General features: G+C 31.3%; 19 protein-coding genes and 5 long non-coding RNA genes across 30 annotated transcripts; 9 read left to right on the top strand and 15 right to left on the bottom strand.

The window, feature by feature from the left end:
* Positions 1–30,887: 30,887 nt before the first annotated feature.
* On the bottom strand, positions 30,888–38,086 carry LOC108483662 (probable serine/threonine-protein kinase PBL16). Its single transcript, XM_017787178.2, has 7 exons — positions 37,704–38,086; positions 37,246–37,559; positions 37,032–37,167; positions 31,755–31,891; positions 31,520–31,643; positions 31,099–31,448; positions 30,888–30,985 (listed from the first exon to the last, which is right to left on the bottom strand). The coding sequence occupies exons 1-7, from the start codon at positions 37,756–37,758 to the stop codon at positions 30,902–30,904; spliced, it is 1,200 nt and encodes a 399-aa protein (XP_017642667.1). The 5' UTR covers positions 37,759–38,086; the 3' UTR covers positions 30,888–30,901.
* A 16,389-nt stretch (positions 38,087–54,475) lies between these two features.
* Positions 54,476–58,627, top strand: LOC108482038 (subtilisin-like protease SBT3.18). Of its 2 annotated transcripts, XM_017785146.2 has the most exons (9): positions 54,476–54,607; positions 54,691–54,788; positions 54,903–55,058; positions 55,258–55,928; positions 56,380–56,447; positions 56,599–56,841; positions 56,991–57,105; positions 57,299–57,512; positions 57,844–58,627. In XM_017785146.2, exons 1-9 carry the CDS (start codon positions 54,510–54,512, stop codon positions 58,422–58,424), a joined length of 2,244 nt encoding a protein of 747 aa, XP_017640635.2. In that variant the 5' UTR covers positions 54,476–54,509; the 3' UTR covers positions 58,425–58,627. The 2 variants fall into 2 exon arrangements, 1 of the variants encoding a protein (XP_017640635.2); XR_008279659.1 differs by lacking the exons at positions 54,476–54,607; positions 55,258–55,928; positions 56,380–56,447; ... (2 more) ...; positions 57,299–57,512; positions 57,844–58,627 and having other exon boundaries at positions 54,746–54,788; positions 54,887–54,986.
* A 5,436-nt stretch (positions 58,628–64,063) lies between these two features.
* On the top strand, positions 64,064–67,385 carry LOC108483291 (pyruvate kinase, cytosolic isozyme). The gene is made up of 3 exons (XM_017786595.2): positions 64,064–64,916; positions 65,721–66,179; positions 66,309–67,385. Exons 1-3 carry the CDS (start codon positions 64,668–64,670, stop codon positions 67,119–67,121), a joined length of 1,521 nt encoding a protein of 506 aa, XP_017642084.1. The 5' UTR covers positions 64,064–64,667; the 3' UTR covers positions 67,122–67,385.
* Positions 67,386–70,357: 2,972 nt separating this feature from the next.
* On the bottom strand, positions 70,358–72,515 carry LOC108483751 (E3 ubiquitin-protein ligase SIRP1-like). 2 transcript variants are annotated; one of them, XM_017787316.2, is made up of 2 exons: positions 72,306–72,515; positions 70,358–71,758 (listed from the first exon to the last, which is right to left on the bottom strand). In XM_017787316.2, exon 2 carries the CDS (start codon positions 71,697–71,699, stop codon positions 70,605–70,607), a length of 1,095 nt encoding a protein of 364 aa, XP_017642805.1. In that variant the 5' UTR covers positions 71,700–71,758; positions 72,306–72,515; the 3' UTR covers positions 70,358–70,604. The 2 variants fall into 2 exon arrangements, with proteins under 2 accessions (XP_017642805.1, XP_017642804.1); XM_017787315.2 differs by having other exon boundaries at positions 72,332–72,513.
* Positions 72,516–79,494: 6,979 nt separating this feature from the next.
* Positions 79,495–88,647, bottom strand: LOC108481572 (uncharacterized). Its single transcript, XM_017784686.2, has 6 exons — positions 88,507–88,647; positions 87,041–87,296; positions 81,278–81,381; positions 80,908–80,988; positions 80,291–80,818; positions 79,495–79,984 (listed from the first exon to the last, which is right to left on the bottom strand). The coding sequence occupies exons 1-6, from the start codon at positions 88,645–88,647 to the stop codon at positions 79,928–79,930; spliced, it is 1,167 nt and encodes a 388-aa protein (XP_017640175.1). The 3' UTR covers positions 79,495–79,927.
* A 4,013-nt stretch (positions 88,648–92,660) lies between these two features.
* Positions 92,661–102,625, top strand: LOC108483132 (transcription factor Pur-alpha 1-like). Of its 2 annotated transcripts, none has more exons than XM_017786353.2 (4): positions 92,661–93,158; positions 101,550–101,690; positions 101,824–102,063; positions 102,173–102,625. In XM_017786353.2, exons 1-4 carry the CDS (start codon positions 92,811–92,813, stop codon positions 102,323–102,325), a joined length of 882 nt encoding a protein of 293 aa, XP_017641842.1. In that variant the 5' UTR covers positions 92,661–92,810; the 3' UTR covers positions 102,326–102,625. The 2 variants fall into 2 exon arrangements, with proteins under 2 accessions (XP_017641842.1, XP_017641841.1); XM_017786352.2 differs by having other exon boundaries at positions 101,821–102,063.
* Positions 102,626–103,983: 1,358 nt separating this feature from the next.
* Positions 103,984–107,582, bottom strand: LOC108479743 (mitochondrial dicarboxylate/tricarboxylate transporter DTC). Its single transcript, XM_017782509.2, has 6 exons — positions 107,177–107,582; positions 106,901–106,984; positions 106,349–106,410; positions 105,760–106,121; positions 104,422–104,636; positions 103,984–104,320 (listed from the first exon to the last, which is right to left on the bottom strand). The coding sequence occupies exons 1-6, from the start codon at positions 107,294–107,296 to the stop codon at positions 104,264–104,266; spliced, it is 900 nt and encodes a 299-aa protein (XP_017637998.1). The 5' UTR covers positions 107,297–107,582; the 3' UTR covers positions 103,984–104,263.
* A 7,084-nt stretch (positions 107,583–114,666) lies between these two features.
* Positions 114,667–115,045, bottom strand: LOC108479109 (uncharacterized). The gene has a single exon (XM_017781521.2). The coding sequence runs from the start codon at positions 115,028–115,030 to the stop codon at positions 114,827–114,829; it is 204 nt and encodes a 67-aa protein (XP_017637010.1). The 5' UTR covers positions 115,031–115,045; the 3' UTR covers positions 114,667–114,826.
* A 14,859-nt stretch (positions 115,046–129,904) lies between these two features.
* Positions 129,905–130,801, top strand: LOC128289609 (uncharacterized). Its single transcript, XR_008279303.1, has 2 exons — positions 129,905–129,944; positions 130,635–130,801. It is a non-coding gene; the product is annotated as an uncharacterized LOC128289609 (long non-coding RNA).
* A 1,389-nt stretch (positions 130,802–132,190) lies between these two features.
* On the bottom strand, positions 132,191–134,102 carry LOC128289508 (uncharacterized). The gene is made up of 3 exons (XR_008279203.1): positions 133,983–134,102; positions 133,462–133,522; positions 132,191–132,397 (listed from the first exon to the last, which is right to left on the bottom strand). It is a non-coding gene; the product is annotated as an uncharacterized LOC128289508 (long non-coding RNA).
* Positions 134,103–135,105: 1,003 nt separating this feature from the next.
* LOC108481998 (uncharacterized) lies at positions 135,106–136,142 on the bottom strand. The gene is made up of 2 exons (XR_001870806.2): positions 135,826–136,142; positions 135,106–135,474 (listed from the first exon to the last, which is right to left on the bottom strand). It is a non-coding gene; the product is annotated as an uncharacterized LOC108481998 (long non-coding RNA).
* A 4,127-nt stretch (positions 136,143–140,269) lies between these two features.
* LOC108480944 (oxysterol-binding protein-related protein 4C-like) lies at positions 140,270–146,837 on the bottom strand. Its single transcript, XM_017784093.2, has 7 exons — positions 146,588–146,837; positions 142,428–142,583; positions 141,591–141,836; positions 141,384–141,480; positions 141,009–141,300; positions 140,831–140,933; positions 140,270–140,744 (listed from the first exon to the last, which is right to left on the bottom strand). Exons 1-7 carry the CDS (start codon positions 146,588–146,590, stop codon positions 140,487–140,489), a joined length of 1,155 nt encoding a protein of 384 aa, XP_017639582.1. The 5' UTR covers positions 146,591–146,837; the 3' UTR covers positions 140,270–140,486.
* A 5,601-nt stretch (positions 146,838–152,438) lies between these two features.
* LOC108483073 (FCS-Like Zinc finger 14-like) lies at positions 152,439–155,527 on the top strand. Of its 2 annotated transcripts, none has more exons than XM_017786273.2 (2): positions 152,439–153,336; positions 154,481–154,868. In XM_017786273.2, exons 1-2 carry the CDS (start codon positions 152,831–152,833, stop codon positions 154,611–154,613), a joined length of 639 nt encoding a protein of 212 aa, XP_017641762.1. In that variant the 5' UTR covers positions 152,439–152,830; the 3' UTR covers positions 154,614–154,868. The 2 variants fall into 2 exon arrangements, with proteins under 2 accessions (XP_017641762.1, XP_052882357.1); XM_053026397.1 differs by lacking the exon at positions 154,481–154,868 and adding an exon at positions 155,270–155,527 and having other exon boundaries at positions 152,569–153,336.
* LOC108483072 (biotin carboxylase 2, chloroplastic) lies at positions 154,311–163,700 on the bottom strand. 2 transcript variants are annotated; one of them, XM_053026395.1, is made up of 18 exons: positions 163,624–163,691; positions 163,331–163,393; positions 162,754–163,079; positions 162,434–162,575; positions 161,525–161,623; positions 161,366–161,422; positions 160,659–160,730; positions 159,780–159,869; positions 159,387–159,446; positions 157,019–157,204; positions 156,832–156,924; positions 156,668–156,749; positions 156,230–156,336; positions 155,833–155,908; positions 155,496–155,542; positions 155,350–155,412; positions 155,197–155,263; positions 154,311–154,622 (listed from the first exon to the last, which is right to left on the bottom strand). In XM_053026395.1, the coding sequence occupies exons 1-17, from the start codon at positions 163,657–163,659 to the stop codon at positions 155,201–155,203; spliced, it is 1,662 nt and encodes a 553-aa protein (XP_052882355.1). In that variant the 5' UTR covers positions 163,660–163,691; the 3' UTR covers positions 154,311–154,622; positions 155,197–155,200. The 2 variants fall into 2 exon arrangements, with proteins under 2 accessions (XP_052882355.1, XP_017641759.1); XM_017786270.2 differs by lacking the exon at positions 154,311–154,622 and having other exon boundaries at positions 154,879–155,263; positions 163,485–163,700.
* Positions 163,701–170,874: 7,174 nt separating this feature from the next.
* LOC128289437 (uncharacterized) lies at positions 170,875–173,408 on the bottom strand. Its single transcript, XR_008279104.1, has 2 exons — positions 173,332–173,408; positions 170,875–171,149 (listed from the first exon to the last, which is right to left on the bottom strand). It is a non-coding gene; the product is annotated as an uncharacterized LOC128289437 (long non-coding RNA).
* Positions 173,409–176,191: 2,783 nt separating this feature from the next.
* Positions 176,192–176,918, bottom strand: LOC108482745 (heavy metal-associated isoprenylated plant protein 39-like). The gene is made up of 3 exons (XM_017785863.2): positions 176,809–176,918; positions 176,627–176,702; positions 176,192–176,532 (listed from the first exon to the last, which is right to left on the bottom strand). The coding sequence occupies exons 1-3, from the start codon at positions 176,812–176,814 to the stop codon at positions 176,228–176,230; spliced, it is 387 nt and encodes a 128-aa protein (XP_017641352.1). The 5' UTR covers positions 176,815–176,918; the 3' UTR covers positions 176,192–176,227.
* Positions 176,919–191,126: 14,208 nt separating this feature from the next.
* Positions 191,127–192,975, bottom strand: LOC108482052 (protein ROH1-like). Its single transcript, XM_017785155.2, has one exon. It carries the CDS (start codon positions 192,719–192,721, stop codon positions 191,543–191,545), a length of 1,179 nt encoding a protein of 392 aa, XP_017640644.1. The 5' UTR covers positions 192,722–192,975; the 3' UTR covers positions 191,127–191,542.
* Positions 192,976–210,612: 17,637 nt separating this feature from the next.
* LOC108480440 (transcription factor MYB53-like) lies at positions 210,613–218,189 on the top strand. Its single transcript, XM_053029112.1, has 7 exons — positions 210,613–210,919; positions 211,007–211,136; positions 211,560–212,268; positions 216,417–216,465; positions 216,563–216,842; positions 216,933–217,062; positions 217,878–218,189. The coding sequence occupies exons 1-7, from the start codon at positions 210,787–210,789 to the stop codon at positions 217,959–217,961; spliced, it is 1,515 nt and encodes a 504-aa protein (XP_052885072.1). The 5' UTR covers positions 210,613–210,786; the 3' UTR covers positions 217,962–218,189.
* A 1,010-nt stretch (positions 218,190–219,199) lies between these two features.
* LOC108480210 (heat shock protein 83-like) lies at positions 219,200–222,724 on the bottom strand. Its single transcript, XM_017783115.2, has 4 exons — positions 222,338–222,724; positions 221,501–221,642; positions 221,090–221,370; positions 219,200–220,994 (listed from the first exon to the last, which is right to left on the bottom strand). The coding sequence occupies exons 1-4, from the start codon at positions 222,479–222,481 to the stop codon at positions 219,438–219,440; spliced, it is 2,124 nt and encodes a 707-aa protein (XP_017638604.1). The 5' UTR covers positions 222,482–222,724; the 3' UTR covers positions 219,200–219,437.
* A 7,894-nt stretch (positions 222,725–230,618) lies between these two features.
* Positions 230,619–231,438, top strand: LOC128289342 (uncharacterized). The gene is made up of 2 exons (XR_008278951.1): positions 230,619–230,763; positions 231,155–231,438. It is a non-coding gene; the product is annotated as an uncharacterized LOC128289342 (long non-coding RNA).
* A 1,216-nt stretch (positions 231,439–232,654) lies between these two features.
* On the top strand, positions 232,655–236,975 carry LOC108483075 (mitogen-activated protein kinase 4-like). 2 transcript variants are annotated; one of them, XM_017786276.2, is made up of 7 exons: positions 232,664–232,922; positions 233,007–233,224; positions 234,014–234,143; positions 234,897–235,034; positions 235,443–235,775; positions 236,155–236,338; positions 236,427–236,975. In XM_017786276.2, the coding sequence occupies exons 2-7, from the start codon at positions 233,058–233,060 to the stop codon at positions 236,597–236,599; spliced, it is 1,125 nt and encodes a 374-aa protein (XP_017641765.1). In that variant the 5' UTR covers positions 232,664–232,922; positions 233,007–233,057; the 3' UTR covers positions 236,600–236,975. The 2 variants fall into 2 exon arrangements, with proteins under 2 accessions (XP_017641764.1, XP_017641765.1); XM_017786275.2 differs by having other exon boundaries at positions 232,655–233,224.
* LOC108483074 (probable polygalacturonase) lies at positions 236,832–239,098 on the bottom strand. The gene is made up of 6 exons (XM_017786274.2): positions 238,747–239,098; positions 238,378–238,665; positions 238,171–238,291; positions 237,921–238,095; positions 237,749–237,819; positions 236,832–237,667 (listed from the first exon to the last, which is right to left on the bottom strand). Exons 1-6 carry the CDS (start codon positions 238,777–238,779, stop codon positions 237,000–237,002), a joined length of 1,356 nt encoding a protein of 451 aa, XP_017641763.1. The 5' UTR covers positions 238,780–239,098; the 3' UTR covers positions 236,832–236,999.
* Positions 239,099–239,185: 87 nt separating this feature from the next.
* LOC128293296 (probable polygalacturonase) lies at positions 239,186–241,221 on the bottom strand. Its single transcript, XM_053029091.1, has 6 exons — positions 240,639–241,221; positions 240,270–240,557; positions 240,063–240,183; positions 239,813–239,987; positions 239,641–239,711; positions 239,186–239,559 (listed from the first exon to the last, which is right to left on the bottom strand). Exons 1-6 carry the CDS (start codon positions 240,669–240,671, stop codon positions 239,186–239,188), a joined length of 1,062 nt encoding a protein of 353 aa, XP_052885051.1. The 5' UTR covers positions 240,672–241,221.
* A 16,963-nt stretch (positions 241,222–258,184) lies between these two features.
* On the top strand, positions 258,185–261,133 carry LOC108483558 (uncharacterized). The gene is made up of 3 exons (XM_017787014.2): positions 258,185–259,475; positions 260,187–260,729; positions 260,814–261,133. The coding sequence occupies exons 1-3, from the start codon at positions 258,489–258,491 to the stop codon at positions 260,913–260,915; spliced, it is 1,632 nt and encodes a 543-aa protein (XP_017642503.1). The 5' UTR covers positions 258,185–258,488; the 3' UTR covers positions 260,916–261,133.
* Positions 261,134–276,590: the final 15,457 nt, after the last annotated feature.

The raw sequence follows: 276,590 nt of genomic DNA, 5'->3' as shown, positions 1-276,590 counted from the left end.
TTCAGGTCCTTGTATCATTTAGAAGCTTTTCAGAGTAATATGCAAAACTCTTTTGTGAATATTATTAGTCCATTAATTATCATTTCAATGAAAAACACTCGACAAAGGTTGTCGCATTAGACAAAATGGAATTTTATTTGAGAACAAAACTCAAAATGAATAGGGTAATCAAGATAGTAAATTTGCTAAGATACAAAATAAGAACTAACGAATTAATCGAGATAGCACATTCTGCCAAAAAAAATGTAAAGTGAATGAGATAAGAATAAGTGTCCCAGATATCGTAGTATGAACTTCTCTGCTCAAATTTCTCGAGGACCCTTTGAACTCTGTATGCGTTGGAAGATCAAGAGTATTTTGTCGATGCCCCAAGATGTAGCATCCCTCCTTCTTGTCAATTCAGAGGAAACAGGACCACTGCATGCCCCCAACTTCGATCAAAATTTGAATCGCCCATTTCTGGGTTTTCAACTCAAAACCCCTTTGGTCTCAAAGCGCCCTTTTACGGGTTTTCGCCTTGGCCTCTCCGTTTTTTTTTTTTTTTTAGGTAAAATACCTCTTGACCGAATCTGAATTCACAGGATTAGGCAAGCTTTTACCATCCATCTCGGTCAAAATCAGAGCCCCTCTAGAGAAAGCCTTCTTTACCACATAAGGTCCCTCCCAATTCGGCATCCATTTTCCTCTGAAGTCCTTTTGTATGGGAAGGATCTTTTTCAATACGAGGTCTCCTTCATAGAATTCTCTAGGGCGAACCTTCTTATTGTAAGCCCGCATCATTCTCTTTTGATACATTTGACCATGACGGATAACCTTTAGCCTCTTTTCCTCAATCAAGTTCAACTGGTCGTATCGAGACTGGATCCATTCTGCTTCATCTAACTTTAGTTCTGAAAGCACACGTAAAGAAGGAATCTCGACCTCAATAGGTAGAACTGCCTCCATTCCATAAACTAAAGAGAATGGTGTTGCCCCGGTAGATGTTCTGACTGACGTCCGGTAGACATACAGGGCAAATGGTAATTTCTCGTGCCAATCTTTATAGGTCTCATCATTTTCCTATGATTTTATTTATATTTTTATTGGCCGCTTTTCATCGCACCATTCATCTTTGGGCGATACGGTGACGAGTTATGATGTTTAATCTTGAACTGGCTACAGGCCTCTGCTATCGTGCTATTATTCAAGTTCAGTGCATTGTCCGATATGATTAGCTCAGGTATCCCATATCGACATATGATTTCTTTCTTCAAGAACTTACTGACTACCGAATTTGTGACGTTGGCGTAAGAAGTGGCCTCTACCCATTTGGTGAAGTAATCTATAACCACAAAGATGAAACAATGTCCATTAGATGCCTTTGGTGAGATTGGCCCAATGACATCCATGCCCCACATGGAGAAAGGCCATGGAGAAGTCATGACGTGAAGGGGTGAAGGAGGTACATGAATTTTATCTCCATAGATTTGGCATTTATGGCACTTCTTGGCATAGTTGATGCAATCTCCTTCCATAGTAGACCAATAATATCCGAATCTCATGATCTGGTCTGCCATGGTGAAACCATTAGCATGCGTCCCACAGACACCCTCATGAACCTCTTCTAGGATTTGCTTAGCCTCGACAGCGTCCACACATCTTAGGAGCACTTGGTCTTTTCTTCTTTTATACAGGATTTCTCCATCCAAGACATAGTCACTGGCCAACCTTCTTAATGTCCTCTTGTCATTCTCAGTCGCCTGGTCTGGGTATTCATGACTCTTCACATATCGATGTTACAGTAATGAGCCGGAGCCTTATAAATGCTCATTTGGATAGGCTTCATATCCTCTTGCTTGTTCACTTTGATCATAGAAGCTAAAGTTGCCAAGGCATCAGCTATCTGGTTTTCATCTCGTGGGAGATAGCAGAAAGTGATATCGTCAAACTCCTCGATTAACTCAAGAACCAGTCTTCGATAACTGATCAGCTTGGGATCTCTTGTCTCCCATTCACCTTTAAGCTGATAGATCACTAGCGCGGAATCTCCGTATACCTCTAATACTTTTATTTTGCGTTCTATGGCTGCAAGGATGCCCATGATGCATGCCTCGTATTCTGCAATGTTGTTTGTGCAGTCAAAATCTAATTTACTGGCGAAAGGATAATAATCTCCGTTTGGGGATATCAAGACTGCCCCGATTCCATTACCTACAGCATTTGAAGCTCCGTCAAAATTCAGCTTCCAAGGGTGGCCTTCTTGAGAGTCTTCTTCTGTGGTTGCAACATACATTAGATCTTCATTCGGGAAATCAAAGCTCAATGGCTCATAATCTTCTAGAGCTCTACTGGCCAGAAAGTCTGCTATTGCACTCCCCTTTACAGCCTTTTGATTCACGTAGACTATGTCGAACTCAGAAAGTAGAATTTGCCAACGAGCCATTCTTCCGTTCAAAGCGTTTGATTCCATCATGTATTTCAAAGGGTCCAGTTTTGAGATGAGCCAAGTTGTGTGGTACAACATGTATTGCCTCAGTCTTCGGGTTGTCCAAATCAAAGCACAACACAACTTCTTGATCGGCAAATATCTCGTTTCACATTCAGTGAATTTCTTGCTGAGATAGTATATTGCTCTTTCTTTTCTTCCAGTCTTGTCATGTTGGCCTAGCACGCATCCCATGGAATTCTCAAACACCGTCAAGTACAATATCAGTGGTTTATCCGGACAAGGTGGCATCAGTACTGGGGCATTGGATAGGTAATGCTTGACCTTGTCAAAAGTTCTCTGGCACTCCTCATCCCAAACACCTGGATTATGTTTCCTAAGGAGACGAAATATCGGATCGCATTTTTCTGTCAGTTGTGAGATGAACCGAGCGATGTAATTCAGCCTTCCTAGGAAACCCCGAACTTCTTTTTGAGTACGTGGTGGAGGTAATTCTTGTATAGCCCTGACTTTATCTGGGTCGACCTCAATTCCTTTTTCACTGACCACAAATCCCAACAGCTTTTTCTGACCGGGCTCGAATGTACACTTTATGGGTTGAGTTTTAGTTGGAATTTCCTTAACCTTAAGAATAGTTTCCTCAGGACCTGCACATGCTCATTTCCTGTTCTGGATTTTGCAATCATGTCATCGACGTAAACTTCGATCTCCTTGTGCATCATATCATGGAATAAAGTTACCATGGCTCTCTGATATGTTGCTCCCGCGTTTTTTAGCCCGAATGGCATAACTATATAACAAAATGTTCCCTACATGGTTACGAATGTGGTCTTTTCCATGTCTTCCGGATGCATCTTTATCTGGTTGTATCCCGAGAAGCCGTCCATGAACGAGAAAAGTGAGTAACCCGCCGTGTTATCCACTAATGTATCAATGTGAGGCAACGGAAAGTTATCTTTTGGGCTGGCTTTGTTTAGATCTTGATAATCTACGCACATCCGTACCTTTCCATCTTTCTTAGGAACTGGGACTATATTGGCCACCCATTCTGAGTACTTGACCACTTGTAAGAAACCGGCGTCGAACTGCTTCTTGACCTCTTCTTTTATTTTCAACAAAACATCGGGTCTCATCCTTCGGAGTTTCTGTTGAACTGACTTGCATTCTTCCTTTATAGGGAGACGATGTACCACGATATCGGTATTCAATCCGGGCATGTCTTTATATGACCAGGCGAAGACATCTTTAAATTCCCAGAGTAACTCGATGAGGTCTCGCTTTGTTTCTGCAGCGATACTAGCTCCAATTTTCACCTCTTTTCCTTCTCCTAAGCTCACAATTTCCACCGACTCTTTATGAGGTAAGATTTGTTTCTCCTCTTGTTCTACCATTCTTAACAAATCAGGAGATAGGCCACAATTTTGGTCATCTTCAAAATCCTCCGTGTCCTCTATACACGAGTCTTGTTCGAAAGGAATCTCTGAGTCATTGGCAATATCGCTCATATCATTGATATCTGGGGACCTGTTATGGATGAAGAAAGAAATCCAAAGAACAATGAATCTAAGAATATTTTATTTGTATGGTATGATTATGAATGAATTGGAAAGAATAAAAGAATATTCACTCAAGATGATACGCAAAAATGCATTTTTCATTGAAATAACGATATTTGGACATATGCCTATTTCATAAAAGGATTCTTACTGCCTCTAGGCTTAGAGCAATAAGCTTGTTTTGAACATTACTCTGAGTTAACCCTAAAAGTTAGAAGGATCTCCTCCACGGTCCAATTGTTCAAAACGCCTGTGGTAAGTAGGCGAATTCCATTAAATTTTCTTCGATTTTCCTTCAGATATGGCGTTAATGCTCAAACTGTCTAATATTTCTTCGGCGGGCTCTTTCCTTGTCGATCTTCCTTTAGAGTGAATAGTCCCTCCTGAGACGAATGTTTTGGATAAATGAGGGAAGGTCATTGGCTCCCACTTGACCTCCTCACCGCACAGACGCGCTCTCTTCATCTCTTGCCTTTTCTCCAGCTCTTTCTTCTTTTGCTTGGCATCTGGCTTAAATCCTAAGCCAAAACGGTCTCGTTTTTCCTTCAACACTGGTACCTCGATCCTTCCTTGGAGGCATCTTCCAAGTCCTTTCCCTGGCAAAGCTCCTTTGCCTACAGTTAATCGTAGGCCCATCCTTGTGGTTTTGGATATTCTAGGTGCTGGGATCTTGTTTCCTTCAACGATGAATGTAGCATTGACAAATTCTAGTGATCGAAAAGAACACTCTATCGCCTCCTCGTCTGTACCTACGTACGGCGCATCACTGGTGAGAGATGCAATGATATCTTCCTCGCGCTTATCGTTACCAACCTACCCTCGCTACCAACTTCAACTTTTGGTGTAGGGACGACGACCGCTTCGCCGAGTGAATCCACGGTCTCCCCAATGACAATTGTATGATGGCTTGATGTCCATTACCAAGAAGTCTACCTCGTATGTATTTGGGCCAATCAAGAGAGGTATCTCGATCCTTCCCATCACTTTTCTTTCCGTACCGTCGAATGCTCTCACGATGTTTTGACATGTCTTCATATGAGAGTTATCCACTGGCAACCTATTTAACGTGGACAAGGGCATGGCATTCAATGCTGATCCATTATCAATCAATACCCCCGGCAATGTGTATCCTTTGCAGTGAGTGGTAATGTGTAGGGCCTTTGTAGATCCCATGCCTCCCGATGGTATTTCATCATCATTAAAGAAAATAAAATTATCCGCACTGATGTTATTGACTAGGCGATCGAGTTTGTTGACAGAGATGTCATCCGCAACATATGTTTTATTTAAAACCTTCATCAATGCCCTGCGGTGAGTATTTGAACTCAAGAGCAAGGCTAGTACGGATATACGAGCTGGCTGTTTGTGCAATTGCTCCACAATGCTGTACTCGCTGTGTTTTAAGAATTTTAAGAATTCTTTAGCCTCTTTTTCAGTTACAGGCTCATTGACGGATGATTCGGGTCTGGTCGTCTTTTCCTTTTCTTGTTCAATGACCACGGATTTTCCTTTAGTTGATTCTGCCTTTGTGTTTGGAGTATAACGCCTTCTGCTGCGTGTATAGAAACCCTCGTCTTGATCTTTCTCAAAAGCGACAACTGGATTCTCCCCTCCGGGATCGTTACATTGCAGTCGTAATTCCACGGAACCCTTTTGCTATCCTTATAAGGGAAAGCAATGGGCTTTTGAATTATGACCTTTGGCGTAATTGGTACTCCGACTTCACTGACTCTTGGTCGGGATATAATTACGACCGGGTGATTGACCCCTCGGACATTGTTGGTTGGCCCTTGCTCGACGTGCACACATCTTCTCCTCGAGGCCCTCAAGATACTCAAAGAATTCAATCTCTTTATTTTCCATCAATATCGTACCATTGCCTCAATTCATTGCACTCCTGGATCTCATGACCCTCTTCGTTGTGATATTCGCAGTAGTATTTTGCTCCTTCGGGCTTCTCCCCTAAACCTTATGTAAGTAAACCTTCTTCTACCATTTTCTTCCAAACCCAGTTCAATGGAGTCTTTACCTCTGATATATCTATCTTGGTTCTCCTCCCTTCATTTTCGACTATCGCGTTTACCCCTTCATCTGAATGACTGGGTAACGGATTTCCCGCCACATTAGGTCCTGTGGGATCATCGAACTTCACAATGCCCATCTTTATGAACATTTTGACCAATTTCTTGAAGGCCGTGCAGTTTTCAATTGTGTGTCCCGAGATTCCTGCATGGTATTCGCATTGAGCATTTGCGTCATACCACTTAGGGAATGGAGGTTGTATGGGTTTTAGGTAAAATGGGGACACTACATGTGCGTCGAACAGGTTCTTGTAAAGCTCCTTATACGTCATTGGAATTGGCTTGAATTGAACTCTTTCTGTGTTAGGCCTCGGGTTGGAATCCTGTCTTGTAGAGCCCTGATGGCTAGTAGTCACTGCCCTTGGTTGGCTCACTGTGACTGGCTTGGAATAACTTTTATTGTATATGCTTGCATTGTTTACTTCACTTTCTTTCCTTCTAGGAGCCGATCTTTTGGCACTTTCTCCCGCTTCAATTTTCCCACATCTCACCGCGTTTTCTATCATCTCCCTGACATTACTATGTCCAGAAGCTTTAGTGGCACTTCCTAACATGTGGTTAATGAATGGGGCCTTTAGAGTGTTGATAAATAGCATGGTCGTTTCCTTCTCCAGGAGGGGTGGCTGAACTTGCATCGCTATTTCCCTCCACCGTTGTGCATACTGTTTGAAGGTTTCACTCGGCTTCTTTTCCATGTTTTGTAGGGTAATTCTGTCAGGTGCTATGTCCGTCACGTGACCTTATTGTTTCATGAAAGCTTGAGCCAAGTCTTTCCACGAACCAATTTGGGCACGGCTGAGCTGGTTATACCACTTGGTCGCAGATCCGATCAGACTGTCCTGGAAACAGTGGATCAACAGCTGATCATTGTTAACATACCCTGTCATCCTTTGACAGAACATCGTAATATGAGCTTCAGGACAGCTCGTTCCGTTATACTTTTCGAACTCCGGGATTTTAAATTTCGGTGGGAGGACCAGATCTGGGACTAAGCTTAAGTCCCTAGCATCTATCCCGCCACAGTAATCAGCAGCTTCCATTGCTTTGAATTTTTCCTCAAGCCATTTGCACCGATTATCGAGTTGTTTTGCCATATCTACTTTTCCTTTCTCCATTTCTGCTATGTCATCAAGGTCCGGGACAAATGGATTAGCTGGATTATCCCCGGGATTAGAGCCTGATCCTATAGGAATGTTTATTGGTGTCGAGGTATTGGCCTGGTATTGCTGGAGCTTAATAGTGACGGATACCGTTCGTGGATGCACCTCCGATTGTGGTTGAGTGTTTATCGAAGCAAAGCCCGGAGGATAGATAGGGTCTTCATTATCGTTCCCCATGGTGCTCTTCCCTTTCTCGCGTTCTCTAGCCAGCAACTGCGCCAACTGGCCTATTAGATTATTTTGGGATTCTTCCATTTTTTCCTTCATATCTTGTTGTATCTTAGCCAGTTGCTCTTGCATCTGTGCTTGTAATTGCTCTTGCATTTCCCTTTGCATTTGTTCTATTCTCTCTAATTTCTAATCCATTGCCTTGGTTTTACGGCGGGTATAGTAGCTGTGTTCGGTTGGTTGATTCTCGTTGGTTTCCAGATTAACTGAAATAATTTTGTTTAATCAGGGTCTTTTCACAAAATTTAATGCACATGATGAAATGTAATGCAAATGAATGAATGCAAAACAAAAAAGGCGTTGATTCTAATTCAATTTCATTAGAAGAACTTCACTAGAAGAAAAATTTCTTTACATAGAACGAGTGATTACATATACGACTTTGCCCTAATGCCCAAAGCCTTAATTTTTCTAAGGAGCCAAGCTAGTTTTCGGCCTCGATCTGATTCTGACTCATACTTTAAGCTTAATACATCAGCTTGAACTGCCAAGGTTTGCAAGTGATCGGCTACCTCTCGAACCTGAGCCACAACTTCGCCCATGACATAATCTCTATCTCTAATCTGGTTCTGAGAGTGGTGAAGCTGTTCCCTGCAATGGTCGTTGTTTGCCTCAAGCAGTTCCACTCGAATTTTACTATCTCGTAGTGCGTCTCGAGTTCTTCTACTTTCCTTTCAACTCTTCGATCCTCGCTCGACTAGCTTTCATTTCAATTATCGAATCACAGCTACGATGTTGATGAAGTGATCTTTCCAATTCAACCACCCGGGCACGTAACTTCTCCTTTTCGTTTTGGCTTTCTAACAAACTCTTTTTCAGAGTGTCCTCTCGTATTCGGGCATCTTGAAACCTTTTCTCCCAATGGTCGGCTCTAGTCTTTTCCACTTTGATCTCTTGACGCCATTGCTCTGACGTTTTACCTAAACCGCAGTTCTTATTGACATACGTGACTTCTTGTAATCGGTTTTCAAACTATCCAAACCTTTCTCGGCCTTGTTCTTTCCTTTTCTTAACTTTTCACCTCTAGCTTGTGGATATCGACGCCTAATCCCAATTTCATTTTCTTCTTCTAGTCGTTCTATCTTCTTCCCCAACTCGAGTTCCTTTTCTCAAAGTCTTGTTTAATGATCTCTAACTCGGATGGGATAACCCGTAAATGCTCCTCTATCGGTTGAGTGTTCCTTGATTCACCTAGGGATGTTGTCGTTGACTCTCCTACCCCACCACCATTCATACCCGGGGTGGTCATCGGCCTGTGGTAAATCCTTTCATTCTTCGAGCTTGGTTCCATGCATCCGATATCTCGAACCCTCTTTTATAATTATTATCTTTATAGGAGAACTCACATTGTGCCAAACCCGTGTCACCGGTATAAATTGCCTTGATCGATATTGCCTTAACACCATCAATGGAGCGTATCCAACGGCTCCCCATATTCGCCAGAGGACCCATCAAAATCGCCGCACCTATATAAGATCTCATCAGAATCAACCACGGAGCTCTCCATTCAACGTCTTCACCGCAAATTCGGAGAATAGTTATCCATTTCTCTTCCGAGATGTCGTCTCGCCTCGGTGGCTACGAATTCCCTTAATGGGAATAATCCTTAGAGAAGACCCGATAGGAGACCTTCTCCACCTTCCGAAATGGTCGTGGAACCAGGCTAAAAGAAGTCGAGCACAACCAATAAATCTTCCTCGCCCGCTCTCCCAGCATGCATTCAAGGATCGAAGGTTTCGCTAGTATTGCTTTGGGACAGTGTAGTACTTTTATCAAGCCGGTCGAATAGATCCGAGACCGCTTCATCTATGTGTCCTAGCGCCTTGGGAAAGATGATCAAACCGTAGAGGCTTAAGGCAAAAACATCAACCCTTTTCTTGAATCCGGTGCGCAAGAATCAAGTCCTCAAATTCCTCCAAGGAATACACTTACTATCCCTTTTTGCTTGATGCGGCTGCAACCCATTGCTCGCTCATCCCGTTACATTCATCAACTTCCTCAAAAGGGAGGGATGTTGACAGTCTTGAATAGGCCCTGTCACCTGAATCTTTGGGCAATTAAGTAACACCATGTATTCCTCCACAAGAGGTACTAAATCAACTTCTCCAAGGTGAAGCAAGCTATGTAAGTTAGGTTCCAAAAGCGTGCGAGAGCCCTAACAAGTACTTATCCACCTTTACATCGAGCAAATAGGGTAAATCGATGTAGTTACAAAGAAAAGAGTTGCTTGACTTCATTGTTCCAACTATTCCATATATCCTTTAACTCTTGCAGTTATTTTGAGTCACACCGATGCGAGTGAAATCCCAAAACTCCGATTCATATCCCTCGGTCAAACTATCTCCTTTCTCTTGTTGCGTTCTCTCAGACCACACTCGGACGGCCGCATTATCCTCCACTCTATCAAGAAATCCTTTTTCCATGCTAAACTCTTCTATTTAGTAATCGAACGTAAATCAACACCCTTTTATGATGAAATGCCATGCAAAAACAATCAAAACACAACAAGTTGGTATTATATACAAAGAATAGAATTCAAAACAAATAAGGAGTAAATAAACGCCTAATAGGGTAACCACTAGGGTTCGGTGTGGTTCTACCTAGGGTAGGCTCCTAGGGCTCATTACATGTAGTTCGGTTCTAAGGTAAAGGTACCTGAACCAGCAGATTCCTCGACCCTCACCCATTGTAGGTACATATGGACCGAGTTCGATTCAGGGGAATACATTTCCCTACGGCTATACGGAGATGAAAACCTCACGAAGACGCAGGTACGGATGTATCCCGAAAGCGATCCACTATCCTATACGGAGGTGAAGACCTCACGAAGGAGTAGTTTTTTCACTTCCACTTAAGAGGGTGAAATTGACCAATAATGCAATATGCAAAGATACATCATAGAACTAAACTACTTAAAGCAAGCATATTATGAACAAGGCCACGAAAATAACAAACAATATGCAATGCAGATAATTTAAAACCAATTTTCAATTTTCGAAAAAAGACAAAAATTAACCAATTTAAGGCTTGACTCTCGAAGTCCCCAGTGGAGTCGCCAAGCTGTCGTAACCATTTTTTTTGAAAAATGGAACTGGGATCGACTTAGATTTGAAAACGAAAGAACAGAAGTCGCCACCAATCCTTTTTGATGAGGTGTGATCGGGTCACCTTAAATTAATCATTTTAATAAAGGTTAAGATTTACTAAAACGAAAAATTTTTTGGTCTACGAAAAATTAGAAAATGAGTTCGAGTCGGTTACGACAAGGAAGGGTTAGCACCCTCGATACGCCCAAAATTGGTACCTAGTTGATTAATTAGTGTCTTAATGTCAAAGATTGAAAACTTGAAAGACTTTTGAAATACGATCCTTCTTTATAAAAAAAGCTCAAGTGTTAAGGACCTTCTCGTCTCAAAATATGAAATGTCACATCCAGTAAGTTAGGACACGACATCTTGAATTTTCGAGAGCGAGCTTGCCTTTTATATAAAATTCATGTATTTTAACCCCCTTTTTAAAAAGGATGTTCGGTTATTTAGGGTGAACTAGGAAAATCGAAACCCAGTAAGTTAGGGCACGTTTCCTCTAATTTCCGAACACCGAACATTACCTTTATTTGCAAAAAAAAAAAATCTTATCTCGAGGTAATAAGATGTCATATCCAGTGAGTTAGGACACAACACCTCAAGTCTCAGAGAGTAAGCATTTTATTTAAAACTCGTATTATGATTAAAAAAATATTTCGTTATTTAGGTTAAATGAGAAAAGTCGGATTACCAAATACGGAATATTTACTTTTGTGAAAGAATTACTATCAGATTACATAAAACCTAAATTCGTAATGAAACGAGATAATAAAGAATGCATAACAAATAAAAATTGATAATCATAACAGGGTAAACATAAACACAAATGGGAATGATGATGATAAAAACGAAGATAAAATAAATGCGTCAAACGAATAATAACAAAGAGAAATAATAAATAAGCTAAATGTTTGAAATTATTTTTTTAAAAAAAGAAAACTATAAATAAAATAGATGATGAAATAATAATAATAAGAGTAAATGATGTATAAATAAAATAAATGTGCTAAAATACATATATATTAAATTAGTTAATGTAAAAATAATAACATATAAGTAAATAAAAAGGAAAATATAATAATAATAATAGTAATAATACAATAGTAATAATAATAAAGAGGCGTTATAATATAATAATACGAAAATAAAATATATCATGTAATAATAACAATATAAAATTATTTAGTTTAATAATATGATGATAATAATAGTAATAATAGTAGAACATAAAAGTACATGAGAGAATACAAGTAAATCAACTTGAATTATTAAAAATAGGTGAGGAAATAAAATAGTATGATATAAAAAGAACAGTAGTATCAATAATAGTGACAATGATATTAATAGTATAATGAAAATCAAAAGTTTTAAATCTATATAAAAGATATAAAATAATAAGAAGTAAAATGATAAAACGAAATGAATATATTGTAAAAATAGTTGAAAAATAAATACAAAAGGAGATACAATAACAACAACAATTATAATAATAATAATAATAATAATAATAATAATAATAATAATGATAACAGATTTTTTTTAAAAAATAATTATATATATATATATACAATCTAATATATTTTTCTTTAATATACAAAAAAAGCGATAAGTTAACGAATAGGCGATAATAAAATAGTAGATTATAAGGCAATAATAATAATAGAAGCATAAATAAAATAGAACATAGTAAATAAATATATGCAAGGATTAAAATAAATAAAATGACAATATATGAATAAGAAAGTAAATGTTTAAACAAATAAAATAAAAGAATAATGAATAACTAATCAAATAAGTAAATAAATGGACAAATACATAAAATAAAAAGGCTTGACTAAAAGTTTAAAGGAATTTAAAGAACGAAAAAAATATAATGAAGCGAGGGCCAAACTGTAATGCGCAAGTGAAACAGAGGGTTTGAAAGGAAAATATCCTATGCTCTTAAATGCCATGTTTTATGTGGGACTAAAATGGGATACCAGCAGAGTTCTGAGCCCAAATTAAAAGAAAAAGAAGGGACAAAAAGAGGGGTCAATCGAAGCAGATCAAAAGAGTGGAAGGACCATTTGCAATATTTATCCCAAAAGCAGAAATATGCTTATCCTGGGGGTTGTGACGCGTTTCACTAGTTATTAAGACTAAAAAAATCACTTGAATGGCCATCGCCATTTTCTACAAAAATCAAAACAAATCCCTAACCCCCATTCTTTATCCCTCATTCGAAAGCCAGGCATCCTTAGCCTACAATTGGAAGAATAATGTTTTCCTTTTATTCTCTTTTGGGCTCGGTTTCGGAGATAGAGAAGGAGACTCCGGCGACGTGACCGTGAGGCGATTCAGGTAAGTTTTTCTTTTCTTCTTCCTTTTGTTTTCATATTTTTATTTAAAATAGATTTATAGGAAAATGAAAAGAAAAACAAGAAAATGAAGAGGCAAAAGATTAAAACGAAACCTTTTCTTTCTATTTTGCTTTTTTGATTTTTCGGATCTGCCCGTATTACAGTGTTTTTTTTGTATTCAAAAAAAAAAAACCCTATTTACAATCGTTTTTCTCTTTTGAAATATCAAAAATCCTCCCTTTTGCTTTCATTTTTCCCGCTCTTATAACCGAACTGAGTACAATATTTTATATTTCTTCTCTGCTTTTGGTTCCATTTTGTCATTTGCTCTTTTGTTTATCTTTTTCCCCATCATTCGCATGCTTCCTTTTGTCTTTGTATTTGCTTTCATTGCGGTACTATGCGACGCGTGGAAGAGGCGACGTTCAGGGGTGTGGTGACCGAGGTGGCACGCGCGGTGGTTGGCATGTGTGGGGTGAGCGGCGGCTGAAGAAAGAGGCTAGGGTTGCTGAAACAATTTGGGTAGTTGGGCTAGGGTTAGTTTTAGGCCTATTGGGTTTATTTTGGGCTAAAATCTGGGTATTGGGTTTTAATTAGGTTTTGTTTTAATTTTGGGCCATGTATTGGACTATTTTTTGTTTATTTGGTTTGGGTTCTTTTTAGGCCAAAATTGGCTATTACAAAGAGAAGTTAGTCTTGTTTTATCAAATGCATCATTAATCGTTTTTTTAGAATTTTTGTTTATTAATTCTTGTTAATCTAACTTGATTCGTTGATTTAATTGTGTTTGTGAAACAAGAGAACTAGTCAAAATTTCAAAGGTGAAAGAGAAAATGAAGGTGTCAAAAGAATAGATAGTCTTGGTTTATGCTCTCTAATTTTTGACTCACTCTATGCTTTTGCCTAAATTAATTGTGCAAAGGTTTATTTTTGCTAATTATGTTAATTAATTTGCTCTTTGTTGAATTATTTGGTTGTTGAAGTTATGATATGTATGTGTGCTTGATTATGTGGAAGTGTGATGTTTTGAATATTGATATGATGATTAAATGAGTTATTTGATGGGAATAAGTTGGTGAATTTAATGTTAATAATATGATTAAATTGTTTATTGCAAATGAAATATTATGTATTAATCTTAATAGCCTTATTAGATGATTTGGAAAGGCTTTCGGGTATAGTTGGTATGACATAGGATATAAAGAGCTTTATAAAGATTTTGTATATGCTTCAGTTAGCCACCCATGGGGATTTGCCATTCATTAATTTTCCGTGTGTGTGTGTGTGTGTGTGTGTGTGTGTGAGGGAGAGAGAGGGGGAGAGAGGGAGAGAGAGGGGGAAAGAGAGGGAGGGAGGGAGGGAGAAAAAGAGAGAGAGAGAGAGGGAGAGGGAGGGAGAGAGAGAGAGAGAGAGAGAGAGAGAGGGAGGAGAGAGAGAGAGAGAGAGAGAGAGAGAGAGAGAGAGAGAGGGAGGGAGGGAGGGAGAGAGAGAGAGGGAGGGGAGAGAGAGAGAGAGAGAGAGAGAGAGAGAGAGAGAGAGGGGGAGAGAGAGAGGGAGGGAGGGAAGGAGAAGGAAGGAGAGGGAGAGGGAGAGGGAGAGAGAGAGGGGGAGGGAGGGAGGGAAGGAGAGGGGGAGAGAGAGAGAGAGAGAGAGAGAGGGAGGGAGGGAGGGAGGGAGGGAGGGAGGAGAGAGAGAGAGAGAGAGAATAATTCGTTAAATTGATTTACACTATAAATATAGCACAACTTGTCTCTAATACTAATTAGAAAATTTTCGTTTAGAAAATAATTTTGTTGCACAATGAAAAATTAATTTTTTTTTAAAACTGAGCAATTGTGTTATTTATAGCATTAAACCCTTTACTAAATCCATACATGTGTTTTGAAATAAGCGCTATAAGATTTTTTTGGTTTTCGACCAATAAGATCTTCTCCACTATTCTCGAATCTCGACTTACCTAGAGTGTGTGCTCTAATTTAAGAACCTATGAACATTATGAAAACTTTCTATTAATATTCAGTAGGAATATTAATATCTCTTAAAAGCTAGAAACTGAAAAGCAAACTCTCTCAAATTAGAATTTATTTAGAAGAATAAATCTCATTGAATTTTAATAGACTGTCCACTTAATTTGGTGAGTGATTGACTAGCCAGTGGTCTTTATTTATAGAGAGAATCACAAGAGTCTTAGTTGAATAAGTAAAAACAAAATAATAATATTTTAATAAAAAATTAGGGGTTTGCGGTATGTCCTTATTTTCCTTCTTTTTAACAAAAGCTTTTTCCTCTGCCGTTTTCTTCTCCCAAACCCTTGCTGCCGAAAATTCTGTTTCTTTTTCCCCTCTCCTCCGTTTTTCTTTCTTTTCGATTAGTGGTGACGTATTGCTAGTGATTCGTCGGCCCGATAAGTATGATTTTATTAAATTGTGTAACTTCATTTAGAGATTGTTTAAAAGGATTTTATTTGCTGTTTAGGGGATTACCAAAGTTTTGGGGATCGCTAATCGGGTTCCAAACAGCAAAGAATCACTGTTATTCGTTGAAGGAAAGTAGATCTCTCGTTTCGAGATTTGCCTATTCTTAATAATCAGACTTAAAAGACTGATTTTGGGTTCGTTATGAGCAATTTTAGGCTTTGGAGTGCTCGTGGTTGGATTAGTAGCGAAAACGAACCAGGTGTGTAACACCCCTAGCCCGTGTCCGATCGTCGGTATAGGCAATGAGGTATTACCAAGCTAAACATTTAATTTCAATCACATAATCTACCAACCCAAGCATAAATCGAACTGAATTCATACAGATTTATAAGTCATAAGTGCCATTTTCATACGGCCAAGATATTTAAAAATTACAAAATATAATTTTTGTCAACAGTCCAACCTATACATGCCATATCAAGGCCAAAATAACTGTACCAACAAATTCGATAGTACGATAAACTGCTGACGATCCCTGAGTCGGTGGCCAAAAATCAACGATCTAGAAAACAGAGAGACAAGAAACAGAGTAAGCTTTCGAGGCTTAGTAAGTTTTAAGCAATTCATACTATTTAGGCTTGTCCTTAAAATTGAACATTGAGTATCACAAAACTTGTATTCTAATTGTAATTCACTTGACCAAATATACACTAGTACATTAGTTACAAAGCCCCTTGGCCGAATATGTATGTATTTATACACAAGACTTCTTGTACATATTTCACTATTTACATAGATTATACTAATACCTATAATCACATTCTTTCATATGGTGACTTACATTAACCAATTATATTATTGTCTTATCCTCAAATACCGAATTCATTCACACACACACACATATATATATATATATATATATATATCGTGCCTTGATGCTAGTAAATCACTTTAAAATCAATTCAAATATAAGCACATAACACGAACCTTAACATGTAAAACATATAATACTTACGCAACGATGTTTACCACTGATATTCGAAGTCGAAATCTTATTTAACTTATCGGCATCGGTTCATCAAATCTTAGAGCTCGAATACATTACTAGCGTAAGCTCATGGGTCTTTAACCGGATATTTTTCCAAGCACGTAGCTCATGGACCTCAAGTCCGGATATATTTCTAGCATATAGCTCATGGATCTCATGTCCGGATATTTTTCTAGCATATAGCCTGCGGACCTCATGTCCGGATATTTTCAATCTCATACACATTTGATCATAACACATGTCAGTTACCTTATCACTTAATAGTCGTATATGACATTCGAATATAAACTCAATACGCACATCATCATTCACATTTCAGCTCAATGGTTATATCTCATATCACTCATTCTCTTCATCATTTAATCTTAAATTCAAAGTGGCCATCAAACTATAAGTCATATACATGCATTATCTATTATACATCTTAATTCAAGTGCAAGCCAAAGATCACAATTTACCTACAATACTCTTATAGTGGCATCGTCAATTATATACTAAAGGAAACTACTTAAAACTTACCTCGGATATATTTGAACGGTTGCAAAATGGCTACTCGGTTACTTTCTCTTTTCCCTTATTCGAAATTGCCCCCCTATGCTCTTGAGCTTTAATTCAACAAATTTTAAACTAATCATTAATCGACTATTCAAATATTATTTTCAGAATATAATACATATATATTCGATTTTCACACATATAGATTATAGTAAGCTTATAAGAAATCAATAAGCAATTCATTAGCAAATTTTTATCAATGTTTACAATATAATCACAATTTCACTATAAGCTGACTTCCTGAGCAATAGTCACTAAATTATTTATAACTAGAGCTACAAAACTCTAAATTAATTTCCTTCAATTTTCCTTGAAAATAGACTCATTTATCTTTTATACATAAAATTTTCATAATTTTTAGTTTAGTCAATCAATACCAGATTTTTCCTAAAGTTTTCCCTTGTTTCACTATTTGACTAATTTGACCACTCTTCACTACGAAATTAATTTCTCATTGTACAGAATTCAAAACATGTACTTGTTTATTGCATTTGAAACTAGACTCATTAAAGAGTCTAAGCATATAAATTTCATCATTTGACTATTTTTATACGTTTTATAGTGATTTTATAAAAACAGAATAGGGGATCTAGAAGTCATTTTGACTCTGTCCCATATTACTTCAAATATCTCATTATCGGAAATTGTTTTGCTTTTATAGTTTCTTTTATAAGAAACTAGACTCATCAAGCTTTAATTACATAATTTATTCAGCTTCTAACTCAACTCTCACAATTTATGGTGATTTTCCAAAATCACTTTACTGCTGCTGTCCCAAACAGATTATTACTAATTCACTCTTTCACATATCATTTGCATACATATTATTTAAACATGTGTATCACCAATCAATTTCATTATATATATATATCTATAATTTCACTTAAGCATAATATCAATACAACACATTGTGCTCAAATCATTATTCAAGTTCAAATTCGGCTAACACACATATAAACACTAGCAACTAAATATTAACATTTGCATTTCATCATAATAGCCATTTGCCACTAAGAATTTAAGCCACTACTTAATCTTCAAATCATCTAAATACATGGTAATTAACACCTATACATCATACCGAAATTGTTAATCCTCATAGCCCTTAACCTATTGTTAGCAACTCAAGCCACAATATTATTTCTTAAGATACTTACAATAACCACATTCGGCATCTCACTAAAACACATTCTAACCTCTACCTTCAAGTTAAAAGCAATTTAACAATTCATCATTCTCCACATTACTATCCAATTTAATAAAGAAAAAAAAAAATATATATATATATATATACTAAGAGTTCTAGCTTCTTGACCGAATTTCAAACCCTCAAATAACCCAAATTTAAAACATGGAATAGGTAGCATTCAAACCAATCATCCAAACTATGCATAATTTTTCAAGAATTTCTTAGTACTTACCTCATTATAGCCATCACCTAAGCTGAAAATTTAAGCAAAATTTTCCTTCTTCCTCACTTCAAGCTACGACAATGGAGGAGTAAAAATGGATTCACTTTGGTTTTTCCTCCCACTAACTCTTTATCTTATTTTCTTATTTATTTTGTATATTAAAATGCTAATATAAAACACATATAATATATATTAATCAATATCATGGCTGGCCACTAAAAAAAATGGCTAATTTGACATGCAAGTCCACCTTTTTGACAACATGCATTAATAGACCACTTTACAATTTAGCTATCACATTTCACAATTGTCTCACATAAGTCCTATTTAATAAATTTCACATTCAAATAACAAAATTAAGGTATGTATCTTTCACACATGCATGTTCACATACAATAAGCATAAAATATAACGGTTAATTATTTTTATGACTCGGTTTTGTGGTCCTGAAACCACTTTTCGACTAGGGTCAAATTAGGGATGTCACAACTCTCCCACACTTAAGGAATTTTCGTCCCCGAAAATCTTACCAGTGAATAGATTTGGGTATCGTTCTTTCATAGAGTTCTCAGTTTCCCAAGTAGCTTCTTCGATCCCGTGTTTGAGCCATAACACCTTTACTAACGGAACCTTTTTGTTTTGCAACTCTTTCACCTCGTGAGCTAGGATACAAATCGGTTCTTCTTCATAACTCAAATCAGATTGAATTTCAACCTCTGATGGATTAATTATGTGCGATGGATCGGATCTATAACGTCGAAGCATCGAGACATGAAAAATTCAGGGGGTAAAATCAATCTGTATGCGACTGGCCTAATTCGTTCGGATATCTCATACGGCCCGATGAACCTCGGACTCAATTTGCCTTTACGGCCAAATCTGAGCACCTTTTTCCAAGGTGAAACTTTAAGAAACACTTTGTCTCCGACCTGATATTCAATATCTTTTCGCTTCAAATCCGCGTACGACTTCTGACGATCTGAAGCTGCTTTCAGAGTTTCACTGATTACTTTTACTTTCTGCTCAGCATCTTTAATCAAATCAACCCCGAAGATTTTACTTTCATTAAGCTCGGTCCAAAACAACGGTGTACGACATTTACGACCATACAAAGCCTCGTAATGTGCCATTTTAATACTTGATTGAAAACTATTGTTGTAAGTGAATTCAATCAAAGGTAAATACTGTTCTCATGAACCGCTAAACTCAAGGATGCAACATCTCAACATATCCTCGAGTATCTGAATTATCCACTCGGATTGACCATCAGTCTGGGGATGAAAAGTGGTGCTAAAATGCAACTTGGTACCCAATGCTTCTTGCAATTTCTTCCAAAATCGCGATGTGAATCTCGGATCTCTATCCGACACAATAGAAATAGGTACTCCATGTAACCTTACAATGTGAGAAACATACATTTCAGCTAGCTTGTCAAGGGAATAATCCGTACGTACAGGAATAAAATGAGCCGACTTTGTCAGTCTATCAACAACAACTCAGATCGCATCTTTCTTGCTTGACGACAATGGCAACCCAGATACAAAATCCATCGTGACTCAATCCCATTTCCATTCGGGTATCATGATCGGCTGAAGTAACCCTGAAGGCACTTGATGTTCCGCTTTCACTTGTTGACATATCAAACACTTTGAAACAAAGTCAGAAATGTCTCGTTTCATACCAAGCCACCAAAACTGACGTTTCAGATCGTTGTACATTTTCGTACTACCCGGGTGGATTGACATGCGACTACTATGAGCCTCGCTTAAAATCAAAGAAATAAGTTCTGAATTTCTTGGAACACATAGTCGACTTCTGAACCTCAAACAATCGTCGTCATCAATTTGAAACTATGATTCCATATTTGAAACACATTCAACTCGTTTAGCAACCAATTCATCGTCAACTTTTTGGGATTCACGTATTTGATGAATCAATAATGGTTTGGCCTTAAATTCTGCTACTAACACATAATCGGGTGAAACGGACAGGTGTACATTCATTTTTTGCAAAACAAACAGTGATTTATGACTTAAAGCATCGGCAACCATGTTGGCCTTTCCCGGGTGATAGTCAATAACAAGCTCATAATCTTTTAACAACTCAAGCCAACGTCTTTGTCGCAGATTCAAATATCTTTGTGTCATCAAATATTTGAGGCTTTTGTGATCCGAATATACATGGCACTTCTCTCCAAACAAGTAATGTCGCCATATTTTCAAAGCGAAAACGATGGCAGCTAATGCGAGACCATGAGTTGAATAGTTTTTCTCATGCGGCTTCAATTGCCTCGATGCGTAAGCTACCACTCAACCTTCTTGCATCAACACACAACCCAGCCCAAGTAAGGATGCATCACTGTAAATGACAAACTCTTTATTAGATTCGGGCTGCACTAGCACTGGAGCTTCAGTCAAACAAGTTTTCAATTGATCGAAACTTTTCTGACATTTTTCTGACCATTCAAACTTAACATCTTTCTAAAGTAGTTTCGTCATTGGTGTGGCTATCATCGAGAAACCCTTTACAAATCGTCAGTAAGTAAGCGCAAGTCCCAAAAGCTCGAACTTCAAGAATATTTCATGAGGCTTCCAATCAAGTATGGCTGATACTTTACTCGGATCAACACAAATACCCGATGCGGATATCACATGCCCCAAAAAGCTGACTTCTCTCAACCAGAACTCACATTTACTGAACTTAGCATATAACTATTTATCCCGTAAAATCGGCAACACTAATCTCAAGTGCTCGGCATGTTCGATTTCATCTCGCGAATAGACCAAAATGTCATCGATAAACACAACTACAAATCGATCCAAACACTATCTAAAGATTCAATTCATCAAGTTCATAAATACCGCAGGAGCATTAGTGAGCCCAAACGGTATGACTAAGAACTCGTAGTAACCGTATCTCGTTCTGAAAGCAGTTTTAGGTATATCTGAGTCTCGAACTCGCAACTGATAATAACCCAATCTCAAATCTATCTTTGAAAACACTGATGCTCCCTTCAGTTGATCAAACAAATCATCAATACGCGGTAACGGATATTTATTCTTTATTGTCACTTTATTCAACTAACAATAGTCGATGCACAATCTCATGGTTCCATCTTTCTTTTTCACAAACAATACTGGTGCACCCCAATGTGAGAAACTCGGTCGAGCGAAACCTCTATCCGTCAACTCTTGCAACTGAGTTTTCAATTCTTTCAATTCCATTGGTGCCATACGGTACGGAGCTACCGAAATTGGTGTAGTCCCAGGTACAAGTTCGATGCCGAATTCTACCTCTCGAACGGGTGGTAATCCCGGTAACTCTTCAAGAAAAATATCTGAATATTCACAAACCACTGGCACTAATTCGGGTTTCTTTTCTGATTCTTTGCCATCAAGTACGTACGCAAGATATGCTTCACACCCTTTTCTTACATATTTCTGAGCAAACATCGAGGATATTATTGTTGGCAATCCGTTCGAGTCAGTAGACTCAACTCGGATTATTTCATTATTTACACATCTCAAATAAATGGTCTTCCTTTTGCAATTCACAACTACATCATGTACGGTCAACCAATCCATACCGAGAATAACATCAAATTCTTCAAACGATAAAAGCATCAAGTCGGCCGAAAAATAGGAACCTCGGATTACTAGGGGGCATTTCTTACATACCTTGTCGACAAGCACATATCGACCCAAGGGATTCGACACTCGGATTACAAACTCAGTAGACTCAACAGATAAAGTCTTACTGGATGCTAAAGTCTCACATACATATGAATGAGTAGAACCAGGGTCAATCAATGCAATAACATCAGTATCAAAGAGAGTGAAAGTACCGGTAATAACATCAGGCGTATAGCATAAGCTCTAGCAGGAGCACGAGCCTCGGATCTGGTTGTAACATCTCTAGACCCTCTCTGACCGCCGCTAGCATTCCCCGTATTCCTAGGTGGTCTACCTCGTGCTGTAGTATTACTCGGTTTCCCACTCTGATTCACATTTTGTTCGGATAATCTCGGGCAATCTTTGATAAAGTGGTCGGCTGAACCGCATTTATAACAGGAGCGGTCATTAAATCTACAACTCCCCGAATGCCATTTACCACAGTACTTGCACTCGGTTCTATCTCGACGTTCGTTTTCAACACTGGCAACCGAAGTGGCTCGCGTAATCACTGGGGGTCGATTATGATCTTGTCTGGAAAAGCCCTAAGTGTCTTTAGATCGGCCTGTATCATCTCTAAATTTCTTCAGTGACTGCTGGAAGGGCTTTTTCGAAGATCTCTTACGGAACTTTCTTGTTCCCATTTCAGCTTTTCTTTTTTCTTTACTGAGCTCTTCGGCTTTGCAAGCTCACTCGACAAGTAATACGAACTCTCGTATTTCAAGAATGCCAACAAACATTTTTATATCTTCATTCAGCCCATCTTTAAAATGTTTACACATAATAGCCTCAGACGATACATATTCCCGAGCATATCTACTAAGTCTGACAAACTTCTGTTCATAATTAGTAACTGACATGGAACTCTGTTTAAGCTCAAGAAATTCTTTTCGTTTCTGATCGATGAACCTCTGACTGATATACTTTTTTCGGAATTCAATCTGGAAGAATTCTCACGTCACCCGTTCTTTGGGCACAACAGAAACCAATGTATTCCACCAATAGTAGGCAGAATCACGTAGCAGAGATATGGCACATTTCAGGCATTCATCGGGTGTGCAAGATAGTTCATCGAATACTCGGATAGTATTGTCCAACCAAAATTCAGCTTGCTCAGCATCATCGCTATCTGTAGCCTTAAATTCAGTAGCCCCGTGCTTTTGGATTATGTCTACCGGAGGCTTATTTAACCTCGTCTAATCAGTTACCGGAGGTATCGTAGGTGCAGGGGGCGTATTATTCGGGAGTGGGGGTTGTGGGACAGCCGTATTAGTTCGAATGTATTGGTTGAACCAATCATTCATCACACTATAAAAAGCCTGTCTAGCCTCGTCATTCTGATTGCTTGCAATAGGTTGAGAGTCCATCGGCGCTGGCCCATACACGGGAGCAGGCACTACACTCTCAACATCATCGGCTATCGCTCGATTGGGATCGGGACCCATTACTATATGAAAACACATTTTCAACTGTCAGAATTCATCATACTATCGTATTAATACTATATGGCATGTATAGCTAGACTCAAACACTCTACGTTAGTCCTAGAATCGACTAAACCGTAGCTCTGATACCAATAAAATGTAACACCCCTAGCTCGTGTCTGATCGTCGGTATAGGCAATGAGGTATTACCAAGCTAAACATTTAATTTCAATCACATAATCTACCAACCCAAGCATAAATCTAACTGAATACATATAGATTTATAAGTCATAAGTGCCATTTTCATACGGCCAAGATATTTAAAAATTACAAAATATAATTTTTGTCAACAGTCCAACCTATACATGCCATATCGAAACCAAAATAACAGTACCAACAAATTCGATAGTACGATAAACTGCTGACGATCCCTGAGTCGGTGGCCAAAAATCAACGATCTAGAAAACAGAGAGACAAGAAACAGAGTAAGCTTTCGAGGCTTAGTAAGTTTTAAGCAATTCATACTATTTAGGCTTGTCATTAAAATTGAACATTGAGTATCACAAAACTTGTATTCTAATTGTAATTCACTTGACCAAATATACACTAGTACATTAGTTACAAAACCCCTTGGCCGAATATGTATGTATTTATACACAAGACTTCTTGTACATATTCACTATTTACATAGATTATACTAATACCTATAATCACATTCTTTCATATGGTGACTTACATTAACCAATTATATTATTGTCTTATCCTCAAATACCGAATTCATTCACACACACACACACACATATATATATATATATATCGTGCCTTGATGCTAGTAAATCACTTAAAAATCAATTCAAATATAAGCACATAACACGAACCTTAACATGAAAAACATATAATACTTACACAACGATGTTTACCACTGATATTCGAAGTCGAAATCTTATTTAACTTACTGGCATCGGTTCTGTCAAATCTTAGAGCTCGGAATACATTACTAGCGTAAGCTCATGGGTCTTTAACCGGATATTTTTCCAAGACGTAGCTGCGGACCTCAAGTCCGGATATATTTCTAGCATATAGCTCATGGATCTCATGTCCGGATATTTTTCCAAAGATATAGCTCATGGACCTCATGTCCGGATATTTTCAATCTCATACACATTTGATCATAACACATGTCACCACCTTATCACTTAATAGTCGATATTACATTCGAATATAAACTCGACACGCACATCATCATTCACATTTCAGCTCAATGGTTATATCTCATATCACTCATTCTCTTCATCATTTAATCTTAAATTCAAAGTGGCCATCAAACTATAAGTCATATACATGCATTATCTATTATACATCTTAATTCAAGTGCAAGCCAAAGATCACAATTTACCTACTATACTCTTATAGTGGCATCGTCAATTATATACTAAAGGAAACTACTTAAAACTTACCTCGGATATATTTGAACGGTTGCGAAATGGCTACTCGGTTACTTTCTCTTTTCCCTTATTCGAAATTGCCCCCTATGCTCTTGAGCTTTAATTCAACAAATTTTAAACTAATCATTAATCGACTATTCAAATATTATTTTCAGAATATAATACATATATATTCGATTTTCACACATACAGATTATAGTAAGCTTATAAGAAATCAATAAGCAATTCATTAGCAAATTTTTATCAATGTTTACAATATAATCACAATTTCACTATAAGCTGACTTCTTGAGCAACAATCACTAAATTATTTATAACTAGAGCTACGAAACTCCAAATTAATTTCTGTCAATTTTCTTTGAAAATAGACTCATTTATCTTTTATCCATAAAATTTTCATAATTTTTAGTTTAGCCAATCAATACCAGATTTTTCCTAAAGTTTTCCCTTGTTTCACTGTTTGACTAATCTAACCACTCTTCACTACGAAATAAATTTCTCATTGTACAGAATTCAAAACATGTTTTTGTTTATTTCATTTGAAACTAGACGCATTAAGGAGTCTAAGCATATAAATTTCATCATTTGACTATTTTTATACGTTTTATAGTGATTTTATAAAAACAGAATAGGGGATCTAGAAGTCATTTTGACTCTGTCCCACATTACTTCAAATATCTCATTATCAGAAATTATTTTTCTTTTATAGTTTCTTTTATAAGAAACTAGGCTCATCAAGCTTTAATTACATAATTTATTCAGCTTCTAACTCAACTCCCACAATTTATGGTGATTTTCCAAAGTCACTTTACTGCTGCTGTCCCAAACAGATTATTACTAATTCACTCTTTCACACATCATTTGCATACATATTATTTAAACATGTGTATCACCAATCAATTTCATTATATATATATATATATATATCTATAATTTCACTTAAGCATAATATCAATACAACACATTGTGCTCAAATCATTATTCAAGTTCAAATTCGGCTAACACACATATAAACACTAGCAACTAAATATTAACATTTGCATTTCACCATAATAGCCATTTGCCACTAAGAATTTAAGCCACTACTTAATCTTCATATCATCTAAATATATGGTAATTAACACTTATACATCATACCGAAATTGTTAATCCTCATAGTCCTTAACCGATTGTTAGCAACTCAAGCCACAATATTATTTCTTAAGATACCTACAATAACCACATTCGGCATCTCCCTAAAACACATTCTAACCTCTACCTTCAAGTTAAAAGCAATTTAACAATTCATCATTCTCCACATTACTATCCAATTTAATAAAGAAAAATATATATATATATACTAAGAGTTCTAGCTTCTTGACCGAATTTCAAACCTCCAAATAACCCAAATTTAAAACATGGAATAGGTAGCATTCAAACCAATCATCCAAACTATGCATAATTTTTCAAGAATTTCTTAGTACTTACCTCATTATAGCCATCACCTAAGCTGAAAATTTAAGCAAAATTTTCCTTCTTCCTCACTTCAAGCTACGGCAATGGAGGAGTAAAAATGGATTCACTTTGGTTTTTCCTTCCACTAACTCTTTATCTTATTTTCTTATTTATTTTGTATATTAAAATGCTAATATAAAACACATATAATATATATTAATCAATATCATGGCTGGCCACTAAAAAAAATGGCTAATTTGACATGCAAGTCCACCTTTTTGACAACATGCATTAATAGACCACTTTACAATTTAGCTATCACATTTCACAATTGTCTCACATAAGTCCTATTTAATAAATTTCACATTCAAATAACAAAATTAAGGTATGTATCTTTCACACATGCATGTTCACATACAATAAGCATAAAATATAACGGTTAATTATTTTTATGACTCGGTTTTGTGGTCCCAAAACCACTTTCCGACTAGGGTCAAATTAGGGCTGTCACAAGGTGTGTACTCTAATTACATAGAAAACGAGTTTCGGCAAAAGCCAAAAAGTGGCCTGTTGATGCTACACGAGCATGTGGTCTGCCCGTGTAGTAGCCTGCGTCGCAAGACACGGGCATTTCACTGACCAGCTAGGCCATGCGCGTGCCACACTGGCACGACGGACACGGGCGTGTGGGCCCACACGGACAGGGCACTCGGGTGTGTGAGCCCAATTTTGGTGAAATGTTCTGTAAAGTTGCACGAGTTTCTTGAGTCGACTGTGACCTGACTGTAGGGGCAGTAAGCGTTACTTAGTCCCCATACTCCGATTGGTTACTGAAAAGTATGTTAATATAAGCTTGTGTATCTGTCTAATTCTGTATATCTGCTCTGACATGATGTTGATATGATCTGCTATCTGTATAATAGCATGCCATGATATTTATGATGCATTGCATTGGGTTGGGATTGTTGTGAAGAGAAGGAAGTCTGAGAGGCGATTAGCCTGATATCTGGCAGCTAAGCTGCATACTTATGATGTGTGCTGCGATGCGGTACCTTATGGTGTGTAGGGTTGGATGGATTGATTAAATCCCTATACTTGGTGTGTAGGGTTGGGTGGGTCGATTCTATCCCCACATGGTGTAATGGGTTGGACGGAGATGGTATGCAGGGTTGGTGGGCATGATATTTCTGATATCTGATATGTTATGCATGTGATATCTGTATGGCTAAGGCCGAATAACTGTATTCTGTTATCTGTTTGTATGCATGTTGTTTGTGGGGATGTAAACACTGAGTTTGCGAAAACTCACCCCTTTGTTTATTTTGTTTCTCAGGAAATCCTCAGCAGTAGGTGGATCAGTGTGATGGAGGGCTCGATGGTGACCACTAGTAGACATTTATGGATTTTTGAGTAACACTTTATTTTGCCTGCTTTATTTAAATATATGTCTTAGGATTAATATGTATTTGGAACTAGAACTATTCTTGGGTTTATTTTGGGATTTTAAATTGTTAAATTATTGATTTATGAATTAATGATGTTTTAGCTTCCACGTTAATAAAATGTTTTCACGTAATAATTGGAATAGAGATTTCCCGACTTAAGTGAAGATAATAAACTGAACGATTTTTCTCTTGATAAGGTTTCCTAAAAAGGTTTCCTAAAAGTACTCTCATGTGACGCTGCCAGATTCGACTATAACGTTTAGGCCGGGTTTGGGGTGTTACACTTAATGTTGTTGCCCATCCCATACCAAATGGGTTCATTTGTATATAGTGTACAATTATATGTGTTAACTGGACCTTTAACCAACTCATATAAATTAACCAACACAATAACCAATTTTTTATTCCCAAAATATTGTTTATATAAAATAAAATAAATTGAACTAATTTCTTAATTAAATTATTTTCTCAATCTAATTCTAATTTTGTTAAAGTCATGATGACTTTACCTTACTACAATCTATGAGTAAATAAATTTGATTATCTTGTTGAATAAGTCTATGATAACTAATTAATTTGATTTCCACTTGAACTTTAGTTTTAATCAATTAAATAATAATTTGAAGAAATTAATTTAATCTCTAAGTAATCTCTTATTCATAGCAAGAAAACACATTTATTGTGGATGGTGATACATGCGATCTAATTCTTTAATTCGTCATTTGTATTTTTTCATCTTATCTATTCAAATACAAACCATCAAGGTTGTATTGAATTAGTGGGGAGAATGATTAGACATAAATAATTGGGGATCAGATAATTTGTAATTAAGTTCCAACTCTTTATCTACTGATTACAATATTATTTAGGCATGGAGTCATTCCACTAAAGTATCATGGCTGAGTTTTTCTTATTATATATCACTACGAAAACTACTTTTCAAATGCTCATCCAATGACCTTGTCATATGTATGTTACTCTCATAGGATATCCTTAATGTCTATGAGTTAAATCTGTTCAATTAATCTGATCCTAGTTTATCTCATGGTAACCATTACATATTCATTCATGAAAAAGTCAATTACTCATACATAGTAATTAACCATTTGTCCTACACGAATGACCCGTAGCCATATTACATTTTCATATATCATGTACTACTAATGAGAGGATATCATTTACCATTTACTTGGGTTATGAATTCCACTATTGTAAGTAAAACTATATCATGTACAAGTCTTATACCCAATGTATCAACTTTCGTTCTAGTACCAATTGAACTCATACTTTTAGTCCATCAAAGTACATGAGTAACATACTTATAATCCATCACTTGCTCAAGATTGAGGTAAGCAACAGTATGAGCGTCACAACTGAATGAATACATACGGATCTATGATTCATTCTACTTGGGTCTCATCCGAAGTGTTGTCAGTCCAGACAATCATGCTATGTCTTTATCTTCTGAGAGTCATTTGCTCTAATACCCAAGACAAGGTATCTCCCCATTAAACTTGATAGATTGCATAATAGTCTTTTAATCGATTTTCTCAATTCTGATTTGATTATGGATCATTTAGATTACCTACTAATATAAGTTATTTTCTCACATTCCGATTCGACCACATAATGCAGCTTAATATTAGTTAAACATTAGGTAATTAGAGAGCCAATATTTGCTGGTTCATTTTGCTTTGCGTGGAAAAACTATTGAGGATAAATACAAATGATAATAATGTGAATGATGAAAATTTATTAAACCATCTGTTCAAAAAATTACAAGTATATTACAGCAGAAAACTACACTAAGGGCATTAGATCCAAAACATTAAGAGTTATGGATTCAAGTTAGATACTAAATGCATCTGAACTATCTCCTATACAGTATTGAAATTTCGATAAAGAGATGCGCACTAAGTAAAAGGGAAGACTAATACCATAAAATCTGTTTCATACCACTTGTATGTTATTTGACCAATAAGGGTAGCTAAATAATTGATCTCTGCTTCACAGATGTGTGAGACCCATGAGATCAAATAAGATCTTTGTTCAATACCCTTATGACCTTTGATTGTGTCTTGAAGTTTAATTTTAATGTTAGCTATTTTAGAATGTTACCAATGGTCATAAATGATTCAATCTAATAGACATATTTTTAAGAAAATCTGGGTAAGAGAATAATTATTTAGTTATAATGGAAGTTTAAAATTTTACTTAAATCGAGTATTCGACCATTACCAAATTAAACGGTTAAGAAAATTTTACATAAATTAGGTCATATAATTAAATTAAAATGTTACAATTTAATCAATGTACCATTAGATGAGCATTCGACCATTACTAAATTAAGTGACAATTTGTCATTATCAAACATCTATGACACTTGGATCATAAAGAGAGAAAATGATTAATACAATTGTGATAGAATTAAAATTTTATAGAAAGGAAATAAGTTTTCATTAATAAAATTATTCATGAATCTCATACTTGAAATAATTTAAAGGAAGATTTAAATGGTGAAAAGTGAATAGTTATCGTTAAATAATTTTATTTCGATCAATAAATTAGGATTGATTTCGTATAAAAGTTTGTTAATTTTAATTTTGCATATATTATAGTTTATCAATTATTTATTTAATAACTATCAGGTCATTTTATTGTTTCTACATATATCATATATATATTTTTAATTTTTTGGTCAATTTTTCTTTATTTTTATTAGGACTATTTGTCACTGTCATATGTGTATATATTCTAATTTTTAAAAATATATATATTTCAAGTTAAATCAGCATGTCATAATTTAAATATATTTTTATATTCATTTTTCATTCTCTATGTGTCTTGTATTGTTTTTTTATGAAAGAATTTTATTGTTACTTTAGTTCATAGATATATTAATATTAAAATTCTGTAAAACTTAGTAATGCAACCAGTTTACTTAAATGTTACTCAAATTTATCTTGATTTATTTATTACAGTTGGAAAAAATTAATTGGTAAATAAAATAATAATTATATTGGTCTACTAAATAATCTCATGGGACAACAAAAGTAACAAAAACCCTTGATATAGTTGCACGTCTGCCACAAGTCGTGATGCTAAAATGAAACCTCAGCCATTGATTCAGTTTACTAAATAAATTAGAAATGAGAACCAACAAAAAGAATTGTATGTTATTGTATTCCATTATATGGCTTCCCACAAACAATATGCTCACTAGATTCATCCATGTAAGCAACAAATGAATAAGAAGCTGCCTGCATATGCATATATAGACAAATATATGTATGTGTATTAGAAGAAAAGGTTATTATAGAGGAGCACCAAATTCTGTAACAGTCTTAACATTGAACTGATGTTGGTTTGGTACCTCAGTAGAGACGGTGACGATAGTTTTTTCTATGGGAAGTGGGTGAGAAAGCTGAAGAGGGTCCAAGGAATCAACTATATCTCGCATGAGAGGCCTTGCTTTGGGGTTCCGGTTGAGGCAGTGATAAGCTAGCATGGCAGCTTTGTGAAAGGCTTTGGTGGGGAAATCTCCTTGTAATCTAGGATCTACTATGTTCAGTAACTTCTTCTTCTCTTTAAGTAGAGGAAGAGCCCAATCTGTAAGGTTTTGTTCGCGGGCTGGCCGTGATTTGTCCAGAGATTTCCTTCCTGTAAGCAGTTCCAGAAGGACAACACCGAAGCTGTACACATCGCTGCGAGGACTCAAATGTCCTGCACAAAATTAAAGCTTCATAAATAAATAAATATCCATTATTAATGCATAATAAGCAGTAAGAAGTTACCAGTCATGATGTACTCAGGTGCTGCATATCCATATGTACCCATTATGCGAGTCGAGACGTGAGATTTGTCTCCCTCGGGTCCATCTTTCGCTAGGCCAAAATCAGAGAGCTTGGCGTTGTAATCCTGTTTATTCAAACCAAACCGAATCATGAATATTGCAAGCAAAATGCTCTAGCAGAAATAACCAGACAAGCTATTCAAAAAGATCAGGAAGAAAAAAAGAAGACTAGTAACCAGGTCAAGTAGAATATTAGAAGTCTTAAAATCGCGGTAGATGACGGGTTTGTCTGCTTCATGGAGAAAGGCGAGTCCTTTTGCAGCACCCAATGCGATTTTCATTCTAGTTGACCACGGAAGGGGAAGCAATACTCCTGTAACAAAGGATTTTTCATTGCCTAACGTTTAAAATAAGTAAAACTGCAGGCATGCTATGTGTGATGGTCTTACTGACAAACTACATGTTCCATATCGATCGTCATACGAACTACAAGTTGGTATGGACGCTGTCACTATGCCTACCACCATGTCTGAATATGTGATTAGAAATAACAGATGACTTATACCAGAAGAAGGGGAGGAGAAAGCTACAACTTTTGGCACGATGTTTTTCTTAACGAGATCAGATACGATGCTATTCAATATTTAATCGAAAATAAATTATATACCAAGACATTTATATTTCAAAATTTATTCAATAAACTCATATATTATGATTTATACTGTCCATGCAGGAGAAAATGGGTTTGAGTTAGTTGAAGCGCATTATCCTCCTATTTATGGGTTGGGAAGGAGTTATGGGTAGTGTAGGCATTGCCCCTCTTTGACATCAAGAACTTGGATAAAATAGTCGAATGCAAACTTAGCACACAAAAGCAATGTACCAACAAAAGTATACCTTATAAGTGCAAACTGACTTTCTTGCATTCCCTTCCCAACATAAACTCTAGGCAAAAGTTTAGGGAACAAATCAACATTGATAGTTGAGCTCATCAAAATAAGATGCAAGTTTGGACGCTAAGGAAGACGATCATATAAAATTATTAATTGAAAGTCCTCATTAATGCTTTTTTCGTCAAGACTTTTTGTTCTAAAGATATTCTAGCACTGTCTATATTGCTTGAAACTATCTTAACCTGATTTCTAGTTGCAGCTTTCAGAAAGCTAGCTTTCACATTATATGCAAGTAGTTCTTCAAAAGATATCAAGAAGATATCAGAAAGTTGCTTTTTTCAACGCTGTGTCCTTTGAGATATCAAGAAGATTCCAACTCGCCTCCAATCCTCCCATTCTTTTGAGCCATTGGTTGTCATCACTCTATGGACAACCAAAGACTCTCCTTGAACCAAATACACAAATTTATTCACTTTTCTCAGGATAATCATCATAGATTGGTTCTAACCTATCACAATCTTTCTCGTCCATACATGCCTTTCCATGGAAATCCTTAACTTCAATGTTAATTCCACCCTTGTTTATTTCAAAGGCATAAACCAATTGCTCCTCCAATCCACCTGGTACCGCAAGGTTTACGAGTCCAGCATCATGAAAGGAGTTTTTTTCCTCACTAAAATCAGATTCTTTAGTAAGACTATGTTCCAATATGTCAAACTGGTTGTGAGCACCTTCCAAAATCTCCATCTAGGTTCCCGCATGTTCTTGCTGCAGCCAAGTGTAAACTACACATGACAATTCTTTAACCGCATGATGTAGCGCAACTAATTCTGTTTCTTGACACTGATTTCATCTTCCTCGACCCCTAACACGTCTAACCATGGGTTAAAAACAGATCCTAATCTAATTCCTAGGATCTAATTAGACTCTGATACCAAAATTTAATGTGATTTAGGGGAGAAAACAATCGTAAATAAACAAATTAGTGCTGAACAAATGAATAGGAAAGAAGATGGAACTCTAGCAAACTCAAGGTTATAGAAAACCTCTAATTTTTTCTATTAATTCAAAGAAGATAATAAGAAATAATAATATGGTTGTAAATATATATATTACAACCTATTTACACTAAAATCTAACAATCCTACTAACCTTTTAGTGTACTTTTAAACTAGAATTCTTACTAGGAGTCTTATCCTAATCACTTACAAACTAACTATTCAATAAAAGAATTGTAAACAAAAATAGACTCTAATATAAACAATAAATTATTAGGCTAATTTAGATGCTTTTGCACCACTGGGGTTGTTAATTTTGACATCAATTATGAGACAGAGCTAAAAAAGACTCGTTTTCTATCTAATGTTTGCAAAAAAAAGGAGAATGAATAAATGGAGAAAAAGAATATAATAGAAGAAATAAACATCTGTGTTGAAGATTTTACAAAGAACAACACCATTACTATTTTAAATGCTCAAAACTCATTTCAATCCTTCGTCTGTATGAAGTCTAAATGGAGAAAAGATGAAAGCTATAAAGAGTGGATCGCTCTTATTAAAGATAAGGCAACAATTTCATCTCTATTTTCAAGGAAACAAGGAAACCAAGTTGATTGACTAAATGAAGTTGAAATAATTCTAACTTTAAATGGAAAGCTTTATTCTTGAGTTTAATTATCGAGCTGAATGAGCACAATATTATTCATGTTTGGGAATATTGTTTTAATGTAAAAATATTTGATTTACTTATAATATGGGTTAGTGCTTTTAACACTTCTTAATGGGATAAATTGTTTGAGGGAGTTAGAATTGCAATTGTGAGGCTATAACAGTTGATTGATTGAGGTTAAATTATTCATTCAATAAGATTTGAACTAAGACCACTATCCGTATAAAATATTTGTAATTACCATTTGAACTAAAATAATATTTTGCTATTACATGAAACTTTAATAAATATATTTTGTGTTAATAATATTGTTGATTGAGTTCGTGTCATAAATTAACTCGATACCAACTTAAGGTTGATGACAAAACAATGATAAACAATTGTATTTATTTAGTATTCTTAATTTGTTGTATTTTTGTGTTTAAATTTTATTTTACTCACAATTTGATCTTTTTTTAATTTTAACATAGTACATATTTGATGTGTTACTATTAATTAGTTTCAAACCATACTTTTTATTAATTATTACATGTTATTTTTGAACACACATCGTGTTATAAATAAATGCTTTCCACATGCATTCGCGTATGATAATATTCTATTTTTTTCATTTTATTGTACATAATTCATATGTTGTTATTAGTTAGTTTCAAGCAATATATTTCATTATTTATTGTATGTTATTTTTAAACACACATTTGTATTCTAAATTTGTGGTTTTCAAGTGCATACGCGTGTAATAGGATTTTAGTACTATATTTTAAATGATTGATTAAGTTGGTGTCATCCCACAATCCAGTCCTAACTTAGTTATTACCAATAACTCCTTTATTTTATAAACCAAAAATATTATTTTAAAGGCATTTATGTTTTTTATATATATATTTTGATAAATCTAGAAAATATATGCCCATAAAGACAATCATGATATTTGAACCCAAAACAATTATACTTTTTACTATCATAACTTTATCATTTCAACCAAAGCCACATTATTTTTATATATTTGTTACACAAATGCTCCACTAATATATAATTTTTTTTCTTTTATCTATAATAATAAATAATTACCATCAAAATTTACCATTCACTTAAATTAATTGTTTGTTTTAATTTTTATTTATTTTTCTTTTGAAAAAAATACAATTTTTTAGTGAATACTATTATTTAAAGGGTTAGTATTTAGTGAATACAATATATATTTTTAATTCCACAAGTAACCTTAACAAATTGTCAAATGCCTCCTTTTTTTAATTATTATTTTAATATTTTACTATATTCCTATAAGACATTTGTCAATCCCTAACTCTACCAGTGAAGTTTAAAAACTTCACTGACAATGTACCGAATATTTTCTCTTACTTAAAATGTTTCTCACCCACAAATAGGGATGGCAAAACTCGAATCGCTAAATGGATTCTGAACCGATCTGCTCCAAATAGAGCGGATTTTTGTTTGAAATGTGGATGTGAGGTGGGGTGGGTGGGTGGATTTTTTCTTTTGGATAGTGGGTGTTGAGTGGTTATTGTAATTGCTTGTCCCACCACGACCTGCTTCACTATATAAAATTATAATTTTATCATTGTATATATAAACTATTAATGGAGTAAAATATAATTAAGTAATATAAAATATTTTATATTTAAATATGTTTAAATATTTACTTACCTTTAAAAATATTTAAAAATTAAATTGAAGAGAAATAGGATTGATGGTCGGGATAGATGCATCCAATATTTATGAAGATGATAATATTTTTAAGATTAAATATCTATAAGGAAGCAGGATAGGCGGTGAAATATAGCGAATCAACTGTAGATTTAACAATATCTATAGTGATTTTGTTGAAGCATAAGCTGTACTTTGGAAGAATTAACTTAAATTACAAGAAATTAAGTATTTATGAAATTTAATTTTATTATGTAGAAAATATCGACAGTGTATTGGTATAAATTTTTACTTTTTAAAATTTTTGAAATGATTGAAAATTTAACTTTTGATTATGAAAGAAAAGATGAAGTTAAAGAATTAAGGTTTTTGTTTTGCTAAAAGATTATATAATAAAATTTTGGTATAATGAATTATTTAATTTTTAATTTAAAAAATATTTTAAACTTTCATTTAATTTATTTATTTTTAACTATTAAACTTTTATTTTTGTTAAATTATCCTAAAATAGATAAAAAGTTAACATCTGTTACTTTTGTTGACGTGACATTTCACATGTATGCCACGTTAATAATTAATTAATATTTTAAAATTTTAAAAATAATTTATGATTTTTATACTTATAATAATTTTTATTTTTAAATTTTAAAATTTTTAAAATTAATTTATTATTCATATGGCAATTCATGTGTACACTATATTTACAAAATTAAAATAATTAATTTTTTTATCTATTTTAGGTGATTTGATAAATAATGTAAGTTTAATATTAAATTGTGTTCAAAATTGTTTTTAGAGTTGAAATTATTTCTCGAATCATAGTTATTTTGCCTTTTGAATTGTTTTAAGTTTACGTTCTCTCGGATTCAAGGAAATTTTTTTTGGTTTGTTTGTTTTACTTTTTAGCTAAATTTGGATTCTCAAAATGGATTTTTGGGTCTAAAATGATTTTTAGTGACATACACACAAAGACTATTCAGAAACTACTCATCATTTTGCCTAGTTTTTTCTATCAAAAAAAGAAATCTTTGTTCTATCACCACATTATAAGAAGGCAGCATAGTAGCAGGTGATGAAATCTGAGTTGGTTTTAGTTCCTGATTAACATACTGAATCTGAATTGCTGTCCTAAAACCTAATTTCTCTGTTGTATATAATTATGATAAAAGAGGAGTTGGGTAGGCTAATCAAAGTGATATTTGGTTTCTGGTCGCTTAGCCAGGTTCCTATAATGGCATTGCATGGAGCTTGTAGGTTTTAGTGATGAAAACAAAACATACTTACTTGAAAAAAGATTGTTTTCCACACTACCACGAGGCATATACTCGTATATAAGTACCCGATGGTCATCTTGGCAGCAGTATCCAATTAGTTTCACCAAATTCGGATGCGACAGCTGCCCCAGAAATATGACCTCCGCCTAAAGCATTCCACAAATAAAATCATGTTTTCTCATCAGATGATATTTTTTTCTAGGAAAAAGGACAAAAGCACCCACCAGCCATTCTCGGTGACCTTGATAACTGTTATCACCGTCATGAACTTTTACAGCAACGGGAAGAGGAAGGGGCTGAATCTGAAGATCCTCCCTCAAGTCCTCGGGGATGAAGCCTTTGTAAACGTTTCCGAAACCTCCTCCACCCAACACACGGTCTTGCCTGAAATTTGCAGTGATAATCTTCAACTCTTCGAATGTGAATGCTATTAATGGATTTGCTGCAGAATCACCGCCACGTAGGTCTTCTACTTCTTCCGGGTTTGAGGGCAACTTACTACCTTCCCTCCTTTCTCTCTCTTGCTCCTTGGGAGACTCTGACAAAGCAATATAAATGTGTGTGTACAATAAGAGCTTCATTCTTTTTTCAAATTTTAAGATGAAAAATCCGATGGCATGAAAACAAAAAGTGTATATGACACTTAATTCGATTTTAAGTAGAAAACGAGAAATAAACAAACCTGATTTGGGATTTTTGTATATGGTAGGCTCCCACTTACACCAACAATTCCCCATCACAGAGCCAAAAACCAGAAAGACAGCCAAAGCAAACCAAATTTATTTAAACCACAAGTAAAAAAATAAAACCCAGAAGACTCTATTATCATGGAAACAGAGCAATGTTCCAAAAATATTGATGAAAGAGAAATTGTGCAATAGCTATGGCGGAGATGGCCCACAAGCGGAGTGTTGTTTGGTTGATTTTGGTTATTAGGTGCTTTTCTCATATAGTGCGCATTTTGCTATTATGATCCCACCATTCCATTCTCCAAACATAATTCAAAAAGGGTAGTGTGAATTTTTCGCTGCTTTTCTCATTTAGTGCGCTTTTTTATATTATCATCCCACCTTTCATTATCCAAAATATATTCAATAAATGAGTATTGGGATTTTTATTTAGTGCGTGATCCCACCATTCATTCTCACGATTAATCTATATCTCTTTATTCCGACTTTTTTCGTACAATATCCTTTTTATTTATGGATAATTTTAAACATTTTCGTAAATAGAACAAATTATAATACTATATACCAACCGACTCTACTCCATCCAAATCAACTTTGCAACCACCTTACCAACCATTCCTTTTTCATCTATTTTGTTACTTTATATTCTAATGGCCGAGGTGGTACATTACTTAGGTAAAGAGACAAATATATCTTTGTTTAACATTAATATTTTTTTATCTTTTTTTTTTCTTAATAATCAAGTCAATATATATATATATATATATATCTTAATTTTACTATATATTTGTTGGTTTGTGAAAATAATAAATATTTAATTGTGAGAAAACTTAGTTTAACCTGCTATAAAGTTTTATAATTAATTAAATGAAAAATTACCTAAAGCTTATTACTAATCAAAAAAATTATAAAACAAAATTAATATTCTCCTCAGTTTAAATATAGCGAGAGAGGCATGGAGGGTGAACAGACAAGAAAGGAAAGCCTCGATAGTTTTATCATTACAGATTTTCCTACTTAAATTGAAAAAAAAGAAGAAAAAGGACCGCTTTAAATCGGAAATAGTCTTTTTTAAATAAGTTATGTGAGTAGTAAAAATTACCATTTGAAATTAGTTTATCGCTAATTTATATACTGAAATATGATGAAAATATAACACTCCTACCAAACGTAATATTAGTGTTTAATTCGGATTTTATTGTTAATTTGATGAAAGTTAATTGTTAATATTATTATGTTTGATTTTTCATGATTTTATTAATAGAATAAATTTAGCGTTAATTGTAAATTTGTTTAATTTTGCATTTAATTTGTCAAATACAATTCAATAAATGTGATTTAATTCAAATTTTAAAGTTAATTTGAGGAAAGTTAATTGCTAATATTATTAGCTAATTATGAAATTTAATCAAATTAACTCTAAAACCGAAATTAAACACTAAAAAGTTAACATTGTTAAAAAGTTAACATTGTTACTTTTAAGTCGATTATGAATTTATTCACTCATAACATTCATAGTATAGCATACATTTCTCTTGAGTGAATGATAGACTATGTATGCATGACTCGTATACTTTGATGTAAGTAAAAGACTAAGTTTAAATAAATAAGAAACTGAAAGTTGTTGTGTTGGGTATATGACTTTAGCAGTATGTAGCATCATTCCACAATAGTGAAATTCATAGCCCAGCTAAAGAGTAAATAATATTCTCTCATCAACATTACATGATGATGAAAAGTAAACATAGACACGGATTGTTTATCTTTGTGATAAATGACTTGATTACTATTTGATAGTAATTGACTTTTCATGAAAGAGATGTAATGGTTACCATGAGATAAAATAGGATCATATTGGGAAAAAGAATTTATCCCGAAGAGATTAAGAATATCCTATGAGGGTAACACACTTATGATAGGGTCATTCGACGACCACTTATCAAGTAACTTTTGTAATGCTATTTAATTAAGGAAAGTTTAGTCGTGATACTTTAGTGGAATGACTTTGTAACTAAATAAGTTTATAATTAATAAATGAAAAGTTGAAACATAACTTTAAATTATTTTAACCTAATTATATATATTCAATCGGTTCCTCCGCTAGCTCATTTAAACTAGAAATGAATTGCATGTAAAATCAAGTTGATAGAAATGAACAAGAATGAATGGAAAAAATGAAGTGAGAGAAATGGATCACACTCACAAATGAATACGTTTTCTCGCTAAGTACGAAAATGAATTGAGAATTAATTTAAGGTTTTTCAAATTATTATTTAATTAATTAAAGTTTGAAAATGGAATTAAATTAATTAGTCACTATAAATCTCTTGAATAACTAAATTAAATATATTTCCTCATATATTTTTTAAGTAAAGTTGTTATGACTTTAATGGAATTAGAATTGAGTGTGAAAATTATTTAATTAAGAAATTAATTTAGTTAATTCAATTAATTTAATTAATTGGATAAATAATATTAAATTTGAGAAATAGAATATAAGTATTAGGTTTGATTAAATTATAAAGTATTGAATTAAAAGTCTAAGAAGCACATATAATTAGACCAAATACATGAGAGGCCTAAAATTCCCTTCATGTAACATGTGGAGCGGAAACCTTAGTAATTTACTAGGGTGTGTCGCCCTCACATACTTTAGTTAGAATAGGAGTGTGTTGTTAATTAAATCAATATTATTTACAAAGGCGTTATTCAACCAGAGTTCTTGTACTTCCCTCTATAAATAGATAGCACCAGTTGACCTAAAAATAGACTTTAGAATTATTAGAGTTATCGTTATTCTGCAAGAAAGTAGTGAGAATTTATTATATAAATTCTATTTTTTAGGGAATTACAATCTTTACTTGTTTTTATAGAAAGAACTTAAATCATTTATTTTTGTGATTTTTTTGTGTGGCTCGAGCCTATACTCGATGCAATTCGTAGTACAATGTGTAACGACCCGGTTTTAGACAGTTTTAGAACTCCATTTCTGTAAACCGAGTCCATAAATGTAAAATAAGAAGATTTAAAAAGATAATATGAAAATATATTAAAGATTAATTAAGTAATTTAACTAATAAAATCATTAGTTAAGCTCAGGGACTAAATTGTAAAAGTTTAATCACTATTGAGTTTTAATTGAGAAAATACTTTAGGATATAGATAAAAATTATCCAAAGGTCAAAAATGGTTTTTTAGCCAATTATAAACATAAGGTAGTGGAAGATGATGATTTCCACTTAATCTTAATCTTATAAATAAATAAACCTTAATTGATGAACTTATCATTATTAATTAAGTTAATTAAATGTTAATCAAACTATAAATAGTGATATAGGACAGCGGAATAGGATCGAAAGCTTTCAAGTTGCAAATTTGACTTAAGGCGCTAGACCGACTTGAATGGAAATTGTAACATTAATACCAAGTGAATTTGAAGTGATTAGATTCAAGAAAACCAATAAATAAAGTAAACAACAAGTAAAACTAAAGAAGAGACAAAAAAGATGATGGGTGGACAAAATTGAAGATAGAAGATGGAGAATGGATGGTTGAATAAGTGCCATAAGAAGCTTTTGGAATAAAAAATCTAACAACTCCCTTCAATCGGTTCTAATCTCCCCTCCAAGAAAGAGTTCTTGGCAAGTCAAAGTTTGAAGATGATCCCAACAATCTAAATAGATTGTGTTGAACAACTTCTAAAACAAACAAGAACAAATCTCGCAAAAAAGAAACTCAAAGAGTATTTTTATTAATAAAAACTCACAATGTGTTCAAAGATGGTTGATACCATTCCTTTTATACTACAAGGAGACTAGATAAAAGAGAAACAAACCCTTAAAATTATGGAAGAAAAATGCCTAAAATTTAGCCGAACAAATCCTTAAAATTGTGGAAGGCAATCACCTAAAATTTTAGCTAAACAAATCCTTAAAATTGTGGAAGACAAACACCTAAAATTTAGCCTAACCTGCATTTCTAGATAAAGCTTAGATAAACCAAATGAATTTATTTAGCTTTATGGCTTTGTGCATGGACCAAATTTACTTGGAATTAAATTGACTTGACTAACAATAAGCTTATTAATTAGGTCATTAACAAATTGGGCCAAATTAAAACTGAAAAATATAAACTAAGTCCTAAATTGATCCAAATAGACTCAAATATAGCTGAAACTTCAAGTTGAGCTTATGGGCGTCCCCATTGGTTGATTTTACGAGCTAGATCCATTCGTTGAAAGATTGGGCTTATTTAAGCTCGTCAGTGTGATCCATGACATTCCAACTCCAAAATGTGGTTTCTAAGACTAAGATTCAGAATCTTATTCTCTTTGAATTCTTGAAGCTTCATCTATGATAGAATTGGGCTAAGAAATTGAATCTTTATATCATTTTTCCTTCAAATAAGCTTGTAGGGCCTTCGTCACAAACTCTTGAACCACTACGTTCAATCTGGACTTAAGTTGTTTAGCTTCGATCTTGTAATAAGGCCTTGAGGTAGAGTTAGCCCATCTTGTCCATGCTCCATGCTCTCTTGATTGGGCCTTGATGCTCACATCAAATAGCCAAATTAGTGGATGAGAAGATTTCATCTTCTTTCTCAAGTAGTAAGCCATTAAAGAAATAAAAATGAAAAGAAAAAACTTAACTTCCAAACACATTCAAACTTCCAATTTTCATAGGTAACCAAACTATTTTCTTCAAATTTTTATAAATTCTTAATCACTGGAACTTGATTTAGCTAGCCCATGTATCGATTTCTTCAATTTTTAAATATTTAGCAAGTTGTCATTAGAGAGAAATTGATGAATTAGACTTGAAATTAAAGAGATTATTAGATAGTGAACTTAGATTATGCCAATGACTAAGTTTGAAATTAAGTTAACCTTGTAACACCTCATTCCCGATCCGATCGCCGAACTCTAGCTATTCATTAGCCATTTAAGTAACTCATTGTTATCATCCAACCTAACCTCCAACACACCACAAGTTGAAATAAAGTAACATGTATAGGTCTAAGAAAGTACAAGCTCACAAACTCACTTCGCTTGCTTCATGATATGCAACAGCAATAACATGCGAACCTATTTCGCTTGCAAGGACTTAACTTACTCTTTTCCTGAAGTCATAAATATTTGAAGAAAGGAATTAAGAACATGTGAACTTTAAGTTCGTATAACAATATACAACTATTCAACTATCTAGCATTGGGGTTTGCATCCTTGCTTAACTCGCACATCCTAGTTTTCACGGAGTAGTGCTTCTTTAAATAGGGTAAGTTTCACGAACCTCCCCTTAGGTTCTTAGATATTGCGAACACGGTTCGTAGGGTTCTAATTAGACAGTATATCAAAATTCATTAATGGTTTGCAGAAAAGAGTTTGCCAATCGTTGGGGTTCACACTTAGCATAGTTCGACAACCTTGACACTTCGCAGCAAAATTGACGAACTGTAACACTATAGGTCTAGCGGGTCCAAAGTTTCGGCGTATAGTAGTAAATAGTTTGTCTAACGTGGTGTTATTCGCCCAAAAGATTGTTTCGAAGTATACGTGTGGGGGTATAGTAACTGCTACAAGAGCAAGTAAGAATTTGATTTTTTTTTATATTATGTCCTGTATTAAAGAGAAGTTTGTGTTAATAGGTTAAGGGTAAGTATAGAATTGGGTTGAGATAATTATTTAATTGAAAATTTAATTTATTTAAATTAATTGAGTAAATAATATTTAATTTGGGAAATAGAAAAACATGTATTAAGTTGGATTAAATTATAAAGTGTTAGGTTAAAATCCAAGAAACAAATATAATCGGATCCAATACAGGAGAGATTCAACTCCCCTTTTATGGAATACATAGGATGTCAAACCCTAGTATTCCTATCTAGGGTTGTTGCCCCTATCATTAAATAATAACGAGTTAGAGATTTTTTCTATTAAAATAATATTATTTGTATTCTACCACTTCAACTAGGATTTTTCTATTAAAATAATATTATTTGTATTCTACCACTTCAACTAGGATTCTACCAACCTTCTTTATAAATAGATGGTTATGGTAAGCTTCAAATCACAACAGAAAGAGGAGAGTAGTAGTTTATTTGAAGTTTTCAATATTGCTATTCTCGCATAAAATAGTGGAAATTTATTTTAAGAATAAATTTTATTTTATGGAATTGCAATGCTACTGGTTTAATTTAGAGAGATTTACTTTCCCCCTAAAAGTAAATAAAATATTTCTAGTTTTATATTTGATTCGATTTGTTCGAGCTCACAGTTGAAGCGATTCGTGGTACAAGAATAGCGTAGAAGATCATTTGGTTGAAAGTTATGAACAAAAAAGATCCACCTATCCGAAAACACAAGTACGAATTCAGTCTAGGATTTATTGTTATAAATATCATAAACCAAGTTGGTTTTCAAAATTTTAATTTTCTGTTGTGCAAGAAAAAAAATTTCAAACCGGATTTTTTTCCAACATGAACTACAACCCAAGTTAAACCAAAATGAGTTTTAAAAGGCTTTTTAGAGCTTTTTGTCTTCATAAAATTATTCTAAGTGTATAAACAATTTTGAAAATTACCTAAAAATAATATCTTTAGGTTTAACAAGAGATGTTATAAAATTAATAATTTAATAATTAATATACTTAGAATTCTATTAAAATAATAACTCTATTTAAATTATAATTATTTTTAAATGCATAATTATCACACCTCTATTTTATTTCATTTTTAACTAATAATTCTAAATTAAGTATTATAATTATTTTAAAATGTAAAATTAACAATATGATGGAAAATAAAGGTATTTTCGTCAATTCAAAAGCTTTTCCGTGTTGAATGTGATTTTATACATTTAAATCTTAATTAGTTTTAAATAACTTATTTTTAATTATTTTTACTTATTAAAGATAATTTCTCTTAATTTTAAAATAATATACAAATTTGGAACTATATAAGAAATTAAACTATAATATTAATTTGAAAAATAATAAAAGGGTAAATACATCATTAGTCACTAAATTATTGATAAGTTTTTGTTTTGGTTACTTAACTAAAAAAAGTTACAATTTGGTTACTGAACTACAAAAAAGTTTTCATTTAAGTTAGTAGGTTGTTAAAATTGACGTTATATGAATTTTTCTGTTCACACTGTTTACATCAATCAAAAATATTATTTCTCCTTCTCTTCTACAGTTCAGTTTTTTTTCATGAAACAACTTTAGATGTCATGAATCTAGGAAACAAAAATTCAAACAACTTTTTTCTTTGATCTTCGACACTGACCGTCAAATCAACTTGGACCTAAGGTATGTTCTTCTACTTGTTGATGGATATTGATCCACCATACTGATCATTAAATCATAGTTTCGAGCTCACTTTAAAAAAAAAAAAACTTAACAACCTAGTGTCTCAAATAAAAACTTTTGAGTAGTTTAGTGAATTAAATGAAAATTTTCAAATAATTCAGTGACCAAATTGTAACTTTTAAAATTATATGACCAAAATGAAAACTTACCTATAGTTTAGAGACTAAAGGTAGAGTTTAACCATAATAAAATTAGGTAAAGCAACTTATAACAATTATAATAATAGTTCATTATAAATACAAAAGATGTTTACACTAATTTAATAAACACATTTATTAATAGTGATTAAAGAAATGATTGAAATTTGGTTTTATTTTCAAAGCAAACTCACAAAATATTTTTGACCTAATAGAAAAAAAAAACGAAAGAATAATCTTTGATCACTCTCCAATGTCATTGTTATTCGAATACGATTCAATATTGCCTCTTCAAAGAACAATTACTTTAATGCTTAATTTTTTGTATATAATTCTAACTTATTAATGCTAACCATCTCTATTTTCATTATTAATGCTAACCATTTCTATTTTCATCAATAATTTTTTACTCATATTTTATACTTAGAGTTCTTTTAAGTAATAACTTCATTTTAAAATTAGCACAATTTTTAACTAATAATTTTAAATTAAATTTTAATTATTTTTAAAATTAATTTAATAATAAGATGAAAAATAAATAGTATTCTTGTTAGTTCAAACTTGAGCTTTTATATATATATATATATATATATATATATGTATATATATATTATATTGAGACTTGAACTAATGACTAAACTGCAAGAAATAAAGTTTAAGCATAAGTGACACTGAAAGTGGGTATTTCCACTACAACTATAACAATAAAAACAAGGAACAACAAAATTGCTTTCACGGTTTAGTTTCCCTATATCTAGTATAGTGAGATGAATTTATTGTCTTTGAACTTCATACAATCGATGATCCTAATTCTAACACACCCCAATGAAGAATCATCACTCTTGTACTTCAAAAACTAAACCTCTCACCACTAAGTTCTTCCCCTAAGAACTTAGCTTGTAAAATTAACAACAAAAAGTTTTACTAACTCAAATGCACTCACTCAAATAAAGTTCCTCAATAAACTGATAAGTGCTCTTAATTTTGTGTACATAAACCTATACAAATCTCTCAAATAAATAAATTGTTTTTAAACTTGTTAACATATAAAGATTAGGGTAATCTACAAAAATAGTCACTTTTGTTTGCCTCAGGTTACATTTTAGTCACTTATGTTTGAAATGTTACGTTTTAGTCACTTATGTTATTATTTTGTTACGAAGTGATCACTCTACTGTTAAGTTCCGTTATCTCTCTAAAAATAATCCTAAGTGGCAGTCTAACTAGATTTTAGGTGCCAACTTGGATTTCTAGATAGGATGAAAATAGATTTTTAATTAAAAAAATTAATTAATTAAAATTTTTAAACTTAAACCTTAATTAAAAAAACTGTTCATCTCCTCTTTTTTAATTTTTCTTCCGTCTCTTCTTTTTTTCTATGGTTTTTTTTTATTGAAAAAAAAGTAATGGCAGTGGGTCATAGTTTATGGAAACCCAACAAATATAATTGGACTTGTTCTAGTAATTTCTTTTCTCTGCACAAGCTATCATTTTATGATAGTTTCTTGCTAGGATACTTTACACTTATTTGCCAGCTATTCACTTCTCCTGTCTTTGTTTCTGAAAAACTTTTGATGGAAATCTCTCCTTTATTTTTTTGTTGTGATTCTTTTGTTAACAATGGCAGTTCGCATACCTTATTGAGAGATAAAATGATGAATAAAGTAAGAACAATGGTAGGGAGATGCAGTGACATGACTAATAGCCATTGGTAATCGAATGTGATTTTCTTGACCTAAAAGCTTATGACATAATGACCAAGCCCAATAAATGTATGCATTCGAAATTTAGAACTGAGCTACTATTTCTTGTTTATTTTGCTGGTAAAACCTTGGATTCTTTTCGGCCATGTAAAACCTTGGAGTTAGAGAATGCTAAGATGCACCTTTGGGGCTTTGTTGAATGCTATGATGAGTATCATGTTAGCTGTGCTGTTATCTGTCTTAAAATACCTTGTTCTTTGCTTGCCTTTTCTTATTCCTTTAATACACTCTAATAGGTACAATGTAACGTCCCCCCTACCCGAGACCGTTGCCGGAGTCAAGCAGGAGACATTACAAAACTTATCTTAGCACTTAAACAGTTTTCGTAGTAAACTATCCATCTGCGTCACAGTCGCTAAAAAAATCATATCTCGAGTTACGAAACTCGAAATCCAATGCCGTAAATTTTCCCTGAAACTAGACTCATATATCTACTTACTAATTTTTTTCTAGAATTTTTGGTCAGGCCAATTAGTACAGTTTATTATAAGAAGTCTCCCTGTTTCAGGGTTCAGCTACTCTGACCCTTGTGCACTACGAATCAAATTTCTTCCTGTACAGAAATCCAATGACTATTCCATTTGTTTCAATTAAAAATAGACTCAATAAGGAATCCATACAAATAAGGTTTGAGTCCTAATTCTTAATACACAATTTATGGTGAATTTCTAAAGTCAGAACAGGAATCCAGAAATTGTTCTAACCCTGTTTCACCAAAACGTAAATATCTCATAAAATACAACTCTTTTACCAATTTTGTTTCTTCCATATAAAAATAGATTCATTAAGCTTCAATTACATATTTTATTCATCATCTAATTCACTTTATACTATTTTTGGTATATTTTCAAAGTTGGACTACTGTTACTGTCCAAATCTGTTTTAGTATAAAATGTTGATAACTAAGTTTATAACATCTTCATTTCTTCTTTCTACAACATTTACCAACAATTCCTCTTATTACTCTTCACTAACATATCAAAACATACCATTCTTAAGGTTTTGGTAACATTTACAAAACATACCAAAATATCATTTAACAACTTAGATACTTTCAATATAACCAAAAGACATCCTAGGTACAATGCCATTTTCCAAAAGATAGAAACTTCACCAATTTGAGTTTGGGGATCGGCTTGTATCTTGAGTCCTTATACTTTCAGACCTAGCTGCAAGACGAAACAAACCGTGCACGCTGAGAATACTCTCAGTGGTATTTCCATAAACAATAGCTTAATCAACTTTAAAACATGGTAATTCAAACACATTATTGCTATTATTCAATATCAATCAAGACTTTAATAATCTTTACTTTATTTACCCTTATTAACATAACTCGGACACTAACGGATACACGGATCCAACCCACACTCCGGGATAAGCACATAGTACTTCATCGGAACAAATCCGGAACTTTAACATTATAGTACACAAAGTACTTCATCGGAACAAATCCGGAACTTTAACAGTAGTCGACACATAGTGTCTCATCGACTCAATGTCGGAATATCCCAATACTTCCAATTCCTATGACATGTCAACTATATCCGACTAGCCCGACACTGTTAATAGGGTATTCAAAATCACATTCATTTCAATATGGTAAAAATACTTACCTCATTCACATTTTCATACAATATAAATATCAAATATAGCAATAACGATTAAGCTCGGTTTATAGAAATACAAACTACTATTTATCGAATTTAATCGATATCTTCGCTCACTTTCTCTTTTCCTTCTTTGATGACGTATCCGGTGCTACGTTTGCTACTAACAATCATACAATTAAAATTCATCAATATACTAATTCATAAAACACATTTTCACTTTCTATCAAACTTTTACAAAAATTCCAATTTCGTCCTTTTTCCATTACTAATCTTTTTTCTTTAACTTAAGCTTCATATTCTCTTTTAATCAACTCATTAACAATTTCTAACTCATAAAATTCATTATAAAACATAAATTTTGAGCTCTATTCAACTTAATCCCTATTTAAACCTAACTTAGAATTCTTTTAATAAATCACTCAATTTTCACTTCTAACTTCAATTCCTATCAATTTAACCCATAAAACCTCAATTTATTCAACTAAATCAATATCTAAAAATTTTCTATTTTTCTTCATTTTAACCTCATACATGTAGAACTGTGAATTAGGCATCCATAAACATAAAAATCATAAGAAAATGAGCTAAAACAACTTACCAATTAAACTTTAGGGCATTAATCCTCAAATTTCCCTTTTCATTTTCTTTCTTTCTTTCCTTCTTTCTTTCTCACGTTTGCTCTCTGTAACTCTTTCTATGTTTCTTTACTCATTATTATTTATTCATTATACTATATTATATTATTATTAACCTATAAAAAATATAATTAACATGTGTAATAGCTATAACATAAAATATCTTATAGCTATTACACATATATACCAACTATTACACATGTTATATCATACATTCACACACATGGCACTTAGGGTCTAATTGCTAGATTAGTCCCTTTTACTTCTTTAATCTATAATTAAACTTTTATTCCTTATGCAATTTAATCCTTTAAACTAAATTCAAGCTACTTCACTTAATTAAACACTAAATAACCATTCAACTATAATTCATAAATATTTCTAATAAATATTCATGAATAAATTTCACGGAAACAGTACTCAAGACTCAATTTCCGATACCGTAACTTTCGGTTCATTACATACAACTTTGAAACCTTTGTTTAAATAGTTATCAGCTCACCCATTGTGTATTTATCCTATTCTTATCGTGGGTATTATTTTGGAGATAGTTTGTGTTTGTACCATTTATAATGCATGTTATTGATTTCTGTCACTTGAAAACTTTGTATCAATTTCCTACTAGCTCCTGCAAGGATGCACTTCACTTCCATTGCTGCCTTTTTGCCTAATAGTTCCCAAAAAGGCCATTCCTTCCATTTTAAGATCATTTCTATAATATTATTTATATTGGTTATCTCCCGCATGGCTTTATTCAAATTTATTTTATGTTTTCCTCTCTTTAATTAGTGCATTCTTCTTCAGGATTTGGCTTGAAATGTGCAGGTTAAAAAGAGGAGATGAACAGTTTTTTAGTTAAGATTTAGGTTTAAAATTTTAATTAATTAAAATTTTTAATTAAAAATCTATTTTCATCCCATTTAGAAATCTAAGTTGGCACCTAAAATCTAGTTGGACAGCCACGTAGGATTACCGTTAGAGAGATAACGGAACTTAACGGTAGAATGATCACTTCGTAACAAAATAATAACATAAGTGACTAAAACGTAACATTTCAAACATAAGTGACTAAAATGTAATCTGAGGCAAACAAAAGTGACTATTTTTATAGATTACCCTAAAGATTAATCACAATTAGTTTTAAACCACACCTAAAATAGCTAAATATAATATAATAATGACCAAAGTAAGAAGGGCTATTAGAAGATAAGTCGTCAAGTTTTGCCTTAATCCAACATCATTGATCCAATGAATTTGGTACAATTGAGCTAATACAGTCTCCAATATATGTTTCTCAAGGAGAATTAATCTGCATTGATGGCCTTGAATCATTCCACGAGTATAGCTCAACATTTTATTTCAATAAATTGTCAATCTTTCAAATATGATAAGCTGATTTCTCTGACACGATAGTAATGAAAATAGACACTTCCATTAACACATTGTAATCGTATACTTCTCTGTAATGAAAATTCTCATTTATTCCCTAAAAAATCCAAATACAATTGATTAAAACATAAACGCCGTGGGTGATTAAGCACGACATCAGTATTGGATCCGAATGACAAAACAAATTAACCAAATCAATTGGGGATTTAGTATTTGCCCTGGATAATCAATAATCTGCAACAGGTTAAACTACGACAAAACAGCTCTCCACGTGGCATATATCAGATAAATTCCAACAGGTATGTGATGTTCTCTTCCACATAACAAATGTATATATATATATATATAAGAGATTGATTAGGCATGTGGGACTTAAGCAAGAATGTAAACTCTTGTTATAAACCAATTTTAAACTTCTTTTAGCAGAAAATGATGCCGCTTTTCCTATGAGAACCACTTCATCAGTAATCAACAAAGAGACGTATTATTTCAGATAAATATGCATGATAATTCTTACCTTTCTGTTTTCATCATTTTGGCTCTCCTTTGTTTGAAATCCTGACAAGCCGAACAGTTAGATGTCACTGCTTCCATGACCAATTCCATCAGATCCCAGGTATGCGTTTCAACAAGGATGATTGAATAAGTCACCTGTCAAGCCAAAAAAAGTATACATTCAGTAAATAAGAAATATCCATTTGAGTTTGAAGGGTTGTATTTAGTTAAGAGGTTAAACTATATGTACATGAACATGAATCAAGATGGTGGAAATTGTGACTATATTGGCTGCCATTCTGTAGCCAACACCATTGAATCCATTTTAACCAAGATGGGAAATAAGGTGGTCATATCTTAGGCTAAAAAGAATAGAATTACTTGCAGACTGCTAATCTTTCATACTTTCAGGAGTAAATGAGTGCAAATGTTTGGGTTGATAACAATTCAGCAAAAAATATGTACATTGGAAAAAAGATCTTTTGTCCGGGGAGTTGTATAGAAACTTTGAGCTTAAAGTGCACATGAATTTAGACAAAAGAAAAGAAGATAAAAAAGTGAAAAGTTTAACAACACAAGCTATGCTACTATTATAATTCCCTAAGGAATTGTAAACCTATTGTTGTTGCTAGTGAAAACAATGGCTGTTTTACTTGAATCAACTATAATGTTGCATTAAGATGCAATATTATGGGCTGCCATGAAAAAAACCGAAGTTACAGCAGTAAAAAAGGGAGCTCTGAGTGTTCATAAAGTGAAAACCTAAATGATGTGAAGTATGTACAGAAGATTAGACGTGCTTCGTAAGTTTAGGCTTTTGACCATATGAACTTCTGATTACTCAGCACTGGAACACAATTTAAGCGATACGTTAGCAAAAAATCTACCAAAGAAATGATTCAACGAGTGCATAATGTTCTTTTTTTTCCCTTTTGTTGTAAATTAGTAGTTTTGTCAACGTTAACAATTTTATCGACTAGATGTGATAAGTACTTATAATTCATATATTTTAGACTCTTACTGCTTTATTTTTTATTAACCTTTAAGTGAAATATAATGTTTTTAGTTAAGTTTGCTTGTTTAGTGTCCGATTTTCATACATTAGCATATTTTAGGCCCTTCTATTTTATAATTCAATTCCACATATGCTTGTGGGGGACATTTTGGTACTAAGAGAACTGCTCGTAAGATACTAGATTGCAGACTCTTTTGGCCAACTTTATTTCGCGACTCTTATATGTTCTGTAGAAGCATGTGAAAATTTCCAGAGATTCAGAAATCTAGGACATAGAGATCAAATGTCACTTACATCTATCCAGTGGCACCAAAGATTTTTGAGGAGAAGGCTGGAACTAAATTGTATATTTTCATCATAATAAAAATACAATTTCATCATTTTAATAGTTTATATATATTTTTTTATTTTTAAATGATTAAATCAATATTTTATCATTTTGGGGACTAAAGTATAATTTTACTATTACTAATTTAAAATTTATAAATTATAAAAGATCTAAATAAAAAATTTTCTATCTTAGGGGGTCGGAGCCCCTACTACCCCTGACTCCGCCACTGCATCTATCTTTACTTGTGAAGTTTTTTATGAATGGGGCATTGAATTTATGAGACCTTTTCCTCCCTCTCAAGGTAATTTATACATTATTCTAGTGATTGATTGTATTTCAAAGTGCGTTGAAACTAAGGCAACTAGAACTAACAATGTTAAAGTTGTTGTAGATTTTGTCAAATCTTTTTTTTTTTTTTTCAAGTTTTGTATCTTGAGAGCTTTGATAAGTGACCAAGGCACTCACCTTTGTAACTGGGTGGCATTCATTTATTAATTAGAATTGTTAAATTTATAGTTGTTTTATTGATTCTAATACTAGTAGCAAACAACCTAGTTGGATATAAGATAAATATGCATTTTATGTTATGTGGGCATGTCATCTAGTTTAAATAAACTCTGCTTGTGTGTATTTGTTAATTAGAATTAGGTCTCTCTCGTTTTTAATACTATCAGCAAGCTAAACCCTAAGCGTAAATATTAAGGTTGTTTATTGATTAGGGAAATAATTTAAACGAGTTTCCCTCTTTTTATTTACTTTACTTGTTTTTATTTGAAAAGATAAAAGTTACTACTAATTTATATAGAAATGATTTGCTCGGTACATTTTGTTAAATTTGTATTTTTTTAATACGATTTTATTTGTGTAAGTCTCGACAACCACACAAGATGATATTCTCATTCTAAAAATAACTAGGTTAGGTTGACTCCATCTTTGAAGCTTTGCCCTCTTCATGTATAGGGGTATAATTGAAGCACATACAACATATAGATGATTATAGTTTAGTTGGATTACAAGGAAAGAATGAACTTAAAAGGAGCCTTAATTATTCTACTCAAAGAGAAGCATTTGGTACAAGCCTGAACATACCCTTTCTTGTAGATGTTCATTAACCTTACTAAAGCAGTCTATAACCTAAGGAAATTCCCGTTTCCAAGCATCACCAGGTTAAGGCACTATTCATGGTTCATAAAAAAAGTGGCTCAAATGATGTAGAAAAGACCAAAAACAGGACTATTACACTTCGAGGAAAAGAGAAAGAAATTGAAATAATGACAATTCTGCAACATTTATGCTAGTCTCATAATTACATTGATTTCAATGATGCATAATAGCAACTAGATTTGGGCATAGTTTTCGGGTACTTGTAGAATTAGTAGGAAAGCAGAAAGTTTTTCTAAGCTAATTTATAAATGAAACACATGCCTTCAAATGGTACGAGATAAATTGCAGTTATCTCAGTCGCTTAATCAACTATAAAGATAAAAAAGGTGAAGCTGGTGCAAAGGTATTATTCTAGAGAATGATGAAGGGCACATGCATTGCCCTCTATGGTATTCATGGTATATGGTGGAGCTTTATGAAGGTAGTCTTTACTTTTAATTCTAACCTAAGATCATTGATGTATATAGGTGCAACACTAGACAAGTAGGAATATCAAAGTGGTGAGAGGACCATTGGGATTGTTAATTTCATCTTTGTCAACTAACTTTGAAGGGAAAATATAATGATGAATTAAAAGAGGTATGTCAGTGTTGTTGCAGCTTTGAAAGCCTTCAAGAACACGCACTATAACCATCGATCCTTTGGCCGGCCACCAATTTTTCAAAGTTATGTCCTCTACTACACTATTTAACCCCAAACCACCATTATGGTTATTCAATAGAAGACAATGGCTACTTGTCATCTTCAATCCTTCTGGGTCCTATTCCTTGCAGTTTCACTTTATTTTGCTCACACAACATCCACATCTCATGTAATTTTATACCCAATAAAGTGCTTCTTCCACTTAAATGATCATCTCAATATCTGACTAATCTCATGTTATTTTATCCATGCAGATTTACATAGTTTATTTAGGCATCAACCAATTCCATGACCCCATACTGACTTCCAAGCTTCATATTCAAGTCCTCTCTGATGTGTTTGCCAGGTTTTTGCTTCTAATACTCGTATATTTTATAGTAAACATGTCTTTAATCTACAAAATTCCTTCTCTAACTTAATTTCTTTCAGTGAAGAAGATGCCAAGCGGTCCATCCTCTATAGCTACAGCAATAGTTTCTCGGGGTTTTCAGCAAAGCTCAGTTCATCTCAAGCAACCATATTGGCTAGTAATTAGCTAACTTTTCCATTTTATATATAATATATAAAGCTTGCTAGTTCCTGAAGTAAATTTCTGATAAGTAAGAATTGTTGCAATGAAGAGAAGAAAATATTGCGTGCAGGGATGGACAAAGTAGTATCAGTCTTCAGGAGCAAGACACTAAAGTTGCACACAACAAGAAGCTGGGATTTTCTTGGCCTTACTCTGGATGAAACTCGAGTTACTCCGATGGAATTCACCAACGGCCAAGACGTAGTTGTTGGGATCTTTGATACAGGTATTCAACCTGCATATACATATTCCCTCATTTATATATCAAGTTCAAATAAACTCTTTCCCTGCACTAGTTAGTAGCTTCCTTCTTTATACAAATGTAAACAGATTATTGTTGTATAAAAGGAAAGAAAGAGAAAAAGATACTGTAATATTCAATGGCATCCTGCCTTATATGTCTGTAATGTTTTTCAATCTTTAAGGCGTATGGCCAGAATCTGAAAGTTTCCAGGAAAAGCCTGGCATGAGACCAATTCCATCATCTTGGAAAGGAGTATGCGTTGAAGGAGAAAAGTTTGAGCCTGCAAAAGCATGTAACCGCAAATTAATCGGTGCACGTTACTATCTCAAAGGGTTTGAACAAGAGTATGGGCCTCTTAACATGAGCGGTAACCCTGAATATAGATCAGCAAGAGACTTTCTTGGTCATGGAACGCATACCGCTTCTACAGCAGCAGGGTCTATGGTAAAAAATGCTAGCTTCTTTGGAATTGGCCAAGGTACTGCTAGAGGTGGCGCACCTTGGGCAAGGGTTGCAGTGTACAAAATATGCTGGGGCATAAATGGTGTAGGGAGTTGTACAGAAGCTGATATCTTAGCAGCTTTTGATGATGCTTTGCATGACGGAGTTCATGTAATCTCAGCCTCATTTGGTGCAACGCCTCCTTTGTCCCCATTCTTCGCATCAAGTGCAGATATTGGCTCATTCCACGCAATGCAACTTGGTATTACTGTAGTGTTCTCTGCAGGGAATGATGGTCCAGAGCCATCTCTAGTCCAAAATGTTGCACCATGGTCCCTTTGCGTAGCTGCTTCAACTATTGATAGAAGTTTTCCAACTGAAATTGTCCTTGACAGTAACTTCACCATAATGGTAACTGATATGATCTTTCGCCAAAACCTACAATTCCTACAAATAAAAAATGACTTTTATTAAAACAAAGAGATTGTAGCACTAGCCAAAGCTAAACAAGCCAAGAAAAAAGTTCAATGCTTAACAAAATATAAACTATGAAAACACTAAAGTCAAACTTAGAGACAAAGTTCCCAAAGATGATCCATAATCCTGCAATAATGCCTTTGAGAGCAAAACAGCACAGGGGTACACCAAAACACTCTAAAAAAGATAGTAAGCTCGTAAGATCAAACCAAATAAATTCTCAAGGAACAAAGGAATTATTTTAGACAAAAAAGAATCAAGATTAGGTTCCATTACCATTTGAGGCATGCCATGAACATTAAATCACCAACTTGTGCCAAGCCGTTCCCTTTATCTACTATGTGCATATGGTATTACTTGTACTGATTTAATCTTAATTCCTTAGGGACAAAGCATAATCAGCAAAGAAATCAAAGGCAGACTGGCGAATGCAATCACTTATTTTGTTGATGGGTGATCTCTCTCTCTTACCTGAATCTGTCAGTGATATATATATATATGTGTGTGTGTGTTGTATGCAAAAGTACAAAGGGTTAATCATTTGAAGAAAATAATCAATTCAAACTTTCCTTGCATGAAATTGCTATATGTGTTCTATGTGCAGAGTGTGCAGCTTGGGGAACTGGAACCGAAAACTAGCTACTGGGAGAGTAGTCCTATGCTTTTACACTCCAGGACTAGTGTATGAAATAGCACAAGTAGCCGTTAAAACAGCAAAAGGATTGGGTTTGATCTTTGCCGAACCCTTTACCAAGCCAATTGCGGATGTCGACGATGATATCCCTACACTGCATGTTGACATTAACCAGGGGACTATAATAGGGAACTATCTGGCAGAATCCCTCAAGTATGCAAATTTATCTCAACCAAAGAACAGAAACTATGCACATCTTCTATTCTCCTTCCTTGACATATATATATACAGTAAACATGTCTTACAATTATTTCTGTCATGTGCTGAAAGGGTTTCTATCATGAAATCTTTGTTGAATTCAGGCTACCTGTAGTTCAGATATCACCGAGTAAAACAATCATTGGAAAGTCACCTGCGCCAACCGTAGTGTACTTTTCTTCCAGAGGGCCAAGCTCAATATCACCTGACATTCTCAAGGTATGCACAACTTTCGCATTTGAAAGCAAAAGGAATAAAAGGTTTCAATGTTGTTGCTAAGTGTTTGATTGTTTTTAATTAATTTTACGTTTGACATGAATGATTACTTTCAGTGGTAATGAAGAAACAGGCCAGATGATGATTAGAATAATAACTGCAGGTTTTCTTCTTTTTGGTTTTTATGTAACTGCAGCCAGACATCACTGCTCCAGGAATCAACATATTAGCAGCATGGCCACCACAAACTCCTCCGACTTTACAGCCGAGCGATGACCGCCTTGTGCGATGGAATTTTCAGTCGGGAACATCGATGTCTTGTCCTCACGTTTCAGGAGTGGGCGCTCTTCTCAAATCTGTCCATCCAGGGTGGTCGCCTGCTGCCACTAGATCTGCCATCATGACCACAGGTATCAAACAAATACGGCACAAGTTTTTACTTTTTAGCAAGAGAACTTGTTCTTCGTATCCACCATCACTGCCATGGTTTGAGCGCTTTATCACCATTTGATCTTACTGATCCGAATGTGATGCAATTAACATCTTTCCATTTCCTGTAAGTAGTCATGTTTCACCGCTGTACATCTTCATTAATGCCTAAAATGCTCACAAGTCAACGGCAATGGCAGATAAGGGGATGAATATGATTAACGAACTTTTTATCATTATTATTTTTTCTCATGATGTAAGTGAAAAACAGAGAAATTTGGGGTACCCTGACAATGATTTTGCCCTTCCCAGCTTATACAAGAGACGCAAGCCATGATAGCATTCTAGCTGGTGGATCAATGGCAGGTTCAACCCCTTTCGATATGGGTGCCGGCCACATAAACCCTTTAAAAGCAATGGACCCAGGGCTTATTTACGACATGAAAACCAGTGATTACATTCTCTTCCTCTGCAACACGGGATACACCCAAGAACAAATAGAGAGGATAGTTCTGCCCTCTTCCGGGGTCGATACCAACTGCAAGAACATGCATGGACCAAACGCCAACATAAATTACCCATCCATTAGCGTCCCGAATCTCCGATCCCCCATCACCATCAAAAGGACCGTGAGAAACGTGGGATGTGGGAAGAAAACTACAGTTTATTTCGGTGTTGCCAAGGAGCCTGATGGGGTGGAGGTGGTGATCTGGCCCAGGGTGCTGATTTTTTCGCCCTCCAAGCAAGAAAAGTCGTATTACGTCACTCTGAAGCCATTGAAAAAGTCAGAAGGAAGATACGATTTTGGAGAAATAGTTTGGTCGGATGGTTTCCACCATGTTAGAAGTCCACTGGTCGTCCTTGTCAATAATTCCGATGATTTCACCATCTAATAAGAAGTCACTTTCAGCATTGCAAGTTTGAGCCCTTTCCAATTTTCCACATATTTGGCTTAATACGGTGATTGACAATAACTAGGCCGATTAATAAACGTTTTTCTTCTTTAATCCTCCTGCCTTGTTTGTTTCCCTTTTTCCCTTCAAAATATGTGCACTATAAGCTCAATAAATAAATATGTTTTTATAAATTAATGAAACATGTATATCAATTTACACCATTATAAAATTTGGGTGTCACTTAATTCACACGTTATAGAAATACATAAAACAAAATCGGTCCTATTTTAATCACTCCAACTTATTTTTATGTTAATTCGGTCACCTAAAATATTAAGTAATCAAATTGGTCACTCCACCATTAAATGGTAACAAAAGACTGAAGGTGCATTTTCATGTTAGTTAATCTAAAATTAGGGTAAATTACCCATCAATCATTTTAAATAAGAGTTGTTCCTATTTTCGTCATCCCAAAATTTTTCGCATAAATACATCGTTAATCTTTCGTTACCATTTAACATTAGAATGACTAATTTTATCAATTTCTTTTTTGAATGATGAAATTAACAAAAAAATTTGAGATGACCAAAATAGAAATAGCCCCTATTTAAAGTGACTAACGGTATAATTAACCCAATTATGCATGGCATAGGATTCTAACATTAATGGACAATAAAGTTTTTATCCAAATGAATATCCTATTGATAAATAATTTGTCTCGCTAAAACCTAAGATAAAAGTCTTTAATATATATGATATGTTACCTCATTAAAAATCTTACCAAGAAAATCTAATTAGACAAAACTTCAATTAAGAAAAAAAAAGTACAACGCATATATACTCTAGCTCATAATGACATCATTTAAGATTTCTAACTCTGCGCATTCTAATCTTGTATTTTAGCTTTTCAAATTATAACTTGAACAAATTCGTTAGACATTTATATTACTATTCTTACGCGAAGAAAAATCATAGAGAAATATGTTTCTTTTGGTATCTTTTAATATATATTTTATTAGGAAAAATTAATAATAAATATATATTTTATTTATTCATAAATTTTGTTAAAATTAAATAATTATAATTATAATAATAATAAATTTATTTGTAAATTGCACACTTACTAATCAGGAATAGACTTGATAAATAGAAAATTTAAAATTATTGTCAAGGATTAACAATAATAATCCTCAGCTAAAACAATTAAAGATGTTTTTTTTTTTACTTAGCTTTTAAAATGGATAAATAAATAGAGAAGATGAACCTCTATTTATACTACTGGGTGGGAGCAATTTTTTCTTAAACCAATATTGAATTTAAAAGCATTTAACAAAAATAAATTGAAATAAATTATATTTAAAAGAAAAATGCAAGTTAATACTAATTAAACTTACATTAAGTATTTTTTCCTTAATTTCCTTTGATATTAAAAGAAGTAGTTTCTTTTAATATATATATATATATATATATTTTTGGTTAAAATAATCCAACAATCCCCACATATTTTAATAAAAATATTTAATTAATTTTCAAATATATACATAATGTAGGTGACAATGGTTTAAACCTACATTTGTGTTCAATAATCTCTGTTTCAAAGCCAATAGTAAACTAAATCTTGAACTAAGGTTACTTTAGGGAAACAAAGTATTGTATCATACACATAGATTTTCTATTTTCATCAACCCTCACATGAACGAAAATCTTCTTACCAGTAATAAGACTCAAAGATTTGCAGAGAGAAATTTGTATTGGAAGAATACTACAACAGGAAAAGTAAATTTTGGCTTTGAACTTTTCTTAGTGAAGGATTTGATTTACTCGGCTAAGTAGTGAATTTGATGTCTTGAATTATCTACCCTTTTAGTGTAAAGCAAGACAAATACTCACATAGCTTCTGCTTTGAAATTCTTTTGTTCTCATGATTGTGCTCATTTTGGCCCTGAACACCTCTTGTTTTCATGAATGCTTTAGAGAATTTCGTCTTTTAGGAATTCTCAAAGAAACGGTCACACTTCTCATTCATATAAGTAATTTCTCATTAAGAGTATTCTGCTTATATACCCCAATTGGAAACCAAGCCATAAGAATCATTAAGGCTACAACTCATCCTTATCACTTTGTAGTTAGCACTTTTGTTTTTCACCACAGGAGTAGACAAGAAATAATAATAACTTCCAAGTGCTACTAAAAGTGCAATATGACTTAGTTTTCCCTTTAAATTTAGATTTTGAAATCTCCACTTAATTAGGTAAGGTTACCATTATAACACTTTTTTATTTTTTTTAAAGGCTTTTTAGGTCCGTCCCCTTAATGAATTATACCTCATCTCTCTTGTTAAATTTTTCGTTAACGAATTCACAATATTTTCCTTTAATTTTACATAATCAATCGAAATTACTTCATTTGAGAGCAAGTGTTTAATTGTGTTATATATGTGACGAATATGTCTAAACTTACCATTATATATGCTACTTTGAGCCCTTCCATGCTTCCTTTGATGCAAATTTTGCAAAATAATAAAAATGGTGCGACAATAGCGATTTGAACTTGGATTTTAAGGAACATTTCACTAACACTTAATCAACAAACTAATACCTCATTTATCTCCTAAAAATGCACAGATAATCTCAAGAATTATGGCATGACCATTCTTTCTCGATCCACAAACCTAATTCTACTAACCCGCTATTTTTGGGATGTGACAATATCATTCAATTTTTGTTGTCCCATATATATCATAGAAAAAGAATCATGCAAGTTCTTATTTTTTTTGTTGCCCCTGTTTTCAAAGTTTTCAACTTTTTTCATGTTTTTTCTGTTTTATTTCAAATTAGTCTCTAATTGTTTCCAAACTATTTTTAAGGTTTTATAAGGTCGATTAAGGTCTATAAGTATATATATATGTTATGTTTAATGTGTGGATTGAATATTGGTATTTAAACTAATATTTAAATGGTTTTATGATGTCATTTGATTGAAGACAAGTTAAGGGTATTACATTATATGTTTTGGTACTTAAAGATAATAATATTAACTTTTTAGTGTTTAATTCGGGTTTAGATTTAATAATGTTGACTAACTAATAATAGTAACAATTAACTTTCATCAAATCAACCTTAAAATCTAAATCAAATCACATCTGTGATATTGTATTTGACAATTTAAATATAAAATTCAACAAATTCACAATTAATATTAAATTTATTCTATTAAAAATCATTAAAAAATAAAACATAATAATATTAGCAATTATTTTTATCAAATCAATCTTATAACTCAAATTAAACACTAAAAGGTTAACATTGTTACTTTTGGGTAATAAAATTTATATTTTTGTCAAATACAAGTATCATATTGAATAAAAAATAGCACATATACCTCATAAAGAAAGTATCAAACTCGAGTACCAAATAATATATTAAGTTTTTATTTTAATATTGTTAATGGGGTTTGTTTTAATAAGAGAAATTTGAAGTAGAGTTTATTTAAAAATTTGTAGAAAAGATGAGGAAGAAAGGATTGAGATTGAGAGATGATATTTTTATTTTAATTTAATTTTATCGAATCTTAATTTTAAATATTTTATTTAATTAAAAGATCACCACATATAATTTGATTGGTTCAAAGAGTTTTTTTAATGAGGGTTAGTTGTTGGTACCTAAAGTGATCACAGAAAGTACCTAAATAGAAAAAGTTATATAATTTAGGTACCTATTTTTCAAAGAATCCTTTTAAGATTACTTAAAATAATAATATTAAGTATTATAAATTGCTTCAATAGTCTTATATATATAAATTTTATTTTAAATTTGAAATATTAAACTTACTTAAATAAAATTTAAAATAATAAAAATATTTAGATATTATTAATAAACATTACAATTTACAAATACTAGTTTTTTTTTACCCATGCATCGTATTAACTAAATTACATTTAATTGTTTCTTAAATTTGGAGAAGTTTCATTAATAATATATAATTTTAATTTTAAAAACATGATAATTGATATTAGACTAAATTTAAATAAATAATATTTTAAAATTATTTTAAAAATTAAATATTATAACAATAGATTGTGTGAAATTCTATTTTTATATGTAATTTCTAACTTGATTTTATTTATTAATTAGTGAATGTAGATTGTTAATTAAATCTAAATATTGTGACCACTTCTAAATTATTGTAATATTATTTATATTTTAAATATCTATTTTAATTTTATATATAAAATATCTCAAATATAATTATTTTTATATGTGAAATATTTCAAATAATTATTTCAAATATAATTATTTTATATATTCAAATTTACCATACACATATAAGTAGATGAAAAATAATAATATTTGAAATAATTATTTTATAACATTAAAATTTTTCATACTTACAATATACATGAAAAAATAAATATTTAATATATAAAAATTATATATAAAGAAAAATAAAAAATTAGTTGATATTTTTAAATTAATATATATTTAACATAATAATATATATAAAAAAACATGTTCTCATTATATAATTACATATTTATTATTTTGTCTATATAAATAAAGCAATTATTAGTTAAAGAATAAAAATAAAATTAAATAAATAACTTAAAAACATGTTTATTAATTAAAAACATGAAAATAACATGCTTATTTATTTTTTTAAAAGCTTGAAACAACGTGCATTAAAAAAACCCAAATAAATAAGAAAATGATTTAAACCTATACATTTGAATGGAAATCACAAACATTTATCCATTTAAACAAAGAAGTTGATCCTCAAAGGAAAGCGCATTTAGTATAAAGTACTTCATGAAAAATCCTTTTTACGAGAGTGTCTTTTTAACCATGTCAATTCTTAAAATCAATTTATTTAATGATCTACTTCATTATTTTTTTAAAAAGTAACATTTATCACTAATTTTGCCTTAAAAATAAATTTTATTTTATTTTATTTTTATTAATTTTTCAAGTATTGATTAGTAATTTATCATCACCCAATTAAGAAAAGGATACAAAATGGTCACTCAACCATTCAATTTTATTTCTTTGTCACTAACTAGCTAACAGTAGTATATTTTAAAATTGTCATAATAACAATCCTTAACATTTATAAATTATAACAATTTAGTTTTGATTCTAAAAAATTTAACCTTCAACATTTACATATTATGTAATTTGGTTTGCTTTTCTAGTTTTGGTTTTTAGGTATTCTCATTTTTGTATCTTTTAATTAAATATAGCTAATTAATTTTTTTTAGTGTTTAGGAAAAGAGTCACATAAAAAGTAAAATTATAAAAGATTAAATTACACAATGTATAAATATTAAAGATTAATTTTTTTAAATCAAGAATAAATTGATACAATATATAAATGTTAGGGTATATCACTTTTAAAAAGCTACCACTATTAGTTTACTAGTGATAAAAAGATAAAATTAAATAACCGATAATAATTTTATAATTTTCATAATTGATAAAAATAATTTTAGTTTCATAATAAAATATGAAATTTTGCCTTTAAAAAACTCTTTCTTTCGTAAAAAAATATGTGTTATTTTGATAATTAATTTAGAAAGAGTATTATTTGGGATTTTTTTTTATGTTATTAGGATAAAGGAAACGAAATATTGAGGAAAAAGGAAAAATCTATGGGCAGGGGTGCATAGTTTGCGTTGGTTCAGACCCATGGTATGTGTTAAAGCTTGTCCAACTGATTTGACATTCCTGCTGTTAAAAGACGAGGCAGGAGAAGGGCGAGACGAGGGAGATTTTTAGTGGCTCAAAGAAACATCGAATGTATGAATGAATGTAGTGGCCTTGGCGTTTCCACTTGGGAAATTCCAGTTGTCGCTCCGCCTTTTCATGGTTGTTGGGTCAAATAACAATAACCTCGGAAACCCGGAAAGGCTAAAACTGTCCAATGAGGCATGACCAATGTCAAGTCAAAAATCAACTAAATCTATTGTTGTTCAAAAATGCATCACAATTAAAAAAATGGAAATTGAAGGAATAGGTTCTGCCTTTGCAGGGATTCCAGCCTTGTTCCTCAAGCAATACCAAAGGTCCAAAACCAAACCAGCAAAGCAAAGCTCTTTTTTTTTTTTAAATAAATAAATACTAAAACAAAAGTCGTCAAACGCGACTCTCTGCTCTCATCTAATTTTCAACCTTTACTCTTCTGTGTGAGGAGAAAAAGGAAAAACCTTTCCACAAATCTCTATCTGCATCTGCTTTGAAACTAAAAATGGAAATCAATAACCACCATGAAGGAGGTTTCGAAATGGAGAAGAAGCCCAAGACGAAGATCGTATGCACTCTGGGTCCTGCATCCAGGTCCGTCCCTATGATCGAGAAGCTGTTGAGGGCAGGCATGAACGTCGCTCGTTTCAACTTCTCTCATGGATCTCATGCCTACCATCAGGAAACCCTTGACAATCTCAGGGCAGCTATGCTCAACACCGGTATTCTCTGCGCCGTCATGCTCGATACTAAGGCTCGTATTCCTTTTTTTCTTTTCTTTCTTTTAATCCTTTAATTTCACTTGTTACTTTAGTTTAACCTCTCTTCGCTCCTTTTTTTTGCTTGGATCCGACTGCTTGTTTCTTCTGTTCCCAACATCAGTAGGATCACAGATCTAAATTTCAATCTGTATGCTTCAATAGTTTTCTTGGAAAACAGTCAAAAGTGCTCAAGGATAAGTTCCAACTCTTCCATTTGCGACTTTTGAGATTAAGCCAAATCGAAGGACGTTAGCCTTTTAATAGACCATAAGTTCAATTATGCAAGAATCAACTGCCTTTGTTAGTATATTTCAGGGATTGCATACTCTTGTTAGCATACGATTATGAAGTTTAAACATAATCGGCCACGAAAAGGTAATGTTTGCGATTGTTTTCTTTTGTGATTGACCCGGTAGCCAACTAGAGAAGAATAGATGGTAATGATGATGATTTTGTGATTGCATACTTTTGATTTGATGACTGATGCTATTTGCTTATAAGCCACCGTTATTATTCTTCATAAAAGCCAACGCTTGGGTTCAACGCCTCCCAAGATCCTCCAAATATATGAAAAACATAAAAGAATCTGAACATACCCCTATTACTAACATAGAAATCTATCAGAAACTGCTTTATCCTTTTTTTCTTTAAACATAGGATATCTGAAGAGCTCTGTGTATTTGCACAACCAGTGTCCGTAATCTTTTATAAAGTATGGAATTTTATTGATTTTTGTCTTGATTACAACATGGTAAAGCTGATTAATTGTAACTGTTTCTTCGTATGTAAACTTCCAGGGTCCCGAGATCCGAACTGGTTTTCTTAAGGATGGAAAAATTCAACTCAAACAGGGTCAAGAAATCACCATAACAACTGACTATAGCATAAAGGGTGATGAGACACTGATAAGTATGAGTTACAAAAAGTTGGCCGAGGATGTCAAACCAGGGATGGTCATACTTTGTGCAGATGGGACAATCTCTTTTACAGTCTTATCTTGTGACAAACAAAAGGGTTTGGTTCACTGTCGCTGTGAGAATTCTGCAGTTCTTGGTGAGAGGAAGAACGTTAATCTTCCAGGGGTCGTTGTTGACCTCCCAACCTTGACTGAAAAGGACAAGGAAGATATCTTGGAATGGGGAGTTCCGAACCAAATTGACATGATTGCTCTTTCTTTTGTTCGAAAAGGATCAGACCTCGTGGAGGTTCGGAAGCTGCTTGGAAAGCATGCTAAGAATATTCTTCTAATGTCGAAGGTATGTCTGAAGAATTTTAGACATGATTTTTATTCTGTTTACATTTTGCTAGCAGAGATTTTTGAAGAAGCAAATCATATAATAGTGGGATCCAATGGTTGTTTTCTTCCCTTTAAAATTCTATGGCAGGTTGAAAATCAAGAAGGGGTAGCAAATTTTGATGACATCCTTACAAATTCAGATGCATTTATGGTGGCACGAGGTGACCTTGGAATGGAGATTCCCATTGAAAAGATATTTCTGGCACAGAAGGTGATGATTTACAAGTGTAACATCCAAGGAAAACCTGTTGTCACTGCAACACAGATGTTGGAATCCATGATAAAGTCTCCCCGGCCAACTAGGGCTGAGGCCACTGATGTTGCCAATGCAGTTCTTGATGGCACAGACTGTGTGATGTTAAGTGGTGAAACCGCAGCTGGAGCTTACCCGGAACTTGCTGTTCAGACCATGGCCAAAATATGTGTAGAAGCAGAAAGCACTCTTGATTATGGAGATGTCTTCAAAAGGATTATGGAACACTCGCCAGTGCCAATGAGTCCGTTAGAAAGCCTGGCTTCTTCAGCTGTTAGAACAGCAAATTCAGCAAAAGCATCTCTTATATTGGTCTTAACCAGAGGAGGAAGTACTGCAAAGCTGGTGGCTAAGTATAGGCCTGGAATGCCCATTTTATCCATGGTTGTCCCTGAGATCCAGACTGATTCGTTCGATTGGTCGTGCAGCGATGAAGCTCCAGCAAGGCACAGCTTAGTGTATCGGGGTTTGATCCCAGTTTTATATGCTGGATCTGCCAGAGCTTCTCATGAAGAGACAACAGAGGAAGCATTGGAGTTTGCTATTCAGCATGCCAAGGCAAAGGGATTATGCCAAAATGGGGATTCGATTGTTGCTCTGCATCGGATTGGGACTGCATCCGTGATCAAGATCTTGACTGCAAAGTGATTTTTGGTTCGCATTTTCAATGTCATTTTTTGGGAGGTTCCCTGGTACAAGGGGTAAAAGACACTGCTATTCTTATGCATCAGCTTTTTGATGTTCTCTTTTTGGATGAGAAACAAAACTCATTAAGATCACAAGTATAATGTCATGACTATTTTTGGTGTTCCCTGGTAAAAAGAAAAAAGGAAGTGTGATTTTTGGTTCACGTTTTGAATGTTTTACGTAACTATGTTTTTATGGACATTTTGATTCCTTTTGAACTTACAACTGTTTTTGCTTTGCATATCTCCATATACTGTACCTCTGTTGGTACGCCATGTTTGATGCAACCGGGGGAGTTGCTGTTTTTGCTGGTTTTTCTAGTTGATGCTGTGGATGCTCTTCTATACTATTTACTTTATTTTTTAAAAAATTAGTAGCGAGATTAGGTCTAGAGTCTAGCTAAATGTTAGGTAATAATAACTTCGCTATTAAAACAAAAATAAAAGAAAGAAATGGAATGGTAGGACTTGAATGTTAGGTAAAGTTATTTGCTTGATCAAAATCTACATCTGATTAATAAATAGGATTTCCCTTGTGCGGACTAGAGTTGTCCGTAGGTTGAGCCAGATTGGATCAGGCGCCCGTCAACGTCTTTCATTTATTTTGTTCTTGATTCCCTTTCCGATGGAGTTTCATTTTCAATGTTATTTAATGTTTGTAGTAATCTTCCTAGTTGTTTAGAACCGTCATTATTGGCGGATAAACATGGTTGTGTTATATTATATATCAAGCTTGACTCTTTTGATGTTTTATAATCCTTTTCTTCCCAAAAGAAAGGGGTTGAGTAAAATTATATTGAGTTTACGTTTTAAATGATGTGTTATTTTTATTTGGGTTTAGATCCAAGTATAAATATTATAATTGGACCGAAATTAAATTTTACTTAATCGAAATAATTTGATTAAATTGTGAAATTAACTCGATTTAGTCATTTAAGTTAGTTTTAATCGTTAACTATAATAGATTATATATCTATTTCTAAAATTATTAATGCATATATATATATATAACTTTAATATAGTATAGATTATATGATATGATATAGCATTACATGATATAATAAACAATACATATATAATAGTTAATATATTATGTATTGCTAGTATAACATATGATAGAATATTACATAAATTTATAACTATTAATGCACGCATATATATATATATATATATATATGATATTAATTGATCTAAAATCAAAATAGATTGACCCAATTTGATTTGATTAAATTGCCTTAATTTGATCAATCAAATTGATTTCTAATCATTAACTATAATAGATGATCAATAGAATAATATAGTATAGAGTTATTACTAAAAGTATTAATATATGTATATATATAACTCTTTGTGTAATTAATATTTTAACAATAAAATCATTGAATAGTATTACGTAAAATAATAATATACATTACAAGATCGATAGTTATGTAAAACTTATTATATTTCAATAAATGTATATAATTAGTAATATATTAAATACTATTAAAATTTTAATATCAACTAGTACAAGTCAATAAGCATCAGTATAAGTTGGTATTAGTTGAAATTAGTCAAAATACATCGAAATGGTCAAAACACACCTAAATCTTAATCATAACGGAACCTAGATTACTTGTATCAATTGAGGAATTGATTGATACATACCGACTAATAGAGTACCAACTACTATGATCTCTATTAAATATATATATATATAATTTATGCTTTTGCAAGGCAATTTGAATTGTGCTGTTAAATATAAAAGTAAAATGAATTATTATATTGAATTCAAAATTATTTAAAACTTAAAAATTTTAGAAAATTTAAAAATATTTAAATATGTCCACTCAATCCAAAGAATCTTAATCTAAAAAGAATCTGAATTAAGAAAACTTAAACCTGAAAAACCCTGAGTTTGAGAAAATTCAAATCCATACTTATGTGAGGTGAAAAAAATCCAAACTTGAGACATTCAGTCCGAGAAAAACCTGATCCAGGCTACTCGAACAGTTGGTTTACCCTCCTCTAGGTATCAGTTATTTCTATGGCAGGTTTTTACCTTCAACTTCTTATTGTGAAGACGAAGTTGTGTATCACTTGCATTCCCCTTTTTAGCTTGGTTTTGGGTCTCTCCTTTCTAGAAATCCATTCCTGGTTCTCCACGAACTTGGCATCCATGTTTTTCTTTTGTTCTTCCCACCCGAGGTATAGAATCATTGGCAATCTTCATCATCTCCATGTCCATATGTGATTGTAATGCCAACCATCAGTTTTCTCAGTTTATCTTGCAAAGAAAAAAGGAGAAATTTTGGATTTCATTCAACGTAATTCTTGCCGGTAGAATTGTAGTCAATACTATATCCTTAGGAGCTCATTCTCCCATCAATGTTATCCAACTTAACAGAATCATCCTATTCCTATAGCCTTATCACCTCATTCTCCCACAACTTCACTTTTAACTTTCATCACATTCTGATCAGTCAACCTCGTTGTAAGGTTTGCAGACAAGAAGATAGTTGAAACAATTTTTTGTCTCTTTGGTGTTTTGAAGTTTTTTCTTTTCCCTATTATTCAAGGACCTGAAACTTTATCAAGCTTGTTATAGAGAAGCTCATAACCCAAAATCCAACCCGACCTTGTGACCCATAACGCAATCTCGCAAGGTGAACACGATGGAATGCCTTGCAAGGCCAGCTCCTCGCGAGAGAGATATGCCAACACTCCTTGCAACCTTGCAAGGCGGGACACATGAACATGTACGATGATTTTTGGATACGAATCCTGTCGGAAAGATACGTCCAGCATACATGTCAAACCTAAAGGGGAGTACATGTCGTCCTGAGTTATATGCATGACACCTAATTACCCTCTAATATGTCACATCAAGTGATCAATGCCTTATAAATAAATAAGAATCAGTCCCTAGAGGAGGTAGAGAAAACAAATCTCAACAAAGCCTAAATTTTTAAATAAATAAATAAGTGAGATTAATTTTTTTTTAAATTAAGAATGTAAGACTAAATGTGAAAAGAGTACAGAAACTTAAACAAAACTTGACCATTCTCTTAGCCAAAATGTCTCATTCAGGTGCCGACGAATTTAGTCGATACTAGATTCTAAAGTTATTCTTTCCCTTCCCCCTTCCCATTCCCACAAGCATCATTTACAACACAGATGAAACTTTCAACCAGCCCAAGCAAGCAAATAATAAATAAATAAAACAAATAGGATCACTCAAATTTATAGAAACAAAATTACATCATATGGCATAATTCAGGATTTCGTAAAAGAATTGTTCCAGGGGCAAGAATCTACAAGAATACAGGGAAAAAAAAAACCAAAACACTTTTGCAAGATGGAAATTCAACTTAAACTAACTATTGTACATTATAGGGAAGGCAGAATGGAAAACTGAAGCATCAATCATATTGAACAATAAACAGGGTGCTAATACCAAACAAACTCAGTTCTCATTTGTTTGAGAAGCATTTCTGGATTGAGAGCTTGAAGCTGTCGAGGACGATGAATTCCCTCTGCCGGACTGCGATCCTGATGTGAACAAGCCATTGAATGGCCATGGAAATGAGAACCTTCTCCCACTTCTCCCATCCCCTTCACCCTCTCCTTCCCCACTACCACGTCCATGAACATTACTTTCACTTTCTCTTCTGTCGCTATTATTCCCAGGCCTCTCTGAATTGAGTTTCTGTCCAACAGCAGGTATTTGATATCTGCAAACTGGACAAGAACTATGGATCTCCAACCATGGCAATATACACCCACTATGAAACTTATGCTTACATGGCATTTCCCTTGCTTCACTACCAGCCTCGAAATCATCCATACACACACAACATTTCAAATTCTCCTCAATTTTCACGGTTGGCAAGGCCATAATTGCCTCTACTTGTGCTGGTGGTGTTCCATATCTTTCGGGATCATTTTGTGCCACTGCCAAATGCTGCAACAATATATCTAAACCAGGACCGATGAAATAATCACCTATAGAACCTATGCGGTCGGAGTTTCGGTTTTGACCACCCTGATTGGAATCATAAGAGCCCTGGACAATGATAGTCTGATTGAAAGGATTGATGAAAATTACTCCGTCCCTGTCCCTATCCCTATCCCTATCCCTATCATTCTCAGAATTCTCGCCTTCAGATACCATTCTCTCTCTAACACCTTGAAGCAGCTGCACGATCGATGCAGAGTTCCTTCTTCTATTCCTAATGATGGATTCAAGTTCTCGGTCCAAGTCAGTATCGCCTCCATGGAGAGCTTCGCCATCAGAATTCTCAGCATCCTCTTCTTCAAACTCGATACGTCTAAGTCTTCTGCGGCGACGAGGATTACCCAGCATACCTAACAAGATGGGTGCCCATAGTGAGAGTGCTCGATCAGATTGGATATGGGAATCCATGTCTGGAGCACTGTCTGTCGTACCATTGCTCATTTCTTCAATAAACCCACCTCGACAAAATGGGCATTTAATCTCAGCTTCCATGATGGGAGTAACCACTTGAGAACACTGATAACACCAGTACCTTGCTGCCATTGCTTCCTCAAAAACCTGCTAGGCCTTTCCCTTTCCTATACTCCTATTTCATTAAGGTTCTGTCACAAAAAACAGCAAATAGCATCATCAAAACCAATTACAGTCAATTAAAATGGAAAGCAATCTGCCCAAAAAGATCATTTTATTTGGAACGATTTTGCAGATCTACATAAATAATTTTCCAGATAAAAAGTTCCAGCATATGATTTGAGGAAAAAAAAATCCTTAAGCTACACGCTTATGTAATTAGATCCAACTCCTAAACCCTTCAAAAATTCACTTCTTTCCCGTTTTCTTTTCTTTTTATCCTCAAAGAGACCATCCATACAAAATAAATAAAAAAAATTACAGATTCAGAAGAACCCCAAACTAAACAACTTACAGAATTCCAAGTCATGACAATTAAATCAGTAAAGGATATCTTAAAGAGCATACTCCCTGTTTTTTTGGGGGGGTGGATAAAAAATTGTTTACATGAGAAAGGGGCAACGTACAACGATCTATGATTCTCAAACCAAACATGAATCTCCCCAGTGAAGATGAAAATCCAAATCAGTGCAATAATTATAATCAACAAAACAAAAGATTCCAGACACGGAAACATACCGCAGAGATGTTCCGATTTCTCTTACCTTGAATTACGACAGCAACACTTGAAGAAAAACAAGAAGAAAGAAGAAGAATGTATTGTGTCCAAACTCCAAACAAGAAATGAGATGAAATGGCTACAGTTGCACTTTTTCCTTTCATTATTGTAATAACATCATCCAAACGCGTTCTCTCTCTCTCTCTCTCTCCTCTATTATTTTTATTTTATTTTACCCAAATATTATTACTAATTAACTAATTCTCATTTTACCCAATTACCCTTTACTTACCTACTTGCATATATGAGAGAAAACCTTGACTTGACTTATTTTACCTAGTCATTAATAAATTTTGTTAAATTTGCATTTCACATGTCAAATCAAACATCTTATATTTACATTAAATTTTTCATTATTATTATCTTTTATCATTTCTTACAATCATTTTTTTAAACAGTACTTTGATTGGGCTTAGGTCACTTTAAGTATAATATTAATATATTTTATATTTTTTAAGTTTGATTAGGTTGAAATATAGGTTTAAAATTTTATCCAATCCATTTATATTATTTTTAAATTTTTTAAAAAAATTAGTTATATTATATTATTTTAATATATAATAATTTTATACAGTTTTTTAATTATTGAAAATTTTTATATAATCATCTTAATATTATTTTAATATTTAAATTAGAGTAATATTATATAGTTAGTATAGGTTTATTATTTTAATATCTTCTAAATTACATAATATATAAAAATAACATAATATAAAGTATTATAAACTTAAAAACGAGTCAACCTGGGCTCGGGCCTTAAATATTCAAACCCGAGTCGAACCCATATTTTAAACAAGCCTAATTTTTTTGCCCAAGCCCTCTTAAATTTCGGACAAACTTTCAAACCTAGGCGAGTAGCTCAACCCATGAACGAATATATTTACAAGTGTGTTGAATAATATATATATATAGATATATATATATATATATAATTTGCTACCTAATTATTTAGTGATGATAAAAAAATATAACTATAAACTCGACACCTACATATACCAAGATTCCAATGATCACTTTTTAAGATTTCCTTATGGATAGAAATTTTGATATGATGGAATAAAAACTCTACTCTAATACATGTCAAATTTAAATATTTTGTGACACTTATGAGTATTGACTTTATATAGATTTTGTAGTTTCTTATAAGAAAGAAAAAGGAAAATAAATATTCCTAAACAACTCTCTCAAAATCCTATTCCTAATCCTCAAAAAAGGCATTCAAACTACTTGCAAAGTTCCCACAACTTAGTCAATTAGCTAATTTTTTCTCTCCATAATTCATGAATTAGTGATATGAAAGTTGTCCTCAAAATATGTTATTAATTTTATCAAATTTTGAAAATATATTTGTAAATTGTATTATTATGTATGGTTGTGATTATCGCAAGTTAATGTTAATTTTGTTGGATTATTTATTTGTAAGTATTATTACAATTATCGTAATTATTTGCAATAATCGAAATCTAATATTTAATAGTCTCAAAATGGCGATCAATTCATAGCAAAATTCATTTGAATGGAAATATGATTTCGATTAATGATGTAATCATATTACAATTAGATACAATCTTTAACATGACCTTTAAGAGTAATCCTTCATATCTTGAGAAAAATCAAGGCTAGAAGTATTGACTGTATATTCAATATGAAGTATAGATTTTTTTAGGTCCATGTTAAGAACTGGTACCCTTAGTGTAGTGATATTGTCAAATGTATTTGTAATTTCTTGAACACATTAGATTAATAAAATTTCATCATTCTCATTAATATCTTTTGTACAATGTCCTGAACGGTTTTTGCACGCAAAGCAAAATGTAAACAAATATTAACTTATTGATTATCTAATGTTTAATTAATATTAAATTGCATTATGTAGTTGGATCATAATGCAAGAAGACAACTTATATTAGTAGATAATATAAACGGTTCATAGTTTAATCGAAATTGATCAAGTCGATTAAAAGCTACAACGTCGTCTATCAAGCCTAATGGGAGATACTATTTTGGGTATTGGAGCTAATAACTCCCAGAAGAAAGAGGCATAAATGTGACTATTTGGACTGAAACTAGTACGTTGGGCGTACGATTTCTGCATAATACAACTTCACTGGCAATAATGGAATTCATAGCCTAATAAAGGGTAAATGATATCCTTTCATCAGCATTATATGAATGATTTATTTACTATTTGTTAATAATTGACTTTTTCATGAAGGAATATGTAATGGTTACAATGAGATAAAATAGGATTATATTGTGTGAACGATTTTAACTCAAAGAGATTAAATATATCATATAAAGTTAACAAATATATGACAAGATCATTAGACGAGCATTTGATAAATAGTTCACACAATAAATAGTTCACACAAGATCATATAAACTTAACGTGAATATTATGTCAAAATCTAGTGTGATTTATTTTCTAAAATAAATACAACATTTTGAGAGAGTTCATCTTTCAATTTCTAGCTTTTGAGAAATTAATATTCCACAGAATATTAATATTTTTTTTCATTTTGTGCGATTGGTTCATTAAATTAGAGCCTACACTTTAAACATACCAAAGTTCAATATTAGTAAAGAAAATTGTTTTGGTCAAAAGATGCGAAACAAATAGACTGTCTAATTCAAACCACATGTACTAATTTGATTAGGATATATTGCTATAAAAAAAAAAAAACTACAACCGACTTGATTTTAGAAAAATTTTAATTTTTCACTGTGCAACAAAATTTATTTTTAAATCGAATTTTTCCAACAATCTAGTAGAAGAGGGTGTAAATGTTAGATTATGTGCTCTTAGTGCAGTGATTTCATCATTATGCATGTAATTACGTGAATAGGTTGATTAAATAAAATTTCATAATTAAATTATTACATTTTTACATGTTTGTCTTGAATGATTTTTGCATTAAAATAAAAATGAATAAATAAATATTGTTTCATTGATTACTTAAGATTTAACTAATATTAAGTTACATCATATGAAGAATTGTGGTCCAGAAAAGACAAATTATATTAGTATGTAATCTAAATAAGTTCAGTAGTTCAAGGAATTAAAATGAGAAATTGATTCATGAAATTATTATGTTGTCTATTAATTCTAATTAGGAAATACATTATCTTAGGAATTAGAACGATTTACTCTATTACCTAAATTGGCAATACAATTAACAAAACAAAGTAAAATTTATTCTAAATCTATGGTTTTATCTTAATTTTTTTATATTTTTAATAATTCTGAAACTCCAAAATCTAAATGGGAGTTTAATTTTCTAATAATTATTAATATTTTTATAATTTATATATTCTTTTCATACTTTTGCAATAATTAAAATGAATTTTGGCATTCATTTGCTTTGAATCATCTAAATTTAGACAATCATTTGTCTAGTTTCATTCTTGATGTACATTTTATTAAATTTTTACAAATTATTAATATTTTTTATTTTTTTACAAATTTACAATTTTACACTCATCGTGAATGATTATGGACAAATGGATTCATTCTAAATCTATGTATTTTATTAATTTTAAATTATTTTTTGTTTTTTCTTCTTTTTGCTGACGTGGTTGTTTGCCATATCAACACACTTAACAATCAAACTGGTTAATTGACAATTTTCATTAACGAGAGAACCTATTTGATTTTTTTATCATCGAGGGTTCAATAAGATGAAACATTTTTTGAAGAGCATAATTGATTTTTTTTTCTACCCTTAAACCTTTATTAACTTAAGTTATATAGATATAGATTGATGGTAAAAATACCATGAAAGCCTTTGTACTAGGAGTCAAATTATATTTTATCCACTCTACTCAAATGATGAACAAATTAATCTCTATACATTAAATTCAAAACCAAATTAGTACTATTAAAAATATCATTTATTTATACTATTAAAAATAATAGTTGTACATCAAAATGAGGAGGTTCACTTCTAACTATTTGCTTATTCTTAATTTACTCATTTTGTGTGAAGTATATTCATAAATGACATTAGCAAAATGAAATGAATTCTACTTTTGTTGCTAAACGCATTGATTGGGACGCTATACCCTCCATTAGTCATGAAGATTTGAGTCCATCCATAGTTAATTTACTTAAAATAAAATATTTTGGACGAGAAAATTCCACAATGGATCGACTCAAATCTTATCAGAAAACAACTCAGAAGTCTGGTTTTTGTAAATTCCTTGGTAGAAAAATAATTTCTTTATCTTTCATAATACGGAAAAGAAAATGAGAAAAAATCATTCCATTAATCACCGGTAAAAAACCTCTCACAAATCTGTCAAAATGGGAATTTAAAAAAGAAAAGACAGAATGGCGCAGTATTGTTCTGCATTTCTAAAGGATTTTCCAAAACCTACTCTTTAACACACTGAACCGGACTCTTCATTCCAACTAAACCTAGAGACATCTCAAGGGCATCCATCATACGGCATCTCAAATCTCAATGTTAAGCCCTGGCAACAAGTCAATGCAAAACAGCACAATGGTAGATGTTACCACCTACCATGCCCATGTGCTAGGCTTGGTTTCTAATCTAGACCTTAGAGATAAGAAAGTAACTATGGCTCACTATAAACATACAAATTTGGAACTGCTTCTTAATTTGCAAAATCCCTCTTTTACTTTATTCTATTACTTACAAGATAAACTGATGATTGTCTTGTCTAACTCAGAGCTGCAGCTACATCCTGGGAAAAGAATCACTAAGCAGGAAGTTGTACAAATCCCACTCCCACCCATATCTTGGGCTGCCGAATAAATTTAAGAAGCCTCAAGACATATATAAGCGGTAATACTAAGCTGTGTTTTTCAAATATGTGCTTGAATTCGGACAATCTGAAGTACTTTTGGATCATTCTCCACCTGTAACTATTGAGTTTGGTAAAGGCGCCAAACAAAGTGATGGACTGGCAAAACTTGAAAGTATTGTAACCAATAAATTAGCAGCACAAGCTCGCATTATATACTGTTGTATAGACCACTTGACATAAAAAAGAACCACACTAATGCAAAAAAGACAGTGTTGCCAAATCCATGGGACAAGGTACACAAACAGTAAACAACAAATTTAACCAAACATGGGACAAGACAACACATAGAATGCTGCCAATTCCAGTAAGAAAAAGACAAGAAAAGCAGCAAAAATACTGCATTACAAACTTATAAGACCGCTACATTTTTAACAGTTAACAAACTTGTATCATTTATTTCAATATATCTTTCCAAATGATTTTTTCAATCTTCAAATAGGAATGAAGAAATATTCCAGACTGGTTCTAACCATTTGATTTCTAATTCTTTGGTTTTTCTTAATGCATGATAGAAATGTGCTAATTGAGGGGTTAAACTAATATAAGGTTTTGTGTTGTCAATTTACTATGAATGTTATTGTATATAATTTAGGAATTTAAGATTGTTTCATCTAACTTTTAAAATAACAATGCCTCGTTTGGTTACAGCATAATAACATTAGGAAATAGCTTATTCATTACATATGTATTACAATAGTTAGTATAAATTTAAACTTGAAACTAGAAAGATGAGTAAAAGCTCTCGTAAAAAATAAGACCTCTTCAAAATAAGTGAATTTTTCCTTTTCTTTACGAAAAATAAGCCATGAGAGTGGCTAAATATTACCAATTGAATTAGTTTCTTGTTAACTCATATCCTAACACGTGTAAAAAACAGTACACCTACCAAACATAGCATTACTATTTTGCTTATCTACCAAGCATAAAGGCTTTATGATCCTATATTTTATCTTCCGTCAGTTCTATTGTATTTGAATCTAGGGCTTAACTTATAACTACCATGTAGTTTTAGATTAAATAGCTTAGGCTTAACATAAACCTATCATCGAAAACTTTCCCTCATTGTTGCTCTTATGATTGCATGATGCAAACTGCAAAGTTTTAGATGTGAAGCTTAGAGATATTTTCATAAGCCCTCATCACCTAGCAGTTCTTCATCATTTGCAATTTCCATATACCTTTTTAGACTATTTAGGGTATTTTATACCAGTTGTATTTTGCTAGGCTTTCAAATGTTAGGCTTTAGTTTAACATAAAATTATCATCAGAAGTTTTCCAGCATTACTGCCATTATTATCCAATATCAAACAGCCTTTCGTGTGACTTTTAACAAGCCCAAGGTCTGAAGCTAACTTCTCCATTCTTACTCATTCAACATTCTTTTCCAATAACGGGTGCATTTGGATATTACAAAGTAATTAGATGAAAGTGTAATTACTAATATAGTAATTACACCCTCTTGTAATTACAAAATTCTAGTTCCCTAGAAGTGTTTGATATAGTAGGCCAAAATGTATAGAAAATTATCTCCTGTTTAATATATATATATATTTTAGATTTTTCTAAATAAGATTAGTAAAATAACATGATTATATTTAAAAATAAAATAAATATCCTACAATTAAAATACTATTATTATGGTATAAAAAATAACTTTTAAACTTAAATCATGTATTCACATGTTTGGAAAGCCATAAAGGAATTGCATTTGAGTATATTATATATAACAACTCATGTAATTACTCCAGTACTCACCCTCCCTCTAAGAATTGGAGTGCTCCAATTACGCTAAATTCAATGAGACCTACTAATTACATTGGTTACCAAATATAGTGTGATTACAAGCAATTACACCCAAATCCAATTACTAAGTGGCTTTCCAAATAAGTCCTAAAAAATCCAAAAAGCTACTGACCTAGCTATCACAGCAAGAAGCACAATAGCAACAATTTTAACTCTTTCCGCTATTCTATAATGTAATTTGTGATAGCACATAAGGCCTGGAATGATAATTTATTAAACAAGCCACGGCAAGATCCAAAGAGTGACTGTACAAGGATTAGGAACTGCATGAATAAACTAGACAAAGAGGATGAAACTGAGAGGAATGGAAAAGCACACTCCACCCAATCACCAGAGTAACTTGATGCTGATGGTACTCAGAAGAAAATCTTATCAGATTAATATTAACATTCAAAGTCAAAAGTTCTATAACATGGCAGCAACCACTGGATTCTTATCAGAAATTGGCCAGAACCTTTAATATTTCCTTTACATTGTTGTGCTAAATAAAATGTAATTCTGTTTTCAAGCTAACAATTAAGAGGGGTAATGTCAATAACTTTCAACAATCAAACCAAATAAGCAGAAAGCTTTCAAGAAATAAGATGTCACTCTTCATACTTATGACACTTGGTCGACAAGAAAGTACATAACTAATCTTACCGAAAAAGATTGTATGACAATTTCAAACAGTGAAATCACTCCTAGATAGTATTACCATCAAAATTTAAATCTACATTGAAGTTAGAGACAGAATTATTTCTAATTTGAGCTATCTGTAAGAGTGTATGAATCTAATTATTTCTAATTTGAGCTATCTGTAAGAGTGTATGAATCTATGCAGAAGGATGAATAGGCTGCTAAAAGAAAAACAGTAAAGCACAGCTCTAATGAGTTACAATGTCAGCTGAAACTCTAAGGGGAAGTAAGATGCTTAGGCAGAAAGAGTCCTAACAGGCGATGGCTTTAGCTAAGAAACTTCAGCACCAGCAGTGGATCCAGTTCTGCTAACAGCATTATTTTGACCCTATAAAATGGAGAAAGAAAATTTTAAAGAGATAGAGAACCATCAAGTAGTTTTGACTCTTTGTTCTCTTTTCTAAGAACTCAGATACCCAATAGTCATATTGGGCCTCGACTATTCTAGAGTCAAGCCAAGTTGGATCCCAAACTAGGGAAATTTTCAGGGCAGTTATTTTTCTGGTTCAAAAGACTCGAAAATAAGACCTTGCTTAGGAGCACCAAACTCCTTACCCCTAGGTCAACAGCGGTTGGTGAACCAGTTTTGACTTGTGATAACAAGAAACATAAAAAGAAGAGTAAGGGGTTATACCAGAAATGAATGTCTACTGGGTTGCTGACGGTCTTCAAAAAGGGAAGAGTAATAAGCAGGATCGTAAATGGAAGCTCCTAAAGCGTCATCAGAGTCATTGTGAGAGCACTGTCTGGAATTGGGTAGGGTTGCATGGCTCAGAAAACTAGTTCTCAAATCGAAATCAGGGTCTCGAGGATTGGCACCACTGTTTACATATGAAATTCCCAGTCTATATATTTGAATCCATAAGAAGGACGAGCAGAATCTAACGCAAAACCCCACGATCTCCATGGCAAGTGTTAATCTGAGGGAGAAGGTGAACAACATTCCATTACGCTCGCTGGACATGTTCCAAATATCGTGGGAAAAGAGGATGAACCACGAAATGTCAAGCAGAATGGCGCAGAAGAGCAAAACGGCGTAGGTTCGACCTAAGCTCTGACTGCTGCTCTCGATGGCAACCAAAGCGAACAATGCGATCCCCAAATTGATGAGCGACACACCGTTGTATAATGCGCCGAGGGATCCGATCAAGGAGCAACCGATCTGATGAATCAAATAACAGCTTTTACAAAAGCACAAAGAAACCCTAGATTTGTTTTGCTTTTAATCTCAAAAGGAAGAAGGTAATTTACTTGGATGTAAATAAGGACGACGGCCAGATTCTGGAGCCTATCATAATCGCGAAGACAAGCGTGAATCCCATCTCTCACATTCTGAGAGCAAAAACAAACCATCATCTGCTGCGGTTCATCCAATTTTGATTGCTTCTTCAAAGCAATCTAATCATAACCAACTCCAACTCCAACTCCAACTCCAACTCTTCTGTTTCTTTCCTTTCTGTGTATTTGGCTTAGGCCGCACTTCATTCAAGAAATGCAACAACCAAAGTACCAAATATTCTCAAAATCATCAATCAAATGATCCTTGTAATGTTCAAAATTAAATTAATCCTTTTCTAAAATAAATAAATAAACAAATAAATAAAGGGCCACGAACACCAACCTCTTGTCTTCTCTCCTTTTTATTTGCTCTTTTCTCAAACAAACTTTTCCCCCTTCCTCTTCCTCTATCTCTTCCTACTCTCTCTTTTTTCCTTTTTTTTCTTTCTTATTTTTTGTAATGTATGGTATGCCACTATGCTCTGATTTCGGTTGACCATTGGTTAGGACTCTGTCAACTAGGTCCAACTGCCCAATGCATAAAGTCCAAACTGCCCCAAGTCCAATCCAATCATCCCCATAATCAATTCCATTAAAATACATATTTCATTCTTTAAAATATTTTTTATTTTATTTATCGGAAAGGGAATCTGCACCGGTTTCGGTTGTATAGGTCGATTCACATTGTTTCAGTACTAAAGCAGAATAAACGACAACTTTTTTCATACTAGCGAAAAATTCAATCTATACTACTCGCACTAGCTCATTTACGTTAATTTCAGTCACACGTGTCAAAACATGTTGCACCAGTCGAGGAAAGGATATCCTAAGACAAATAAATTTGTCTCTAAGACAAATGACCCTTGTCAAAAGTGTTACATATCATTAATCTTTTTGAGATAAATTTATTCTCTTAATATGATTATTTTATTTCATTTCATGAAAAGTTAATTATTAATACGTAATAATTAAATCATTTATCATTAAGATAAATAATTCATGGTCATATTACTTTTCATCTATTATGTAATATTGATGAAAAGATATCATTTATCTTTTCTCGAATTATGAATTCCGTTGTTATCGAATAATACTACATCATGTAGAAGTCACATATCTAAGGCACTAGCTTTTGGTTTTTTATCTATTTGATCTTGGATTTTCATTTATATCAAAGTATACAAGTTATACATACGTAGTCCATAATTCCCTTAAGATTAAGTTATATCACACTAAACGAATCTACAATCTATTCTATTTGTGTCATGTTTAATGTACTATCAATCCCATTAGTCACATCTATATATTTATATTCTAAAAATTATTTATTTCGATATCTAAAATAATATATTTCTTCAATTAAACTTGATAAACAATATATTAATCTTTTAATTGATTTACTCAATTCTAATTAGAATATAAACTGATTTGTTGAACAAAAGAAATTTTTTCCAATGTCGTGTTGACCTCTGTAAAAACCCAGCTTACTCCCTGTTGAACTCGAGGTCAAACTTCAATTATCACCCACCTGCAAAAATGGTCCTTCTTTTTCCAATGTGGGATTATAGGCACTAGCTTATTGTTGTGGATAAGGTAGGTGGAGAAGCAGCTAAAAAGCAGCCAATGATTGATTATTATATCGAGTCCTTGCTAAAGTAGATGGCAGGTACTTAAAAATTAAGTTGATTTTTTTGTTTGCCTTTGTTTTCTTAAGATTGATTCCTTAGCATAATTATTGATGCCATTCATTTTAATTTATGGATTTGAGGTTTTTTAATACATTTTTTAAAATTATTTATAAATTTTTGAACCTTTAAATCAAAAAAAAATATGCGTGTTTTAATTTATGTTTTTTAATTGTTGTAACAATAATCATGCTAATTTGAATTAACACTCAATCGATATGGAGTTGAGTTTCTATCAATTTCCGACATTATTTTAACATTTGGTTTTTGAAATTATTGTGTTTGAGTTATTTTTATTGTTCTATGTTATTGAAGATAAAAGTTAAACTTATATATGGTTCACTAAACCAAATACATTTAAATAATAATTAAAAATCAAATCGAGTTAAATAAAATTAAATCAAAATGGAAATGGAAATTAAGTTTTGAATCGGTTTTTGATTTTTCAGTTTTAGTAGAATGTTGATAATATTTTATATATATTTTAGGGTAAATTATAAAAATAGTTATCTAACAATGTTTTAGTTCTATTTTGGTTATCTAATTATTATTATTTATTTAGTCACTCAACTTTTTAAAATCAAATATTTCAATTAATCTCCTATTAGTTGTTGTTAGATGAGTGACGAAAAGTTGACGTGGATATTTTTATTGGCCTAATAATAAATTTAGTCATTCAATGTTTACATATTCTATCAATTTGATCTTAAATCTACAAATTCAACAAATTTAGGCCTCAATGTTTATAATTTTTTATTTTATTTCTATTTTTTAAAAATCAATAAATTTAGTACTCAACATTTACAAAATTTGTCAACTTAAATCTTTTTATTTTTAATATTCTTCAACGTACCTTCAAAACCCGATGAATAAGAAGAGTATCTAATACCATTCATATATGCTCATTTTAAATTAATTTTACTAACTTGGCAATCCACATGTATGCCACATTAGCAATTAAATATTTTAAAAATTTAAAGTATTTAAAAATTATTTTTATAATTTTTATAATTTTGAATTTTTAAAATTTTAATAAATAATTAATTGCTTATATGACATCCATGTGGTAAGCCATGTGTATGCCATATCAATAAAGTTAACAGACAATAACTTTTTCATCTATTTTTAAGTAATTTGACAAATAACGCAAGTTTAAAGCTAAAAATGACGAAAACTTAAATAAATGGCTAAAATGATTTTTTTTTTGTATATTCGAAAAGCCAAATAAATCACTATGCTTTCTTTAAAATGTGCCAAATTCTAAGGGAAGAGTGTCAATAATATAATTATATTCTAAGCATATATATTTATATTATATGTTGTTTTGAATTGTATTTGAAGATATGATGAGCTACTAATTAGAACATTTGGCATCGGTACTTAATAGTTTTAACTTTTTTTTTTATTTTCTTTGAGTGTAGCATTACGATTCCTAGTCTTTGTTTTTGATATAATGCCTAGAACTACCCATAACCCTTCCTCAACCCTTAAATAAGAGGATAATACGCTTCAGCACGCTCGAACTTAAGTTCTCTTGCACTAACAATAACACCGACGTCAACTAAGTTAAGACTCAATTAACACCTACACTTGTTTTTTTTAATGAATTATTTTGTGTTCTTTCTAAAGCAAAGCAATGAATAAGTAGTCGACTTCAATGAAAGTTTCGTTGGATGTCGTATAAAAACTCTTAAGCCTATTTTTAATGGTAAAAAAAAAATACTTTCCTTTTATTATTATTATAAAAAAAATTAGTTTGAACTTATCAAGTCTTAAACTTAGTAGCAGTTTTAAGAAGCAATGATGAACTAAGCCTTAATTAAGGTCGATGTACGATATACAAAGATCAAAAATCTATTGAGCTTAGAAAATTATGGCTAGTTTAGTATTGCTTTTGAAAAATGTTTTAAAAAAGTGCTGTAGAAAAGTACTTTTGAAAAGTTTGATTTAAGATTTAAATGTTTATTATTGTTGTCAAAAGTGTTTTTAAAAATAAAATGTTCATTTTAAACGTGTATTATAAAGTAACAAATATGCATTTAAATAATATTTAAATTAGTTAATATTGTGATATTTTAACAATAATATAAAAGATAATTTATTATAACTTGTTGTTAATATTTTAATATATGAAATATAAATTTTAAATATTTTTAAGCAACTCCTATTAATTATTTGTAAAATTTAATTAGAATATATAAACTATATTTTGAATATTTAAATATAACCATTAAATATTTGTAATTACATACTAACACATTTGTATTATTTTATTTTAAAATGTAATTTGAATATATAACCCATATTAGATATTAACATAAAATAGAAAACATAAACCTAACAAATTAAAATATTACATGTATTTGGATTAAAGTTTCAAGAAGAGGTAATATTTATATACCAAATATAAAGATTACAAATTTTACATTAGCACTTGCAATTTAAAGTGAATTTATTAAACTAGAAGCCATAGTATTTCCTGTTAATTTCATTTTAAAACCACTTGAATTGTTAGATTTGCCGTTATCATCATCATCACTTTCTCTATCATGCACATCTTCAGTATCAATAATATTCATATATGTCCTATTAATATTTTCGTACTCCATAAAATCTGCATCATTCTGATCGACATGTTTTTAGATAAAACTGTGTATCGCCATTGTAGCAACAATGATCATCGTTTGCTTTTCAGAACTATAACTTGGCATATCCCTTAAATTGACCTATTTTTTTTCAAAACACCAAAAGTTCATTCAATCACATTACATAATGATGGATGTAAATGATTGAATATCTTTTTTTACCAGATATAGGTCTACCTTTACGAAAGTTAGGTAAATGATGTTGTTGTCCTCTATATGGTCCAAGATAACATTTCATTTGAGGATATCCAGAGTTGGCAAGATAATATTTTCCTACATATCATAATATGATAAACAATTAGTCCAAGAGTTGCTTATTTTTTTTAATTATCAATTAAAGATCTTATCCTTTATTATTTAAAAATAAATAAATGAAATATCTTATCATTTGGTGGGTGTGGAAATTTGTATTTTCGATCTCGAATTGCATTAAGAAAAATTTTAGTGTCATGTGCCAATCCTTCCCATCTAGCCATAACAAAGGTGAAACACATATTAAAATCACATATTGCCATAACATTCTGAGTTGGGAATTTGTTTATTTGGTGGAAGAATAACAGCAATATGAGTACCATCAATTGCACTTATGCAATCCTGAACAAATAATCATATTAGTCTCATACATATTTTTAATCGACAAAAAAATTAAAATATAATAATATAATATTAAAATTTAACTTTAAAATACGACATATATCTAGAATCATTACATATTTGTTCGGGTACTGAGCTAAAAAAAAATCATCAGGTGCCATCAGGTCAATGATCATCCTTGAAACTTTCTCAAGCACAATTGCAAAGTATCGACTTATTTTTGCTTCAAACCTTTGAAATCTTTCTCGACATTGGGAAACTTTGGCACCGATGCCCAAGATGTACAAAAAAATCCCAACATTTCACGAGAAGATATGTCTTAAAGTTTGCAAATTGTATATTGTCTCCAAAACTCTCAACAAACTTGTTAATACAATTTTTGACATCTTAAAATTAATCATATAACGTGATCTATGACCGTTAAGGATCTCTAGGATCCATGCCTCACCAAACTATTTTGAATCCATGCATGGTTGCTTCAATATATACTTCTCATAATATAATTGCACAGAAGAATATGCAACAACAAATAACTGGTTAAAATATTTCATTTGTTGTAAAATCTCTTTCTTCTCCCTTTCATTATCACTTTCATCACCGCTCGAATTGTCAATCATACTCATCACTTGTGAACAATTTTATATCCAAAATCAAACATAAAAAACTATTGATAAAACTAGATTACTCATAAATAAGTAGAACATAAATTCAATATCCAAAAATCAAATATAAGCAACTATTGATAAAAATAGTTTAGCATTGTTGTTTAGTCATATAATAGATATCTTTAGACCTTAGAAGACTAGAAAATTTTCAACTCTCCTTCATTTCCGTCTTAAGCCACAAAGCTCTAATCTTGGGATTAATTGATGAAAACATAATTCGTTTGTCCTTATTGAGGAATAATTTCAGTGAGAAAAAGTATAGCGGACTAGCTTCTGGAACTTCCTCCGACATGCTATTAAGCACTTTGACTACTTGTGGAATACCATATGGATCTGTAAAATGAGTCAAACTACATGTAGCTTGACTCATATTGTCAGCTGCATTGCATAATTTTTCAATTTGACAATTTTTCAAATTTACCGAATAATCTTGTAGCCCCTCCAATTTACTTTGAGGATTTCTTCCTTCCAATTTTAAAATGTGAAGTAGATATCTCAAGTGTTTTTTTTTTTTGACCATTTTCATCAATGTGAACATCATTTGAAATGTGAATATCATTTGAAATGTAAACATCATTTCTCGCATTTTCTTCCTCATTCTCTTCAAGTATGTCATTGTCAACATTTTTAAAAAGTTCACTATGGAGTGTACTAGAAGAAGGTGCCCATGTTTTATCATCGGTTGTAACTACCCCAATGAACATCTGATCCAACTTCCCTTCAAATTCAAGATTAATGACTGATGTTCTAAATTTTCGAGCTTCAGGCGCAACCTACATATAAATTGGTAGTTTAATAAGAAATTATCAATAACATCATAAATAAGAAAAAAACAAAAATGTTAAGAATTATTAATGTACCTTTAGCCTACTCCCTCATTAATCATCTGATGCATCAACGGTTCTTTTGCAATTCTACCCTAAACCAGTATCTCCGCCTTTAAGTTTCTCCAAGCCTTCCATTCTTTTTTTAAGGCATCCCACCTATTTTTAAGTTGTCTTTGTGAATAAGCCTTGCCTATTTCTTTCTTGAAGTTGGTCATTATTTTCAACCATCCATCTTTTGTGAAATGAGTTCCAGGTCTATTGCCTTTTAATATCCCTTTAATACAAATATCACATAATATTTCTGTCAATCTCTTATCTTACATTGCTTTGACCTTTCACCACTAACTTCAACTGTCAAAGCACTTATCTATTGTGTATATGAACATATTCATTTTAGCTAGTAAAAAAAAGAAACAAGAAAACCATAAATAGACACAACAGATCAAAAATTTACGTGCAGAATTTATATAAATATTTGCATAATGTCAATGCAAGCAGTAGAGAGAGAATTGCAGAGCAGGAACTGATGAGTTCAAAATCAAATGCTTTCACAGAACAAATATCAAATTACATAAATAAAAAGCGCAAATATAATAAGCTAAATAGGGTATTAAGGGAATGAAATGGAACCTTTGACATAGTGTTTTTTAATAAAGCAAACATAATAAACAAAGTTGTATAAGAGTTGAAATGTGAAGAAGCTTTTTTTTTCAATGGATCTAAGCAGTCTTAAATATAAAATTATTATTACATCTCTCTCAACTTTCATTTCATTACATGTAAGCTTTTTGTTTTCTGTCAAATAAAAAGAAATCTTTAGTGTCAATTATTTTGTTTCCCCCTTCTATTTGATGACTAAATAAAGTACTAAAGACAAGAACAAATATATGAAAAAATCAACATGATTGAGCAAATAAAAAAATGACACCTTCATGTTTGGAATTGGAGATACCATAAGTTTAAATATGGCGGATGAAGTTTATGGGTTGGGAAAAGATTTATCTAAATACTCATATTAAATGGGAATAAGAATTGATGAATAAATCAGATTCTCAACAAAAACTTTTAAGTTTTGACATTTTCCTGAGAAAAATTAATTTTCTCCGATGCAACAAACAACAAAAAGTAGACAAATTCGTATCAAATCAAAACAAACCCAAGAAACTATATTATAAACAACCCAGAAATATACATACCATGGTATAATCAAAGACTCCTTAAGTTGTTGAGCTTCTGCAATGACTATATCGAACTGACTCTCATTGCAAATTTGCTGCAATTCAACTGTCAATGGCATATCATCCAACTCTTCAAATTGCCTTTCTTCTCCCCAAGCACTAAAGATCCCAAATTTCCCTTCAAACCTATTAATTTTCTCATCAAAACCCAATATTTTTCTCTTCAAAGAAAACTCAAAGCTTGAACAAGGGATTTTTTTCGAGAAGGATACTTAGAAACAAGGTAAACAGTCTCTTGAAAAATTAGAATTTATTTGAGTTTTAAGAGATTGAGAGAAACTTAAGGCGAAATGGGGAAAAAAGAAAAACCCAACAAAAGAATCAAACTCAACAACCAAATAGAAAACCGAGGAAAACCAAAGGTGGAACAAGAAAGTTAACTTGAAATGGGGAGTAACCAAACTCAGCAACAACCAAAAAGAGCTTAACTTGAAATGAGGGAAAAACGAGAAAGTTAGATGGGGAGAAGTCATAGAAGACAGGATTAGGGGAGTAGAAAGAAAGAGAGGGAGAGAGCGATAAATACCTTGGAGAAAATGGAAGAAGCAAATAAAATGAAAGAGAAGGGAGATAAAAAGTAATTAAGCTTTGAAAAGTACTTTTGGGAGAGAAAAACTAATTTTTTTTGTAACACCCCAAAATTCTTATTTTTTTTTGCTAAAATGTGACACAATTGTATATCTGCTTTAGTGGTTAAGTGTTCTGAGTAGTGGAGTGAGTTGAGTGATTTGAGGGATATGGGGAGTTGGAATTATCCTGATTAATTTCCTTTTTTTTTTTAAATTTTAGCTCCCCTTCTCCAAAATTCTGACATTAGTCTGGTGTATCTGCCTCTCTGCCGTTTTTCTTGTTTCCAATCTCCCTTTCGATTTTATTCGTATTTTATCGACCATTACACCTAGATTCTTGTTGTTTTTACTTTCGCCTTTCAATATTGGTAAGTGGAGGTTTGATATCAAGTAGCTTGTGTTTTTCAAAAAAATGTTGATTGGGGTCCCTTGTTTGTTTTGGAAACAGCGAATCAAAAGGTTAGGAGCTCTCCTTGTTCAAACTTGTAGCTGAATCATTCAGGGTTGTTGCGTAAGTGTTTAACGTTCGATTGAAATACTGCCGGTTTCGTGATTTTAGTTTAATCGAGATTTATTATTGACTTTGAAAAGTTTGTGGTATCGATTTTAGGTTCCAGGAGACTCAAGAGTGTTTTCGCTACGAAACAATACCAGGTGTGTACCCGGAAACGTAGAAAACAAGGTTTCAGTGAAAGTCAAAAACCTTACTGTCGACGTCACATGGGCCTGTGGTCGCCCGTATAGTAGGACGTGTGCCATAACACGGGTGTATGATCGACGAGGCCAGACCATGGGCACAAGACACGACCGTGTGATGGCTAGGTAGGCCGTGTGCGACACACAGGCTAGACTGATTTGGGCAGTGTAGGATTCTGGGCCAGGTTGTGTGATCCACACGGCCAAGGCCAATTTGGGCCGTGTGGGTCCACACGGGCAAGCCACATGGGTGTGTAAGGCCATTTGTCTGAAATGATTCCTAGGGTTGCACGGGTCGCCCAAGTCAACTGTAAACCTATCTACTGTAGGGTAGGTAAGCGTTACCTAGACCCCTAAATGCATGATCTGAGTGTATGTGATGCATGATAAACTATGCATGATTACTGATTACTGATAAATATATGTATACGTATGACTGATGGTTGCATAATAACATGACATTCCATTCAATGTTGCATTGTATGGGGTTGGGTTGATTTTATTTGGAAGAAATGTACTGAAAGGCTTTTAAGCCTAATATATTGGCAGCTCAACTGCAAACTACTGTTTTGTGCCGCATTCGGTACTACCTGTAGTGTAGGGATGGGTGGGTTGATTTAATCCCCACATGGAGTGTAGGGTTAGACGGAGATGATGTGTAGAGGCTAGTAGGGTAGGACTCTGTTCATTGATACTGTAGCATTACTGTTACTATGATGGGCTAAAGCCCTTATGCATATTTGATACTGAACTGAAATGGGCTAAGGCCCGAACTGCTACTGAGACTGAAATGGGTTTAGGCCCAGAATGCATTGACTGTATGTATGTTTTCTGTGGGGATTACACACTGAGTTTACATAAACTCATCCCCTCCTGTTTTAACTTTACAGGTAATCCTCAGACCTGACGGTTTAGTGAGGCGGAGGACTCGACAGTGGCCACACGTATTTAAACTTCTTAACTCTCGTTTATGGTTTTATTGTTTATGGGGTATTTTTATTTAGTTGGACTTTATGGACTGTTTTGCTTTAACTTTGAAAATTTTAACTGTTTTTACGGACTTACAACTTCAAACATAACAAAATACGAGTTTTTCTAATAACCAAGGTTTTCCATGAAATGAACTATTTTACTTAAAATAAATTATTTCAAAAGCTTCCGCTACGAATTGTGTTTTAAAACTATCGACTAGAAGAGTAAGCAATTTCCGGAACCAATAAGAGTAATAAACGAACACGGTTTTAACATAATAAAAATTAGTTTTCAAAATTTCATCCCATGTTACATCGCCAGATTCGGCCATAATGTCTAGACCGAGTTTGAGGTGTTACATTTTTAACTTCTCTATTTGGGGAAAAATACTTTTGAGAAGTCAAAAATTTATTGTTTAATATTCTTTTTGTTGTAAAAGTGCTTCTAAACATAGCCTTAAGCTCATAATCAGTCTTGTAATTGGAGCCTAAGGATTGTGTAGTCTTGTCAAAATATCAGACCTAATGATATTATTTTGGCATAATAACTTTTTTAGCATTATAACTTTACAAAAAAATCATTTTAGCTCTCAATTTATTTATTTATTTTTGTTAAATTACTCTAAAGTGGATGATTAAAAATTAAAAAATATTAAAATTTCTATCTATTTTAGCATGATTTGACAAAAAACACAAGTTTAAGAATTAAAAAGACGAAAAATTAAATAAAGAGTTAAAATAATTTTTTGTAAAGTTGAAATGCTAAATAAGTAATTATCCTATACTTTTTCTCTATAGTTATATAAATTAAATTATTAAAGTTAATGTTTTTTTTCGTTGAATGGGTTTTAATTATTTATTTGAAAAAATATTATAATTCATTATATTTAATTCATTCATTTAATAACAACATGTATTGGTAATTTAACTTGAATAAGTTTCGAAAATAACATCGAGATCACTATTTAACTTAACTCATAATTTAACCCTTAAATTATTTCTATATATTTTTACTTTATTATTTGAATTATCATTTTCATTTCAATTTACATTAAATAAAATGTTTTGAATAAAAACTTTGGCACTAGTTTGAAAGTTTAAGTTGTTTTGTGTTTTCAATAATAATAATAATAATAATAATAATAATAATAATAATAATTAATGAAATATATAATTTAAAACTAATTAATAATAACATAATAAATATGTATAATATTAAAATAAAAAATTAAATTGGGTGTATAATGAAATTTAAATAAGTATATACATCATATTAAATATATTAAATGTACTACAATTATTTATCATAGTGTTACTATTAATCATAAATTAGTGTTGAGTTGACTTATCACATTAACTTAATCAACAATATTATATCAATATATACTATTGATGTATGTAATAAAATATAGTTAAAATATAAATATTATATTAAAATAAAATTTTATTCAATAGTAAAGTTAATGCTTTATTAAAGTAAATAACACAAGTTTTAAATCTCATGACATGACATGTAAATTTTGTATTTTTAAAATAATAATTAAAAACTCTATTACACTCGTATGTATGTATATACCATGTATTATTAATATATATCTCGGATGAAGATAATAAATTTTGCATATTAAAATAAAAATTTATATCAGTATATCAAAGTAAAACTTGAAAATTTTAAAGTTTTATTAATGTAATTGGTGTGAATTCAAATCTTACTGTATATATATTTTTATTAAGCTAAAAAATTAAAATATTATTAAATAATATAAAATTATTTCGTAATTTTAGTAATTAATTGATAATTTGTGAATGATTTAAATAAATAAAAATAATAATTTATGGCAGGATTAGGCCTTTAGTTTTCTGGTTTGCTAGTTTTATGGTAGCAGCATCCGCCAAGAAAGTCCCACCCACGTTGGAGCCTACTCATCATAGGCTTATAATTTTTTCTTTTTCTTTTGGTAAAAAATCTAAAAGAAAGAAAGGGATATGGAAGGGAACTCTGGCGGTGGCGGCGGAGTAGACAGAGGAGGCGGTGGCGGAGAAAGAGGAGGAAACGATGTGGAGCTGGTTTGCAAAACACTTCAGGTAGAACACAAGCTGTTCTACTTCGATCTCAAGGAGAACCCACGCGGGCGTTATCTTAAAATCTCGGAAAAGACATCGGCTACCAGGTCAACCATCATCGTCCCTTCTTCCGGCATCTCCTGGTTCCTCGATCTTTTCAATTACTACGTCAACTCCGACGACCACGACCTCTTCAGGAAGGAATTGCAGCTTGACACTAAAGTCTTTTACTTTGACATTGGCGAGAACCGGAGGGGTCGTTTCTTGAAGGTAAGCTTTTACCTTCACCGAACCACTTTCTATTGCTCTTTTTCTTTGCTCGACTCAAATTCCACTTGTTGTTTTCTCTTTTGATGTCGATATTTTTCCTATGGAATGATATATTGGCTAAATGTTTGCTGCAATCTTCTGTTTCCTGTATATGATGTCGTGCTTTTAGTAGAAATGGTTTTGGGGATCGGATCTCTTCTTAAATTGGACTGTGCTGGAGAATCTCATTCTTAACTATGCTGTTGTTATAACTATACCTTAGCTTTATATCACTTCGAATGCTGGACCCTTTCGTATTCGTCTCCAACCTGACACTGTAAACGTTAACCATTACGGCTACAAGAACCCTAACCTTCTGATAATTTAGGGTGGTGAATACTATCTGTTGTATTTCATCCTGGACAGTTGATGCTGGTTTATGGTTTTTTCTTTTAATCGAAGAAGAGCATTTGAGTCCTTCCATAAATTCAATTCCCTGGTTCCTCTTAGCTTGAGAAGGGGATAGAGGAAGAAGAACACTTTGGAATAACTGGTCCTGGAGAATGACAAACCCCGAATTAGGAAATTTGACTTAATTAGAACTACTTGCTTAAAGCAGGTCTTATAGGATTGCCACCCAACATGCAAAATGCACATTGATAATAGTTGGGAGAAGGCTAGAAACTTTTTTTGGTGTTTGAACTCGACCCAAGAGCATATGGTTCATTAATAAATCCTATAGTGGGAAACCCTTTTACCTGAGATGAATTAATTTTAATACTCCACCAGACATTGAAATTCCTAATTGCTTTTTGCATGAGAGTTTCCCTGTTTCTTGCTAATGAAGCTTCTTTTTCATAACCTCAATCTGAAGGTTTGTTGCAGCTCAAAATGGTTCCTTTATTAGAATGATATGGATTCCTCCAATTCAATATTCCTTGTTCAAATGTCAAGTTTGATTCTGTCAGCCATCTAACATCAATTGATGCTTTTATTTCCTAGCAACAAAAGGGCTTCCTTGAAGCTCCTAATATCAATTTTCAAGCACCATGATTTTGGTCTATATTTCCTTCATTGTAAATATGGCTGTTTGAACCTTGGATCAGCTTCTTTTCCGCTCCTTAAAGTAAAATGTATGTTGGAACTGAGGAGTTTCCTCCCATAGAAATGGTCTTAGTTTCTCCAATTAAATATTCTCATCTATGAAGGGATCTTTGGTGCTTGGTTCTTCCACCCATTCTTGTTAGCATTAATAGCTCTACTTCAGAGTATGACAATGCTGTGTTGAAGCTTCAAATATCTAGTTTCTGTCTCTTTGGCTTTGGTTTTTACTTCCTTTGGGTATTGTGGCTGCTTGATGTGAGAAAAAGAAAAAGAAGAAAAAATGTCATAATTAAAAACCATTGTTTCTTACTGGAACCTTGCATCTTTAATCAACTTGTAGATTGTTGCTTATTGCTTAAATTTGAGATTTCTCTTCTAGGGTTTATTCCTTCCAAAACTTGGCTAGTTTCTTAATTAAAGGTTGTAACTGGATGGGTTCAGTTAGGTTTGTATTAAGGCATTTTTTATTTTCGATTCTTTTTCTTTTTAGGTTTTAGGTTGATAAAGTTCAGGAAGTTTCCTTCAAGTCAATTCTCTCTTGGTTTTCTTGGGTTCTGAATAGATCTTTGTTCTGGTTCAACTATTACCACGTTAGGCCATAGATGCAATTGGTTATGGATTTGTGTTAGTTTGTTTTGAGCCACTTTTAGTTTGTTGTTGTTGACCTCTTTGGATTGCTCAAATAGACTTTTTAGTTGAATTGAGTTGGTCATTACAGTCAAATTTTCCTTTAACCTTCTTGACTTAAAGAGAATTAGTAAGGCATCTCTTTAAAACAACTTAATAAGAGTGGAAAAACATTGATGCTCTACGTGTCATCTTACTATGTGTAAGATACCTCAAAAGGAAAGCTGTTTCCAGATTGCTATATGAAAGGATAAACTATAACTTTTTGTCAATCTATTCAAATTGATTATCTAATGAACCATAATGTGAACTTCCTAGAGAACCGAAAATTAAAGTAAGATGGATTGATGGAACCAATTTTGTGGATGGATGATGAATTTTGATGTTCCTATGCCATTTTGAATTCAATTGAATTTAACAAAGCATTCTTTGGACTCTAACCAACGCTCTAAGGTTGAGAACTCTTGCTAATTGGAGTGTGAACAAAGTAAACACCACAATCTTGAAATTGAGTTGTTGCCATTTTCAAAGAAAGAACAAGAATTGAATCTTGTAAAAGCTCTTAGAGTAAATTACAAAGCATAGTATCCCATGTATAGACTTAAGTTACTTGAAAAATAAGTTGGGAGTGTGAAGAAGTAAACACCATTATCTTGAAGGTTGAGTTGCTGCCACTTTTGAAGAAAGAACAGCAATCAAATCTTGTAAAAACTCTCAAAGAGTAAATTACAAAGCATAGTATCCCATACATAGACTTAAGTTACATGAAAAATAAGGAAACAACCCTTGCTTTGCCTTTAAGCTTAGTCATAAAATTTTTTAAGCTAAACTAATCCAAATTTAAGAAAGCAAGTTACGATTGTACCATTAATAAAGTTGCATATTTGGCTCATAATAATTAGAATAAATAATTGGTCTCATAAAATATCATAAATTCAATTCCAAAGTTAGCCTAAAGCTGATCTAAAACTTGAAAACTCATAATTCTATAATTGAACTTATGTAAAAAAATTTGCTCGTGCATACTTTAGTAAAACAAAAATACCTTGAGCTTTGAAGTTGGTTCGGTTCATTTCAAGATGTGTTGGAAAGCTAAGAAGGGCTACGATTCTATGTTGATAAAACAACCCATATATGCTGGAACCCCTCTAAAAATTCGTTGCAAGTTGACACATGTTTCTACTTTATAAAACAAATTTAAATGAATTAAAATTTCCCTCCTAGGCATGCATCACTTATCCAACTAGGATTATTTTTCCCTTGTTAATCTTTCGAAAATATTAATTCCCATGTCATGGGTTGTTATTTGATGATTGTCTTTTTCTAGAGAGATTGTTTCTTAAGCGCTAGTATCATAGCAAAGCTTCTAAAAAAAAATCAACCACAAGCTTTAGTTGTTTTTAAGCAAAAAAAGTAGTTGCTAGATTTATTTTTTGAGAAAGGAAACTAGTAAAAAGGCCCAACATATTATTGGTAAAACCATAGACTTGGATAACCCAAAGCTTCCTTGATATGCAGACTTGAAAATGAAAGGATGAAGAGGTGCATTCAAATGCCCTGAAGCCACTCCAGGTGCAAATCCCTTTGTTTTACCCTAACACTATGTTTGGATTAGATGTAGTAAAGGAAAAGAAAGGAAAGAAGTGGGAAGCTAAAGAAAGTAAATAATTACCTATCATCTTGTTTGGATAGTTAAAATTAGTGAGCGGAAAGAAAGTTAAGTAATTTTAACAATTTTTGTTTGGATAAACAGTGGAAAGGAAAGAAAATGATTAATTATAATGAATTTTACAATTATAATCTTTTAATAAAACTATTTATAAAAGAAATAAAGAACAAAAAGGATATTTTACATCTTAAAATTTTGTTTTCCTTTCCTTTCCTTAGCTTTCCCCCCAAATTGGGGTAAATAAAAAATATTTAGCTTTTAAGGGAAAGCAAAGGATACTTGACTTCCCTTACTTTCTCTCGCCTAACTTAAAAATTCTATCCAAACAAAGGAAAGGAAAATATTTTCCCATACTTTTCTTTCCTTTCCTCTCCCTAAGTCCAATCCAATCAAAGACTAAGATTTCATGTTAGGGGATTTGATTCTGATTTGATTATGACTTTATTTCCAAGAATTTCCTTAGTTTAAATAAAATTTCCTAATAAATTTGGATACTTTATTGTCATTTTTGTTTTCTTTATTAGAATATGAAATTACAGTTTTGCATCTTATTTTCTAAATTGTAGATCTCTTTTTAGGAGGTAAATTATTCATGAATAAAACAAGTTGAAAGTTTCAAAAAAATTAAAAGTAGTCAACCACGTTAGAGGTCCACAATCATAGGCAAAAATAGGAATCAAAATAAGAGAAAAGACCATTTCTTTTAATTTGATTTTTTTGGTACTCTTTCGTTGATTCGAATTGGCACTTGGGACATAATAATTTTGGCATCAAAGTTAAACACCATGAACGAGAAAACCTTTGATGAGGAAATTCGAAACTTGCTCTACAAGGCTCAAGCTTGGTACAAAGCTCAGGTGGCTGCATCAAAGGCACAAGTTGATGCAAACCTAGAACAGATTGAGGCCTTGCTTCATACCTTCTTACATGGGAAGGGGGCAGAAACTTTTGACCAAGGCATTTCAAACTACACCAGCGACTAGATTGCATACTTGGGCATTCTTTTCAACTGTAGGAGCAGTGATAGATATATGACAATCCAAAATGGCAGGATGGGTGGGGGAATAATGCCTAAATACACCAAACTTGACTTCCTACATACAATGGATCAAATGACCCTCTTGTTTGGCTCCATAGATGTGAAAAATCCTTTGCCAACTGGAATACTACCTCATAGGATAAGGTTCAGTTGGTCGCCTTCATCATCTTAGGAGAGGCGCAAATGTGGTTCTATCAATTGGAACAGGAAGAACAAAATATGACATGGGTGATCTTCAATGGATATTGTTTGCTTTGTTTTGGCCACCCATGAGTGGCAACTTGTTAGGAGAACTCATCAATTTGAAGTAGACATGTTTGGTTGAGGAATACCAATGGCGATTCTAGCAGTCTTGGTGTGCTCATCATTCGTGCGAGTCAATTAACAGCTGAACCTGTTCATTGCATGCCTAATTGACCTATCAGACTTGATGTGGAATTATACTACCTGCCAGTTTGGTTCAAGAGATAAGTCTAGCAAGGCCATTTGAAGAAAAATTGCAGGTAGAAATGGGTCCACAGAAGAAACCTACTTTTGTCTAGACTTCCAAAATTACACAAACAATGACTAAGATGATTTAGACATACAAACTTAGGCTACAACTGCATCTTGCAGTGCCCCTTCTACCTTCGCTAAGAAGCTGACAAGAGGAGAGATGTTTGAACGACTTGCAAAGGTCCTTTATAATTGCGATCAGCAATATGAGTTGAGCCATTAATGTAAAAGAGCTCTTGTGGTTGGGAATAGAAGATAGTGAACTAATGGAGGCAACAAAGGATACAATGGAACTGTGTCTTCAAGCTTAAGGACAAGCTTTCTCTCGATGATTGGAGTAACGTTAAGGTGATTTGATTTTGATTTTATTTCCTGGAATTTCTTCATTAGTTTCAATAAAACTTCCTAATAATTCGGATTGGTTAAATTTTGTCATTAGTCCCTATATTATGTGTAAGTTGTAGATTTTGTCCATATACTTTAATTTGATCATTTTTAATCCTTGTACTTTTCAAATTTTCAAATTTCAGTCTTAACCAAACAATTGCTTAAGTTTTGTTATTTTTAAAGTTTGATGCGACAAATATATTATCGCATGTGTATTATCATGTCAGCTTACTAGTTTCACATATTATTCACACACACACAAAAAAAAAAAAAACAGTTAATGGATTTAATGACTTTTTAACTTCAAGATTGAAATTTCAAAATTAAAAAATATAGTAATCAAGAATAATCTAGTTGGAGAATATAAACTAAATCTACAACTTTACGCATAGTATAGGACTAATAGAAGAATTAAACCAAACAAATTTAACTATTTCTGTTTGATTAGGATTAAAATTTTAAAATTCAAAAAGTACGGAGACTAATATTGACCAATTCAAAAAGTACATGGACTAAAGTTTATCAAATTAAAGTCCAAAAACTAAATCCACAACTTACATAGAGTATAGGGACTAATAACAGAATTTGACCATTAGGATTCTTTTCTGTCATTTTTGTTTTCCTTGCTAGAATATTTAATCAGGGTTTTGCATCTTATTTCCTAAGTTAGAAACCTATTTGAGAGGTAATTATTCATGAATAAAACAAGTTGAAAGTTCTAGTATTTTAAAGATATGTATGCAACTGTAGGCAAAAATAGAAATGAGAGTAAGGCTAAAGACCCTTTCTTTGAATATGATTTTTGTGTTACTCATTTGGTGACTTGATCCCAATCTTGAGAGCATACATTTCAATATAGTTCCAAAAAAATGAATATAGATTCATAAAAGACTTAACTAATTTAGAAAGGACCCAAATGTCAAACAAAATGGAGATGGGTAGCCATGGAAGAGAAATCCATTGAACCAAAGGGATTGCCACTTCGTCTTCATAAACTAGAGAACTTTTTGATTGACGGATTTGTAGCAATGAATTTGGGGAAAATTACACAAGTTTTTTCTTTTAGTTTGTTGAATTTCTTCCCAACCGCAGCTTTTGTTTTCCCCTTTTGCTCCTTGGCCATCTTAATTAGAGCTTAAATCAGGTTTTCTATTCTCCTACCTTGAGCTAGATGACAATAAAATCAACAGTTTTTTTTCAATAAGGAATAATCCTCTTCTCTTCTCTAAACATTATGCTTTGGTGGAAATATTTGTAGCTTGAGCTACCTTGAGCTCTGAGTCTTGTCAAAGATGAATTCGTTTGTACCTTGTTTGAGCTTTATACTATGGTAGTTATTCTACCAAGTTGTCAAGTTTGTAGAATGCAATTCATTTAACAAGTCTTCTTCTATTGGACATGAAGTTTATTATCAACCAACCAATTGATATCTCTTTCTACAAGCTTTAATACCAACTTTTGCAGAATGGACGTAAAGTGGCTACTACATGACTAAACAACTTGTGAAAATAGAAAGGTACTTGTTTTGGCTCTCAAGGAAATAAGAAAAACCAACATTATTAATATTGCATGAAAATGGTGATAATAGCATGTGCTTATTATATGCTAAAAACTATTCTAGAAAAATCCTAAAGAATTAGCATCCCTTTTGGCACCCACTTGACAAACAATGCCATAGAAACAATTAAAAGTAAGAAATCTACTTTCACATGGTAAAAGTTTTAATGTAACCAATCCAATGATTATGCTTGTATAACAAAAGATGCTTCATATGTAAGTTTGTTGGTGTCCAAAAAATTTAAGACGTTACCTCTCCTAATTACATGTGGGGAATGATCTACTATTAACATTGCAACATGTTGATTTAATGCCTTGCAATTTGTATTTTGTTCTTTAGATTATGTGATGCCTATTTGTGAGAACCTTCTATGAGAGGACTAGACAAAGTTGAGTATGGCTTTAAGCAAAAACGTATTTTCTCTTTAGTCCCTTATCTTTGAAGATGGAGTTCACAAAATAAATGAGAGAAATTAGTCCCTTATCTTTGAAGATGGAGTTCACAAAATAAATGAGAGAAATTAGATGAAAATGTCAAATATGTACTTATAGTTTGTCCTGGGAAACTCTTGTTACTCTTGTAACTTTTTATTTGGTTAGCATGTAGGGAATGCCAATGGTGGAAAACTAGAGTTAGAGACTATATTTAAGTAAATGTCTAGATGTGAGTAGGTAAAAGTCATCCAAGTTGAGCTCAGAATTTTTTTGATGTATGCTGATGTGGCATACTTATCCGCGTGGCAGGCCACATGCCAATTTCTCGTTGCTTCCATCAGTTGCATCAATATTTGCTAACTGTCAAATCAGTCGACAGAGCGCTCAATTGTTTTTTTTGTCCTTGAAGGTTCAATTGGTTGCACTTTTTCCCTTAGTGCTCAATTTTATTTATTTTTTACTCAAGACTTTATAGACTCTTTTCCTTGCTAATAGGGATGGCAAGAAAACTTGGACGTGAGAAGTTTCGACTATCGGCCCAGGTTTAGGTTGGGTCTAATTCTTCAATTAGTTGGGTCAGGTTTAGGAAAAGCCCACTTAGTCCTAGAATAATTATTAAAATACCTTTGTATTCCTAGAATAATTATTAAAATACCTTTGTATGTATAATATCAGTTTAAAATATATAATAAAATTTAAATTAATATTTGCTCTAGCATAATTATACCTAGAGAACAATTAATAATATCATTAAAAAATATTATTCTATTTTGATAAAAATTAAAAATTTTGGTATATCAGGTCGGGTCAGAATCAGGTATAGCTTTGATTTTTCAGGTCAGGTTTGGGGTACATATATTAATATTTAATTTCGGATTGGGTCGGGGTCGGGTTATGTTGGTGTATTATCTGGTTGGAGTTGGGACGGGCAAAAAAGCGCCCCACTGCACCCCATCACCATCTCTCCCTGCAAGTAAGTATCATATCTTGTTTTTTATTCTTTGTATTAACTTGTATTGTTTGGAGGATTAGAAAAGTCAAAAGTAAGAGTTCATCTTTTGAAAAAAAAAATGTTTCTCTAATGAAATTATCTGTAAAGGTGTCTGAAGCATCTGTGAGCAGAAACCGCAGTACCATTATTGTACCAGCAGGAAGTACCAGGGATGAAGGGTGGGCAGCCTTCAGGAACATATTGGCAGAGATCAATGAGGCATCAAGGCTTTTCTTATTGCCGAATCAGGTATCTTTGGGCTATATTCCTATGCTCCTTCCTTTCCAGTTACTCTGCTGCTATATATTAGTACCATAGTTTCATTTAGTCTCATTCAATTTTCAACCTGACTGCTTGTGTCTAAATGGGTTTTCCGAAGCAGCAAAGTTCTGAACCTTCAGAACGTCTTGTTGGGCTTTCAGATGATGTAGGGGCGGGATTCATATCTGGACACAACCAGCCTAGCTCAACTTCTGAATTGAATGTAGATAGATCAGTTGAATTGCCACCACAGGATGAAACTGGTAACATGGGGGTTTCAAAGGTGATCAGAGCTGACCAGAAGAGATTCTTCTTTGATCTTGGGAGCAACAACAGAGGACATTTCTTGAGGATATCTGAAGTATTCTCTCCATTCAACTTTATTTCTTTGTCTTATTTTATATACGCGTATATTAATAAAGTGTAAGATATGGAGTGTTGGTTGATAAGAGGATTGTTCAACATTGCAGGTTGCAGGTTCTGATCGGTCTTCCATCATTCTCCCACTGTCAGGATTAAAGCAGTTCCACGAAATAGTGGGTCATTTTGTGGAGATAACAAAGGATCGCATTGAAGGAATGATGGGTGCAAATGTTCGAACGGTGGATCCGCCACAAAGGTGAATGGCAGGCAGTGGAAGATGGTAAAATAAATAATTGTCAAGTTTGGTTTAAAGCCTCTAATTGTAGAGATGCAATTGTGGTGTCATTCAAGGCTTGGAATAATCCGATTTTTGTCTGTTTGATTAACAGAGAAATATTGGAGATAAGTTGTGAAGGGAAATAATGGACAAATTGGTTGTAATTTGTGAGTTTGATGGTGTGGCCTTTCAATAATGTCTACTTCTGTTTAGTATCAAACACTGCTTGAATGTACTAATATTAATTAATTAATTAATTACTTAATTCCATTTCCAAAGAAAATTAATATATTCTACCTTTTACTGGATTGCACAACTCAAAACTTCCTTCTACCCTCCTCCTGTTAATCCACAAAGGATTGAAAGAAAACAAAAAGCCCGTAACTACCATTCCCTCTTCTTTTCTGTTAATTTTTTGGGAAATAATAGAATTAGTCATTTAACTATTAGTGTGTTTCTATTTTGGTTATCTAATTATAAAAGTTTATAATTTAGTCACTAATGTTTTAGATTTTTCTATTTCAGTCTTTCATGTTTTAGATAGTTTCTATTTTGGTCACCTCTGTTAAATGGTTAATGAAAGTGATGATGTGACCTTTTTAATTGGTATAATAACACATTTAGTCCTCAATATCTACACATTCTATCAATTTCATCTTAATTCTATATAATTTAATAAATTTAACCATTCATATTTACAAATTTTATTGGCTTGATCCTCAAACACATATAATTAAATATAATTATAATTATAATTAAACACAATTAAATGTTGATAAACTTATATGTAAATTTGTGATTTTGATAAACTTAAAAACTCAAAACCCTCTCCAAAACTTAGTAAATTTGTAATTTTATAAACTTCATTCATGATTGTGCTAACAGCATTTTCATTAGAAGAACCCAATTTTTCCTATAAAACTAAACAAATAATTAAAAAACAAAAAAGGAAAGCAAAACAACTTCCTATAAGCCTTCATCAAAATCATCTTTTGCATTCTTATCAACTTGAAAATTCATGTAATAATATACACTCATCTCAAAGCATAAATTAATTATAAATTCCATCATCATCTAAATTGTTTGCAATTTGTTTAGAAAAAGATGTAAATTTTCCAGGTTTCCGATTTTTCTAACTTAAATTTTAAGTATTTTTATATATTTCTTTTAAATTTTTAAATATTTTTATAGGAAGAATAGATTATGGCATCTCAGTGCCACGTCACAACCTAAAAGTGCTAAATTTTAAGTATTTTTATATATTTCTTTTAAATTTTAAATATTTTTATAGGAAGAATAGATTATGGCATCTCAGTGCCACATGTCACAACCTAAAAATGCTGTGTGTCCCATATTTAATATTGTTACAAAAAGTATCAAAACCCTTGACGGAATGAAAATTTGAGTATCAACTTAGAACAAAAAAAGAAATCACAAAATCGAGGGGCTAAATGCTATTATATAAACACAGGAATGAGTAGATCCGAATAAAATCCGGTATCTAGGATAGTCTTAAAGAAATAAAATAAATTAAACGTGTAAATGATTTTTAGAATAAGAAAAAAGAAACATATCACGCACTGAGAGAAATGAACCAAAAGAAAAGAGGAAGAAAGCAGCATTTGTGAATAAACAAATGAATTGTTCAAGAAGATGAAAAATATAAAGATTTAATGCTTTGAACTTGGTTTGGTACACATTTATTTTTAATCAGAAGTATGAGCAATCAAATCATAACTCTGGGATGCAAATGGTTTTCCTATCTCACCCTAAAATATTTAATCAGAAAAATAAGACAACATTGACTTGAAATGTATTTCAAAATTTGCATGATTAGCCAGAACCAGCAAAAATCCAGGATTTTATTTGACGCAATCAATTAGTCCAGCATTACTCCACGTCTCTGAGAAGTGACAACGCTCTACAACCCCATTTTTTTCTCTACCTTCTGAATCTGGTTGAGGAATATCCAAGTCATCTGCATAAGACAACATCCAGTCATTAGATATAACTAAAAGCTCGTTCACTTCACACTTGAGCTTGAGAAACCACATATGGAGGACAGAGGAAAGTAAATACCATGACGTGCGGAGCAATCCTAACACAATATACGGGGAACCCAGTGTAAAATTTGAATGGTCCTCCAGACTTGAGGGTTTTCATGGCACAGTCCAAAGAGCCGCTATATGGATACTTTCCCGAAGCATCAGGTTGCATTTTCTGAATTTGTGTTTTGACGTAATCAAAAGGCAAACTGCAAGCAGCAGCAAAGAAACCCGAAACAGTACTTGCACCTGAGACGATGAAAAGGAACATTTATCAATATGGGAAGAGAGGGCATAGCCATTTCTTTGCTAAATAAAAAAAAATGTAAAAGCCAGTTAACTACACAAGTTTTAGAATTAGTAATGCATGCCAACCAGCGGTCTTATAAATTGGAAAATGTATCACAATCAACTCTGAAAGCATATACACCAATTATTTTGATTTACAAAGACTAAGTGACCACGGTAGAAAGAGATCTAGTCTAAAATTCTGAAATCAGGCGCAGCTGTCACTTGGATGAGTCATATAACCAAGAGAACCCATGACCCACAACAGAAGAGCTTGCCTCACTCGTGAGTAAATATTTTGTATTTTTATATCTTTGATCTTTCTAGCTATATACAAGATAAAAGGTAGGGCGGATAAGCCCAAGAGACTAACCAACCGCTGAAAGCAATGAGGTAGTAGAAAACAGTTCTCAAATTAAGAAACAAGTAAAAACAACGACAGCCAATCTTCCTGTTCAAATCTCTGAATGTATCATCGAAACATTAAGAATTCCTGAAAGGACATAGACATCAAGACCAAGCCTTTAAAGAAGATGCACAAACCCAAAGATCACCAAAGCAACATCTCTTTGATGAAGCATACCATTTCTAATGCCCAACCCTATTTGGATCTCCAATAACGGAATGGGCTATATATTACTTACATATATGTAGTCTTACAATTATGGTTCTCATTTATTTCAGCAGAGCCAATATTCCTGTTATATCATTGGTTATTAATTTATTTTCAGTTTTTTATTTATTCCATTCTACTCATTATTAGAAAAATAGGTGCAGAAACAAAGCATAAACAAGTAATTTGCTTCAAGGAAAATCTTTAAGCTTCTGAAATGGAATAGTAAAACTATGCGATTGTCAGGGTAAAATATTATGTCCAGAGCAATCACTTATGCATATGACATTAAAAAAGGGATGTAATTAATGCTTAATTTCAAAAAGGAAAAACAAAAAACTAAAATTACATGTGGTCATCCAACTCGATAAAATGTTTTAACAATATTTCCTTATATTAGCAATGGACTTCTAACAAATGAGTATTGTTCAAATAACAAATTTAGAAATATAATAGTTAAAAGACTCTTACCTAGCACCGTAGCAGCTTCTCCTAAGCCAAGGGAATCCTTGCAAAACTCAACACTTTGATCATAAGAGGCAAGCATTCCCATGTTCAATGCCATGGCTCTGACTACGGTGGGGCCTGCACCTTTCCAAAGAGCCAAAACCCCTTCATCCGCAACAATACGATAGAGTGCATGGAATGCATTGGTGTAATTTCTGCGCTGAGCAACAGGCAAAGTAGCATCAGCCTGCATACGGATAAGTGCCAAATCAGCCGGGCTGCCAACACAGGCTCCAATAGCACCAGCAGTCAGACCACACAAAGCCTTCTGATATAGAGGTAAGGGCTTCCCATCATTGGCTTCAATTGCTTTGTTTGTCAACATTCTGTAGAAACAATGGAAATAAATCAAAAGCTGAACCAGAACCACATAGAGTATCCAAGTTTAGTTCAATAGCAAACCACGCCATACACAGGCAGTGGAAATGAGGTCATAAATAAAATCCACACTTCAGAATCAAACTATTGATCATTAACAAAAAAGGAAGTATCTTGAAACGTATAATCAAAGTTGCACAATGTTTTACATTCTATCCCATTTTTAGGCACTCACTTGAATGATCCCAATCGAGCAGTAGTGTATGTAGCTTGCCTGAGCAGTCCTGCTGATAGACCCTGTCCAAAAATTTACAAGTGAGACGACAGACACAGGATGACTGAAATATCCTCTTGATTCAAATTAGAACATCAAAATAAATTCCTCAAGACAAGGTCACCAAACCCTATGTATAACCACAGATGAGCTGCAGTTTCAAGTTGTGTAAAGTCTAACCTCCAGTTAATCGATGTAACAAGAAAGGATGTATTTATGCCAATATCATCCTTCACTTATACTTCTAACCAATAATTAACATCTCATTCAATGAAACAGCACTAAATTCCAATGTTTTGTCAACTCAACACCTATAAATAATTTCACATACATCATTGAACACAAATGTAGAAATTTTCGAAACGTTGAATATCCTTAAAGGAACTATGCTAAACGATGTGAAAATTAAAGATCTAGAATCCATCACAGGTCTCAGAGGCCGATAACAGATCCAGCATCTGAAAAGTTAGATCAAGAAAAAAAAATCAAAATTAGAATGAAGTAGAAAAGAACCTTGTAAAAGGCACCAACACCCTCCTCCCTAAGCATGTTCTTGGTAACAGTTGCTGCCGATCCTTGACCCAGTTGGATTCTTACCTACACCAAACCAAAACATAAAAAGACCATTAGCCGAAACGATACAAACCAAGCTAGAGAACAGAAAATTATGAAAGAAACCCAAGCAAATCCCAGATCTAATTTAACTTTGAAAGGGAAAAAAAAAGAGCTGAAGATCTGATCTACCAGAAATAAGAAAGGAAAAAAATGAAGGTAAAGAATAGTGAAAACCTTGATCATATCGATGGGTTGGATGACACAGGTAGCAAGCATACCAGAGGCACCACCATTGACAAAAGGTTTAACCGTAGGCCAAACCCCAGCAGATTGAGCCTTCTTCTCCTCCGCCATTTCTTTGAGTTGAAACAGTGAAGGGGAAAGAGAGAAGAGAGTTGAGGGGCCGCCTTTTGTTAGGACTGAAAAGAGTGAAAATAGGAAGGGGGCGAAATGTGAGGCTTTCCCAATCTATTTCTTCTTTATAAATGCAAACCCTGCTTCCACATTGTTGGCTATAATTTAATACATATATTTTATTTATATAAAAATGGAGAATGGGGTGTTCCTGGTCACAATTAGGTTGCCTTAGTTTATTTCACTGGAAAAGTTTGTACTTTTCTGCTATTAATTACATCACCTTCATTTGTGGGTAACTACAATGCTCAATTTTTTAATATCATTAAAAATATCCAATATTTTCTTTAAAGCGTGACAAGTATAACTACAAGTATATCTTTGACCTACACTTGATCATGAGCCAAATTTGGAGGTTTGTTCGAAAAATAAGTTTAGGTAAAATATAGGACTCGTTTTATAAATGGGTCGAGTTTTAGGTAATTTTTTTACTCAGGCTCAACTTGCCCAGATCCGAATTTGCAAAAAAAAATTGTTATTGTGTCTTCCTGTTGTGTTTTGTTATTATTTTAATGTCGTTTTGCTATTATATTGTAATTATTTTGTTGTTGTTGTTTGTATATTGTATAATTATTATTTCATTGTTAAGTTTGCTATTATTTTAAAGGCATTTACTTGTTATTTAAGTATAAATATTTTTAAAATTTATTTTTAATTTATTGGGAAACATTTATTTTAATTTTTAGTGTATTTGATGTATTATATTTTTAAATTTTATTTTATATAAATATAAAATTATAAAATAATTTAATACAAAAATTTGGACTTGGATTTTAGCATATTTATCTGGGTCGAGCTTCGGGAAAATTTTAGGCCTAAAATTTTGTTAAGGCCCGACTCGACTCATGATCAACTCTAGTTTGTTCAAACTAAAACTAATACAATCCAGATTTGAAACCTACATAAAATTGCGAATGATGACACTCAAACTCGAGTGCTTAAAACTTAAGTTCTTCGCCTTTTACCAATTGAGTTAAGGTCTCATAATTTTTAATGCCTAAAAAATAAAATAATATAAAAAGGTAAAATAAAAACTTTTAGAAATATAAGACATAAGAATTATTATGGTGATTAAAAATTAATGGTTTAAAATTTATTAAAATAATATGATAATAAATTTTTAAAATCTCATAATCTCGTTTAGGGCCGTTTTTAAAAAAAATTAATTTAATTTTTAAGAACCGATGCTTAATTATTTTTATATAAATTATGTTATAAAAGTATTGGAGGTATTGTTTAAAAATAGAGAAAGTTATTTTAAAATAGGGTTTATTTTTTGTCATTTTAAATTTTTATTAATTTAGTCACTTTAAATAAGATAATTATGCGGATTATTCTTTTAGCTAATTATTGACGTAACACATGATTTTTATTGACTTTTGACTAAATTTTAGGGACCTCGTTATAATTAGTTTAAAACTTGTTTTCCCTAAATTTTAGTCAAAAGTCAACAAAAAGAATGTTATATGTCAAGCACTTGATGAACTAATATATCACATCAACAATTCGTTAAAAAAACAGAAATTTTAACCACAGTGATCAATTTACATAATTATCTTATTTAAAGTGACTAAATTAAAATTTTTTAAAAGTGATCAAAATAAGATATACTCTATTTTATAGTGACTAAAATTATAATTTACCCTTAAAAATATGGACATATATTTGGAAAAAAAATGAACATAAATTAGATTTTTTTTTTCTCTCTAAAAAGGAAATACGTTGCGTAATTTATCCGATCCAAAGTCGCAATGGACCACGCTAGCCCACCAATTTTCTGAATTATATTTATATGTTAAAAATTTCAGAATATAATATTTACTCCAAAATCAAGTCTTCATTTCCTATTTCAGAATGTGATATTTTCTAATATTTTGAATTTCTTGATAAATTTTTGCGATAAAATATGTGGTGTTAAATCTCTTAACTACTTTGAGTGGCACATAATTGAGTTGATTGCAAGCAACTCATTTACTACCTTACCTTTGTAATTAACTGAATTTTTTATCGCGTATTGAATCTTACTTCAATTGGTATGTATATTGTTGTCAATGCAAGAGGATGTGTGTTTGAGTATGTTGAAACACATTATATTATTGTTTATAGATTGAGGAGGAACTATAGATAATTTAAACATTGAGTCAAAACGAGTATAAATATGGTCAAAACTTATAATAAAATTATTAAATAATTAATACTACTTTTCTTTTGAATTTATAATTTTTATTTAAAATTATATAAAAATATGAAAATATAAAAGTGACATAATAATATTAATTATAATTTATAAAAGATATTTTTATAATTTTATATTAAAATGATAATTCTATTAAAAGTAATTTCAACTCAATAAAATATTTAAATAATAATAGTGGATAAAATTCAAATATACCATAAAAAAAAACCAATAGGATTCAAATATATTTTGGATTCTATGAATTCCTCCTTTTACGTGGCTCTGTGCAGCATTATTAATTAACTCCACCTATCCATTGGCCTACCATACCATGAATGCCTGCCCAATTAGTCATCGCCACTTGGGGTTATAAACCTCCAAATAAGTCAGCTATGATTTGGGGTAAATTTTACTAGTGGCTATCCAACAATTTGCGTATTTATGTTTTGGTCATTTAACTCTAAAAATATGTTATTTAGTTATTAAAGTTGTCAACAATTGATCTTTTGGTCACTTCTCCATTAAATCATTAACAAGATGTTGATGTGGCTTTTTTATTTACATAATTACTATTTAGCTTCTAATGTTTACGGATTTTATCAAATTTAGTCCTAATTTTAAAAATATTAATAAATTTAGCTCTCAAGTTTGCACATGTTTGTCAATTTAATCTCAATTCCAAAAATTTCAGATAAAAATTCAAAAACTTAAAAAAGGAAGTTACCAAAAGAATTTATTTTTCAATAAAAATACATAATTCTTTTAAATTTATAATATTTAAATATATAAAAAATTGTTTTTATGAACTAGCTTTAGCAATAGGAATGGTCCTCTAAGTATAAAATACATGACTATTGAATCAAATATTGCTTGAAAATAAAAGAAAATAATAAAAACATAATCTGAGACTTGATATACAATATTTAACAAGCCATTATTTGAGAACTTTAAAAAAGGTTTGGCTTTCATTTGAGAACTTTTATAAAGGTGAAGCCCTTATATGGGTATTTTGAAAGGTTTGGCCCTTGTATTAGTAACCCCTAAAAGGTTGTGCCCCAATTTGAGCATTTAGCCATTTATTTATGGTATCAAAACAAAATTCAATGGCTCAAATTTCATCCCATCACAACGCACACTTATAAATTCTAATATTCTAACATATACATGTTCAAAATGTAAAAAAATACATTTCTAGGATAAAATTATCATTTTGCCCCTTAAATCAAAATATTACTTGATTGAGCCCAAAACTCTTAAAATAAATTAATATACTAGCTCGTGACTCTATAGATTCCCAATTTCAAATAATTTCACATAAATCATAATTCTCACACGGAGTTGTGATCAATATGTTCAGAATGTTTGGTACAACAAATCGAAAAAATTCGGGGTATTATAAAGATATCTCAAGTGTCGAAGTGGGGGTTTGTTGTGACAAGTGGTATCAAGAGCCACTGTTGAAGGAGTGTTAATTTTATCAATATGCTCTATGGTTTGACATTTTTTGATCTTCCAGTTCCGAAAATAAATTTTCATTATTGCTTGAAAATGGTCCTAAGTTGCTCAATTTTTAGAAAGTGATGTAGTGTTGTGAAAGTGCATGCCTAAAATAGGTTTTGATAAGGAAAGATTTGGTAATTGAGAGTTTTCAATGTGGCACACCTTTTTTTCCTAGGAATCTACCATGCATCCTCACGGACCATGTTCAATATTTTAGTATTTAGCTAGTACCATCAGACTTGAGATTGAGAAATTTAATGGAAGGATTAATTTTGGTTGGTTGCAAGTACAAGTAAAAAATGTGTTAATACAATATGGGTTACACAAGGCATTGAAGGGAAAGCCAATCAATTAGGATTTTGAGAGGGTCTAGTATGAGAGACGAAGTTTAGGAGGAGTTGGATTTGAAAGCTACAAGCGCAATACATCTGTGCTTGGAAAATATTTCTCTTGAAATGTGCAAGGAATATCAAGTGCCAAAGTTCTTTGGGAAAAGCTTGAAGGGTTATATTAGATGAAGGGCGTCTCAAATAGGTTGTTGTGGGAGGAACAATTTCATACAATTTCAAATCACCTTAGTGCTCTCAATGATAGCGCCTCTAAACTAGAAGCTATTTGAGTGGAAATTGAAGATGAAGATAAATCTCTTAAGGCTTATATGGTCTCTTCCATCTTCCTATGAGTACATGAAACCTATCTTGATGTATGGGAAGAGAACTCTGAATTTCACAGAAGTTTCCAGCAAGCTCATTTTTTAGGAGATAAGGTTAAAGAATGGAGGTCGTGCTTCATTAGACTCTGTATTGACAATGGGAAATTAGACTAACAAGTAGAAAAACATTTCAATTTGCTTGGGGCTGGGCACCTAAAGAAGAATTGTCCAAATGGAGCCAGTATTTCGGCAAAAGGCTTTGTATCAGAAGCTAGTTGTGCCACCATTGTCATGGATGATGGTAATCTTCTATGACATTGAGAAGTACATCCTCATGATATGTTTGCCTTACCATGGAAAAAGATGTGGTGTTGTTAGCGGATCTAAAGTTGCACATTGCCATTGATGCAACACACACGGTGGAATTATGTCGACGGCTAAAGAACTTCTGAGGAAAACCAACATGGAAGTTACACAATAAATTTTAATAGTTTTTCAACATGTGTTGAAGTGAAATGTTTAGTGAATGTACTTTTACGGTAGAGTAAGATCATTTTTCCGAGTTAGAGAATTATGGTTATTAGTGAAGATAATAGAAACTGAACCAATGTCCATTTTCAATCAAGGTGGAGATTTATTAAGGTTAATTGAAAATGTTTGTAGTAAGAAAATAAAGAAAAAAGAGTTATCCTATACGAGAACAGAAATCCCACATAGATAAGGAAACAAAGACTAAAGGGTTTCAGAGTCTATATAAAGTACAAACGCACCAAATCAAAGTATTAAGCATGATATTTGACTTTTTATCAAATTTATCTGTTTCTCTTATATAAGATTGTTTGGGAGGTGTAATTAACTATTTACTTTGGAAGCAAGAGTTTATTGTAACAATTTTCACATAGTGACTTCTTTTATCTTTAATAACGGTGGTAATTTTTCTCTAATTTAATAATCTTTCACGTTAATTAATTATTTTTTATTTTTCAACATGTAAATGTCATTTTAAGTGTCAAAGTTGGCTTCGTCCTATAACACAATCAATCATTGAATTTCAATACTGAAGAATTAATTTAAAGAACAAATCATCGTAGATCTATCTTACTACCAATTAATTATCAAATTTAATTATTTTTTATATTAAAAATATTGTGAATACACATATCCTTTCATGTTATTCAAATCATAGTAGAACTTCAATAAATAAATGTGCAATAAATAAGTAATCTCGGTAAACACTAATAAAATTTTATAATTTCAATAATACAGTCCAAACTAGACTCGATCATGGTGAGATCATTTGTTTAGATTTGAAAGTTCGTTCAAAAAATGAAAGATTTCGATAAAAATATAGATCCGAAAAATAGACTATAAAAAATAAAATCTATTTTTTAAAAAGACCGAGCCTCGGATAAGAAATTTTTGTCCCCTGCTGAACTACCTAAAATTTTTTTCTACTATTGTTTTACTGCCGTTTTGCTATTATATTGCTACTTATATAACACTTGTTTTATGGTTAATTTTGCTACTATTTAGAGGCATTTATTTGTTAAGTTACAACTATATTAGTGCTATTAAGTATAAAGACTTTTTAATATGTCCGAATTATCGGAAATATTTATTTCAATACTTTTAGTGTATTTGATGTATTATATTTTTTAAATTTATTTTTATATAAAAAGATTTAATACAGACAAGTCAGGTTGGATTCAAGCTTAGCATTTTTTATCTAAGCCAAATCTGAGCAAAATTTTAGATTCATTTTTTAGGTCGAACCCAGACTTGAAAAATAGGCTTAAAATTTGATATCGGTCCTTGAAATTTGAAATGAAAAATATCCGAATTTTAAATGCAAGATATAATTTGTTCTTTAAGGTCTCATTTACAATATTTAGTTGTAATAATAATACTTAGATCTATCTATAGTCTTTCCTTAATCCATAAATAGGAGGATGATACACTTCAGCGTACTCAAACCCATGTCCTTCGGCATTAGCAATAATGCCCATGCCAATCAAGCTAATACTCAATTTACTTATAAAATGTTTTTATTTTATTAAAATAACTTTCAAATATGATTTAAAGAAAAGTAATTGTTTTCCTAGAAAAATTAATCTTTTTATTGTTTGGTTTATTTTGGATATATTTTTGAAAGTTGTTTTAATAAAATAAACGCAAAATATAAAATAATAATTAATCTTAAATAAATTTAATAATTACCAATGCTTAATTAAAACTTAATTTGAAATTACATATTTTTCATATATCAAAGTATATAACCACGTGTTGGAGTTGGAAGGAATAAATGAATCTAACAATGATTTAAATAAATATTCATATTTATATTATTAGAACATTCATATTTTATACTTTAAAAATTAAAATATTAATAAAAATATTTTCCAATAATATATTACAATTTTTTCATTTAAAATTATTATTAATAATTTATTATATTCTTAAATATAAATATGTATCTTTGACAATATTAAAAATATAAATTTAATAACATTGAAAATTATAATATTAATATCAATATGTTTAAAATTAAAATAATAATTTATTATAAATATAATAATATTAAGTTTGATTCAAGTTAATTTTATATAAAAATTAAGTTACTCGTAATGAACTAATTTTTAAAATGATTTAAAATGGTAAGTTATTTTTAAAAAGTGGGTTTATTTTTATTGATTAATAATTTATTTTACTTTTATCAAATTACCTGACCTCCTCCTCAACCTTTAAATAAGATGATAATGTACTTAAACGCATGTCCTCCTATACGGATAATAATATCGATGGCAATCAATTAAAGACTTAATCAGTAAATATATAATATATATATATATATATATATATATATATATATATATATTTGTAGCAATCTGACTTGATATTACATATATAATATTCTGGAAATGAAAATAGAATCTCAAATATAAGTGTTATATGTTTGCTCATAAAAGACCAAAGAAAAGAAAAAGAAAATGTTGCATTTCTTCAGGGAGAAGAGCATATACAGTTATCAGCAGCATCCATTGAAATGCTTTGAATTTTTTTACATTCTCCTCAAAAAGAAAAAAAAAATGTTTTATAAACATGAAAGAATTGAGATCTGATCCGAAGAAAATAGCAAAAAAATCTAGTAATACAAGACCAAACGCCTGGCACATATGGTGCATGAATAATTTCTCTTGACCTTGAAGCAAATGGGCAAGAAACATAACCTCCATCGTCTCTCAACATCGACGGCCTCCACTTTGCCCCTACAGTGCGGACAAAACCCAGGAGCTTGCATTCTTCCCAAAACCCTCTCTTCTTTACCACACAACAATACCAAACACATTTTCTTTTGTTTATTCCCTTTGCACAAACAAGTTTCTTAACCCTTTTTATCTGACCTACCGGCGGCTGAGAGATTCAATCCCAAAATACTGTTCTCAACTTTGAATGTCAACAACGACGGCAGAAGAAATATAAATCAAAGAATGAAGTTAGGTTATACGTAGGGTTTAGATTTCGGTGTGTTACATTCCTAATCAATAATACAATTTTATTTATTAATCTTATAATCCTTCCTTGTCTCTATAAACATATTATATATATTTAACAATCTCATTATAGGTTCTGATTATAATTCTTCTTTCTGACACAATGCTAGAACTATTCATATAACTCTTCTCTAACTCATAAATAAAAGGATAATGTGCTTCATTACACTCGAACCCCTCTTATATTGAATACTTAATTCACATAAACATATTATTTGATAGATTGTGATGATGAAATAAGCTATTTTATGTTTTAATATATATAGTTTGGTAGCTCTCATCTAAAATTGAAGTTAAACATTATTATACATGGAGGAAAATAAGAAAAATGTGACAAATGCTTTGGCTTCTAACCAGATTCCAGGGTCAAATATATTATGCTTTGACCCTGAGACTTGACTCACTCCACTCAATGTGCATGGGTTGATCCCAAATTTTCTCAAATGACTCTTTAAATAATATCAGTATAGTTGTTACCTCATTGATTATTTATTTATATTAAATTATAGAGTGAAAGTTAATTTAATTTTTTTACACTTTATTTCGTTGGAATTTAGTTCATCTACATTTGAAGTTTAAAATTCAGATCTAGTTGTTATTATTTTTAAAATTTTTCTATTAATCTTATTGGTGTGATATTTTAAAATTTTAAAAATCACTTGGTAGTCATATAACAATAAAAATAACGTTGGAAACATCGATATGAATTTTTATTAAAAGCACTTGTTTGAACTTGTCATGATAAAAAAATTAAAATAATGTTCTTAATTAGAAAAATTGACATTGGCATTTTGATTGAAATAGTTAACAATATTAACTATTTAGGCTAGCTAACAACATTATAAAAGTAGAGGGACCAAATTATATAAAAATCAAAATATATAGATTAAATCTCAAGTTTCAACATAATAATAGGGGTTAAAACTAAAATTTGACCCTTTTTTTTTATAATGTTAAAAGAAAGCAAGGCAAATCCAAAAGAAATGGAAAGCCATGTGTCAGACTCTAAGATTCTTAGGGCACTCAAATTATATATAATCATGTAATATCTTAATCGAAAAGTTAACAAGATTAATTATTTGGACTAATTAATAACATTATAAAATGATAGAGATCAAATTATGTTAGAAACTAAAGTATAAATATTAAACCTCAAATTTAGGCATAATAGAGGAACCAAAATTGAAATATAACCATTATGTTAGAAACTAGTAAACAGGTGTCAAACAAAGACATCACTTGGACAATCTTCTTATAATATACTAGTATGGTTCAACCACGATTCGCGTTTAGTTGATTATTTGTTTGTATTAGAACTGAGTTGTAGTAGAAGTGGTCAAGCCATTAGTTCGTATGGTTGAATTAAAAAAAATCATAAAAAACCAAATTCAATCAAATTTTTAGTTTGGTTCAACCGATCCATACCAATTCGCGAATCAATTGATCTTATGCCTCTCTCTGAATAGATATCCCAACCAGTCCGGTTCAAACAACCATGATTCTAAGTCTGGTTCAAACAACCATGAATCAATTGGTCCCTCTACTTTTTGGATTTAAAAATCCGTTTTCAATTTATATATAACCACTTAACATTTTAGATGAAAAGCTAACAATAATAACTATTTGACCTAATTAAAAATATTATCAAAAATTGAAGTAGTTAATAACATTATAAAAATATAGAGACCAAATTTGGTTAGAAGTTAAAGTATAAGGATTAAATCTTGAGTTTAAACATATTAGAAGGACCAAAATTGGAAATTAACCATTTATATAAAATTAAAAAAAAAAGAAAAGAAAAAAACATGGTTGGTGTGTGCCACATGTTTGCACGAAGAATGTCCTATCTCTCTACTTTTTAGATTTCAAAATCCTCTTTCATATTATATATAACTTCTTAACATACATTTTAATTGAAAGGCTAACAATATTAACTATTTGAACTAATTAATAACATTATCAAATATTGAACTAATTAATAATATTATAAAAATATAGAGACCAAATTAGGTTAACAATTAGACTATAAGGATTGAATATTGAATTTAAGCATATTAGAAGAACCAAAATTAAAAATTAACCATTTTTATAAAATGAAAAAGAAAAATATGGTTGGTATGTGCCACGTGTCAGCATGAGAAGGTCCTTCAACCTTCTTTAATATATAGGTACTAGTATGGTTCCTAGCTCATTCTTCATGTTATTATTTGTTTGTGTCAAATTATAGAGTAAAAATTTGAAGGTTAAAATATGCTCTAAATTCCTAAACATTTTCTACATTTGGAATTTAGTCCCTACATTTACATTCAAGAATTTAGTGCCTCTAGTTTCTAGAATTAAAAATTTAGGTCTAATTATTACCACTATTAAAATTCTTTTATTAAATTCTTTGGTGTCACATTTTGAAATTAAAACACACACACACACACATAAATACTTGATAGTCATATAACAATAAAAATAATGTTAAAAATATTGATTAAGATTTTTTTCTTAAAACACCCATTAAAACTCGTCATGACAAATTAAATTTTTGTTGGAATAATGTTCTTAAGAAAAATTGATGTCATCATTTTGATTGAAATAGTTAATAATAGTAATTATTTAGACTTACTTATGACATTATAAAAGTAGAGGGTCAAATTATGTTAAAAAGTAACGATATAGATTAAATCTCAAATTTTAGCACAGTTCAGGGCTAAAATTAGAATTTGACCATTTTCTTATAATGTAAAAATGCAATGCAAGCCTAAAAGAAATAGGAAGCCACGTGTTCATCTGTAAATCTCATATGCCATTCAAATTATATATAACCGTGTAATATTTTAATCGAGAAGTTAAAATTTTTATTATTAGAACTGATCAATAACATTTTAAAAATATAAGGATCAAACTATGTTATAAATTAAAGTATAAAGATCAAATCTCAAATTTAGACATAATAGAGGGACCAAAAATAAAATTTAACCATTTCTCTAAAATGTAACAAAAAAGAGAACAAGGGATGACACTTGGTGACATAATAGAAGGACCAAAACATAAAATAACCATTTCTATAAAATGTAAAAAAAGAAAAAGAAAAGAGATAGGACAAGGAAGACACGTGGCAGAAGAAAAAAAATGCATTCAGCACAAGAATATATTATTGGATTGTCGAGTAATTAAGTCAAGAAAATCGTTGATTATAGTACAAAGACTGTATTGCAAATGTATAATCGCTATTGAGTTTTTAAATTAAAAAACACATAAGGACTTAAATAGCAATACAATCAAAGACTAGAATATCAATTAGCCATTTTCTAAACTTAGTGGTGCAAGATGATCTATACCATCCATTTCCGCTAAAATTAGAGTAATTAAATCATACCCTTAAGCTTGACTTAACTAATTCAAAGGGTAGATTTTATAATTGCTAAGTTTATATCAAATAGCCATAGTTGAAATTGAGTGAACTTGTGTAACGGCCTAATTTTCAGTGGTGTCGGAAATGGTGATTTGAGATCACTAAATTCGACAAATAAGATTGAACAAGATAGTAATTTAATATTTATGAGTCAAGTAAGAATTTAGAAGAATTTGTGAAATGGTGAAATTAGTGAATTAAAAGAATTTATTAGGTCAAACGGGTCAAAAATGAGGTATCGAGACCTCAAAGTTGAAAATAGAGCTATAAATATTTTTATAAATATTTATGGAGTGTCATTGAGTTAGTATTAAAGTTTCGTTAGAAAATTTTAACGCTTGGATGGCTAATTAATTAAAAGGACTAAATTGAAAATAGCGCAAAATTTGTTAAATTGTGAGTAAATAGCTTAAGTATTTAAAATATGGATTTAAAGAGCAATTAGACCCAAAGGTTAATGGCTGGACGGTTTGGGTATGAAATAAGCAAGAAAACAATGTGAACAAGGGCAAAATTGGAAATAGCATAAAAGTTAATAGTTAAATAATGATGTAATTGAAAAATCTAGACATTTCTTCATATTTTCTCAGCTAAAACGCCATAGAAGGTCTGGAGAAAGCTGGTTTTTCATATTTTACATCATGTGAGTTTAATTCTTACTTTTCTTGATAATTTTATGTTTTTATGACTTTTACAATTAGGTCCACTTGTAGAATTCATTAGTTTTTGATTTTATGGGTGAAATTGGAAGTTACCCTGGATGGATAAGGGAATTTTATGATGAATTATTATGAAATTTAAGTTCTAATTTTATATTAAGGTGGTTTTATTAAGTGATTTTGATAGGAAATGATATTTAGGACCCAATTGTGAAAAAGTTGTGAATTGAAGGTTTCTGTTGAAATTAAGAATATAAAAGGTTTTGAAATAGTTTATAATGATAAAATAAAGTGTTAATTGAGAAAAATTAGTTCAATTGATGGGTGAATTGAGAAGGGACTAAATTGTGAAATTGTAAATTTTGGGGTAAAAGTGCAATTTTGAAATTTGAACAGCATAAATTGTGAAGTGAAATAGAATTGAAATGGATGCTAATGAAGGAATGATTTTATAATTATAGATCAAGAAAACGAACTGAATCGTGGAAAGGAGAAAATTCAAGAATAGTCCTTGAATTTCTACGACTTTTACAAATTAGTCCAGGTAAGTTCATATGGAAAAGTTCAATGTTTTGATATGAAAATATTATTATTGTTAAAGTATTTTATTGTTGATGAATACTATCAATTTGCATTAACTAATGAATAATGTGTAACTAAAAGTACAAATTAGTAGGAACAATGGATTTGAGTGCTTCTATTCTGTGACCCTGATGAGTTGACGAAACATATGTGACAAGTGTGCCCGTTTAAGACCATAGTTGGGCTATGGCATCGGTGCAATGTGATAATGTGACTCAGATAAGACCATAATGGGCTATGGCATCAGTATAATGTGATAATGTGATTCCGTATAAGACCATGTCGGGATATGGCTTTGTATGATATGTGAACCGTAAGACCATGGCAAGGCTATGGCTTCGTGTGTGATGCGATCAATGTGAAAGTCCATGGTTTACTATGGCAATGTGATAATGAAGCACTCAATTCCCTTATTGTTCCCTAATTTGACAATGAAGTAAATGAGAAATGGGCCTAAGGGAGTTAAATTGTGAGTTGCCATATGGAAATTATTCCAATGAGTTATTAATGAAATTGTGATTTGGAGGTTGAAATAATTAAACTAATAGATATATGATTGTGTACGATATTTGATATGATTTGTGTTTATATGCCTATGAGCTTACTAAGCTTCAATAAGCTTACTTGTGTGTGTTTAATATTTTTATGTAGATTGACTTGAAGTGAAGTGGGTAGATCTGTAACGCCCCCTTTACCCGAGACCGTCGCCGGAGTCGAGCACGAGGCATTACTAAACTTATTTGAGCACTTAAACAAATTCAAAGAATTTATATCACACTTTCCAGACAAGCTGTCCAACTGTGTCATAGTTGCTAAATAATTCATATCTCGAGTTATAAAACTCGAAATCCAAATCCGTAAATTTTATATGAATTTATACTCATATATCTACTTACCAATTTTTTTCTAGAATTTTTGGTCAAGCCAATTAGTACAGTTTATTATTTAAAATCTCCCCTGTTTCAGGGTTTGACTACTCTGACCTTTGTGTATTACGAATCAGATATCTCTCTGTACAGAGCTTCAATGACTATTCCGTTTATCTCTAATAAAACTAGACTCAATAAGGAATCTGTACATATAAAGTATGACTTCTAATTATCTTTGTAAAATTTATGGTGAATTTCCAAAGTCAGAACAGGGATCCAGAAATTGCTCTGGCCCTGTTTCACAAAAATTTAAACATCTCATAAAATATAGCTCATATACCTGTTTTGCTTCTTCCATATGAGAATAGACTCATCGAGATTCGATTCCATAATTTATTCATTATTTAATTCCATTTCTACTATTTTTAGTGATTTTTCAAAGTCAAACTACTGCTACTTACAGAAAACTATTTTAGTACAAATATTGTTAACTAGTTTATAACATCTTTACTTCAATTCATTCAAACTCTATACATGCCATATAAATCTTCAAACATAAAACAAAAGCTACCGGAATTGATCTGGATAGTGTGCTTTGTTGTGTTGATCCGATCTACCCACTTCACTTCAAGTCAATCTACATAAAATATTAAACACACACAAGTAAGCTTATTGAAGCTTAGTAAGTTCATAGGTTAAAAGTAATGCTTACCAAACATAATATTTCCAAACAATACCAAAACATTTACTAAAGTTTCTGCGATTCACAACCATTGTTATAATAATTCACATAGTTGAGCTCAACAAGAATAACTACTCAATCTCTTCCATTTGGATCACTTCTCTTTATTTCTTATAATCAAATTAGGAAACGGCTTATTTAAATTGAGTACGTCGTTGCTCAATGCCACGATTCACAACTCAGTATGGTTTTCCTCATTGAAATACCATACCTACATTTTTTAACTCGGTATGGGAAATGCCATACCTACATTTCTTAACTCAAGATGGATTTGATAATACCATACCTACATTTCACATTTCAAGATGGATAATACCATACCTACATTTCACAACTCAAGTATGGATGATACCATACCTACGTTTCACACTTTGCCATGGAACAACCATGGTCTTATCCAATCAATTCATCACACGTCACGATACTAACGTACTCAATCCTGCGTTTTTCCTAATTTGCATTTCCACATTTATTCTTTCATTAACAAAATCTACACAATCCCACAACAAATTCAGTATATAATAACACATTATATACTTCAATCATTCACAAATAAACATCTAATTTCAACCATATGAACTTACCCGCTAATTTGTAGAAGATATTGAAATTTTGGGACTATTCGCAACTTTTTCTTTTCCTCGTTCTTCTTGGATTCTTGATCTATAATATAAAATATTTCTACTCATTAGCATTTATTTGATTTCTATTTCACTTCACAATTTATGCTGTTCAAATTTCGAAATTGCACTTTTACCCCAAAATTTACAGTTTTCACAATTTAGTCCCTACTCAATTCACCCATCAATTGAACTAATTTTTCTCAATTAACACTTTATTTTATCATTATAAACTATTTCAAAACCTTTTATATTCTGAATTTCAACAGCAACCTTCAATTCACAACTTTTTCACAATTAGGTCCTAAATATCATTTCCTATCAAAATCACTTAATAAAACCACCTTAATATGAAATTAGAACTTAAATTTCATAATAATTCATCATAAAATTCCCTTATCCATCCAGGGTAACTTCCAATTTCACCCATAAAATCAAAAACTAATGAATTCTACAAGTGGACCTAATTGTAAAAGTCATAAAAACATAAAAATTATCAAGAAAAAGCAAGAATTAGACTCACATGATGTAAAAATATGAAAACCAGCTTTCTCCAGACCTTCTATGGCGTTTTGGCTGAGAAATTATGAAGAAAATGTCTAGATTTTTCAATTACATCATTATTTAACTATTAACTTTTATCTATTTCCAATTTTGCCCTTGTTCACATTGTTTTCTTGCTTATTTCATACCCAAACCGTCCAGCCATTAACCTTTGGGTCTAATTGCTCTTTAAATCCATCTTTTAAATACTTAAGCTATTTACTCACAATTTAACAAATTTTGTGCTATTTTCAATTTAATCCTTTTCAATTAATTAGCCATCCAAACGTTAAAATTTTCTAACGAAACTTTAATACTAACTCAATGACACTCCATAAATATTTATAAAAATATTTATAGCTCGATTTTCAACTTTGAGGTCTCGATACCTCATTTTTGACCCGTTTGACCTAATAAATTCTTTTAATTCACTAATTTCACCATTTCACAAATTCTTCTAAATTCTTACTTGACTCATAAATATTAAATTACTATCTTGTTCAATCTTATTTGTCGAATTTAGTGATCTCAAATCACCATTTCCGACACCACTGAAAATTAGGCCGTTACAAGATCGGATCAACACAACAGGGCACACTATTCAGATCAATTCCGGTAGTTTTTGTTTTATGTTTAAAGATTTATATGGCATGTATAGAGTTTGAATGAATTGAAGTAAAGATGTTATAAACTAGTTAACAATATTTGTACTAAAACAGTTTTCGGTAAGTAGCTGTAGTTTGACTTTGAAAAATCACTAAAAATAGTAGAAATGGAATTAAATAATGAATAAATTATGGAATCGAATCTTGATGAGTCTATTTTCATATGGAAGAAGCAAAACAGGTATATGAGCTATATTTTATGAGATGTTTAAATTTTTGTGAAATAGGGCCAGAGCGATTTCTGGATCCCCTGTTCTGACTTTGGAAATTCACCATAAATTTTACAAAGATAATTAGAAGTCATACTTTATATGCACAGATTCCTTATTGAGTCTAGTTTTATTAGAGACAAACGGCATAGTCATTGAAGCTCTGTACAGAGAGATATCTGATTCGTAATACACAAAGGTCAGAGTAGTCAAACCCTGAAACAGGGAGATTTTAAATAATAAACTGTACTAATTGGCTTGACCAAAATTCTAGAAAAAATTGGTAAGTATATATATGAGTATAAATTCATAGAAAATTTACGGATTTGGATTTCGAGTTTTATAACTCGAGATATGAATTATTTAGCAACTATGACACAGTTGGACAGCTTGTCTGAAAAGTATTATATAAATTATCTAAATTTGGTTAAGTGCTCAAATAAGTTTAGTAGTGCCTTGTGCTCGACTCCGGCAACAGTCTCGGGTAAGGGGCGTTACATTTATTGGTATCAGAGCTTCGGTTTAGCCGATTCTCGGAATATGTATGATGTGAAAAGTGTCTAGAATTACATGCCATATAAATCGTGATAGTGTGTGTATGATCCGATCTAATCCTTGTTTTTATTATAGATTATCTTCGATTTGAAAAGATGTCGATAGACCGAACAAACCGAGCAAGAAGAAGTTAATAGCAGAGTACAAATCTCGAACAAGGAACAAGTAGTGAAGCTTCGATTTCATTGATGCGAGAACAAGAACTCAAAATATGATTTATGGATTCATGAATCGGTGGTATAATGAGAATGTGCGAGAAAGAAATCGACTCATGACCTCCTCCACCTATCTCAACATCTGTAGTAATTTTGTTGCTCCTCCACCTCCTCCGACAACCTGAATCTGCAAACGTTCTCCATTTGAAAAGCTCGAAAACATGGGGTGAAGAATTTTGGGAAGAACAGACGATGACCCCGTTAAAGTGAATATTGGTTGCAAAGTATAATGAGGGTTTTAAGCAAATGGCGTGCTCACCAGATGATTACTTAATATGTGCCGTGTCATTATTGAAAGAAGAAGCTTATAACTGGTGGGAAACAATAGAAGCATTGTTAATTACCGAGAAGATCACTTGGGAATTTTTTCAAAATGAATTTAAGAAGAAATATGTCGGTAGAAGATATCCGGATAAGAAGAAAAGAGAATTTCTCGACTTATGACAGGAAACAAGTCGGTGGCTGAATATGAAAGAGAATTTGTTTATCCGAGCAAATATGCTCGAGATATAGTACCCATGAAGAAGAAATGTGTATCGATTTGAAGAAGGGCTTAATGATGAGATTAAAATGATGATAGGGGCATTGAGATACGAGAATTTGTTGTTCTATCGATCGTGCTCAAGCTTGAAGAAGTATATAATAAAAAGATGCAACGAGATAGAAGAAGTAAAGAATCTTTCAAAAGAAGTGCATCTAAGTCATTTTCGGCTTTACCGGTGAAGAAATCTAAAGAGGAATTCAATGAGCCACTTCAGCATCAGAAAGATCAGAAAAAGTAGGCCAAGACAATCTGATTACAAAGCATCCGACAGACCTTTGTTAGTGTGGGTAGTGTACAAAATACCCAAAGGCCCAAGTGTCAACATTGTGGAAGAAGTCACCCGGTGAATGTAGAAGTAAATTAGGGCTTGTTATAAATGTGGGGCCACCGATCACTTTATTCGTGATTGTCCCCAATTACAAGTAGAAGAAGTGGAACAGAGGAGAAACCGAAAATTCTTCCTCAAAAGGAAGACGCCTCGGTCGAGCAAAGGCTGAGGGCTACTCGTTCGGGTATGAAAGATACCGCTAGCCGATCGAAGTTAGGGCTCTCGCTCGTACTTATGCCATTCGAGCGAGAGAAGAAGCAACGACCCGGATGTAATTGCTGGTACTTTCTATCTTTATGATGTTCCTGTGTATGCTTTAATAGACCCTAGGTCTACTCAATCATATATTTGCACTATGTTAGCATCTGAAAAGAACTTATTTGTTGAGCCTACTGATTATGATGTACAAATTACAAATCCGTTAGGTCAAAGTGTGGTAGTTAATTTAATATGTCATAACTGTCCACTGAAAGTTAAGGGCTGTGATTTCCCCGCTGATTTGATGCTGCTACCCTTTCGGGAATTTGATGTTATCTTGGGCATGGACTGGTTAATGAAACATGACGCAATAGTGAATTGTCGAGAAAAACGAATTAGTTTGAAATGTCAAACAGGAGACATTATTTTGGTTGAGTCTGGAAATTTGGATGACATGGTTAGAAGGATTTCCTTTATGTCCGCCGTAAATTGTTGCGTAAAGGAAATGAGGCTTATTTAGCCTATATTCTTGATACTCGAAGTTCTGAATCAAAGTTAGAGCAACTATCTATTGTAAATGAATTCATGGATGTATTTCCTGAAGAATTACCGTGGTTACCACCGATAGAGAAGTTGAGTTCGTGATAGATGTGCTTCCTGAACAGCTCCCATATCGGTGACACCGTATAGAATGGCTCCAGCAGAATTAAGAGAGTTAAAACGCAGTTGTAAGAGTGTTAGACAAAGGGTTTATCGACCGAGTATGTCGCCGTGGGTGCACCTGTCTTATTTGTGAAAAGAAGGATGGTTCATTGAGGTCGTGCATAGATTACAGCAAATTGAATAAGGTAACAATTAAAAATAAATATCCTTTGCCTCGTATTGATGATTTATTCGATCACCTTAAGGATGCTACAGTTGTTTTCAAAAATAAATCTCAGATCTGGGTATTATCAGTTAAAGGTAAAGGAATGTGATGTACCGAAAACAACTTTTAGAACTCGGTATGGTCATTATGAGTTCTTAGTTATGCCATTCGGTTTGACAAATGCTCCGCCGCTTTTATGGATTTAATGAATCGAATTTTCCATCTTACCTAGATAGATTTGTGGTTGTGTTTATTGACGATATCTCGATCTATTCAAAGACGAATCCGAGCATGCTCAAGACTTGAGAATTGTATCGCAGATATTAAGGAAAAATAGTTATATGCAAAATTTAGTAAATGTGAATTTTGGCTTCATGAAGTGGGATTCTTGGGTCACATTGTGTCGGTTGATGGTATACGGTAGATCCGAGTAAGGTGTCAGCGGTGATTAATTGGAAAACTCTAAAGAATGTTACGGAAGTGCGAAGTTTCCTTGGATTAGCTGGTTACTATCGTCGATTTGTGAAAGATTTTTCACTGATTGCTTCACCGATAACTAAATTATTACAGAAGAATGTTGAGTTTGTATGGTCTGATGAGTGCCAACAAAGTTTTGATCAATTAAAGAAAATGTTGACAGAGGTCTGATGTTAACTCAAATTTGAATCGGTGTGCCATATGTAGTATATAGTGATGCGTCTCTGAATGGTTTAGGTTGTGTATTGATGCAGTCAGGAAAAGTTGTAGCATATGCTTCTCGACAGTTGAAACCACATGAGAGGAACTACCCTACACATGATCTTGAGTTAGCTGCCATAGTATTTGCTTTAAAAATTTGGAGACACTACCTATATGGAGAGAAATGTTATGTGTATCTGCACCATAAAAGTTTGAAATATTTAATGTCGCAGAAAGAGCTGAATTTGAGACTGAGGCGATGGTTAGAGCTGTTGAAAGATTACGATCTTATCATTGATTATCATCCGGGTAAGGCAAATGTAGTGGCAGATGCACTTAGTCGGAAATCATCATTATTTGCTCTTCGGGCGTTAAATGCTCATTTGTCTGTTAATGAAAATGGTTCTATATTAGTTGAATTAAAGACAAAACCAGATTCTTTCAACGAATTCGGAATTGCAAGATGAAGATCCGAAGTTGGTGTTGAAACGACAAATGGTTCGGGATAATTTGAACTTAGATTACTCTATTGATAATAGTGGTATGTTATACCATCGTAATAGAATTTGTGTCCCGAATAATCTAGAATTGAAGAAGGATATCTTATCGAGGCTTATAGTAGTATGTACTCGATTCATCCGGTAGTACGAAGATGTATTGTGATTTGAAAAAATGTATTGGTGGCTCGGTATGAAACGGAAATTTGTGAATTTGTGGCAAAATGTTTAATCATCAACAGTAAAAGTTTGAACATCAAGTGCCTCTGTGTTTGTTACAACCCGTAATGATTCCGAATGGAAGTGGGAACATGTGACGATGGATTTTGTATCCGGATTGCCAGTGACTCAAGAAAAAGATTCGATTTGGGTGATAGTAGAAAGATTAACTAAATCGGCGCATTTTATTCCGGTCGTAATGATTTTTCACTTGATAAGTTAGCGGAATTATATGTGTCGAAATTGTGAGATTACATGGGTGCCGACATCAATTATTTCGATCGAGATCCGAGGTTTACTTGAGATTTTGGAATAAACTACAGAAGCTTTAGGTACTAAGTTAAAATTTAGTATGACTTTTCACCCTCGCATGATGGACAATCGAGCGAGTGATTCAGATTTTGGAAGATATGTTAAGGTGTTGTATACTGAGTTCAAGTGGCGGTGGGAAAGGTACTTACCTTTAAATTGAATTTGCTTATAATAACAGTTATCAAGCTAGTATCAAAATGGCACCGCTTGAAGCTCAGATGGAAGGAAGTGCGAACCCGTTGTATTGGTCAAGTAAGTGAATCAAATTAGTCGGAGTGGATTTAATTCGGAAACTAAAGAGAAAGTTCAGATTATTCGGAAAGTTTAAAAGTCGCCCGATCGTCAAAAGTCGATGCAGATTTGAAAAGAAGAGATATAGAGTTCAATGTGGGTGATCGTGTGTTCTTGAAAGCTTTTCTGTGGAAAAAAGTTTTACGGTTTGGTAGAAAAGGAAAGCTTAGTCCACGATTTATCGGACCATACGAAATCATTGAGAGGATCGGTCCAGTAGCTTATAGATTGGCCTTGCCTCCAGAACTTGAGAAGATCCATAATGTATTTCATGTATCTAGGTTTAGACGATATAGATCAGACCCTTCACATGTGATTCCTCATACTGAGATAGAGCTACAATTAGATATGACTTATTCGGAGGAACCAGTGAAAGTATTAGCTCGGGAAGTTAAAGAACTACTAATAAACGAAAACCGTTAGTAAAAGTGTTATGGCATCGACATGGAGTGGAGGAGGCAACCTGGGAAACAGAGGAGTCAATGAGATCACAATATCCAAATCTGTTGTGTAACAAATTTCGAGGACGAAATTTTTAAAGGGGGAGAGTTGTAACTACTTAATTTTCAAGTGGTGTCGGAAATGGTGATTTGAGATCACTAAATTCGACAAATAAGATTGAACAAGATAGTAATTTAATATTTATGAGTCAAGTAAGAATTTAGAAGAATTTGTGAAATGGTGAAATTAGTGAATTAAAAGAATTTATTAGGTCAAACGGGTCAAAAATGAGGTATCGAGACCTCAACGTTGAAAATCGAGCTATAAATATTTTTATAAATATTTATGGAGTGTCATTGAGTTAGTATTAAAGTTTCGTTAGAAAATTTTAACGTTTGGATGGCTAATTAATTAAAAAGGACTAAATTGAAAATAGCGCAAAATTTGTTAAATTGTGAGTAAATAGCTTAAGTATTTAAAAAGATGGATTTAAAGAGCAATTAGACCCAAAGGTTAATGGCTGGACGGTTTGGGTATGAAATAAGCAAGAAAACAATGTGAACAAGGGGCAAAATTGGAAATAGCATAAAAGTTAATAGTTAAATAATGATGTAATTGAAAAATCTAGACATTTCTTCATATTTTCTCAGCTAAAACGCCATAGAAGGTCTGGAGAAAGCTGGTTAAAGCTGGTTTTTCATATTTTACATCATGTGAGTTTAATTCTTACTTTTCTTGATAATTTTATGTTTTATGACTTTTACAATTAGGTCCACTTGTAGAATTCATTAGTTTTTGATTTTATGGGTGAAATTGGAAGTTACCCTGGATGGATAAGGGAATTTTATGATGAATTATTATGAAATTTAAGTTCTAATTTTATATTAAGGTGGTTTTATTAAGTGATTTTGATAGGAAATGATATTTAGGACCTAATTGTGAAAAAGTTGTGAATTGAAGGTTTCTGTTGAAATTAAGAATATAAAATGTTTTGAAATAGTTTATAATGATAAAATAAAGTGTTAATTGAGAAAAATTAGTTCAATTGATGGGTGAATTGAGAAGGGACTAAATTGTGAAAATTGTAAATTTTGGGGTAAAAGTGCAATTTCGAATTTGAACAGCATAAATTGTGAAGTGAAATAGAATTGAAATGGATGCTAATTAAGGAATGATTTTATAATTATAGATCAAGAAAACGAACTGAATCGTGGAAAGGAGAAAATTCAAGAATAGTCCTCAATTTCTACGACTTTTACAAATTAGTCCAGGTAAGTTCATATGGCAAAGTTCAATGTTTTGATATGAAAATATTATGATTGTTAAAGTATTTTATTGTTGATGAATACTATCAATTTGCATTAACTAATGAATAATGTGTAACTAAAAGTACAAATTAGTAGGAACAATGGATTTGAGTGCTTCTATTCGTGACCTCGATGAGTTGATTGAAACATATGTGACAAGTGTGCCCGTTTAAGACCATAGTTGGGCTATGGCATCGGTGCAATGTGATAATGTGACTCAGATAAGACCATAGTGGGCTATGGCATCAGATAATGTGATAATGTGATTCCGTATAAGACCATGTCCGGATATGGCTTCGGTATGATATGTGAACCGTGTAAGACCATGGCAAGGCTATGGCTTCGTGTGTGATGCGATCAATGTGAAAGTCCATGGTTTACTATGGCAATGTGATAATGAAGCACTCAATTCCTTATTGTTCCCTAATTTGACAATGAAGTAAATGAGAAATGGGCCTAAGGGAGTTAAATTGTGAGTTGCCATATGGAAATTATTCCAATGAGTTATTAATGAAATTGTGATTTGGAGGATGAAATAGTTAAACTAATAGATATATGATTGTGTACGATATTTGATATAATTTGTGTTTATATGCCTATGAGCTTACTAAGCTTCAATAAGCTTACTTGTGTGTGTTTAATATTTTTATGTAGATTGACTTGAAGTGAAGTGGGTAGATCGGATCAACACAACAGGGCACACTATTCAGATCAATTCCGGTAGTTTTTGTTTTATGTTTAAAGATTTATATGGCATGTATAGAGTTTGAATGAATTGAAGTAAAGATGTTATAAACTAGTTAACAATATTTGTACTAAAACAGTTTTCGTAAGTAGCAGTAGTTTGACTTTGAAAAATCACTAAAATAGTAGAAATGGAATTAAATAATGAATAAATTATGGAATCGAATCTTGATGAGTCTATTTTCATATGGAAGAAGCAAAACAGGTATATGAGCTATATTTTATGAGATGTTTAAATTTTTGTGAAACAGGGCCAGAGCGATTTCTGGATCCCTGTTCTGACTTTGGAAATTCACCATAAATTTTACAAAGATAATTAGAAGTCATACTTTATATGTACAGATTCCTTATTGAGTCTAGTTTTATTAGAGACAAACGGCATAGTCATTGAAGCTCTGTACAGAGAGATATCTGATTCGTAATACACAAAGGTCAGAGTAGTCAAACCCTGAAACAGGGAGATTTTAAATAATAAACTGTACTAATTGGCTTGACCAAAATTCTAGAAAAAATTGGTAAGTAGATATATGAGTATAAATTCAGAGAAAATTTACGGATTTGGATTTCGAGTTTTATAACTCGAGATATGAATTATTTAGCAACTATGACACAGTTGGACAGCTTGTCTGAAAAGTATTATATAAATTATCTAAATTTGGTTAAGTGCTCAAATAAGTTTAGTAGTGCCTTGTGCTCGACTCCGGCAACGGTCTCGGGTAAGGGGCGTTACAACTTGGACCTTGAAATCATAATATATTTTGTTGTATAAATTTGGATGAGTAGAGATCATGTTAGAAGTATAGAGGATGATGTTGATGTGAACATGAGTTGGGTTTTAGATTATATGGTAAATTATGTGCTAGTAGGGGCCTAAATGTATGGGATAGGAATTTCAAGGGTTGATAGTGAATAATGATAGAATGAGGTCCCTGTAGTATATTTGCGAAATCATATTCAAATTTGGTCTAGAAAATCGAAAGATGTTGAATTTTTAGATGTTAAGGTTCTAAGGGACCAAATTGTTAAATATACATTCATGATTGAATTAATGACTATGTGTTTGTTGATTGTGTATTAATACCATTTTCGTAAATAGATTTATCATACGTAGTTAAAGACGACGATGGGATCTCGAAGGTGAAAGAAAAAGAAAAGGCGACGGACTACTAGCGTTTTTGATTTGTGCTAACTTAATATGTTCTTATTTTATGTTTAAATTAATGTTTAGTTATTGACTCCGTGCTTTTATGAATGAAAGCATGACTTGTCTCATATGTTGTTGATAGCCTCATAGTAATATGAAAGCTAAATAACAGGGTTATGAGACATTACCAATCAGTACAGTACAATACAGACATTAATTAAATATAAACGTTCAGACTCATCATAATTTTAAGATGACGTCCCTTTAATGGGCCCCCGCGGTCCAATATGAACAGTAAAATCAATTTGGGACTAAATGAGAATTACTACGAATTTTTCTTCCAATTTTCAAATTCATACTATATACCATTGCCAATCATAATTTACTTATTTTATCAATACTTTCACAACCTAAATGGCTCTCATAAAACATTCTAGGTACATGCCATTACCAATACTCAACATGCTTTACCTCATCGAATTCAGGATCGGCATGGGATGCTGATTCAATAATCTAGCCTTAACTTAACCTGCGCACGGAAACAAGCCGTATGCTGAGTATACACTCAGTGGTATTTCTATAATCTGAACACTTAAACAATTATAAAACATATTAATTTATATATATTGAACTATTCAAACTCAATGAGTATTCAAGCATTCACTTTCCAACTAATGTTTTGGTCTATTTTAAATTCAAAATCATTTATTATTTTTCAATAGCAATTAATCAATCAGTAATATTCATTAACAATCAGCTAATCAGAACAATTATTTATTCAATAACAGTCGGTAACAATCAATTATTCAATAATAATCAGTTATTCAGTATCAATCAGTTGATCGGTTATCCAGTAACAGTCAATTATTCAGTAAAATCAGATATACAGTTTATTCAGTAACAGTCGATCATTCTAGTTCCTTTATTTACCCCTATTAACATGACTCGGACCTAGACGGATACACGGATCCAACCAACACACCAGTACGGCACATAGTGTCTCATTGGCCAAAGCCGGAACAATAACAAGAATAGTAATAAAGATGCGGTACGAGTACCTCATCGAACAAATCCGAAAAATAATAGTAACAGTAATAAGAATAATATCCGACACACAAAGTGCCGAATCGGTAAGAATAAGAATGTGATGAGTCGGCACATAAGTGCCTCGATCGAAGAAGTTTACGTAACCGTGCTCTTTCATATCCTATGGCATGCCAACTATATTCGACTAACCCGACTAGTTAATAGGGTATTTAATTCACTTTCCAGCTTTTCAATTAATTCATATTTTAATTAATTAACTATATTTTTCAATTCAATATAATTCCATTCACTTTTCACTAATAAATATTCAATTTCACAATAATCACAATTTTCTATCAATTTCATCACACTTCCAACTACATATTTTTTCCAATATAACAAATATTTATTATTCAATTTCCACATCAATATTCATTTTAATTCAAACATTCACATATATTCATAAATTAATTCAATATAATCAATATTCAATCCAATTCAAATAATCATCTGAAAATAATAAATCCAACAATTTAAGTATTAAGTTCAGATTATAGAAATACAAACCGTATTTTCTCGAGCTAACTCCCGTTGTCTTTGCCATTTTTCCTTGCTTAGCCGAGATTTCCTGAGACAACGTTAGCTATGAGAATTAAAACAATTCATATTCGTTAATTCACTACTAATTTATATCTAATTAATACAATTTCTATTCAATTTCTACTTTAATTTCAATTTAATCTTAACTAAATTCACTTACTTTTTCTATCTCAATTCATACTTCATTTCTACTCAAATTTTGTCCAAACTCATACTTAACTATTAAATTTCCAGCATATTTTTTTAATTTCGAAATTTCATCAATTTAGTCTCTACAACATAAAACTTATGAATTACTTTACAATTCAATCCTTATTTCATTTCTAACTTGAATTTCTATCAATTTAACCCTTATTTCATCATTTTACTCAACATGAACATTATCTAGAAATCTAATAACTTTCAAAATATCAACTTAATTTCATCAAAATTTTGCTCCAAAACTTTTAAAACATCAAAATTAAGTAAAAAGGGCTAAATTAACATACCAATTAAACTTCCAAACCTTGAAATCCCAATTTTTCACTTTTTTTCTTCTTTCCTTTTTCCTTTCTTCTTTCTTTTCTCTGTTTCGTTTCATCCTTTCTTTCTTTTCTATTCTTTTCTTTTATTCCTTTTACTTTATATATATATATATATATATATATATATTATAATAACTTAATAATAGCTATAATAAAATATCTATTTAATATCCAATATCTATTTTACATTTGTATACACATATATTATTACATTCTGTCTTTCTTTAACCTATTCATTATATAAATATCTTTTACTTAATACTAATATATAATTTAATAATATACTTATATAATAAGTAAATGTACATGTATTTAACAATTGTATGTATATTAGTATTACACATGTCACCATATGCACCATACATTTGTAAACTTTTTATTTATTTTTCACATAAAAATCTTATAATATAATTATTTAATTAATAAATACCTTTTATTAATACACTTGTACCCAATCATTACCACACATTTGTCTTACTTTTATTTATTTATCATATAATATTAATTTAATAATAACAAATACATTAATATTTCCTTAAATAATAAGTAAATACAATCATGTATTACAAATGTGTGTATTATATTTATTACACTTGTATTTATTTTTGCCATACACTTGGCACTCTTTTTGGCTTATTTACTTATTTAGCCCTTTCAATTTTCTTTATTCTATTATTAAACTTTCACACTTCATTCAATTTAATCCTTTTATCCAATTATCCTTAATTTAATCTAATCACTTAACTACTGATTAACTTCGTAAATATTTTTAATAAATATTTACGAATCTATTTTTCAAAAACAGAAACCCGAAAATACACTTTTTCGATAACGACAAAATCAGGTCATTACAATAAGTGAACAAGGTAAGTAATTATACTTTATGTTATGTCGAAATATGAGATCAAGATGAAAAGCTTAGACGGGGCAATGATACATTAATATTCGAATTAAGAATCATAATGTGTTATGTTGAATTAGTTTGATAATTAAACTTTGATACTAATGTTATGTCACATTGTTTTATGTTTATGTGCTTTAATTCAAATCATGTTAGCACTATTGAGTTCCTTTGCTCAGCAGACTGTTTGTTTAATTTTGTGTGTAGGTGTTAATCAAATCTCGAGGTTTTAGAGAGGTCGATGTAAGACCCAATTTGTGCCCGGGCCTACACCAAAACTAAAACCAAAAATAAAATAAAACAACAAAAATAAATCCAATGTCCCTTTTACAAACATTGAGATCCAATACCCATTACAAGCCCAAACCTAAACCTAACCCAACTAACCCAAACAGCCCAAAATATCCCAAGCCCAAAACACCAATGAAATTTTCGGCAGAAAACCTAGGTCACTTGCGCCGCAGCAACTTTCAGTAGCCTCCAACACCGCTGCTGCCTCCGTGCCAGCCCCACGTGCGCCATCATCCAGCTAGCTCCATTCATATCTGCAACAGGCTAACAACCCACAACAAATTGACTGCAAAGAATAACATATTACAGCAATGAAATTGGATTTTTCTTTTTATTTATTTATTTATTTTATTATTTTCGGCTATAAAAACGGAATGAAATCAGGTGTAAAGGGGATCTTTTCTTTTTCCGATTACACATGCAAATCTGTAAAAAGTTTGAATAGAAGAAAGACGATGTAAATAGGGGGTTCTAAAAAAGATATAAGGGGATTGAAAAAAAGCAATAAAAAAGGGAAAAGGTGATTCTCAGTTTGATAGTCTTCTTTTTTTCTTTTCTGCGTTTTTCTTCTTTAAGTTTACAGGAAATTTTAAAATAAAAGAAAAAGGTATTTACCTTAGTAGTCGAGACCCGTCTTCTTCGTCGCAATCAAAGTAGGGACGGTGTTTCGAAATTGAAGACAGAGTCCTCGAGGTTCTCCATGGCTCCCCTGCACCACTGCTCAAATTGAAGCAAGAATATGAGAATAAGGGGCTATGGAGATTGGCCGAATGAAGAAGGAAAAATTAGAACGCTTCTGTCTTTTCTCCTTTGTTAGTAATTTAGGTTTTTTTTTCTTTATAAACAAGATGAAACGGTACCGTGTGAAGCCAATCCCAATGGATCCCTTGTTGACGGAATATTTACGCACATAGCCCTCCCTTCCTGCACTGATCTCTAATTAGGTCTCAATTAGGATTTATTTGTTTTTTTACATTTTCCATGAGATTTTCACATTATTACGATTTAGTACTTATTTGAACACTGCGTTTTAACATTTGGTATATTCTCGTTCCAAGTCCTTGCTCATTTGTGCGTGTTTTATTTGGATCCTCAGTTTTGATTTAATGATTTGTTTTATTTATAGATTATCCTTTTGATTATGATTTTATTTCAATTAAGTTAGGTTTTATATTTTTAGGATTTATTTATTATTTTGTTTGTCCTATTATTTTAACATGTTTTTTTAAAATTATTTTTTTAAATTCCATTTTGTTTTAGTTTTCTATATATTGTTGAATTGTTTTACTATATAAGTTATGGTTTTGAAATTCTCTTTATGTAAATTTATATTTAAAATATTTGTGTAATATTCATTCATATGCATTGATATTTATATATATATATATATATATATATATATATACACATATTTTATGTCAAATTACTCACTTGAATCCTCTTTTGAACATGTTCATATAATTTTTCTTTAAAATTTTATTTATATATTATTTGTTTCTTTTGAATCCAATTTTGGGTGTTATATACTTTGTTTGTTTCAAATATTTTCTTATATTATTATCCTCTTGTATATGCATCGTTTGTACTAGGTCTTTACTCCAAGTATACTATTAATTTTATATTATTTTATACATACGTTTTTTAAACCTATTCCTATATTTTGTTATATATATTTTGTGTTATTTAAAGGAAAATTCACATATTTCATGAATCATTTAAACTATTAATATTTGGTCATGTTATTTTAAATATATAGTTTTTTTAAAAAGAAAGAGATCTATTTATATAATTATGTTGTTAAAATATATTACGATATATAGCTTTTGATAAAATTAATTTAATCTTATAATTTATATTTTAATTTCATGATATTTTATATAACTTTTACTTGTATTTCCTTTCAAATTTATTATATACATAATTCATTCTTTTAAAAAAAACATATATTATTATTTCTTTGTTAGTTAAGATTCTTTCATATACATATAGTTTGATTGTATATTGGTATGTTCATCTTCCATGTATATTGTTTATCCTTGGTTATGGTATTATATCTTCATTATATATTGTTTTATTAACTTTTAGTTTTTAAAATATTCTTGCATGTTATTAGCTCCAAATTACTTCTTTCACAATATTTATTTTCATATTCATTCACATATTCTTAGTCTTATTTTATATATGTGCATCCTTTCAAATTCAATCATGTGTTGATTCATTTTGTAAGTTTTCATATATTTAATAGTCTTCAAATTATTTCCCATTTGTTTTTGTGTACAATGTATCGCTTTAGTTTTCATGTTATTTCATGTATTATTGTTTTATATTGATTATTAGCCTTTTGCACTATTATTTAAATCATGGTAATTTGTTCTTTTGTTTACTTGTATAATATTTCGTATAGTAATCTATGTTTATAACTTTTTGTTATATTGTTGCATCGTGATTCAAATTTCAATATTTTGGTTGATATTAGTTGTTTCGTTGTTATTTCAGGAAAAATAAAAGCGCTTTGAGCAAATTTTCAATTTTCCTTGTTATTCAAAAATTCTGAAGTAAGACAATATCTAATATTTGGGGAATTCGAAAAATCGTGCTCAATCGTACTGGGTATGACTTTTCCTGTGAACCAAATATTTGGATACCCTTTTATAATTTTAATGTATGAATTGTTCAAAAGTCGAAAATCAATCGCATCTTAAAGGTATAAGGGATCGTATCCAATCGTACTGGGTATGAAACCACATATCTTTAAAACGAGAGATTTTTGACCGCTAATTTAAGCTATTCAAACATTTTTTAAAAAAAATCATACTTCGGAAAATCTTTTCTTTTAAAACTTTTGATATAAGGACAGCATCAAATCAATTTGGTACCAATTTTTGGGCGTAATGAGGGTGCTAACCCTTCTTCATGCGTAACCGACTCCCGAACCTGTTTTTTTATTTTTTACATGAACCAAATTTATTTTTCATTGAATAAAGTGTTTTAATAGGTGGTCCAATTACACCTAAATCAAGAGATTGGTGGCGACTCCACACTCGGTTTTAAAAGTCGATCCTCATTTTTTCCTAACTCGAAAAGATGGTTTCGACAGTTGACAATATCTATAATTCAATTTTCGACTCAACAAAGTGTGTATAGTTATTTTATATGTTTTGTTGAGGTTGGCATGTACCCACTGTCATAATTTGGTTGGGGTTCAATTTGACGTTTTGGTACCTATCATACTTGAGATTTGTAAATAAAGTGTGGTTATATAAGTATGAAGTTGTGTATGATATGTAATCTTAAGATTATGATAGTATGCATGCCTATATTACTCCGTTTGTACCATGCTTTTGATGATTCTTACATACCAAGTAAGTGCAATTGATGCTTGAGTTGGTGATGTTATGTTCTTGGTTAAGATCATGTGCTTAAATGTGTTAAAAGTATGTTAAAATGGTGTTTAGAACTTGTTTATAATGTTCCATAATGTTTAGAAATGATTTGGTATTATTTTGGATCAAACTAGGTGTGTTTTTGAGTCATTTTTGGGTTTTGACAAACTTTTACCGATACAAGTGACAGGTGTATCAATATAAATAAGTCAATAGCAAAAAATGAACTGTGGTAAGGACTTCTACTGACACAAATGTGGCAAAATAGTGTTTAAAATGACTCGAACTTAGTTTCAATCATCCCCAAACACCTACAACTCGATTTAAAATGTTTCTAAAGTGTTTAAAATTACTTGAATTTATTTTTAATTAATATGAACAGTTTTGTATAATATAAAAAATGCTAAATGCTTGATGCTTGTGTTGTTTATGAAAGAAAACTAGTCCAAGTTGTTTTGGCAATAAATATGGTGTTTCACATTCGAACTCGGCGATCAAATAGAGTGAGTGGTGTCATAGTAGATGTCATCAATTCATTGTTGCCGTCCACCACCTTAGATTACTTGTCCAAATTTCTTCTTCCTTTTCTTTAACTTCCAACCATTAATTTTTACCAACCAATCAAATTCATCCAAATTCCATACTAGTACCATTCTTTTTTTTTCCCATATTATCACTTAATATATATATATATTTTTTTCCAAACTAATCATTATGTTGGAATCTAATCATGGAAAAATTGCTTTTAAATCCTTTTCGCATAAAATGGTAAAATCAACTTTAACCCTTTAACTTTTTCACTTTATTCAACTTGATGCATAATTTGGTTTCCAACTCCACACATCAATATAATTCTATTCCACATTCATAAAAAACAAAAATTTATTTGTCACAGCACCTTTTCTTCTTGTAATAAATTTGCACTTTTAATCCTCAAACTTTCACCAAATTTCAAGTTAGTCCTTACTAAAAATTCTCCATTCATACTTTATTTTCCCAATGTCTAAGTTAACTCTACTATTACTATTTGATTAATAATTCTTACTTTCTCATAAATTTTACTGTTCATCTTTTAAAATACAACTATCAGTGACATCAAGATTTTTATCTTACTCTACTTTCTCATATATATTATTTGACTTTATTCCTTTAACACTACGGTACTTCCATATCACTACTTTGATATCCACCTGAACTCCCATCCCTCTTTCAATTTTCCGTAATTGATCTTGTTAAGTCCTGCTAGATTATTTGTTCACATACCACTTTAATCACTCGATGGATCACTTTATTTGAATCAACTTCTTTAGTCATTTTATATTTCACATTTTCCATATAATAATATCATTTTAATATTCCATTCAAATCCAAATCACATCAAATATACATAATCACATCGTAAAATTATCTCACATATCCATATTCACACGTTTCATTCTCACCGTCATAACTCAATTCTATTTAATACCTATATCTCAATACCTATAATTTATTTTACTATTTCATAATACAATCATACCACATTTTCTTCCTGACAAATATTTAAGTCCAATCCATATTCTTAGTTTAGTCCAAAATCGACTAAATTTAAGCTTTGATATCAATAAATATAACATTCTTTATCCAAATCAATATAATATATCCAAGCAAGAAATATAATATTAAAAATTTTGAAATTTTTCATAATAATTGTACACTTAATTTATTATTGTTAGTTCAACCTTTAAAATTCATTATATGACATTTATCATATAACTTGCATTTATCATATTATATGACATGTATAAGCATATAATGTTGTTCAGAAGCAGGTTTGGTTCCAGCTGCAGTATGAATTTTAGTATAAGGTGATGCTTAAGATAGTGTTGATCTTTAAATATTTGTTAAATAAGGCTATGAAAGAGGAAGAACAATTGGAGCAGGTGGAACCCATTGTTGAATAGGTGAACATTCCCAACCACCATCTTTGGTGTAAGTCACACTGAAATGCTGGGGAACCCATGTTGTTCCTTTCAACTCCCTTTCTCTCAAGACCTCCCTCTGCTTTTCCTCCACTGCGTTCTTCGCTTCTTTTGCCTTCTCCCAATTTTGGCTCATTATGGCCTCGCTTAGCTCACTCCACACTGCTGCCGATTCTGTTGACCTCACCCCCTAACAACACAAAATACAACAATCCATCATCATCCTTTTAATACAGAAATGCAAATTTGTTCATTCTCATTCATCAAGGAGTTTACCTTCAGATCCTTAACGACAGGGGTTTTCAGCCCTGAAAATACTTCTTCTGCATTGTATATCACCCTCGACTTCCCACTATTATTGTCCTTCGCTGTCACCGTTCTGAATTAAATAATCATTAGAATTAGAACAGCTGCATACATGAGATGGTTTAAAAATAATATATATGTTGAATACCTATCCCAATGACCATTAAGTTGGAAAAGGGTCCTTCTGGTTGCTGTTTCATAGACCTTTCCTTTAACTGATCTATGACTTCCTCTAAGACCAAAAAAGGACTTGGTTCCAAATCGTAACTCAGCTTCAAGCCCGTTTTCTTTGCACCTGATTGTGACGTTTCCAGCCCAATCCACTCCTGGCAGTGGCAGAAATTTTATCAAGAGGTTGGGGGAGTTCATTTCATATGTTTCTCCTCGACTCAGGAGCTTAAGTTGCCTCTTCCCTCGCACCTCAGTTTCCACCCACGCACCTACCAATATTGTTTTTATTAATTAAACACCAGACCCACCAATCGTTCTAAATAAGAAAATGGGTGTAGGAAGAAGACCAAACCATTGAAGTTGGGGACACATTGGTGACACCAAATGAGTTCAATATTGTGTTCCTCATCGGTTGCATGGAGAGCAGAAACTGGGGGGTGATGAGAAATCTGTAAAATAAAATCATCAATGTTATTTTGTCGTTTCAACAAAATGAGAGATAAGATAATTAATGCAATAAAAAAGACTTAGAGGGGAGCAATAAATGGAAACAAGCTACCTGTTCGAGGAGGACGTTGAGAGTAGCCCTCGAGACATGATGAGTCTCACCGAGGATGGGGTTGTAAGGGGCAACCCCAAATATGGGCGGGCGTAACGTGGAAATGCTCCAAGCCACAACCGACATGAATCTGTCGAGGGAGTTGTCGGCCTGGTTACATCGCCTCAACATGTCACTGCCGCTGCAGTACACTGTTTCTCCATAACATTGAAGATGTGACTTGGGAAAGTTGAACTGAGGCGGCAGCTGCACAATCACATAATTTGTTATTTAATTATTTTTATTATTATTACTTCTTAGAATTCATTTCTTTCCTTACTTTATCTAATTAATTCAAAATACCATTATTCAAAATAATAATTAATTAACATAATAAATTTTAATATTAATGAATATATAATTAAGATATTTAGAATTTTATTTAAGTACTAATTTTACATTACATCAATAAAATTAGCACAATTTCTTTTTTACATCAATCATTCTTAACTAATAATTTTAATTTAAATCATTATTATAATTATAACTTAGAATATTCAAGTAATAAATCTATTTTAAAATTAACACAACCCTTTAATTAATTTAATTTTTAAATGTCTAATTATCACAATTTATATCAAATTTATAATATTTTAAATATATAATGATTATTTAAAACAGTAAGAAATTAAAGCACATATTGGCTAGTGATTATTTAATAAATTATTAATAATAATAAAATTGCAAATAAGAAAATAATACCAGCATAAACAGTCTTATGAATTTAATTAATATGTTGTTGACTAATTTATTTTCTTTTAAATTAAAAAATAAAAACAAAATTGAAGTTTGACGAACCTTAAAATGAGTGAGATCTGAGCCTGGGCGTACGTTCTTGAAAAGACTTAATATCCTTTGGATCAAATTGGGAGCCTTGTAATCAACTTCTAGTTCACCATTTAATGATAATGGTCTTGTAAGAACTATTTTTATTTCATCCTCGCTTCTTCTTAACTGTCCAGATCAACGGTTATCAATAATTCATCAATACAAATCACTGACAGAATTTACAACGATTATCAATAATTACCACCAAAATCAAATCACTAAATTTACAAATGAAGGAACTGGAATATATTTAGACAAGGCTTATATATTGTGAAACTTAAACAAAAATAAAATGTAAACGAAGCACTTACGCATGCATAAATGCACATAATGGAACTCAAACATGGACACTCAAGATCTTATAATTAATATCGTCAAAACTACTAAAGCCTTGTTGCCGTAAATGTAGACTTTTTGAAAAAGAAGCAGAAGAAGAATAAATATTAGTAATCAAATTGGATCTTTTTTTAAGAATTAAATTGATCAATTAGATCAAAAATCAATTGAGGTATCGATACAAAATAAAGGATTGGATTGATTAATCCATGAATCGATTCAAACCAGTTGAGCTGATGAACTAGTTAAGCCAAACTAAAAAAACTAGTTGAATTGATTTTCTCTATTTTTTTAAAAAATTTATAATTTTATAATAATTTATTCAATTGAATCGAACGAACCAATCAAACAAAAAGCGATCAAACCAAGAACCGATAGTTTGATCAATTTGACAACTGATTCAATTATCAAAACCTTGAATTTAATTATAAAAATGTATTTATATAAAATCTGTAAAAGACCTCGAGATGGTAGACTTAGACTTAAAATACTATAATTTTCAAGATTTTAATTTTACCATTTCAACCAATGAGTCATTTAATTTTTATATAATTTTTTCCTAAATATATTTTTTACATTTTCTTTTCTAATATAATTGTAACAAAACGATAAATTAGTACGGTCGCAGGAATTTCACTACTGTCTCGGTGACATCGAAATACATTATCTACTGGTGAAAAGTGACTTTTTCTTAATATAGACAAGTGGCTTTGGAGCTTATCACAACTTATTTTAAGATAAATTATATTATTATAATTCAAAAAAAATATTTAAAACACTGAACTATTTAAATATTTTTATTTAATTTATTTGACTGTTAAATTTTTTAAAAAGAAAAATTTTGCTAACGAACTCTAAATGACAATTCAACAGCTAGTATGATGGATCAATACCTATCAACAAATAGAATAACATGCCTTAAATCTAAGTTGATCTGATAACTCGTGTCAAAGATAAAAAGAAAAAATTATATAAATTTTAGTTTGTAAATTCATGATGCCCAAAGTCATTTTAAAGGAAAAATTTAACTATAAAAGGGAAATACAACTTTCGATTGGTGCAGATTGTGTTAACAATAAAAGCCATATTAATAATTCAATGACTTAAATGAAAATTTTAAATACTACAATAACCAAATTATAACTTTTTAATGAAATTATCAAAACAAAAATTTATTTATAATTTAATGACTAAGTATATAATTTACCTTAATTTTATATCTCTGTTAGAATACATTATTCTTTGACAAATTCTAAAAATAAAACTTAGTTTCATCAAGTTACCTAACTTAAAAGAAAGTCTTCGAACAAAAAAAGGAAAACTTAAAAAGGTCAAATTTATGTATGTATTTAATAAATGGCACAATTAATTTTTTTATAGACAGAAATTAAATTGTAATTTTATAATAATAATAAAATTTTATTATTTTAATAATTTATATTTTTATAAATATTAAAAATTAATTTAAATTTTATCATTTTAAAAAAAATTAAAGTATAATTTTATTTTTATTAATTTTCTTCCCAGCCCTACGCAATTAATGAACATTGAATATATTTTTGACAAATTCTAAAAATAAACCTAAAACAATAAATTTTATGTACTTATTTCATAAATGGCCTAACTTTACATCTGTAATAAATAGATTATCCTTTTACCAAATCTAAAGATTTAAAACTAGTTTGATCAAGTTGCTTGACCTAAAAGAATATTAACTAACATTATTTTTAAGGTTTGGGTAAAGCTAAAAGAGGGAAGCCAAAAAAAGAATTAGGTTGTATTTAAATGGTATATTTTTAAAAAAATTTCTTCCCAGCCCTACGCGATTAATGAACATAGAATACATTCTTTGACAAATTCTAGAAATAAAAACTTAGTTTGATCAAGTTGCCTTGCTTAAAAAAGTCTTCGAACCAATAAAGATAAAACCCTAAAGAAGTCATTTTTATGTACTTATTTGATAAATGGCCCAACTGTACATCTGAAATCAATAATGATTCTTTGACCAATTCTAAAATCAAAAACTAGTTTGATCAAGTTGCAAAACCTAAAAGAATATAACTCACATTAATTTTTAGGTATGGGTAAAGTCAAGAGCAAAGCCAAAAAAATAAAAAAAATAAAAAAAAAGCTGGATTTAAATTATACATTTTTATAATAAAGAAAATGTAATTTTATTATTTTAATAATTTATAAAAAGATTAAATCAAATTTTATAATTTTTAAGAGGATCAAAGTGTAATTTTATTATTAAAATTCATTTTAAGAGTTTGAACTCAAATTCTCTATCTAAGAGTGTAATGTGCTTTATTACTACACAAAACAATTATTGATATCACTAACATTATTTAAGCTGTGTTAATTTAATAAATTAATTAGCCAATAATAACCTTTAGCTATATTTGATAATTTTTTTCAAAGAATGATATATCCAACAATCAACCAAATTTGAGAAATGCAGACTTCTTTTCTCCAACTATTTACAAATAAAAGAAATTAATTTAATTAATAACCTTTAAACTATATTTTTTAAATTAAATATATAAATATATTTTTAATCCAACTAAATATTTAAACTATAATTTTACAATAATTATGTTTACATTAAAATAAATTTGTTTTAGTTTCATTCTCTCTCTACTTGTCTTCTTCAAACAACTCATGCTTTGTTCCTTACCTTTTCTTTCACGTTTTTCCATTGTTTTCCTTTTTTTTCATTAAATCTGAGGTCCATCACAAATTTTTTTATTTTTAATGACAATTTTGGTTTTCCCAGATTTAATGGAAAATAAAAACAAAGAAAAATGAAAAAAAAGAAAGAAAGAAAAGCATGGATAATTTGAAGAAGAGGGTAAATAACAAATTTTAATTCAATTTTAAAATATACCTTTAATTTCAAGTAAATTTAAAAATAATATGTGACAAGTTTAGTTTTATCAGTTGAAGTAGTTTTTAAATAGAAATAATAGTATACTTCGAGGGCTACTTTAAATTAACCCATTAAAAAATTAGGTACCTAATTTTTAAAAAAGGTATACTTGGAGGACTACTTATTAAATAAACCCATTAAAAATAAAGACGTAGGAAATCAAAGCTATTATTTCGTCTTCTTTTTTACCTTGTATTTAAGTTAATAAACCGATCAAAACATTTTGGACAAAGTCTATGCAAGAAGAAACAAATTAAAATATAGGAAAAGCTTTGGGAATATAAAATAAATGAGAAATTGGCGCAAGCAATCATTGGGTTAACCAAATCCCTGGACTAGTTTGAAGTGGAGTGTTAGGCAAAAATGGATTCCCATCCTTTAACATTATTCACCCATCAAATTAGCTGACGAAAAACTTAAACAAACACCCCACCTCCATCCCCCCCAAAAAGAGAGCTAACATCATTTGCATTTTAAGCCAAGCTTTTCTCAGATCGATTTAACTACTATAAATATATAAAGAAAAAGAAAAGGAAAACAAAAGATGCCATTACTTTACGCGTCTTTTTCCTTTTTCAAATTTGCACAGATATCAACATAACAAACAATATTGTATTATTCTATAAATCAAGCAGAGAATATATATTCTATGAAGAAGAATGATCAAATATCGCCGGAAAACAGCCTTGAGTATGGAAATCCGGTTTCAGATAACCGTAAAACAGCCGTTTTGTGAAATTATGAGAAGTGGAAGAGTCATATATAATAATAAAAAAAGAACGAAAGTGCGTCGTTTTTCGAAATGAACTTATGTGTGTGTAGATGAAAGGAGAGAGAGATGGAAAATGTAAAAGATATAACGTACCATTTGAAAGGAGCAGAGCAAGCAATAGATATCCAAAGAGGTGTGATCTGCAGTGCAGAGGCTTCTTTTTTTTTTTTTTTTGGTATGAGGAAGATGAATGGATGGATAGGTTTAGTGGGATTTTTATAAAGGGGTTTAGAGTAGAGAGTCTGAGTGAGTAAATGACAATAAATTTGGTAGCAAATGGTTTGATCACCGTGTTACCCAATTAATCCAACAGTCTTCGTATGCCAATCAAGTGCCACCACCTGATATCCTCTTTATATAACAATGCACTGAAAATAAGCAATTTTAAAACGTGTTCTAAAATGACTGGTTAATCAGAACGGTAATCACTTTAAAATTATTTTTCCAAAGTAATTCTAGTATGCTTGTGATAACATGTGAGTTCAGCCTTCATTTCAACGAAGCAATGGTTGAAAGATTTTGATAGGCACTCATTTAATATATAGATTTATATGAACTCGTGTCTCGGTCTAATAATTAGGGTATTCACTGTCTTAAGTGTGGTTTGAGTTTGAATTACATTAGTTATGTTGTTGTTAAAGTTTTGTTCTACTTTTATCTCCAGCACCAAATGAGCGGTTAAATCTATCTTAAGAAAATTGTAAAAATAAGCCTCAACTACCGGTCAAATCTTTGCCTACTTACAAGTACACAATTTTGATCCAGTTTTATTTTTAATTTTTGTTTTTCAAATTATATATATTGTTCTGGTTCGATCTTATAATTTAAATCAATATTTTACATTACTATTTCTTTCTCTAATGTATTTGCAACAACTTTCTGTGACGTTTACTAAAAAAGTCAAGAAAAGTCGTACCTTTCATGAGTTTTCATAAACAGTCATGATAAAAAAAACGTCGTTAAAAGTCATAGTTCTTAGAGTGACTATTATTTTAATATTTCATTGCCTTAGACATAATATTTCACAATAAAATGGTAAACAACATTCACAATTATGTAAATATTATTAAAATCAAATGATACTAAAACTATTGAATATCAAATGTAATTAATATATATGCATTACTATTTAATTTAATTATAAAATATGTTTATTGTGTTTTGAGTTTTAACATATAAATTAAGAACTGCGAGATAGACTTAAACATAAATTGATATTCCCAACGAGATAGAGTTACAGCCTAATCTGATGTACAATGAAGAACTAGTGAAAATTTTACCTCGAGAAGTGAAAGAACTGTAAAATAAACGAGTATCATTAGTGGAAGTATTATGGCATCGACACGATTTAGAGAAGGCAACATGTGAACAGGAAGAAGCAATGAAATCACAGTACCCTAATCTATTCTCAAGTAAACTTTTTGAGGACAATTTTCTAAAATGGACAGCTATAACAGCTCGAAAGTCAGTAGTGTTAAAAACAGTAATTTTGGAACCCCATTTTCGATGATCAAGTCCATAAATATTAATATTTAATATTTACAATGTTAGTATAAAGTTTAATTAAAGTTTGATCCATTAGTTTTGTCGTTTGGATAGTTAATTAAAGTACAAAGACTAAATTATAAAAGTGGTAAAAATTAATCACTATAAATTTTAAGAACTTGAAGGACCAATTAAGCAATTGGTTATTTTAATTAGAGATTCAGTGGTGGATGATGATACCCACTAATTTAATTTAATATGGATTAAGATTAAATTAACTAAGTTTAATTAGAATAGTTAGTGATTAATTAAAGTTAATTAAAATATATAAACTAAAATTAAACGAAAAGGAAACCATTTTTGCTTAATCTTTCTCATTCTCACGAAACTAAAGGGAGAATAGGTTTCAAGCTTCAAAACTTTATTTCCTTCAATTGATCGGGAATTGAACCAACCACAAGAAAATTGAGGAAAAGAAAAAATTGCATATTAGTCTCTGACACCTTACCCGTTGTCATTTTTATCAAGTAAGTTCATATGAAATTTACTAAGTTATTTTAATTATATTTTAATAATAATTAGTATATATTAACTTAGATTAATTGAAAAAGATTGTTAGTTTGGCATACAAGGTATTAAATCGTAAAATATGATATATATATATATATATATATATATATATGATAAATACAAGCAAGTATATGAAATCAAATGGATGTGAAATGAAGTATGATTGAATGATACGTAAATACTGAAGTTAGAAAAATTGAAATATTATGGAAACGGAAATGGTATTAATTGGAACCTGGTAAATGTTATTAGGGTTCAAAGAAAATTAGGTGTTTAATTAAGGACTCCAAGATCGATGGTTTGAGATCCAACATGTGTTGTGAATTCTCTGAAGCTTGTGTGAGTAGCATCGAATTATCCTTTACCGATGGCTTGAGATTCAACATGTGTTGTGAACTCTCTGAAGCTTGTGTGGGCAACATCAGGTAAAGCATGTACAGTATAACTCTGATCTGAAGCCTGTGTGAGTAGCCTAAATATAAAAATGTAAGTATACGAAAATGAAACAATTGAAAACGAATGAATATGAAATGAATTGTTTTGTTGATAACTAACTTAATTGGTGTTGTGATGAATTTGTATATGAATGTGTAAGGTTGACAAAGGAATGCCGTGTTATTCATCTTTGTGTTTCAATTACATAAATAGTTGTAATGTCAATGTAAGTTAAGTTAATTTCTTATGAAGCTACTAAGTATTCATTATGCTTACCGATGTTCTTTCTTTCCTTGTAGTTGTCGGATTGCAGAACATGCTGGTCGAATTAGCTTGAAGATCACTTTACTCGATTTTGTGGCATGTAATTAGGAGTTTGGCCAAGTTAGTTAAACCTAATTTAATGCTGAAACTTGTAAAGTTAATGTGCATAATTGTATTAGTACATGTTTTGGTATGCTTAGTGATGGCATTGAATGACATATAATCATGCTAGCGTACCCGGTATTTTTATTGTGGAATGATGCCTATTGTGGCATATTAGTTAGTTTGGTATTATGATTGTTTAAAATGAAGGTTTAAAGCATACTTTGAAATTGTTACACTATGTGAAAGGGTACCAAAATGAGAGATTTTGGCATATTTGATATGAAAGCGTGCCAATCGACAGGCTAAAGCATACTCGATTTGTGTGTATAATTACTAAGGCCTCCTTTGGTTCAGCTTTTATTGCCAGTGAGGTGCAGTTGGGGGAGATAACTGCTGCCAATCTCACTGCTATGCTGTTTGGTTCAGCATTTCAGTTCAGTCAAAATGCATTCCAACCCGCCGATATCTTTGAAAATTGGTGGAGGTTTCAAAGAAGAATTTGCTCCATTGGGCAAGTGGCTATTTTAGCAGACAAAATGACCTTTTCCTTCTTCTTCTCGCTCTCCTTTGCTCGCACGCCTGAACCCATGCCCAAGTCCAAGCCTCATCCCCAAACTCTTTCATTGTTCCATCTGCTATCGCCGGTCAAGCTTCCGATAAGAAGAGGCTTTGGAAGGAAGGAGAGTACTGCCTGTTGATTATATAATTTAAATTGATTATATAATTAAAATTATTATCATTTTATCTAATAAATAATTTAAATTGATTATATAATTCATTAAATATTTATAATAAAATATTAAAAGATACATTTTAATATTTTATTAAATGAATTTATAAATTCACATATTTTAATAATTTTATATAAGTAAAATAATTTAAAAACTTCTATTATATATCAATTCTAATATGATGTCCTTAATAGTCATTTTTATTTTCACCTCTCACATTAAATTGCGTTTGAATCTAAACACACATTCTACCGCTGTTTCTAATCTCACCGCTACAGTATCCAATCTCACCGCTACAATAACTAATCTCACCGCCACCGCTGTTTTTAACCTCACCGAAGGTAAACACACCGCCCATCCAAACTAAGCCTAAGAGATGGTGTAGCTTTGATAGAACGTTTCAGTTCCGAAACTGTTTTTCTTTTTCCCTTTTAATTAATAAAGGCCATCTTTTACTTAAAAAAGATTCGACAATTTAGCATTGATTTTAATTTAATTAAGGCCAAAATTAAACCGAGAAATCAAATAAAAATTAATTAACAAAAAACAATTGATTATTCCCCAAAAACATAAATTTGCAATCCTTTTGACAATTTTGAACCCACTTGTCTATAGACCTAAATTCAATAAAAATTTTAATGATATTAATAATTTTAAAATTCATTCAACATTTTAATTAAAATAAAATATTTAAATTAACTAATAATATTATTAAAGTTGAGTGACTAAATTATATTAAAAATTAAAGTATAGATCTTAATTTTCAAATTTAAGTATAGTATAGAGACCAATATTGAAATTTGAAAATTGTTATATAATTTAAAAAAAACAAAAAAATTGTTTATTAAACACGTGTTAAATAAGAAATACCTTACTACCGAAACTTTAAAAATCAGACTTGACATTTAAAACTCGTGACTATCATTTACTCTTTTAATGAACTTACTGAATGCGAAAATTTAATTTTCTTCTTCCAATACATACTTCAACTCTGTAAGCAACGCTGAGTCACTCCCAATCACTATATTGGGACCATTGGGTTAGGTTTAAAAACCGAAGAAGCTGAGCCCACAACATGGATTACTTTAGGGAATTGAGTTGGGCTTTTCTTTTTCTTGGTTTGGCCCAAAATAAAGAAAAACTGGTTTTATCGTCAACCAATTAAATATCTTTCTTCGGACCGATATACCTATTGATCCATTTGGTTCGGTATAAACAATCATGCTTATGGCATTCTTATCCCTCTAAAAGCAAATTTGATTGTAATCTTAACTAATATGTTAGGAATAGGGCCAGCGATTGAATCAATCAAGTCACTAGTTCTTGATCCAATTCGTTCAAAGCAAATAAACTATTTAAAATTTTTAAAAATATAAAAATCGTTCACCTAATTTTTTTAGCCTGATTCAACCAATCCACACTGATTCATGAGTCAATCAATTTTATCTCTCTCTAGACAGATACCTCGATCGGTTCTTAGTCCAATTGATCCGATTTAGACAACACTGATATTATGTCAGCATTTTAATAGAAATAGTCAATGAAAACAACCATTTGAGTTAACTATTATTATTGTAAAAGTAGAGGATTAAATTATGTCAAACTGAAATATTAAGATTAAATTCTAAATGTGATCATAGTTGAAGGACCAAAAACTGAAAATTTACCACTATCTTTTTAATGGCAAAAGGAAAATAAAAGAGGAGGTAGTAAACGTGTCATGAAGTTAAACCCTTATGACCTTACTTTTATAATGGTTAAAGTACTTAAAATATCCTTGTATTATAGGGACTAAATCAAATTACTTTCTATATTATTAAATAGATCAATTTAATCCTGTCCTATTAAAAAATCAAACAAATCCAAATCGGTGTTGACATTTACTATATAAAAAAATGTCCTAAAAATTTTATTTAATTACGTTAAATTCCAAACAAAATATTTCATTTATCGAATAAAAACTTTTAAAAATATTAACTTTGCTAAACAATAAATTAGATATTTTAAACGGTACATGTTAACTCTATTTCAGTTTAGTATTATTTAATTTTTAATAGTATAAGGACTAAATGGTTACATTTAATAATAAATGGCTAATGTAATAAGTTCTTATCGAAGAGGGCCTGTCATGTATATTCACTTTTATAAATAGTTATATGTATATTATAGTTTCGAGTAAATTACATCAGTAGTCATTCAATTATTAATATATATATTATCATCTAACTATGAAAAGTTATAAAATGGTCCTCTAACTATTAGTAAATTTCTTTTTTGGTCACCCAACTATGAAAAGTTTTATCTTTTTCTATCAGTAGGTGGAAAACTAAAAAAATGCAAGATAATTGAGTAAAAAAAAAAAAAAGATAAAATTGAATGGTTGAGTAACAAAAAAAATTACTGATAATTGGGTGACCATTTCGTGATAAAAAGGAAACTTAGGTGAGTATTAGTGCAATTTACCCCGTGGATTAATGCAGCAAACTGTTTATATTGGGCGTGCGAACCCAGAAAGAGGAGGAGGGAAGAAGAGTGTAGAGAAAGGGAGATAAACAGAACAAGGAGCGCTGATTGAAACAACAACGCCAAGCCATCCTCTCTTCTCTCTCTTTCTCTTCAGAACCCAGTCTCTTAACTTCTGATTCACTACTTTTCGTTTCTCTCCTCTTGGGGGGATTAGGGTCCAACAAACCCCATGAATTTAATCCCCTCCCAACAATCTTAGGGGCTGTAATTCTCCTATAACATGCATAATTTTTGCGGAAAAAAGAGACCCGCCATCAATCTCAACCTCTTCACCTCTTTATCGCACTCTTTTTTCTGTCTAAACCCCACTAAACCCCCAAGCAACTTTCAATATGGTGTAGTTGGGCTAGGCATAGTGGCAGCTATGACTGATTCAACCCATACACACCAATCTATTTGTTTTGCTCCATCCCCAAGATCCACCCCCATACCTATAGTCTCATCTGTTAAAGCAGCTCCCAGTTTCGGAGGTGGCTTTAACTCCGAGAAGTTTGATGAATTATCTGACAACGAAACTTTTGTAATTTCTCATTTTGGCGATAAATTGATCAAGAATCAGTTCGGTTTTGGAGATGACAACAAGAATTGCAGTGGGTTTACTGCTGCTCCTTCGCCTAGGAAAAACAATATGGGTCAGTTCAAGAGGGAGTTTTGGAGTGATGGCTTTTTGACTTCTTGTCATCTTTGCAAGAAGGAACTACATGGTTTGGATATTTTCATGTACAGGTATTGGCCTCGCTTTTTTTCATCTTTTAATTGATTTAAGTTTTAAGTTTTGATTCTTGATGATGTTTTCCAGTTGAGTTTTTTTTCCCCTTCTAATTGAATTGATGCTTAAAATGATCTGATGATTACTTGGATGTGATTCTGTATTTGTTTTCTTGGGGTGCAAATCCTTTTATTCCCCGTTCTGTGTAGAGAATAGAAATTAATCTTTTGGTTAGAGCTTTACAGTTCATTCTTGTCTGTTGTAAATATATCTAAGATCCAATGGTGTATGTGATTTTATTGGAAATACTAATCTACCTAAACTGGGATTGATTCTAGCCCCAAATCAGAGTAATTCTGTCAATGGGGGGCTTTAAGAACGTAGAAGAGGTAGGATGGCTGGTTGGTCATATCTAGTGTACTTCCTACATGGACGGTAGTTGAAGTCAGTGGCTCCCCTCCCCTAGATTCCGCCATCTGGGATTGTATAGTAAGCTGTCTGTAAGTGGCAGCCATTGTGCAAATGTGTTAGAAGTTGTGTTACGATTCTGTGCTATGATAACAAATATGAATGGCAAATTTGTTCTAGACCTGAACACTGTAGATGTATTATAGTTCTTGCTGTATCTTTGAAGTCACTACTGGTATGCTAACTTTTTCTGCTTTATCAACCATCACCAACCATCACCATTGGGGATATGCTTGATTTTGGTTTTGCCATTCCTTTTGTTCCATATGATCATGTGAATTTTTACTATTTCCAATGGAAGATGAGATTGAAATGTCATAAAATTTGGAGGTTGCTGTTTCGTGGTTCCATGTTTCAGTATGAATATGCTCAATCACTTTTAATTGTCTTGGGAGTGTTTTGGCTATGAAATGTCTTTGGATGTCAATTTTATATCAGTTATTGAGTGCAGTCTATCTCTGTTGAGTCTTCTAGATGGAAAACCTTTTTGGTAGCTGTAGTTGGACTCAAGGAGAAGTGTAAATATTTGGAGACTGAGGCCTACATGTCAGTCGGATATTTATTTGACCCACATAGCACTTAAATGAGAATTTATGACCCCCAATTGTTTGAGATATTTTTTGACATATAATAATGGTGATGACATAGTGTTGATTTTCTGCCATGAATAAAATATCTGGTTGGATTGGGCAGAGGGGAGGAAGGATTTTGCAGCGCGGATTGCCGTGACAAGCAAATTAGAAGTGATGATCACAAACAAATATGTGCGCTTGATTGCTCCCAGCCTGCCCCACACGTGTTATTTTCCGAGGTCGCCGCTGCATAACTACTACCACTGCATCATACTTAATGAATAAACAAACAAATAAAGGAGAATGGGCAACTTGGCAGAATTTTGGAGGCTTTCCGTTTCAGTTTCAGCATCTCTAAGGACAAATAGATAGATGATATTTCCTTTTCCATTCTGAAAGAGAACTTATTTCACCAAGCTTTAAATCTTATCGTATGTAGGAAAGGAAAATCTTAGTATAGTTTTTGTACTCATTTTAATATATCCCAATGATAGCTTGTAAAAATATAATTCCTCTTCATTTTGAAAAATGTATCCATAAAATCTTGAAACTTCAATTAATAATATATCAAATTCCGGGTTTTAGGGATGTATATTCCAACCACTATGAAGAAAATTATTAATTGCGTTTCAAGAATAACACATCACGGTTGAAAAAACACAAGGAAAATAAACGATGTATTAGAATGTCAGCTGAACAACAGGATCTTGATGAACCCCATGTCCACGAATCACCAATGAATATGAATGATTTATCACCTACCAACATTTCCAACAAGCTGACTGCTATATGACTTATACCAGTATGCTGAAGAAGTTAAACAAGAAGAATACTAACCCTTCTAAGCGGTCGCACTCGCACTAGTCAATTCTTTGGCAGCAGTTGCTAATACCATTTTCTGTGGCTGCAGGCACACAACAAAATCTTTAAGCTCTTTGCATTTTGGAACTACTTATCTACATAAGGGAGAGATTAAAGCAAAGCAAGTACCGCGGCCAACTCTTCTTCATGTTTTGGAATGAAAGCAGTGTCAACCTTTCCATTTCTGAAGTCCTGTAAAGTGTTGCACGTTAGATTAAAAATTGTGAACCTTGATGTATAATATTATCCAACACACAGGAAATAGCACCACCAACCTCAATATCAAGGATGAGTTTATGGTATTCAATAGTTGTAGGAACCCCTAAAACAAAACAATAAAAAGAATATGGATTAGGATATTCTTTGGGGGATGGAGTTTTGCTGGGTAACAAAACCAGACTGAACAAAGAAATTATAGCAACCCCTTTTGGTGCAAACATATTCAGTTACATGCATGAAGCACCAACAGAAACCACACTGATTATGGTCATTGGGAGACGCTGAGAATCACTTTTTTCTAGTTAAAGGTTTCTTCAACCTCATGTATGTGACCAAGATGTAAATGATAAAAAACAACAAATCGGAGTAAACTCTTAGTCAATAACCAAGTACCTGTAATTACAGTGTCATCAAGAGCCCTTTTCATGCGCTCAATTGCTTTTTCCCTTGTTGGAGCCCATACGATAAGCTACAACAGAGTAAATAGTTAGAACAATGTCAAAGCTAGAAAAGTGGACTCATAAGCATGGTCATTTTCAAACACAAAGATCAAACATGAATGTTTATATTTTAATATGTTAAGAATAACCTTAGCAAAAATTGAAAGATAATTCAGTTTACCATATACACCTTGAAATAACGACAAACTATGGTATTCTTATTACTCTTTCCTGAAACGAAGTTTTAAGAATTCCCTTCTCTTCCATAATAACTTTTTTTGACCTCATGAGTTTGCATTGAATTGCTCATATATACATAATCTTAATAGTATAAGACAGATATTACAAACCTTTCCAAGTAATGAATCATAGCTTGGAGGAACTACGTAATCAGGATAAACATGGCTATCCATTCGAACAAATGGGCCTCCAGATGGCAAATATGATGTTATTCTCCCTGTCATTAAGAATGCAGAGTAAGTGTTTAAAATATCAAACTATAGACAAAGTCCTTCAATTTCCTATTCTTTTGGTTGTTTGAAAAGCACATCCTATAGAAATTGAGGTAAGAATTATGAGTATAAACTTCAAAAGTTTAAAACATAAAAGAAGAGCAAAAAGTACAAAATATATTCTTTAATGTTCATATAAGCATATGAAAGCTTGTAGTACAGCATAATGGAAACTTTCAAAGGCAACACTATAAAGGCTCTGATGGTAGCAAGTACCAAAAATGAACCTACTGCAGTAGTAATTTACACATGAACACTAAACATAGATATGCATACCTGGCCCAGGTCTGAACCCTTTAAATGCATCTTCTGCATTGATACGACATTCAATTGAATGCCCTCTGAGCACAATATCTTCCTGCAAATCATTATTTATGAGCAGTTGAATACAATCGTGTTTGATGCTCCAAAACTTTTAGCTGAAACATTTCATTTCATACCTGTTTGTAGCGAAGTTTTTCTCCCATAGCTACACGAATTTGTTCTTCAATCAAGTCAACAGAGGAAATCATCTCTGTTACAGGATGCTCCACCTGAGTTCATTAGATGAAAATACATGATTAGTAGTGCTTCTAATTAATCCACTAATAGATAATTCATGAATCAGAGTTCCCGGTCCTTATTAACCTGGATTCTAGTGTTCATTTCCATGAAATAGAAGGAACCTCTTTCATCTAAAAGAAACTCAACAGTTCCTACACCAATGTAACCAATAGATGCTGCCGCAGCAACTGCTGCATCACCCATGGCCTTCCGCAACTCTGGAGTCAATGCTGGAGAAGGCGCTTCTTCTAAAAGTTTTTGATTACGCCTCTGTATAGTAAGTCAGATTAAACAACATTTAATATCAATAATCTAGTTATCTTTCTATTAACAATCAAGAGGAAAGTGGGGAAAATAATGTTCTGCTGCCAAAAGATTGGTATATTTAGCTTATCCACATACTGCAGCAAATATTTGAGTAATAGTCACCAGTCACCTTGTAAGCATATTTGCACCGTTTAAGAGAAGGAAGCAATATTTAGAGGCAATTATCACGACTAAGATGCTTTAATTTCCAAGAGGAAATGGTCATAGATCTGTTTGAAAATCAGAGTTGATAATGCCATACAAAATTAAACTAATTTGTTTTCATGTTTATGATTTCAGTTTTAAAACTTTAGCTACTTTCTTCTGTAGAGGAAAATTTATAATTTTCCAAGTTATGCATCCAAGGGCTAACATGTCAAGTTCAGATTTCCTTGGGGGTATCTAGCCGGAAAGTTTTTCCTTGAGTCTAAATTGTTATTTAGGCTCCATTTAGGTGTTACTTTGGCTACTTATGTTACTTTCCTAAAGTTAGTATAAAATATAAAAAAAATAATACTAAAAGAGAAGAATATATTTACTCATAATGAGTAGAGTTCTAGATGAAACTAAAAGAGAAGAATATATTTACTCATAATGAGTAGAGTTCTAAATGAAACCCCAATTTAAAAAAAGTCATTTCATTAACGGTAAAATCATGTTTTTCGTTACTAATGGAAATTAAAATTTATCTTTCGTTACTAATGGAAATTAAAATTTATCTTCTAATTCTTCAAAAATTTGCTTACCTTTACAATCAAATGTACTTTTTGCTCTGTGTCAAAACCAAGTAGCAAAAGTTACAACCAAACAAAACCTTCCCTTTTTACAGGATAAAGTTTCCCATAGGCATCCTAATCTAATAGAATCTAGGATCAACAACAAGCTTTTATAATGAGTCATTGCATTTCATGTGCTCTCCTATTACTTTCTCACTAGTTTAAACTTTGAAGTAGGAATCCAAGTTCTAGTAGATTTAGTCCTTGACTAGAACCATCATAATAGAGATTTTTAGATTCCAGTACGGTTTTGATAATTAAAATTATCAGTATGTTGGTTTATCTAGGAATGGAAGTCCAGAACCAGTCATCTTTATTCATCCAAAAGTATAATCCCTTTCTAAAACTTTCAACCCTAATTCTAGCCCCAAAGTTCCTTTTAATTTCCAACAGCCAAACACCTCAACTAACGACTAATATCTCATTCCTATTGTCTTTGCTTCCCGGAATGTTAGAGCAAACCATTCTTCAGTTTTTCCATTCTTTCAAGAAAAAACTCAATTGATTCAAACCCAATTTGATTCCTTAAATCCTAACCCTAATTCTTACAAGAGCCAGAAGTCTTAAGATTCCAACCCCCAGGCAAGGCTTTTCAAATATGGCCTACATCACAAAGAATTGGAGGAAGGGAGAAACTTTAAAAAAATCCAAACGACTAGATACATATAGTTTTGCCCTTCCATTGAACTTCAGCATTCAAGTTGAGTAACCTTTTTCCATTGCATTTGGTTGGTTTGGTTTCCATATATTAATAACGAATAAACTAACTAACCAATTAAAGTTAAACCAAACCAACCGACTCTATTGCCAAAGACCCAAATAACTGAGCCAAAGTTCAGTTTGGTTTGATTGGTTTTTCTGGTATTGAGCTTTTTTATTTTTTTTCCTTTTTAAGATTTCTTTTTTTATTAAAGAACAGAAGTTACCACCGTAATTATAAAGTTTATTGAGATAATGTACATATTTATACAGTATATTTCTCTTTTAGATTAATTAAATTGATTAAAAGTTCTAATTTTAGTTTTTGGGTTGGGTTACTTGGGAATTTATTTAGGTAATTAGATTTATATTTTTAGTTGAGTTGTGTTGAATTTTATTTGGGTATTGGGTATGTTAGGGTTTATTAGATAAAAATAATTGTTCATTTGGTTTGCAAATTCAAAGCCAAAAACGACCAAATAAACCGGAAAACCAACAAAGCTGACTAATTTCAGTTAACTAGGTACAATTCACTTCAGTTTAATCGGTTGACCCATTTTGTTCTCACCCCTACTCTTTTCTACTTATGGTTAAAATTGATTTATTTATGAATTGGTTTGAGGAGACAAGATGTAGTTAAGATAGAGAGGAAGTAAGCATGGTAATGGTACCTGGATACTGCAATCGCGCTCACCAAAGTGAACAACATTACCATATTTATCTGCAAGAACCTGCAAAACCATAAAAATAGTGAGAAAATTAAAAACTAGCATGTAGTCTATACTCTAGCAGAGAATATGAAGTACAAGGCAGTGCAGCTTAACCATAGGTCAGTACCTAATTAATGCCATAAGTCTTCCAACAGACAAGGCCATCGATGATAGCAGAAGGAAATAAAAGCATTTCTCCCAGAACATGTTACATATTACAAATTATATAACGTTACCAAGAAAACATCCTAGCCATAACAGAGCACAAAGCATTCTAGTTCTCCAGAATTACATTCCTAAGAGTAGTTTCAGCGCATGAAGAAATGGGAAATTATACAAGCAAGGAGTAATTACCTGGAACTCAATGTGCCTGGGATTTTGTATGTACTTCTCCAAATAAACTCCATCATTTCCAAATGCGGCAGCAGCTTCACTTTTGGCTTGCTGTAAGATGCAGAAAACAAATAAAAACTGAGTACATACATTTCATTTAGATATTGCATACTCCAATCTTTTTGAATAACATTAATTTATTAATTCATGAGATCTAACTAATATTTTATGATATACATGTAAAATAAGCTGAAATTTTCATGTCATAAGTATATAAAATATTGTTTTGAGAATTGATGCAAAATGTCAAAAAGTCTTGAGTAATTATTTAGTAGAACAAAGAAACTTTCCAGAGAAAACAAAGGTTCTTTCTATTTAGTAAATGAAATCTAGAAGAGATGTGATAGGATTAGAAGCACTAAAGATTTGAGAAAACAGTATTTAAAGTTACTAGGGTTTCCCTGTCTGTGTGTGTGTGAGAGAGAGAGAAGGGGGGAGGGGGGGAGGGGGGGAGGAAGGGAGGGAAAGGGGAGAGATAGAGAGAGGGAGAGAGCTAAGTTCTTTTTTTTTTTTTTTTACTTTGCTGTCTTCCAGTGGCTTTTAGGTTTGCTTCCTTCACGAGTAGCAAAATACTGCCGAGTGACTTTAACCATTCCTAACAAGGGGATTTGGGCCTATAGGACAAGATTGCTAAATACCATTCTTAAAATGAAGGCACTCTTTACTGAGTCCTTTAGTTTGGTGGTATGACAGGGGTCCACATAAGGTAAAAAGAAAGAGAAGTTGCGACTCATGAGCCAAATGTAATTGACATAATTAAATAAATGACACACAACTAAAAGCTTCTAAAGGGAGAAATGTCACAACCAAAATAGGAGCAATTGATATTTCAAGTAATACCTGTAGTAACTTCACAAACTCATCAGGTTCTTTAGCAAGACGCATTCCACGCCCTCCACCACCAGCTGTGGCCTTGAATAAAAAAGAAACAACAAAACATGTAAATTATTAAAAGGTTACTGGATAAGACAAATTTCAATGCAGCTTCACAAACAACAATATCCTCTTGACATTCAAAAATCATATTTCATAGCTTCATTTTGGCAGTTAATGTCAGTAAAAGAATGCAGGATTCTTGCTGCATCTTTTAATAGAAAAACACAATTGAACCACTAAAATGCCTTGCAACAATTAAATCCTAATTATGTTCAAAAACTGTTCAATAAGAGGTCAGATTTTGCAATGATTTTAAAGAAGTAACAACCTGAGCAAAAGTGAGGTTTGTCAACTCTATGAGTGGAAAGGATTCAAAAACCAAGAAAATCTTTTCTAAAGAAAAAAATGAACTCTGCTTTACATGGATGTCAATTCTCCTATGAACAAGATTTTCAGGTTGCTTTTCTGACAACATGCACATCCAGTAGATCTGTTTCCATTTGAACAGTTAATTGAATAAACAAGGAAAAAAAATAACTGGAAAACAAAACAATTTTTCTAAACAAAATCTATGTTAGCTAGAAAAATGCCAAATTTCCATGTTCAGACAATAAATTATACTGATAATAGACCATATGTTGATTGTTATTGTTAGAGAGTAGAATAATCACCTTGATCATCACAGGAAAGCCAATCTCATGTGCTAGCTTGATTGCTTCCTCTGTACTCTATGATAAACAGAAAGTTAACCATGGAACTGCAAATTGATCGTATAAATGCTATGTTTGAAGTTTCATATACTGATACAAACAATTCGCCAAATATAATACCTGTAACAAACCATCACTTCCAGGAACAGTAGGAACACCTGCATTCTTCATTGTTTCTCGGGCAGTTGATTTGTCACCCATAACACGAATACTGTCAGGCTGCCAAAGCATAGCAAGATTCATTCTTCGAATTAGGAACCAGGATGAGAATAAAAACCAAAAGGTATACAAGCTAGAAGAATAAGCTAAAAGAATAACAACAGTGTCTACTTTAAGACCATCACATACATAAACTTAGTCATTCACTATGCATTTTAATACCAAAACGAATTAAAAGGGGAAAAAATCTAGCCACAAAAAAGGATACCATGTCTAGTGATCTGCTTGCAACAGATAATTCATTTTGTATTGGTCAATTTTGATTAAATGCTATAAGCAAGAAAGAGAAGAGACTAAAATAAACACACAAAACTAAGCCATAAGATTCTGCCAAACATCAGTCCTCCAAGCCAATGTAATGTTCTATATCAAAAACACCAGAAGTGAAAATGTAGGGTAAAAAAATTGGCAGTAAAGCCAACAGCAACAGATTAAAAAAGAAAAAGGATGTATCCTCTCATAAAAGATTTATGAACTGCATGTAAACATAACTAACAGAAATGTGTAGTGATACGTTTAGAGCAAAATTTGCTTTTAGTCTCCATTTCAAACCTGAAAACACTTCTATATTCTGGAAGCTCCTTAGTAAGCATATAGTTAATGTCATTACAAGGTATCATTTTAGTACCAAACTAAGGTTCATCGGCCTCATTAGAAAGAGCAGGTTGCAATTCTATATATCAATATCTTATCCATCATACAGACAAAGTATTATTCACATTCATTAACTCTGAACATGAAAAGCCACACTGAACTAGTTATTCCAATTAATTAGAAAAACAATAAACGACTTAATAGTTGAGTACTTACATCAGGCCCAATAAAGTTGATTCTGTGATCTCTGCACATTTCCACAAAAACTGCATTTTCAGCAAGGAAACCATATCCCGGATGAAGCATAGTACAATTCAGGCTAAGTGCAGCAGATAGGACATTTGGTATCAATAAATACCTGAACAAAGACAGTTCAACATAAAAATTATGCTGTTATCACTGATAAAACTGAATAAATGCATAAATGTAGGAAGTAAAAATGCAAAATTTCACAATAAACATCGTTGGAAGAAGCTAAGGCAATTATTATAAAAGCTGATTAAAATCCCATAGAGGCTTAAGTTATGACTACGCACGATTGACTGCTTGGTGCTTCCCCTATGCAAACTGATTCATCAGCCAATTTTACATGAAGTGCATCCTTATCTATGGTTGAGTAAACAGCAACACAAGGTATTCCCATCTCATGAGCAGTTCGGATTACCCGAACAGCGATTTCTCCTCTATTTGCCACCAGGATTTTCTCAGCACGGCATGTGGCACCGAGGGCTCCTCCACGTTTACTGGATTTACATCTAACTTGGGTTACCTGAGCTTTCTGCCTAGGAAAGTTGATCCTGGTTCCCACCTTAAAGGTACATTGGAAACTCCTACTACTTGTATTTCTCCGCAAGAATAAGCCCTTCAATTGGAAAACAATAATATTAACAACACTTGAAAATAAAAGGAAGGCATGTCTATGCTTAACAACATCTGAAAAGATTGGAGCTTTAGCAGAATGGAATCCAGGAAAGTAGACCCAAATTTCCAAAACCATACAGAAGAAAGAACGAAATCAAGTTCTTTAGAGAAACCATTTAAGCATCCAACAGAAGGTACAAAATGAAGGTTCAAAAACAGAAATAACTGATTCCAAAGAGCAGAGAAATTTACAGGGGTTGAGGTGACGGATTTGCACATAGTCATGGAAGAATCCAATGCCATAGCGACAAATGCCTGCAATAACAAAAACCCATGTAAGCCACAGTCAGCGCACAACATAGCTAGGCATCAGAACACAGAGAAGGAAAGCAGGAAAGAAAGATACCAAAGAATATTAGGTGAAGAAGAATGAGAGAATGAGGTGAAGTGAAAGAGAGAGTGAGTGTTAAGGGAATGGAGAAAAATAGAGAGATTGATATGGAGAAGAAGTCGATGGAAACGAGGCTTAGAGTTACTGTCACTACTTGATCGATTTCTCCGCCTAAAATGGTTGGGGACATCGTCTGCTTGACTTTTCCCTACGGTTACTTTATCTGCGTTTCTATCTGTCTTCCAATAACTTCATTCCACGTTTACATTTGCACCCAATTGTCCCCACCAAATTGTCATGCAGATGACCAACCCACGCCACAACCACAATTACCGCATTCACGATCTTTCTCATGGAACAAAAAATTTGATTAATTAATTACCGCAATCACTTATAAATTTTTTTAATTATCTTAATCTAGATTAGAAATTTAAGTAAGATTCTCTTAATATTAATTATTTTTTAAAGGGAAAACTTAAAATGTCATTAGCCACCAAACAAAATCAGCAGAACAGAGAAGACTATCTATACCAAAAGCCAATAAGCTTACTCAATCCATTCGAATGTCTCTTCTCGTTTCCACCTGAAACATTAGTATAATCAGGAAATAAAACATTTGTAGTAAGAGAGGGGCGAATAACATGTTCAGAGTAGGTCGCATGAGAGGACAAATGTAAGTCCCAAATTTTTCCCGGGCCTAATAAAATCATAGCTCAAATATCAAAACTCAATTAAAATAAAAAATACCCTAAGCCCAAATACAATCCAAAATAAAAAATAAAAAAAATAAAAAAAAATGAAGAAAAAGAAAAAAAACCTAACATTTTCACCCTATGTGCCGCCCTAAGCGTCGCCCTAGTCCTCTTTTATCTACCACTTGTAAAAAGAAAAGATAGTAAATAATAAAAAAAATTTGTAACAAGGTTATAAAAGCCATCATAAAACCAAATGTAAATGGGGGAGGAGGAAAAGAAAAAAAACATTGTATTTTCACATAGAGATCAAAAATCCAAAGCAAAAAAAAAAAGGTTGATTTTAATTTCTTGTATTCCTTTGTTCATTTTTCATTTTTGTTATTTTATTTTATTTTCTTTATTTTATATACATATATATATACATAATTTAATTGAATTACTTATTTGAATTCCCTTGCAAACATGTTTATATTTTTCCCTTTAAATCTATTTATGTATACCATTTGTTCCCCAATTTTAAATTATACTTTGTTTATTTCAAACACTTGCCTATATTACTATTTTTTTATACAATGTTTATATTAAGTTTTATGCTTTATGTATCTTGTTAATTGTTGGTAAGTAAATCTTGTTTCAAAATATTTTGTATAATTATTGAATTATAATATATAGTATGTCATTCGTATATTCTTTTGTATATTCTTACATGGTTGCATTTATATAATTCATTTATGTTACAACTTGCTAATATGTACATTATTCGTTTTAAAATTTTATATAGGTACACATTACTATTGCTATGCACATAATATATTATATATATATATACATTTTTGAATCTTCGTTTTAAATTATTTTGCATAACACTAACTTTAAATTTCCTCTTATAATACTTATTTTGAAGCTCATTTATAAGTTAAACTTTATATGCTTTATGTATTATTTATTTTATTTTTATTTATTTTACAATCTATTGTAAATTTTTTGCATGTATTATCTGCTTATGTATATATATATATTTATATATAATTTACCTACTTTTAAATTGTTCATTTCAAGTTTATTTGTTTTAACATTTTTATTACCTTTTAAAATATTTTTCTTAAAATAGATTTTATTTAACCATTAGTTAGAAACGTTAAATAGTGTATGTGGTAAGATTATTATCATTGGGCATGTTTCGATTTTTATGTTTGCACTTTTCAAAAATTTGTATAATATATTATTGATATATGCTTTCCATATTTGTTACTTTGTTTTGCATTTCCATGTATTATATTATGATTGAGATTGCCAACCTATTTGCCTGAAATTATTCATTTCATTTTCTTTGCTTCAAATGAATCGAATAAATACGTTGCAAGTTTGTTTCCATAATCACTCCTTTTTGAAAAATAAAAAATAAAAATAAAATTTCAAAGCGAGGTAATATTTCGTGTTTGGTAATTCGATAAATTGTGCCCTAACGTGTTGGGTTTCGATTTTCTGTTTGACCAAATAAATATTCTCTCGAGATTTCGTCCATGTTTTTTTTAAATTAAAAATAAGGCAATATTTCGAATTTAGGAAATTCAAGAAAATAGTACCCTAACTTACTAGATTTCAATTTTTCTTGTTTAACCTAAATAACTAAATATCCTTTTGAAATTTCAAATGCATGAGTTTTGGAAATTATAAAATGATCTTGTATCGAGGATTTGAAATGTTGTGTCCTATCGTGCCGGGTTGCGCTTTTTCATTTGTTCAAAACGATCGAAGATCCCCTTGGAATTTCACTCACGTTTTCTAAAAACTCTTTAAAATGAAAGAAATGTTTGATGTTTGGCAATTCGAGGAATAGTGCCCTATCGTGTTGGGTTGCAATCTCCCGTTTGTTCAAAATAATTGAATGTCTCTTCGGAATTTCACTCGTATCTTCTAAGGTGAGGCAATGGTCAATGTTTGGAAATTCGAGGAATCATGCCCTACTGTGCTGGGTATCGATTTTTCGTTGGACTAAATAGTTGGCCATCCTTTTGTTATTTTCGAATTATAAATTTTCGAACGTCGAAACAAGAAGATTTTTGGCAAAGGATTCGGGTTATTCAAATGTTATTAAAAAGAACCACATTTCAAAAACATTTTTAATTTTAGACAAAAGGACATTATTTAATCGATTTGGTACCAATTTTGGGCGTAACGAGGGTGCTAATCCTTCCTCATACGTAACCGACTCCCGAGCCTATTTTCTCATATTTTTGTAGACCAAAATCATTGTTTTAGTAAACCAAAATGTTTTATTAAAACAACCCAAATTTCTAGGTGATCCGATCACACCTAAACAAGAAAAGATTGGTGGCGACTCCATTTTCGCTTTCCAAAAAGTCGATCAATCATTTTTACTTCAAAATATAAAAAAATAGTTTCGACAACAAAGATTGGAAAACAGAACTAATCTGAAAACAACCTTGAAGTAACAAACCCAAACTCAAATCCAAAGCATTAGAATTACCACGAGAAAGAGCATGCCAAAGGCATTAACTGTCAGTTTCCAGTACAATATTATCTGCCTACCAATATCTAAGCCAAGAAAGAACTTCGCGAGCATCATTTGTCTCAACCTTGTAAGAGTCTAAAACACTCTTCGTAAAACTAGAAACCATGAACACAATCACTCACATTATTCTGTACTAGTGCATCCCAACCAATAGCGTTATTGTCTATGAAAACAGCTCCATCAATATTACATTTGAGCTTACCCAATGGCGGCTTACACATGTAACAACTCGATTTTTAGGCTATGTCAGAAAATACAATTTCAAAACTTCATTTTTGTAAATTGAGTCCGTAAAGGTGAAATAGAAATATTTACGGAGTTATTATGAAAATCTATCGAATATTGGTTAAGTACTTTAATCAAGAAAATCATTAATTAAAGTTCAATGACTAAATTGTAAAAGTTCAATCGCTATTGAATTTTAAGTTAGAAAATACTTAGGGACCTAAATAATAATTATCCAAAAGACCAAAATGATTAATTAACCAAATTTATCCATGATATAGTGGAAGGTGATGATGATTCCATTTAGTTTAAAATTATATTAAGTATAATTAATTAGTTAGAATTTAGTTTAATTAAAACATTAATTAAAGTATATATATAATGGTGAGTGGATGGAAAGATGAACTCATTCATCTTTCTTCCTCCATCGATCCACCATTAAAGAAAGAAAGAAAGAAAGAAAGAAAGAAAGAAAGAAAATAAAAACTTAAAGTTTCGAGCATCATTCCACCATTAAAATTCTTTAAGTTAACTAAGTTTTTTTAAATTTTTATAGATTCTTTATTATGGGAGCTTGATTTAGTTAGCTAATATATTAATTTGTTCAATTATTTGATGTTTAACAAGTTGTCATTAAAATGAAATTGATGATTTTGAGTTTGATTTGAAAAAATTGATACTTAGTAAATCTAGATTATGATAAGGACTAAACTAGAATGTAAGTTAAACTTATTAGATAACTTTATAAAATTCGAGACTAAATTGAATAAATTGAAAATTTTCATGAGATTATGCTGAAGATGAAAGTATAGGGTTCCTAATGAAAGAATGTGAAATCAGATTTTGGTCTGATGTTAGATACGGAAAAATATGAGTATCTCGGATATATGACTAAAATGAATAGAATGAAAAATATGGCTATGTATTTTAATGTGATTGGGATGTGAACTGACATTATTTTACAATTGAATTATTGAACGTAGCTAAAAACGTTGAGTCATTGTAGGAGAAGGGAAAGACGAGTGATGAAAACTCGGTTTTTACTTTTATGATTGGAGTTCATTATACATATATACATGTTTGTTGCAAGTTAGCTATTAAGGTAAGGTTATACTTGTCATATGAATTGATTCGTATTTGATGATAATATGTCGATAATTGAATTGAGATGTGCATAACATAAACGAATAGAATATGAACTCGATAAATGATTCGTGATACAAAATGATGATGAAAATGGTATGAACTAGGATATGTGATATTGAATATATATGGATTGATTTGTTGATTACACTATTAACTATCTTGGGCAAAATTAGATAGAGTTGGCATGCCATAAGATTAGATTGTGTACGGGTTAAACTTTGGTTATATACCGATGAGCGCTAGGCACAAATTACTTCGAACATTTCGATGAGTGCTGGGTACACATTTTCTTTCGATTATACCGATGAGAATTGGGTGTAAATTATACTTCAGACATTTTGATATGCCACTAGGTGTCATACTAGTGTGATGGTCGGATGATCCATGTATCCATCCTAAGTCCTGTTCGATTAATAGGGATTATAAAATACAAACTTGATAAATGATATTTGAATTGAAAAGATAATATGAATTGGTATTACATGTGCTTATATGTGAAATGTGACTAAAGACAGAAGGGAAAGATCACTCAAAATAGTTTATACAAATATGAAAGGTCAATATGGAAACAAAACGAATCAATAAATTCAATATGGAAATAGGATAATGAAATAAATGGTATGAGTTGAAATGGAAATAAATGTATTGTTGTTAGGAGAAAGTAATACATGATATGTTATATTAATTTGTCAATTGTGATAGTGTATGAACAGGTACATATAACATGAATAGGTGAATTTGAAATGATTGAAACTTGAACTTGCATTAATTTTATTTTTATCATGTTACTGTTTTCGTTTATATGATTTGAACCATGGAAATACCACTTAGTTTTATCGCTCAATGTACAGTTTGTTTATTCCATGAACAAGTATTAGTAGATCTTGGAGACTCGAGGAGTGAACAACATCCAAACCTCAACTCTCAATTTTGCCATCTCACCTAACCCCTATGATTAATAGGGAACTTTTTTTTTTTATCTTATGTCTTCTAATTTTTATTGCTTATTAGGAAAGATACGTCATTTTATTTAGGCTTAGTTCAATAAGTACCTAAACCATTAGGTCTGTTTAAGTTAGGTATCTAAACTATTTTTTGGTTGATCTTGGTACCTAAACTTTAATTCTGTTATCGAAGTTGGTTCCTACTGTTAGTGCCGTTAAAAAAGAACATGTCAGCTAATCAAAATTTACCATGTCATTATCTCATTAAAATATAATTAAATAAAAAATTATATAAATAAAAATAATTAAATTAATATTAAATAAAATAAAATAAAATAAAATAAAATTACCTCTCACCTCCTCCCTACCCCATCCACTGCCTCCCTTCCCCTTAGCTTTGTCCCTCTCGCTCTCTCTCTCTCCTACCGTCCGCTCGCTATTATTTAATTATATTTTAGTGAGATAATGACATGACAAAATTTGATTGGCTAACATGTTTTTTTTTAGTGGCACTAATGATAAGTACCAAATTTAGTAACATAATAAAAGTTTAGTTACTCGAATCAACCAAAAAATAGTTTAGGTACCTAACTCAAACAAATCCATTAATTTAAGTACCCCTTATTCAATTAAGCCTTTTATTTTTATCACTTAAGTTAATATAATTATTTACTTGCCATTGACTCACGAAATTTGGAAGGTATGAGAACTTGAACTTATTTGTTGAAATAGGAAATCATGTATTAGATTTGGTTTATGTTCAAGTGATTAGATAGTAAATTTTGATATGATTTGTTGTAATGAACAAATTTAATTGGTTTGACAACTGTAAATTGGTGTCACAAATTATTAGTTCTTGATTTGGTTGATTTGATTGGTCCAATTGATTTATTCGATTTAATTGAACTTGAATAAATTATTTAAAAATTAAAAAATTAAAAAAGAGAAAAACAACTTAATTAGTTCAATTGTCGGTTCAACAGTTCTTTTAACATAATTCTAGGCCAACAAATCCAACCCTTTATTTCGAATCAAACCAGGCTAGTTTCCCTATCCAACCAACTGGTCTAATCCGATTATGACAACAATGTTATTGGGGGCATTTTATAGAGAGAAAGCTAGGCCATTGGTGTGAAATTTGGAATTTGATATTCTAATTTGAATTTTTATGGACAACAAAAGTTAGCTATGGGACGTTGAAGTTTGTATCTCTCTCTTCTTCATTACTTAAGTTGGGAAAAAGTAATACGGATGTCCTTATATTAGGAATCAAATTCCATTTTACCCCTCTACTCAAAAAATGAGCAAATTAGTTATTGTACATTAGATCAAAAAGCAAATTAGCCTTTTTATTAAAAATTTCATCCATTTCTACTATTAAAAATTTATCCCTATACATCAACATGAGGTATACGTGGCACATAACATGTCACTATTTTGTTATTTCGTTAACCATGCTAGTTTTCAATAATACAAATAGATGGAATTTTTAATAAAAGGGATCAATTTGATCTTTAATCTAATTTACAGGGACTAGTTTGCCCATTTTTTAAGTAAAGGAGACAAAATGCAATTTGAATCCTAGTACAAGTGTCACGAGGCTGGAGCTTAAGTCTCGTAAACCGTATGGCTTTAGGCAATTTCTTTACTTCAAATCCGCCTAAGTCAATCTAACTCTCGAAAATTAGAATTCACAAAGGAAATTATGAAGGAACTCAAATCGAACAGAAAAACCTCAAGAAAGTAATGCACATAAGGTGTTTGAGTAAATGCTCTCAAATATATTGTTTTGTAACACCCTTCGCCCGTATCCCTCGCCGGAACAGGGTTCGAGGTGCTACCAGATTTAAACTCATCCATTTATATAAAACCAGACTGTAAAAATTTTTGATCAATTTTAAACTTTTCATACACACGTATATTATCCTTTAATCGGGCTTACAAGGCCCAAAATATTCATGAGGCATTATTAAATATTTACCAATATCTTAGTCTTGTATCATTTACTTACTCAACTTTACAACCCTATACATGCCATAGACTCGAAACACTAAGATTTACTTACGCCGATAGCGTAGACTTGACAATGTGATAATATCTCTGACGGCCTCCAACCCAATCTAACCTGGCAACCCTAGGGAATATGGGAAAGAAAAGGGGAGTAAGCTTTACGCTTAGTAAGTTCATAAGAAAACAATAAGCAACTCATTAACAAGTTTTATCAATGTTTACAACATAATCACAAATTCACTACAAGTTGTCTTCCTGAGCAATAGTCACTAAATTATTTATAACTGGAGCTACAAAACTCCAAATCAATTTTCGTTAATTTTCCCTGAAAATAGACTCATATAATTTCCATCCATAAAATTTTCAGAATTTTAGGTTTGGCCAATCAATACCAGATTTTTCTTAAAGTTTCCCCTGTTTCACTATTTGACTAATCTGACCACTCTTCACTACGAATCAAATTTCTCATTGTACAGAATTCAAAATATTTTCTATTTGATTTCATTTGAAACTAGACTCATTAATGAGTCTAAGCATATAAATTTTATCTTATAAACATTTTTGTACAAATTATAATGATTTTCTAAAAACAGAACAGGGGACCCTGAAGTCATTTGACTCTATCCCACGCCACTTCAAATATCTCATTATCAGCAATTATTTTGCTTACACGGTTTCTTTTATAAGAAACTAGATTCATTAAGCTTTAATTACATAATTTATTCAGCTTCTAACTCAACTCCAACAATTTATGGTGATTTTCCAAAATCACATTACTGCTGCTGTCCCAAGCAGATTTATTACAAATTTACTCTTTCACACATTCTTTGCATTCACATTATTTAAACATGTATATCACCAATCAATTTCATCACATATCTATAATTTCACTCAAGCATAATCTCAATACAATACATCATGCTCCATGATTCGCACACAACCGTTCAAATTAGCAATTATAAGATGATTCCGCACATAGTCCACCCTTATCGATAATTTACGATGGTTTTGCCCTTACTCACATATATGACATAGGCATTTTCACCTATGCTTCTCATTTCACACTCATGATTCAATTCCAATCGATCTAACATGCATAATAATATATCACATACCTGGCCAACTTAATGCATTGAACAAATTCAATTGCCGATTTAACACAAGGTTTCATAGTCTTAGACTTTTATTAAATCACCGGCATTTAGCCTGCTAGGTTTTAAACCCGATAATATTATTCACCACTTAAAGCTTGCTAGGCTCAAAGCCCAAATATCACCATTATAAAGTCGTCTCATAAACAATTCATATAATATAGCATGTATACTGTTCACTTTGCTCTATTTAATCATTCAATCACAATTTATAATTTCCTTTGAATCATTCGATATTTTGCACACTAAGTTTCATTCTCAATATCTCGCACACTAAGTGCCATTCTCAATATTTCGTATAATCGAGTACCATATTTGATTGCCCGCACACTAAGTGCCACATTTTGTCGATATGTCGTCGGACATTAAAATATTCACGTATATACAATTTATACAATATTAAAGCATTAGAAACATCAATTTAACAATGCTTATTGCATACTGAACTTACACGGCTAAATTGTAGAGATACCAAAGTTCGGGGCATTTTGGTAATTTTCTCATTTTCTCGATTTTCCACCGATCTTGATCTAAATTAATAATTTCATTCAGTATATTAATTTAGACATTAAAACACCTCATTTCATACAATTTGGTCATTTTTGTCATTTTTACAAAATTACCCCTAAAGTTTTAATTTTATTCATTTTAGTCCCTAAGCTCAAAACATGCAAATTAACCATTTTTAACCATAATTAAGCATAGCCAAATGTTCATGGTATCAAAACAGTCCATAATTCACTTTATGGAAAAATTATAGTTTTGCCCCTAATATTTCAACTTCTTTACAATTTAGTCCCTATATCATAAAAATGCAAATTCATGAAATTGAGTAAAATTCTACTATAGACGAATATCACTAGTGTCTCTAGCAGCCCACACATTTCATTTATTTGACATTTTAACCATAAAGTTTTCACATTTATCAATTTAGCCCTTAATTGTCAATTTCACAAAAATTCACTTAACAAAAAGTGTTTAACTATCAACAAGGACTCATATTCTTCCATTAAACTTCAAAGCCCTATTATACTCATAAATGGCAAATATCAAACTATTCAATGGTTTTGCAAAATAGTCCCCTCATTAGATAGATTAAGCAACAACGATCCCGAAAATATAAAAATAATTAAAAACGGGACTAGAAATGCCTACCATGCATTAGCTGAAAGTTGGAAGCTTCTTCCATGGCTACTCAAGCCTTCATATTCGGCTGGTAAAAAGAGAATGAAAAAGATAACACCTTGATTCTTTTATTATATTCATTTTATTATTATTTTTAACCAATTTACAATATTAACCTTTATACACTTTATTTATTACACCAAATGCCAAGCCATCATATCCCACTATCTCTTTAATGGGCTAATTACCAAATAAGGACTTCTACTTTTAAGTTCTATATCTATTTAATACCTTTAGGTTATAGAACACAACTTTTGCACTTTACACAATTTAGTCTTTTTTGTTTAATTAACTATTGAAACGATAAAATTTTTCAACGAAACTTTAATACCATCTTATTGCCACTACGTAAATATTTATAAAAATATTTACGACTCGGTTTATAGAAACAAGGTCCCGATACCTCATTTTCTAAACCCACTTGACCTTAGGGTCATACCACTTGAACTTAATAAATCGCTTATAAAACAAAAATCACAATATCAAAAACATTTTTAAAATCACAATTAACTCGTAAATATTAAATATAATATTTACCAACCTACTCGTTTGGATTTGGTGGCCCCGAAACCACTGTTCCGATCAACCCTAAAAAAAACGGGTTGTTACATGTTTAATTCCAGAAGTGATTACAAATAAAGGGGGAGAGCTCTATTTATAGTTGAGCTCCCTTAAATCCAACGGTGCAGATTGTTTTCATCAATGATTGAGATTAGTGCCTATCTATAATATGAGATTTCTAAGAGATTTAAATTCTACACATTCTTGTCCTTTATGATTTACAATAATTATCCTAGTAAAAATACAAGTTATACTAGAGTGTTTACATTTTAACCAGTATCCAAGTAGATGAGTTTTAAGTCTCTTCCAAACAATAAGTCAATCTTGTTGAGCTGAATGACTTCAAGTGAGTATAAAGAATTTAAAATATATGTATAAATTGCGAGATCCTTTGTGTTGTCTGTCAAACTAAATTTTTAATCCCGTGACGTAAGAAAAGGTTTTATCACAAAAGAGATAAAAAGAGATAGAAGCTATCCCTAATGCCACCACTGTTAGTGAAGGATAACTACACCATTAAATGTTTGTTTTGATGTTTATATATAAGGTATAATAATAAATTTAATTATCAATCTTTATATATTAATTCAATTTCACCCTTACTGTTTTATTTAAATTAAATTTATAAAAAAAATTATTAGAATTTGTAAAAAAGAAAATTGACGATAATTTCGGGGAATATCAAGCCGAACTCTCCCATGGCTTTTCCTTGTTCTTGGGTCTTTATCAATGTCCATTAATGGTGGACTCCGAACTTCGAACCAGCAACACCGACTCCAAGTACAAATTTGCTACCATGCTATCGACCGCATGTACACCCAAAGCTCCTTCCTGTTCATCACCACAATCCTTTCCCCTTATTCAACCATCCGAATTAAAGACCAACAAGATCAAGCCGACTCATCCTTCACCGTTGATATCAGCGATCACCATATCAAGCCACGTCCGCTTCTCAACGTCGATCTCACCAACCAACTTTTCCTGAAATTGCTTTTCTTTTTTTCATACTCTAGTCGTACAACAGGAAAAATAAAAAATTAGTAATTTTGTTTATAATTTTATAATTTTTAATAACTTTTAAATTTTAAATTAGCTTAATTGATTATTTTAATTATTATTAAAGTTTTTTTTACCTTTTAGTATTATTGATTTCAAAACTTTCTAATTTATTTTCAATAAAAGACGGTTAAATTAAATAAATATGTAAAGATTGAAGACCAAATTTGTTATTATACCTTATATATAAAATACCAAAACAAACATTTAATCACACAATTTTAACGAAAAAACTATTTTACTCAATCATCTAACAAACAAAAATTAATTTATTTATTTTTAATAAAAATAAAATATAATTTAAAATATAATATAAAAACTTTCGTGTTACTTTTAATACCTTTCAAAAATCTACCTACAAATTTGTGACTTTTGAAGTATGTAAGTGTTTTTATGCATCAAAATGACATGCAGGGAGTGCTATAGGTTAGAGTTTGTTTCCTATCTTAACCAATAGTCAATGTTTAATTCTCATCCGGGATATGGAGCAGTTTTAAAATCTATTGTCAGTATCTAACCTTTAATGAGCTTACAGAATACGAAAGATTAATTACTGAGTTCGATCCAATAGATACTTTGAAAAAAAAATTGTATTTTCTATCATGATAATTTGGAGATAAGGAACACATTTTTGTGTGTTGTTCCTATTCAAGAGAATTATAGGATCTAGTTATGGAGTCTTGTAAAACTGCAAGCTAGTATGTTTGCATCTTGGGAGGAAAGGTTAAAAGCTTATTAGCATCTATACTAGAGATTGCTTGGAATGCAAAGATTTACCTAGTTTGGCAAGAGAGAAACAGGAGATCATATAGATATAATGGGATAACTATAGAATCATTTTTTGACGAGTTAGATTCAAATCTAATTTGAACAAAATATCCAATCCATATTTCGAGTTAAATTAGTCCTGAGAAAAAAAAATAAAAATAAAAACCCTTTATTTAGACTTAATTTAAATTCGATCTTGACTTGACCTAGAGATAACTCTCTCAATCGTAAAACAATAATAATCACCATACCAATTTCCTTTTTCCTTCTCATCCCAAGTCAAATTATTTTGTACCACACTAATTCAATGGCCCACATCCCTTTAATTTAAACCCCCCAAAGAAAAAACATAGCTAATCTGTTCTTATTGTGGATTAGTTGATAATACAATTGAAAAAAAAAATCCATTTTTTGTTGTTGAAATCTTCAAAGTTTGATTCACAGATAGCAATATAAACATTACAAACCCTTAGTTACCAATTCAGCAAATAATACAGGAATTGGGATATTCATCAGACCGATAATACATAGCCATGTGCTGATTGTAAGCATTGTAAGCTCTTATAAGCTCAGCTATTTGCTCACTTTCTTTCTTTTTATTATCATCATCCTTCTTCCCACCTTCATCTTTCTTCCCACCATCTTTCTTCTCTTCTTTAGCAGGTCCTACTGTTAAAATCTGTGTGTGCCATTGTTTTCTAAGCTTGCTCGCCACTTTAATAGGGTCAACATCCCCGATCACTGTCATTTTCTTGTCTTTCATGTCCATGGAAATCGAATCAATACCTTCAAACACATGTTTCATTACAAAAAAACCACAATTAAACCATGTAGTATTTGATTGACATGAACATAAAAAGATGGTTTACATTATAAGAACCTGATAGACCAGAAACTGCTTTCATGGCCTTCTTCTTCTCTTTGTCATCATGTAAATCCAATTTCAAGACAACTTTCTGTAAGAACAAATCCAATATTAAAACAGCAAATAGAAATAAACAAAATATTTTTTCTATGTTAGAAGCCAATTGATGAAAAAGATTTAAGGAAAGGAAACTTCACCTTCATTGAAGACTTCAAGACCAGACTAAGAAACTAAACAATAATATAAATTGAAACAACAAACACAAGCAAATTGTAAGACAGAGAAGAAGACAATATATGTACATATATATATATAAAAGTCAATTGTCAAAGGAGTAGAACTTTGAAGTCTGACCGATTCCTTGTCTAAGAAGGCAAAGAAGATGTACAGTACCCAGTTATTAATTTTCATATACTGATGTTGTAATTTTGAATTATTAATTTTCAAGATTAATTATTATGAGACCATTTTCAAAAGAGTTAAATCTATAAAATTCTATTGTTTTGACTCTAATTCCGATATTAGAGGTGTTCATGGGTTAGCTCAAGTTGAGTCTAAGTATAATATTAATATACTTTATATTTGCCTAAGTTCAGACCAACCCGAAATTTGTGTTTAAAATTTTGTCTAATTCCATCCATATTTGCAAAATACTAACCTAAACTCATTTTAAGCATGCCCATATTATTTTTTAAAATATTTATTTTATTTTAATATTTAATAATTTTATATATTTTTATTTATTGAATTTTTATATAGTCATATTAACATTATTTTAATATTTACATTAGAGTAGTATTATATATTTAGTATATGTTTTTTTTAATATATTCTAAATTTCATAATATAAATCAAGCCGAAGTTCGACCATATTTAAAATGGGCCTAGTTTTTTTACCCAAACCCATTTTTCTAGCCTAATTTTTTTGTCCAAATCCTCCCAAATTCGAACGAGCCTTCAGGCCTGGACGGGCATGAATAGGTCTAACCATAGCAATGGTGCTAACCCCCTTTATAATAAATTAGTGGTTAAATTTCAATTTTGGTATTTTTATTATGATTTAATTTCTAGCATAATTTGGTCTTTTATATTGTTATAATGTTATTAATTAGTTCAATTAGTTAGTGTTGTTAATTTTTATTAAAATATTATATGATTATATATAATATAAATGCATTAAAAGTCTTAAAGACTAACACATGGATTCTATTTCTTTTGAGTTTGTCTTGTTTTTATTTTATTTTTTTACATTATAATTTAATGGTCAAATTTCAATTTTGGCTCTTATACCTGCTAAAACTTGAGATTTAATATATATTCCTCAATTTTTTTTCATATAATTATGTTCATCTACTTTATAATATCATTAGTTACTCTAAATAGTTAGTTTTGTTAACTATTTCAATTAAATATTGACGTCAATTTTTCTTAAGAATGCTACGAAAAAATTATTTTATCATAATAAGTTCAAACGAGTGTTTTAAGAACAAAAATTCCAATTAGTATTTTCAATATTATTTTATAGTTTACATGACTACTAAGTGGATATAGTTTTTTTTAATTTTAAAATGGCACTCTGGTAATTTTAATTAAAGAGTTTTAATAACGACAACAACTATACCTGAATTTTTAAATTGAAAAATAGAGGAATAAAATTCCTAAAAATAAAAGTATGAGACTAAAATGTAAATATACACAACATATAAAGACTTTAGAGCATATTTTAACTTTCAAAATTTTATTTTATAATTTAACACAAATAAATAATTAAACTAACACAAAGCATGAGAATTTATACTAATTTTTAATTATTTTATTGTACCTAAAATCACATTTTAAGATGATTTTAATCTAAATTGTTGTCTCATTCTTATTGTTTATTGAGAAAAGATGCATTTTTTTAGTTAAGCTAGTAGAATTTCTTTATGTACCAGTGATTCATGAATTTGTGACTTATATAAAATTGGTTTCTGTTTGAAATAATTCGAAAAATTAATTGAGTTTTTGAAATTTTTTCATTCAATTAGATCTTTGAACGATTAAAATTGATAAAATAAATCCTTTGATTAAAGTTAACCGTAGCAACTAACAGTTACTTTGACATAGTAATAACAACGACAAAAATGTTCAAAAAATAAAGGTCTAATACATAATTTAGTATCTGAGCTTGACACTTTTTCTAAGGTGGCACTTGTGTTATTTTTTGTCTAATCTGATAACTTTATTTGAAAAAATTTATATATTTTGGTACCCAAAGGTAACGATGCTAACATTTTAGTGTTTAATTCGGGTTTTAAGGTTGATTTGATAAAAGTTAATAAGCTAATTATTTATTTTCATCAAATCAACTCTAAAACCTGGAATTAAATCACATTCATCGAACTGTGTTTGACAAATTAAACGTAAAATTAAACAAATTCACAATTAATGCTAAATTTATTCTATTAACAAAATCATGAAAAATTTAAAACTAATAATACTAGCAATTAACTTCCATCAGATCATTTTTAAAACCTGAATTAAACACCAAAACGCTAACACTATTGCTTTTGGGTACTAAAATATATTACTTTTGTCAAATACATATATCAGATTGAACCAAAAAATAACACAACTACCATACTAGAAAGAAAAAAAAAAGTTAAACTTGAGTACCAAATGACATATTAAGCCAAAAATAAAAGACATGTGGAATTACACACCAGTATACTTAATACATGATAATTTTTTAGGGTAAAAGCGCACTTCAAATTAATAGAATGAAAGGATAAAACACAAGGAGGAGACAAGTTAAACCCAAGTCATCAAGCTTACCTCGCACACCCAAACCTATGAGTGATAGAAATAACATCTCTAATAAAAATAGGTAAAAGAACATTCATAAGTATCTCAAAAACATAGAAAAAAGCATAAGATAAAACCACTCTAGCATTGTGATGAGTTGCTTTATTAGCCTCCCTTTTTGTCCATTAGAAAGACAAATCAGAGAACAGAGAACTGGGGTGAACACAGCCTTTAACAAGAATACCAAAATCAAACATATCAATACTTGGAAGATTAGAAGCATTCACCATACTTTGGCAATCAAATTCAAGAATAATATTATCAAACCTCTGAGCGCAGAGCCATAATAATGTTTCATGAATAGCAAATATCTCAATAAAATAAGGGTCCCAAGAAATAATAACATGGTCGACCAACCCTTTAACAAAGGCACAATTATGTCTCAAATGATCATGCAAAACTCGAACACTGCTCATCACAAAATAAAGCACTATCCACATTACATTTGAGAATGCCGACAGATAGTCTTTTCAACCCGGGAGTCGTAAAGTCTGACTAATGAGTAACTGGTTGTGTAGAACCAAAAACAGGTTGAGCCTCCAACCATTGCAAAGTAAAGGTATTTGCAAAATTAACAACATGTTGCGGGGAATGAGCCTCACCTTTCCAAACAAGCAAATTATGATGAAACCAAATACTACATAAAATGGTGAGGATCGGACAAACTCTATTGATCTCGTTAGACTGAAGTAAAGAAAGAATAAATTGACGCAAATCAAGCCGCGCTAATTGAAGCCCGACATGCTTCTAGACCCCGCGAGCAGAATTACAGGATATGGAAAAATGATCGTGTTGGATCTAGTGTCCTAAGTGTAGTATATTCGTTTTTGTCGAAACCATTCTTTTGAAAACAGGGATCGACTTTGTTTGAAAGTGAAAATTAAAACGAGAGTCGCCACCAATCTTTTATTAGGTGTGATCGGATCACCTTTGTTTTAATAAATCAATTTTAGTTTACTAAAACAGGGCCTTTGGTCTATGAAACTTGAGAGAATAAGTTCGGGAGTCGGTTACGTGCGAGGAAGGATTAGCACCCTTGACACGCCCAAAAAATTGGTACCGAATTGATTAGTTAGTGTCTTAATGTCGAAAATTAAAAATCGGGAAGGGACTTGAAATACGATCTTTTCTATTAATACCGATTTTAAAATTCTTGAATTAACTTAAATCGATTTGTTTAAAGATTTCCTTATCTCGAGATATCGGAGTATCACATCCCGTAAGTTAGGACACAATACCATGAATTCTCGAGCACAAAGTTGTCTTTTAATTTAAATTGAGTTTCGTGTGTTTTAAAACTCGAAAAGGATATTTAGCTATTTAGAAATAACGAGAAAATCGAAACCCCGTAAGTTAGGGCACAATTCCTTGATATCTCAAAATGCATAACATTGCCTTATTTGGAAAATTTCGTTTTTGAGTAGTAGCGAATATGGCATTTGAACGACGTACATTATTTGTTTGGAATAAAAAAATCAAGCGATCCAAGTCGGGCACGTATGTTGGGTTAATGTATGATATGATTTAAACTAGATAAAACAAAAATATAACATATAGTACGTAATAACAACACAAATACAATATTATACAAGCAAATGGCAATAACGAAAATACGAATAAACTAATTATACCATACACAATGGCAATAATCACATAACATATGTAACTTGAATACTAATCATTAATAATCAAAGACAAGTGAATTAAAAATATTATAACATAAACTAAAATGACTAAAACGTAAAACAAATTTCAAAATAATTAATAAATAAATTTAAAATAAATAATGAGAAAAGAAATTTAATCAACAATGTACAAAACAATTTAAAAATAGAATATATGTACACATATATATAGTAGGTAAGGAATAAATAATATATATAAAATAGACCAATATAAAATATATGCATAAAGCAAGTTAAAATAAATAATAAGAATTTAAACAAACAATACATTAAAATAAGTTGGAATAGATGTAAAGTAAATAACATATAAAATATTTTAAATAACACATAGGTGAAATATTATTTTTTTAAAAGTTAATAAATGGATTAAATAGATTTAGGACATGGTTGAAAACGAGTTAAAATTTGGGGTACAAAATTATACATACTGGAAAGTTAATTAGGGACCTAATCAAAAACCAAACAAAATCTGAGGGTTAGAATAAAAAAAACAAAAGAAAATTGGAAATGGTACCTTTTCAAATGATTTTAAAAAAGTTTCCTACTTTTCTATTCTGTTGGTCCCTTTTTCAAGAGAAAAAAAAAACCAAAAACTCTTTCATTCCCCCTTTTCATTTTCACTTCTATGAAACAAACCTCTCTCTCACCAAGTTCAAGTGAGAAAGCTCCTATTTCACCCTCCGAGTACTCGTCCCCCTCTTCTTTTCCATGGCCTAAACGAGAAACCTGAGGGGTTTCGTGGCCCTTTTGGATCGGGGAATCTCCGATGGGGGCGGGACGCGAAGAATAGGTAAGTTTTCAGCCCCTCTTTTGTTTTTTATTTTTATTTTTTTTAAAAGATTTAACACAGAAAATAAAATAAAAAAATCTAAAGAAAGAAAAAAAAACCAAGGAAAGAAAATATGAAAACAACCTTTTTTTGTTCTCTTTTTTATTAATAATCTGTGTAATACAACCCCTTTTTTGTATTTAAAAACAAAATCCTCTTTTTGTTTATTGATTTGCAGTAAATTTGAAAGGAAACTAAGAAGAAGTTAAAACGAAATGAAAACAAATAAAATGAAATCGAAGATCCACCTTTCTGCGTTTTTTCTCTTGATTGCTAATGTTTTTTTTTTTGGATTTTTTTTGCTTGAATTTTTTTTTTGCTGGAATTTTTTGCTCTTTTTTTTTTCAAATGGGAGAATCCTCTCTTTTTTTGTATTTCTTTTTCATTTCTACCATTTTGCTTGTTTTTTATGCCATTTGCAGGTAGTGGGTGAAGAAGGAACAACCACCCATGTTTTTGGCCTGAAAATCTGGGAAGTGGGTGCCCCAAATCACGTAATCTATCTGAAGGACCAAATCACAAATGCAACAAAACTTCTGGGGCTAAATATAATTTTTAGAAAATTTAGGGTTAAAATGTAATTTAAGGAAAGTTTAGGGGTCTAAGATGTATTTTTTTGAATTTTTTTATTTTTTATTTTATTTTTTTGAAATTTTGGAACTTAAACACGAATTCTAGTTGGACAAAAATTTAGTGCTTACAGTTTTGTATACTTTTATTTTTTCAAACAGATTGATTTAATAAAATTATTCGTAAATTACATTAATACATTTCTTATATTATCCTCAATGATTTTTACACGTAAAAAAAATGGAAGCAACTATTGACTTTAACTATACTAAGCGGTATTACGTGGTCTGATCGTAATGTAGAAAGACAATTTATATTAATAGATGAATCCAAGCATGTTTTTAGTTTAATCAAAATAAACAAACTGATTGAAAGACTAATATGTTGTCTATCAAGCCCAATTGGGGAGATGCTTTGTATTGAGCATCGGAGCGTATGACTCCCAAAAGATAGAGATATAGATGTGACTGACTGGATTGACAATACATCAAATATGACCCAAGTAAAATAGATCCTGAATCCGTTTATAGATTTATTTACTTATGACATTCATAATGTGACATACCTTAATCATGAGTAGATGATAGACTATGTATGCATGTCTCATATACTTAGATGTTAGTAAAAGCTTGAGTTCAAATAGATAAATAACCAAAAGTTGGTGCATTGGGTATACAACTTTTGCAATATGTAGCATCATTCGCAATAATGGAATTCAAAGCCCAAGAAATGAGTAAATGATATCTTCTTGTTGCATTCCATGATAGATGAAAAATAAATGTGGCCACAGGTCGTTTGTCTTTGTGATAAACGACTTTATTACTATTTAATTGTAATTGACTTTTCATGAAGAAAGATATAATGGTTACTATGAGATAAAATAAGATCATATTGGGAGAACGGATTATACCAAATAGATTAAGGATATCATATAAGGGTAGTATACCTATGACAAGGTCATTAGACAAGCACTGATTGAATAACTTTCATAATGGTATATAATTAGGGAAAGCTCAGTCACGATATTATAGTAAAATGGTTACGTAACTAAATAAATTTATAATTAATAGGTAAAAAATTGTAACTCAATTATATGTACCAAAACTAGTTATATTATATTAAAAAATTGAAGCCTTATGCATCAAGGAACCACATTCGTGGTTGACTTGGAACCTTTGAGCATGTCAAATGGACCTTTCCTTTTTCTTTTTTTCTTTTTAAAATTCGCCTTTTATTTAATTAATAAAAAAATCTTTAAAATGACGTTATTTCTTTATTTTAAGTAAATTTTAAGTCAAACTTAGACAACATATAAACAAAATATTCATGTTAGAAAAAAAAAAAGAAGTTCATTCTAGGTATGTCTGAAAAGCATTACTACTAAAAAATAGAAAAAAAAGAAAATACTAAATAATTATATATAATATGAAATTAAGGGAGTAGGAAGGGAATAGTCCAAAGAGATACATGGCATTAGTGAGTCATTTTGATAATTTAAAAAAAACATAGAAATAAAAAAGGTTAATTAATTAATATGTGATTAATAATTTATTTATTATTAATTAAGTCAATAATTCAGTTTAAGGACTGCAATGCATCCGCCCTAATCCATCGTCTTCCATTCATTTCTTGGTCATATTGGAGGTTGATTTTCTTTTCCATCTAATTGGGTGTTGACTTTTAAAAAATCATTTATTAATATTATTTAATAAAAAGTACATAATTATTAACTTATTATATCAATTCCATTAACACTTTTAATATAATATAATATTTATATTATTGAATGAAAAAAATGTAGTAAATATATTATTAAAATTTTAACATGTTGAAGGTGAATATAGATGGTTGAGTGTCAACTTTTAAATCAAGAGTGGCCATAGCTGGAGTGGTGAGGGTACTGAGTGGTATCTGGATGGGGGGTTTTGAAATGGTAGTAGGATTGAAGCTCGAGTATTACTTGAAAACTTAAAGTTTCTTCGGGCAAAGGGGTACCGTAGAGTGGAGATTGAGAATGACAATTTGATTTCGGTAGTCATTATACAAAATGGGCTAGCAACAAACAATATTTCCAGTGAAGTTGGGCTCATTCAGGACTGGTGTCTTAAGGATTGAAAGTGAAATTTCAGCAAATAATGAGAGAGACTGATAGGGTGGCAGATCGTGTTGCGAAAGAGACCTGAGGCGAAATGGATCACTTGATTACTCATGAGGAACCACCAGAATATAAGGGGTTTATTAGATGATGATACCCATTGCGCTCCATATCCATTGTTTGATGGTGATTACTTCTGTTGTAATCTTAGCTTAAAGTTTTTTTTTTTTTTAATTTGATTTACCAAAAACAAAATTAGCATGTTGATTAAGTTGTTACCATGTGTGTCGTGTTATATAATTGACAAAAAATAAATATTAAATTTACAAATTTTAGAAAAAACTACCCATAACGATAATAATTTAATTAAAATTTCTAAATTTAAAAAATAAAAGGATTATAGTGAATTATTTATATTTGGCCCATGTATTGTATCAAATCTTCTAATGTGGTACTTCTACTTTGAAAAAATCTATTTTGGTAGGTACACCTGCACTTTTACTTCGTCTATTGACATGGTACTTATGGGTGCAATAATAAAGTAATATCGACGTGATAGTTATGAAAATTCTATTTTTTTTTTATAAAATCAAAGTTAAATGTATAGTGTTGGAATGGATGCATTAATAAGACACATTGACTTGAATCTTAATAACAACATTATTAAGAAAGACAGTCACAAACTCCAAACAATAACTATAAAACAAACATGAAAAATAAGAAATATCGAGTTCCGGATATTATTTGTACACATTTCTCTACAATAATTTTTACATTTCCTCTAGGTTCTCTCTTTCTCTCTATTTGGGATTGAAAATGAAATCCTGCGTAATATCAACTCTCCTCCTAAAAAAAATAGGTTAAATCTATCAACGGTCTTTATACTTTTTTTAAAAATTTAAAATTTAATCCCTATATTTTAATTTGAGACACTGAGTCTATGTATTTTTTTTTAAAAATATTGGTCCCTCCATTTAATTTTACAATTAAAGTTAATGATGTCAAAGATAAAATAATTTTTTAGCCTTCAACATTTACAATTTTTTTGTCAATGTGATTCTTACCCTTTAAAAGTACATAAAAATATTTTTTCAATATAAAATTATAATTTTTAAAATAAAAAAATATGAAAAAATAAAACCTTTTAAAAGGAAAATGATTTTAAAAATATAAAAAGATTTCCAAAATTCAATGTTATCTAGATCAGACTAGTTAGTTGAATTGGTTGGATCGGGAACCAATTGGAATGTTAGTCCGATGAGAGGTAAAAAACCAATTCACTTGAGAACCAATACCAATTAGTTGAACTAATTTCTAGTTGGTGGTTAAAGCTATTGTATAGGCCTTGATTTGTATAGATTGATAGTTAAAACTCTTGTCAAACATTAGTTTGACACGGATTCAAACCGTGTAACCCATCCCCACCCCTAATATTGTGTCAAAAAAGATGCAATTATTATAGAGAGATGGTTATTAATTATTAATCCTAATACTATTCAAATAATAACTAACCTCAGACCTTCACCTGGAACTTGAAATTTTTGGGCCTTGGGGCCCTTAAAACTTGGTCTAGACTTAAGCCTTGAAGTAATTTGGGCTTTGTCCTTGTATTTGGATTTGTTGACTTTTTAAAATTTATAATTTATAATTGTTTTAGGCTAAATGGGTATATAAGCCTCGAAACTTTAGTTAAAAAATTAATTAATTTTCTCCGCAAGAAAACACACTCAATTCTCAAACTTTCAAATTGTATCAATTAAGCTTTTTGATTAATAATTTTCGTCTTTGATCATTACAACGTTAACGTGATAAAAAATTCAAAAAAAATTTAGGGGGAAACCAATTTATTTACTGAAATAAAAAAATCAGAATGAGACTCAAGAAGGAAAAAAAGAGAAAACAAATTTCTTTCTGCAGTGCTTTTCGAAAATAGAACTTCGATATCGGATAATCTATATTACGAGTAATGTTGTTTCAAAATATTCTAATCATTAATACTATTAAATTGTTTGGTGTGACATTTTGAAAAAAAAATACTTACCAAATAATAATGCTACTAAATAAATTACATTGTAATAAACTTAAATTAAAAAAAAATATAGTGTTACCACTGATGTTGCCTGTTTTTGTTGTTGAGGGTGAGAGAGGGGCTAAAAGGTTCTCTTTTCTGACCAATCGGGCCTTTTCTTTTTCCCTTTGCTAAATTGTCCATCTGTAAAAGATGGAACAAAGGTGGAACTCAGACTCGGTGGAGCAAAGGTGGGGTCTTTGCGTTGAGTTCTTATGGTTGGTGTGTATAGTAAAAGAGAAGATGGGTTGTGTCATTGAAGAGAAGATCAAACAAGGAGCTTTGGTTAATGTAGGGGCACAGTCCACTCTGCTTGACTAAATGAAGCTATTGAACGAAATGCAGCATCAATCTGGTTTGTCTTTTCTTGGATTAGTTTTTTTGGTTATTCATCCTTGCACGCTACATAAGTTATTTCGTTGATCGATATTTAACTGACGACCAACTCAAGTTTCCTGTTAAAATTAGATTAATTTCTAAAAAAATCGTAATTTTGAGGACGTAAATCCTCCAAAAAAATCAATGACATATGACCAAAAACCTATAAACGTTGAGGATAATTTCGATAATTATACATTACCAGTATTCGAACAAGTAAACAAAAAGAAATTAATGAGGGATTAAAAAAAAAAAACAGTTGGAAAAATCATACTCTTGTTTCAAAAGCTACTATCATTTTCTTGTTGATAATTGAAAGTAATTTAGAAGGATTTGATGGTGACTAAAATAATTTTTAATTTATTTTGACTCACTCTTAACTCTTAAACACGGTTACTTGTACTTTACTTATAGCACCCTCAACCAGTAATCTTGGTATAATGATTCTTTTGCCATTCAACTTTATTAAATTTTTATTTTTATTTTTATTTAATTTTTTACTTCTTTTAGTCATTATACTTATATTTTTTTATTATTTAACGTTTGTTAATTTTGCTGAGATAGCATACATGTGGATTGACACATAAATGACTTATTAGTATTTAATTCATTTTACAAATTTAAAAATATTTTTATATAAAATTTTAAATAATATTAATGTTTTTAATTTTTAAAATAGTTTTTATAATTTTTAAATTTTAAAATTTTAAAATTAATTAAATAATGATGTGTCATCCACATGACAATCCACAAGTATGCAATGTTAGCAAAGTTAAAAAAACGCTAATTTTTTCATTCATTTTGTAGTGATTTGACAAAATAAACAAATTTAGTGGCTAAAAAGGAAAAAAGTTAAATGAAAAGTTAAAATGACTTTTTTTTTTTTGTAAAATTGGAGGGTCACGTAAATCATTATGCCAATAACTTTTTTATTTCAAGGATTATAAGTGTTGGACTGAATAGCTTGGTTGGATCGAAAATCTGATAATATTTTAATTTGGACATAATGATTAAATCGATTTCTAAGCAAATTGTTCAGAATCAATAAAAATAAGAAATGTGACAAACATCGGCATTTGAATCAATTTTATATTTTTATTTAATTATTGTCGGACCAACGATTGAACCAATCAAATTAGTTAAATTGAAAATTGATGATTTGATTGATTCGACCATTGATCCGATTATTGAAACATTAGTTATTTTAAAAAAATCCTCACATTCCTCCTACTCAAATTCATCAATCATCTTGAGTTGATATTCCTTATCGACATTGACACTGGTATCAGCACTGGCACTAGCATCGACAGTTAAACATCCACGACAAAATCCGTTTCAATAAATATTGAAGCTAATAGAAATTTTAGGGTTCTAGTTCCATTTACATTCTCTTAACAAATTTGTTCACTAAGCACGAGAAACAATTGGAACCTTAATTGTAAAATCATAACCAACTTAGCAAGTGTTCTTCTTTAATCACATGTGTTTAATCTTGTAGACATTAATATAATATAATGTACTTCACAACCCGAAATTCAACCTGTTCTTAGGCTCCTGAAACTCGACCCATCTCGCAAGGTCCACACACTACGCCTCACCACTTCACAAGGTCACCGATGTCACGTGAGGTGCGTGAGCCACACACACCCAATGTCCCACCTCACCACTTCGCGAGTTATCGAGGTGTGATCACTCCCCACCTCGCGAGATCACCTTGTCAACTAAGTACGAGGAGATAATGTGTGAGCACCACAAACACCATCGATACCTCGTAAGGCAATCATCATCCGAGTTGATCCCATCAACCTCACCACCTCGCACTTCGCTCTCTATGACAATACCTTTCTATAAAATGAATATATCTAAGGGTATGTGTTCAGCATAAAATGGGGAACGTGTCATATGCATGGCACCTAGTCAAGAAAACATGTCATGTACAGAACACTTAATTGACTTCTAGCACATCATATCAGGTAATCGTGTCTTATAAATATGGAAGGATTGCTCTCAAAGGAGATGATGACCAAAAGAGAACCTCAACATAATATAATATAATAAAACTTTTAAAAATTCGGAATGAGTGGTAAAATATTAAATAAAATTCAAGAGAAAATAGACTAATTATGTATAAATAAAATTCATATCCAATTTGGAAAAAAAAAACACCACCGACTTACACGGTTGTCATCCCCACCTAGGGGCAAAGGCAAAGGTGGCTTGGACCCTCTTAATTAAATGCTCCAATTTAATTCTAAATAATTTTATTTAATCACTTTTATTCTCTTTGTTAAATTAAAAAAAAACTTTAATTTTATTATTATTTTTAACAATCTCATTATAAATCCTGGTTATATCTTCTTTTTTTTTACATAATACTTAGACTATCCATAGCGCCTCCTCACCTCATAAATAGGAAGATAATGCGTTTCAGCGAACTCGAATCCACGTCTCTTACATTGACAATAATGTCTATGCCAATCAAGTTAAGATTCAATCGACGAGAAAAAAAAGTTGAAATAAAAGTATTACGGAGGTTCTTATATTAAGAATTAGAGTGTATTTTATTTCTTTATTTTAAAAATGAGTAAATTAGTCACTATAATATATCAAAGAGCAAACTAATCATTTTTATTGTTAAAAACTAGTGCGGTCGATAGAATAACTAGTTACACATGTACATCATCTTGACATACAATGACTAATTTTATCAATAAAGATAAATAAAATTTTAATGAATAACTAGTTTGTTTCTTAATTTAATGTACAAAGATTAATTTATCTATTTTTTAGTAAAATAAACAAAATGCAACGTGACTTGATATTTTTATTGGACAATTTGTAATATTTATAGATTATTTTAGGATAATTAATTATGTCTATAATTTTTTTATTAAGTGAAAAATATAACACAGAAATAGATTTTATAGATTGCACCATACTTTGCAAGTTAGAGAGTTAAACACTTGTCAAAGAAACAGCTGTTTAACTGTATAATCACCAAACCTTGTTTGAGGTTTGGTTTTGTTGTGTGTATAAGGTTGTAAATGTCTGTCCCACATCCTATAAATATATCAGATTTTTTTAATATATATTTATCTAACATAACCACAGCAATAGTATCCAAATCTAATACAGTCAACTCATTCCTTGTTGGGCTGATTATCATCCCCAGGTTCCAATTGCTTAAACGCGCTAACTGCTAAAGCAGCCAATCAAATAAACGTTAATATAATTTTTCCAATTCAAATAAACCTATGAGATTGTTATTCAATTGATTGACACTTGGCAATCATAAATTTTTCTCACTTCCCAATCAAACCAGCCAAAATAAAAGCAAATCAAAACTGGCCAAGAAAGCTTAAAGGAAAGTCATGCAATGAATAGCATATGAAAATGGTGTACAAGTACCAATGTTACTTTGTGTCATGTAGTGGTTTTTGTCATTTCCGATACGTTATCGGTTAAGATCGACTCAATCTTTTTTTTACCTTGAGATACATAGTTAGTTAAATAATGTATTTGTCTATACGAGTTCGCATCATCATACAGATGAAATCATACTCAAGGGCACATGTTATTGTTGTTTTTAAAATAAGATATATGTTAACGTACATGAGATTTATTTAATACGTCATATTTAGAGACCATGTTTTATAAATAGAGAAATTAGCCTACATAAAAGGGATACTCACAAAAACATTCAACAAGTCAAATAGGAAAAAAAAACTTAGAGATATTGTACAAGAAATTAAATTTTTTTTACTAAAAATTAATCATTACACGTAAAATTAAAGAATAAATTAATTTTTTTGTTAAAATTTTATTACTGTTAAATACTAGTATGATTTATGGAATAATTAGGATATATAAAGATAAGTTTTGAACGGTATAAATAAACAGAATTTTTAACAAAACTCGGTTTACTTTTTAACTTAACGTAGATGAACTAATTTATTTATTTGAACTTTTATGCAAACGAATTCATAATATTTTTATGGGCGAAATGTTAAATAAATATGAAAAATAAAAAAGAAAAAAGAAAAAGCTTTTTATGTACTAATCAAATCAAATTACAAGTCTTTAACATATTAAACAAAGGGGTATATTTTTCACATAAGAAATGCTTTTGCTTCACCACGAGTTAGTGGCTGAAGACTGTTAAAATAAGGTCTAATTTTAATTTTAGTCCCTTTAGAATTCTAAAATTTGATATTTGGTCTCTCTACTCTAAGTATAACCAAATTAAAGTGCAGTGTAAAATACCAAATTTTAGCAGAGGGACTAAAACCATAATTACACCCAAAAAAACCACCTTGGTATGGCTCATCGGTTCTAGTCTTCAAGGGCCAAAATAGAGACAGGAAACACCCCTGAAGAAAACTGAACCTGGGAAGATCAAAGCCATTTACCTTAAAAATGTATTAACTTCAAGGGCTTGTCGGAACCAAAGACCGACATGCTTTTACAAGAGTGGCGGTGATGATTTCCCAACTTGGTCCAAAGCATTAAGAAGCTCAGTTCTGGTTTTTACAATCCTATGAAACACTTCCCTAATCTGCATCTGTAAAGGCAACAATCCTTCTTCCATTCTCCGACAAGTCTCAGCCAATTCCGCCGCGTGTGCCGCCGCTTCTTCAGCTTTCTGATCAGTTATATCTCCGTGAAACTGAAAAGAATCAGTGAAATCCATCAAAATATTTCCCAGTTTCTCCATTTTCTGCATCTCATCTAATAATCCCGCCGTCCCTTTCTTTTCCTTCTTCTTCCACTCTTCACCGATTTTCTCATGTAACCCAATGATGCTTTGAGCCCAATTTAATTGCTTCGGTGCCGGAAAATGAATCGCCGATAACCCATTTCTCTCTTGACAAGGAATCGCAGCAACCAATGCCCACATAACGAAAACCATAATCACACTCATTGTATAAACAGGGGAAGCCAAACCGGAACCCTCCGCCCCACGCGGTGGGACGAGGTTGTTAGTCATGGCTTGAATCTGTTTCGCCGCCGACCAATTCTTCGCCACTTGGTTACTAACAGACCTGAAATGTTCCGGGACACGATCTTTACTACTAACACCACGGCGACTAAACGACCAACTCCTCTCCGTCGCTTTAGCAGCGGAGCATTCTTTATCATCAACGTTCATCGCCGATATCAATGAAGTCAAGGCCTTTTTAGCTCTCCTCGATTGTCCATCGCCGATGGGTTTTTGTTCCAAAGCCGAAACAACAATCTCCGCTAACTTTTGGTAATGCCTGACCGATTCCAACCCATTAGTTACCGCATTACAGACATCCAAAGCCTTAACGGACCGGTCTAGAAATTCAGGGATCAAGCGATCGAGAGGGGGTTTAGAGATCTGAGAGGGGTCATTACCCATCATTAAAATCCCCTTGAATTCGGCTTCGCAACAAAGGAAAAAATCAAGTAGCTTGCGTAGCCATGAAATTGAGAGAAGGGCATCGAAAGGGACATCGTCTGGTGACGATAAAAGCTCAGCGAAACGCTCAGAGACATGCTTCGAGAAGAGCTCCAAGTCTTGAAGCTCTTGCTCATGATTACCGTCCATGGCTATAACTTGGTTTCGCCTGATACTGATTCGCCCCAAGAAAGAGGCTTGGTAATCGGTCGCCGGCATTTTTGTCGGAATATTTTCTGGGGAATCAAGGAAAGACAATGAGAGAAGGGAAAAATGGAGGCGTTTTAGGATAAAAAAGAAAAAGGGGTGTTAGGGGTTTATATACAAGGGGGAGAAAATGATGGAAAGTAGAGTGTCGGGGACGGAGACCGATTCTTCTTCCTTCTATGGGACGCTGACTCGGCACTTCGCACTGTTCTTTTTCTTTTTTTTTTAATTCCTTTTTCCAGATTCTGCACTCCATTCCTTTTTATCTATAGTTTTGGAAAATGTCAGAAATAATTATTTTTCTATAAAAAAAAAAGGGAAGAAAATCTCAAAATAATGACACTCTCGTGGAGGTCATCATGGGCCGGGCCGGGTCGGTTCAGATTGGGCCCAAATAAAATTTTAGGCCCGACCTAAAATATGGGCCTAAAAATTTGTCTAAGCCCTGCCCGAAATAAAATTGCTGAGCCCGAGCCCGGCCCTGCCCGACCCATATTAATTTTTTTTCTTATTTCATTAAATAAAAAATTTAAAAATATAATAAATCAAATATATTTAAAAACATAAAATAAATATTAAAACAAATAAAATGATACTAAAATAATTAGTAAAACAATACACAAATTGACAATATAATAAAAAAATGGTTATGTTAAAATTTTAAAATGATTAAAAATAAAATAAAAAAATATATTAATATATAATTGGATGGGCAGGTTGGGCCCGAGCCAAAAAACTCTTACCCGAGGCCCAGCCTTTTTTCTAAACGGGGCTTATTTTTTTGCCCAAGCCTATTTTTCGGGCCTATATTTTTATCCAAACCCACCCATTTTTCGGGCGGGCCTTCGGGCTGGGCGGGGCCGCCCGGGCCATGATCAGCTCTATTGACTCTTATGATTTTCTTTTATTTTATTCTCAATTTACAAATCTAAAATGAATTATTCTTAATGAGATTACGGTATTGCGCCGCACTATCATCTAAAAATTAAAAGTACGAATTGTCAGATTGCTATTAACAATGGCAAAACGAATGTAGCTGTAGATTCCATGGCAGCATTAGGAAGAAATGTTCCTCTTGGTTTGAAAATTTATAATGTTTCCCCCAAAATGATCGATATGGAGATTCTACAAAACAGTGTCAGTGCCAGATATAATTTCTGTTATGGCTAAATATATTTAGCTTCCTTATCTACAAAGAAAAAAAAATTAAAAACTTTATATAAATTTTCAGGTGATAACGTGGTATAATTTTAAAATATCATATATTGTGCTTTAATAATTGGACCAATGGTTGAATGAGTCAGACCACTGATTCCTAATTCAATTGCTAGACCAATAATAATTAAATATATAATTTAAAATCATAAAAAATGAAAAAAAAAACTATTAAACCAGTTCAACCTACTTAAATATTGGTTATTGTTCTAGTTTTCAATTTTTACCGATTTCGAGCAGTTTTCAATTTGATCAGTTCAACCATTTTGTTTGGACTAGTATACCTGTTGGTTCTTGATCTGACCGACTAGTCTAATCATATTTCAAGAACACTGGTCACATAATCAAATCTTGATGAAATTCAAGTTCAGCGATCAATATAGATTTAGTTGTTAAGTTCAAATACCAAACTAACACCCCAAAAATCATAGGTACAAAAGTGAACTTAATTGTCAGATTCGGAAAACAAAAAACATATTATCCCTAATGAATTTAACAACTGCTATTTAATAAGAATTGCAATTTTAAAATTTTAAAAAGTATAGCGACTAAAATTACTAAATTAAAGTATAATGATTAAATCCATAACTTACGCATGGTATAAATACTAATAGCATAATTTTCTCTAGTAAACTTTTAAATAAATAGTTATATTTTTGTAGTTAGGGCCAAGAAGACAATTTAGGAAAAAAATAGTACAAATATTGTATTTTAAATTTTAATAAATATTTTATTAAATGTGAAAAAGTGACTAATCATGCACAATTATTATGTATAGGTTTCCAATCCTATCACATTCAATTTTATTTGTAAGTTTTAGTATTATTAGGTTTGAGTACTATCGTATAAGGTTATGAGGTTTTTGTCATATCTATTCTTTTTGACATAATGCTTAGTATTACTTATAATCCATTCTCAGCTCATAAATAAGAGGATAATACGTCTCGGTGCATAATGTCCATGCCAATCAAGCTAATGGTGTGTTTAATATTACTTCTAATAAGCACTTTTGGGATAAAAACACTTTTGGATAAAGACATTCCTAAACAAGCTGCTTTTTAAGAGAAGTGCTTCTACCAAATCAAAAATTGGTTCAAAAGTACTTTTTTGAGAAGCTGAAAATTTTAGCTTATCCCCCATAATACTTATTTTCTTTAAAAATGCTTTTGAGAAACATTCTTGAACTAAACCCAAGACTCGATCAACTTTAAAGAAGATAACTTTAATCTAAAAAACTACAAGCTTTTCCTATTGCATAAATAGATAAAATTTCACAATAAAACCCAAAGTTTATGGGAATAGCATTGGGCTTCATCTAGATTTACTTCTACCTATAACAAAGTCAAAATTGTTGAAGGGATATAAAAATAAATTGTGGATAAATATACTTAATTTTTACCTCTTGATCGAATATTTCTTTATTTCAATTTAGTAAAGAAAAATTCGATAATTTTTACACTTAAATATTAATAATTTTAAAATTATTTTAAACTTTAAAGAGAGAAATATCAAGATTGTATGTATACATTTTCACAATGAGAATGTATATAACACCAAGAAATATGACATCTTTTGAGATTAGAATATTACTAAATGTGTACGTGAATTAAATTTTCATTGCATTGGAACAAAATTAACATCTAATTATCATATTTATCTTTTATACGAAACTATAAAAATAATATAAAATATATTAATAATGCTAAAAGTATTTTTCAATTACAAAAATTATTATTAAATCACATAATTATATTTAATATTTGAATTTTTTCAAGATCAATGTATCTATTACTAATAATAATAATTAGTCCTTCATCGCTTCGAAAATCGAACTCCTCATCATGTGAGTAAGGAATAAGGAAATCAATTATCATATTACATCTCATAGTTAAAACTCTATTTTTTTAAGATATCTACCACAAATAATAATTACTAATCCCCTCGTCGCTAATATATTTATAAAAATAATTATATTTAATACAATTTATAAAAAAAAAAAGGGGTGGCATAAATTGAAGGGAAGTGTATATTTAGAGCGTGGCGTAGGACCGGGTAGTTGTTTGCCATATGGAGACGAAGTCCAGCCCTCCAAAGCCGAAGCCTAAGCCTAGTCTTCATTTTCCCTAAAATATATATTATTGAAAATAAAAAATACAAAACCCTGATACGCAGGGCAGCGTTAATAGTTAAATAAATATAACATAAATTACGGGAATTTGGTAAAATAATAAGAATTTTCTTTTATTTTAATTAATGATTAAGGATTTAATTTTTATTTTGATATAAAATAATTTTAAAACTCGTGATTAATATTTATTTTTTAATAAATTTATAAAAATACGAAAAATTAATCATTAAATCGTTCAGATTGATATTTCGAGAAATTAAAAAATATATATATATATATATATATATAAAAAGAAAAGCCAAACCCAGGATGTTTTTGACCCGGTCATTCCATGGTGGGACCCACTTCATGTCATCCTCTTTGATTCTCTACTACGCGCCTGCACGTTTGCACTTCATTCAGCCGCTTGATGTTTTGACAAATTTTCAACGTTCTCTCACGAAAAACGCTTTGCCGGCCGTCCACGTAAGCTTTTTTAGTATAAATAGGATTATGATTGGTTGATTTTAGGATGAGATTTTTATGATGTGGTGGGTCCAAGTAGAAGGGGGCTTAACTGGCAATTTGGACGGCCTGGATTTCCTCTAGATTTGATGTATCATTATCACATAATTTAGGCCAATAACTTTTTTTTTTTGGTTGAAAATTAGGCCAATAATTTTTAGACCAAATTTATTGGGGGAACTCTTTATTATTTAGTTTATGATTAGGATAATATAATTTTTTTTTTGTTCTTTGAACGAGGCAATTAATTTTACTTTTTTTTGTATTTTTATTTACTTTAATCCTTCAATTTGATAATTAAATTCATTTTAATTCTAAAATTTTAAAAAATATAATTTAGATGATAATGCGGTACAATATTAGAATGTTACATAAAGTGTTCTAACAATCGAACCAGTGCTTGAACTGATTAGACCTCTAGTTTCCAATTCAATCGGTTTGATCGATTTATCTATTAGACCAACAATAATTAAATAAATACTCAAAATTTTATAAAATTAAAAAAAATATTAAACTAGTTCAACTATTGATTTTTTCCATAATCTTTTTTATTTTTTTATCGATTTTAAGTAATTTATAATTTAATTGATTTGAATCGATTCTCTTCACGAAACACAAACTCAATTTTCCAATCACAAGCAACTAACTTTTATGCTCCATAGTACAACATTATCATAATCCATCTCACTCTTCATACACAAAGATAAAATCCACGATAAACCAATAATAAATTTAATTGCACATTTCAGGACAAAAGCTATACACTCTCTTGCAACTATAAAAAGTTCTGGAAACTTCAGGGTTTCATTTAGAGCAATGAGTGTGCTGTATCATTGCAGAGCTAGCATAGGACAAGGAAATATTTACATCATACTAGAGTTAATTTTTTGTTTATGCTAAATTATAAAATAAAAATTTAAAGTTAAAATATATTTTAGATTTCTACTAACTTTATAATTTAATTTCTAGTTTTATTTTTAAGAATTTAGTCTTTTTATTTTTAATTTAAAATTTTAAATTTAGTTGTTACTGTTAAATTATTTTTATTGAATTATCTAGTGTGACATTATGAAATTAAAAAAAATTACTTAATAGCATGTAAGAATAAAAATAACATTGAAAATAATTATGTGAAGTTTTTCTTAAAAACACCCGCTTAAACTTGTCATGATAAAATATTTTTTTGTTTGAATTGTGTTCCTAAGAAAAATTGGTGTTAGCATTTTGATTGAAATAGTTAAACAAATATTAACTGTTATTATTTAGACTAATTGATGACATTATAAAAGCAAAGAGACTAAATTATGTCAAAATTTAAAATATATAGATTAAATCTCAAGTTTCAACTTAGTATAGGGGCTAAACCGTGTCCGTCTTTAAGACCCTTAAAACATTCGAATTATATATGATCAAGTAATATTTTAATTGAAGTTAACAATATTAACTATTTGGACTAACTGATAATATTATAAAAATACTGAGAATAAATTATATTAGAAATTAAAATATAAATGTTAAATCTTAATTTTAATAATAAATGGACCAAAACTAAAATTTACAACTTTCTTATAATGCCCAAAAAAAAAAAAACTCGGATAGTGGCCACTTGCATGTCTACGTACAAAGTTTGGAAGGCTTCAAATTTAGTAGGGCAAAGACTTGTGATGAGAGATTTGTCATGCAACTTTTTTTTTCTAGAAAAATGTATCAAATTATGTAACTAATTTGTGTGTTCCGTATTTCATGCTATTTTTCTGGTTTTAGTTGTTTCTTTAGTAGTAACTCAATACAACTAAACCAATAATTGAACACTAAAAATTGGTACTAGAGCAAGAGCTAGATAAATTTGGTAAAGTTCCTATTGTTGAATTACTAAGGCAAGGAAGGAAGTTGAATCTTTAAACCTTATGATTGATGACTCTAATTACGCTTTTTAGAAAATACAAATTAGGGCATTCATTAAGTTCATAGATTAGAAGATGTGAAGAGAAATGTTTACTGGTTGGAATTTGCGGACTGTTGAAGTAAATGATGTGAGGGCACCTAAGCCAAAGTTAGGGCAAACAATTTTAATTTGAAGGCTCTTAATGTCATATTCGACAGTATAAATACTTAAGAATTAAAAAAAAAAAATAATGGCACTCACATGACAATTTACTCGACAGTTTTCATATACTTCATAGAATTTCAAAAATAAAAATAATAAATTTTAATCAATTTTAAAAAAACAAAACAGTAAATAGTAAAAGCGATGTAACAGTGAGTAAAGCTAAAATCAAAAGAAATATAAACTAAACTTAAAAAAAAACTAATTAAAATACAAAATGGATGGTAATTATTTTGATGATTAATGAAAATCATGACGTGCCAACTACTAAATTATATATAGCAAAAACAAACGCGTTTTCTCGGAATTTTATGAAATTCTGTAATTCAACTACACTTTTGGCTTTCATTGTCATGAGATCACCCGAAAAACAAAGGAGATACTACTTCATATATATATATATAGTTTTCACATTAATTTTATTATTGTTTCGGATAATATTTAATTTTTTTGACACATAGTTCCTCTTTAACTTATAAATAATAAGATAATATACTCGAACTCACATTTTTCTACATTGGTAATAATATTTATGCTAATTGAACTAAGACTCGATCGGTATTTTTAATAATATTTATTTTTACATATTTTTAAAAAATATGTTCGTTGACATTGTAAAATAGGTGTCCAATATTGCATAGTTATAGATACCTATATTGTTATATAAAGGGTTTGTTTTGTTGTGTGGTGATTAATTAATTAGAAGTATTAATAGGTAGGACATGGTTGGTTGGTGGCAACAAAAGAACTGTGGCACAACACTCTAACTTCCATAAACTGATATGGGACAAAAACGTGGCAATTGATATTGAACTTAGAAGCACATAGGTCCTATCTCACGTGACATCCATTACTTGAGTTTTGGGGTTTTGGGTCATGTCACATGTAAGGTTGTTAATATGGTATTTGCATGTTATTTCGTTATGATATTGGTATTTATTGCTATTGATGTGTTTTAATATGTGTGAACTGAAAATCATAAATGATTAAATTGATGAAAGAGAAATTACGTGGAGTTTAATTAAAAGAGAGAAGTAAAAGAAAGAGTTCCCTCGAGTTACGAAATTTGGGGAGTAAATAATGGAAAATTTTATATGCCGCATGCCCTTCCTTGACATGATAAGATTGCAGAGTTTATTAACGGTGAGTGACAACGGTCATATCAAATTGGTTAAGCTTAGTGTAGACTTGATTTTAGGTAGGACATGAAGGTTGACAAACCACCTTTCTTAGTGGAGTCTTGACAAGGCTTGCATTATGTGTAACACATGCAAGATACGAAAGTTGAGTCTAGTAGCAAGATTGTTGTATGTGATGTAATAAGTATAATAACAACACACAAAAAAGAACACCCAGAATGTTTAGGCAATTTAGTGTAAAATTTATGCTCGTCAGACTTTTTTCAAGATGAATCTACTACTAAATCATAAAACAAATAATAATTTAAGCCCAACCAATGACTCAATTGTTAATGATCGAGATTTTTTATAATTTTATATATATTTTTTGTAATTCGATATCATGACCTTAATTCAATTAAGTAAAATCTTAAAATAAAAAAAAAATTTAAAATCTAGCTTCATATTTAATATATAAAAATTGTAAAGAGAGTAAATTTAAACAATGGAATAACTTTAAAATGGTCTCCTATTTTAGCCAACATATAAATAGACTTAGTCATTAAAAATAAAATATTCAAACGTCATTTATGATAATGGTAATTAAATACACTGTATCAAATGTGATTTTAATTAAGAGTTATTTAAGATAGACAACTATAAAATGTGAATGTAATTAATTTAGATTCTGTCCCATGAATTTTTATTTTTTTAATATTTATTATACTGTATTTTTATTTTTGGTGAATTATAATAATAGGGCAAAGTTCGATCAACAAATGCGGCTAGCGCGACTCAACCTAGGCTATACATGGGCAATGAACATCTTTTACTATCAAACCATCATATGTGGTTCTCATACTTCATTTTTTATTTCATATGAGATGATATCCTAGTTGACCGCCCGTCCAGACTTGAGGAGTGGCATCTTTCTGTGACCTAGACCACTCGCTTTTAAGAATGAATACTCCTTAGGCATGAACATGCTCTCAGAACAATAAGAGGCACATTTAAGCGTAACAACCTTGTACTAATTGAATGCATAATAAGATGGATCTCACGATGCACGTCTATCACGCCTATGAATATCTCTTATGCATTTTGTGGGATTGAGCATTTATCCTACCACGTCACACTTGTGGGCAAGAGGACCTTACCTATAAATGCCCTTACAACGATGAAGAAAGGATTGGTTTTTTGAAACCCTAAAGTTACTCTGAGCAAACCTCTCCTCTCTCACTCTCAGTTAACTTGTCATCTTGTTCCTTTTTTACTTTCCTCCTCTCCAAGTGAACCGACCTCCATTGATCCACCATTATCTCTTCCATTGTTGTGCCTTGTATCAACAAACTAAGATAACAATAAATCAAGCAAATACAAATTTAAATATGAATGTAAATTAAATTAATATTAAAAAAATACATACAATACACAAGGCAATTTTTTTGGGCTGTACATATGTCAAAATATTAGGCAATAGAGTTTCCTTTTTTGGTAGACATGACAAAGTTGCTAAATAAAACAGGTTTTGTTTTTGAATACCATCACCACTGTATCTTGTTGTTGGGAGTTGGTACTTGAATGGGCTTTGACTAAAACTAATCAACATGATTGTGCAATTGCTAAGCTTATAGAATGAACCATAAGAGCTTACACCAAGAACCCATTATTACCCTAATACGAGTTTGGGCTTGGGATTTAAAAATAAAAAAGGTTTTGGATTTTAACTTAGCTCAATTTAAATAAGGTGGATTGCATCATTGAATATTTTATATTTGATGTCATGATAGTTTATAATATAATTTTTCGATATTCTTTATGTTTATTTTATAATTTATGTTTAGAGTTTGTAGTTGCTCCATTCAATAATGTCGTCTCTAAAGTTTGAACCTGCATTCTTTTTTAAAAATGCAATTTATTTAATTACTGCAACCAACACCTATTATTAATTACAATATATATCTAATTATGGGCTAAGATAAGGGGTTTAGATAAATTGAGGTTTTTAAAAATGCAATTTGTTTAATTACTGCAACCAACACTTATTATTAATTACAATATATATCTAATTATGGGCTAAGATAAGGGGTTTAGATAAATTGAGGTTGAATGTGGTAATGCATTACTGGTGGAGTTACTTCTTGCTGGTGGGGGAGAAAATAGCAGTTTGGTTGAGTTACGTTTGTTACATCAAATCCTGAGAAAGAGGTGGAGAGTGAAAATTCATCATATTTCAAGCATTCATAATGAAATGGTTGATCATATGGCGAAATGTTATATTCCTGAAATTTTAAGTTTACAAGTATATGACAATTACCCAAATTCAATAAAAAGTTTGTTGTTAGCCGATTTAACTCGATCAATATCAGATTCGTTTTATGCCGTGAAATTTAATTTCCATGATTTATGTAAAGCCTATGTTTATAATTTTATTATATTCAAACACAAAACATGAATCGGTGACATGGGAAACTAAAGTGACATTAACACCGAGGTCATTAGATAAAAGTAACTTTAGCAATTAGCATAGATACCCCTCTTAGAACAATTAAGTCAATGAGTCATCATCATTGTATATTCAAAAGACCAAGATTTATTTTAGACCCAAAAGCTAATTAAGTCTATAAAATTCCTCCTTTGTTTCAGTTCCCCCAAAGATTCTAATTTCCCAACTTTTCATTCTGTCTCCTATGCCCTCTCACCATTGCAGGCATGCTTTAAAGAGATATCAATGGGGAAGGGGGGTTGCAAGTTGAATTCAAGGCATGCCATGCATCTACCCAATATTTGCTTTTCCCTACTTTTAAACTATATACAATAATTTTATGATTTTCAAAAGCCAACCCAAATAATCTATGGATATACTTCAAGCTGCTTTAATCATAATTGATATTGAACATGGGCTTGAACCAATTCAACATCATAGCTTTATGTAAGCTATAGGATAATATACCAAGTGCTTACATCAACAAATCAAGTTGAAGAGAAAGACAAACACACACACACACACATAGAGAAAGAGAGAGAGAGAGAGAGAGAGAGAGCTGAAATTCTATTTCAAGAACATTGGACCCATACGAGGATAGGGCAGGAAGGGTAAATCTGTGCACCAAATAAGGCAAAAGGTCCATTATAAACTTGAAGGTGGGGGCACCATATGAAGAGTGAAAAATACCATTACTATAATATATATAATTATATATCATATATTACGTTAGTGGCTTAAAATTTTCTATAATAAATTTATGAAAGTTTATATGAAAATAAAATGTTGCTGAAATCGTAAAATTGAGAGGAATAAGGAAGATTTTAAAGTTTTGAGTTCAAATTTCATCACGTGTTTGTATTTTTTTAAATTGTATATAAAAAGATAAAAATATTTTTAAAATTATATTTTTTACTTTATAAAAATATTGAGATTTTGATAATTTTACAATTGAGTTAGGACTCGACTGAAACCAATTAAATCGAAGCTTCAAATAATAGTATAGATGGTAAAAGTACCAAGGAAGCCCTTGTACTTAGGGGTTGGATTACATTTCGGCTCCCTTATTGAAAAAATGAGTAAATTAGCCCTTATACATTTTTAAATATGCAAATTAGTCATTCTATTAAATTTTATCTACAAAATGGTGATGTGGAACATTAAATCCCTGCTAAAAATTATTTTTTATGGGTAAACTATAAAATAGTCACCCAACTATCTTTTCGTTCTATTTTGGTCACCTGACTATTAATTTTTTCGATTTAGTCACTAAACTTTTCGAAATTAAATATTTTAGTTGCTTTGAGTTGATGTGGTTTTTTTAAATTGGTCTAGTAACAAAATTAGCCTTCTAATGTTCAATTTGATCCTTAGTATATAAAATTCAACAAATTTAGCTCGTAATGTTTACAAAATTTGTCATTTTAGTTTTAATTCTAAAAATTCAATAATTTGTCTCTTAACATTCATAAAATCTATCCGTTTAGTCTTAACTCTAAAAATTTAAATTCATTTTTAGCCCTTTATAACCCATCTGCTAACCCCTGTGAGGTATTAAAGTAAGAAAAAAAGTATCCTCTTTCAAATCACTTGAAAATGATCTCTAAAAATATGGGATAAAGCACACAAAAAAAAATCAACACCAAAAAGAAAATAAAGGGATTAAAAACATTATTTGTTCGGGTAGTACTGCAACCAATTACTCTAGATATGTACAAAATCAATTGGTTTGGTCCAATGTGAAGCCTAAATTATAGTAAAAGAAATTGATACAAGTGGCTTAAAGAGGGTACTTTTTTTTTTTTTAATATTTCACATGGATTGGCTGATGGGTTATAAAGGGCTAAAAATGGCTTTTTTTAAAGTATTTTTTTATTTTTAGAGTTATGACTAAAGTGATAAATTTTATAAATATTGAGGGCTAAATTTATTGAATTTTTTTAGAATTACAACAAAAATGATAAATTTTGTAAACATTGAGGCTAAATTTGTTGAATTTTTATATTTAGGATCAAAATGATAGAATGTGTATACATTAGAGGGCTAATTTTGTTACTATATTAATAAAAAAACTCATATTAACTCAAAGTGACTAATATATTTAATTTCAAAAGGTTAGTGACTAAATAAAAAATAATAGTTTGGTGACCAAAATAGAAAGAAATGCATATTGGGTGACCATTTTATAGTTTACTCATAAAAAATAATTTTCAACATGGATTTAATGTTCCACATCATCATTTAACATATAAAAATTAACGAAGGGATTAATTTACACATTTAAAAATGTATAAGGATTAATTTACCCTTTTTTTAGTAAAGGGGTCGAAATGCAATCCACCCCTAAATACAAATGCTTCCTTGATACTTTTAGTTAGTATAAATATATATAGATGAATAATTATGGTATTCATCTTCACAAAGATAAACGAGATTTGGAATTCGCCATGCACCTTTGTTCTACTTTAATTTAGAAGAACTAACCTTTTTTTTGTTAATGATATTAGTAGATTTAAATTAAAAACACCATTAGTTATTGCCTTTAAAATGATGATATGGAAATTTTTAAAAATATAACATTAAGTATTCGACTACCATATAAATTTATTATTAATTGAACATAGTTGATTGGAATTCTTATGATTCTAATTATGTGACTTAATAATAATAAAAGAAACCCACATCATCACTTTAACAAAGAAACTAATAGTGATTATGTCAAATTAAAATATATAAGTGGGAGAATGTAATTTATTTTGACCAAAAATTATTTTGACTTTTCTTTTCTTAATTAAACTCTAATTAACCTAGAGTTGTTATAGTTATATATGCTACGAATTTCAGCCTATAAATAGACCTTAGTTACTCTAAATTGTTTTTGTGGGGTTCTGGGTTTTCTTTTAATTATCTCCATCTTCTTTATTATAATGAAATCTCCTTTTGCCCATAAATTTTTGTCCTCTTTTAAGAAGTTTTTCTACGTAAAATTCGCGTGTTTGATATTTTTTATTATTATTTTCTTCGCTCGATTCATTGTTTAATTGAGTTTATCCCCTACAATATGGAATTCAGCTCAATTGTATTCTTTTATCCATATATATATATATCTATAGTTTTGTATGTCACAAAGAAGATGTTTTAAATAAATCATAAAATAATAGTGAAGATTCAAGACAAAGAGAGGTCTAAAAACCCATGAGGACAACATTCAAGGAAAAAAAAAAGGGAAAAGCTTATGGTTGATGGTAGAGACCAAAGACATTGCATCCATGACTTAATAACATAAGCAAACCATGATTTGTAATAAACAAGGTCTTAAATTTTGCCCAATGGTAGGCCCATTTCCCCACTCCATTGCTCCTCCTTAAAGCTAAGCATATAATCATATTCAAGCTTTTCAATCTCTCCCTTTTCCCCTAAAGGTCTTTTTTATAAATGATTCGTATATTACTTTCAAAGCTTCTTAGCTTGCGATGCATCCAAGCAATTGTTTTTTCTTTTCATAAACTTTTATTTTTATTTTCACATCAAATGTGGTGAGATGATTCACATCAATCAACAAAACCCCTTCTTAATATCTTTCATAAAATATCATATTTTAATTTTTTTTCTATATTCCATCTACGTATACATTTAAAACGTTTCTCACACCTTAGCTAACCATACAAATTCAGAAATATATTCAAAGTTTTTATTTTAATGTTCTAACTAACCTTGATGTATCACAAGAACGAAAACAACAGTTGATTGAGTCTTAATTCGATTAGTATGAGTATTGTTGTCAATGTAGGAGGACGTGGGTTTGAGTGTAGTAAAGCGCATTATCTTCCTATTTATAGGTTGGATAGTAGCTATGAGTAGCTCTATATATTATGTCAAAAAGAGTAAATATGTAATCCGGACATACTCTGAAATATTGCAAAAACAAAATAATCCCTTTTTTTTAAATAATCATTCTTAGTGTACATTACACTCTGCCGATGATTGAGTATAATACAAATTTGGGTAATTAACTATTGAACCCCCTAGTTTCTGCGAGCTATTTCTTTGCCATTTATTGTTGTTTTTCCTTTTTCTTTTTTTGGGGATGATCGAAGGAAGTAAGAACAAGGACAGTTTAACGTATCAAAATCTATATCAAAGTAACCTAGAATGATGTATGATAAAATTGGTGATGTTTCTATACAAAATCTAATTCTTCAAAGGTGTTGATTTTGGTACATTGAAAGGGTTGGGGAAATTAGGTAATTTTTGTGAAATATTGTTAAAATTAAATCGTTTTAGAATGGATTAATGTTCTAGTTGACCCTTGAACTTTTATCTAATGTGTAATGCGGTACTTGTATTATTCTGCCATGTATCAATGTACCACAAAGCTTTAACATCGTTTAACGTACATGCTAACTTAGCAACAATAAGTAAATGAATACCACGTCTTATTGTATGATTAGTTTTGGATTTTGAACATAATTTTTACAAGTTGATTAACTTATTTGAAATTTTTTTGTTTATTTCTATTCCTTTAAAAGGAAAATTCATTTCGTAACTGGGATTATACAATTCAAAAAAAAAAAAAAAAAAACAATCACCAGTTGTAGACGGTGAAGGACAAGTTTCATTAATTTCAACACAACAAAGGCTTCAATCTTAGTATCAAATGAACATTATGACATGTTGACAATGGGTCTGTCACAACTCAAGCACAACATATTTGAAGTGATCGCAAACACTTAATATGATAAGGATATCGATAAAATCATCCTTAAAATCACTTGTAAAAGTAAGACTACATGCATAAGCAAGACTACAAAACTTGCTACAAAAACAGACAAAAACTTCTAAAAGTGAAGATTTATTAAACAATGGTAAACAATTAAACAAAAAAAAATATAAAAGTTAAGAGAACACGAGTCCAAGCCGACTTATAAAATCATATATTATTTTGAAATATTCTTAAAACAGAAACAAATTAAGAAACTGAAGGAGAGCCATCCACTTTTCAAGAGAAATTGTTAGCGGTCGATGGAGTTTCATGGACGATAGACAACGTCATTTGTCCATTATAACTTGTGAAAATAATAAAAATACACAAAATAGATCTGCGAACCGAAAAAAAAGAAGATACATGAAATGAGCGAAGAAAAAAGGAAGAGAAAATCAATGAAAAGGAGAAAAAGAGGAACGAAAACCATTCCACATTTAGTTCTATTTTTAAGAAACCTTAAAAGCAAATTTGATGGTATGCAAATCCTTTTCCATTAATGATTTAATTGAAAATAATACATAAATAGGAACATACAAATTTTGATTGAAACATCGAAAAGAGCCTTACTTGTTATTGATGACAAAAATTATGATTAAATTTTATGTTATGTTGTTCCAAAACGAGATTTGAATTCATTCCGATGGGTCTCATCAAATCAAATAAAGAGATTAGTACGTGACATAAATCATACTACCTAAGTATTGGGCAATATTTCTTCCTTTACATAAATCAGAACAAAACATTGTATTTTTTTATTATATCTGTTCTTATTAGCACAATATCCAGAATTACTTATAATTTATTTTCAATTCATAAATAAGATGACGTCTTCCTTTATTGACAACAATATTCATACCAATAATTAAACATATCCAGATATAATATACGATTACTATAAACTACTATTACCCTTTTGTCATTTTCTCCATTAATGAAGAAAACTAAATTAAATTTGGTAAAAATAAGTGACATGGAATTACATGAGTTACGTGATGCAAGCGTCATCAAGAATAGTGAAAGAAATAAAGAAGAAAAAATGATAGAATTAGAAAAGAGGTCATGTCTTTGAATAGTGGGATGATACATAAGTATTATCCCCATAATTAAGTAAGTATGAAGAAAAATCAAAATTAAGTGATTTCATTTTCATAAGCTCTCAAATTGTCTCCTAACTGAATGAGAATCTTGTATTACAATCCATTTCCCTTTTATCTCTTTACATATATATAAACTTTGAATTTCCACATCTCTCTCTTCATAAACGGTCTAATAATTTCGACTATTCGATTAAACATTTTATCAACTTATGAAATTACTCTTGATTTATAAATAGTATAATTTGGTGCAATTAGTTCATAATATAAATTTGCAAAATTCCCATTTGTGTGTATAGGTGTAGTTTAGATGTATAACTCGATTCTAGAATTTATCTTTAAGTGTTAAATTACTTGTTTTCATAAGAGATTTAATGAAAATTTAGATATCATCCTTTTCTTGTGAATAGTTAGAAGCCCTAAATAATTAAAAAATAATAATTTGGAAGTCAACATAGTTAATTAACAACGTAATTTCTTCATTAGAACAAATAGTTGGGGTACTCCAATTATACTTAATCAATAAGATTCATTACATATCACGATTAAAGTTTGAATAGAGAAAAAAATGGAAAGTCGAGCACAAAAAAATTAAGGTGTGTAGAACATTGTCCTTAAGTTGGAGAAATTTAATATATACATAGCCATCAAAGTAACGACTAGTTAGAGAAATTTAAGAGAAATCAAAATGTTGTTGACTTGAAGGTAGAGAACATATAATCCCGGTAAAAAAATATATTTTTAAAAATAACTTGACGTTTTCTATATATGAAAATTCATCTATTTGTACTATAAATGACTTTAAAGCCCAACTTTCATGCACGTAAATTGGGACGAAGTCAGAAATTTTGTTTAAGGAGGCTGAGATGAGATTATAAAATTTGAGGGGCAAAACTAATAGTTTGTATTAAAAATATTTAAATTAAATTATCAATTTTTTAAAATGACTAAAATTATATTTTTCAAATTTAATCAAAGGTTTAAAAGGGCTTAATTAAAATCTTTTAGTTTTGGCAATGGGCTATAAAAAGCAATTTACTCATTTAGCCGAGGGAGCCAAGGTCCCTTCTCACTCTTTTATGGTTATGCCCTTGTGTCATAGGTTATGGATCGAAGCTTGTGAAGAATATATACAGAATGTCATCATTTTAAAATCTTATGTTCTCTTATGTATTGTTAATCGACTAGTAACTAAGAAAAATAAACTAAAGAAGTATCAAAATAGTCCGATGAACAGCCATACGTTGGATGAAAAGAAAAATCAGAAAGAAATGATTATAAAGAATTAAACTTTCGAGATGACCATATCAATCTACAATTTATTATTATATTTTATGCATGAAAATTTATCATGAAAAGCACCAAAAGAAGTCCAAAGTGGTATAAATATTGTTGTATGATGCAAATCGTAAAGTGGGGGCATGGTTAATAGTAAAATTATGTCATATCTGCTAAAAATAAGCTAAGAATAAGCATCTCGAAACCTTCCTCAAGATTCACAAAAGTGTTATCTTAATGCTTTCCTGTCACCTTTTTTTCCGGCCATAATTGACTTTCTTTTTCTTTTACTAATCACACTAAAATATATCAATTGAGTTTTAGTTAAATTAACATTCATATTGTTGTTAGTGCAAAAGGATATGAATTCGAATATGGTGAAGCATATTTTTCTCTTATTTAAAAGTTCGGGAAGGAATATAGGCAGTTTTAACCTTCTAGACATTGTATAAAAAAAATTAAAAATCGTGATGTTATACTCTTATGAAATAAAGTAAAATTTATACTTCATGATTGAACTAGAAATCCACACGGTGAAACTCAAAATACCAAAATTACTTTTAAGTAAGTCAATTCATATTTTGTTTTAAAATAATGTAATTCATTTATAAACACACTCTTGTTAAGTTTTTCTAATTCTAATTAATAATTTCTGAAAAACTTTAATTAATAAATAAATGTAATTGAATATCTAAATTATAAACACTAAACTTCAAATTTAAATACCTAAAACTACAAATTTTAAAACCCTAAATTTTAACTCTAACACTTGAGCATGTCATGTTACGCTAAACTCTTAATCCTAAACCGTAAATTATGCTATATAATTATTAATTTAATTTAATTAATTAATTAACGTAAAAATTAAGACAATTAGATTAAATATTGTTAAAAGAGAATTGATTTTAGTGTTAAAGAAGCTATATTCAACCTGATTTTTAATATTATTCTAATATAAATTAAATTATATATTTTTAAAAGTAGAAAAAAAAAGAGGCAAAAGATTTTGGAAGAATTGAAGGAAGGGTACGTGAAAACATGGTTACATGGGTTTACGTAATACAACTCTACGTAGAAAAATTTAACTCTCAGTGAACAGAAGCCGATGAAACGTCGTTTTAGGGTTAGATGAAAAATATTTCCAGGGACCCTCCCTTTTGAATAATTGGACCCCATTGGTGTTTTCAATGTCAGCATATCATCATTTTGTACTTCCCCTTCTCCTTACTTTTAAATGGAGGGTGTGCAACAGCCTCCATTTCTTGCAAATCCCAAAGAGCTATTTCTTTCCTTTCTTTTAATTTGTGAATTAAAATTAAGTAAGCAGAAGATTAGTTGATATTATTTATCATCATCGTCGTCGTCCATATTAAATTATACAGGATGGGTCACCATTCTTGCTGCAATCAACAAAAGGTTAAGAGAGGCCTTTGGTCCCCTGAGGAAGATGAAAAGCTCATTAGGTTCATCACCACTCATGGCTATGGATGTTGGAGTGAAGTCCCTGAGAAAGCTGGTAAATACATGTGTGTGTGTGTGTATTGATTCATTTGGTGAGTGCTTTGATGCATGCAATATGTTTTTAATTTTCATTGGTTTTTAGGTCTTCAGAGATGTGGGAAAAGTTGTAGGCTGAGATGGATTAATTATTTAAGGCCTGATATAAGAAGAGGAAGGTTTACACCTGAGGAAGAGAAGTTGATCATTAGCCTCCATGGGGTTGTAGGAAACAGGTTCATTTCACTTTATCTTCACATTTTTTCAATATTTTTTCCACTTTAAAGTTGCATAGATCCTGGGTTTTTTCCCTAATGGTGATAGCTGTTATTATCACGGTGCTGAAGTTAGCCAGAACTTTCAAAATTTGAGAATAGAGACACTGATGCTTGAAAACAATTAAGTGAACAAGCAAACTTCAATATCAAGTTTTCTATGTAAACGTCAAGATTTTTGTTTTTTAAATTAAGTTAAAAGCAAGCTCCATGATTACTTCTTAAGTAGTTGCTAAAGCAGTTTTCACCACCATTTTCAAAGGGCGTTAGAAAGACCATATCATGATGTTGAAATTCCACAAGCAAATACATGCTTTTTGACATCTAAATTTGATTTTCTTTTTCACGTTATTCAATTTCTGATATGTCAAAAGGAATTTGCAGGTGGGCTCATATAGCAAGTCACTTGCCTGGAAGAACAGATAATGAGATTAAAAACTATTGGAATTCATGGATCAAGAAGAAGATACGAAAGACTTTAGTTCCGCCCACGCAAGGTACAGCTTCCATTACTGAGCTAGTAAACCAAGACATGGCAACAACAACAACAAGGGCAATACCAATCCCTACACAAGAAACCCTATTTTCATCTCAAGCCCCATTATTTATGTTTGAAAGTACAATGACACCAATTGATCAAGGGGTACTACTTCAAGATGTTAATGTAAGAGGGGAGGTTTTCCATGAACAAGCTCAATCAAACACTTGGAATAATAATAATAATCATCTCAACCAGCAGCTTCAACTTCAAGTCCCATTTCCCCCTCCTTCAACTTCTTTCACAATGGACACAAATAATTATTTGCCACCATTGATAGATAATATGGAAACCATGGTGCCTATTGAAGTCCAATCTTGTACTAGCTTGGATGAAGAAGGTGGTGGAGAAATAACACTTGAGAGCTTAAGGAGACAACAACAAGAGTTGAATGAATGGGTTGAATCACAACAATGTTCAAGCTTTTTGTTGTGGGATAATATTATTGAAGGACAAATTGGTGGTAGTGTTGAAGGAACAACAATACCATTACCACCTTCATCTTCATCATCATCAAATATGGGAACTACACTATCTTCTTTCCCTTCATCTCTATAAATTATCATTAATGGTGATGATTTGTTTTTCTTTCTTTCTTTTTTGCTTCTTTTGTTAACTTTATTAATTGGTCATGAGCTTGTGGAAAATGTGAGGGAATGTTGCATATTTAAGTATGCACCATTTTTTTTTTCTTTCTTATCGGTGTTTGGAGAAATGGAAAAGGAAAGAATAAAAAGCAATGTAACAGCTAATTAGATAATTTTTACTCATTTCTTTCGGATTTTTTTTTTATATATAAGGTATTCACGATTGATCAAGACTTTTTCGAGGTTAATATATTTTGAGTTTTTAAATTTTTTAATATTTACAATTATTGTACGGTTACACTTAAAGAATCATATAATATATGAATTATTATTTTATACATAGGCGGTGAAGTTTTTTAACTTCACAAGCGGAGTTAAGAGATAACATGTGTCTCATTTATATATATAGTTTTTAAAGGAAAATATTTGGTCCACGAGTGAAGATTTTAGGAGTTAACAAGTACCTTATATGAGTATAGTAAAATATTAAAAATATATTTAAAAAAATATATGTTAATTTTTAAGGTTGTTTGTGGAATAAAAATTATCAAATATTCGTCCTTTTTAAATGTCAATTAAGGACATTTGTCATTCTCTTAATCCTGCTTGTAGAGTTAAAAAACCACCACTAGTGTATCAAATAATAATTCATAATATATATAGAAAAATTATTTGATACACCGCCAAAGAAATTTTAAAATTCTACAAGTGAATGAAGGGTTTAACAAATATACCATATAATATAATAAATATATATAGAAATAAACATAATGTATATCAAACTCTCAACCCACTAATAAAATCTAAAAGTTTCACTCACAACCTATCATATAATGTACATTATATATATATATATATGACTAATATTGGGCGAATAGAAAATTTGGGTACTGATATTGACTGCACACATTTTGTATATAAAACAATAACGATCTCTACATGCACACAATATATTGAAGTTTTCTTTGGATTTTTAGAATTTCATGATATCATCATAGCTTTCAACAACAAAAAAAAATTGTTTGTTTTTTTTTTCTTTCAGAAAACTATGTTCAAAGTCAGCATATAATTTTCATAAATAGACATATGTTTCTTCGTAAATGCTGCAAATGCTGCATACGTAATAATACTACAACGTAGTACTGTTATTTTGCTTTATCTAATCTTCCATCGACATGTTTATATTTCTGTCACTTCAAGTCTGATTTTTTTTCTTAAATTGTATATTTATTTTGTGAGTATTTTTATTTTCTTGAATTGTGATGGATAGACGTTCCTTATTTACTTTTGCTGAACTTCCATTAGCCATCAACTATGCTTATTGGAAAGTGGGTTGGCTTTAACGGTGACTTTTTATTGGCACCTTGATCTGTGTTTAAAATATTTCGAAATAATAAATGAGTTCATAATTCGATTTGGACTATATTATTTTCCTTTAATTAATAATAACTTTCTTTTAAGATTTTGTCTTGATGTTTTAAGGATGGACTTGCCGTTGTCATTTTCAGTTTTAGTGGATGTTTCGTTTTCTTGCTAACTTTGCCGGTCATTTTGGACCCCCTGACACTAATTTTCTTATCAAATTAGGTATTTAAATTCACCTAAATATCTAGTGTTTAAGTTGTTATAAAATCGATTGTCAAATATATTATAATATTTTTTTCTTGCTGAGGCTAAAATTTTTATTCGTATACCTTAAAATTTTTTTTCTCATTGTTGACTACTTATATTTACTATATATATTTTTGAATTATATGATACTATTCGTGAAATGAATAATTAAAGAAAATCATATAATTGAGATTAAAATCCCAAAGTTGTGAATAATATTTAGGCCTAAAAGTGGAAGGGAAAAAGCTGTGGATGAGCAGTAGGGTTAATAGATAACATAAACTGTAATACAAATGGTCGGCCATTAAGAAGCCATTATCACCTTGAAGGCCTTCTATATATATATTGATATGACTAAAAGATGTTCCTTTTCTTCACCTAGGAATGGAAAGGGATCATTTCTAATATATAAATTGCTTCTTCAATCAAAGAAGAAAAATGAAAAGATAAGCTGTCTCAATATTCATCATTCATCAATGCCCTATTTGTTATTTTTCATTTAATATGGTAAAATTTTTCAAAAAAAATTAACTTTGAAGTTGTTGAATTTTAAAATTATGGTCAATTGAGTCTTATTTCGATTAGTATATGGATATTGTTGTCAATGTAGGAAAACGTAAGTTCAAGTGCACTGAAATATATCATCTTACTATTTATAGATTGGAGAGGAGGTATGAATAGTTCTAAATATTGTGTAAAAAAATAGATATAATCAGAACCTATAATGAGCAGATATGATAAAAATATATCTTCGCACAAATATAAATTAATACAAGTGTTGAAGCAAATGAAATTATTAATTGTTTATAGATTTTTTTTTATGATCATCATTATTATTTTACAGTGGTGTATGTTGTGTTGGACCTTTCACTCTTTTGAAGCAATGGGCAAGAATATTATGTCAAATTAATGCCCAATTAATCAAGGATTTAATAGTAATAAATGACTTTTATTGATTGTTGTTTATATGTTGGGTTTAAAATCTTAAACATTTTTTTCTTAACTTCCTAATATAAAATTTTAAGATATATATATTTCTAAGGGAATGTAAAATTCACTAATAAAAAGATTAAAATCAAATGGTATTAGTCGACTGAGTTTTAACTCAATTAGTATAGACATTGTTGTCAATGCAGGAGGATGTGAGTTCGAGTGCACTGAAGTGTATTATTCTCCTATTTATGGATTGAGGAGTGACTATGAGTAATCCTAGAAATTATCTGAAAAAGGACAGATATGATCAGAACCTCCTCCTATTGTATTGTATTACAATTAAAAAAAAAACAAACATTTTCCTCTTTAATTTCCTACCTATATGTTACAGTATTCATCTCTATCCGACTCTCAAATTGACTTGTTTTCCATACCAACCCACAACCTAGCAAGCATGTCCAACTTGCTGACATATAATTTACCACCATGTAGTTCGCCTACATGGGTTCGCTTCACCACGTAGGTGATGGGTTCGCTTCACCACGTAGGTGAACTCCTACTCATGAAACGCGTGTTCACCCTACAGTAGGATACATATTGATGTGCATGGGAACTTACTTAATTCTAATACATCAAATCATAAAATTATATCATATAAATAAGAAATTGATTTCCATAAAAACCACACAAACAAAAACACTCAACACTATATATTCCTATTTTTTTTATTAGGATTGATATTTTAAACCTTTAATTTCTCTTAAATATCAAAATATACACATATATGAAAGAGAAATTATCAAATATATAATGCTTATTGGAATGTGGAACTTGGGCCAATGTAAATTGAAAGATGTTGAGCTTAGGGATATAAATACACCTAGCCTTCAATCAACAGTTCGATTTTTATTTATTTATGTTTGTTTATTAAATTAAATAAATAAAGAAGAAAAAAAATTAAGTCTCATTTATTAAATGAATTAAACACGAATAAAATTTATATAGTTCTTTTATATTCATGAACAAGTTTATTTATTGCTCCATTTGTATATATTAATATAATTATTAATATTTATATTTGATTATTTTATATTTTAAAAATAATATATATTTGTTTATCATTCATGAAAATTGTTCAGTAAACATTAAATAAACGAATATACACACATAATTTTAAATAAATGAACACGAATAAAAATTTTAAAATTTTTAAATAATCCGTTCAATTAAAATTAGATGAATTGATCTGATCGGACCAAGAACCAATAATTTAATTGATTCAACTATAGTTCAATTCCAAAATCATTGAATCTAACCCAAGCCCAAAAAAAAACCTAACCAAGACCAAATAAATGAACGCTATAAGAACTTTAAAGTAGGGTTTCCATTCTTCGTCATTAGCGATCAGAGAGCTGAGAACTAAAGGAAACAAAGGCCTTCATCTTAGCACTCCGCCGCCCCTTATCTCATCGCAATCATGGTGATTTTCTTCTGTTTCTAACATTGTGTTTGGTTTTACAGAAAATTTGTTGCAAGAACATGTCTTTAATACGATTGTTTTCTTTTTTTTAGATCATCCCAGAAAAGAACCGCAGGGAGATATCAAAGTACCTCTTTCAAGGTAACCCAAATAAAATCCCATCCCCAATTTCAATTTAACCAGTTATTTCATTTACATATTTGGGTTCACAAATCTGGGTTCTATGTATTCTTATCAGAGGGTGTTTGCTACGCCAAAAAAGATTACAACTTGGCAAAACACCCAGAAATCGATGTTCCAAATCTTCAAGTAATAAAGCTGATGCAAAGCTTCAAATCCAAGGAATACGTTCGTGAAACTTTTGCTTGGATGCATTATTACTGGTACCTTACCAACGATGGCATTGAATTTTTAAGGACTTACCTTAATCTCCCCTCTGAGATTGTTCCTGCTACTTTGAAGAAGCAAACTAGGCCCGGCGGTGGTCGTCCCATGGGTCCTTCTGATAGCCGCCCACGGTAATAGTTTTGGGGTTCCTTTTTTGCTCTTCGATTTAAATGCAAATGAATCAGTAGCTTTGTTAATGTTTTTTGTTGGTTATGAATCAGTGGTCCCCCACGCTTTGGCGACGGTGAGAGGCGATTCGGTGACAGGGATGGATACCGTGGAGGTCCACGAGGAGGCGGTGATTTCGGTGATAAGGGTGGTGCGCCTGCTGATTATCAGCCTTCATTCAGGGTAATGTTTTGCTTTGAACAATTATCCTTGATTGTGTCTTTGTTATGGTTATGGCATTTGAATGACAATCTTTGGATTGTGTATAAGGTTTTTGTTGTTTACAATAGTTGGATTGTGGAATAATTTGTTTGCTTTTTGATATTACCACGGTTCTTTTAAATCCTGCTCGGTTTCGAATTTGATCAAAAGCAAGTCTTGGAATTGAGTTGTTGAATGAGTGTATGTCTAATATAAGCTTGTAATTGAGTGTCATGGGAGTTTTTCATAAGAGAAGCTAGTTCATTTTCACTTAGAACAATGCAGCTTCCAAACATGATTGCTTGAATGATGGTAAAAGTACCATAGAGGTCCTCGTATTAGGAGTTGAATTGCATTTTATCCTATCTACTAAAACAAGAAGCAAATATTAGATTGAGAGCAAACTGATTCTTTTTATTAAAACTTTCATTCATTTCTACCGTTAAAAACTAGTGTAGCTGACAAAATAATCAAATTTGCATATGACGTGCCATATGTACCTCATTGTAACATACAGGGGCCTGTTTTTAATAGTAAAAATGGATTGAAATTTTAACAGAAGGATCAGCTCTTTAATATAATATACAGTGACTAGTTTGTCCATTTTTCGAGTAAAGAAGGCAAAATGCAATCCAAACTCCTAGTACAAGAGCCTTTATGATACTTTTACCCCTAATGATCTTTCATTTACTTGAAGAGGTGGCTGAACAATATTGGTGGTCATGCGTAGGCATCGACCAAATGAATGAGGTTATTCTTCTTAAAACTGATATAATTTCCAACTTGTGGATACACAGGGCCCTGGTTCAAGGCCTGCTTTTGGTCGTGGAGGCGGAGGTTATGGTGGTGCCAGTTCCGCAAGCGGTGCAGGTCTTCCATGAGTTTTGTCAGTTTAGGTTGAATGGCACTTCCTAGTTCATTTTGGGGTGTGCTTTTTTGCACTCAAATGGTTGAGATTATCTATGTTCTTTTTCCCCCCTTGTTTTTGATGCTTTTGTTGCATTGATTTTCTTTGTTTCAATTAGACAGTAAATACCCGAAGTTGTGCAGCTCAATTTCGGAAGAAACATTAATTATTATAATATATAATGAAATCGGCATCTTTGGCATTTTGTTTTGCGTGAATTTGGAGATGATAATAGACAAAAAACTAGAAATGCAGAAAATTCTTATTTTTATTTACTTTTGTTTGAAGTTTTGCTTTCCTCAAGAAGTCAACTGTATTATTTTTGACAAACTAATCTTTGGATAAAATTAAGTTGTTGTCAAAAGTATGCAATTTATATTGAAGGGATTAGTTAATTAATTTTGTTTAGTGTTTATATATAAATACATATCAAGTATTTAAAATAGAGTTTGTATGAGATTAATTTATGTTAAAGTTAATAAATTTTAAATATGCAATTTTATAGTGGTTTATTGAAAATTAAAATGGAGTAATTAAAATTTAAAAGGGTCAACGCGTCGTTAGAATCTGAAGTATTCCGTTTTTCTTATTAATAAGAATCTTTTTTTTTTCATGGTGTAATTTGAAGTAACCTTGAAATTGTTCAAGTTTTTTATAGTTAGGTTACAATAGAATGAGTTTAGTCATAATGGATCTAAGCTAAATGATTAAGCATTTGGTACTAACTTTCTTGTGAGGTAATTAGGTGCATTTATTTGGATGTTTATTCTACTTAGTAAAAGATTTAATAGGGTTATGATTCGATAATTTAGAGATAGTTTGAGCCTTATAAGATAATATACTGTTGAAATCGAGTATTGCAATGTTCCTAAGGGATTATAATGAAGTATTTAAAGGTTGTTTCTGCTATATGGTTTCTTTAATTGGATGTGTTTTTTTTTCTTTTCAAAAAGAAAATTTTGTTTCTGCTATATGATTTCCTCAAGAAACAAATTTTTTAAAGAATCCAAGTACACGTTAAACCCCACTACTTTAGTGCATAGCAAAAGCTTTCTCTCTCACGGTTGAAAACGAATATCCCTTGAAAAGTAGGGTTTCGTACTTTTTCGTTCCACAATTGAGCTTATAGTGGCGTCGATTGATTTGCTCTCTCAATGTCCTGAACTCTTCCATAGACTGAAACCTCAAAAAAAAATTAAGTAAGAATCCACGTCTGAAACGGTCCAACATTTTATTGCCCCAATGACATAGCCCAAGCTAACATTAGGCTGCTAGAAAACTGAAAATACACTCATTAAAAGCTCTAATACTAGATATAACATCTCAACATGAAACCACCCATTAAACCCTAAAACTAAAACCAGACACCCACCGGCATCCGACACTCAGCGACGAGCTTTGTAGGTACTAATGAACAGATTTTTATAGTGTTTACGTATTTATTAACTGTTCAGTCGACCTCTTCCATCTTGCTTTCTTCATTGCCCTCTTCCTCCAAAGATGGCATATCGACATCATCAGCACCACCAGTGTCATCATCATCGATGCTTAAACCCAGCTTCAACATCCTATGAATCCTTCCTGCAAATGTGTTGGGATCATCCAAGCTGAAACCTGAAGTCAACAGAGCAGTTTCATATAGCAGCAACACTAAGTCCTTCACTGATTTGTCATTTTTGTCTACTTCGGCTCTTTTCCTTAGCTCCTCCATTATGCCATTGTCCGGGTTGATTTCCATAGTTTTCTTACTAGACATATAAGCACTCATGCTATTGTCCCTAAGAGCTTGAGCCTTCATGATCCTCTCCATGTTGGCAGTCCAACCATATTCACCGGTGACCAAACAACAAGGAGAGTCAACGATTCTATCGGACACAACAACCTTCTCGACTTTGTCACCTAGAATTTCTTTGATCGTCTTGCAAAGGTTCTCAAACGACTTCTTCTTCTCCTCCTTTTTCTTCTTCTCGTCTTCGGACTCTTCGTCAAGTTTGAGTCCTTCCTTTGTAGCAGAGACCAGCTTTTTCCCATCGTATTCCTTCAATTGTCCAACAGCGTATTCGTCGATAGCATCAACCATAAACAACACTTCATATCCTCTCTTCTTGAGTTTTTCAAGGAATGGTGAGTTCTCAACAGCTTTCTTGCTTTCACCAGTGATGTAATAGATATCCTTTTGGCCTTCCTTCATCCTAGTGACATAGTCTTTCAAGCTGGTCATCTCATCACCGCTCTTCGTAGAATGAAACCGAAGCAAGTCAGCAAGTTTACTCCTGTTTTGGCTATCTTCATGAATACCAAGCTTGATGTTCTTAGAGAAAGCATCATAGAACTTGGCATAGTCCTCTTTGTTTTCAGCAATCTCAAAGAACATCTCAAGGCATTTCTTCACAAGATTCTTCCTAATCACTTTAAGAATCTTGTTCTGTTGCAACGTTTCACGAGAGATGTTCAATGGAAGATCATCAGAGTCCACAACACCTTTCACAAATGACAGATACTCAGGAATGAGTTCTTCACAGTTGTCCATGATAAACACCCTCCTGACATACAGCTTAATGTTGTTCAGCTTCTTCCTCGTGTCGAAAAGATCAAATGGGGCTCTCCTCGGAACAAACAGAATAGCTTTGAATTCGAGCTGTCCCTCGACAGAGAAGTGCTTCACCGCAAGGTGATCCTCCCAATCATTTGTGAGACTCTTGTAGAACGATGCATATTCCTCCTTTGTTATCTCCTCTGGTTTTCTTAACCAAATTGGTTTTTGCTTGTTAATGAGTTGCCACTCATGAGTCACCTCTTTAACCTTCTTCTTCTTTTTCTTGTCTTTGTCTTTGTCCTCGTCAATATCCTCCACATCACCTTCGTCCTCCTCCTTTGTCTCCTCATCTTCATCATCACTGACCTCCTTTTCAGTAGTTTTCTCAGTCCATAGGTAAATTGGATAGCTGATAAACTCGGAATGTTTCTTCACAAGATCTTTTATCCTCCTTTCCTCCAAGTACTCCAACTATATTATATGAAATACAAACAAAAATCAATACCAAGAACTATGTTTAAAAAGATTAAATTGTACCACAGAACTGACATCAAATTTCAACTCACCTGATCATCTTTAAGGAAGAGGGTGATCTTGGTACCTCTGCCAAGAGGTTCACCACTCACATCACGGGTAACAGTGAAAGACCCACCAGCTTGCGACTCCCATACGTATTGTTCATCATCATTGTGCTTTGTGATGACAATCACCTTCTCTGCTACCAAATAAGCCGAATAAAACCCTACTCCAAATTGACCAATCATGCTCACATCGGCTCCAGCTTGCAATGCCTCCATGAACTCCTTTGTTCCAGACCTCGCAATTGTTCCCAAATTATTCACCAATTCTGAGCAAGAACATTTGAGTTACTAGTCCAATTCGAATGGATTAAATAAAACAATGTTAACGAAAATTAACATATATATTAATACAGGTAGTTCAATAGAAATGATCGAACAAAATGTTAAATTATATACCTGCTTTGGTCATGCCAATACCGCTATCCACAATGGAAAGAGTTTTGTTAGCTTTATCCGGGATGATTCTGATAAAGAGCTCAGGCTGAGCATCGAGCTTGCTTTTGTCTGTTAAACTCTCAAATCTTATCTTATCCAATGCCTATGAAAAACCAAAACCAAAACTCTTCAGATTCTTATATCAAAAATAGAAATACAACAGACCAAAATCAGAATTCTCTATGTTATTTTCACCGTAGCCAAGCAGACAATGGCCAGCAAAATACACACGAAACATAAAACTTGATGCTCACGTATCATTAAAAATTTGTTTATGAAAATAAAATGAAATGAATGGCGCGAAAAAAAATGAGAAATTAAATCCGTAAGAAAAAAAAAATTTCCTCTGATTTTTTTCTCGGCGAACAAATAGAAACATAAAACAATAGCAGTAAATAAATATATCTAGAGAAAAATAATGAAATAATATAAATCAAAACATCATGATTCTTAGATCAAATATATCGGTTTCTCCCTCACAGTAAAAACAAAACAAACTTAAAGAATAGAAAATAGTATATTAAAACCAGAATTCTCACTGTTTTTTCTCGGTATCTAATGCAATAGCCAGAAAAAAAAAATTACACAAACGTCGGTAACTTGCTGCTCAAACTTCACATATTTAAAAAGCCAAAGTACGAAAATAAAACGAAACATCTTGAAACTAACAGAAATCAAATAAAAAGCACAAATTCCTAATAAAAATTCTTTTCCTCTGATATTTTTCTCAGCGAGCAAACAGAAACATAAAACAAAGAAGGTAGAAGAAGAAAATAAACAAACGATATATATACTTACATCAGATGAGTTGCTGATGAGCTCACGAAGGAAGATCTCTTTGTTACTGTAAAAAGTATTGATGATCAAGCTGAGTAGTTGATTGATCTCCGCTTGGAAAGCGAAGGTCTCCGACTCTGCTCCTCCCATATGCACGTCCGCCATCACTTTCAGATCAAACGATCAGCGAAAAGAAGAATTGAGATACCGAGCACACGATTGAAGATGCTGTCGCGATCTCACTAGAATATTACTACGATCGATTCTTCTTGTTTCTTAAAACTTGGCTTTGGATTCGTATGATAAACTAAGCTTTTACAGAGAGGTGAAATTTATAAATGGAGAGAAGATAAGCTGGAAGGTTTTGGAATCGGTTTTTTGCGCGGGTTCTAGAATTCTCTTTCGTTTTCTAAACTTAAGTGTTTTCCCTGTTTTGCCCCTTTATTCATAGCTGAAGCACTGTGGATCAAGAATCTTCTTTTGGTAAATTTACTAAATTGATCAAAACGGCGACGTTTACCACGTGGCTCTCTAAGGAAATTAAAATTAGTTAAGTAACTATTATATTTAAATTTTATTTCTCTAGGGTGATATAAAATTATTTTTGTTGGGATATTGTTGATTTTATGTAAGATTTTATTAATTTTAATTTTGAGGAAATTTTTAACTGATACAACAGAATTTAGAATAGTTAACCAAATATATATATATGTAATATTATGCAATGGGAGTGTCATTTTTCAATTTCTTTTAAAATGTAATTGATCAATACCAATGTGATTTCTATGTTTCCAAAATAACAAATTCAAACTTGAAAAATTGATCTTTTTGGTTCTCGGAGCATGAGGAGTAAAGAGATTGATCGAAAAAGATCTCTTGTTCTTATAATAAGATTGTGTGATTGGATCTGCAGATGTTTGGTAAAAGAAATCTTCTCTTTTGAGAATAATAAAAAATGGCAAGTGTTCAATTGAAACACGAAAACGTGACTAAATTTGTTCTAGTTACTCTTCGGGATAGAGTGGAAAAAGGGAGGAGATTCTCGAACGAGAAAAAGGACCCAATAACTTTGAAAGAATTGAAAGATGAGTCATATGAGGTGAAAATCTCGTGTATAGTCATATAGAGTGGCCGTAACAGTGAATTTTTAAGTTTAAGACAAGGTACATTCAAATTTTCATGTTCTAGTGACTTTACCAAAAATATCTTCATATATTTTAAATTGTTGAAATCTATTTTGGAGAGAACAAATTGATTGATCTATTATGTATAAAAAAATAAACAACTCTAGAAGCTTTTTGAGGAGATTTTATTGTTTTATTATCAATATTCTCATCAAATCGCTTATTTTTATGAATAACGCATTCTTCACAAAATTTAGGCTCTATTTTCATCTTAATAATTATTTTTTTAGCATAAGTCATAGCATTTCGAAAACCAGCTTCCCTATATTTTTCAAAAAATGAAGGAAGATATTTTAAATTTTTTTTATAGCTATATCAATTCGCATATATTTTTATTGTAAATTTTTGCAAACCGAGTTCACAGTAAATAATATTTCATATCAAATAGTCATGCTCAACAAAAACTAAAAAATTTCAAGCTCTTGTGTTGCTAAACATAACTTTACTTTTGACTTTAGGATCATCAATAGTTTCAACTAATTTCAATAAAACATCTTTTATTTGTGAATCTTGAAATCTTATAACTTCGACACTTTAAATATGAGTTTCCCGATATTTAAGAGTTACGCCTAATAATATACGCATTAGTTATTTCTAAATCAATGATTTAATAATTTGTTTTCTAAATCAATCCATAAACTCATTAGTAATATATTGATTACTTATTTCATATTTTAAGCTTTATACTAATATTTCTCCAATAATGAGTACTTTCACTAGTTGGTTTATTTGGATTAAGCATAACATTAAACATATTATAACAACTACAAAATACTTTGTCCAAGTCTTTGGTATCTATTATTTTGAAGATTTATAATTCTTTCGTTTTATTGGATGGAATTTCAATGAATTAGATTTACAAGAATCACGAAGCCTCGCGTTTCAATACAAAAAGTGAAACTTTTAGTTCTCGGACTTTTTAGCCCCATTCTATTTCAGTAGTTCGACCGCGAAATTTGTTTGTTTCTGTATTTCCGGAATATGAGTGTGTGACTTGTTATAATTAATCCTATTGATAGTACATAAAATGGGTCTGTCATCTTGATCGAGACTTGGAATAAACTAAGATAGGACAGAAAATGGGTCTGTCATCTTGATCAAGACTTGGAATAAACTAACTTTTGAATATAACGTGTAGTTGAAAAGCGTTCGACAAATTATCCTTGGGAGAATCTATATCAATAACTTTAATAGAACTTTTTTTACTAAAAGGTCTTTCAAGCTTGTATCAATATCTAACCGTCGGCTTGGATTACAAATATTTTTAGTCATAGGTAGTGGTGTGCAAATTTTGGGTAAAACCAAATTAATTATGTCAGGGGTCGGTTAACAGTTTTTTAAAAGTTCAGTTAACAGTTAATTTAGTTCGAAATCGGTTAATTAACTGAAAATTTATATTTTTTATATACATTCCACATATATTAATTTAGGTTAATTTGGTTAGTTTTTTATATGTTTTATACTTGTTTTAACCATAAATAAAAAATAAAAAACATATAAGTTCCAGTTAATTCAGTTAAACGATTGAATTAACCAACAAATTTTAGTTCGATTTGGTTAACGGTTAAGGTTTAAAATGGTCGATTAATTCAGTTAATGATAATTCGGATCGGTTAACCAATTGAACACCCCTAATCATAGGAATTGAATCATCTAATTCATCGACTTATTTGTCTTCATAGTGAGCTTCAGGACCAACATAAGTGTTTTTTTTGTTTAACTAATAACTCTTCTTCTACTGCAACTTCTTCCAAAATCTCATCATTATCTATATCTACATTATTAATACTTCAACATCTCTCACTTTGAGTTTTGGATAACCATATTCATATTTTTTGATGGGATAAATCTCAAAATTATACATGAATTTTGATTTAATGTGTAATTATACACATGAACTTTAATTTGGTACAATTGTATACGTGAAACTCTAATTGTGATTCAAATATATACTTGAAGCTTTATTTTGTTTTAATCTTACACATTTAAAGAAATAAATAAATCAATTTATTTTTATATTGTATAAATATAATTATTTATGTATACAATATATAAACATAAAATGATGTTATATCAATAATTGTATTAATAATTTACAAGAATTTGATCAAACCAAAATTCCATGTATAAAATTATAGAAAATCAAAGTTCATGTGTAATGACCTAAATTTTAGTGGTGTCGAGAACAGTGATTCGAGTTCACTAAATCCGACAAGTAAGTTTAAAAATTTAGTAGATTGATATTAATAAGTCAAGTGTGAATTTAGAAATATTTTTGAATTAGAGAATTATATGAATTTAAAAGAATTTATTAGGTCAAATGGGTCAAACACGAGGTATTGAAACCTTGAATCTATAAATCGAGCCATAAATATTTTTATAAATATTTATGGAGTGTTATTGAGTTAGTATTAAAGTTTCGCTAGAAAATTTTAACATTTTAATAGTTAATTAATTAAAAAAGGACTAAATTGTAAAAGGTGCAAAACTTACAAAAGTGATTAAATAGCTTAAGTGTCTAATGAGGAAGGATTTAAAAGGAATTAGACCCAAATAATTTGGGCTAGACGGTATGGGTATAGAAATGGACAAGAAAACAATGTGAACTAAGGACAAAATGGTAATTTGGTTAAAATTAAATATAAAACAAGTGACTAAATTGAAAAATCTAGAGATCTCTTCATAATTCATCAGAAAAAACGCCATAGAAGGTCTGAAACAAGCTGTTTTTTCATATTTTTGCACCATCTGAGTTCAATTCTTGCTTTTTCTTTGTAATTTTTATGTTTTGTGACTTTTACAATTAGGTCCAACTATTGAATTAATTAGTTTTTGATTTTATGAGTGAAATTGAAAGTTTCCATGGATAAGTTCTGAATATTTATGATAAATTACCATGGATTTGAAGCTTTAATTACATTATATGATAATTTTATTAAGTGATTTTAATAGAAAATGACTTTTAGGACCTAATTGTGAAAAAGTTTATAATTAGGGTTTGATGTTGAAATTATGATTACCAAAGGGTATATAGTAGTTTAGAATGATGGAATAAAGTGTTAATTGAGAAAAATTAGCTCAAATAATGAGTTAATTGATCAGGGTCTAAATTGTAAAAACTATAAATTTTGGGGTAAAAGTATAATTTCAAAATTTGAAGGGAAAAAATTGTGAAGTAAACTAGAATTGAAATGAATGCTAATGAATGGAAAAATTCTATATTATAGATCAAGAATACAAAGACGAACGTGGAAAGGAGAAATTTGTTGAATAGTCCCTGAATTGCTTTAACTTCAACGATATTAGCCAGGTAAGTTCATATGGTTGAACTCTTATGATAAATTGTTAATATATAAATTATATAATGTTTTATTTATATAAATTTGCTATTGGATTATGAAAATTTTGATAATGTGAAAGTTGAAGTGGAAATTCAAATTAAAGGAAACGCAGAATTGAATACATTCAATCAGTGATCAGTGACAAATTGACGGATAAGACCATGGTTAAATCATGGAAAAGTGTGAAATGTAAGACCATAACTGAGATATGATACAGTGAAAGTGAACGTAAGACCATGATTAAATCATGGCAGTTATATAAGTATGTGCAAGTGTAATACCATAGCTAAGCTATGGCAAAGTGATAAAGTGTGCAACCATGGCAAGACCATGATAGAAAGTGTGCAAGATCAAAGTGAAATGAAGCATCAAGTGAACAACGTACTCAATTCCGTAAGACGTTTCTTAAATTTGATAAGAAATTGTTAGTGATAAATGAATTAAAGTGATAGAAATTAATTAGTTTTGATATTGAGCTTAATCAAGTGAGTTAATCATTTGAGATTGTGATTGGCAGGAAATATTAATGAAATGTTCTATTATATTTTTGAAATATATAATGTTTGGTAAGATTTACTTTAAACTTATGAACGTACTAAGCTTTTATAAGCTTACTTGTGTGTGTTAATATCTTTTTTAGATTGAAGTGAATTTGGAAGATCGAATCATCACAACGAGGCACACTATCCAGATCATCTTCGGTAGACCTTGTTATGTATTTAAAGGTTTATATGGCATGTATAGGAATTGAAAGAGTTAAATTTTGAAACAAGGTTATAAATGATTCATAAGTAAATGTTTTATGCATATAAAATTAGTAGTTTATAATAATTAATGAATGAAGTTAAAATAGTGAATTTATGCAAATTGAATTTTGTGATTGCTTATGATAGTTATAAAACTTGATTTTGGCTTGAATTGATTGTTTGGTTGATATATATTATTGTATGAATGTGTTTGGTGCAGGTTGGTTGTGTAAGGGTGAGAAAAGTGGCCTTAGAATGACCTAATTTTGTCCACACAGGTAGACACACAGGCGTGTGTCTAGGCCATGTGTGACACACGGCCTATCCCATTGGCATGTGTTTTGGCCGTATGTCCCCCGCACCTTAAAAATGAAAAACAAAATGCTCAAAATTGAGCACACGGACGGAGACACAGGTGTGTGTCTCAATCGTGTGGGTGATACGGCCTTGGACAAGGGCATGTTACGTGGCCGTGTGAAAACTGCACCTAACTTATGAAAATTAAATTAACCACATGGCTTAGCACACTGGCGTGTGATTTGGCCGTGTGACCTAAATTTCTTCATGCCTTATAAGTCAGAGAGTTACACGGGTTAGGAACATGGTCATGTGAGCCACACGGTCTAATCACACAGGTGTGCCTCTAGACCACACGGGCGTGTGGGCATTGTATATAAGGAAAATTTTGTAAATTCGCGAAAAATTCTTAAGGTTTCTGATTTAGTCTTGAATCATTTCTACTGTTCATATTGGGCTTCGAGGGTCCATTTAAGGGACTATATGATTATTATCGAATGTAAATAGTAATTTTTGGCTCGATTTATCTATAAACTCCGGTAATACTCTATAACCTTATTCTTGCGACGGATACGGATTAAGGGTGTTACACCATATATACAATCCTACGTTCATGTGTACTTCTAAAATTTATCCCATTTTTAATTGACATCTGCCTTCTCTCAATATATATTAAAAGATAATATAAACAATGATATTAATTTTACAACAACAAAAAAAATCAAATAAAATTTGTCGTAACCATTTTTTTAGAAAACGGGTATCAACTTGAAGAAAAATGAAAACGGGAGTCGCCACAAATCTTTTTAGGTGTGATTGGATCACCTTGTAAAAGTGGTTGTTTTTAATAAATGGTTTAATTTATTTAAACAACGATTTTGGTCCACGTAAATCAAGAAAACAAGTTCGGGAGTCGGTTACGCACGAGGAAGGATTAGCACCTCATAACGCCCAAAAATTGGTACCTAGTTGATTAATTAGTGTCTTAGTGTCGAAAAAAATGAAAGCTTGAAAGACATTGAAATACGATCCCTCTTCGTAAAAATGCTAATATGAAAATGACCGAATAAATTAAAAAATGTTAAAGACTCCATAATAATAGTAGTAATTATAATGAAAGTAAAAATAATACTAGATATAACAATAGTAATATTAGTAATAAAAATAATAGCTATAAAAATATTAACCATGACAATAAAGAATAATAGTAATAATAATAATATAGATAATAATATATATAAAATAATAATAATAGTTAGAGATAAAAGATGATGGAAGTAGTAATAATAATGGTATTAAAACAAAATATATATAAATACAAGTATAATAACAATAATGGTAATAAAAATAAAAATAGTAATAATATTTAAAATATATGTATATAAAAACAGTAGTAAAAGGATATGTATATATATAATAATAATAAAATGACATTAGGATAAAATAAATATAAGTATAAATATGATAATAATAATAATGATAATGATAATAATAATAATATAGTAGTAATAATAAAAGTAAAATTAATAGTAAATTGATAATAATAATGTACGTTAATAACAATAATAATATATAAAGGATAAGAAATAATGAATGATAAAAAATGACAATAATATGATAATAAAAATAATGGTGATGGTAATAATGATTATAGTAAGAATATACAATACATAGTATTAGAAGTAAATACATAACACATACATATTAGAAATAATCATAATAAAAAAAACTATTAATAACTATATAAATATATATACATGATATAGTTTGAAAAACATAAACAAAAATAAAAATGATATAGTATTAAAGTATATGCATAACAAGAAAAATAATATTAAAATATATATACGAGTAGTAAAAAATGTATCCGTATTAAAATATATACATAATAAAAATACAATATTTAAAATATTTACACAAGATATGCATAATAATATTAAAAATAACTATTAATGATATTACATAGATATATATATATGTAAAAAATAAATACATGATAATATTAAAAGTATATACATAACATAAATATCATACATATAATATCTAAATATATACATACATATATATATATATATAGTATTTAAAAAAGAAATATACATAATATAATATTGATATATAAATATGTGTGATATGGAACATAATACATATATATTTATAGAGTACATAGGTGACATACAAAATAAAAACAATAATAGTAAAACTATTAATAATACTATATAATATATATAATATACATATATATAAGTATAACAAAAATATAACAATAATTAAAATATAATAGCATGAATAAAATTAAAATTAAAGTAAAATAATGAGAAAGAGTAGAAGAGGGACGAAAATCAAGCAAAAACGAATTTTGGGGTGAATTTCAAAGAAAACAAAAAGAAAAACAACCAAATTGCAGCATGCGCATATCCTAGAAGTACTGAAAACGCAATATTCCCCATCCTAAAAAAGCAGTGCGTGGTCGAGGACCAAATTGAAAAACGGGACATGTTCCAGGGCCGAATTTAAAGTAGCAATAACTTGATTATAGAGACATGAAAAAGCGGAAGGGCTAAATGTGCAAATAGCCCTTCCGCTAAAAAAATGCGCGGATCCTCTTTCTAGGCGGGTCGGATCGCTAGTTCCCTCCCCAAAACGACGTCGTTTTGTGTCTAGGGAGGGAACCCCAAAACGCTGCCGTTTCCTAAGGCTATGAAAGCCAAGTTTTTGGGCTAAATTCATTTCTGCTATCTTCATTTGAAAAGAAATCAGTTGCTCTCTCTCATTCCCTCTCTCTCGCCCCCTAGCCAGAGTTAAAGTCCGGTGAACAAGCCGCCATATGCCCCGCCGGTCGCCGTCGCCGGCCACCGCACGCGATGGCTGGATTTCCGAAGGTACGTTTTTTGCTTTTTTTTTTATGTCTTATGATATATGGTATGTAGAGGTAAGCAAATTCGAAAATAAAATAAAAAGGAAAAAAATAATAAATAGAAAGAAAATAATAATAATGTAATATCACTTTTTGTTTTAGATTTTGATTCTTGATATTTCAACTTTTATTTTCCTGTTTCTTTGGTGTTGCTTGGATCTCTGCTTTCTTTTGTGCTTAGATCTAAAAATTGTCAAATGCTTTCTTTTTTTTTTTGTATTTGCTCCAAAAAAAAAAATTCTTCTCCCTTTACAATGATTTTAGTAGGGCCTTTTTATAGCCATTTACAAACTTTATTATATATATATATATATATATATATATACTTAATGTCTTTTCTTCTTTTTGTATGGCAGGCAAACGGTGGTGGAGGCAAGTGCTATTTGTACTATCAATGCAACTAAGGCAGTAGAATTAGGTGATTTAGGGTTTCTTTTTCTTTTTCTTTTTTTATTTTGTTTTGGGTATTGGGCTAATTGGGCTAGGGTTAGGTATTAGGTTTGGGTTTAGTGGGTTATTTAGTTTAATTGGGCCTGCAAATTGGGCGTGTACAAAATTAATTATACAACAAAAAAATCAAATAAACCAATAATGATTAATTATAAACTAATAATATAACTTCAAAGTTAGAATAATATAACATGATTAAAAGTTGATTGCCAATGCCAACTAGATAAATTTCAAAAATATATTCTTTTATAAACTGATAATATAGCATGATTAAAGTCATAAGTTTTTTTATTATTTTAATAATATAGAAAATATAAATAAATATACATAAATTTTATTCAACTTGAAATAAAAAAATGTCCAAACTTCTATTTAATAGTTAATTATGACTTATATATATATATATATATATATATATATATATATATGGGGATTTGGGCATATATTTTTAGGGCCTAAAATTTTACTTGTTTCATATTTAAGCAAAGAATGTGATAAATTATCTAGTTGGTTATTCAAATTTAAAAGCCCTTTCATTTTGGTTATTTAAAAAAATCATTGCAATTTCATCATTGTCATTAGACAATACTTTCATTTAAGTCATCCAAACGTTAAACCCTTATCGGTGTTATACACCAATAATTACCAACTCGAAACCCGGATAAGGTCCTACAAAATGGGTATGTGCGAGTCATACAACGAAAGGATAGTCACGGGAGCTCGTGATATCAGCTTGCATGAGTCAAGGAGAGTTTACGATCCCAACTCGCATATACCAGAAGAGTTCGTATGTAGGGGGCCGCGAGATCTAGCAGGCAACCCCAAACAATACACATGTTCAACATACTCAAGGCCTACCCAAATGTTCATTTGAATGAGACACTTAGAAGTGCACACGCCAAATTATGTCTACATTTTTATTTTTGTCACTGAACTTCTAGGTCGATTTCATTTTGGTCACCTAAAAAATTAATTCTAAAGTATTGATATGGGTAAAAAAAAAACTTTAAGGACTGAAATGAAAAAAAAATAAAAACTAAAATAAAACATTAAAAATTTATCGAATTATACTTGTTACTTCTAAAAATTTAATAATATTTTAATATATTATTTTAGTTTCTATTGTTTTTTATTCTAATCCTTCGCGCATTATTTTGTATTTTTTTGGTAAAATCCATTTATCTTATAATTTATTAGGATTTTAATTAATAAAAAGTCAACAAAACCTTAATTATAAATTAAGGACTGTTAAATGGCAATTAATGAAATGTATGGCACACTACTTCAAAAAAAAAAAAAAAAGAGGAAATGTACGGGACACATGACACGCAACCGTACACGTGGCATAAGATCATTGGCGTGATAAAGATAATAAAGAAATAAAAAAATCAGTCCCTCTCTACTAAAATAACTATTAGCCTTTTTTTTTCAAAAAAAAAAACTATTAGCCTTATTTTTTTTACAAAATAAAAAAAACTATTTATTTGAAAATTTGAAGAAAAGTCCTACTTTTTTTCACGGATTTTCAAACAAAAACAAAAATTTTCAAAAAAACCCCACTCTTCTCTGAATCTCAGAAAGCCAGGAAAACAAGAAAAAAGCTTAAAAACCCAATATTTGGCAACCAAACAGTAATTAGAAACACAACAATAGTAGCCGACAATGCTTCTTCAGGTATAACGCTGAAATAAAACAAACCCAGTTTTTGAAACAAACGAGTGTTTTTTTTTTATTATTATTTGGTTTCAAGCTTAGTAGGTGGGTGAGGCGGAAAGAGGGGAAAAAAGGGGTTAAAATATTGAAAAGGAAATGGCAAGTACAAAAGAGTCAAGTTCAGAGGGAAGTAACATCAAGGGCGTGCACACTCATGGAGGTCAATATGTTCAGTACAATGTATACGGTAACTTATTTGAGGTTTCCAGTAAGTACGTTCCTCCTCTTCGTCCAATCGGTAGAGGTGCTTATGGCATTGTTTGGTAAGTTTTTTCTTTTCGAAAGTTATTTGTTTATGCTAGTTTTAATGTTTTTTCTTGAAATATTTGATGGGTTTCTGTTCTTTTTCTGGTTAATTGATCCTTTTGTTGAATCATAAAAAAGTTATTTTTTTTCCCTTCCTGTTTTGGTTTTGTGGATAATATGTTTTGTGTAGTTATGGTTAAGTAAATATCTTTCTTCTTAATCTGCTGATTTTTAATGTTAGGGAAGTTGCTGATTTTTAATGTTAGGGAAGTTGGGTTTTTAGCTAAAATTAAGATTCTTTCGTAGCAAGCTTAAAGTTTGTCCTTGATGTAGTTGCTAAACTCACTGGCTAATGATTGTTCAATAGATGGCATGATTTGGGGGATTCCTTTATTATTATTATTAATGATTTTCTTTCTTTGATCTTAGTTGGCACATGATAGAATCAGTTTGATTTTATGAATAAATAGGTAGCATATCTAATCTTATAGCATAAATTAATTTATTTATGTTCATCATAGTTCTTGTTGTAAGTGTCTGTTATATGTAATTTGACTTTTTAGTGAGTGTGGTTTAAGAGCAAGATTTTGAACTTATAGGTTTTGGGACGCTTCAAAGAGTATTCTGCCATGTTGTAGTTAAGGAAAAAAAAAAAAAAAAAAGAGAAAACAATGAAATGATGTTTTGCTTATGCCTGGAAAGCATCTTATAGAACTTTCTTGTGTTTCCATATATGGCTCGTCATTTTGATACTTTGTTAGTGTGGCGGTGAATTATGTGAGTTCTATTTCTTTTGTCCTTTTCAGTGCTGCTGTTAATTCACAGACCCACGAGGAGGTTGCTATTAAGAAGATTGGCAATGCATTCGATAATAGGATAGATGCCAAAAGGACGTTGAGAGAAATTAAGCTTCTTCGTCATATGGACCACGAAAATGTAAGACAGGCTCTAATGTTGCCATCCCTTTCTTAACATGTCCTTGGAGAATAGGAAATTAAGAAAGAGTAAATCTTTTGTATTCCCACTTCCCAGCTTCCCCTTTAATAGAGCTTATAAGTAATTGGTTTCTATGACTCACTGTTTGCATTTCCTTTGCATTTCTTGCATTGTTTTCTCTGGCATTCTTTTGTTGACATTGTAGTACTTAGGAACACAATGTGCATTCTATTGATAATGTCTTAGCAACTAATGAGATGGCTATCTTTTTTCTTTTGTTGGGTATTCTCCTTGTCTATTTTACGCTCCATGTTCTCAATAATGTCATCTCCAAGGTTCGAACTTGCGTTCGCCTTTGGGAGTGCAATGTGCCTTACTACTGCACCTAACACTTGTTGGTAATGAGTTGGCTATCTAATGCAGCATGAAAGCTGTTTATTAGCCAGCGTTCATGTTGGTGTTCATGAATTATGGTGCTTATATCTGGATTGCTTGTTTGGAAATCAAAGGGAGGGATTGTGATTTGCAATTGGAGCTAACATGATTACACTGTTTATTCTTTTAGCATTTTAATAACAAATAACTTCTTAATTACATATAAAACAGGACATGTTCAATGGGAACTATATGTCCCCTCTAATCGAGTGAATTGATCTGCACAAGTGAACATACTTACTGCGAGTCAGTTTATTCTTGTAGCAATCATCTGTATATTTATCATGCCTGGAACTATTATCAATTCTCTTCCTGTAGGTTATTGCCATCAAGGACATCATTCGACCACCAAAAAAGGATGCCTTCAATGATGTTTACATTGTTTATGAATTGATGGACACCGATCTTCACCAGATAATTCGCTCTGATCAACCATTGACAGACGATCATTGTCAGGTTTGAATGAAACAGTTTTGGGGGGCATTTATATTACTGATATATCTTTTCTTCTTTAATTACTTAACCAACTAGTTCTTTAACCAACTAGTTCTTTCTTGTAAAGGGTTCATCAGATAGGGGGACTTGATGTAGTTTGCATGGAATTTTTAACAAATTTATTATCATTCTTCCACGAAAACCTTGATTGCTTTGAAATCAAATGGAGGAAACAAAAATACTGCATGGCAGCTGTTGACTAGATATATGCAGAAACCTTAAAAAAGAAATAGAATCTGAATTTCTGCCCTGAAATTTGTTGCACTTATCTATTACTTGCAATTGAAATATTTCTGCATGTCTACTATACCTTGGTTTTGTTTGACAATGCATAAAGCATGACACTGATACTGAATGAAACCTCTACAGTACTTTTTATATCAGTTGTTACGAGGGCTGAAGTATGTGCACTCTGCCAATGTTTTGCATCGTGACCTTAAGCCAAGCAATCTGCTGTTGAATGCAAATTGTGACCTTAAAATTGGAGACTTCGGATTGGCAAGAACAACATCTGAAACAGATTTCATGACAGAATATGTTGTCACTCGATGGTACCGAGCACCAGAGTTGCTTCTTAGTTGTTCAGAATACACTGCTGCCATTGATATTTGGTCTGTTGGTTGCATACTTGGTGAAATCATGACGAGAGAACCTCTATTTCCAGGCAAAGATTATGTTCATCAACTGAGACTCATCACAGAGGTAGTCAACTTCTGCCGACGTAATCTCACTATGGCCTTATGTGATCTATGATATTGCTTCAAGATGCAAAACAATGGCTGACGTGCTTTAAAATTTTGTTTTACATCCTTCTTTCTCCCTAAAAGTCATTTTGAGCATTTCATCTCTGGTTGCTGTTTCTCATCAGTGACTCATAGTCTCCTATCGAATATAAGTCTAGAGAGGCATTGTCTCTGCCCATGCATGACCCTGATGGTGTCAAAGTCTTCATAGGTTATATATCGTGTACTTTCTTGCATATTTTTAGCAGCCTCTCTGGCCTTCTTTTTAATGCTGTCATTTTTTTAGTAAAATTCAGTTCGTTAATGTTCTTAAAATTGTAATTCTTTTTTAAAAAAAGTTGATAGGTTCACCTGATGACGCTAGTCTTGGATTTCTCCGAAGTGATAATGCCCGTAGGTACGTCAGACAACTTCCACGGTGTAGGAAACAACAGTTTTCAGCTAGGTTCCCAAATATGTCGGCTGGTGCTGTTGATTTGCTAGAAAAAATGCTTGTATTTGACCCCGACCGACGAATTACAGGTACAAACCAAGAAATAGAGTTCTTTATGGTTCCCCCACTTTTCAACCTCTACATACTTATGATTATTTTCTTAAATCTATTATGCAGTTGATGAGGCACTTAGCCACCCATACTTGGCATCTCTTCATGATATCAACGACGAACCTGTTTGTGCCAGGCCTTTTATTTTCGATTTTGAGCAATTATCATGCAGTGAAGATCACATCAAAGAGCTTATTTGGAGGGAATCTGTAAAATTCAATCCAGATCCAATCCATTAAGAGAAATCAATCTCCCATGTAGAAATATACTGGGAAAGGCTTCGTTCCGCGGAATTCCCTATGTGACATTGTTCTTCATTGTTCATGGGAGTCCTTGTCAGTTGAGTCGAACCATAACTAAAGTACAAGGAGGATGATCTTTTAGGTTCTTATATTATCAACGACAGACATAGAACTTCCTTCTTGATATATGTAATGGAAATTCAAGAGCTCAGTGCAAAGATAATGAATGTTGTATTGATCAATGGTTTTATTTTAGGTTGATTTTAGATACTTCTTTAACTCGAGCCTTCCAGTTATCATTGTTTCTTACATAAATTATGTAATTTCATTTTACATAAAAGAAATTAATATCTTGACTTTATATTGTCACAAATTTTCTGTATAAACACATCTAGACTTACACTATGGCACTTGTGAAGCTGTCCTCTGGGAAATTGCAGGCATTATCTGGCCCTTGATCAGTCAGCAGATTGCAAGGCTGAGGTCTAACATTACTTGATACCCCAGCAATCTCAGTGCAATTCCATTGAATCTTTTTTGGCTTTTTTGTTAATCCGATGGTTGTATTGGATATACAAATCCCAGAAAATGGATGGCCTGGAATTCCCTCCAACCTAGCTGCCATGGTTACGTTCTCGGCAACGACGTCACGGAAATTGATATTTTGTATAACAGGGATTGCATTAGGATCATAATCGTTGTCGGGGTGAGAACCGTAGTTCCCTGCCATCCAAAACACCATTTTCATGGTTTTCATAGTCATCCTTCTTACATATATGTCCTTGACATAGTTTCCTCTTCCTACAGCGGTTTTGATCCTAACAGCCGACTCGGAATTAATGCCTGTTATGTCTTCGGCCCTAACATCCTCAATTCCGCCAGACATCTCACTGCCTAGTGCAATCACTGCACTGAATGGAGAAATGCATGTGAGCCGTCTGATCACTAGCTGCTTCGTTGGCATACCAAACTTGATACCGTACTCATCCCAGCCACTCTTAACAGCTACACAATCGTCTCCAGAAACAATGTAGCAGTCCTCGATCCGGGTATTCGTGCAAGAATCTGAAGAAAAACAAGAACCCTTTTAACACCAATGAAGAAGCTTCAAATGCATATAGCCCGGTTCAATGTCCGGTTTCTCACCTGGGTTGATCCCATCGGTGTTTGGAGAAGTTACTGGTGCGAGGATCGTTAATCCTTGAACGACAACATTGCTGCATTTTAATCACAAGCAATGTTAGAACACGATATAAACACATCAGCATACTGAGGAACATGAAACTGTAAACTAGCAAACAAAAGCAGGCAAATAAACCTGCTATAAACAGGATGGACATTCCAGGAAGGAGAATTCATCAATGTGAGATTAGAGATTTGGACTTCATTTGAATACATGATCTCAATAAGGTAAGGCCTGGTGTATTTCAACTCTCCCTTATGGAATTTGTTCCACCAGGTAACACCCTGACCATCAATAGTGCCATTATCACCTGCAACATACAGTCCATATTATAGTACTTGAATGAAACTATAAAGTTGTTATAGATGATTACGGTTCTCGGTACCTGTTATCACGACATCAGTGAGGTTGGTTCCGAAAATAAGACTGATATATCTTCCACCATCGGCATCCCTTCCTCGACCGTAGGATGGTAAAGGATCAATGACAGCCCATTCACTCTCATCCTGGCATAAGTTTAGGGTAGCACTTCAACATATATATATGTGTATATGTATATATAAAACGTATATTGGCATGGGGAGTTTGTAACCTGCGAAGCAAGAAGAGTAGCATCCTTGTGGATATGCAAAGTGAAATGGCTAGTAAGGTTAAAACTACCAGTTAGCCATTTTCCTGGTGGAACAAAGAGTAAAGACCCACCATCTGATGCATATTGGCTGAGGTTAAAAATGGCAGCTTGAAAAGCCTTTGTATTTGATGTTACTCCATCACCAACACCTCCAAAGTCTATCAATGAAGCACTGTACTTTCTGCTTTCAACACCATTTATGTTAATCAAAACCAGAACTATTCCAAGCAAAAGTATGGTATCAAGAACCTGCAGATTAAAGCAAAGGAAAAATTTCAGAAGGATAGAGAAATGTAAGGACTACAATGGAAAGAGTTTTATTTTGGTTACCTGGTTTCTTCTTTGGATTGTCCACATCTCCATTAAACCATAAAAATAATATTGGTTTTTTGCTTATGGCAGAGGGGTCCTAGGAGTTTAAATAGAGATCGAGGTTTAAAGCATTAAGGAACCTTCAACAAATTACAATTCACATCCCCCCAAATAGTTTGAAGTTTCACATAGCCCCTTCCAACAACTTTCACTTTTCCTTTAATACATGGGGTATGGTTAGTTTTTCTTTAGAGAATTCAAACATGTGATGATTTCATTTCCTTTATAAACACCCTTTGCCAATGTTTCTTCAAAAGAATCGGACCGGTGTTCGAGCTGCTCAAATCATCGGGATAAGAGAACACAGATTCAAACACTAAAATTAATATGGTTAGAAAAATAACCACAAACCCTGAAAGAATCTGTCTTTATAAATAGTAAAACCATGTCAGTAACTTCAATGGCATTGCCAATGCCAACCCGTGAACATTTCCTTATGTCGTGTCGTACCTTTTTCCTCACGGACCAAGCTTAACAACTCGTCGTCATCATCATTCAATAATTTTCCTACAGCGGTTTTGATCCTAACAGCCGACTCGGAATTAATGCCTGTTATGTCTTCGGCCCTAACATCCTCAATTCCGCCAGACATCTCACTGCCTAGTGCAATCACTGCACTGAATGGAGAAATGCATGTGAGCCGTCTGATCACTAGCTGCTTCGTTGGCATACCAAACTTGATACCGTACTCATCCCAGCCACTCTTAACAGCTACACAATCGTCTCCAGAAACAATGTAGCAGTCCTCGATCCGGGTATTCGTGCAAGAATCTGAAGAAAAACAAGAACCCTTTTAACACCAATGAAGAAGCTTCAAATGCATATAGCCCGGTTCAATGTCCGGTTTCTCACCTGGGTTGATCCCATCGGTGTTTGGAGAAGTTACTGGTGCGAGGATCGTTAATCCTTGAACGACAACATTGCTGCATTTTAATCACAAGCAATGTTAGAACACGATATAAACACATCAGCATACTGAGGAACATGAAACTGTAAACTAGCAAACAAAAGCAGGCAAATAAACCTGCTATAAACAGGATGGACATTCCAGGAAGGAGAATTCATCAATGTGAGATTAGAGATTTGGACTTCATTTGAATACATGATCTCAATAAGGTAAGGCCTGGTGTATTTCAACTCTCCCTTATGGAATTTGTTCCACCAGGTAACACCCTGACCATCAATAGTGCCATTATCACCTGCAACATACAGTCCATATTATAGTACTTGAATGAAACTATAAAGTTGTTATAGATGATTACGGTTCTCGGTACCTGTTATCACGACATCAGTGAGGTTGGTTCCGAAAATAAGACTGATATATCTTCCACCATCGGCATCCCTTCCTCGACCGTAGGATGGTAAAGGATCAATGACAGCCCATTCACTCTCATCCTGGCATAAGTTTAGGGTAGCACTTCAACATATATATATGTGTATATGTATATATAAAACGTATATTGGCATGGGGAGTTTGTAACCTGCGAAGCAAGAAGAGTAGCATCCTTGTGGATATGCAAAGTGAAATGGCTAGTAAGGTTAAAACTACCAGTTAGCCATTTTCCTGGTGGAACAAAGAGTAAAGACCCACCATCTGATGCATATTGGCTGAGGTTAAAAATGGCAGCTTGAAAAGCCTTTGTATTTGATGTTACTCCATCACCAACACCTCCAAAGTCTATCAATGAAGCACTGTACTTTCTGCTTTCAACACCATTTATGTTAATCAAAACCAGAACTATTCCAAGCAAAAGTATGGTATCAAGAACCTGCAGATTAAAGCAAAGGAAAAATTTCAGAAGGATAGAGAAATGTAAGGACTACAATGGAAAGAGTTTTATTTTGGTTACCTGGTTTCTTCTTTGGATTGTCCACATCTCCATTAAACCATAAAAATAATATTGGTTTTTGCTTATGGCAGAGGGGTCCTAGGAGTTTAAATAGAGATCGAGGTTTAAAGCATTAAGGAACCTTCAACAAATTACAATTCACATCCCCCCAAATAGTTTGAAGTTTCACATAGCCCCTTCCAACAACTTTCACTTTTCCTTTAATACATGGGGTATGGTTAGTTTTTCTTTAGAGAATTCAAACATGTGATGATTTCATTTCCTTTATAAACACCCTTTGCCAATGTTTCTTCAAAAGAATCGGACCGGTGTTCGAGCTGCTCAAATCATCGGGATAAGAGAACACAGATTCAAACACTAAAATTAATATGGTTAGAAAAAATAACCACAAACCCTGAAAGAATCTGTCTTTATAAATAGTAAAACCATGTCAGTAACTTCAATGGCATTGCCAATGCCAACCCGTGAACATTTCCTTATGTCGTGTCGTACCTTTTTCCTCACGGACCAAGCTTAACAACTCGTCGTCATCATCATTCAATAATTCAAGGAAACAAAGTTCCTTTTCATGGAAATTTATATATATATATATATACTGGGATTCCATTAAAGTTATTAAAAATTCTTTTGGGATAATTTTTCACCTTTATTGCCTGTATGGAGACATTACTCAATATAAGACAAAAACTCCCATCATTTTAATTTTTTTTTAATAAGAGAAAAAACATGAACCATAAGCATCAGTCACGAGAACTGAACTTTTTAGCTAAGCAACAAGACAAGTTGGAATTCAAAATTCATGTATTTGTGTTGGTTGGTTGCTAAGTGATGACCCCCCTTTTTGTTTTGTGGATGTGGGGACTCATTGTGCAAAAACTGGAATTATCCATTGATGATCATTTTGTGATAACTTACAAGGTATTGATATACGGGCATTTCACTCCAAGATATATGTATGTACTTTGTTTTCTTGGCGTTTACACCAAGTAAAGCTGCTTAGAGCAAACATCGAATGGAAACTTTCTTCCTTAGTAAGAAGCTAAATTCTTTTCCATTTGTGTTGATTTACGTAGGAAAAGATTGGCTAAACTGCTTGACAGATCTGAAGAACAAATTAATCTGTATACATTTAATTTTGAACCAAAGAGGTAAAGTTTCAAATAGTAATAAATTTTAATGCTTAAAATGCTGATTTTATCTTGTGAGGTGCAAAAAAGTTAATATTTTAAAACATGATAATGATTGAGTTGCTTATTCTTTTTTGTTTGCACGCACATGACGAGTCAATAGGTAAATACTAGGAGTCAAATTTGTACCTTTTACTCAAAAATAAGTAAATTAGTTTCAATACATCGTATCAAAGAGTAAATTAGTCTTTTCTGTTAAAAATTACATCCATTTTTACTATTAAAAACAATATAGCTGTTGAAATAACTATACATTTACATATGGTATGCTACGTATACCTCATTCTAACATATAATTACTAGTTTTTAACAGTAGAAATAGATGAGATTTTCAATAGAAGGATCAATTTGCTCTTTTATCTAATTTATAAGGACTAATTTTTCCAATTTTTGAGTAAAGGGGGTAAAATGTAATCCCACTCTTAGTACAAAGGCCTCCACAGTACTTTTACCCGAGTCAATATCTTTTAAGGTTCAAATTTACCTATTTGTTCCTAAGCCTATATAGGGACGTGACAATGAATTTAACTAAAAAGGTTTAACCAAATATTCGACCTAAAAATCATACCTTTATTAGGGCTAAAAATTTAGCCCATAATGGTAGAGGTGATTCTTCGTAATTACTAGGTCCAATATAACGATCTTTTTTAAAGGTGGGCCTAATATAACGATTCTTCCACATTAATATTTATTTATATTTACTATATTTATGCTTCTGATTGAATTGGCGTCATCCTCGATAGGGTCAATTCGATTTTCGAAAATTATAAAAATGTTGAAAAGTGTAAAAGAGAATTTATGGAATTTAAGGTTGAAAAGTGTTGAAATTTGATTGGATGATAAAATAAATGGACTAAATTGAAAAAAAAAGTGTAGAATTTTCTACACAATTGGAAAGTTGAAAAACAACAGCTTGGGGCGACAAAAACAAAAGGGAAAGAAAGAGAGGTAGAAAGGAAAGAAAAACCTCCCACGCATTTTTCTTGAGTTTTCCCGTAACAATAACTTATTTTCATATCCTAAAGTGCTATGGAAATATTTTCAATTATGGAAACAACTTAGATGAAGATGAGAGTGAAGAGGAAGCTTGGGACAGTGAAGAGAAATGTTAATTTCAAGTGAAGAAATAGGTAAGTATTTAATCGAATTCAAGTTAGTTTATTTTAATTTGAATATTTGAGTATTTAAATTTTAATATGAAATAATTAAAACGATCGATTAAGATTATTGAATATTTATATTGAATTTAGTAGTGAATATGTAATTAAAGGTATGTTAGTAATACAAGAAATGATAAAGTGATAATTTAGTGACTAGTGAATTTTTATAAAATTAAGGATTAAATTATAAGGAGTGAAAATTAATAAGTGAATAGATGTAGAATAGTGAAATTACTATAGAGAGGACTAAATTGTAAGTATGTGATATGTTAGTGTTCATGTGAATAAATGCATGAAGTGAGGATGTAGTGCATGTGGTTATGTAATTAAAAGTAGGGGTGTTCAATCGGTTAACCAACTGGTTAACTGACCCGAACTACTATCAAATTAACCGGCCCTTTTAAACCCTTAACCATTAACCGAACCGAATTTTTTTAAAAAAAATTAACAGGACCGAACTTTTTTGGTTAACAGAATTAACCGAAATTTATATTTTTTTTTTATTTTTTTGTTAAAACAAGTATAAAACATGTAAAAAATTAACTGACTTAATCGACTGATTAATTTATATTTCCCAAAAATTAATCGAACCGACCGAATACTTATGTATTATAATATTATTTATTAAATTCGGTTAATTCTGTTAACCGACCGATTTTGAACCGAATTAACCGTTAACCGAACTTCTAAAAAATTATTAACCAGCTCCCAACCGAATTAATTCGGTTTTACCTGAAATTTGCACGCTCCTAATTCAAAGTGAATAAGTAATGTGATACAAAGTGATATATGTGATATGTCAAGTATGTTATATTAGTGAAAGAAACTGTGTAAATAAATGTTATTAAAAATTAATTAAATTGTATATATGTATAAAATGGTAAGATTGGATTCAGTTGAGTACTTACTAAGCTATTCACACATAGCTTAACATGTGGGTAAAAAAAAGTAGATTGAAGATACGAGAAGTACTTTAAATCTGAACTAAATTAAGAGATTTAACAGGGTTAACAATTGGACTTGAATTTTGAAATTTAAAAAGTAGGACTAAATTCAAAATTTATGAAGAGTACAAGGACTCATGGCATATTTTAACCTACTATATATTATTCTAAGGTTAAAACATGCCGTAGGTCCCTATACTCTTCACAAATTTGGAATTTAGTTCTACTTTCTAGATTTCAAAATCCAGACCCTGTTAATTTTTTTTTGTTAAATTGGTTGGTATGACATTTAGAAATAAAAAAAAAAAAACTCGTTTGGAAGCAATGCAACTAAAAAAATGTTGTAATTATTTGAATTTAACAAAATAAATTTAATAGCGTTAATAGTTTGACCTAAATTTTGAAATCAGAAAAGTGAAAAGACTAAAGTCCTATAAATAAAAATACAGGGACTAAATTCAAAATTTACAAAGAATACGGGGGCTTATGATAATTTTAACCTTTTTTTAACACTAACTCTACTGCACGTGGTTTTCACATAGAATGAGCCAAGGTTTTCAATCTCAACAGGTCCAGTGTTCTTTAATCAGTGAAGTGATATCGTAAATCCATAATCTCTTGGAAATTATGAAGTACCAATAAAACCATAGATCCAAGAACCCGACAGCTTCTAACATATTTATCTCAGAACAAGCTCATTTGCAGACAAAAACTAAGAAAATCGAAAGCAACAGATAGAACTTTGATGAAACATCACCTTATTCGTCATTCTGCTTTCTCTCTGTACCTGTCATGTAATATGATATTCGACCCTGAGCTAAAAGAATCAACTGTTTGACCATGTGATACAGAATCAAGTATACATAATTTAAAACATGGTTGCTTGACCTGAAAGGCAATGAGACAACAATTTGACATTGCTGCAAACATGAACAACCATTAAATATTATATCCATACAGATCAATACTTCACAAAACATAGGCAATTTGCATATAAGCAAACAAAACCTGTCAGATGAAATGAATTAAAAAAGGGCATACCAGAGACCAGCATCAAGATTCCTAGCAGAAAGCTCTTAGATTATATTTGAAGAGCCGCACGTGTAGGTTCGGAATCGACGTGCATTAAAACCGGTCATCAAAATCATACCATGAAATTAATCTTGTCTAGAGTTGAGCTACAAGGAATCTGTTACAGCCTGACCAATTGGTTGGCATGTCACCCCAACTCCCACCACTCTGCATAAGTCTACTTCTAGACTCATTCTCATTTCAAGATTGATCAAAATCCTATATAAACTAGCATTTGTAATCCTTGTTCATCAAAATTTATGAAGTAGGAGCTGTTTGAAGAAGGGTAGCACGGTTCGACATCATGAGCAACAAGGTGAGAGATGTTCAAGCTAGTGCAGTTGATAGCAGTAGGAGAGGGACAAGACCGATCCCGAAGAGGGGTCAGATCAAGTCGAGAATGGCAGCGAATGCTTTTAACTCCATTGTCTTTGTGCTGTCTAAAGCTGCTGGCAGTCCGAATCGTCGTCATTCCCACCAGAATACATACTTGAAGGAAGCCTAGAGCATTATAATTAGTGAACATATACAAAACATTGTATTGCAATTAACTTGTTAATGTATTATAAAGTAATTTTCCTCTTCTCCTTCATTTTTTCTCTATTGTTATATTTATATATATATATATATATATATATATATATGTATATTTGCACTCTATAATATTCACTTAACATGCTGATTGAGTCTTAACTCGATTGGCACGGGCATTAATGCCAATGCAGGAAAACATGGGTTCGAGTGTACTGAAACAGATTATTCTCCTATTTATGGGTTGGGAGGGCTATAGATAGTTATGCTGTCAAAAAAAGGAAGATATAACAAGAACCTATAATGAGATGGTTTAAAAAAAATTCACTTAACATATAAAAGTGTGATGATTCCATTGTGATCTTAAATCCCTATATAGCTTTCTCACCTCCAAAAACATTTCTTTACACCGGTGAGATTGATTGTTGTAGTACTGAGATTTGATATTGTAATAATGAGACGTGAAATTAAAATTAATTCAACCATAGTTATGAGGTGAACTATAATAAGAAAAAGAAATGATTTTTAACAAATTGAAAGAAATGATGGTAATGGTCTTTTCTACCTTAACCAGTGGTCGAGGGTTCGATCCTCATTTTGGGTATGGTGCAACTTTAAAACTCGTGGCAAGCATCCATCCCTTAATTGGTCTAAAGAATATAGAGGATTAATAATTGGGCTCGCTCCGGTACATTCAGAAATAAAAATATATATATTTGCATTTAATAGAAATCATAACATGATAAATCTCATAATTAAAAGTATTAAGATTACTAATCATTATTTATCTAATACGGTAATATATTTGAAGTTGTTGTAATGTATTTGAGGAAGTTCAATATTTGAAAGATCAAATCGGATTGGACCAGGTAAAATCTCTTGGTTCGAGAAAGTTGGACTAGATCGAAACATTGAAGACTTAATTGCCAACTGTCCTTGTTTACCTTGATTGTTAATATTATATTGTATAAGGCTATTTCTACTATTTAATAGAGATATTGATAGATCTTCATTATGTTAGCAAGTTTCAAGGGGACATTGTTTGTGAAAGTGCTTTTGTGATTGTCAACCTTTTCTGTTGTGATTTTACGTGTTAAGTTCTTAAGGGAGAATTTAGTGGTGAGTAATCTAGTCTTCAAAGAGACAAGAGTGAGGAATTATCATTGGGGTATAATAGACTTAGGTTCACTAGTTGTAATCGTTTGAAAATAGTAGATTTATCACATTGAAATAGACTCCGCAAACGTAAAGAAGCGAAACTGCGTAAATAAATTTTGTTGTCCCCTATTTTGTAAGAAGTGAGTTTTCATTCACTATGCCCATGGAAAAATCAAGTAGAGTTGACACAAACATACGCACCGATCTCATGTTCTACAAAAGTTGTTAGATGCTAGTGAAGAAGCATAAAAAGCATATTTTTCTAAGATGCAAATCTCATCATGAGTGTGATGAAATCTAAAGGCGACCCAAATTTATATAAAGTTCACACAAAAGAAAACTTTCATATTTTCTTATTTGGGATCCAAGTTACATCCTTTACAAGTTTAATTTGACACATCTTCTTATTAGAATCGTAAAAATTTAATATAAATCTTAACAAAATAAGATTTGTTATATTAAATCATCAAAAATAAAAATTAGATGTAAAAGTGTACTTAAATTTATTTATACAAGTCTTTTGGCTTCGAGAAACACAGACAAAGGCGTCTCAAACTAGGCAGGGGACTTGCGACCCTAAAAATGATCTTCCTTGCATCTTTCGAAACCCCAACTTGGCCAAGCAGACAATCATGCAAGCATGATGCTCTAAACCTGACCAAATTGCATATAAACAAACACAATTTTTTCAGTTGAAAGAAAAAAAAAAAAAAAAAACAGACATTGAATTCCACCTTTCTATTATATGCTATTACTTATCCATTAAAAAAGGGCATACCAGAAATCAGCACCAAGATTCCTAGCAGAGAGCTATTAGATTATATTTGAAGGTCCGCACGTGTAGGCTCGGAAACGTCGTGCATTAAAACCGGTCATCAAAATCATACCATGAAATTAATCTTGTCTAGAGTTGAGCTACAAGGAATCTTTTACAGCCTGATGAATTGGCTGGCATGTCACCCCAACTCCCACCATTCTGCATAAGTCTACTTCTAGACTTATTCCCATTTCAAGCTTGATCAAAATCCTATAAACTAGCAATCAAAGCAATCAAAGCAAGACAAACAGGCATTTCACATTTGTAATCCTTGATCATCAAAATTTATAAAGTAGGATTTGATTGAAGAAGGGAAAGGTTGCCCAGTTCGGCATCATGAGCAACAAGGTGAGAGATGTTCAAGCTTGTGCAGTTGATAGGAGTCCGAGAGGGACGAGACCAATCCCGAGAAGGGGTCAGATCAAGTCGAGAATGGCAGCGAATGCTTTTAACTCTATTGTCTCTGTGCTATCTAGAGCTGCTGCTGCCGGTCGGAATCATCGTCATTCCCACCGGAAAACATACTTGAGGGAAGCCTAGAACACTATAATTAGTGATTATATATTAAACATTGTGTTGCAATTAACTTGTTAACGTATTATAAAGTAATTTTCTTCTTCTCCTTCATCTTTTCTCTATTGTTATATATTTGTATATTTCTACTCTATGATATTCACTTAACAAAAAACCAAAAGTTCATAATATACACCAAAAAGATGACATGAGAATTTATCCACTTAATTTCCATGAAATATACGAGTAGTTTGTGCAAAGTGTTAAAAGGAAAAGAGCCTTCCCCCACCCAAAGAGCAGAGAAAATTGAGAACAGTGAAGAAGCTTTATCAGAGTTGAAATAGCATGCCTGTTTCTAATGCAACCAAAGGCACCTATATTTCTATTGTTTAGAGGTATGTATAAGCCTAATGGTAACACAAAGGTGAACCATAATGAAAGAGGAAATGCCTCAAGATATATGAAAATGTAATTTCACCTCATTTTATCTCTTTTCCGTAGCAAAATAACAAAAATCTGAATCTCCTATTGGAAAAAGATAAGGTGACTTGAAATCACAGTTTGATACAATACTTTCTCCTTAAAACATAATAGAAATTTAATTCATAATTGAAAAATATAAAGATTACTAAAATATAGATGCATTATTTGAAATATTTTGATTAATTAGTATATAATTATATAAATTTATTTCTTATATTAAATGAATGAAAATACCGAAACTTTAAATCAAAATAAATTTAAAAGGTAAAATTATAGATAATTTTAAAATTAAATATTAATGAAAATATGTTCAAAGTTAATAATAAGTGAATAAAGTGAACTTTAATAAAGTTAATAATAAGGATTAAATCAAATTTTCATCATTTTTAAGAAATGTTAAAGTGTAATTTTATCTTTACTAATTTAAAATTTTAAAAATTTTAAAGGGTGTAAATATAAAATTTTAAAATTTTAATTTTAAGAGAGTCTCTCTAGTTACGCCTCTAGTTTGGACTTAACTATTACCTTTTTCTAAGTTAGGTATATATGTTCATTTCAAGTTTTGGTTTGGTCTAACTAAAAAGTATTTGAGCTAAATCAATACTCAAATCAAAATACTCTGAATCCACATTATTTCGATAAAACTCTTTATTTTAAAATAAACAAAAATAAAATCATAGTTAGTTAACAGAAATGAACAACTTCATCTTTTCTAAGCTATGTTGGCTCCCTCTCTTTCCCTATGAGGGTGACGTTTTTGTTTCCTTGGTATGGAGGTTGCTTTTCTTTCCCCAAGTAGGGGCCAAAGATAGTATTCTCAAGGTTCAATCATCACAGCTTTGCGCTTGGCTTTGTTTGTTCTACTTGGCGAGGATTAATGTGACATGATGAAACCAACGCATTAGTAACGTTAATGACTTAAGAGCCTTATGTTTGGGTTTGATTTTCATGTGTTTTTTGTACGATGGTGCTTTAGGTTTCTTCGTCCTTGCTCTAGGTTAGGCGTGCATGTTGATTTCATGTTGTGGTGTTAGCAGGTTGTGGGTCTAGTCAAGATTCTTGGCTCCCTGATTGTAGGAGCCCTTTGGTTTTGTTTCTTTCTATCCTACCACTTTGTTTGGATTTGATGCAAGTATTTAAGCATAATTTCATGATAAGTAATCATTAAATCAATTTCTTTCAACCCATGTTATTTTGAGATTTTATTTTATTTTGAAAAAATAGCTGCTTTAAATAGGCTTTAACTTATATACCGGCACTTAAATTATATTTATTTTATCATGTTAGTACAAAAAATCTCAGCTAATAATAAATATATTTTACATTTTCCTCTCTTTTCTCTCTCCATTCTTATAAATCAGAATTTCTAAGTTTTTTTGAACTCATATCTACAAAATGAATAAACAAAATAAAACCATATATACAATGCACTCACTAAATTTATATAAATAAATCTTTATATATATATATATGCATTTGAGGGAAAAATTAACAAATTAAATCAATTTCACCATGAAATTGAAGCATATGATACCTGTACTTTATTCATTTCAACAGTTTGGTTTAATAACATTGCAATTTTCTGGAGAAATATACTATAATTCAATACAAATTTTAAAACAAAATTCAAAATATTCTATTCAACCTTAAAGATTCGGAGTAAATATACTACTAATATTTAAACAAGCATTTCAACAAACACTTTTATCTCGCTTTTCTCTTTTGTATGAATGTTCATCATTATTTTCTTTTGACATCTCAACCATCATATCATTTGTTGTAAAGTTATTAACATCTTAAAAGATAAAAAAAAAATAGTCTATGATTACTATCATCATTGTTTTATTTAACGACTGAGTTTTTTTTATAATAATTGTTGAAATAGCCATTTACATTAAGATAATCACCAATAACCCAACTAAGTATACAACTAAATAATCAATTTACAGGAGTAATGCTAATTCTGCTACGCAGTGTTGGTAGAGTTATTAAGAGAATAAATGTAGGTTGGAAGAAAGAAGGGAAATAGAAAGGCCACCCAGTTGGAATTTTTGAGGAAATAAATGTAAATTGGAAGAAAGAAAGGAAAGAGAAAAAAGTTGTAAGAAATAAAAGAAATATTTCTTTCAAAATTAGGATTTTATTGGTTAAATTGTTTTTCTTAATTTTGATATTATTTTGATAATAAAAGATACTTTAGATACTACTTCTCCAAAAGAAAACATTAAGTAGCAACTTAAAAAATATTATAGTTTAAGTATTAAATAGTGAATTAAGCCAATTAAATTTTTTTAAAATCTACCTGATTAAATAAATTTTATTTTCTTTATTTTATTTTTCTACTCAAAATTTAGAAAAAGAAAATTATTCACATGTTTAAATAAAATCATGTTTAGTTAAAAAAAAGAAAAATTAATTTCATCTTTTCTAACTATTCAACCTTGTCACGTGTAAATCAAATATTAAACATTTTAAAAGCTTTGCATACTTTTATTTAACTAATGAAATTGAACTCGAGATTAAAAATTAAAAAGATTTTGAAGGGTAGTTTTGAATAATTTGACTAGCATGATATAGATTTATTGGTTAAATTATTTAAATGACATGTTTTATGTTATTGAATTTTTTAAATTGATTAAATTATTTAATTAATGTAATCAAATATCTTAAAGAATTAAAATTGATTGTTTAAATTAACAATTAAAATAATTGAATACACATTAAAAGGGTTGGAGGATTTACTCCCGAATTTACTTCATTGATTAAATCAAGATTCGGATGACTAAATTCGAAATTTAAAATTTTAAACTAGGATAGCAAATAACAACATTTACTCTCTATAGATTGAATTTTGGGAAGATGAAGGTAAGAAAATGAGTTGGGGTCTCGTTGCTATTAATAGGCCTGTGGACGGTTAGGATAATGCAACATGTTGTTCTTCTAATGAGGGCACATGAAATGCACTGACTGTGTGAAACACCTTGTCCAAGCTCTTCCAAAAGATACATATAGCTGTAAGGAAGGGCTTTAGGTATACCTCTTCCAAAAGCTAGGCAGCTTACCTAACCAATAGGACCGGTTTAGGCTGATTTGGGAAAAATTATTAATTTCAGACAACACAATCCAAATTAGTACTTATTTATTTAAATTTAAATTAAAATATTAATAAAAATATTTTTAATTTTAATATCAAATGAACAAGAAATTCAAGTTGTCAAAGCCAGGTCAAAATAATCTTGGGCAAAGAAAATGATTATTGAAATATAAAAAAAATTAGAAATCAAATTGTTAATTAAGTTTAAATTGAATTTTCATTTTTTTAAAAATAGCTAAAATTATAATTTAATTATTTAATCAAAATAAAAATTTATATAACTTTTTCCTCATCAAGTCATTACTTTAGGTATTAAAGAAAAGTTATTTGGGATTTTGTTATGTTATTGAGTCTGAACTCTGAGGTATCATGGATGGATTAAAGCTTCTTTTCGAACGAAGATACGATAGTGTGTTAATTCAAACAAATAGCATGGAAGCAGTCTAAGCTATTCAAGGCCGACGTTCAATGATTTAGATTTGACATTGGTTAGAAGAATCTACTTGCTTTTATCAGTATAGGTCATTGGATCATTCGACATATTTTTAGGGAAGATAATGGAGAAGCTGATGGAATCACAAAATTAGTACAAGAAAGGAGAAAAGGTCTTCAGGTGTTTGATGTCTCCCCTACGAGGCGTTAATTTTAGTCTATTGTAGTCCTTTCACTTCTTTTTTTATCTTATCACCAAAAAGAAAAAAGAAAATTTTTTAAAAATGTTTATTGCTATAAAGGGAATTCAAAAAAAAATTAGCGAGTTCAATTAAGTTATAAAATTTTAAAAGTTTAAAATATAATTTTATTATTTATTAATTTTTATTTTATCATTTTCAAAAGGATTAAACATAACATTTTCATTTTTAAGGGACAAAATATAATTTTATCATATATTAAATTAAATTTTATTATTCATAGAAAGAATTAAATCGCATAAGTTTCAAATGTGGGGCCAAGACTCTTGTTTGTCCCTCACCCTTAATTATAAATAAAGTATATATATATATATATATATATATATAATGCAAATGATATATGTTCGAACAACTATAACGTAAAATAAAATCAATACAAAACATAATAAATAAAGAATAAAAGAGATTCAGATAAAATTCAGATGTAACATATGCATATAATGGCATTGAAAATTCACATTACAACATGCACAAAATAAAACTCAAATTTAAATACTTGAAAATCCAAAATCGGCCATTTAATCATAAAAATGCCAAAACTTCATGTCGCACATAAGAACAAGAAAAGAGAAACCGACGCAGAGAATTTTACAAAATTAGGGTAGAAAGTGAGGCTAGAATTTTAGGTGGTCCAGTCATGGAGAACTAAAGCAATGATATTAAATCTATAAACACTTCTATCAGAAAAAGAAAATCTATAAATGGAAGTGATTAGCTTCAAAAAAACAGCACGATAAATTGATTGAATTTATGTCCTCACGCGGCATCAAATAAATCATTGCCTTACCACCTTTTGAAGGTAAATTTATTTTTAGTTTGATGTGTTTATTTTTTTATTTTACGTTATAATATCGTTATAATATTTAATTTTATTGTTATTATTATTTTTACACTAACAATAAATAAACGCACCTTAAACTGCCTGTACCATTCCATATAACAATCCCACAAAATAACACAAATGTCTTATTCTTCTTCAATTATTTGCCCATCAAATTTTCAAACTTTACTATACCCACAATTTTAAGTGTCCCCATTTTGATATTATAATAATAATTGCTACACAAGCGTTCATTTTATTATGTATTTTAATTGTAAAATTTATTGTTTTCGAATCAGATCGAATTGATCGATTAGATCAAAAATTATTTAGGGTACTAATCTAAAATAAGAAATTAGATCGATTAAAATATAATTATTAACGATTGATCAAGGTAATGCATCTATAATGATTTCTGATATTGCTAATATAGTGATTAGTGATAGTTTATACCTCAACGACTCTAAGCTATTTACGAAGTACGTGGCATTAGTGTATACGTTAATGCTAGTTTATTCAATATATGTGAAGGGAATCTAATAAATATTATTAAGAATTATAGTACAATATTTTTCTTGAATTTTTTTTAAAATTTAAGATAATTTTTTATATGGTCGGTTAAGCTTTAGTTCAATTGGTATGAGTATTATTGTCAATGTAGGAGGATATGGACTTGAGTGCATTATCCTCTTATTTATGAACTGGGGAGAGACTACGAGTAAATCTAAGCACTATATAAAAAAATAGATATAATCGAACTTATAATAAAATTATTAAAAAAAATAAAACAAGATTCTTTTTACAAATTAACAAGTATAAATACAATATAATTATAAGTACAATACAATTATATTATAAAATAGAATCAAATTAATATAAAATGCAAATGGACAGATAATCGAAATATATTAGGATAAAACTCACTCATGATCATTGCACATAGTGAGATTAGGTACAGTAAAAATATCATAGAGTTGGATTGCATTTTGTCTCCTCTATTAAAAAATAAACAAATTAGTTAATGTGCATTAGATCAAACAGTAAATTGATCATTCTATTAAAAATTTCATCTATTTTAACTGTTAAAAATAGATCATTGTTCATCATTGTCCGGTTATTCGATATTCAGGTCAATTTTAATAATACAAATAAATAAAATTTTTAATGAAATGATTAATTTACTATTTAATTTAACGTACATAAACTAAATTATTTATTTTTAATATAAAGGACAAAATATATACATAGAACTCCATAATATGTTTACAGATTAAAAACTCAAACAAATCATTGTTTATGATAAAATTTACCAAAAATATCAAAACCTCAAAAAAGAAATACAAAATTAAGGAAGAAAGTCTGAATAGAATTTTAGGCCACATGCATGAATGGTTGAAAGACCATGCAATAATATATATATATTCGAAAAGCAGCAACCATGCCCACACTTAGATCTTCCCCATTTCCATATCTGTATGCGTAAAAAATGTTGAAGGGCTGTGGGATTTTAAAATTTTGGATCCGATTATGAATCTGATTAATTTTATATTTGAGTGAGTTCAGATATTTTTGTATTTTAATTATTTTAAAATTTATAATTTTTGAATTTAGATGGATTTAAATCTAAATTAAATGAAGTTTGAGTTAAATAAATTTTGATATAATTATGTTTTGACTCTCCAATTTTATAAAAATTTATTTTAACTTTTCATTAAAAATTTCGTCTTTTTAATCCTTATGCTTGCATTTTTATTAAATCACACCAAAATAAATAAAAAAGTTAACTTTTGTTAACTTTGTTGATACGTAAGTTTTCATATGGATGAGACGTCAAGATTTAATTATTTTTAAAATTTTAAAAATATTAAAATATATATATAATTTTATACTTTTTAAATAAGTTTAATGATTTTCAATTTTAAAAATACTTTTTATAATTTTTTGAATTTTAAAACTTTAAAAAGTTATTAAATATCGATATGTCATCCACATGTATGTTATATCATCAAAGTTAAAAATATTAATTTTGTCATCTATTTGGAGGTGATTTGACAAAAAAGGTAAGTTTAAGGGCTAAAAAAAAGTGAAAAATTAAATGGAAGAGTAAAATATTTTTTTTTGTAAAGTTGAAGGCCAAAGAATTCATTATGCCATAATTTTTTTATAACTAATTTAAATGGTAAATCACACCCAATGTCACTAAACTATTAGTAAGTTTATGTTTTGGTCACTCAACTTCGAAAAGTTACAAAATGGTCATTCAAAAGTTTTTATTCAAGTCGATTGGCTATTAAGTTTTTTTTTTTCATGAAAAAAAGTCTGGTTAACGAGCTCCAAGTGACGATTTGACAATCAATAGGGTGGATTAATGCCTATCGATGAGTAGAAAAATATACCTTAAATCTAATTCAATCTAATGGTCAGTATTGAGGTCGGAGAAGGAAACTTTTTAGATTTTGGTTTGCAGATTCGTGATATTCAAAGTTGTTTCATGAAAAAGAAAAATTGAATTGTAGAAAAGAAGGGAATGAGAACTTTTGAGTGGTGCAAGTGATGCGAACAGATAAGGTCATATAATAGCAATTTTAACAGTCTAATGACTTAAATAAAAACTTTCGAATGGTTCAATGACTATTTTGTAACTTTTGAAATTGAGTTACTAAAACATAAATTCACTAATAATTTAGTGACTATTATGAATATTTTATCATTAAATCATCGTCATCACTCACGTAAAGATTATATAAATTTCTTTGGATAATAATTACCCATAGTGCACAGGCCTCAGTTGAAGACTGAAATTGCAATAGCCTTAGAAGGCAATCAACAACAACTTGAATAACAAATTTGGAGTGATCGTATTAGAAAATAAAAGAGAATCATGTTGCTAACGTGTTATAAAATAAAAAGATAAAAAGTAAAAAATAAAGAGAATACGAGAGCAAAGAGAGAGCAAATTTTATTGATCAATCGGGATATTTATAAAGCTTCTACAAAGTCTCTAATTAAAGGCATAAGAAGTATAAATGAAGTAGAGATATACTTCTAATGACTATTGGAATTTAAAGTACATCAAAACTTATCATGATCTTGATGGGCATCCACTTAATAAAATATTCATAATATTTATTAATATAAAATATTTTCATTTACTCAAATATGTGATAAAATCTATAATTATTATTAAAATATAAAAATACTTTATTCTTACATCCAAATCCAAACCTCGAAAATCATTATTTTTTCTTTTTAAGTTTAAAAATAACATTATTCCAATCTAATAAAAAATGAAGCAATGTCACGTGTTGTTTAGAAAATAATTAAATTAAATTTTAAACTTAAAATTTATTTAATTTAAAAATCTTTACGTTTATATCTAATTGAAATTAAGGGAAATCTATGTGGTTAGTTTGATTAAGGTTTGAGTAAGCAAAATAAAATCGTGGTTACAAAAGAATCTTTTCCCGTTTTCTATACTATCCAGTTTTGCTTAAATGTTTCAAAATCTTTGAATACTTCCGTTTTTAGCATTGAAAAAATAATTGAATTCGATTATATCCTGATAGCACAGTCAAGGTGGGCTTAAGAGAAATCGCTGTTGGGAGAGTGTTGAGGGATAATCATGGCGATTGGATTATTGGGTTTAATAAGAGATTAGGACTTTGTTCTGTTTTCAATGCTGAGTTATGAGATATTTTAAATGGCTTGATATTACTGTATAATAGGAGCTGGGACAAAGTATCGATTCAAACGGATAACGTGGAAGTTATTTAGGCTATTCAAGTAGCCTTCTCAAGGTTTTTTAATTCAGCACTTATTAAACGTATTTAACAAATATTGTCGAAAATGGTTTAATGAGAAAGAAGAGAATATAGAAGTTGACCATATCGCTAAATTGGCTTTTAACATGAATTAGTAACTGCAGAGAATCTATCAAATATTGGTAGTTTAATCTAAGTATTGTACCGGTTTACTTTTCACTAAAATAATAATAATAATAATTTGCACAAAATTGGTGTGTTATACATTTTTTTACCTCAATTGATTTTAAAGTTTTTTTTCTCCAATTAGGTACTTAAATTTGGCTTTAAAGTTTAATTTAATACCTAAAGTTTATTTTGTTCCGAATAGGTACATGAACTTGGCTTTTTGGTTTAAATTAGTACCTGAACTTAGCTTCATAGTTCAAATTGGTTCAATAACTCATTTATCATAAGTACTAATTTGGACCAAAAAGTCAAGTTCAAGTACCAATTTGAACTGAGAATCTAAGTTAATCCTAAACCCTAAACCAAAATAAACTTTAGATACCAAATTGAACCTTAAAGCCAAGTTTAAATACCTAGTTGGATGAAAAAAAGCCTTAGGTACCAATTTGAACCTTGAAGCCAAATTCATGTACCCAAAATGTATATTTACCCTTTTTTTAATAATAAGAAACAATTAAACTACTTGGGAGGTCCTCTATATAAGGACTGGATCGAATTAATCCCTCTATTATTAAATGGATCAATTTAGTCCATATATTAAAAGAATCAAATATGTCCAACTTGTAACAAAGTTAACATATATTGTATAAAAAATATCTTGAAAATTATTCTTTTCAATTCAAAACCAAAGATTTCATTTATAAAACCATAAAATTTTAGAAATATTAACTCTGTTAAGCGGTAAATGTTAACTCTATTTCAATTTGACATTATTTAATTATTTTTAACAGTAAAAATGAAACAATAGAGGACTAATTTGATAAAATCCTTGTAATGAAAGGACCTCTAAGGTAGGTAAAAAGACCCCAAAAAAGGTTATCTTGCAAAGTTTGCACGTAAAAAAGAAAAACAAATAAATCTTTGTTCTCTAGTTTACAGTTCTGAACATTTAGAGTAAAATTGTCCTAATTTAGCAAATTTACCCCTGTAAAATTTCCTTGGCATTTTCTACATCCATTTGTCGGCTGATCCGTGTTATTTTCCAACCCTTAAAACAAGGTGTGGGTCTCACATTTCCCTATCTCCAAAATCTTGGACCATTGTACCCCTACCATCTTAACTCGCTCACATGGTTTTTCATATCTCCGTTAATCACACTCTAAAAAGACCCTTTTTCATATCCCTAAAACAATCCAAAATTAAATTTAAAAAAATCAAAAAGAATAAAAGATAAAATATTTTTAAATTGCTTGGTGAGAATGGTGATGTTCTTATTGATGTGATGAGGTGGCAACAATGCAAGCGTTCTACTTTACTCCTCTGCAGCAGCAGCAACAAGAACCAATCTTTTATCTTCTTCATTGAAAACCCTAAATTTTGATTTGATTTTTCCCTTTTTTGGGTACATTTTGTCACTGAATCTAATCAAAGTTGTTCACTTATTTGTTTACATGCAAAACAAGTCTAAATTTTTAAGAATGAAGGAGTCGAAGAAAGATTCAGAGAAAGAAGTGTGGGATCCGATTCAAATGAGGAGTTCATCGGGGAACCCACTTGTTCATGGGTCATCGTCAAGACCCATTCCCAAGCTTATGGTGTGGTTAATCCTTTTCGTTTCGGTTATTTATGTTATTTACACTCTTAAGCTATTAGCGAGCTCGGCTGAAGATTCTTACGATGATATCCCTTTCACTTTATCGCTTCATCGGTCTCTATTTAATCCTAACCGAACGGCGGAGATGACGAAGGAGAAGGCGTCTCTTCACCCACATCGGGATGCTAGAGAAAAACAAGTGGGTTTATTACGAATGCCTAAAGCTCCGCCTAGATGGAGGCCGACGGAGATCCACGACGTCGTTTTTGGGATCGCGGCTTCTTCTAAGCTATGGCAAAAGAGGAAAGAGTACATCAAGATTTGGTACAAACCGGACCGAATGCGCGGTGTGGTTTGGCTGGACAATCGGGTGAAATACTCTGCCGAAGATAACCGGACCCTACCGCCGGTCCGGTTCTCCAGCGACACTTCGAAATTCCATTATACGAACTCGCAGGGTCACCGGTCAGCGATTCGGATCTCGCGGATCGTGACGGAGACGTTGAGTATGAATATGGATAACGTGAGGTGGTTCGTGATGGGTGACGACGACACCGTCTTCATCACCGAGAATCTCATTAGGGTTTTGAGGAAATACGACCACACTCAGTATTATTACATCGGAAGCTTATCGGAATCCCATATCCAGAACATATTTTTCTCTTACAGTATGGCTTACGGCGGCGGTGGGTTCGCCATTAGCTACCCCTTAGCCAAGGCCTTGTCGAAGATGCAAGACCGGTGTATTCAAAGGTACCCGGGATTGTACGGCTCCGATGATCGAATGCAAGCTTGTATGGCTGAACTCGGTGTCCCACTCACCAAGGAACTCGGTTTTCACCAGGTAGGTGACTCAGTCTTGTCACTTTTTTCCTATTGTTAAAGTGCATTCCTTTATGCTATGGGTTTTAATTAATTATCTAAATATTCACCTCTAATCATGATTTAGAGTAAGTTAATCGTGATTAAGTTAATGAACAGTGCAATCCCAGTTCCCGATGGGTTAAATTTCAGATTCGGAAAATTTCAGCGGTAGATGATGAGGAGGTGGGACCCACTGTTTTGGAGTGTTTAGACCTTGGTCTCTTGGTTTTTTCCCCAAGCGCTAATATAGCACGTGGATTCCACGCTCCTTTAGTGTGGGAACATCCGTCTTCCATCTGTGTGATATATGTTGAAATATTTGAAGAATCGTATATTATATCGATATATGTTGGACAGGAAAAGAACGTGTTTGTGGGTCTTTTGGGTGAGAGAAACGTCTTGTATTGTGTTTACCTGGTGGAGCCTAGTGCATTTGAGGCAACGAATCCTCCCATGGTGTGATTGGATTTTTTGGGCCAATTATCGACAATAGTACTCGGTGGGGGCTAAACTCATCGCTTCCCTACATCGATGATGTTATCTGACTAATTACGAGTTCGAGATGATATGTATTATGTATAAGGCTTGAACATCGAACCCACATTATCTAGGTGTATGCGTTTGTAGATGTTTGTTGTAATTGAAAAATCAATCTCTGATTATGTGTTTTTTGTTGGTTAATGGATACCAGTACGACGTGTATGGGAACTTGTTCGGGCTACTTGCTGCACACCCTGTAACACCTTTAGTATCGCTGCATCACCTCGATGTCGTCGAGCCTATTTACCCCAATGTGACCAGGGTTCAAGCTCTTAATCACCTTATGTTGCCTGCAAAGCTAGATTCAGCCGGGATCATGCAACAATCCATCTGCTACGACAAAACAAGAAGTTGGACCATATCGGTTTCATGGGGTTTCGCCATTCAAGTTTTTAGAGGAATCTTTTCTCCAAGGGAGATAGAAATGCCTTCGAGAACGTTCTTGAATTGGTATAAAAGAGCAGATTACACAGCGTATTCATTCAACACCCGCCCTGTTAGCCGAAACCCTTGCCAAAAGCCTTTTGTGTTTTACATGTCGAGCGTCAGAATGCATTCCAAACTGAACACAACCGTGAGCAAATATGATCGACACCGTGTTCCTCATCCTCCTTGCAGATGGAAAATGGCTGATCCTAACAATCTTCAAATGGTGATCGTCTACAAGAAACCTGACCCGAATCTATGGAATAGAGTAAGTTGCTTTTTATTCACAATTTGCATCAAAGATCAATTATAATCTCTTACTAACATCAAATTCGGGTTTTTTATTTGGCAGTCACCGAGAAGAAACTGTTGTAGGGTGATGAAAACAAAGGAGCCAAGAACAATGGAGGTGGATGTGGGTGTATGTAAGGAAGGTGAATTTAGTGAAATATAGTGAATAAAGTTGGATTATTTTTAGGGATTAGCTTCTTTTTTTGTTTAATTTGTTTTATGCTCAAATCACTGTCTTTTACTATTCTTTTGTCTTAATTTATCTGTCCCAAATCTCCAATTCTTTTTGCAAGAGTTTTTGAGATAGTCTCATTAGGGAACCAAACAAGTATGTTGTATAGAAATTTGTATCCCATAAAAGTTACAGCCTTTTTTTCATCATTATTTGACTCTGCGTTTTGTATTGCTATCATTTAAGGGTTTTTGTTATTCGAGCTTGAGTAGCTCGACCATATCTTGAGTCAAGCTTGAGCAAAGTATCGAACTTCAGATTTTGAATCAAGCTCAGCTCGGTTGAATATCACCCCTAAGCATGAGGAAGGAAAAAGGTGAGGCATGGATTAAGTCAAAAGAAGGTGTCAACGGAAACCAACTACACACCAACAAGGATGGAATTTAGTGACCGGCAATCATATGTATACCTCAAAAGTCAAAAAAAAAAAAAACCCTTGATTGAGCCTCTCTAGTCCAATTCAAACCCTAAATTTAATTAACAACATTTTCCTGGTTTAAAATGAAGCATTGGATTGCATTGCAACTCAAAAGCCATGAGAAACTCACTTTGTAATGCGGAAAATTCAGTGCTGCAAATCTACCCCATACCTATTTCCATCCATTCCTTGACGACACCTATCCAAGTTTAGCACGTTGTGGGACTCGTGAGGATAATGACGGGTTGTAGCAGGTAGGCTTTTGTGTATCTTGTCACACTTTCAAATAATGGGTAAACTACGATAAAGATCATTAAATTATTATTAATAAAATTACGTTTTAGTCACTCAATCTTAAAAAGTTACAAAATAGTTACTAAATTATTCGTAAGTTTTTATTTAAATCATTAGACTATTAAAATCATTGTTGTATAGTCTTTTCTATTTATACTCCTATACCGATCGAAAGTTTTTCTTCTCATTTCTCTTCTATAGTTCAGTTTTTTTAATGAAATAACTTTGAACGTCACAAATTTGTAAACTAAAACCCAAATAACTTCTCCAAGCTTCGACACTAACTATTAGATCGACTTGGATCTAAGGTATTTTTTTTACTAGTCGATGGGTACTGATTCACTGTACTGACTATCAAATCGTCACTTGAAGCTTGCTAGCTAGACTTTAAAAAAGAAAATTTAACATTCCAGTGATTTAAATAACAACTTTCAAATAGTTCAATGATTATTTTGAAACTTTTTAAAAATGAGTGACTAAAATATGAAATTACTAATAATTTAGTAACCTTTGTTCAACTTTAAATAATTTTAAAGAAATAAAGGGTCTAAAATTAAAGTCGATGTTGAAATTTTCTCCCAAATTCCCAAGCGATATAATTACTTAAAAGGTTGTTTGGTGCAGACCGGATGTGTCACTTTCTGCTTCGTATTTTTCAGACCAAAATGTTTCAATTTCATATTTAAATTGTTATTATTAATGTTATTCATAAAAATATATCAATTTACAAAAAATAAATTATTATTATTATTTGAATTAGATTAAATTAATTGGTCAAATTAGTTAAATCGATAATTAGTTGGGATATCAATTAGATATAAAGTTTGAATTGATTTTTGAGCGAATTGCTCGAAACCTGGATAAACATAAGGTAATTTTATAATTTTTAATATACATTTTAAAATTTATAAAATTTTTAATTAATTATTTAATTGTTGTTTGGTCGGTGCTCAAACTAAGAATTGATGATCTCATTGATTCAACTACTAATCCGATTATTGAAACAAGCTTATTTCTCCTTCTAATTATCATTTTTCAAAAGGATAATGTTAAAACAAAGCTATCACGTCATCAAGCTTTTATATTTTTCGAGTTCAATAAACAAAATGAATTTAGTTTAGGTTCAAATGCTAAAATAGATTAAAGAAAATACAGGTATCAAACTAGATTTAGTTGTCAAATTAGGGACCAAATGTTATATTATTCCTTTTACAAACCTAAAAAGTGTCGGTGCAATGTGTAAGCAGTGTTTCAGAGTTTCTTAATGACATCAAAAGAGCAAATGACACGAGTGAAGGCAAAATCAATGGACCCATCGGCCCTTTTATCAAAATTAAATTAGATATATATTTAAAAAATTTCCATCCAATAAATATCAAAATTATACAAAAATTTTAATGTAATTTGAAATGTTATCTATCAATTTTGATTTGTTGTATTTGTATACATCAAACTTTAATTTTGGTTAAGTTTTCACATTTTATTATATATATGGCACGATTTTACGTTAAGTAATGTGTAAATTACTTACATATCATTTTATTAAATTAAAAATAAATAAATTAATCAACAAATTGATTTTGGGGCACAATTTTACTATAAGTAACGTGTAAAATCATTAGATTGATAAGTGCCCTAGGGCTTCTATTATTATTTTTCATTTATTAATATTTAATAAAATGATCATCACCGTTCAAATGTGTAGGACTCATGTAAGATTCATTTATTAAATGTGAAATTCAACTTGTGAATCGTTTTTAAGCATGGACTAGATATTAATAGATAAAAAGGTAATGGAGTGAGTTCCAACCTATAGATAAGGGGTAACAGTGACCTTAGACCCCCCAGAAACGGTAAATATGTCTTTTAACCCTTTTAAAATTTATAAAATTACAATTTAATATAATGATAAAATTGCACTTTGACTCTAAAAAAATTATGGTTCATCTTTAGCCCCCCAAAGCTAGTTTTCTGACTTCACCCTTTAAGTGCCACCAACAGATAGTTAAAATATATCATAAGTCTTTCTATTATTTGTAAATTTATACTTTAGTTCTTGTATTTTTATTATAGAAATTTAATCTCTTAAAAACAACGAAATCGAACAAAAATGAGAGCAAACTAACCCAAGCCAAGACTTAGTCTACACCTAACCCTAAGCTGTTCACCTTCGTTGGAAACATCATGCATAATATCAAAAATTAAAACATGAGAAAGACCCACAGACAATCTACTACACTCGATGTGATTCGCATGGAATAAAGCTACCCTTGCAAGCAACTGAGTGACTTTTTTAGTGTTCCAACGTGTCCAAAAAAAAAAAAAAAGGAAAAAAAGACAAATGTTGAAACTGAGATGCAACATTTCAATAGTCCTAAATCAATAGACCAAACTCAGAGACATCAGTATCTCGAGCATTCAAAGTGTTAAAACACTCTTAAATAGTCCAACTCAATCATAATTCGATCAAAATTCAGAGATTTAAGCCATGTAAAAACCTCTCTAATAGCAAACACTTCAACAAAATGTGGCTCCATAATCAAAGCTGTTGGAAAATTTTGGTTATGAAAACGGTTTATTGTTATAGCAGAAGTTTTTCACATATTATTTATTTTAAATTATTTTATTATTATTTATTTTAAGTTTTTCACATATTATGTATTTTAAACTATTATTCATTTTGAATTGGTTTTTTATATATATCATTTATTTTAAACTGTTTTGTATATTATTTATTTTTAAATTTCTTTTATATATTATTTATCTTAAATTCTTTTATATGTTATTATAAAGTGTCTTATATATTATTTATTTTAAATTGCTTTGTATATTATTTATTTTAATTTGTTTTACATATTATTTATTTTAAATTGTTTTGTACTATTTACTTCAAATTGTTTTATATATTATTTTGTTTCGTTTTCTTTGATTGTTAATATTGATATTAAAGTGACATGTGTTGTGTGATTATTGCCATATTGCTTATTATAATTCGTTTATTCGTATTTTCATGTCATTGTGATTCATTATTATAACATTTTATTCGTAAATTATTACTCCATGATGTATATCATCATTCCATCTTATTTCATCAAAATCACTTCAAAGGTCGCGTTTAATTCTTTTTCCTTCATCCATAACATGCCATTTTATTATATTTCAACTAAATAGCATGTATCGTTTCGGTTTTGTAATCGCTACTATTCAAAAAATTTAAAAATAAGGCAATGTTTCGTGTAGCGACGTAAAAAAAATTCTCTTTCGGTCGCTAATTGTGGTGATTTATTAAACATTTGAAAACCAACTTTCGATTTTATTAACAAAGGGAGTCGCCACCGATCTTTTTTCCAGGTGTGACCGGACACCTAATAAATCATCCTTTTAGAAAAGAAAACTTATTCTTGCACAAAAATGAAGGCGAATTTAGGTCTCGTCAAAAGCCAAAGTAAAGTTGGGTTCGAGTCGATTCTGTGAGGAAGGTATTAGCACCCTCGCGACGCCCAAAATTGGTATTTTATTAAACAAGTATTGTCTTAATTTTCAAAATTGCAAGTTCAAAGTAACATTGAATCGTGATCCGATCAAAACACGAGAAATTTCAAGTTTCGTTTTCTTTTGAGAAGGACGTACCGTTTTAACACGAGTCGATTGATATTCACCCAACATAGCGATGAAATCGATGACTTAATATTAAATCGGCATGTTGCCTTATTTATTGAAATTAAAATTATGAGTAAAACATTATTTAAAATAAGAATTAAGTAAATAATACAAAACAACGATGCAATTAATAATGAAATGTTAAAACGAGAATATTAAAACAACAATATTAATATTTACAAAAAATAGAAATGATGTACTACCAATATAATAAGAAAAATAATATATTCATAATGACAATAGAAAATAACAATATATACATAAAACATACATATACATATATTTATATACATGACATACCAAAATGAAAATATACAACATATATTAGAAATATTAATAACAGAAAAATATATTTTATATATATATATGCTAACGACACTACATGAATATGTACTTATATGTATTAAAATATCTACATATATAAAGGACATGTACTAATAATGATAATAAGAGTAATAATAAAAGACGATATATACCAAATAATACATAATAATTTAAAACAAAATAGTAAGTAACAATAGAGAAAATGATAAGTATAATAATAAATATAACGATATATGAAAATAATACTATATAAAGAAAAGAATATATATACTCCTATAATAAAATATGTGTACTAATATTAATAATAAATATAATAGGATAAAATAAATATAATAATATATACATGATATGGTATTAAAAATACGTATATATATAATAGTATTTGAGTATGTACATGAGACAATATAAAATATATACATGGAAATATACAAGAAGTATACAACTAATAACATTAAGAATATATATATAATATAAATATAATATATACAATATACACATATGATAAAAACTATTAATATGTACATGTATATCTACATACACATTAAGTAAAAGTACTAATGCTAACAATATTAATAATAAATATAATAATAGATATATATGCATACAATAGTAAGAAACGGAACATAAAGAAAATATATATATATAGCTAAATATAATATAATAATAACAATATATAAAAATAATAGTGATAACAATATTACATATATAACATGATTAATATTTAAAGCTAAATTAAATAGCAAAATAATATGAAATCTAAGGTAAATACGAAAAATAAATGAAAAAAGAAGAGAGAGGGAAGAGAGAAGGGAGGGGGGAAGGGGAATCCGGCCAGGGGCCGGTCAATGGCCGACCGTCGGTCCGTCGTCTTGCGGCGCCCGACCACACGAGGTGGCGAAAAATGTAATTTTTTATATTTGTTTTGTATATATATTTTATTATATTTTTTATTATGATGTATATATATAGATTAATAGATTGAAAAAGGAAAAAATAAAAATAAAAATAAAAATAAGAGTAAAATAATAAAGAAGATAAAATCACCTTTAGGTATTTTTTGAAGATAAATTCTTTGTATTGATCAAAATTCCCTCCTTTTTTACATGATTTTTGAATGGCTTTTTATAGCCATCTTTTACATGATTTTCTATTTTTTTTTTCTATTTTGTAGGTGGTGGTGGTAGACAATAGGAGGAAAAATGGGGCAAGTGGGAAAGTGGTTAGGTGGCTAGGTTTTTTTATTTTTTTTGGTTAGGTTTTTCTTTTTTCTTCTTTTTTTTTGGGTTAGGTTTTTTTTTTTTTTTTTTTGGGTTAGGTTTTTTTTGGAGGGGGCTTAATGGGCTTTTGAATTGGGTTTAATGTTTAGGTTTTGTAATGGGTTTGGGTAGATGTAAATGGGTCATGAGTTAAGGGTTTTAGTGGGTTTAGAGGTTTGGTTGGGTTTTGATGAAATCGGGCCCGGGCAATTTGGGCTTCTACATTTCGTTTCTTTGGAAATTTGAAAAGTCGTACCCTAACTTACGAGGTTTCAATTTTCTCGTTAAATCTAAACCACCGAACACCCTTTTAAATTTAAAATAACTAAGTCTTAAAAAAAAATTAAAAGCAAACTTATTCTCGAGGGTTCAAATGTCGCATCCTAACTTACGGGATGTGACATATTATTATCGCGAGACGACTAGGCCTTTGATGTTCGTTTCATTTTAATTCAAGCATTCTTAAAATTAACATTAATAAAAAGGATCATATTTTAAAATCTTTTCAAAATTTCAACTTTCTACATTAGGACATTAATTAATCAATTAGGTACTAATTTTGGGCGTGACGAGGGTGCTAATCCTTCCTCGCATGTAACCGACTCTCGAGCCCGTTTTCTCAAATTTCGTAGACCAAAACGTTGTTTTAATAAATCAAAATATTTTATTAAAACGATCAAATTACGAGGTGATCCGATCACACCTCATAAAAAAGATTGGTGGCGACTCCATTTTCGTTTTTTTAAAATAAAATTCGACCTTTCAAAAAATGGTTTCGACAGTTTTTATTTATTTATGTTCATTTTGTTCTACATACAATTCATTTCTAATTTCAACGAGTTAGGGGAGAGAATGATTGAACATAAGTAATTAGGGCTCATAAGTAATTAAGGCTCAAATAAATTAGAATTAAGTTTCAACTTTTGTCTATTAATTATAAATTTATTTAGTTAAGAAATCATTCCACTATAGTATCATGATTGAGTTCTCCCTAATTATATACTATTACGAAGGCTACTTAATTAGTGCTTATCCAATAACCTTATCATTATTGTGTTACCGTCATAGGATATCCTTAATCTCTTTAGGATAAATTTGTTCTCCTAATATGATCCTGTTTTATCTTATGATAACTATTAAATATTAAATCTTCATTCATGAGAAGTCAATTACTATTAAATAATATTTAAGTAATTTATCACAAAGACAAATGACTTGTGGCTACGTTTTTTTTCGTCTATCATGTAATGCCAATGAAAGAAAATTATTTATCCATTAATCGAGTTATGAATTCCACTATTGTGAATATGCTACATACTACAGAAGTTATATACCTAAAGCACCAGTTTTCGATTCTTTATCTATTTGAACTCAAATTTTTACTTACATAAGTTATGTCATACTATGAATGTCACAAGTGAATAAATTCATAAATGGATCTAGAATCTATTCTATTGAGGTCTTGTCTGATATACTGTCAGTCTAGTCACTCACATCTATGTCTTTATCTTCTGGGAGTCATTTGCTTCGATACTTAAGATAAAGTATCTCTCTAATTGAACTAATAAACGACACATTAGCTGATACATGTACGGAAGAGGTGAAATTTATTAAATTCCATTCACCAAAGTTGTCAATTTTTAAGTTTGGGAAATCATCAGATTTACGACGACTTTTTGGATGGGATCTAGACATTTCTGAGTTGATATGTTTCATGATGTTCAAAGATTTATCTTTTAGCTTCGAAATTCACTTTGAATCACTCCATTTCGAGTTTGGGAGCTCAAGTTATAATCGTTTTAGTGAAGACTGCGTGAGGAGAACTTTTGGACGAAATTATTACAGAAATTATGAGTTTCGGGTTTTTAATTCGAATTTAATTCATATTAGATTCAATTTTTAATTGAAAAATTACAACACCACCACCACCAGCAACAACAAATATAGTAGTATTCAGCTCCTTAAATGTCGGAACTTATGCAATCCAGATTGAGGCTTAGACCATCTAACATCTAAGGTGTTTGGTGATTCTACACCAGTTTGAGCCCAATCAAAAACTCGCCTAACTTCATCCTAATTCTGTAGAAACATAACAGCTGGATAAACAATGTGAGCAGACTGGACATCCTTGTTCTGCCATGTAAAAAAGTTCCTATAGAACCAAATAAACCACATCAAAACAAGCAAGCACTCTCTCTTAGACTCGTCTTGCACATTCAAACAAACTTCAAGCTCTATACAAGAAGAAGTGGGGACTTGCAAGCCCGCCAACTGCCAAACTTGTCTATTTTTATAGCAGTCAAACAATGAACGCTCAATACTCTCCACGAAACCACATCTAGAACAATATGGCAAAATGTTCAAACCCTTAGCCAATAATTGTTCTCTACATAGAACAAATTGTATCATGCAACGCCAAGTCCCGGACCTTTGAGGTATAAAGTTATTCCAAATCTGCATCCACAACCCTCTATCAAATGTTGATGAACATTCGAGTAATCCTGTAACACTACTCTATAACTTGTCTTGACAATAAACTTTCTATTAGCGCTATAGTGGCTGATCATGCAATCGGATGTCTTGTACATATTAACATGACATTTCATAATCTTAGCTATATAATATGGTGTAAGGATTTCATTGATAAGATCTTCATCCCAAGAAATTCCACTAGTATTGAACAAATCTTGAACTTTCAAGTGCTCCATACCAGGCAGCGGGCTCAACTCAAAAAAAAGAAGAAGTATAATCATCACATATCCATGGGTCATTAAAAACTTCAACAGAAGTGTCATCCCCTACCCAACGTATACCCCTAGTAACAGGACTCTTAGCCGCATAAATACTCATTCAAACATAAGACGGTCTACCACCCTTCGTATCTTTAAGAAAAATGCAATTAGGAAAATATTTGGCTTGGAAGCACCGACTAGAAAGAGTATCCGGATTTGTAACGAAGCGTGACACCTTGCCAAGTAGAGCAAGGTTAAAACGGTGGAGCTGAACATAATCCCAAAGTTGTGGAAATTAATGGCTTGCCCCGAAACTTCCTCGTACCACTTCAAAATATCCTTAATAATGAGAGCCTCCACCTCCTTCGCTCGGAAAAACAGAAAACTATCATCTTTGAAGAACAGATGAGATATACTAAGACCACCTCGACAAACTGAAAGACCATGGACATCACCCCTTGCTTTGGCCCTACAAAGGAGATAACTAAGCTCCTTTGTAGCAGCCAATTTTGGCCCATACCAACAAACCAAAATAAAACACCAAATACAATAAATAAAAATAAAGTCCAAGAGTCACCTAGCCCAAATTACAAACAACCCAAACCCCATCAGCCCACTACTAAACCAAACCCAATTAAATACAAACCCTAAAGCCCAAGACAACCCAACCAACTAAAAATTTTCAGCAACAAAAAACCTAGCTGCAGACTTTCAGCCGCTGCCTCCTCTGCCACGTGTGCCACCACCGCTCGGGGCACCAACCACCAGCCTCTGACACGACCTGCAAAATGAAGGTCCACACGCAAGCAAATACCAACAGTAGAGAAACGAACAAAGAAAAAACGACAAGCAAAAAAAAAAAACGAAAGGAATCAAACAAAATGAAAAAACAAAGAACAAATCAGTGTAACTCGGCTATAAAAAGCCGAAATCAATCCCTTTCTTTTTTTTACGGAGATTAGAAAGCAAAACGCAAAATAAAAATTAGAAAGGTCGTTGTTTTAATATTTTTGTTTCTTTTATCTTCTCGTTTTTTCATTTTATTTCATTTTTTAGATATCTATTTTAAGCATAAAAACAAAGAATAAAAAAGAAAAGGAGGGCTCACCGGATCTCGTGGTCGCTGGCCGGAGAACACTTTTCCATCGCCGACATCGGACCCAAAAGGGGGGTTTGAGGGCCTCCTTCGATTCTTTGAGTTTTGGTAGCCTAGCCTTCAAAGGCGTTTCAAACGAGGCTAAGGGGACCATTTTGCGTCTCCCCGACCACTGTCTACGGTGGAGGAGCGGTGGTCCGGCGATGATGGGTATATTACCCTAGCCAAATCGAATTTATGTATATGATTTATTTTACATACTGTTTGCTACTAGATTATTTATGTATATGATTTATTTTAACTTGTTTTAACATTGATTATTAAAATCAATTATTATCCATTTTAAACGTTTTTTTTGTATATTGAGTGTACTAGGCTATTTTGTTATATTATATGTTTTGATACTTTTCACATATCATTCATATAGTTTATTTCCAATTATTTTTATACATATAACAAAGTGACAGTTTTGTATATTATTATTACTATTATTATTTTCTTTAAGCCCTTTTATTTCAAGTTTTTATCTCTATGTATATATATGTATATTTTAAATTAATCTATATGCACATCGTTCATTTTAAAACTGTTTTCATGCCTTATATAACTCTATTTATTTATTTTAAAATATTTTTATTATTGTTTACTTTAAATTTTTATATATATTTTTCATACTTTTACATGTATATATATATTATTTACTTTAAAATTATTCGTATGAATCTTTTTCAATTTACTTTATGTAATATAGATTTTAAAATTCTCTACATTATATATTTTACAAATTTGCTTGTGCATCATTCGTTTTAAATTGTTTATTGTAAAATTTTATATGTATTATCAATTACAAATCGTTATATCTATTTTGTACACATATACATACTAATTATTTCTTAGATGTCTTGAGTATTACATATTTTAAGTTTCTTTTACATAATATTTATTTTATACTTGTTTAGGTATCATTTGTCTTAAATTATTTTACACATTATTCATTTTAAGCTTTTCCCATATATTATTTATTTCAAATTTTGGTCTGTAATATCTATTCTAAAATCTCTTATACATATATTCTTCTTTTAAATTGGCTTGCACATTGTTGATATTTCTTTTTATTAGTTATTTTAAATTCATTTCTTGTCATTTTTAAATTTGCTTTACGTTTTATTCATTTTAATTCACTTTATAATATTTTTTATTCATTTGTCTTTGATTATTAATGATTAGTATCTAAGCGATATATGTTATGTGAATATTACTAGTGCATGTATTATATTTGGTCTATTCGTATTTTCATCATTGTCATTTGCTTGTATAACATTGTATTCATGTTGTATTATCCCATGCTCTACGATATATCTTTGTTTTATCTAGCCTAAGTCATATCATACATTAAGCCCAATACATTTATCCAATAAATCGTTTTATTTTAATCTAACAAATACACGTCGTTTAAATATTGTCTTCGCTACTATTCAAAAACAAAATTTTCCAAATAAGGCAATGTTATGCATTTTGAAATGTCGAGGAATTGTGCACTAACTTACAGGGTTTCGATTCTCTCGTTGATTCTAAATAGCCAGATATCCTTTCGAGTTTTAAGAACACATGAAATTTCAATTAAAATTAAATATAAACTTGCGCTCGGAAGTTCAAGGTATCGCATCCTAACTTACGGGATGTGATTCTCTGATGTCTCGAGACGAGGAAATCTTTAGCAATCGTTTTGATCCAATTCAAGCACTTTTAAACTCGACATTCATAAAAAGGGATCGTATTTCAAAATTTATTTTAAAACTTTTCAATTTACGATATTAAGACATTAATTAATCAATTAGGTACCAATTTTGGGCTTTACGAGGGTGCTAATCCTTCCTCGTACGTAACCGACTCCCGAACCCGTTTTCTCAAATTTCGTAGACCAAAATGTCGTTTTAGTAAACTAAAATGTTTTATTAAAACAAGGGTGATCCGATCACATCCAATAAAGATCGGTGGCGACTCCCGTTTTAATTTTCACTTTCAAAATCAAAGTCGATTCTCGTTTTAAAAAATGGTTTCGACATCCTTCATATACAAGATGTAAAGGTAAGGAGACAAAGGGCCTCCTTGGCGCAACCCTCTACTCGAAACAACTAGTCCAACATCATTACCATTGAAGAAACCCGAGTATTATGAGGTTGGGACACAAAGCATAATCCATTTCACCCATGTAGCACCAAAACCCAATTTAAACATAATGAATTTTAAAAATCTTTAGTCAACCCTGTCGTAGGCTTTACTGATATCAATTTTAAGAGATACCTCTCGTCTTACCATTGCTCTTGTTCTTCATATGATGAATAAGTTCAAAAGCCACCATAACATTATTCATGATCAGCTAACCAGGAATAAAGACAAATTGCATTTAAAATTTAAGTCCTGGTAAAATAGCTTTCAACCTATTGGCAAGAACTTTGGCTACAATTTTATAGAGAACATTGCAAAGAGCAACCTATTGGCAAGAACTTTGGCTACAATTTTATAGAGAACATTGCAAAGAGCAATAAGACGTAAATCAACCATACAATTTGGTTTATCATTTTTAGGAATCAAAACCAAAATTGTATCATTAAGAGAATTGGGAAACACGCAGTTATGAAGCCAAGTACAACATCGAATAAAAATCTCTGAAAATCGACCAGCACTGCTGAAAGAAAGTAGATTTCATACTGTCGGGACCCGACGCCTTATCCAGGTGCATACTGGACACTACTTCTTGAAACTCCTCAATGTGAAACAGAGTCAGCAGTTGATCATTATCACCGTCAAACACACATTTTGTTAAATCCGAAAATTTATCGAAACCAATACCATTAGATGCCTAAAAAAGATTGACAAAATAAGTAAGGACAACAGAGCACATTCCTTCATTATTGATACACAGGCTTCCATTACTAGCCAAAAACATCGGGATATGATCACAATGCTTCCTCTATCGACGCCTAAGCATGGAAATATTTTGTGTTAGCCTCACTATAATGCATCCAAAAAAACCTTGAACCATTGCTTCCAATAAATAAACTCTTGAGCAAGAATAAAATTGAGCTCCTAGCACTAGACCATGTCGTCACCAAGCCTATTCGGACCAAAAGTAGTTGATGCTCAACATCTTTAATTCTCGAAGCGAAATTACTATTCAAATAACGATACCAAGATCGGAGCCGCTCATTGCAAAACTTCTTTTTATCTAGTACACTAGACAAAGGACAATCGATCCAACCACCAACAACTGTGGCATAAGGTAACCAAAAACACAGGCATTATCATAGGAAATCCATAGAAAAGCCAAACCCTCGCTACGACCAATTTTATCCACACAGAAACAATTATGAAACCGAAGACTAACCCGCAGCTCCTCTATTATAGTGGAATGAACCAACATTTCCATAAGAAAAACAAACTTGGGCTTATTAGAAAATACAAGGTCATTTAAGGACAAAATTGCACTAGGCTTGCCCAAACCCCAACAATTCCAAGCTACACAATTTATTGTCCCCGACGAGTCCCATCCATAAGGACGACCGATAAACCAAGTAAATAATCAATAGTAGTAGAAGATAAAGACATATCTCCGTTTCTACGAAATCTGTTGGAAGAATAAAAATCCTGGGAAACCACATCACAGGGCCTTTTCCTTGATTCATCAACCTCCATAATTTCATTCTCCCTAAGCCTCACTTGTCTCGCATCTGTAACAGTCTCCTGAGCATCAAGATGAGTTGGTCTCGTAATAGAATATTGGCCAATGTCCGCTTGGTCTAGTAATAAAATTCCTCTTCTTACTCATATCATAATCAATAAATTTCCCAATGACATTATGAAGGCTTTCTGAAGCAAACCTTGGCCCAGAAATTTGCATACGAAAAAAATTACATCTTCGGGATTCTTTCCTTCAGACAATAGACGAATTAACAACAAACAGTTGTTAAAAGACCATGGTCCTCCTGAGACCATTTTCTTGAGGTCAACTATATGAAGAACTGAAACAGATAAAGGCTTCCATCATCGATTGCTTTAATGCTCACCCCTTGTATTGGACGCCAAAGGGAGAGGAGTGTTCTTCCATACCTGCAAAATTATTGACTCACTCCCCAAGAAATTTCCCCACCAAACACAGATCATAATCAATTTCATCCTTGTGAATCTCTTCTGAGTTAAAGATCAACTCTACCTCGACCTTCTCTTCAATGAAAGACTCTGTAACTCCTACTCCATACTCTAAAACAGAAAGAAAACGAGGATAAAAATCAATGACTTGACAATGAATACTAAACATGCATGGATGAGATGATGAAGCTTCTCTTTGGTGCTTGTTATTCCTTGAAGGGCTGATCTCTTTTATGGATGGATTATGCAACACAAGCTCAATCTCAAAGCCCTGGGTTTATAGAGAGGTTAACTGATAGTAGGCAATCTCACCATTATATAAACTTTACATAACAATAGAATTTATTCATTTATTAAAAATTTATATACTTCATATCATAACAATAATAAATTAAGGGTTAATATTTGGTGAACTTGTAATATATATATATTTTTATTTCACAAGTCACTTTAAAAATTATTTTAAAATTTGTTACGTATTTTTTATGACGATATACCAAATAATTTCCATCAATTAATATATATAAATAAACATTATTTATGTATTTTTATCATTAGAATATTAGGGAAGAGTAAGGGGATGACAGAGTTAAACATCATAAAGGAGTTTTAATATATATATTTATTTTAAAATATATTTATTTTCAAGTATAAAATTTATTAAAATTATTTTATACTAAATATAATACAAAAATATATTTATTAAAACATATTTAAATTATTATATTTATTATTAATTATTATTTTATTTTAAAAATATTTATATTATTTTTTATACATTATTTAGTCGATTGTGTATATTATAATCAAAGTTAAACACTAATTTTGGTTAAGCTAGCTTTCTCTTGTAAAAGACTAGGGTTTGAATCATGCTAGAAGCAAAATAGTAAACAGTTTGTAACCTTATCAGGAGGCAAATTATGGAATTAGATATTTGCATCCGTTATTCGAGTATCAAATGCAGATTCAAATAATGGATTTGAATTACGAATATCCAATGGGCTAAATTTGTATCCATAGAGAATATTACTTTTACTATTCGAATTCGCAATTTGAATTGTCATCCCTATTCCAAAATACTTTCTTTTTTGGCTATACTAGTTCCCAAGTCACGTGTGTTGCACATAGGGTTTAGCAAGAAAAATTAAAAAATTGAAAATCGACCCAAACTAAGGTTTTTGGATAGTATATGGAATTTAAGTTTAAATTAATCAAAACTAAAGTGAATTTATTGAAAATTGTTGTTTTTTTTAAATATTGATAAAAAAAAGACTTTGAAAATAATTTAAAAAGCCTCCAAAAATTATTCCCAAATATATGCCTATTATTAACAAATAAATCACTAAATAAATTTCTTTCAAAAAAAAAATCACTAAATAAATAGCTTATAGGATAAGGATAAGTCTTACGTGATAAGACATGTCGATCTCTGACTTTCTTAAGCAGCCATACTTGATTACCAAGGTTTGAGATGAAAAAGAATATGTCATGGAGTCCATTTGCTTATGGTAAAAACGTATATGTAGGCGCAAGTCAAAATGCCAACATCTCATAGTACTCAGGTTGTCCCAAAGGTCTTATATGAACAAGTGCTTGAACAATTATTTAAACGCGTTGTGCTTAAACAAGTCTTTGAACAAGAGTCGAGTCATCAGTCTTGGACAACTTAGTCCTAAC

The sequence above is a fragment of the Gossypium arboreum genome, chromosome 1 (genome assembly GCF_025698485.1).
Source record: "Gossypium arboreum isolate Shixiya-1 chromosome 1, ASM2569848v2, whole genome shotgun sequence".
NCBI classification, from domain to species: Eukaryota; Viridiplantae; Streptophyta; class Magnoliopsida; order Malvales; family Malvaceae; genus Gossypium; species Gossypium arboreum.
This window is presented reverse-complemented; position numbering and strand designations above follow the sequence as displayed.

Coding starts and splice junctions, on each gene's coding strand:
- LOC108483662 (XM_017787178.2), bottom strand. CDS start 37,758: ATGGGGAATTGTTGGTGTAAGTGGGAGCCTACCATATACAAAAATCCC. Junction 37,560..37,703: donor ATACAAAAATCCCAAATCAG/GTTTGTTTATTT, acceptor TTGCTTTGTCAG/AGTCTCCCAAGGAGCAAGAG. Junction 31,644..31,754: donor CTAATATTCTACTTGACCTG/GTTACTAGTCTT, acceptor TTGAATAAACAG/GATTACAACGCCAAGCTCTC.
- LOC108482038 (XM_017785146.2), top strand. CDS start 54,510: ATGCAGATTTACATAGTTTATTTAGGCATCAACCAATTCCATGACCCC. Junction 54,608..54,690: donor CTCTCTGATGTGTTTGCCAG/GTTTTTGCTTCT, acceptor AATTTCTTTCAG/TGAAGAAGATGCCAAGCGGT. Junction 55,059..55,257: donor TGTTGGGATCTTTGATACAG/GTATTCAACCTG, acceptor TCAATCTTTAAG/GCGTATGGCCAGAATCTGAA.
- LOC108483291 (XM_017786595.2), top strand. CDS start 64,668: ATGGAAATCAATAACCACCATGAAGGAGGTTTCGAAATGGAGAAGAAG. Junction 64,917..65,720: donor CCGTCATGCTCGATACTAAG/GCTCGTATTCCT, acceptor GTAAACTTCCAG/GGTCCCGAGATCCGAACTGG. Junction 66,180..66,308: donor ATATTCTTCTAATGTCGAAG/GTATGTCTGAAG, acceptor ATTCTATGGCAG/GTTGAAAATCAAGAAGGGGT.
- LOC108483751 (XM_017787316.2), bottom strand. CDS start 71,699: ATGGCAGCAAGGTACTGGTGTTATCAGTGTTCTCAAGTGGTTACTCCC.
- LOC108481572 (XM_017784686.2), bottom strand. CDS start 88,647: ATGCCATTGACAGTTGAATTGCAGCAAATTTGCAATGAGAGTCAGTTC. Junction 87,297..88,506: donor TTTATAATATAGTTTCTTGG/GTTTGTTTTGAT, acceptor ATTTATATGTAG/GTTGCGCCTGAAGCTCGAAA. Junction 80,989..81,277: donor AAAAGGAGAGAAGACAAGAG/GTTGGTGTTCGT, acceptor TTTTGCTCTCAG/AATGTGAGAGATGGGATTCA.
- LOC108483132 (XM_017786352.2), top strand. CDS start 92,811: ATGGAAGGGAACTCTGGCGGTGGCGGCGGAGTAGACAGAGGAGGCGGT. Junction 93,159..101,549: donor GGAGGGGTCGTTTCTTGAAG/GTAAGCTTTTAC, acceptor TTATCTGTAAAG/GTGTCTGAAGCATCTGTGAG. Junction 102,064..102,172: donor ATTTCTTGAGGATATCTGAA/GTATTCTCTCCA, acceptor TCAACATTGCAG/GTTGCAGGTTCTGATCGGTC.
- LOC108479743 (XM_017782509.2), bottom strand. CDS start 107,296: ATGGCGGAGGAGAAGAAGGCTCAATCTGCTGGGGTTTGGCCTACGGTT. Junction 106,985..107,176: donor AACCCATCGATATGATCAAG/GTTTTCACTATT, acceptor GGTTTGGTGTAG/GTAAGAATCCAACTGGGTCA. Junction 106,122..106,348: donor GCTCGATTGGGATCATTCAA/GTGAGTGCCTAA, acceptor TTGTTTCTACAG/AATGTTGACAAACAAAGCAA.
- LOC108479109 (XM_017781521.2), bottom strand. CDS start 115,030: ATGTGTTTGGTATTGTTGTGTGGTAAAGAAGAGAGGGTTTTGGGAAGA.
- LOC108480944 (XM_017784093.2), bottom strand. Junction 141,481..141,590: donor TCAACGTCCTCCTCGAACAG/GTAGCTTGTTTC, acceptor TTTATTTTACAG/ATTTCTCATCACCCCCCAGT. Junction 140,745..140,830: donor CTGTCGTTAAGGATCTGAAG/GTAAACTCCTTG, acceptor TTGTGTTGTTAG/GGGGTGAGGTCAACAGAATC.
- LOC108483073 (XM_017786273.2), top strand. CDS start 152,831: ATGCATAATTTTTGCGGAAAAAAGAGACCCGCCATCAATCTCAACCTC. Junction 153,337..154,480: donor TTGGATATTTTCATGTACAG/GTATTGGCCTCG, acceptor TGGATTGGGCAG/AGGGGAGGAAGGATTTTGCA.
- LOC108483072 (XM_053026395.1), bottom strand. CDS start 163,659: ATGTCCCCAACCATTTTAGGCGGAGAAATCGATCAA. Junction 163,080..163,330: donor AATCCGTCACCTCAACCCCT/GTAAATTTCTCT, acceptor TTCCAATTGAAG/GGCTTATTCTTGCGGAGAAA. Junction 159,447..159,779: donor CCAGGCACATTGAGTTCCAG/GTAATTACTCCT, acceptor ATGGTTTTGCAG/GTTCTTGCAGATAAATATGG.
- LOC108482745 (XM_017785863.2), bottom strand. Junction 176,533..176,626: donor AGCAGTTTCTGGTCTATCAG/GTTCTTATAATG, acceptor ATGTGTTTGAAG/GTATTGATTCGATTTCCATG.
- LOC108482052 (XM_017785155.2), bottom strand. CDS start 192,721: ATGCCGGCGACCGATTACCAAGCCTCTTTCTTGGGGCGAATCAGTATC.
- LOC108480440 (XM_053029112.1), top strand. CDS start 210,787: ATGGGTCACCATTCTTGCTGCAATCAACAAAAGGTTAAGAGAGGCCTT. Junction 210,920..211,006: donor TGAAGTCCCTGAGAAAGCTG/GTAAATACATGT, acceptor ATTGGTTTTTAG/GTCTTCAGAGATGTGGGAAA. Junction 216,843..216,932: donor CCTTCTGATAGCCGCCCACG/GTAATAGTTTTG, acceptor GTTATGAATCAG/TGGTCCCCCACGCTTTGGCG.
- LOC108480210 (XM_017783115.2), bottom strand. CDS start 222,481: ATGGCGGACGTGCATATGGGAGGAGCAGAGTCGGAGACCTTCGCTTTC. Junction 221,643..222,337: donor TCATCAGCAACTCATCTGAT/GTAAGTATATAT, acceptor GGTTTTTCATAG/GCATTGGATAAGATAAGATT. Junction 220,995..221,089: donor TCTTCCTTAAAGATGATCAG/GTGAGTTGAAAT, acceptor CATATAATATAG/TTGGAGTACTTGGAGGAAAG.
- LOC108483075 (XM_017786275.2), top strand. CDS start 233,058: ATGGCAAGTACAAAAGAGTCAAGTTCAGAGGGAAGTAACATCAAGGGC. Junction 233,225..234,013: donor GGTGCTTATGGCATTGTTTG/GTAAGTTTTTTC, acceptor TGTCCTTTTCAG/TGCTGCTGTTAATTCACAGA. Junction 235,035..235,442: donor TGACAGACGATCATTGTCAG/GTTTGAATGAAA, acceptor AAACCTCTACAG/TACTTTTTATATCAGTTGTT.
- LOC108483074 (XM_017786274.2), bottom strand. CDS start 238,779: ATGGAGATGTGGACAATCCAAAGAAGAAACCAG. Junction 238,666..238,746: donor CAATCCAAAGAAGAAACCAG/GTAACCAAAATA, acceptor TTTAATCTGCAG/GTTCTTGATACCATACTTTT. Junction 238,292..238,377: donor CTACTCTTCTTGCTTCGCAG/GTTACAAACTCC, acceptor AACTTATGCCAG/GATGAGAGTGAATGGGCTGT.
- LOC128293296 (XM_053029091.1), bottom strand. CDS start 240,671: ATGGAGATGTGGACAATCCAAAGAAGAAACCAG. Junction 240,184..240,269: donor CTACTCTTCTTGCTTCGCAG/GTTACAAACTCC, acceptor AACTTATGCCAG/GATGAGAGTGAATGGGCTGT. Junction 239,712..239,812: donor GTCCATCCTGTTTATAGCAG/GTTTATTTGCCT, acceptor ATTAAAATGCAG/CAATGTTGTCGTTCAAGGAT.
- LOC108483558 (XM_017787014.2), top strand. CDS start 258,489: ATGCAAAACAAGTCTAAATTTTTAAGAATGAAGGAGTCGAAGAAAGAT. Junction 259,476..260,186: donor AGGAACTCGGTTTTCACCAG/GTAGGTGACTCA, acceptor AATGGATACCAG/TACGACGTGTATGGGAACTT. Junction 260,730..260,813: donor ACCCGAATCTATGGAATAGA/GTAAGTTGCTTT, acceptor TTTATTTGGCAG/TCACCGAGAAGAAACTGTTG.